Raw genomic sequence first — 243793 nt, forward strand, 5'->3', positions numbered from 1 at the left:
TTCTACTTCCTCAGTAAACTTTCTCTCAAAACTTACCTTTAATTTAATGTTAGACATCCCTTCTTTCTCTCTTATTTTCTCTGAAAGTTCTATTGCAGAAGGAGAGTAATCAATCCCTGTGAGATTTGTGTAGCCAGACTTTGCCTAGGCCGAAGCAGAGAATCTTAATTAGTGCTAGCAATTCTTTTATCCAACAAGTGTATTCCTTATCTATAATCCATCTAATCTATGACAGAAAAAAACCCAACCTTTTTACTCATTTTTATTCCTGTTACCATTACAAGAGCTAAACAGCTGGGGGAATGAGCTGAAATAACTCAATTCTGCCTAATACCTCATAAAAAAAAAACGTTGACTGAAAGCTGGTTTATGTCAACAAGTGGAAAACTAAGCAGAACTGTGAAAAGTAATACCCCAGAGGGGAACAGGCCCTCTTATCTGCAGCAAAAGTAACCTAGAAACCAGGAATTTAGAGTGATGAGAATATGTGCCAATGCCAGATGCTCCAAAATAAGAAAACCTCTCTGACACTTACATAACATTTGAGATTGAGCAATTATTTGGTTTATAACTCAAAGTGTACAAGCAAAAATAAGTAATACATTTTACTAGTACAGAAATCCACTGTAAAGCCTTATGTGTTTCTAATTGTTCATGCTAATGTCTGTTTGAATGCAATTATTTGCATGCTACGAGGTCTTCGTATCAGCAATTTTCAGGCAGGTTATGCACCACATAAAAGAGCAGATAACACCAACCCAGCTCAGCAGATTCAGGCAGTCAGATCCCAGCAGCCCTTTTGCAAAGCAGGCGGGCACCTCGCCACCAGCCAGAGTTGGCACATGGGAAGGGGACAGTGACACGTTTTCACTGCGAGGTAGAAGCTGAAGTGACCAGATTTGAGTATCACGTGTGGCTAAATCCAAACCTAAGAGGAAGAGCTATGATCTTATGAGCAGCTGCAGGCAGTAAGAGCAGAGAGGGAAGACGCTTGGGTTTGTTTTGGTTTTTGAACAATACGTGGACTTTAATGAGCATTAAGCAATCAGTTGCAGACCTACTTGTTCCAAAGGCCAACACCTCAACAGCAAGAAAAGCTGGGAGATTGTTTTTTTAAATGGTCCTTCCCCCTTCCAGCAGCCTTTCAGCCCGTGTGAGCTCAGCGCGAGGCAGCTGTTCTTAATTGAGGACTAATTTCAGCTAAACACAAAGACTGTGTTGTTTGCATTTGATGAAGAACAGTGTATTGCTCAGGCTTCTGCCCACGTTCCTCCCCAGAGCAAACCAAGCTTCCTGAAATGCCTGTGCTGAAGGCTTGGGGGTGGAAGAGGAGTTCCCACAACAGCTCCTCTGTTTGGAAAGGAAGAGCTTGAGTCACTTCAGGGAGTTCCCATTCACTCCTAAAGAAAGTTGAAAGGATAAACAACATTAGATGCTGCTAAACCTGTAGGGCCTGACTACGTAAGGACAAGAAAGGATCATTCACTGAAGTGGCAAACGTGACCGTGCTGCATCCTGCAACTGGACTCCTGTCCTGAAGGTGGTATTTATAAGCACTCTGCTGCTGCTTCTTGAAAAAGCGGATTAAATAGCAGAAGGTATTGTGCAATGTTATCAGTGCTGCCCCATATTTGGGCCTCCGGTGCTGCCAGTAGACACCAGCACTTGGGCGGGTGAGTATTCCTTATTTCAGAGAGGTTTTTCAATATTGGTAGCTCCCACAATGCTAGGGAAAAAAAAAAAAAAAAAAGAAAAAAAGATGGTCAGAGCTCTATGGAGCAGCAACAATTCCTTAGAAGAGCTGGAATTTTTGGAATTATGTCATCAATGCAGCCTACCAGATTCCTGAAGTTACCAGGGGTAGGACGCTGCTCTAGTGCAGATAAAACCAGTAAGGGGTCCCATTTGTGCATCTGAGCTCCTCCAAGCAGCAGAAAGAGAGGAAACCTCCAGCAGTGTTTCTCCTGGAGCTCACAGACGGGCCGATCCCCGCAGGGTGTGAGCAGAAGACATTTAGCAGCGTGCGGGAAGTTCTGCCTCCTGGTGTGGCCAGTTTACACAGGATACAGCAGTCTTGTTTTCACTTGATTTGTTAACCTGTTTTTCCAATGGCTATTCTGCCTCCTCTTTGTGCAATATTCCCACTAGAACCGACAAAGTCTCTCACTTAGCTGCATTTCAGAGTAATTTTCTTACTAAACTTCCATTTACTATTCTTTGCTGCTACTGGCACACCAGGGCCCAGTATTCCCCAATAAACTGTAGCCTCTGGCACCTCTTCCTGTTCCAATGATGATCGGTTACGTCCCCCCAGCAGCCACATTTTACAGAGGTGCTACTGATGTCCTAAACGAAGTCTGACTTGTTCAGCGTTGCCATTTCTGTCACGTTATCAAGTCCAACTCCAGTGGCCTGACTATTCTCTGGCAGCTGATGCGCTTGCCTAAAGAATCCTAACTTGATTTTCAAAGCCCAGCAGATAACACACAAAAATTTCTTTTACATCAACCTGAACTGTTTAGCAACAATAAAGAATTTAATTTTTGAAGTTACTTTTCAAACGGGAACTGAAAATTTTCTGTTAAAGCAACCACAGTACTTTGAGATGCTTAATGTAAGGGGGGAGGGTGTTCTTATGGCAGTTTTATAGTTTTTAAAAGCTAACAGCTGCCATTTTCCCATTACGGAATGAAAATCTATTTCAGATTTGTAAGTGGGACAATTATAAAACTGAAGTCTTATAAAATTTTTCAGTTGGATGTTTCGACAGTGATAGAGCTAGTTAGCATTGCATTTAACAATCATTATTATTAGGCCAATTTCCTCTTAAAGAAATGAGCATTTTCTACTTTTGATATCATTTCTCCTTTGCTGCAGTGTAGCAGCCGGTTGCCGTAAAGGATTTAAACTCTTCTAAAAATCAAAGTCCATGTTAAAAAACATCCTGTTAACAAACCCGACTTCGATATCTCCTATCACTGCATAATAACAACATTCTAACACTTCAGAACTTATCCGGTGAGGGGTTTCCACCCTGACAGAGACAGACACTTCTTGAAGTGTTAACAAACTTTTAAAGTCATTCACATAAAAACCTTGTTTTAAACACTTATTATATCGATAATGAGTGTTATTATCAGAACTCAATGCAGAGAAAGCGTCTGGTTTTGCACATGAGAGTACTTTGTGTATTAGCCAACCTCATTTCCTTATCGGGGGCTGTTTTACACAACAGTGGGAAGAAATGCATTTCTAAATGCAGGAAAACAAAAAGGTAAATTAAGGGATACTCAGGCTGATTGATTTAAAGAAATACTGTAAATTTTGAAATGTGAAGTACTGACACTCTGGGCAGCACCAAGAAATAAGAAGTTTGACCATGTCTAGCAAAAAAAAAGTAGCTATTTCCATTTGGCAGAACAAGATACAGGTTCTGTCCCGAGGTCTGCAGCCCCAGTAGCATCACTGGTTCCAGGAGTAACCAGTATTCCGTTGATGGGAAAAAAACATAATATAACTTTAATTTAGGTCGCTTGCTTTTTGTCTTTCACAGAAGTTACAGCTTGCCCTCATTACTATTGTCACTTGTGAGAACTGTATATAAACTACTCTGTTTGGAGCACTGATCCTGCATCAAAAGCACAAACTTTGCAATATACCAACCAGTTCAACCAGTAAAACACCATTTCCAGTTCCAATGTCAAGCAAGGAGCTGTCAAGAGGGACCTTTTGTTTTTCCAGCCATCTGATTATGCGAACCATGCTTTCCTCTCCAAACCTATGAAAAATAAGGGCTCCTGTAATTAAGATAGTAAAAATGTGCAAAAGGTACAGCAAATTTATTCCATTGCTCCCTCTCTCTACAGTTTCTGGAAAGCACCTCTTACTGAAGCACCAGGATAGCAAATGCCATAGCTCACACTCCACGCTTGCTTTGTTTAAATTAAAATTAATCACATGGCCTTAAAATTCACCAAAACACCGACTCAAGGAGGTAAGGCCCTCCACATATTAAAAAACTCGGCAGCACCTGCAACTTATATAGCTGAAGCTGAACTCAGGATAAAAAGCACATTTGTTAGTAACATACACAACTACCAGCTCATGTTCTGTATAATGACAGCTGTCCAAGTGGAACTAAAAAACAAATTGCATTGCAAAATTGGGCAAAACAGGAACTGATGGCTTCAAGATTAAAATTTCCCATCATTTTGCCAACATCGAGAATAAGTCAGTAACCCACTGCATTGCTAGCTGTGTTTTTCCAATGTCTTTTTTTTTAATAAAGAAATAATAGAAACACTCAGGTGGAGTTATTTTATTTACCAAATTTCCCCAACATCTCCAATGTCTTGAAAAGTTTGCAGTTCTCTTTCATATGCAGCATCCCAGCTAGAGTCAGGGGAGGGAGAAAGGACAAGATATTGCAATTAATACCAGAAAAAAATTAGATTAAAGAGCGAGGGAAAGAGAGGGAGAGAAGCTGTATTTATGTAGCAGTGCTACTTTTTGTCCTCTGCATAGAATCACAGAATGGTTTGGGTTGGAAGGGACCTTCCCAGCTCCCCCAGTGCCCCCCCTGCCATGAGCAGGGACATCTTCACCAGCTCAGGTTGCTCAGAGCCCCGTCCAGCCTGGCCTGGGATGTCTCCAGGGATGGTTCAGCCACCACCTCTCTGGCCAACCTGGGACAGGCTCTCACCACCATCAGGGTAAAAAATGTCTTCCTTACGTCCAGCCCAAGTCTCCCCTCTTTTAGTTTAAAACATCACCCCTTGTCCTATCACAACAGGCCCTGCTGAAAAGTCTGTCCCCGTCCTTCTTATGGGCCCTTTTTAATTATGGAAAGTCTGCAATTAGGTCTGCCCGGAGCTTCTCTTCTCCAGCTGAACACCGCAGCTCTCTCAGCCTGTCCTCCCAGCAGAGCTGTTTCAGCCTCGGATCATTTATTTCCGTGGCTCCTCTGCCCCTCTCCAGCAGGTCCATGTCTGTCCTGTGCTGAGGACCCAGAGCTGAACCAGAACTGCAGGGGGTCTCACCAGAGCGAGCATCATCTAGCCTGACAAACCGCTCGGGAACACGCTGCCGGTCAGTCACCGCGCCGGCGATGCCCAGCGAGGGGAGGCTGTGGGTCACCACACCAGACTCTCTCAGGCCTCCGGCTCCCCGGGCCGCTGCCGCCAGGAACCCCGCTCCGCCGCGGCCCATCGCCCCCCCCGCTTCCCGCCGCCACTCACTGCTCTCTGGTGCCCAGCACCGAGGGGCCGAACGGCTCGTCCCCGCACCCCGGGCCCGGCCCTGCGGGGCGGCCGAGCCGCTCCCCCGCCACGGCCATGCCCAAGCGGAACCGGAAGCACCTCGGTACCATAGAGAGCACCCGCGACAGGGCCCGCGGCCGCCGCTCTGGTGCATGGAGGACTCTTCTCTCTGCTCGGCTGGAGGTTCGAGTCCCTCAATATATATATATGTATCTCAATGTCCGTTCTATAATTTATTTTCAAATTACTGATTTCAAAATACTCACACAGACCACTCTGCTGCCGGGCGGTCTGTGTGAGGAAATACCTGCGTGAAGCCAGCGGGCAACTGTGAAGCCGGGATTGTCCCAGGGTGTCACCAATGGGACCCTGTTTGCACAATCAGAGCTGAAAGGGGTTTTCCTTTGGGACGCAAAAGGAGAACAGAAGAATCCTGGGGGTTTAGTAAGTGTAAGACATCCTATAATGGAGCTCCTAGACTGAAAAATCACAGAATTATTTTGGTTGGAAGAGACACCCAAGATCATCGAGTCCCAAACCTAATTATGGTGCTAACCCATGTTCTGAGAACCTCATCTCCGCGTTTGTTCAACCCCTCCGGGGTTGGTGACTCCACCACTGCCCTGGGCAGCCTGTTCCAATGCCCGACAGCCCCTTCCGGGATAAATTTTTTCCTAATATGCAACCTCAACCTCCCCTGGCGCAACTTGGGGCCATTTCCTCTCGTCCTATCACTTGTTCCCTGGGAGCAGAGCCCGACCCCCCATGCTCCAAGCTCCTTTCAGGCAGTTCAGAGATCAGAAGGTCTCCCCTCAGCTCCAGTTCTCCAGCTGAACCCCCCAGGTCCCTCAGCCGCTCCCATCACACTTGTGCTCCAGCCCCTTCACCAGCTCCATCACCCTCCGCTGAGCGAAAACCACCAATGGATGTGACAAACAGCAACACAGCTCCATCAGCTCCTGTCCTGCTCTGCGTTCTGCCCAGTGCTTCGAAATCTACACGAGATACCCAAATATCCCATGTAATTCCCATGGGGGAACGACGTGGCCCTGCTGTGTAGGTCAGGAGAGGTTCTCCTGCCCCTCTGCTCTGCCCTGGGGAGACCACACCTGGAATATTGTGTCCAGTTGTGGCCCCTCAGTTCCAGCAGGACAGGGAACTGCTGGAGAGAGTCCAGCGCAGCCACCAAGATGCTGCAGGGAGTGGAGCATCTCCCGTGTGAGGAAAGGCTGAGGGAGCTGGGGCTCTGGAGCTGGACAAGAGGAGACTGAGGGGGGACTCATTCATGGGGATCAATATGGAAAGGGGGAGTGTCAGGAGGATGGAGCCAGGCTCTTCTGGGTGACAACCAATGATAGGACAAGGGGCAATGGGTACAAACTGGAACACAGGAGGTTACACCTAAATATGAGAAGAAACTTCTCCCTGGTGAGGGTGGCAGAGCCTGGCCCAGGCTGCCCAGGGAGGTTGTGGAGTCTCCTTCTCTGCAGACATTCGAACCCGCCTGGACACCTTCCTGTGTAACCTCATCTGGGTGTTCCTGCTCCATGGGGGGATTGCACTGGATGAGCTTTCCAGGGCCCTTCAACCCCTGACATTCTGGGATTCTGTGACCGGACTACATTTCCCATGAGGCCCCGCGCCGCCGCCGGAAGCGGGCGTGGCGCGAGCCCGCGCGGTGGCTTGTGGGCTCGGCGGCGGCGGTGGTCTCCATCATGGCGGCTTCCATCTCGGGCTACACGTTCAGTTCCGTCTGTTACTACAGCGCCAACAGCAGCGCCGACCACGTAGGTACCCGCGCCCGCCGCCTCCCGGCGCGCCGAGCCCGGGGCGACCCTCGGGCTGCGGGGTTCGCCGCTCTCTCCGAGCAGCCGCCCGTCAGGCCCCGGCCGGGGGGAGCGGCCCCGCTCGGGCGCTGCCCCGTCGCTGTGGAGGCGGCTGCGGGGGTCCCGGCCCGGGACGGGGTTGGGGGGGTGACTTGCAGCCCCGCCGGTGCCGCTGCTGGCGGGGCCGTCACCGCCCTGCGCTTCCCGGGCATCCCGGGTGGGACCGGGGGGGGCAGCCGGGGGTGCGGGGCGGCGGGAGCGGCGAACGGGCGGGGGAGGGTGTGTGAGCCCCGCAGAGTGTCCGCGCCCAGTGCAGAGCTGGGGTGTTGCTGAACCCCGCTGTTCTGGTGACAAACTCATGGTCTGGAGGTAGTGCAGCGGAAAGCTATGGAGATATTGTTGTTTGGAGCATCATTCTTGTGAGGAGAGGCTGAGAGAGCTGGTCTTTTCATCCTGGAGAGGAGAAGCTGAGAGGAGTCTTATCAGTGTTTATAAATATCTCAGAGTGGGTGTCAAGAGGATGGACCAGACTGTTCAGTGGTGCCCAATGACAGGATGAGGGGCAGCAGACACAGACTGAAACACAGGAGGTTCCATCTGAATATGAGGAGAAACTTCTTCACTTTGAGGGGCCAGAGCCTGGCCCAGGCTGCCCAGAGAGGCTGTGGAGTCTCCTTCTCTGAGACATTCAAACCCGCCTGGACCGACCTGTGTGATCTGCTCTGGTGACCCTGCGTGAGCAGGGGGGTTGGACTGGATGATCTCCAGAGGTCACTTCAACCCAACCAGTCTGTGATTCTGTGAGCTTCCTCCTGTGTTTCTGCACCAGGAAACGGTGCAGTGCTGCTTCACTACTTGTGCCAAAAGCACCTCGTTACAGCTCACTCTCCTTCCTCGTTTTGGGTGGGGATGGAGAATAAAAGGTGACTTAAAGTTAGCACCTGAGTTTTATGATCCCTGGTATTGTTCAGGGTACAGCCCAATCTCCATATGTAGATTTGGGTAAGTCTCTGTGGGTGTGAACTCCGCTTCCTGTTGGCTTTGAAGGAACAGCAGCAGCAGTGCTGTGTATCACACTTGGGCCTCCTCCTCATCTTTGGTGTGTCTGCGTGGCTGGGACTGGAGGCAGAGCGCTCCTTTATGTGTCTGTGTTTGCCTTATGTACGTTGTGTGTTACCTACAGAAGCTTTCAGTAGATTATTCTTTTTGGACAACATATTCCTGTGGTGTTGTGAAAGGATGTTGACAAATCAGACCAGCCTTGGTAAACCTAAGCCCCCTACCACAGCTCAAATACTTCTTTCCACCTCATTTTTTGCTTTAATTCTTCCGTTAAATGCTAAGAAATTACAATAAATGACTCTATAGTGTTTTGGTTTTGTTCTATTTTTAGATATTTTTTTTTCTCCTTTGAAATTGTAGGAAGGATTTCTACTAGGAGAGGTGAGACAAGAAGAGACCTTTAGCATTAGTGATTCACAGATCAGCAACACTGAATTTCTACAAGTGATTGGTAAGTAATAAAATTTTGAGAAATTCTGAAAGAAGCACTGCTCGGTTTTTCAGTTTTCAGCACAACAATCCAGTAATAATTACTTCACTTGTGAGACCAGCACAAGGTGTTCCAGTCTTTCAAAATCAGATTTGCTACACTATTTGTGTGTTTGTGGTTGGGATGTGAGGAAAAGGAACGGACCTTTGCAGACATTTAGCTACATTCTGTGGTGGAGAAATGATGAATTTGGGTTTTGGTCCTGCAGTGAGTTTCGTGACTGAAATGGTTGCCTAAATACAGGCATGTGCTCAAAATAAAATAAATGCATTGCTTGATTTATTAATACTGAAAGGGGACAGATTTCCAGGGGAGAGTTTGGATGAATGCCTGGTAGTTGATGAGATTGTAAACTACCACAGCAAGATGGACCAAGGAGTATTTGCCTAAATAATTTGCTTTATTGATAAGCATGTGTTCTTACTGTACAGCTGATCTGTCATTGTTGTGGAAAGTGAAAGATCGAAAATCTTGCTGTTGGTAGAAGTAAGTATTTTTATACACAAGCGAGATGCTGTTGTGTGTTTTTAGCTCTGTGGTTTATAGAAAATAGTGAATTCCTGAAAGAAAATGGGGTTTATTGGTATACATTTGTATGACCTGATATTAAAGTATGTACAAACCTTCTTTAAAAACCTGAATGTGTACATACATGGGTTTGTGAGTCCGATACTAGATAAAAACGGTGTCTGAATCAAGCTTAGTTAGCACATAAATATCTAGCAGTTGACTCTCAAATGTTATTTGCAACACAGAACTAAAGACTTCTGAAAGTATTGACTGTATTATGTTACATCTCAAGATACTTGCCACCTTTAGGTAGTGGTGGCTGTGTATACAAAAATCCAGAAGGTTATGTAGCATCAATTAATTACAATTAATTAATCGAGCTAAATAGCAAAAAAATAAAGACAGGATTTTGTGTGTGTTTATATAATCACTGTCAAAGTACTGTGTAAAGGAAGACACCTGGTAGCTGTGTCTGTTTGGACAAAACTAGACATGACTGCAGTGATAACTCAGTTAGTGTTGGGAAATGTAACACAGTCATGTCAACAACTGCACCCTCAGCTGGTTTCATAAACCGAGTGTTTGTGGCATTAAAAGTTATTCCCATTTATCACATTCCTGGTTACAGTTATTTTCTGAAAAGGGAATTTACACAGAAACACACCCTCCCCCAACCCTCCCCCCACAGGATGATCCTGGTATTTTTTGTTTACCAAATTTTTACTTCAATATTTATTCGTCAGCATTAACTCTTGAACTCCCAGTTCCGTTCATGAACTGAGACTGGCAGTTTTGTGGCACTGGTGTCACAGATGAATTTTTAACATGCTTATGTGTCTGCTGTCTCAAAGCTTACTGGTGGTGTTTGAGTATGTATTTGTGTATTTATATGTACTCTATATATATATCTAAAATAAGTCAATGTGTAACACTTAAATATGGAATGGTGGCCGCTTTGTGCATTCTGAGCAGCAGGCTTGTTGCTTCCTGTTTTTCAAAAGACAAGGCCTGTGTAGCAATGTAATAACTTGAAGTCTGGATTCTCAGTCATTGTAATCAATATATTTGCTGGAAGGAATTGTTCTAAACTGGAATGGTTAAACTTACTGGCTTTGTTTAGCAAATCGCTTCCACAGATTTCTGTATGCCGGCGTGGAAATACAGGGTTGGTAGATTTTGAAACAGTTCCAAATAAAGTAAGTCATTAACTGTAACAGCAGCATCATGAGGAGTTTTTGCTGGTGAAAATGTGCAGTTTCTCAGGCAATCCGCCTGCCGTGGATGTTCAGGGCCTTGTTTTGGTAGCGTCTCAATATGCTGAGATGTTAATGTGTGTAGTCTGTTGTTCTGGGGAACTGTGATCCGACTCTGCTGAGATTGAGCAGCCGGTGACGTTGGGAACAGCAGGTGGTGAGTCACTCACCAGGAAGGAAGAGTCTAAACAAAGTTGTTGCTAAACACTCCAGCAGGGATCTAATATAAGAGCATGAAATATTATTGCTACATAAGTGCTAGTCTGAGCAAATACCGTTTCAGAGAAAAGTTATGTCATCGAGGTATAATAATATCGGTAAATGATAAGCTGTATTTGGTGAAAATCAAAGAAGAGGAGAACTTTAAAGTACTAAAAATTCCACAAAAAAGAAGTTGTGCTTGGTTTTAGAGAGATAATGTGGATTGGATTTTTGCTCTTTTCTTGCTCTTCTCCTAAGATGACTGACATATTACAACCTCTGCTGCTTAAATAAGCGTCTTAGCATTTATTACAACCTTTTCAACAGACAAATATTAGTGTGACTTTTAAATACTTTTTATATAAAAGATTATAAATTGTAGCTAATCATTCTGGAGTGGCATTTAAACCATTTTCTCATAATAGATTCTATTTGCCTTGCCTGGTTAAATATTCCAGTGTGTAAAATCTCAGTGATTCCCTCCCCTATCCCTTTTCTTATTCATTGCTGCTGTAATAAACAGTGTATATGAATGCAAGTAAACTGTTGTGGAAAGGTGTATCAAATGCAAAAAACCCCCACCAACCAACCAACCAAAAACCTAAATGCCTTTGTTAGGAGGTTACAACTGTAAAATAGTATCAAAAGTGTGTATCTGAGGCTCAGATGTATCCATGTGTATCTCAGCAAGTGTATGTCTTCCTTATTGTTAAAATATTGTTCTTTGTGAAATGGCAAATCAGTAAGAGAAGCTGTTGTTTCCCTATGGTGCTGTGTCATCAATGGTGTTGAGACATTAAGGGCAATGTGTGATCTGACACAGATTTTTATTTGCTCAGTATCTGCGATGAGGAAAGTTTACGCAAGATATGCCACTGTAATTTCTCTTTACCTTGTGCAGTTGGACATAATGTCTCTTTTTTATTTGTTGTTGCAGAAATCCATAACCATGAGCCTTGTTCGAAACTCTTTAGGTAAGCGTTTTCTGTTGTCTTCCTGTGTTGGCTGCAGAATTATAAAACAGGTAGCTCACTGAAATATATTAGCATTTCAAATGTACCTACCGATGTTTGCATTGTTTGCTCATCTGATGATATTACAGAAATACATGTTAATGGCACCAACAATGACAACGGAAGTTAGAGTTTAGTTTCAGTAGCACCTACTTTAAGTTAAAAAGGGTGCCGAGGTAGCTAGTACGGGCTTATTTCTGTCTCTTTGAATTTCCACCTCGTGTAGGTAGTGGAAGTAGGAAAGCAATCAGATCAAATCATGTCATTCTGATATTGGCATGAATGTCAAAACCAATTTAAATTATTGTGGTCTTAGTTTAGCCCTGTGTGGTCCTGGGGGGTCTGAGAACACTTTACCTGCCCTAACCTTTGTAACTTGCTGGGCTAACAAGTTGGTTTTAGTTGTACTGACTCGCTGCAAGTAATTATTCTGAAACTTTCAGCTTACTAGTTATTTTTGACTTTTGATCTGTGATCCAGAATTAAAACTAAATATAGGTCTAACATATTCTACTTAGCAGCTTCCATCATTTATATGTAGATTTTCTCTGTAGTCTTCATTTGTTACACAGTAATAGTTTCTAAATTGCTGTCTAGAAATTCCTTTCAGAAGGAATTCCCAATTAATCTGCTCCTGTCTTTATTTAGAGATTTCCAGCCAATTAAGAAGGCGCAGTACCTTGTAGATGATGATTGACATTAGTTACATTAGAGAGAAAAGCTGCAGTCTATCACTTGCTATCTGATAATTACAGAGAGGGTACTTTTAACCCAGTGATTTAAATGCTGGAGACTCTGCACATCAAGATAATATCCCAGTGTCTGGTAGACTCTTTCTGATTCCCAGTGACGCTTTGTGCAGCGCATATCAAAACCGATCACGTTTTCTGCTTCTCCCCCGTCAAGAGACTGGTTGTGAGTAACTGAGCCGATGGAGGAAGGGGGAGAAGTCTGTGTTTCACTGCATGCTTTCTGCACAAGAAAATTGATGAATTTATTTACTTCAGGGCACAGAGGAAACTCGCATCTCATAGAACCTTAATACCAGAGCGTGCTGTTGGTTTCTTGCTCTTGTAGTTGCGGCAGATGCTGATTTTGTGGTGTTCTACCTTATCCTTATGATAAGTGTAGCCAGTCTGAGACATTGCTCATCCGCTCTGTATTCTCGTGAGCTGGCACTCCTGATGTTGGGTGTACCAGGCTCGGTTCCAGGCCTTTTACCAACATGTAGGAACTGAAAAAGAAGCAAAGGACCGATTTCTCCATCTGTGCAGTTCTCAAATGAATGTGTTTCATTACATACTAATTGCTTATTCCATAAGAAAGCTATTCTTTTAAAGCATAGAGAAAAAAACGGGTATGCGCAACTTACAGTAATATATAAATTTTGTGAATGTGAATTGAAGAGATTATGCAAATATTATATAGACTCTCAAATTAGTAATTAGTTGTAGTCTTAATATTCACAATAACTTGCATCTTGAAACTTGTCAGAGTTTGGGCCTCGGTTCTGTAAGCAGAGCTGTATGGAAAGACCAGATTCTTGCTGACCTCCATATAATTCTTTTGGCTTCAAGGGTCCAGCCGTGTCAGTCTAATTGCAGGACTGGAGCATAAGAAGTTGGTTTGTAGTTGTACATAAAATAGCCCTGTATTCCTTTTTTGTTTGACAAGCAGGCCTCTTATTCTCAAAGGAGGGTTTTACACAGTGCTAGCCAAAATGAAATTACACAATCCATTTATGTACATACTCCTTGTTGTAGGGGCTGGCAGCCAAATATTAGGCATCAACCTAATGTGTGCAAGGAGAGCATTTTAAAACTAAAAATTACAGGTGTCTTGTATTTCATCACTAATGGTTTAAAAGGGGTTAGAGTTGTCGCTCCAGCTAGTCTTAGGCATCTAATTTGACAAGGTAAAGCTGTAGAAATTGCTTTGTAATGTATAGGGTGCCGTCTACTTGAAGAATGCTTGAAATATCAACTATTTATGTACAATCTGGGTGTGTGTAAACTGTGTACCTACCTTTCTCTCTTCCTTTTTGGTTCAAGCTTTTACGACTATGCAGGCAAGGTTAACGAGGAGAGTTTGGACAGGATCCTTAAAGACCGAAGAAAAGTAAGTTTTTTATCTTTTCCTCCTCTTCTGGTCATTAGAGTCTATGATTAGCGGTTTTGGAAAACAAACAAGAAAAAGTAGTTAACTGGAAGAAATATTTTATTTCACAAATCTGATGATTTATTTTGGCCCAAGGCTTATCTTCTTCTGAAGCTGATGGATTTGTGGTGCTTAGGTTAAACTGGGGGCAGCGTGTAAATTCCCTGAAGAAATGCAAAACGTTCAAGTTCAAGTCTCTGGAAGCCAAGGGCTAGTATTAACCCAGTCAAATTTCTGAGCTAAACACCTAGCATAATGATTGTGTTCTCTGCTGCTGAAACCAACAAAAATGTAGCTGATCTGCAAATCTGTTCCAAAGAGTTAATTCCAAAGAGTTGTCATGATATCACCTTGAAATGAATTTGCCTCACAAGGTCTTGTCAGTGTCAAAGTTAATACAAAGTAGGGGTGGTTAAAACAAGAACTTTTTTCTTGTTTTATTTATTTTACAAAGCAGCGGCAAACCAATGTTGTTCCAGCTGCTTGTAGAACTACTCAGTAGTAGCAGAGCTCCCTGTCAAAGCACAGTTTCTGTCCTCTGGAGGTGACTCAAGTGTAATTTCCGCTACTGTGAGTAAGAATTCCTACTGTGTGAACCGATCGTCGTTATGCAAAGAGTGTGATGACAGTTGCTCGATTGCTAATTGAAATTGCAGTATTTAATTTCTCTTCACCTTACCCACCTGAGCTGTGGGCTTTTCCTTACAAGACAAGGTTTAAGTTGAGGAAGGATCTTTAGGGAAGCAAGTCTTAAATCTGTGCAACTTCTGCAACTCTGATCACTCTAGTGGTGTTTTCTTGTCTGAAATGCTCTCAGAATAAATTCCTCTGTGTATAGTAACATATTTATGCTTAGTGCAGAGGTGCTCTGTGTATTTATTAATATGTACAGACGTGTTATACATCTTTATGCTGATGATGGAGTGAGTTTCCAGTCTCAGATCTTGAGTTCTTTAACCTTATAACTCTACTCTCAAACACAACAGAGTATATTAAGTTCCACTTCAGGAGATAAGGCAAAAATGATTAAAAAAATGTATGTCTCCCCCTAGTTTTTAGTTGAATTTTACTTTGTTAGGACCTAACTTGCAGGGATACTCTGGCAAGATGCATTATCTGTGCTGAGAAAGGAGGAAAAACTGGAGAAATTAACACTTGCAAGTGTCATGTGATTAAAGCACTACAGCTTTAATGACATTAATTGTCATAATGACAGAAAAAGAAAGAAATACCACTGCTTGGGAAGTAAGACAGTCTTGTATTCTCTTTTGTTAGCAAATCAGCACATTTTATTACGTTCAGCCTAAGTAATTGTGCAGTGAAAAAGTGAAAAACAATGCTTCTCATTTTTTTATTTAACACAGGAGTCGTATTGTTTAATATGTAGAATCTGCTCTATTCCACTCAATATATAGTGCAGTCTTAATGCATCACCACATGATAGTGCCTATTCCTGGGACTCTTCCTGAAGAAAATTGTTAACAATGTGTCCTTCTCATTAATCTCTCGAATTAAATGTTACTTTACATGAAGTAAGGGAGTTTAATGCATGTGATACTCAAAATAATAATTGAATTAGAATGGGTCTTATCTGATGTTCATAGGAATCTCTCACAATCAAATAAATAGACCATGAGCTAATTTTATCTCTGTATGCAGCAGATTAGTCCCACATGTCTCATGAACAGACGTGAATTTGTGAATGTGTTTGTGAAGCACTGGGAGTGTCTTACAAATCAGCAAAAGTGAATAGGCAGTTGAAATATTTAGCTAAAGAAAACCCACATCTGTTGTGTTTGGAAACAGCTCAAGTCTCATAATTTGAAGATGCTCCAAGGTTCGTTGCTCAAATTAAGTAATTGGAGTATCTTGGAAGTGGGATCCTGAATGGCACTGAGGACACACAGGTGTTTGCAGCACAAGGTTGAGCAATTAATAGTCGTGTTGTAGCAGAATGTCACTAGTTTCAGGTTATTTGATAGGTGCAAACCTCTAGTAATTTGGTCTGATTTGGTTGTAATAAAGCTATTGGCTAATTCACATGATACCACAGCGTTAGCAACTTTTTATCAGAAGGTAAATATGTATCTCAGCTAATACTTTGTTTTTTTCTGATGTACTTTGATTACAGAACGTTATTGGATGGTACAGATTCAGGAGAAACACTCAACAGCAAATGTCGTACCGAGAGCACATCATTCACAAACAGCTGACACACATTCTCGGAGTGCCTGATCTCGTCTTCCTTCTCTTCAGCTTCATTTCCACTGCAAATAACTCCACACATGCTTTAGAATATGTGCTTTTTAGACCAAACCGAAGGTAAACACTCTCTGCATATGAACCAATCTTTTTTTTTTAAATTCTTATTGCCATTCTTGATACTATTTTGAAGTTTGTACAGTTACACACAAAGGAGGTTTTGTGTTTGTCAAATGATGTCTCGGTGTACAATTGTTAGCAATGACAGCTTTTCTTTCCAGTGCAAGTAATTTATAAATTACAGTTTAGTGGTGAGCAAAAAGTTCTTTTCGGTCTTTAAATCTTCAAACAACAAACCCAATATATTTTAAGAGAAGTCAGACGTCAGTACCATGCTTCTTAGAATAGAACTGAATGTAGCTTCACGCATTTTGTATCTGTGGTAGTTTGAACACACAATTAAGAGGCTCTAAAAGATACAAAGGTAGGTCCATCTCAAGGGAGTTTTTGATCTTGTGTTCATTTTGAACACCATCTCTAATATTCAGCAGCTTTTATAATAAACCTAACCCTAAAGCTTTAAAAACCTAAACCTAAACCTAAAGCTTTAAAATTACATGAGTTGTCATCATCAGAGAAATGGGATAATATCAAGGCTATTGTGAATAATCTTTTGAATATGAATTAAGAAGTCTTTCTAAACTTTCTCTACAGGTATAATCAAAGGGTATCACTTACTATTCCTAATCTAGGCAACACTAGTCAACAGGAATACAAAGTTTCTTCAGTGCCAAATACTTCTCAGAATTATGCCAAAGTTATTAAGGAACACGGGTAAGGATTTTTCCTTTGCAAATGATAGTCATGAAATTCTTATGCTCTTTACCTTCCAAAGAATAGTAAAAATATGTATTTCAAGCAGGAAGAACTTCGTTCTGGAGGAGAATGGGTGGTTCCCAGTGCGCTTTTTCTGCTTAGAATCAAACCCTTTAGAAAAACAAAGGGAGCTCGGTGCACTAATCAGAAAAGCAGAATTGGGATGGGCAGTGATGCTGTGGGCCTGCTGGCTGGAGGATTCTTATTTGATTTGTTTATTTATTTATTTTTATATTTTTTATTTCCAAGGAATCTTGTGCACAAACTTAAAACTTGAAATCTGATTTGGAAGTGTTGAAGTCTGGGGGTTTTTTAAAGTCAGTTTAATTAAATGCTGTAAATGCAAAGTAGCTCTTCTGACTGTTAACAATGAAATTATACAAGCTGAGATTTCTGGACAAGTTTAATCTCATTCAAATGGGACTTTGTTATTACAGAAGGAATTTTGGTTTTGAATATGCTGCTGTTCAAATTTTGATTCTTGAGAGTATAGTACATTTTTAGCAATATAAAACGAAACACATTTTAGAAATATGAGAGGCTGCTTAACAGCAATTCAAAGAGAGCATGAGCTAGAAACTTGTGTTGTCATTTCTAGCTAATGATTTCTGCTTTTCTCTTTTTTAAGTACTGATTTTTTTGACAAAGACGGAGTGATGAAGGACATCAGGGCTATATATCAGGTTTATAACGCACTTCAGGAAAAAGTACAGGTAACTTCCTTTATTTAATACTGATCTGTATGTGTGTGGCATCTCTTGTTTGTCCTTTGGTTAAACCAGGAGTGGAGGAGATGAAGATTTTTAGAGCTTATAAACTCTTTATCACGAACTGTAGGAAAGTTAAGTCTGACTTGAATAATTAAATGTGTCAGCCTCTGTTTAATGTGTGCTTTTGCAGCGGCTGCTGTAAAAGTGATTGATACGAATGTCATCAATTCTTTCTCTTTTACAAGTAAGAGTGATTTAATGCTTAGTGATTTCTGAGAGACGAGAACTATTTTTAAGAGTGTGTGTCGAAGAAAAGCCTTGCTGTAGGGTTTTGCACAGGTTTAAAGGCTCGCCCGCGTGAGTTTAAAAATGGCTCCAGGCCCTTGGTACGTTGCATGCAGTAAAGAGAGCTCCATCTGCTCAAACTTGTGAATGTTTTGTGCAGAGCCTGAGTGAATTCTGCTCCAAATATGACAAAGCATCTGAAAGCGCCTTGAGTGTCAAATCTACTGAGTGTAAGCTTGTCAATTCGCAGCTTGTCCTGTGTGAAGAGCAGCGTAGCTGCACTGCCTGGGGAGCACACACATCTGCTAATTGTGCTGCGGTCACAGCTGATTTCCAGGCTTTCCCCTTCTGTCTGCCCCAAAGGGGTTTGTGTCTCTGCTCCAGCTCAGCTTTGCTGGTTGGCACATGGAGTAGAGAACAAGGATCATCGCTCCAGCCACCCCCTGACCCTGCTTGCACAGAACTGCTATTTCTCTGGGGAAGTTACTACTCGCTAACTTGCCTTGTAAGATGTGAAAATTTATTTTCAGAGCTCTATCCCATTAGCTGATGGTGTTATTCTGTTATTGCCAGAAGTGCATATATCCTTTTGTGCTCTTGCTGGTGTTTGAATGGAAAAATGGAAAATGTAACATCATCAGGGAGTTGTCTTCCTACCTGTTAAAAGTATGACTTGGTTGTATTTCACCATATAAATCACGCTGCTGTACATTGTTTGCAGAGCTTAGAAGTAACTTAGGTGTTGGCTAACTTGAGAAACTTTTCTCTTTAAAGTGACTGTTTCACAGAGAATGTTACCGGACTGGAAATAAGTTTTCTGGTAAAGCAGCTGAGACATGTATTTGCATTATTCACCAGTTAGTTGAGAGGGGAGTGTTTAAACTTCATAAACTTTATAAACAGTTAGATACAGAACTGAAAGCATAGGTGATGTTTTTTGACTCTTTAGGTAAGAACACAATAGTAACGTTTTGGAAAAGAAACAGTAAATGGCTAGTGATTTACTGTTTAAGGCTCATTAGTGCTTTGACAATTCTGTACTTTTCAGAACTGATCATGTTTAATGATAAAGACCAATACTTAATTTCTGAAGAAGTAGCAATATCCAGTATAACATGTTCAGCTTAAAAAAAAAAATCCATATTATCCAGAACTGTTTTTAAACTTAAAACCTTTTAGGAAAGTGTCACCTTCATTTCCTAACCAGTACAGGGAAATCTTGGTGAAATATCTGTGGATCTTGTTTATTAAATAGAGGTATCAGTTAAGAGATCAGCGTGGGACAGTTGTTGAGTCAAGTGTTTCACACCCCAATTCAAATTTGGTCTGGTACAAAAGTATGTACCTTTATGCTACATTTTAAAGCCACGGTACTATAGTATCATTGTTGTGCTAACAACGATGTATTTAAAACATAAAAACAAATGAACAAGCAAACAAAGGAAAAAGAAAAGGTAAAAAAAATAAAAGAAAAAATAAAGAGGGGGAAAAAAGTCAAGAACTAACTTTGGATCATATTACAAATCTTCCTACAATGATGAACCATTTGGAAGTGCTTTTCCTATCATGCAATAGTCGGGAATTGGCAACAACCAGTGAAGAAACCAGTTTTCATGTTGTATATTGTGCTCTGATATAGTTAAATCTTGTTCTTCATTTTGTGCTTTTAATGGCTTCTTGTGTGGTAGTAGCTTTATTAATGTTGTTACAGAAGTGTTTGCTTTGTTTTTGCAAAATCTTAGCATATCTTCTGTTTTTCTCCTAGGCAGTATGTATAGATGTAGAAAAAAGTGAACGTGTTGTGGAATCTTTTCAAGCTGATGTAAACAAGTTGAAAAGGCAAATCACACAAAAGAAGAATGAAAAAGAACAAGAAATAAGTAAGTTGCCTTTTAATTTTTTTATATTTTCAGCAGCAGATGCTGTAAGAATGAAACACTTTTTTCCACGTGTTTTTGAAATATTTATTCCGTTTCCTACTCCCCAAGCCTATCCCCAAATACAAGCCCAGCACCAATGAGGTGAGAGTTGAGGAAAATGAGCGTTTAAGTGAGGAATGTTGGTGCAGATCAGCTGAAGTGTTGTCTGGATGACTTTGGATCTTGCAGCTTTTAGTGAATGTATCAGGTTTTTCACCACTGATCTAGAGGAGACCATCCTCATTTTGTCATCCTCTCCCACTTCATAGTTACTGAAACGTAATTTAGCATTTTTTTTCATAATTTGCTGACTTAGTGGTGAATGTAATTAGCATTGAAATATCACTCCCAAAAGTCTATTTTGAAGTCATTCCTATCTTCAGGAGTACCTGCTAGGAAGTGAAAGAAACTATTTAAATGCAGAATTTTGTTGGAATTTACCTGCCTATTGGTCATGACATGGTACTTGAAATATGAATTTCAATTTGTATTTATTTTAATTCTGTGAAGCTACTGAAATATTGTCCTTCTTGCGTTGTGTTGGGTGGATGTTGGATCAGGTAATTCTCTGACTTATCTAAAGCAATACAAGCACAATGGCCTTCACGTTCTAGTGAAGCTCTGAATGCAGAAATTACAGTTCTGCTGCATTTTCAAGATCTATATTAGTATTGACTTGATTTGATTTAAGTTTCCATACTGCAGATAAGTCCTGTTAAAAATCAGCATTTTTATTAGAGTTGATTCTACATTCTACATTAATAATATGAGTTTTGATACATGTATTTAGGACTGGTAGGGAAGACCAATAATAGATGTACGTTCATCTTTTATTTTTGCTGCTCCATAATTTTCTGAATCATTGAGACCTATTGTATGAGCTCACTTGGCTGGTTATCACACTGTCCCTCCTTCCTAAAAATGGAATATGGCTTCAGGAGACTTTTGCTTGGCAGTAGAAAGGTTTTGTGAAGAGCCTGGATATTTCCAAAACATTGCTGATCTAATTTGATTTGAGAGCGTAAGGGAAGACTGAAGGTAGAGAGTACCATGTTTCCCCAAAAATAAGACAGGGTCTTATATTAAGTTTTGTTCCAAAACTCATTACTTTTTTACATGTATAGCTGGCTGGACACTATTTCAATTGACTTTTTAAATGAACTGTAACTAGGGCTTATTTTTGGGGTAGGGCTTATTTTCAGGGAAACAGGATAGGAGCAGAGAACAGGCAACTGGGAAGTAATATATATATTTTTTTAAGTCATAAGCAAATTACATAGGTCAACCAACACCTGTTTCTTTTTCATGTTCTGAAGTAAGAAAAAACCCAAATTTTGTAATTTAGCTACAAGGTGTTTTTTATTATTTGTGTATCTTGTTATCTAAAGCTGTATCTGAGACTAAAAGATCACCTGGATGGGTTAACACCCCAAACCGTGCAATAGACGCCTCTCTTGTTATGACTGCTTGTCTTTAATTTTTCCAGGCAGCGAGGTACTGTTATCATGTGAGCTTTTTAGATCAAACTGGCCTCTATCAGCCCATTTCTCTGAGGTTCTTCATTCTCTGAATCTCCAAGATGAGGTAAAGAGCAGCATCAGCTACAAACTGTTGGAGAGCGGGAAGTGCCGCGAGTCGCAGCTGGTTCCTGCGTGGCTGTAGATGAACCGCGGAACTGCTGCTACGTAATCTAGCGAGACATAGAGTGTCTAGATACTATCAGTGAGATGCAAACACCAGACTGAGAATGTATGCCGGAGCAGATAATCACATGAGGGGACTGAAATGAGAAAACACGCAGCTTGTAGCTCTCTAATATTTTTAGATGCGAGTAGCTAATACTGAAGCTGGCCTTTTGTTCTCTTGCTTTGTCAATATTGGGAGAATTTTCTTGTTTTCAGTGTGTTAGTTTTCCAGTTTATCATTCTCTAAGCTGGAGGAAAAGGGAGCGTTTGATTCAAATTCCTGCGGTAGTTTTGTTTTTCTTACAAATTTTTTAATAAGAGGTTTTTAACACTGTAGAGTAAAAGTCAGTTGAGACTCCACTTGCCAGATCACTTGAAATAATTTTGTATATACAGTAGCATATTGAGGGTGCAGTGCAGGCTGTGCACTTCTCACGTGCCAGATAATTTCCTATCACCATTCCCATATTGTGGCCCAAAACCACAGCGCTGTTGTGTAGCCACTCAAGGGTATACGTTGTTTTTATTACTGAAGAGATGTCCAATTGACATGATTAAAGAAACTCTCCAGCCTTGATTTTTTGCCTTTTCCAGAAGGTTTGTGTTACAGTAAGTAGAGCTGATACCATTTTGTCTATCACCTATCGGCAAGGCAGCTTTAAATATACCCATGTCAATTCTGACAGATGTTTGGAGGTTAATAACCAGGTAGACACTAGTCAAAAACTTAACTCTCTCCCAGTGCTTAACAAACCTTCCTGCAAGGAAGTTTCTCCTCATGTCTAATGTATATTGCTCTAATTTAAGCTGCCTTCTGCTTACTTTTCCAGAGCAGACTCTTGTGCGCATTTGAAGACTTAAACTGTTTCCTCAGTCTTCGCTAATTATCCTAATTATTTCAGTCTTTCCTCTTCAGTCATGATATCATAACCTCTAACGAGCCCTTTTCTTTTGTGGAGTTTCTCCAGTTTTTCCCTGTTTCTCAAGCTAAATAGATACAGTATTCCAGCTGTAGTCTTAAGCATTAGAGTACATACTGAAATAATACTTACCTGTTTCTCAACAACTGACTGCACTTAATGCATATTGGTATTTATGGTTTACATAAATCAACAGTAAACCTGTGAAGGACATAACTGTTCCTCATCTTGCTGTTTGTGCAGGTCATTATTCTTGTGCATCTTCCTTAAATGATTTTCCAAATCATCTCATTTGTTAAGATTGCTTTGAAATTCCTCTTCCAGTACCTTGTTATACTTCCAGCTATTACTAGCAGAGTACCACCTGTGTTTTTAATAAGCATGTGCTGCTTAAATTCCGTAATTTAGGTTGTTAATGTGAGTGTATTTCCAGTTCCAGTGCTGAGCCATAGGAGCTTCATCTTGACTCATTTTTCCAATGTGACTGTCAACCGTTGTTCTTTAAGCAGTTCTTCAGCTATTTTTTAATCCTCATAGTGTTTATCTTACTGTCCGTTCATTATGAAGCACACATGTGCTGTGAAAGCCTTAAAGGCAAGATATATTTGTGGCTTTTGGTCTTGCTTAGATTGTTGAAGCCACCTGGACTGGAAAGAGACGCTGTCTTTAGTGGACAAATTTATTTATAGCAACTGTCTAGCTGTACCATTACTTAAATAAAAGTCAAATACTGAAAGTGGTGGTTTCACCCGTTATGTACAGATTTCCATGACTGACTTTTCCAGGGAAAGCTTTTAAAATAATAATGTGGGGGAAGAAGACGTGCTGACTTCTTTGCTGGTGTTCATGAGATTGTCCCTTGGCACAAGGGACGTTGTAAGAGGAAGTACAGACATGTGATTTTAAGTTGTAATATCAACAGTAGAAGCTGATACTGTCTAATCAAAATTAAGTCGAGCCTTTGGTACTGAATAAGACATAAGTGGAGAAGAGAGGGTGTGACGAGCCCTAGTATCGCTGCTTTTTGATGTGGGAAGGAACAGAGAAATCCAGAGAGACGATGAGGTGGAAAGAGCGACAGGTTATGAAAACTTCCTGTAGCTGTGTTTTTAGGGAACTGAAACTGGAGGAAATGTGCACGTAAAAATGTAGCATGCTTGCACTTTGTTTATTTGCTTTCTGGACACATTTTGGTTTTGAAATGGGATCGTGAGGATAATTAAGTTGCACTAATACTGGTGAGTTTCATGGATGTGCTGCTAAATTTAGGGAAGGTATTATTTGTCAAGCTCAAAGAGTAGGATGTGGTAAAAGTCAAGATTTGACGTGATGATTAGGGCTAGTGTGTGTCATTTGGCCACCAATAGGAAAATCAGAATGGCCAAAGATGAGTAGTGGAGACTGAGAGGAAAAGATGCAGCGCTGCAGCTTGAAATAAATGCCAGGGATGAACATTTCAGAGTGACAACCCGAAAGCAGAGCAGACAGCCGAGGGCTGGGTGAGCACGGTGTGTGACAGCCGGGTTGTGTAAAGCACATTGCGAAGCATTAAGTCCACCGATTTTCTTTGCTCTTGTAGGAATGCAGCAAGCGATTTTAAGCAGGCAAATGCCGACAGATAACTTGGAACCCATGTTTGTTCCACGCATGTCCTACACTGGATTCGCTGTGGAAGGCTGCACGCTCGAAGATTCCGACGTCTCCGATCCTCCCCCTCCGTATTCCGATTTCAATGCAACCAACCAAGAAAGTACTGCCGGTCACGGTCTCCTAGAAAGCAATGTTTTCATGCCTCGGCCTCAAGCAGTAGGTTCTTCCAGTTATGTTTCCACAAATGCAGGATTAAAATATTCTGGTAATGGCGCATCCATGCCATCTTCCCAAAGAGCGGTTGGTGACAATGTTGACGAATCAGAAGACAGTGATTATGAAAATTTGCTTGAACCTACAGAATCATCCGACAGCGAATACTCACAGACAAGGGATTCCCGACCTTCGGCACACCCTGATGGTGACTCCAGGAAGACTCAAACATCTCAGATTTGATAGGGGGGAAAAAAATCCACGTGACACTGGTTTTTTTTTCATAATTGTTACAGAGATTTTGGGGATTTAACCTGGAGGAAATGAACTACACAGGATTACTGTGCACACAAAATGTAGAAGACTTGCACTAGATGGTTTATTCACCTTGTGATACATTTTGCAAGTTTTATAATGGAATCATTAGGATAATCAAGCTGTACTAATACTGATGAGGTTCATGGATGTACTGGTAAATTTAGGCAAAATGAAATTTATAGAGATCTTGTAGCTTTTGTTGCCGTATTTTCTTTAAGACAATAAATTGGGATGTAGTAACTAAGCACAGTTAGTCTACAAATAATGTTCTCAAATCAAAACTTACCTCTTGCACTATCATGCCTTGAATTTTCATTTTCGAAAGGGAATAAGTATATCAGCCGCCTTCAAAATAGCTTTCTACAGTAAGCCAAATTGGCCTTTGCAAGCAAAGAAATGTTGATAATTCTGAGAAGCCCGATGTGGTCCACCTTCTTCGCTCGGCATGCTCTTTGAAGAGAGAAGGGGTTTGTTTCGACATGTTTTACGAGCAGAATGTGTGTAACACTTAAAATGACGGTTGCCTTTTTTTCTGTAAAGGGTCTGGGGGGGTGGGCTGACTGGTAAATCATCCAAATGAATGTCAGAAATAGAATTATTCTGGTTTTGCTGGGTTTACAATGACTTTATGCCACACTAGCCTCACTTATTGTCTCATTTGTTATTTTAGCATAAATACAAAGTGCACATACCGGAGTAAATGACTGACAGAAGTAGTAAATTCCATCATGATTGGACTTTGGAGTCTGCAAATTACAAACATCAGAGACTGCTTCTTGCATTTTATTTGCATCTGAATATTGGATTTTACGCTTCTAGATGAGTTATTTTATGTAATAAATAGGGGATAGAGTAGGAGAAGATTGTTTGGAAAGTCCCCTGGTTTTATTACCTCTCTTCCTCTGAGTGAAACGTGTAAATGATTATTTTCATTTGAATTACAGCTCTTGTCAGAAAATTGCCATTTGGGATAAATGAAGTGTGGTATTTTTAGAGAATTTCATGTCTGGATGCACTTATTTTTATTTAAATACTGCTTGTACGCTAATGTTGCCCAAAATATGTGAAATTGTGCCACTAAGGATTTTGTATTGGACTTCATCTCTGATCTGTATGTGAGAAAATACACATTTTAAAATGAGATATCTTAAGCATTTATCACTTTGAGGTGTGAATAACCACTGCTTTGGTTTACACCCAGAAAAGCAGTCGCTTCAAAGTTTAAGTATATCAGATTTTTAAAAGACTAAAATTTCAGTTTGTATTGTGTACGTAGGCAAAAGTCTGTTCCTTACCCTCTCCTGACCTTGTACTAAATTAAGCAAAACGACTTTGGAAACAAACGAGATGTTAAAATTGCCGCTCTTTACCGAGTGTTTCCACCTTTCAACATCTAGTGGTCCGTTTTAACTATCTCACGTTATTCTCATTAGCCTTAACTGGATGCGTTTTGTCCTGGGGTGTTACAATGGGTTGAACAGAGAGCTTGCTCTGGTGTTACCGCCGGTTGTCTGGAGCGGTTCAGGGCTGGCTATGTCGAAATCAGAAATGACACGATGGCAACTACCGTTCTTATTTTTATTCCGCACAGAAACCTGCAAAATGTACATCTCTGACAAAGCAGTTAAATGTGACAATAAAATCTTATTTAATCCTGTAACTTACATTTTAATATTTGTCAGGTTCCATGGTGGTGAAATAACTCCCCGGAATACAGAAGCGCAGCTCAAAATGATGATTTGTGAAAGCTGGTCTGTTTGTAGAACTAAGGGGGGTTTGAGGGAAGGGGGAGAGGACAGCACTGTATTGTATATGTCACACACCTGCTACACGTTCTTACAACCATAGCGATAAAAAGATCCTTGAGTTCTGGAATCCTTTAACAACAAAAAATGCCTTAAGTTCTCCTTGGTCTTACATACAACATGTAGGTGATTTGGAGGTGGAACAAGTAAGTAATCATGCGCTCTAGCCAGTGCCTGCCTGCAGGTACATTAATTTACTGATGCTGCTTGCTCATAAGAACAAAGGATGTGTTTTTATTTTATTTTTTTAAAATTCATATATCCTGATAAAAATACACCTGACTAGACTTTACAGTTTTCATTACAGCCCTGTTAAACATGATGGTGTTGGGTTGCGGTCTGTCTGAAGGCAATAGGGAGCAGCTTTAATCGTAAAGAAGAGCGGAGCTTTGTAGCTGTGAAGTCCCAGGTGTCCACGTCGCGCTGGTGCAGAGTTTCTAATGGTGATTCTCAGCAGCACAAACCCAGCAGTAGCCGTGGCCGCTCACTAACAGGTAGGCAGCGTTGCAGAAAAGCTGCGTAAAAACTGGCCTCTGTGCCTTTTATTTCAAAATCCCGTTGTTTCTCTGGTACAATGAAATATTTTCTGGTTTGTCGTTGTGAGAAACCTCAAATTTCCGTTTCCTTCATTTCCAGACTTATTTTGATTCTCCCCCCACCACAGTTTGTAGCGAGAAGAAGAGGAATGAACCATAAGGAAAGTCTTAAAAAGTTAGAACTGTCATATATGCTTACAAAAAAAAAATCAATATTTCTGGAATTAGCTGGGACTGACACCATGGGAGCCTCCAAGTCTTATGGAATGACGCATGTTGGCAGAAAGAAGTGTGAGCATCTTTAATTTTGGCATATTCGTGGCTGTGCAGGTTTTTAGTTCTCGATTGGCATCTCCTGACTGCTCAGGGACATTTCACTGGCTCCAATGTGTCCCGAGTTATAAGAAAATTCAAAGGGAAGCCCTTACTGCTTCATGTAGCAGCAAAATGAAAAAGCAAAGGGTGATAAGGTTTCCAGTTAAGTGGAAAGGTGCTTCAGATCATCAGATCCACACACTTTTTTATTCTGTTGGTTTGCTCCTTTTATTTAGACTTAAACCCTTTGATTATAGTAGAGAGCATTTAAAGAAATCAATATTACTTACAGCAGCATCTTCTGTCATATCCACCACCCCTGCTTGTAATTACAGTGGGAGAGAAATCCTCTGGGTGTAGAGTGTGTGCAGTCATGGAATCTTAATTTGGCAAATTAATACGTTTGCTGGGCCACTGGGTGTTTTCCTCACTATTTCTGTGGGAACGGGGACACCTTCATGCTTGGCCAGTGCTTGTGTCTCTCTTTGATTTGTCATTCTGTAGCTTTGCTTTTTTCAGCGCTGCAGACACCTGCACAGTTTATTTTAAGCCTTTTGCTAAGAGTCTTGCTTTGTGTGGTTCTTCCACGGCTTCCTCCGAGCAGTCCGTAAATCAGCATGAAAGGTGTTGATCTCCCCGGCTTCCTCCGAGTAGAAGCTTCCCCTGGCATTCTCTTGGTGTATAAAATCATGGCTTTGCATACACATTTCTCCGTCATATGGACTTGTGTGTGTATTTGCATGTACCTGTGCCTTTATATTGCTCACTCTTACAGATTTAGGAAGAAAACAGAAGCTTTATTGCTGGGTTGCATTAGTAAGTTGCTAAATACTTAGACACCTGTCGCAGCCTGCAGGTAGAAAAGACAGTGACCCTGCCATCCCATTGCTCGAATTTGCGTCTGTCACCTTCGTGGGACTCCTGCAAAGTTCTCACCTGCTTCACACCTCATCTAGCAAAGTGTCAGAATGTTTCTTCAAATGCATCTCCTGTGTTTTCTTACTTTTCTCGCTTGCTCACCTGTAAATAACCTTCTATTGTGTAGCAGTGTCTGAGCTGAAGTTACTACCAGGAGAAAAAAGGACAAATTCCCCTGGTGTGAACAAAACCACCTGTGATTCTCACTGAGAACGGCTTGTGTCATTCTTGCTGCTGGAAGTGGAAAGGGCTGTCGCTTGTACTTAACCAGCTTCAAACAAAATTTGGGGAGCACTTGATCACTGTTCATGGGGGACAGAGGGTGGAAATCTCTGTTATTTTGACTGATGAGGAAACCAGGCTGTGATGCTCAGATTTCACTGAGCTGAGAAAGGCTGGCGAGAGTCTGGGGGAAATGATAGATCAGCCCTGGAGACTTGGCCACTTTGGTTTGACTCTCTTTCCTATGATAAACTAGCCATTGGTACATGTGCCCAGCCTGGTTTAGTGTGTAGATCAGGTCTAAGGTCCCCCAGTTTAGGCCAGTGCTTAAAGATGACTGTGCTTTTTCACAGACCTTGGACAAAGATCTTTGTTTCCCACCTAGATCTCAAACAACGGAAGGATGGTCCTTGCGCCGTCACACTGGGAGCAGCTGCTCATCTTCACACATCAGGCATATCATAGCAGGGGGGTATAAAGTTGCCTTGCTGAATTTGCAAGCTCTTTTCACGGCTTTCCTCCTTTGAGATGAAAAAGCTTTCTGGGCTTTTTTCTTAAAGCTCAGCTTAACTTTCCCATAAACTTGATGCTAGTTTTACCTTAATGGCATCCATACCTTAATCCCTCTGAACACAGGCTGCGTTTCTGGAGTGACCAGGAGCACTTGCCAATCCCCTTGGAGAGCAGAGGACCCTCAAGGCAGATGGCTGTTAGTGCAGTTGGTGGGGTAAGCCCGTTGTTCCAGTTCTGTTGCCAAAGATAAAAAATCCCGTGCTCCCCAGGCTTGCAAGCCAGGGCAGAGGCTCGGGAGAGCCCCCTTTGCCAGAGCTCCAGCTGTCCATCTCGGTAAAGTGTGTTTTAGGAGCTCAACCTTCTTACTTTGAGAGACTTGCAGGTTCACCTTCCCAGGGCAAGTCCTGCAAATGAAGATGGATGTTCAAGCAGGTCAGCTGAACAACTTCATGGAAGAAGGGGCTGTAATCTCAATCGCATCAGCATCTCTTGGTGCCTAATACCAGGCCCAGGTGGGTGAGGATTAAATCTCGCAGGTCACTGTGGGGTTTTGGGTTAATGATCTCCGGTTCTCCTGAAGCCCCGTGGTGCTCAAGGTGGGCTGGGTGGCTCTGCCGACACGGGGGCTCTCAGTATTCACGTGTTACCAAAGAGAATAGTTGGTCTTTTCCCTTGTGTGGCTTTGTCGAATGTATATTTATTTCCTCTGGCTTTATTGGAGAAGGTGTTAGGAAGGAAAAATCTGAAAATCCTCAAAAGACAAGTCAATAATAGAATAAAGATACAAGCGTTTTGAGATTCTTCCATTATAAGCTTATTTTTATTTTCCTTCTCAGCATTTTTCTTTGAGCAAATGGGATTTTCCAAAGGAGGAAAAATAGTGCTGCTGAGGATTTTCCCTTCAGAAGGTCTGTTTTCTCTCTGGGGATCGTTCCAGCAAATCTTTTGTGCCAGCTTGTGATTTCTAACACATTTTCAAGAGCGAGAGGCTGCTATAGCTGCCATCTCGAAGCTGTGAGCAGAGGTCTTTGGTGGTCTGTAGTACTAATAAGGAATAGCTAATGTTAGCCATAAATGGAGCCTTCTTAAATAATAAGTCCTTATTCCAGACTCAGGGAAAAGTTCATTACATAGAATTATATCTCTTAAATATTGTGGCTGTAGCTTTCTAGTATAAGCAGCAAAAGCTCCTGGTTCAAAGGCAGCACCGAAGGCACCACTTTCTATTCAGCTGGTGTTTGTCTTCAGCCTGTAAAGAAATTCAAATTTACTCTTCCAACATGTGGTACGTGACTGTGAGGTTGTCTGGACACCTCGTACTCAATGTGAAGCACAAACGCTTGCTTAGAGAAAACGTGCATTTATCTCTAACACAATTGCTTCATAAATCAGTCAGATGTGAGGATAACTGATGTTTGGTGTTACCTATAGTTGGGTTTGGGTTTTCTGGGACTTCTGTGTTGTTATTACTGTGTCCTGGAATCTTGAAATATCACTTTGTGAGCAACCAGCATTACTGTGAACCTGCAAGTGTGCTTGTCATGGCCCTTGGATGCTCTATAGTCGCTTGTGAAGATGGAGAGGGGATAAGTTGTATACGCTGATTTGCTGAGTGCTGTTAAGGTTTTGCTGCGATCCTTGTTTGGATTTGGTTATAAGTCTCTTCCTTAGGAAAAAGTCTTCACAAAATAATTGTGCCACATTGTTCACCTGCTCTGTGTCCCTGAAGGACTCTCTGGTTAATCAAACACGTGTTAGCACTTGGCTTCTAGAAAGCACGTACGAGCTACTGGGGTGCCTGGGGACTGGGCAGCCAGCGCACTGGTTTTGGCATCTGTGCCATGGGATGTCCTTCCTTGGAAGCAAAAATGTAAAGAACCATCTAGGAACCATATGAGAGACCTCAAAGGAGAGGGCATGTAAGATGGGAACCCACCAGTGCTGGTTGAGCATCCAGAAAGGGGAGTGTGAGCAGGACTGTGGCCCCCCAGCTTTGACCAGTAATAGACTGACTTGATAAATTTTTATTTTGGGCCAGATTACATCTGGGAATCAAACCTCTTACCCATTAGTTTCTCTGAGCCCTTGCAGGTTTGGACCATTCATTCACTGGCTGTCATGCTGGTAAAATAACACAAGGCTTTGGTGTGCAGAAAGATTAATGCTTTGCTGACTTTGAGTATATTAAACTAGCTGTCACTTGCTAATAATAACTCTTAACGTAGTGATGTTAAATTTAATACGGGCTGAACAGCAGAAAGAAAAGAAAGCTGAACTTTGGATGAGAACGGTTTGCATCAGCCACGGAGCGGAAGGTGGGAGTCTTGATTCCCGAGCCATTAATTGAACGCTGGGCCAGTCCTCCCACGTTCTCTCCTCAAGTCTGTCTCTTGCATTGTACTTCCTAACGTGCTAAGGGCATCGTTGCCAATATTGCCCTTCTGCCCAAGGGTCCCCAATGCCGTACAAGCCATCAGAGGAAGTTTTGGCATCTGCCTGTGGTGAAGAAGCCACGTTATTGCCGTGGTGAGGGAGGTGGTGGTTGTTTGCTGACCCCTGCATGGCTGGGTTGTGATTAACATGCCCATGTCTCCCAACTAAAACACCTTCGGGTAAGAACTTTAATTGTTGCCTGAATTTAAGAAAATTTCCTGGGGTTTCTTCTTAACACTGGACTCCTCAGGCCTTTGTTTCAGTAAGTGCCACTCTGCAGGTTGCTCATTTTCCTCTGTTATTGGAAATAATTGCATGTTTCATCTGTCACGGACCTCATACACTCTAAGAAAGTATGAGAAATGTAATACCCCAGCTGGCGAGGATGGTTGGGTAATGCAAGGAGCCCAGGGAAACCACGGCAAGTTATTTTACTAGAGGACACAGTACAGAAGAAGAAAACAGTTGCACTAGCACTGTGCAACATGTGCTGGTCATCCTTACAGACACCAAACCCAGGCACTTTGGTGGGATTCAGGCTGTTATTTTAGCAGCAGGTTTGTCACCAGCTCCCGGATAATCCCTTGGCTGCTCAGCAGAGCTGGCTGAGGAGGGGGGTGGCTCTTCCTCTGCCATTTATGTGTAGTTGCTAATTTTCCAAATCCAGATTTGTTGTTGGCTTCGGTACATTTAAGGAATCTTAGTCCAGTGAGACCAGCAGCCACACGCTTCCCTAGGAAACAGGCACGTTATGATGGATGCATGAAGTCCAGCACTGCTATTCCCGTTTTCAACGGCTCTCCCACAGGTTGCTTGGAAAATCATGCTGAAGTGATTATTTTTGGACTAAAATCCTTAAATCAAGCTTTTATACCCAAATTCAAATTATGCCTGTTGAGCTCATCTCCACAAACCTGCCCGTGCCTTGGTGCTGGAAGAGCTGGTAATCCTGCAAGAATAAGTGAGCGGCTTCTGTGCTGTGGCACAGGAGAAGGCGCTTCAGCAGCGATTCAGTGAGCGCTGCTGTGAAAAATCGCTCTATAATTTCGGTAGTTCGTACCGAGCTACTTACCCGTGCGGTGGAGGAGCCGAGGAGCCTCTCAGTTCATTTATCAAAGCACTTGCAATTCATAGCAGGTGAAGCGCTAAAAAAAATATTGAGCAGCGAGAGATCATTTTGATGGTGTGTGTAGGCGCTTTGTACAATCGATGGGGACAGGGGATGGGCCTTATCTCGGTCATTACTTCTGTGCTGACATGCCCAAGGAAGGCAATTGATTTGGCAAGATTTAAAAAGCGGCCTTGGCCTTCAGTGTTGGGAGAAGTGTTGTTTGAAAAACAGCTGGTGTTGAATTAAACCCCAGGCTTCCAGTGGGCTTGCTCCCTTTGAATTGTTGATTTCCAGACACGAGGAGCCCCTCGTGACAGACCAAATGGTGGAGTAAGTCCCTTTGTAACACCGAAGTAGCCACGGCAGAGGAGGCAGAACAGTAGGATCACTCACCTTCAGCTTAGGCTGATACAGGTTACAGGCTGTATCAGTGGAAATCTGTGTTTGTAACACCCAACATTGCATGGGAAGTCAAGTGTTTCCCTTTATCTACTTGTCCTAGAAACCCCACTGTAGTGTTGATCCATCCTTTGCTCTTGGGAATCACATCTGAGAAGTCCCTCCTCATCAAGAGAAGGGGGTTGGTATTGAGTCCTTTGTAAACATGATTTCACAGCACGTGGCTCTTCTACTTGGCTTGAATGTTATTTTCTCTGTCCTATTGTTCATGTCTTTGCCATTAAGTGCAACTCTTTTGATTTTATTTTTTCTTTTTGAGGTTGGGCTTGGTGTGAGGGCACCAAGGAGACAGGGAGATGGGATGCTGAGTGCATCTGCTGGGCGAGCTCACAGAATCCCAGAGTGTCAGGGGTTGGAAGGGCCCTGGAAAGCTCATCCAGTGCAATCCCCCCATGGAGCAGGAACACCCAGATGAGGTTACACAGGAAGGTGTCCAGGCGGGTTGGAATGTCTGCACAGAAGGAGACTCCACAACCCCCCTGGGCAGCCTGGGCCAGGCTCTGCCACCCTCACCATGACGAAGTTTCTCCTCATATTTAAGTGAAACCTCCTGTGTTCCAGTTTGTACCCATTGCCCCTTGTCCTGTCACTGGTTGTCACCCAGAAGAGCCTGGCTCCATCCTCCTGACACTCCCCCTTTCCATATTGATCCCCATGAATGAGTCCCCCCTCAGTCTCCTCTTCTCCAAGCTCCAGAGCCCCAGCTCCCCCAGCCTTCCTCCCTCCACCCCTGTCCTGCCCTGTGGGCGTGAGACTTTGTCTCTCTGATCCCTTCACCCCTGTTTTGTTTGACTGCTCCTTGCCTTGAAGAATTTAAAGTCTGTCTTTATGGGATGTTGAATTGGGCAGGCCCTCACTCTCTGTTGTGATGTGTGTGACAAACATTGGGCTTTCATTTTCCACACTAATACAAGATGTGATGGGACTGTGGCAGTAAGCCTGAGGACTTCTCTTGGCTGTCACGTGAGCTTGTGGAAGCGGGGAAGATTTTATCCCCAGTAGAGTACGCTGGCTGTGAAGAGGCAGAGCAGCAGCACTGTGAAAGCTGGTTTAATTTAAGTCAACGCAAATGCAAACTGCAAATGGAGCCGGAATGAGCACATTCATGCAATGACCGAGTGCAACTTCTTTCGAGATGCTTTTCCTGAGCCGCCGGCTCCCACCCTGCCTGTGGCCGCCGGACCGGCCTGTTGTGCTGTGAACAGAGAGATCTGTTACCAGCACTCTGAAGGAAAAACAAAACAAGCTGCTGAATCAAACTAAGTGTGTTTTTTCAGGCTTAACCTAATCCTTTCTAAAGCTCTGTTAATGCTGAATTAAATTCAAGCCTATCTGTTTATTTTTATTTCCTCTTAGGCTTTATTCCTTACATGTTTGAGAGAACGAATGAGTCTTTTGGGACTTGCCAACACCTTGATTCCCTTGTAGAAAGGAGCAAATATAAGAATTTTGCAACCTAGTTTTTTGACTTGCCTGCAAAACCATGAGTCTTTATTCCCTTCTCATTTAAAATACCTCCACAATTTAATTTGAAATTTCAGGTAGCAAAACCCAGATGGAAAGAAACGTGTTGTGTGTAAATCGGAGAGGGACTCCTGCTTGAAAAGTGATGCTTTTGTTGCTACCAGGTGCACCTCTATCAGACAGCTTCAACAGAATGAAGACTATGCTGTTTTGTACATATGTGCACTTCTGTGTTCAAGTGATAGCTGGTCCTTCGGGGGTATGAAGACACAGGTTTATCCTGCACCGAGGCGGACCAAGCAGGAGCTCAGGAGGATGCCGGTGCAGAAACACCTGGTTTGTGTTTTTAACCTGGGAGCCTGACAGCCCTGTGCGTGCTTTCCAAATGACATAAATCATGGAGCAGACCGAAGTCGGGCTACATCCCCATGTGCGTTCTGCTGCTTTTTCTGCCAGCGCGGCACTGACGGCCGGGAGTTTGCAGTCGGAGGGCATGGCTGAACCTCGGTTTGTTTCTCTGTACCTGCTTACCAGGGATGCTGTGGGGGCCCTGAGTAGGGTTGGGTTTGTGGTTTGGGGTGTTTTTGTTTTATGGGATTTTTTCTATAGTGCTTTAATACATTGCATATATTGATATCTTTTACTGAAGCAGGAGACTTAAGCTACGATTGTCAAAATGCCTTGGGGCGGTGGGATGTTCCTGATGGCACAGACACACAGAATCAGCCTAAAATACCAGAACTCAGTCATTTAAAATAAAATAAAAAATTAAAATCCCTTCCTTTAAAACTCTTCCTGCAGGATTCGTGAGAGCGGAACTGGAGCAGACCCTGATGTTCCAAAAAACCTGTTCTCCAAACGGCCAGTGCCTATTGATGGGGGAGTGGTGCGTTTGCCAGAAGGTGATCTTAAAAAATCCTGTGGCAGGGTGCTCACCCTGGAGAAGGGAGGTGGTAATTGGGGTATAAAGCAGGAAATGTCTCTCTCAACATGCCCATTGGGTAAACCAGCGCTCCCAGTAAGGCAGGGTCAGGGCCGTTGCTGCAATGGAGCCCGGCTCTTCCACCCGACCCTCTCCGCCATCACTCCTCCAGGCCAGGGTGCCACGTGTGTAAAAAGCTCTAAAAATAAGGAAGCTTTTTGCTTCTGAGTCCCAGAGACAGCCTCAGGCCATCTGTGCAGGGGGTTTTGCTGCTGGGGCTGTGTTTAGTTTTTGCCTTCCCAGCATCAGCGGTGCCACACCGGTGACCCGTCAGGCTGGTGCGGGCACCCGAAGCGGTGACGGCAGATTGAACCAGGCGTGAGTCTGGGATGGCAGGACAATAATCCCGCTGGCAAATGTGACCTTTTCTCCCGGGGAACTGCAGCGAGCGGAGCTTTACCTTCTGCTCTCACACGTCCCGCCGAGGCTGCCAGAGCCAGGGATGGCTGCAAACAATCCTGGGCCAGCTCCATCCCCCTTGTGCATGATTGTTTTCCACCTGAGTTTTCCCTGAATCATGAGCTTCACCTTACACCCCATGGGACAGGTTGGGGAGGAGGCACGTGCCAGAACGTCTCACTGAATCAGGGCTTATATTTGCAGATCAAGCACAGGAGGCTGCAAATATCTTCCACACTTTGAACGTGGACTTAGGGTAAGGCGCTTTTCACCTTGGGTGACCCCAGCGCTGATCTGCCCCACAACTCGCGTCTGCTGGGAGATGTTCAAGAAGATCTCTGTTTCCAAAACAAATTCCGTGCCAACCTCCACTACAAATGCAGACTGATGTGTTCACAGAGCGCGGAGAAACCTTGCAGGGCAGTTCCCGGTATCTTTTTGAGAGAGAAAGCGAGTTAATGAAGAACAGCTTACTCTGGTCATCTCTTTCAGCTGCATGTTGCAGTTGGGTTTGGTAACCAGTAAAATCATAAATCATAAAATCATTTCAGCTGGAAGAGAGGATCATCGAGTCCACTCATAACCTGACCTAACTCTGGCATGAACCCATGTCCCTAAGAACCTCATCCAAATGCCTTTTAAACCCCTTCAGGGATGGTGACTCCAGCACTGCCCTGGGCAGCCTGTTCCAGTGTTTCACAACCCTCTCCATGAAGAACTTTTTCCTAATATCCAATCTGAAACTTCCAATGAGCCACTGCATTCAAAACCTGCATTTTCTCCAAACTGATGGGACTGTCCTTTTTCTTTTTTTTTCCTTTTTTTTTTTTTTTTTTCCAGCCATGGATTTTGTTTCTGAATCATAATGGTTAGAGAATTTTTCATTTATTTCTATTTATGGATCACTATGATGGCATTGACAGGGCTCCTGGTTATGAGATTGTGGTAGCAAATACGTTTTAAAGGCAGCTCAGGACTCGCAGCTCTTGGATTGCTTTCAGGTGAAGTTTTACATCCAACTAGTTGGATGATCCTCATGGATTAATGAAAGTTGATTTGTTTTAACTTTGAGGGGTTTTTTGGACTAATGAGTGATTTATCAGAGCTGCCGAACTGCATTCAAGCCAGTTTCTAGTAAGAAGGTGGAATTTTGCATGTCACCAGCTGATGATGCAATGTGTTGATAGGACTTTGGGTCCATGTAATTACCTTGATGGATAAATTTCATAGGTGGAACTGATCTCTGGGAACAGCATTTCAGTTTTTTTATCTGTCTCCAGAACGGGTTACACATACATTGTGGCTGCAGGCTGCAATTTTAATAGGATGTGAGTGAAAGACTCAAGTATTAAAATCATCTGCTTAGGTCCAAACTGCCATCTTAGCTCTAAATGAGAACGGGAACACTGAAAAATCCATTTTCTTTATGAATACTCTTTTGAAGTTGCATTTGCTACCTGTAAAGCAAGAGAGGAGAACTCTGTTCTAGTGTTTGGTAACTTGCTCAAAGTTTTGGGGAGGTTTCAGGATTATCAGTGGTGAACTGGTAGCATTCAGGAGAAACTCATCTACATGTTCAGAGGCAGTAGAAGAGATTGCATTGGAGATGAATTCTCCGGACCACGGGGTAGTGAGGGAGTTCCCTGAAGTTGTGTCAGATAGCAAAGCTGCTTCAGAGAGACTTCACACATCTGCTAAAGGGCTTCTCCCCATGAAGGCTTGTATTCATCCTCTTTATACTTATTTATCTTCATTTAGCAGAGAGCCTGAAGTGGTTAAGGTTTGGTGGTTTTGGTGTTTGTTGGGTTTTGGGTTGGTTTGGTTTTTTTTATGGTTGGTTGGTTTGGGCTTTGTTTGGCCTTTGGTTTGGTTTGGTTTGATTTGGGGCTTGCTTTCTTTGGTTGTGGGTTTTTTTATGTTGTGTTTTTGTGTGTGTGTATGGTTGGGGTTTTGTGTGTTTGTTTGGTTTGGTTTGGTTTTAAATCTGTGCTTGGGTTTCTTTTCTTTTCCACTGCCTGGATCAGACCTTGTGCCTACTTTGGCTGGAAAACTCATGAAAGAGCTGGGGAGCAGCTAAAATGCCTTGAATCCTGTTCGATGGGCAAAGAAAGAGACACTTTTCAGTTTCTCAGAGCAACACAGACCATGCGGACTTGTACATTTGCAGGTTTGGGTCCTTCTGCGGGATGCAGAGATGCAGCAGCATCCTTTGGAGCCCGCTGGGAAGCCACGTCTCTCACATGGCCGTGAAGGTCACGCTGGGGTGGGGTGGGGGCGAAGGCGCAGATCTGGATCCGTGAAGCTGCTGGGTGAAATTAAGTTAACTATGTTCTGCAAGTCGGACAGAGATGCAGCTGGCTCTGTTCTAATGTTCTCCACTGAGTGATGATTCAATTCCAGTGTGGGGAAGCAGGCAAAAATGGGCTCTGTGTATCTGAGTTAACCCTCTGCACCAGCCGAGCTTTGCCTACAAAGGACAAACCGCATGTGACTTGCTTGTTGTGAACCTGAAGTACTCCTGGACTTGAAAGGCACCCAGGGTAGATTTGAAGACATCCAGGCAGAGCCGAAAGTGTTTGCAGGAATTGTTTAGAGCTATGAAGATGATGAGGGGTCTGGAGCATCTTTTTTATGAGGAGAGACTGAGAGCTGGGGCTGTTCAGCTGGAGAAGAGAAGCTGAGAGGGCATCTTATCAGTGTTTATAAATATCTGAAGGGTGGGCGTCAAGACCAGACTCTGTTCAGGGGTGACTGATGACAAGATGAGGGGCAACGGGCACAGACTGAAGCACAGGAGGTTCCATCTGAATATGAGGAGAAACTTCTTTCCTGTGAGGTGCCAGAGCCTGGCCCAGGCTGCCCAGAGAGGCTGTGGAGTCTCCTTCTCTGAGACATTCAAACCCGCCTGGACCGACCTGTGTGATCTGCTCTGTGACCCTGCGTGAGCAGGTGGGTTGGACTGGATGGTCTCCAGAGGTCCCTTCAACGCCAATCATTCCATGATTCTGTCTTCAGATGGTGGGTAGCGAGGGAGAAGAAAGCCCAGCTGAGGGCGAGGAGAGCAGAGCTACAGGGTTGGGCACGGCAAAACAAACGGCTCTTCATGGCAGAGCTCTGGGCTGTGCCGGAGCCAGCATGAGTTGTGTTCATGGACCTCGGGCGCTGTCATGACAGATGTCCGTCATGTTTGAAACAGAATGAGCATCCAAAGCCTGGCTTTGCAACGCAGGGTTAGAGCCGGAGGAGGGAAGGTGGTGCTGCCAGCTGACCACCACCACCCACTGTCTGAGGAGGGATGGACCCAGCAGATCTTTGAGGGTGTTGTCTGCACATGTAACCCCGTTTTCATTCTGCTGATTTCTCTTCATAATTGTGCTTTCTTTTTTTTTACTTTAAAGTACCATCTTTAAAAGGGGGGAGGTTTTCCGTGACACGCTGACAGCAGCAGTGTGTTTTGGCAGAGTACTGCCAAGTGAAAAAGGGCATTTATCTTCTGAAAGAAGAGCCCAAAGACAGAGAACTGTGGTATGTCATCGGGGAAAAAGCATATAAATGCTTTAAAGTGAACATCCAAGAGTGGCAAACTCCAGCCGCATTTGTAGGCTCATTAGATATAACATTTAATGAATAAAACGTAATTATCTTATGGAAGGGAATAATTGGTGGCCCAGTACCTCATCTGACAGAAGGTGCTGGTCTGCCTTACATTTTCTTTAGGTCAACATTTTTTTTTTTCAGTTATCATTTTTAATACCTTTGAATAATTCTTTGCTGTAACTGCATAGTCATTGTGGGGGGGGAATTATAATCAAAACGTCTCTCATACGAATGCTCTGTGCTTTTCCCTTCTCCAGAAATACTTTTCACAGACTGACACCTGCTATTGTGCTGATGCTCTTTTTGCTCCATCAAACTTCTCTGCAGACATCTCATCTCCTCCTTTTTTAGTTCCACTTACAAAAGGCACTGACTCAAGTTGTTCAGAGTTGTCATTTCAGAAATGGATGCTGAATAACAACCAAGAAGAAAGAAATGTTTTTCTGGGAAAGGTGAGATAACCCAAAAAGTACTAAATAGAATAATGTTGAGCGTAACTTTTCGGCAGGTGCACGGAGCCGAGCGCGATGTGGCAGCCGGCCCAGCGGCAGCATCTGCCAGCCCAGCTCCCGGTGAAACGTAATGTGCTGTTTACCATCTGTAAAGCATTAAATGACCTCGCCCCTATTTAAATCAGAGACTGTCTTGACAACTGCTGTCTGCAGCAAGGCTTTGGCTGCCTTCCCTTGGGGGGAGGCTGGAGGAGCATGGAGCGTGTTTGTTGAAAAGATTCACTGGTAAAAATGGATGAAGGGTGATGTTGTTTCTCTTTGTTTTGTTTTATTTTTTTTAATATAGAACACCTTAATTTAAAAAAAAAATGTTTACAATTATTAGCATCATTTATTCACTAAAAATCCCAGCTGCAGTTTTCATTTTGTTTTCTGCATTTTAATAAAATCTTCAGAAAACGTTTCACTCAGTGAAAACAACTGGCGTGAGTAGATAAGTGTTTTGAACACCAGGGAATGGGATCTATCTGAAGACTCGAAGACTGAAGGTTGGCTGCTGGGAGAAGGTAAGGTCTCTGTGTCGCTTGGCTTACATTTGACAAAAGATAAATGCACATTTGTTCTCAGAATGTGACCTGGCATTTCCTGATTTCATAACTAGAAGGATGGATGACCTACCAAGACCTTGAGCAGCTTCGCTCCGTCTCTTCTTAGAGCTCCTTATTTTTAATGGACTGACCCATTCATGAAGAGGAAATGTTTTACAGTGAGGGTGGTGAGAGCCTGGCCCAGGTTGGCCAGAGAGGTGGTGGATGAACCATCCCTGGAGACATCCCAGGCCAGGCTGGACGGGGCTCTGAGCAACCTGAGCTGGTGAAGATGTCCCTGCCCATGGCAGGGGTGGGAATGGGTGAACTGTGAAGGTCCCTTCCGACCTAAACTATTCTATGATCCCATTGCAGATGGACTAGAAGATCATTGGAGGTCCATTCCAACTGAATTATCCCATCCGACCCCAACTTGGCTTTATGAAGCTGCCAAATGAGAGTGACATGAAATGCAGTACCCAGGCATCTTGTAACGGTCTGAACCAGCACCCATGGTCTCCCATTGCACGTCTGATGGAGAAGATAGACCATGAAGTGCAGAGCCCCTGGTGATACACCACATGCAGCAGGAGCAGGGCCCAGAAGCAGCTAAAGCAAAGGAGAGAGAGACCTTCAAGCAGGTGAAATGCTCATCGTTGCTACTGGCAACGTCTCTTGTTTGCACAGTGTTTAGTAGGATGTGGGAAGTTAAGGAGGAGGTTGCTTCATCCATCTAACGCTACTGTAGGATGTGAACACATCTACCACCCGTTTTCAGTTGAGTTCATTATGAAATCTGAACTGGCTATTGATCAAAAATTTTCTATTTAAACCATTTTTGAGAGAAAACCCTTTTCAGGCCAAAGTGAACCTTTCCTGATATATTTTCAGGTCAGTCAGCCATTCTCATCCTTTATGAAAAACAATCAAAAATAACATGTTCCATCTTTTAACGCAGTTGCCTCTCATTTGGAAACCTTCCCCATCCCTTCTCTTTCCAAAGCAAAACAACTCAAATCAGAGGTTGATTTGCATCCCAGTATAGCTATTTTTTATGTTAGCTGAAAATATGGCACAGATAATTTTGCCATGAGACTATCATAATGCACTTTCTTTTTTTTTCCTCAAACATGGCAAATACTACAGTAAGGGCCTTATTCCCTCATGGTGGGTTTAGTGAGTCTCCTGGATTTTTCTCCAGGAGCTGAGGATGGAGTTCACTCCTGTCCCAACCCCTGCTCTGCCCAGCACATCATTGTCCCCATCCCGCTTTCTCTGCTCAGCATGGGCGAGTGGTACCACTGGGTTGGAGATGAGGGGTTTAGTGCATCCCCAGCCCCAGAAAGGGAATAAAAATGCTGCACTGTACATAGGGATTAATATTTTAAAGTGAGTTGAGGTTAAAAGGTGTTGTGTGAATCTGATCTGTGCTATTGAAGGTCAGCAGAGGCTTTTGGATGAGGATGAAGTAATAGCGCTTTAAAAAATAATTATGGTTGATTCTTTTCAAATCCAATTATTTTCCGGAAGAACAGCAAGTAGTTTCGGTGTAATGGCCATGGAAGTCGATCACGAGACACGCAAACCCTGCGCAACCCCCAACACTTGCATTAGCTCTAATACTTTCTCTCTTCAGCATTTACATTTCTGCTTGCAAAATAGTTTATAGTAAGCTCTGCAATGCATAAATATTAAAACATGTAATCAGATTATTCTCTACATATTACTTTTTCCATTCACCCACGGATGACTTTTACTCCACAGTAGCACAGCAGCCAAACCCAGACCACGTAGCCCTGGGCTACTGGTCCCATGTCACCTATGTCATGTGCCTTTGTGGCTTGGCCATCACCTCCTGCGCGGTCCCCAGTCTGCCAGCTGATTATTGTTGTTTTCAGGGAAATTCTCAAGACGTAGACCCACCGAATCACAGAATCAACTGGCTTGGAAAAGACCTCAGAGATCATCAAGTCCAACCCTTGGTCCAACCCCAGTCCATTGACTAGATCATGGCACTAAGTGCCATGTCCAGTCTCAGTTTAAAAACCTCCAGGGCCGGTGAGTCCAGCACCTCCCTGGGCAGCCATTCCAATGCCTGTCCACTCTCTCTGCACAGAATTGCTTTCTAATCTCCAGCCTCAGTTTCCCCTGGCAGAGTTGAAGCCCATGGCCCCTTGTCCTATTGCCGACTGCCTGGGAGAAGAGCCCAATCCCCACCTGGCTAGAACTGCCCTTCAGGTAGTTCTAGAGAGTGATGAGCTCACCTTTAAGGCTCCTCTTCTCCAGACTAAACAACCCCAGCTCCCTCAGCCTCTCCCCATAGGTCTTGTGTTCAAGTCCCTTCATCAGTCTTGTTGGAGCTGCCTCTTTGTTGGTCCTTAAGCAACGCAGTAGGATTGCCTGTTTGATCAGCGCATTGTATGCCATACGGTTGGGTGGAAATAATTTATCGCATTTTTTTTCAACTTATTGCTGTACAGTGGGTATTTGCGTGGTCACCTATGTCGAGTTTGGTATTTGGGTCAAGCCATGCAGTTGCATGTGGGCATTAGATGCCAGGTGGGCACCCAAGTGTGCAAATACAAGTCATGTTGAGTGGATCCACCTCTGCTTTTACCCTCTGTATGAACAGCCCTGGGAGCACGAGTGCTGCTGATATTCAATATCAGTTTGTCGGAACAGGTTGCCCATCGTTCTATTGAACGCACTGCATTATTCATCAGCGAGATTAAAAAATGGAGGAGCTATTGTTCTCCCATTTAATGCTGCAGCATTGAAAGGAGCGGTCATTACCTGGCTCCTCTTTCAGGGTAGATCCAATTCACCAGGATGCATATTTCCCGGGAAGCTCCATAGGGCTCCTCATGGCCAGGATGATTTATTTATAGGAATGACCTTCCCGCCACTTTGAAGATTTTTCTGCTGACATTTGTGCGCTGCATAGTATTTGTGGCAGGAAACTCTCTGTATTTCTAATTCCCCTTTCAGTTCGCAAAAAGTTTTTGCAATCTGTTTTATGGCTTATTAAACTCTGGAGTAAACCATCAGCCAGAGTTACGGCTGGGATGCCTCTGCGGCTCACTTAGATGGTTTGTTTGCTTTCTGTGCCTGTGTTTTCACGTTCTGTACCCAGATGCAAAGCAGCAGCCCTGTGTCTTCTTGCACGCCGCACATCGGCAGCAGCACCGCAACATCCCACAAACCCCAACAGACACAGAGATCCTCTTCCCTTGGGCTGCTGCCCCGGTGTGTTTGTAGAGGTATTTTCATCAAGTAAGCTGCAAATGTCTCCAGGGACACGGAGCATTCCCCAAATCTGCAGTGCCTGTTGTAGCTATGAGCTAGGCAGGTTAATAAAGTGCATTTGCATGACCTATGGGCTTGTCCTACACAAACCTCTGGGGATGTTCTTGACAAGCAGGAGTCTCTGGGCTTATCTGGGCAATGTGACTGTCCTGTTTTGTGTCCTGTTTATAAACAGCCAGGCTGGGCTGACCCAGAAAGGTTTTGTTTGTACCCGTGGTGTGCTGGCTTTAAATAGCCACTGACAATTATTTTAGGATTTTAAACAGGGAAAGAACTAGTAAATGTCTTTGGAAAAGGTCTGATTAGTGCAGCGGGAGAGAGCGGGAGGCTGGGCGAGGGAGGCGTGGATGCAGCGACACGCACAGCTCCCAAAGCGCAGTGGGACGTGCGAGTTAAACGGCATTTCTGACCACCACGGTGTGTTTGGTAGAGACAAACAAGGCTTATTCTTCTGCTGAAGCGATGAAACTTCTCAGTTTGGGATCTCTGATAGTAAACCATATATCTGCTTTATGCGAGTAAAACAGAGAGAGAAATAAATTGCCCCAAAATTCATCACTGAGTTGCTGCCATGGCGGGCATTAACATTTAGCAGCTGATGCCCATAACCTACCCCGTCGAATGCTCCTTCTCGGGGACCTCAGTGATGGGAAATGTCCGCAGGTGTCTGATGGATGTGGCACAGCGTCTCTGGGACCCATCAGTAGGCAGCTTCCAGCCTATTTCTGAGAATTTCTGCTAAAGTATGTGACTTGTGAAAATGTTTATGACTGAAAGACTGAAAGTGAGTCTTTTCCCCAGTATGATATACAGAAAATATCACAGTATCACAGTATGTTTGGGATTGGAAGGGACCTCAGAAGATCATCTAGTCCAATCCCCCCAATATCAAGGTTTTAATTGTGGCCTTGACCATGCACATCACTGATGGGGTAAACAAGGGAACCAGGGGTTGTGGTGACCTACCAGGAGCTTTGGTTTAACATTTTGCTTTTCACACTTTGTAATTCTGGGTCTTTCCTTGCAAAGCCATATCTGGACTTAAGAAAACAGAAGCACAGAGGCACCCATCCACAAATATAGGCATATCACAGCAATCCCCTCAGCTGTGTCTCCCAGCTTCAAGCAGAGCAGACATCTTTATAAACTGTGCTTATTTATAGTCTTACGTGGTCCTTTACCTATACATAGAAGAGAAAGGGTTTTTCCTTCTAGTAACAAATATTTATTATATTAGCTTCTAGTCACCACAAACATTTATCCAATATTTTTAAATGAAATTTGACTTTTCTGTACCAGGCCTCCACGTTTCTTCCCCTGGCGCTGACTTTTCTTGTCTACATATGATTCATTTAATCCTTCCCACAAGAGTCTAGGGAATTAGATTAACGAGGCAAATTAATAAACTATTGTAGCCGTGAGACCTCATACACTTTGCTTACCGAGCGCAGTCCATCATCTTTAACTCAGAGGTCCAGAAAAAGTTGCTAATGAATAAATTTTGCCATATTCAGTGCTATGTGGCCACTGCCAAACAGGGACTTGGTGGCTGCGCCCGGGGTGCCAACGCTGCAGGGATCGAGGTGCATCTGCTGCTCTGGGTTCATGCCAGGGAAACGCACTGTATAGCTGGAGATTTTATCAGAGACCATTGTAACTCAACAACAATAAGGCAATTAGAGTTTGGGCATGAGCCTACAGCGCTTGGAAGGATGGCAGACCTTCGCCTTCATGGAGACTAACAACAAGGTTTGGTTCCTCTGTTGTGGCTTTATCCATCAGTCTCAAAATGACTTGCCCTCCCACAGGCTCGGTGAAGTGAGTTTGAGTTTCTGAAGGTCTGAGGTCTTCTCATTCATCAGGCAGCTTTGTGCAGACAAAGGGCAAGGGCTCATCCTACCATAATATCCCTGCTGAGGGTGTGTTTGTACTTCAGCAGAAAGCTCGTTTGCAGAGGGTCAGATTAAGAGTGGCAGCTATCTACGTTCTCCCAACACGTCCAGTCCTTTGGTTGGGGTAAGGCAGAGTATCACTGACATGGCACAGCGAGCTCTGCCTTTGGGACAGTTGCTCTTCTTCAGAGTAGTAAGTGATAGGACAAGAGGAAATGGCCTCAAGTTGTACCAGGGGAGGTTCAGATTGCATATTGGGAAATATTTCTTCATGGAAAGGGCTGTCGGGCATTGGAACAGGCTGCCCAGGGCAGTGGTGGAGTCACCATCCCTGGAGGGGTTGAACAGACACAGAGATAAGACCCTTAGACACACGGTTTAGTGCCAGATTTGGGTTATGGTTGTACTTTATGATCTTAAGGGTCTCTTCCAACCAAAATGATTCTATGATTCCATGATATGTATCCGTGCATCAAAGTCCATGCCTTGGCGCAGCCATGGTGGGATGCTGCTTGCTCTGGACAAGCTCATCCTCTTAAGACAGCAACGGAGACCATGTATCTGATATTGATCTTTGTTTAATATAATATATTAAGCAATTTTAAGAGCAAGCACCTGGCAGTGCTCTTTGGCAGGCAGCCCACGCTCTTGGGAGCATCCTTCACATTTGCTGTCTTCTGCTCCTGGGGAGCGGGACACAAAGCTGCGAGGGCAGGCAGGCGGCAGGGACCCTCCTGCTGCGCCCACCTCCCCAGAATGGTTTTCTCTGTGCAGGTAGGGAGTGGAAGATCTTTTTATTGGTAGTAATATCGCCTTTTCTGATGAGCTTTTTCCTCTGGGGTGCCTCTGGGATGGGGTGCAGAGAGGATGCCCAGGAAGGCGGTATTCTGGCAGGCAGCTGCTTTTGCTGTGCCAGGCAAGGAATTAAGAGATAAGGGAGTGCACAAATCCAGACGAGATTTGGCTTTTACTAGTGGCTTTCTTACCAAGTGCACCTGTGTATGTCTGGAATAGTTTTAAAAATACAACGTTCTCTGAGTATAGGAGGTAAGACAGAGCGAGAGGTCCCGTCTGCCCCATTCGGGATGGTCTCAGCAAATCTGAAGGCTCCTGACCATGACGGCAGTGATCCCGTCCACCCATTTCACCCAGTTCTCTGCTGGCACAGGAGGTGGAGGTGGGCACCTCAGAAACCTGGAGATGGCATTGCAGTGATGGGACCAGACTCTTTTCAGTGGTGCTCACTGACAGGATGAGGGGCAACAGGCACAGGCTGAAACACAGGAGGTTCCATCTGAATATGAGGAGAAACTTCTTTCCTGTGAGGTGCCAGAGCCTGGCCCAGGCTGCCCAGAGAGGCTGTGGAGTCTCCTTCTCTGAGACATTCAAACCCGCCTGGACACGATCCTGTGTGATCTGCTCTGTGACCCTGCGTGAGCAGGTGGGGGACTGGATGATCTCCAGAGGTCCCTTCAGCCCCAGCCAGTCTGGGATTCTGTGATTGCCGTTATCTCCTCGCCTCAGTGTTGGCGGTGGAGGTGTCTGCCTTTTGCCAGGAACCGCAGAGTACTCGCTGGGAAGTGGTGGCCCTGCCTGGGTTTTAGTCATACCCTGAAGCTTCACCCGTCTAGGTTGGAGGCAGAAGCATTTGTCTCACCAGGGAGAGTCATTTCTGAGCATCTTGTAATCTGGGAACCCCCTGTTCATCAGGGAGAACACTAATAGATCCCAACACCTAAGAGCTTCCTGAAAAGCGAGCAGACTGGATTGCAGTGTGGGGGTCTGGCAGCTTGGGGACTGAATGCCTTCCCAAGGTCCTTCATGAGCAGATTTTTCTACTTGTTTATGGCAATTTTGCTCATGTGTAATCTGTTTGGCCTGCCTGGAGGAGCAGCAGGGCACTAGTTAATTAATGATCACAGGAATGACTCACTTTCCTTGTGCCCTCCTGTGGCACCTTCTTTGTCACGGTAGGAAGCAGGAGCACAGATCCTGTTCCAGGCTGCTCTGGCCTGGCTCCTGGGGAAGGAGGCCAGCAAAATATGAGTTTGCAGTGACCATGCAGTGTTTGTCACTTGCCCAATGTCACCACAGAAGAGCAGCATGAGTGTGAGTTTGCTCTGTGAATGGCCATTCTTTGCTCACTGTTCCCAAGGAAAGCTGGAAATGTTGAGATTTTAACAGCATTGGGATTAAAGCTGTCCGTTCAAATGAAGAAGGCAATAGCTCTGTAATTAGTGTGACTTCTAAACAAAAATGGGAAAGCTGCTTGCCCTGCTACTCAGGGAAAAAGCTCAGCCTGGTCCTAGGGCACCACTGCTCCCTCAGAATGCAAAGTCTCCAGAAGGTCCATCGCTTGGACAAAGCCTGTTGCAGCCCACATTGGGGGGGTTAAAATTCATCCCCCCACCCACAAGCCATGGTACAGGGAGAACACAGACCTTACATCACATTTAGGACAAAATAAAACTCATCCAGTTCTGACCACTTGGTGTGGAATGGGAGAGAGCTGAGGTTGTCCCAGCAAGGATCACACAAACCCTTGTGCAGAGCAGAAGGGGTGATGGGGGAGGAGAAGCCGGAAACATCACCGTGGGGAGGTAAATAGTATTTGTGGGTGGGCAACAAGCTATTTGTTGCGGGCAGATTCCCTTCCCTCTGAGATCATCTCAGATGACAGTCGTCGGACGTGGCTGGATTCTCCGCTGCCCAAACAAGGCTGGGTCATATCCTCTTACGACAGCTTAGAGTCTATTATTACTGTTTATTACCACACTGACAGCATTCAGGAACCTTTGCTGCCATTAGAAATCCTATAGGAAAAAAAGCCTCTGAACCCAAACCCCACAACCACCTATGTCACTAAGCCAAAAAAAAAAAAATCTATCTATATCTATATCTATATCTATATCTATATCTATATCTATATCTATATCTATATCTATATCTATATCTATATCTATATCTATATCTATATCTATATCTATATCTATATCTATATCTATATCTATATCTATATCTATATCTATATCTATCTACCTATATATACAAATATAGATATTTTTATTTTAATGGAAGAGGGAGGTTTCCATGTAACTCAGCACTGAAAAACAGACTGAGGAGTGGCTGTCCAAGCTCCTCCGAGCTCCACTGTACATTTCTTTTTCATGCTGCGCTGTGCAAATGTAACATTAAACATCACACAGTTTTCTTTGGCCCCTGGCCAGGCAAAGGTTAGAAAACAATTCATTTTTTATAGATATCTTTATCCATCTAGCGTGTATCAGTTTAGCCAAGAAGGATGTGAGCACTGCGGAGAAACTGATGTTCAGTACAAGAAAAAACCCCACAATTTACTCACTTGTTTTCCTAAGGATATTGTTGAGAAATTTCAGATGAACTAGAAGCAGATAATGCGATACAGGTCTTGGCAAGAGCAGTGAGGTGAAAGCTAAACTGGATGTTTACTTTCCTCCCGCTTGCGCTTGTGATCTGTAGCTAGCAATGGAGACCCAGTTCCCTATTTGTTTAATGGGAGATGATAGAATATTTCAGGATACAGAAGCCTATGTTCTGCCAATTCATAGTGTAAACAGACAAAATATTTCCTGGGGTCAATTTGTAAAGAGCAGCTGTTCTTTGAGATGCTGTAGGTATCTTTCCCTCAAACTAATTTGATCAGGACTTAAACAAAAATAAACAAAGAAACCCACCAAACAAAACCCAACATAATAAGTACTCAACAATTCAAGCAGCTGCTGGCTGAGGAAAGCTTGAATGATGAAAATGGGGAAATTGCTACTCTACAGGAAGATGCGAGCTAAACATTTCCTCCGGTGTGGGAAGTGTTGTCACGGTGATGGAGAAAAACAGAGCACCCAAGGAAATGGGTACCACGAGGAACGGCAATTAGTGACTGGCAGACCTAATCATTTTCCTGTGTGTTTGCTACTAACTCTTGAGGACAATAACACAGGATCAGGACTCAACTTTTAAGAATGTTCTATATAAGAGGGAGAGAATGTGCCTAAGAATATCAAAATGTCTTACTTTAACATTCTTTTATAATTTTTTTCTTTATCTTCTCTTAGACATCGTTATTGTGGCTGAATGCTTCAATTTACCACTAAATGCAGCTCAGTTTTTCATCCATACCACGTAGCCTTTGTTGCCTTTAAGTTTGAAAACTACACAAAGTTTTTGAGACCATTTATTTTAAAATAGCATTTAAAATGAAGGTGATTGCATTACATGTAATCACTGAGGTGGGTGTCTGGAGTGCTGCATAAATTACCACCTCTTCTACTGGCCATTTAATGTAAGAAAGATGGAAAGAAATAGCATGTGAATGATGATGAAAGGCAAGAGCATTTTCAAAACTCAAGGTCTTCATGTTAACAGTAAAAAATGTCTTGCCTCTGCTGGTGGTGACCTTGTAAAGAATAGCTTGTGTGTGTATCTCAAAACACCAGGACTCAATTAGGTCTTCATGATGTGACTGTAGCCTGAACTACGCTGTTCGTATTCCCCCGAGGGCTCAGCGTGCCCAGGATGGAACTTGTTCAGCCTGGTTTAAACACAGTGAAACATACTGAGATGTTTTTGAGTGCAGTGAGCTGCAAATGTGGCTTTTCTCCTTGCATTTCAAAGATGGGACATCCCCGGTAAACGGCCGTTGGAGGGATGGTTGCTAGATGATAAGTAAAATACTTCCTTTTAGGTGGGAAACATTGCTTGCTAGACAGTTTCCAAAAATGCAGATGTTGTGGTAAAGGGCAGTTTGTCAACGCCAAACTGTTTTGCACGAGTTAATGAGTTTCATCATGTTTTTGAGCTACATTAACAAGTGCCGTCAGTTTGCCAGGAGGACCGGGAGGTGGCCTGGACACCATGGAGTGTGTCTCTGGGGAAGACCCGTGTTATGCTGAGGTGTGTCCATCACTTCAGAGTCCATCTCTGGACCAGCCATGCTGGGCTCTTGGGCTCCCTGGCTTGGACATTGGAGCCTTAGGACATCACACAGAGCTTTGGAAAGCACGTCCCAGGGTTCCTGGATAAATTACAGAAGCCACAAATCCTGTAATAATTTATTTTTGTTGTTTGAAATAGCCGTGTTCTTTTTCTGGCAAATTTTTGATATTTTTCATTTTGTAGAATTAAGTATTTTAGAACTTTGAAAACTCAAGCAGAAAAGAAATAATAGCCTTTAATCGGTTCTAGTTATAAACTTGTATGATAATTATTGATTAAATAATGATTTTTGTCATGGCCCTTCCATATTAGGCTGGAAGTAAAAGACGCCAAAGTTTTTCTTGGTGTTCTAGATTAATGGCTTGTGTTTCTAATCTAGAACCTCTTCTATTTCATGCAGCCTCAGCAAACCTGGGGCTTCGTGATCTCTAGTCACATTATCTTCCAACAAAAAGTATCGTAGCCAGAGCTAGGGCGCAGTCATTTCTGGGATGGACTATTGCAATGACTGATGACAGGGAAAGAAAAGGAACACATAGGTATTCTGCTATGTGACAATATTAGCTAAACACGGCATATCTACCCAAAATGTAACCCAGAACACAGATGCTAATCTCCCTTATTTTTCTTCGCGTGTTATAGGAAGACTGTGACTATTACTAGATATAAGGACCTTGGCCAGTGTGACTTCTTGGTGAGAGCAAATCTACCCATTCCTCTGCACTAAACTGAGATTTTAGTCCAGCAGTGGCACAAAAGGAAACGTCTTCTGCATTGCGGAACCGGCAGTCAAAAGCACTGGGAAAAAAATAACTAATTTGTCGTTCTCAAAAATATTTGAAATATACTTTAAAATACTGACTTTTAGGAACCAATTGTTGTGGTTCTTATTTTGTCTTGACTTCCAGTTTCTGAACCTTCAGGTTGCACTGAGGTTATGTTTAGTCCATATTTTGTTTTTCTTCACTGTCCCGAGGATTAGAAATCTGCTTTGAAAATAATATCTCAGAGTCTAACTTAATCACTTGACTCTAGAGGTAGGAGGTCTAGGACCGAAAGCAAATATTCCAAGAAAAAACATCAAAATACTGAGAGTTGGCAGAACTGTGATTCAGGAGCGTTTAACTGAGAAGATCTAACAGGACCATATGCCAAGGCCATCGACAGCTCTAATGGGAAGTCGAAGTCCACGGGACTTTTCTCAAGCGGTTGTCAAATAAGATGAAGCTATTTTCATTCTGAGCAAGACACCAGTGAGACCTTATTTGGATTTTTCTCTAACATGAGAGGAAGACAGCCAAGAAACGAGTAGGGTTCGACTTTGGAGATGTGTGCTGTGAGGGAAGACCAGCTCCACTTGACCTCTCCATGGGTGCCTGAGAACAACGTGAAGCCTCTTGAAGACTAAACCATCCGGGCAAGAAGTATATTTGGAATAAGAGAGTGGGAAATTCAAAGCCAGGATGGCGAGATAAGAGAACAAGCACCAAAACAAAATGACAGAACTTCTGTTTCTTCCACAGAGTGGTAGGAAAGCACCGACCCAAACAGATCTTTGCTCCATTTGAGAAATAAGCTTCCTAATTTGATGCAAGTAGTCATCCCCATTCATCTGCACAGCCTGCTTCTGACATGTGTAGCCTGGATTCTATCTATACATCAGTTGTATGATAAATATTACTAATATACTCAATGTAATGTGATTTTTCTATACAGATCAGATATGGCTTGTGGGCAAAGGTCCAAATCTGAACTTTCTCACCGGGCCTTGAGTGTTTCCCCAGAGCCTTTGACTGTAGTAGTTGACTTGACGGATTCGTGGTGGTGGCAGTCCTGGGCAAACTGGGCTACCTGAAAACCCTGGCATGGCAAGAAGAGCCATGCAGTGTCCAAGAGAAGCACATGAACCCCCCCGGTCAAGGATTTGAATGTTTGGAAAGGTTCAGTCTCCAGCAGAGGAACATGACCTTCACGAGACCCAGCAGCTTCACCAATTACCAATTATTTCAGCAGGAGCTCAACATTTTGCATAATTTTGTGAAATTGGTTTTATTGATTAACCTGAATTGCATTGGGCAAACATGAAGTCAATGGCTCATCCTCTCTGCTTCTGTTTTGCCTGGCCGGTAATGAGATATACAGACAAATGATTATACATGGATCTGGCTGGCTTATGACATCCATTGCTGAGACAGGAGTTTACCCCTCCGTTAAATATATTTCAGAATTCTCTAATACTCAGTCCTTACTCCGACCTCTATGGAAGATCTAACTTGCTGTAATATTTAAGCAATTTCAGATGTATACAATTCCAATATATATTCTAAACTGTCCTTTTGCATTAAAGCCCTGTGAATTTAACCCTGTGCCCGGACATGGGCAGATCCGGAGCTGTCTGTCCTAAGGAAGCAGAGGCTGTTGAAGCTTAAACTTGTTTTCGAAGAGCTTAGGCAAGACAAACTCACATGCAGTTGAGACTTGTGGTTGGAATACTGAAGCAACACACTCCTGAATCACAAAATCTGTATTTCTCAGGGTGGCAAGGACTATTTGGGAGACAACAAAACATATTTTTTTAAATGAAAGCACGAATGTGTGCTACAAAAAGACTACTTATAATGCTGCTTACCTCCTAGATATCCACGTAAGAGCTATCAATGGGAGAGAGTACTGACAACAAGCTAATGAGCTCCTGCTGCTCGATAAATGTCTTCGCTTTGCTTCAGCATTTCTTTGTGCAGTGGGAGGGAGACAGTGATCCCAGACAATGTTCTAGTGCCATTATTTTGTTCTGTTTCTGCTCATCATTCTAGCCTAACATACAAGAAGGGAAGGCGCAGCAGATTTTGTGATGCCCAATACAAGTAAACAATAGTTGCTCAATGTATAGTTACTAAATTATTTTATTTTAAAGTTAGGAATAAAAACAATCAAAGAACTGTGCTTCCAGGAAAGTAATCTCATTTGAAAATCATTTCTTTTTCTGTTTCTCTGATTTATTTCCCCCTCGTTGTGTCTGTAAATGAGGTATAGCATTACGAGGCATCCTGCTAAATGGCTTTCTGTGAGATTAAAAGTAGGAATAAGATTGAAAGCTACTTTTTCTCCAGTTGTTGAAGCTGCCTGTTTGTGAAGAGAAATGCAGGGAGAAGGTATAGGTTTTTTTGCAGAAAAAAAATATCTCTAAAATAAGTTAACAGTAATAAAGTAATTTATGGCTCAGGCTAGGCCTGATTTAAAATAAAAATCTATTATCTTCCAAAATCCAGGACTTTCCAGAAAAGCATCCTTTCCACATTTTACTTCCAGACTTGTGTGCTCGTTAGCTTTATCAGTTACCATCCTTATAGGGTCTCCACTAATAGCATTAAACTGTTCCTGTGTCACCGATAGTATTTCACCGCCTCGCTAAACCAGTAGAGTGGCGACTGGCTCCGCTCCATTAGCTACGCTCACCTGTTTTGTTCTCTTGTTTTTATTTGAACTGTATGTGTTTGTTCCTAGATTTGCTCATAAAAAGCATAAGTCTCAGTGAATCGGTAAGTGGAAGGCTTCTGAGACATGCAATGAACATATCCAGAATCCTTAAGCAGTGCATCAGTGGATTACGTCAACTCAAAGATGGATTTTGCTCTCTCTGGCTCATCAAATAATCTGATTAGCTGGCGCTGATTATACTCAGCATGATGTACTGTGTTCTGTAAACCAAACACAGAACGTCCCTTTTCTGTTGCCTCGCATGCTTCTGGACAGTGTTCTTTTACAATAAATTGCCCTTCTCTTTCTCTACCCACTAACAGCTGCTGGGGCTTGGATTTGGGGCATGTTAGTGCCACCTAACAACACTGCCTTGCTACACAGAAAAAGTTATGTGCTCCCCTAAAGCAGAAAAATACGTGAGTTCTTGCCCCTCAGCTTCACAGCCAAACCTACGGACCCCAATATCAGCATCTATGACTTTTATATGATGTTTGGGGAGGGATGATGCCATCGGTGGGGCTCATAACAGCTGCTGCTCGGAGGAGGGAGGTAGCCAGTTTCTGTATAATATAATGTGGTATTTTTATCCAGCCTCAGCAGCATCTGAGGAGTCAGTGTTACGTTCACCCCACAAATGGGGTGGCAGGAGCATTTTGTGGGAGTCCCGGTGTTTGGTAGTGGTTAAATGTGTCATTGCTGAGGATAAGATGCTGGCCTTTGCACAGAGGAATCCTGCCTCTTCTGGCCTGACATTTCTGTACAGCAATTAGTTTATGGATTTTAGTCCATTTTTCTCATGGATTTTTGTCTCAAGTCCTCACAAATGTCTTACATTCCCCTAAAGGGACTCAGGCTGCTGCTTCCTTTTATAGTTGCATTATTACTTGTCATCGTCCTCCCTCACAGCTTTCTTTAAGAATGCATTCAAAGAGCTCTTTGCGTTTTCCCGTTTAATTTTTCCTTTCCCTTTGTTTTTAAGACACTGTTTTGCATTCTCCTTAATCCTCTCCCTCTTTTTCTCTTCTCTCTGTCCTCCCCCCCCGCATTCTTTGGCTGTGACAAACCTGCCGATGTGTGCTCGGAGCAGCGGCAGCCGCCACGCTGTGCTCACCATCTGGGATGGGCAGATCCCGAAGCCTCCCCGAGTATCCAGAATGCTGCCGAAGGAGCCACCTGGACCACTGTCACCCCACCACCTCCCATTTTCCCGTTTCTCTCCATCTTTGTTGCTTTTCTGTTGACCACCCAGCACAGGCTCCTCCACCTGCTCCGCATCTCCCCAACTGACCAAAGCTTCTAAAATTCGCCCGTGATGCGGCTCAAACCCTCCAGCTGGAAAGCCCCATCCTGATGGATTTACACCGTCACCTCCTTCCTCTTTTCCCTGTGGAAGCAGAGAGAAAGCAAGAAAAACATGGTGCATGTTGAAGCTTTCAATACAAGCGCTCCCCACTTTTAACTTCTTTTCTTTTTTGCTATCGAAATACATTTCACAGCAATTGAGGAGATAATGACTTAGTACCTACTTTTGCATATTTCCGCACAGTTTTTCCTAGCTATGTTTGTTTATTCTCTATTCTTCCTGGCTGTTTTTTCCCTAAAACAATTCCACTCCCACACACCACCTCTGCTGGGCATAGGCCACCTGGAGAGATGAGAGGTGCCTCTTGTTGGCCCCATGGAGAACCACTGTGCCTTTTCCTCTTTAGTTGCTCTTTCCCTGTCCCTTGTGCCAACACGTTTGGTGGCTCAAGGTATTTGGGAAAAATCCCACTTTTCTGTAGTAAAAAAGACCAAAAGGAGAAAAGCTTGATCCACGTGCATGACATCCCTTCTTAGTGCAAAGCCCCCAGGGAAGTCGGAGGAAAACTTGTGACTCTGACGATATTTTCTGAAGGATGTTTTACTTGGGAAAAGGCTAAAAACTGAGCCAATGGAATGGGTAGAATTAGCAAAGCCGTCTCCCAGTGGATGGAGCTGGGAGGCCAAAACAGGGCAAGTGCGAGGGCAGGAACTCGACTGGGAGCGGGTGGTGATGATGAAGAAGGACTTGCCTTCCTCCCCTGCCTTGAAGCTGAGGGTGACACCTGTGGTGGGGCAGAACGGGTTTGGTCAGGGCAGTACACCCTCTCTGGCTTCATCCTCATCTAGATAGGGAGGATAGTGATCCAGCTATGATTGAATATTTATACATTTTGAACTAAAACGGGAAAAAGAGCCACAAGCATGAGATTTACTGGGTGTGAAGGATGCGGGTGACTCAGAGAGGGGATGGAAAAATGGCAACAAATCAGTCAACCATTTAAAATATCCTGTTCTCAATAGCTTCAAAAACTGTGCTTCCTTTGGATTTTCATGCATTTCTATTCTTCACCCTGTATCTAAGTGTTTCAATTCAGTCGCAAGTCTTCCCCGATCATAAAAAGCTGGAAAACACCAAATAAAGCAATGGCAAGAGCAGGATTTGAGGAGCCGGTGTGAGCCGGGAATTCTGCATATTCAAAGTTCAGCTGGTGAGAAGTAACCATCTGGTGAGCACGTACGTCTCTGCTCCCGGAGAAGCCGAGGATGAATTGCCTAACGGGAGTGAGTAGTTACCAGGGAAAAGAGAATTGCATAAGAGCAAGATCTGCACTTATACATCACTAACCAGATGTAATCTCTGCACTCAGGCTGAGACAATTCTGCTCCGGCACAAAAACACTCCACGCCAGCGTGAAATAATTTGATATTTTGTCTTTTTGCTTACCTGAAGCAGTTTTGCTTCCCAGCTATTGTGTGCAACATCTAGACATATGCTACTGTGAATTATTTCGATGCTCTCTTTCTAATTATAGCGTTTGGCATCGGTTATAAGCAGGGTGAATCAGAACAGAAACGTCAGGGAGCACTGAGGGGAGAAACCTTTTACTAATGGTGAGCATCAGGCCAGAAGAAACGGGGCGTCTTGTAAGGCAGCGTGGTGCAAAGTGCTCTTGTTTAATAGGAGATAGCGGCAACTTGTAATTCTGGAAAAAAGAATCCTAAATTAATGATTTTTATTGCAGAGAAGGAAGGGAAATTCCCAGCAATCTGCCTGGCTGGCACCTGGGAGGCACCGGCACCAAGGGTTCCTGTGTCAGCGCAGGGCTGACCAGGGAGAAGGAACCTGGGGTTCCTTACCCGGGTACCACTGGTATCCACGTGAAATTCTGCCAGCTGCTGGGATTTCATCAAATCTGTCCGTTCTGACATGGAAATTTCCTCTTGCTTCTTTCCTGAGCAGCTCGCTCTTGTTCTAGAGGAACTGGAAGGAAGGGAAGGAGATGGGATGGCTGAAGAGAAAGCAGCGGGCGTTCGAGGAACAGGGATTTATGATATTCGAGAAGCGGGGAAAAAGAAAGCTGGAAGACATATGTGAGCAAATCATATTTTCAGATGTGCACGAAGGTGCATGGTTTTGCTATGGGGTTATTCTGAGTTACAGAGGGCAGTTGCACACCCGGTTATTGAAGGCACATAGTCTCCAAGGCATGAGTGAATTCAGCTCTGCGAAGTTCCCAAAATAACATAGTAAGCTGTCAAACCAGTATGACTATGTTACAAATTCCTTACTAGGGAGTTGAAATTTGTCCTTAAACTGGTGGAATAAAATTAAAATTTGGGGTGGAATGTAGGAAATGAGTACTTGCATACAGCTTCCGCTACCTCTAGCAAAAATGGAATTATCATGCTGACATTTTAAAAAGAAAAAGATGATCAAATGCTAAATCTATTGAGAACTGGGTTATCAAGTAATTTAGATTTTGATTTTTCTCCACATTAGAAGTCTGAAAGCTATTATTGGAGAAAATACACGTGTAAATATCAATGTTCTAAACCGCTGAAAGGTCACTCCTATTGTATTTTATTGTTTAAGTCTAGAACAAATGGCAAACTCCTGCAAGGTAAACCTGGCGAGACATGCCAGCAGTTTTTTGGGATAAAGCCAAAGACATGGCCTTAGGAATAACATTGACAACATCAAAAACATCTGCTAATTTGGAGAAGCAGCCAGGATTCGCTTTTGAAACTAACGGCTCTGGTAACTATTTTCAAGTTCAATTTTACCACATGCATTCACCTTCAAATATTATACAGATACTGGTTGCATTACTTGGAATGCTTCTGTTCTGCAGAACAACTATGCAGATATGAGAATCACTTGTCTCTAGAGTTCTTCAAAACATTTTTATTTGCAGTTATTGATATTTTTTCTTGCCTGTGCGACAAGTTTGTGAAATGATACAAGTCTAGCATCATTAAAGCTCTTTTCTTTGTTGTGAAAGTACATCACATGCTCCTAACGTGCTGCAGGGCACTGCGTTTTGGTTAAAATATGTTTCCATGATCACCAAATGGTGTCCTGACAGGTTTAGGAAATATTCTGGAGGAATTTGAAGTGATATTTTCCCTCAAATTACATATTCCTTTTCCTACCTTTTTATGCAGTATAATCTGTAACAATTATTTCTGGAAATTTCCCATTGTTGCACAGTTGTGGCAGCCTTTAGGATTTACCCCACTTGTTCACTTACCTGACAGCTCTTCTATCATCTTGCCTAGATGCCAAGAGCAAGGGATACATTTTCAGAACCATTCCTAAGCAAAGAGGCAGCACAATTCCTTAAAATAAGGAATACTTCTTTTATAGGGCTTTTCCAAGTTCATCTGGATCTTGTATGTGGGCGTGTGAAAGAAAATACGGTTGTCTCCATCTTTTCTATAGCGAAATATATGTAATTGTTGGTCTATTTCCCAACAGGGCTCAACTTGTTCAGTGGAGTCAGAAAGAGAATTTAGTAAATAACCAGTCTGGGAGAAATAAATCACATTACACTCCCCCCCCCCTCAAAAATGTTTATAGGGAACTAATTTAATTGCAAATGAAGACAAATTTCTATTTCAGTCTCCATAAGTAATTACATTTTACTCATCCTGACTCTGGTTCTAGTTGTTTGCTGGACAAAGGGATTTTCTCTATTGCAAGGCATCACTGCTCTGCTCCAACATCTCAGGAGCTTTTCTCCTATGCTGGTTGAGCGAGAAGGGATGGACCCAGCTGAGTGGAAGAGGTCGAGTTTCCCAATGCAACACCCACTCTGAGGTGTTATCTGACAATGTCCCTTCCACGGGAATGAAACCACGGAAATAAAAAGTGTTAGAACTGCTGAGAAAGCCTGAAATAAAAAGTACAGGCTGCGGTGCGGAAACAAAAAGTCAGTACCAAATGATGTAAGATCCATGAGGGAAAGAGCAAGGTTGTGGGCAAATACACTTTTTCTGTCAGCGAGCCTACAACAGCAGCTTAGGGAAGACAAGGATTCGCTATTTTTGAGTAGAAAGCAAAAGAAATGGTTCAGTGGCAGGTGCGAGGATCAAACCCAAGCAGCCTTTATTGGCTTTTCCCCCAGAAGAGGAGCAAACGGGCTTTGCACTGCATGGCAGTGGCTTGGCTGGAGAGTCCTCTGGGCTGGTGAACATCCCAACTCCAACCCCACACGCTCGCTGTGGGAACGGCCGGAATCTGCACGTGCAGGAGGTTCTATCTTAGTATGAGGAGAAACTTCTTTCCTGTGAGGTGCCAGAGCCTGGCCCAGGCTGCCCAGAGAGGCTGTGGAGTCTCCTTCTCTGAGACATTCAAACCCGCCTGGACTGATCTGTGTGATCTGCTCTGGTGACCCTGCGTGAGCAGGTGGGTTGGACTGGATGATCTCCAGAGGTCTCTTCAACACCAACCAGTCTGTGATTCTGTGAAATCGTGACAGTTTATTTATTAGCAGTGTTTAAGGGTGTATTTCACTACGGAAGAACTGAAGGAATTAATGACAATCTACTAAAGGCTGGGGGGCTGTACAGCCTGGGCATGAGACCCTCCATCACCATTTTCTTCTTATTTATCACACACGTTTCCCATCAGGACACTGGAAGGATCCGTTGCCACATTGGTTGTATTTTTGATGGCTGCTGTCTGGGCAGGTGCCACCACAAGGGTTTATGTTGGTTTTTTTGTTTGTTTTGTTGTTTGGTTTTTATTTTTTTTCCTTTTGTTTGTAGGGGTTGTGTTTGTTTTTGTGTTTTTTTTTTGTTGTTGTTGTTGTTTGTTTTTTTAATGAGGTATGATATCCATAGGAAGCTTCACGTTGATGCCCCACAGCCCGGCGCTGTATGAGGGAAACGCTGCGGGGCAGCAGCCAGGTCTGGTGCGGGTTCCCCGGCAGGACCCGGCTCTGAGGGGCCGCGGGGCGCCCGCCCGGGCTTAGAACGGGGACCACCAGGGGGCGTGTCCGCCGGGGGGGCGTGGCCTGGAGGGGGCGGAGCGAACCCCAGCACCCAACAGCCGGGCGCCCCAGCGGCAGGGATGACATCACCCGTTCTTCCCAAAGAGGCGCGCTCCGATTGGCGAAGAGGAAGGCGCAGGCTCCGCCAATGGGCGGCGGGCAGGGCGGCAGGCCGGGCTGACGTGCGGGCTGCTGGCCGTATGGGGGTTTATTTTGCTTTGGGCCGCTCTAGCCGCCGCCATTAGAAGAGCCCGGGGAGCGGGGCGAGAGAGTTCACCCCCCGTTCCCCCCCCCCGCCGCGCCGAGTGGGAGCGCCCGCCGCCGCGGCAGCCCGCCGCGTTGGGAGAGACCATGTCTTGAGCGGGGAGAGGACGCCGCAGCCAGCGGGCCGGGGGGTGGGGGGGCGGCGCGGGGCGCAGGCGGCTTCCAGCGCTGAGGCACGGTTCCCGGCGGCGGCGAGGTAAACCCGTTTCCCCTCCCCGGGCGGCGAGCGGGGCGGTGTGGGGGGGAACGGCCCGGCGGCGGGGGCGAGCCCGGCCGGTGAGCAGCCGGCGGAGCGGGGCCGGCGGCGGCCCGGCCGAGGGGCCCTGTGGGGATTGGGCTCCTCGGGCCCCCCCGGAGCCCCCGTCCCGCGGGGAAGGGCCTTTCGCTCCGGCGGGATGCGGCGTCTGTCCCTCCGTCCCAGCAGCGCCGGGGGCGGGTTGTAGAAAACGGCGTTAGAGCAACAAGAGTCGGGTACAAAAGGCAGGAAACTCTGAATTTTGCGCCGTGGTCGCCGCTCCGAACGCTGGCCTGCTGGGTGAGATCATGCTCTGCTGCCTCCCACTTCTTCCCCCCTCCTTTTTTTTTTTTTTTTACAATTTTGGATGTGCTTGTTGTGATCTGTATGCAGTGGTGGAATCGGTGTCGGTGTATTTTGGGCAGCACAACTCCCATGATACTGTCCGTAGTACAATATTGCTGATAGTTGATCAGAAACAGGATACGCTGTTTCAAAATCGAGCTTGTTTTTTGTGAACTGAAGACTGGCAAAGTTAAATTAATGAGGCAAACCTTATTAATCTGCCTGAGTCTTCCTCAGCCCCACACTGCGGCAGCTGCGGGCCAGGATCAGGTAAAGTTCTCTGCGGAGGTCGGGGATGTGTCTGTGGGTCTGTCCTTCCCAGTGACAAAAGGCTCCTTCCAGTGCTCCATCCCCAGAGCACCCACCACTCTCTTAGGAGAAATTATGGGAGAAATCACGATTCTGTGAGATTAATCTGGGTCTCCTGCCCGGCAGACGCAGCAGGGCTGCTGAGAACTTTCTGCTGCCGCGGTGACTTTCAGGGATACACCAATAATGACAACTTTTTTCTAGAATTCTTGGAGATTCGATGTAGTAAACAAGTGTTGTTTGACGGGCTTTGTGCTGTGCGTGATCTGTCTGCTCGCTGGCTACCTACTGTGTCGTAAGCGGTGGAGCTGGCGTGTGAGTTTAACACATTGATACCTTTGCTGATGCAAAAACTGAAAGGTGAGATGTCTTCTGTGTAATTCCTTAACCTTCTCCTTTCTCCAACACACATGGTGTTAAAGCTCGTTCTGCCGTGAGCAGAACCTTGTTAAAGTAGTTCAGGAGAGATTTGTCACGCTGAGTTTTACCTTTTCTTCTGCTAATCTCACATGTTGTCTTTGATGCAGAAGAGATTTGTGAAGCCCATATTGTTTTTTGCTTTCTTTTTTTCGGTGGTTACGCAGAGCAGGGGGACAGGTAAGCAGCAGGAGGTGTTCTGGAACTCTTATTTGCGTCCTTCCGAAGGCAGAGTTGAATTGGTGTCTCAGCACACAGTCAAGCATGTCATACGTAAAAGATCACTTCTGATTTAAGTCTGTCACAGCATTAGAAGAGAATAATGCTTTTGGGTGCATTGTGTTTTGTAGGAGTCGTGAAGCTCTAATTATGTGGTGTAATCCTCTTGAAGAAAAAAGAAATTATTACCTTTTCTTATGCTGCTTAAGTAAGGACAGGCAGATGGGGATGGCCGATGAGGTTGTACTCTGTTATTGTAGACCTGTACCCATTAGCATTTTCTCAGAACTATAATTAAAAATACTAATTTAATTGGAATGCTGAGTGGCATAAGAGCATCAAAAGGATTCATCACAGAAGCATGGCTTAAATTGGAGGCTAGTTAAAATGCAAAATTGGTTAAGGAAACATCTTTGGTCTTACGTAGCCTTGTGTATGACCATTCTGATCCTACGTCGTTCACTACGTAAATTCCTTGGGAATGGGAAATCCCGGCCATCATTGGTGTTCTTTGCAAGATGGATCTGTAAATAAGTCAGAAGTAAGTAGAAAATACTTTACTCATTGTATGAGCAGTTATTTTTAATACAGTCAAGCAAATGTACTCTCAGGCACTTTAATGTGAGATTTTCTGGCCCCTTCACGTGGTGTTAGCTTAGATGTTCACATTTCTCTTTCCAGCTTCTCTTTGCCATATCAGTTTTGCACCGGCTTGAAATTGTGCAGAACTTTGGGTCAGGACATTCTTTATCACGGTCTACCATCTACAAATCGCAGCAAAACATCTAAACTGCTATGGCCAGTTCTGTTAGTAACCTCCCCCCAAAATCTGAAGACTGGGTTATTTTGAGCTCTTCAAAATTTATGTCAACAAGTAATCCTCATTTTAACTGCATGAATTATGCTCCACAGTCTCCTTGTTCTAAAATGGAACTAAATTTCAGTTTGGCAGCTGAAAATGGCTGGCTTAGCTGTAACAGAGTTCTTTTTTTATATAGTACTACATATGAATAGGGAAACAAGGCAAAGTTGAAAAGAGAATTTTTTTTCAACACACCTGATGAAGGGCTTTCCACTTGTCAAATAGCATAGCTTGGTAAAATCGGTTAAATAAAATACAGTTATAACTTAATCATGTCAGTTGAATGGATTTTATTGTACCTTAAGACTTCTATCTTCTAATTAAGATCTCAAAGAGTAAGACTTCAGACACTCTCCTGGTACTTTCTCTTTTTCATAGTACTTCTTGGGTAGCTGACGTTGCTTTAGCTTGCACAGAATCTGGTTGATTTTGTGGCTGTTCATTTTTGAATCATCAATTGCCGAAGCACCGTTTCTCACAAATACGCAGTTAATTCTTTTGGAATTTTCTTGAAATACAAGTTTAATAATAGGCCCATTACCTCTTTGGTACCTGACAGTTAACATACTTGAAGAATTGTAGGACTTAAGCATCAATTCTGAGAACACACTTAGTTTATCATAATACAGATGATTTTGTATTTGTGGCATGGGCAGGTTTTCAGAAGCTCTGTAGTCAAAGTGGAGTTGTATCCACCTGGTGTTTTTTTCAGAACAGCTTTTTTCCTGTCCTGCTGTCCTGTTTATGAACAAACTATTTGTGGCGAAGACCCGAGTGGGTGGTGAGTTGGAGCGGGGAGTGAGTGCTGTGACGTTAGAAGAAGGATCTGTCTTCAGGAGGGGGCTGATCCGGAGACCTCGGTTCAGCAAAGCGGGAGGGATGGTGGATTTGTTTCCAAGGAACGCAGGAGGGTGATAAACTGGTCAGAGTGGTGGTTGCTGGTATGCGCAGAGCATCTTGCCTACGGAGCAGCCAAGGTTGGAGCCCTTTTTTCATATTTTATTGTACAGCAGATATAATTAAGTTGGCATTTTTCCCTTTGGTTATTTGAATTTATCCTGATTTAGTGTGTTCTGCTTGCTCTTAAAACAAGGATACTATTACATCAATTTTTATTTGTAGTAAGGTGGATTTTCGTTATCTTGCTGAGAATGGCTGCTAATTTTGCTGGTATCCACATGTGCATCTTAAATTAACAAAAGTTCACGCTTCTAAAATGCAGAAGGTGACACAGAATTTACATCTGTCTTTAGGGCTGAGCTTAGAATTGGGCTGAAAATACTTGAAGTAATGAGAGGTGGGTACAAAATGAATACAGGGCGTGCAACCTGCTGGCCAGGGGGACTGGAAGGATGGACCCGTGTCTATTTTGGGAGGTGTAAATAGGACTTCACTTGCTGAAACTGTCTGTTGTGAGCAAGGAGGCTGCAGTATTTTTTCTTATTTCTTTAAAAACGTTTCTCCTTCCTCCCACCGTGCCAGAATCCAATACATGGTGATGTTTTACTTGCATTATGTTTGCCATTATTTTTGTAAACAAGTGTGAATGTTCCTCCTTGTGATTCTTTGACTTCAATTTGATTTAGCCTGGAGTCTTGAGTAGCTGTTTTTAGTGAAACTGAAAAAATTCTGAGTTAATGGATGGTTTACAGACATTAAGAAACTTTTGTAAGTACATTGGTGTTCTGCCTTCTAGATATTCAGGAGTTCGTTTTCCTGAGCTAAAGAAAATTGTCAGAACTGTGATGTATGTGATTCTGGAGAAAAATAACTTTTTTGTTTTGTTTTCACTAGATTATAACTATTACGGTCAAGGAATCTTTTAGTGACTTTGAAGCTGCACGTACTTTTCTAGATCAGTTCATTTGAAAACTGCGCGGCTCTTGGTGCTCAGTGGATTATCTAGGGAGAAAAATGACTGTCATAAATTTAAGAAATAGGGTTAACGCTAGCAAAACATGGGAAATTTGCTTTTTGCAGGTAATTGTTGGTTTATGGGAGAATCCTGTTTCTTGTGGTTGTAAAGACTGTCAGTGCATTGTGTAAATGTTGACTTTACTTCTTCCAGGCTAAGGAGCTTGGAAGTTTTCTGTCCCATTCACCTTCCTGGTACCTGAGCGGGGATTCAGTAGATGGCTGCAAATTTATTAGTTGCTATCTGAATATTTCACTGAAACAGCTTCACACTAGAGGTCTGAGCCTCCTCTCTTCTGCAGTTTCAACAAGTGTTGAGTATAAACTTGTTTTTGTGCTAGACTTTTCTTTTATTAGCTCACACTACCATGACAAATCAGGAGTACTTTGTACTAAGTGTCTTATCAATCTCTGATTGTCATTTTATGCCTTCTGTCAGATGGGTTTAGGCTTTGCCTTACTGTGTGCTTGTTGAAGCTGATTTTTATCTCGCTGAAGGGTTGGGATGGTCGTCTGGACTATTTACATTTATTTTGACCTCTGCATTGCTGTTTAGTTTGGCAGGGGTAAAAATGATTGTCACCTCATGGCTTTTAAGTGGTTTATTTGAAGAAGGTTGTTCAGCATTTAGCAGAAATTTATCCCATCCCCCAAAACCAGAAGTTTTACTGTTTTAGAGTTGTTACTCTGAAACTTTCTGGCTACCATGGAGTACCTTGCAGTGATTAACTTGGGGTTGTTGGATATGTATTACAAGCAAAATACAGATGACTAATCATAAAGTTAAAAAACAAAAAGACCCAAAACCCAAACCAATAAAGCAAACCCCAAAAAACAACCACCAACAACTATCTCCTTCTCTAGAAGGAGTTTGAATTTGTTTTCCCTGTGATATTTGATACTAGTTCTTTGCACAATGTTAAGCAATGACATACACAGAAGTGGGTTTTATGTGTGCTGTGATAATGGCATCTTTTCTTATATATATATATATTTTTTTTTCCCTCCTTTTTGTTTTTGCTACTTTGCTGTCTAGGCAGCATCTTAAGAAGAGCCGGATAAAAATGACTGTAGCTTGTATGGTTCACTTGAACTAGAACTAGTCTTAAATATAGCCCAGTTGCAAATGCCTGTACCAAAGATGGTCCTTATCTGTATCTGAGAGCACCTTGCTGTTCATTAGGAGGAAACTACACAATAATCGATGTTGAGCGTTTGTTTCTTTGATTCATTTGGAGGCAGGTGAGGTTTTTTTTCCACCAAATAGTGAATATTTCTGTATCTAGCTATGATGTGATTTATGGTCAGCCAGTATCGAGGAGGTCCAGGGGATGGTTATTAGAACTGAATGTCAAACGTACGAGTTAAAACTTGTTCATTGGTTGTTGGACAGGTTTAAGTGTTTTTAAGTGTTGATGTCTGACTCCACAGTGTTTTTTTTTTTTAATTCAGAGCATGACATCTGGTTTCCCTCATCTTGTGTGAGGATGGCTGAGATTAAACAAACCCGTGTCTCATATATTACGCATATAGTCTAAATCTAGATAAAGTATTTTTTTTTGTATTTGACCACAGTTTTTATATAGAATCCCCTTGTTCAACTTCTGTACTTTGTCCGATGCAAACGTCTTAAAAATGACGCTTAAATGATCCTGTTGTGTTTTATTATATATATTGTTACTGTATTGTACATCTTTTCTTGAGTCAGTATTAATCTGTTGCTGTTTGTGATGATCAGATTCATTAAATGTCACTGGCTGTATTTATGCAAATACTCTATCATAGTTCATTATTTTGAGTCACTTTGCTTGGTTTTTGATTAGTGTTGTGTGGGAGATGCTGTGTATTATGTAACTGTTGATCTGCTTAGTCTCATTTTCCCAAATGGTATTGGTTTCTAAGTAAGCAGTCGTATTTAGCCCATACTAATGTGTAGTAACATCTCATCTAAATAGCTGCTCACTTTTAATTGAGTTTAAAACAAAACAAAAAACCCTGCAAAATGCAGCTCATGAAATAAGAAATAGGACTGAACTGCAAACCGCTGCGGCTTTTTCTTACAGACTGTTTTCAGCAGTTAAGGTTTTCCTTGCTTTTAGTCACACATTTAATAGAGCCGTAGGTAGTTTGACCTGCTTGAGATGAGTAACAAATAAAATGGAAGCTCGTACTTTGCGAGTTACGCAGCAGGATTAGCTGTAGTGGTTAAGAGCACAAAAAAGCTTCAAGGGATAAACATCAAAACAATAAAAGAAGCAGAAAGAGTGAAAATTTAGTCTTGTCAAATATCTGTTAATTCTGTGACAAGTTGCGCTTTTGCAGAATAGTCTGTTTAGGTTGGGATGTAGACTGAACTATGAAGAACTATGAAGTTCATTGTCAATTAATGTATTTCAGGTGTCTCCTAAGGTCTGTGACCTCCCACGTGTTTGACTTTGTGCTGCATTGAACACTTGCACAATTATGGATCCTTTTGCATGAAAACTGTGTGTAATTTCTCTTCCTTATGCACAGTTGTGCTTTAAGGTTATTTGAAAAGGCGGCAGTTTGATTGGAAGCATTGAACAGAATATTTAAAAGTAAGATGGAGCAAAGTCACTGTAATTGTTCTGAACGTGATAAATACCTATTAAAGTAGACTTAAGGTGCTTTGAAATGAGATACAAATCCATAAATCAAAAGGAGAGCAATGTTTTATTAATTGTATGTGAATGAAGCCTGTCAGAATTCACCCAATGAACAGACTTCCAAATATTTTCAAAAGTTACTGCCTACTCAGTTGTAACTCCAACACTTTCAGTTTTTCTTTTCTCATGCACTCCTTATGTAATAGTTTGTAGATTGTGTTGTGACTTACACGGCTATGATTTGGTCTTTAATAGAACTGAGATTTGTGCTATTCTGAACTCATGGGGCCTCTCTCAAGACAACAACCTTCTTCCTGTTACCTGTGTTTCTGGGAGCAAAGAACAGCCCTGGTCCTCCGAAGAGCAGAGGTGATAGTCACTGTTTGGATAGTGTTTTTTTTCTGAGATGATGCATTGCTTTCTTGTTTTTGCTGATCTGTTTGGGACGGTATCCTTTTATTTTTAAAGAACTGTCCTAACAACCAAAGCAAACTACGCTTGCTTGATAAATTCCTTGCTTCGGTGTATTCAGGCTAATACAGAAGATGCTTCCACGTTTGTGACTTTGCAGTAACCTTTCCAGTCTTTATTTTAATACATGGTTATTGCCTTTACTGCGAAGCTTCCAGATTCAGCACTGATCTGAGTTGCTTGTCCCATTGACAAGGTCAATGTTCTTTTTTCTTTAACTAATTCGCAGTGACGACAATGGAATTTATTATTAGTTCCTGTCAAACTGTAGAAGCCTCGGTTCACGTTTTATGCCTTTAATATACTGATCTGTTGAGGCTTATGCTGAATTCTTGAGAAAGGAGTCATGCAAGCGCAGTGAGGAGTTAAAGGGGGAGTAAGTAAGTTTAGTAAGTCAAGAGAATAAAGTGTCAGTGAAGTTCCACTGTAGAAAATTAGCTGAGGCAGATTTCACATAAAAATCAATTCTTAATGCTTGCAATAAGTTTCAAAGAGTTTTTAAAATATGTAAGTTGTTTTTCTTGAAGCGTATTGACAGCGTGATACTTCACAAGGATTCTTGGCCCCAGAAAACAAAAGTGATTTTGAACCTGTTAAGTAACGACATCTTTTATGTAAGAAATCGTCGAGGAGGTTTTCGGAGAGTTTGCAAGTTTAAAAGAAACAAATTAGCCTTTTTGATTTGAGCTTGTGTACAGCTCTGTTATCCTCCAGACCTGCCTACTGGCTATATTTAAAAATTGGCAAAACCTTATGTTTGAAGAGTCCCTTGGTACAGCTTATGTGAGCTTTAAAGAGACTGCATGGTTAGAGAGTGGCAGTGTTGAGAAATGCATTTGTTTGGAAACAGTGAAATCAAACCATTGCTTTTTTTCCAACTGTGAACAGTTGACTCAGGTTCATCTTACGCATCTTTTAAAAATGTTTTGCAGAACAAAACCCGCTACAGCTCTCTGAATTCAGGCTGGTGCGTATTTGATCACAACCATTTAAGGTGATAATCCAGATGTGTGATTTTAACAGGTTTTCCTTTTACAGCTTTAGTTAGAAAGCTTATTTGTGTATAAATGAACGTCAGTTTTCTAAGAAGTATGCTAATTTTTATGGGAAGAGATTTGACACAGTGATGTATAGGAGAGAACACTTCTGAAAATGTGTCAAATTATGTGGGGTTGATCACAGGCAATTTTTTTCTTCCAAAAGCTGTTTGTCCGCTGTGTGTATATGTGAACTTCAGCAACATGCTCCAGCTGTTAGTGAGCAATTACAGCTGTCAGTTCGAGACCCTTTCTCGGTAGACATGTATTTAAATACACCGTGTTTCATAATAGATAAAGGATACAGTCGGTGAAAGTGCTGCTGTTTGATCTCACTTGACACGCGGTCCTGTTCCTTTTTGTGGCTGGATGTGTGAAAGGTGTTACTTCTGCACTCAAACTGCTGAGTTAATAAATTCTGCGTCAGGTTATAGAGACGTCTCTTTTGGAACAGGATGCTTCTGCTTATTTTCTTCCTCCAAAAAGTTGCTTCAGTGTTTTAAAACAAAGATAAATACACCAGCCTCTTTCTGTTTGGAGCAGCCTAATGGAGGTGAGGGGAAAGAGGTTGGATCTCTTTGCCCTGGCAAGTTTGCTGAAGGCTTAAGTTGATACCTAAGCTCCCTTTGCCCTGTAATTACAGAGCCAGTTAGCTTTGTTTGAAAATCCATACTCATGAGCAGAACAAGGTGGGAATGCTGATTTGATCTGTATAATTACATAAGGCTTCTGCCAGCACAGATGTGCTTCTGACATAACCAAAAAATCTGTAGTGTAGACTGGTCTAAATCAGCATCTGGCCTGTTTGCGGAGAAGGGCTCGATTATTTAATGAGATGGAGCTCCATATTGTTCCTCGTTTGAGCCAAAGGAAAAATAACTTCTGGACGCAGCGAATAATTAAATTGAGGGGAGTACAATATATCCTGTCATAGAAATGTTATTTGAGGACTTTGTTGTTTCTTCCCAATTCCTGTATGCTGGTTTATATTTTCCTGTGCACCTAAAAAGAAGAATATTCTTAAGTGGAAACAAAGCAAAAGAAAAGTTTCGGATTGTTCTAGGTGACCTTTTCCAATTGACTTCATTTTGTGAAAAGGTAGTTCTGCTAATGTTTTTGTTTTTCTTTGTTACTTGATTTATGAGAATTTAATATGTTCTCTTCTTTAATGTACTGAGCTACTCCACTAGTTTGTTTAGAAGGTATTTAGCACACTGTATAAACTGATCAACTGGAACTCGCTTGGAGTTTTGTGGGTTTTTATTTGTCTGCTCTTGCTGTTTGGACATTAAGACTTGCACCTGTGCCCTGCAGTCACTCTTGTGCGATTTCTCTGCAAGAAGATGTACAACATGATTCAGCTTCTCCTCTCTGAAGAATCTAAAATAACAGGTTAACTTGAAGGCAGAGTGGCAAAGAAGTAATTCCGAAGGAATGTAACGAGCTTCAAACTGCTCAGCGGCTGGATAATGATCCTGGATCACCAGTAAATCGGATGGTTCTGGTGCCTCTGGGGTGGGGTGCACTTGGGGGGTCACACAGAATCACAGAATGTTAGGGATTGGAAGGGACCTCAAAAGATCATCTAGTCCAATCCTAACAGAAAACCAAACTAACAAAAGCAATATGTGGAAGTGCTAAATTTCCTCACCTAGCTGTGCCATGGTGGGTGTTGCCAGAGCTGTCCGAGAAGAGAAATTGCTTTGTTCCATTGAGTCTTTATGTTCTTCATAATAACCCGAGGCCTTGTGCTGGGAGGTGGTGAGCTCATATCTGAGAGGCTTTCGAGCCTGCAGATACTGAGCCTCTCTAAGAATTAAGTCTGAAAGCATCCAGCTTTTTAGAGAGTGCAGAGAATAATTGCAGCTAAAAACCTAATCTCATGATACATATGAAAGCTCTTCTGTAGCACAGTGTATGCTGTGCTGTTTAGTTTCCTAAATAATATCTTGGTATTTGTTTAGATCATTTTTCTAACCAGCTGCTTTTTGACTTGAGCAGCAGTCTCCTTTCCCAGCCTTAATATCAATAGCACAGATGACACTTTGTTTTCTTGCCCCATCCCAGATGTGGGCTGGGATTTGTTTGCGATGGGAACTGCTGTGTTTAACGCTTTTCAAACTAGGGCAGGTAAGAGACCATTTCCAGTTACAGATCCCTCTTGAGCTTCATCGCACATTGTCTGCTGGTCTCACTTCTGATTCAGAGCATTACTGACTGAAAACACCCTGGCTTCTGCTCAGGTAGAAATTATTCTGAAGCTTGTTTTGAGCATTGAAGTATTGCAACAACCACTTTATGGTTTTCCTTTGTAGACCGAGGGAAACTGTCCTTGGCTGTTGTGCTGGTGGCCATTGACAGGTGTACGGATGGGGAGCTGCGTCCTTCTTGATTCTGAAAACCACATTCAACTGCTTTAAGTTCCGAACTGGGAAACATTTAGTATCTCAGAAAACTCTCTATTGTTTATAGAGAGAATAAGCTTATTAAGGAATGTTAAAGTAATTAGAAACTTATTTTGGAAATCAGGGAAAAAAAGCCTTGAGCAAATGAAATAGATAAATCTAGCATATAGTGTGTTTTGGCAAAGCTTTAGTTTGTTTATGGGTCAGAGAAACTGTTTTTCCTCCAAGTTTCTGAAAAGTCATCTTTATGAAGTTGCTTTTAGTAAGATCAAGTTGACGTTGTATTCTCACGTATGTATTTTTCACTTATTTTGTTGCAGGTATGGGGACGCTGGTATGATCTCTCTCCTTTTTTTTCCCATTATGCACGGACATGGACTTTTATGAGCAAACTGTGGAGGGGAAGCAGTAGGAAGTCTAAGGAATGTGCTGAGAAGGCAATTAGTCTGACACAGTTTTATAACGTATAGGTGGGAGTGAAGTGCTCTGCAGGCTGTTCAAACAAGTAACATTAGAACCCGAGCTTTATGAGAAAGCTTTATGTGTTCCCGATTGCTCATCTTCTTTCACGAAGCATAAATATGGATCGCTGCTGAAAAGGATAGTCTTGCCCTCTCTCCTGGCCATGCGATAGCTCCTCATTCATGCAGCCACCTGATCTGGTGAATAGATCGGAGTCGAGCTGGTGGAAAAAACCTTTGCTGCGTGCTGGAGCCCACGGGAGGGAAATAGTAGCAATAGGGGTGACAATTTAAGTGGACGTTTAGCTGGGTGTGCATGGAGAATGTACTAACTCATACGACATTGCCAAATTGGAGAACAGGTATAAGCTAATTTTTAGATCGATGTGTTTAGTTTGGAATTGGATCCTGTTGTGTAACCTCTCTTTTGAGTTTTTGTTTACTAGACTCCTGGTGTTTTTGTTATCCAACGGAGTTGTGGTGTAATGAATGAGAATTGTCAGCCAATTGATACGACAAATCTGTATTTTAAACAGTTTTGCATGCTTAAAAATGCCACGTAATTGAGTCATACATGCTGGGGAATGATTCTGTGGTAAAGGAGGATATAGACTGTATGTATTTTTCTGTTTGTCCATCTACCTGCCTCTCCCTTTCCCACTATTATGCCCCTTATACAAACTGGAGGGAATCAAAGCTGCTTTTTTTTCCTTCCCCATCCTAAGTTTGAGAGTCCAGTAAGAGTATTTATGGATGTTTTGCTGTGAATTTGCTGTTGGTTGAATCTAGTGCTTTTACTTCAGCAGACCGGTTGCATGTGTGGCAACGGATTCTTTATCGGTTTATTTTAACCAGTCTGTATGTTAGTCTCAGCAGGTCATGACTGAGTTTAAACAAGTATATTGGGATCAGAATAGGTGTGGCATTTAATAATTAACCTCTGGTTACTCAGGTCCAGTAGGGAACCTGTAATGAGTGTGTTTTCATTTTGTTTACAGGAATAGTTACCTGCTTAGTCTCGTCCTTCATATTTGCAATCTGAGGAAAAGGTCTGAGCCAGCATGAAGACAGAATCCCCTCTTCACTAGAGAAAAAGTGAGTTGGAATTGGATTGTAATCTGCATTTGCAGAATGAAAATACTGTGTCCGTTTGTCAACACACACAGCTTGTGCTTCCCTTCAAGTGGCATTTGAACTTTGTAACACTGCTGTTATGAGCGATGTCCAACCAAGGCCTAGTTTTAGATAAGCACGTGTACAAAATTTTCAAATGTATGCATTTGATGTAAACTCCTACACCCTGCTTTCCTGAAACAACCGCTTACTCATTGTGTAACTGCCCACCTGATACACTCCTTCCTTCCAAATCCTGTGAGGTCTTGCAGTAGGCCTCACAGGATCTAGACTTTGTGTGACTTTTACTTCAATAAGTTAATATTTGTGACTTGTTTCTGTGGCTGTACGGGTCTTTTCTCCAGCATTCTCACTGCTTCATGTGTATCTGTTTTCTGAATTTGTTTTGGAAGCCTGTATTCAAATTTAAGAAATTCCAGAACTGCAGGACTGAGTTTCCTCTCTGCACTAGGAAATCCCTAATTCTGCATTTAAAATGCAGTTGGTTCAAGTCCTTTTCATAGTGATTTTCCTCCCCCTAAATGTTCTAATAGTATCAAGAAAAAAAGATTGTCTCTTTGCTCAGCTTGATTTTTATATTATATTTGCAGTACACGTCAACTGGCTTAAATCTCATTTACTTTTTCCTTTTTGTTTTTTTTGAAACAGAGCTCCTATGCAACCATTGTGTACTAATGATGTATTCTGATTACTTAGCTTTCTGCCTGACGCAGTTCATTTCAAGAAGTGCATGATGACAGAGCGTGGAATTAAATGGGCTTGTGAGTATTGTACCTACGAAAATTGGCCATCTGCAATCAAATGCACCATGTGTCGTGCTCAGAGACCTAGTGGAACAATTATCACAGAAGATCCGTTTAAAAGCGGTTCGAGTGATATTGGTAGAGACTGGGATCCCGCAAGCACTGAAGGAGGGAGTAGCCCTTTGATATGTCCGGATTCTAGCGCAAGACCAAGGGTTAAATCATCTTACAGTATGGAAAGTGCAAATAAATGGTCGTGCCACATGTGCACATACTTGAACTGGCCGAGAGCGATAAGGTGCACACAGTGCTTGTCTCAGCGGAGGACCAGGAGTCCCACAGAGTCTCCTCAGTCTTCAGGTTCTGGTTCAAGACCGGTCCCTTTTTCCGTTGATCCGTGTGAGGAGTATAATGACAGAAATAAACTAAACACGAGGGCTCAGCACTGGACTTGTTCGGTTTGTACATACGAAAACTGGGCGAAGGCGAGGAAATGTGTCGTGTGTGATCACCCCAGACCTAACAACATAGAAGCAATAGAACTGGCGGACACGGAAGAGGCTTCGTCAATCATAAACGAGCAAGACAGAGCTCGATGGAGGGGAAGCTGTAGTAGTGGTAATAGCCAAAGAAGATCTCCACCTACAACCAAACGCGAATCTGATGTGAAAATGGACTTCCAAAGAATCGAGCTGGCTGGAGCTGTTGGCAGCAAAGAAGAGCTTGAAGTTGACTTCAAAAAACTAAAGCAAATAAAAAATAGAATGAAAAAGACTGACTGGCTGTTCCTAAATGCTTGCGTTGGTAAGTCTGCTGCTACCTTATACTATTATGCCTGTGGTTAGGTATTTTAGGAGAATGAAGAATTATAACATAATCTTGTTTGATTTTGAAAAAGCTTTTAAAAATCTCTGCATTTTGATTTTAAAAAGTAAACCTAATCTAGAAGTTCCTGAAATAGCACCTGCTAAAAGAGGGTGTGGAGTTCACCCATAATCTGAACAGGGTTAGACGTGCTTCCCAACTATGCTTGGACTTTTTTGACCTTTTGTGGGAATGGATATCCCTGTAACCAAATGCTGTTGTTCTGTGTAGTCCTCAAAAAGTGGAGAAATTACAAAACCGGTCTACAGAACAATGTGATGCATATAGTACTGTAAAAATGCCATTACCGGCCATTTAAAATGATTCCTTTTTGCTATGGCAAGATATGCTGGTAGAACCAGCAGCTGCAGCTTGTGAGTATTTGTAAACAGTGTGGAGCTTGCAACAGTACAAGATGCTCTGTCAGATGTTAAAAATAACACCAAAATATGTAGCTCCAAGAAACTGCATGTGTAATACTGACCTTGAAAGTAATAATGTTGTATTAATACAGATACTGTGTTGTAAATGTTTATAGGCCTTCTGAAAGTATTTTTTGTAGTCAACTGCTTCAAAAGAATTCAAATTGTGGACAGTTCTCCCAATGCTGTTAAAGGACTGAGATGCAAGAGCAGATTGTTGACCTTGTGAGTTCAGCTCGTGTGCTGTAACTTCCCAGAAGCAGGTACCTTGTGCCCTAGAACACAAGCAGGTTAAACGCTTGAAATACGCAACTATTTTTAGAGTAAAACACTTCATTTGAAACTCTAGCACTGGTGGTATATCTCATACTGCTCCATAATGTTTCATGAAGTCACTTCATGGTTGTTAAAATCGTAAAACTAATTTGTGGAGCTGCTTTATTTAATATATTGGATCAGGTCTAAATGTTCTTACGGATATTATGGGTTTGGCTTTTCTGAGCTAATAAATATTCCCGTTTATTTTTCTTGTGTGTGAATACTTGGACATGAACACATTTTCTTTTGAAAATAGTTAGATGCCTCAGTATTGGTGCCTTCAGCTCCTTACATGCTGACAGATGTGTAGTGCTTTCTCCTTCTGAAATGAAGCAATTGCACTTCTGGTATTTCGTATTTTGTAAGTTATTGAATACCCAAGATCAGTTGTTGGAGGTCATTCCTGTGCCTTGGACTGTTCTGTCTTGCATTCTCATAGCAATTGTATTAAATATTAGGTTTTTTTTTCCTCTGCTTTTTGAAAAGTGATTTTTTTGGGGAGGGACTATTCCAGTGTTTAAAATATTTCGCACTTTCAGATTTAATCTGTGTGGAAGTGATTGTGTTTATGTTTCAGACTGTGAGTTTCTCAAGTATTTAACATGGCTTGTGACTATACAGGTGTACATGAAGCTCAAAACTATGCTCACAGAAATTTTGTAAGGCAATAATTTGCTTCTTTTAAAATGAAAATGAAGAGAAAGCCAAAATGCAACTGGAGTTTTATGCTGATTTTGTTTTACTGCTGTTCTGCCGAAAGATTTCATGGATTCCATTCTGTAACTTCAACACTTACTATGCTTGCCTTTTTTTCCCCTAAGTTAAGCTAAAGCTGTTAATTATCAATCCTTCATTTCAGAATTTCATTTTGCATATCGCAGATGTCATATTTTTTCCAAATACTTCTTGTAGCAGAAATAACCTTAGAAGATCGATGGAAGCTTCATAATTCTTTTGTGGTGGTGTCTGGATGCTTTGCAGAGTTTATCTCTATTGGAAAGGTACACCAGGTTAACCAGTAGTTTTAAAGCTACATTTGTGATGGTTGTTTTGGTGCCTTAGCATGATATACTTAAAACAATTGAACTGCCAATTGAACAATTTTGCCTTAAGCTCGTGTTCTTGTCATTGAAATCAACTGAGTTACGGTGACTTGGTGAGTTACTGTTAGCTGAGTTGAGCACTTGTCAATCCTTAGCCAAACACAGTTATAAAGTAGGACATGTTAAATGTTTGTGAAAACGGATGGAGTAATAGTTGGTATATAGTCTGTTACCACAGTTTGGCTGACAAGTGGTGGCTTGTTCGGATTTGTAACTTCAGGCTTCGCACCTCCAAGTTTAAGCTCAATCAGTTGTGGAGGATCTGTTTGCTTGGAGTCTGACTTATGTGGCAGAGATGTATTGATTTAAAGTTTTTGGATATACAAAGTGTAGCTTTCCCTGCAGTTAAAAATAAAGATTAGAGGAGCAGGAGTAGGAGGAATTCTTGGCAGACTGGTTATTTTCTTTTCTCTTGGAAGATATTATCTTTCAGAAAGTACCAAGGAAAATGTTTGATGCTTCAGGACAGCTGTTCAGTTGAACTCCCCCTTCTCATCTCAACCTTACTATGAAATTAAATTTAAAATCTAGTAAAAATAATGTCAAGTTTCATTTAAAGCACGTATCAGGCTGCTTTTTTTTCCACATTTGTTCTTTTTAGCTGAAGCATGAAGATAGACATGTATCTTATGTGGATTTGGAAAAGTACCCGTCTGTGTGTGTTTGTGGCTTTTTACGTTTTGTTGGAGACGCTCATTAATGCTCTACTCACTTTAGTAAATAAATACACCATCAAGGCTTCCATTCCTCGCAAATCTAGGCTGTACAAAATCCGATGAGTGCATCTCTTGCATTTCTGCATGAATAGTTTCCTTGATGGAGGGTATTCTTTCAGAATCAGAAGGATTAGTGGCATTTCCCCTTTCAAACTCTGCAAGTAAATGCACTTGAATGTTATTTTTATTACTGATTTAGGTCTTGCAGCAATGGATGTATCTGTCAAATGGGCCTTTCTCAAAAGGATGAGGTTTTAGAACTGATTCATTTGGTTAAAATTTATCAAAATCTAGTAAAGTATGGCTGTTGAATAACATGACAAACGCCAGTTTGAATTATGAGAAACTACAAATGGCTTGTGCAAGGACACCACTTTCTGCTGTACTGCCCCAGTACAAGGTTAACATGGAGTCCAAGGTGACTCAGTTCTGGGGTGGGGAAGGGGGAAGCTAATGTATAGTTAAAATTAAGCTCTGTTGTCATTTCCGTAACTCACGGTTAAGGGCGGTTTGGTGGCATCTGGGGCTTAGGGAATCTGGTGTGCAAGAAGAGCGGCTCTGCCGGGGCTGGTGGAGCTGGTTACAGCTGCCTGTGGATTTAAGTTGTTCAAACGGCTGAAGATGGTTGTGACTATAAAACCTTTCTAGCATTCAGTTTGCTTGGTACTTACACCTGGGTACTTGCCGAAGCTTCTCCTCTGCTGGCATTTCAGGGCTGGGCTTTACAGTGGTGCCAACAGAGCGTGTTTGCTTGCAGGGCACTGCTGGGGCTTCTTGGGTTGTGTGTTCAACTCCCGAGCTTGAACTGTAGTGCACAGATCAAAAGTAAACTGCATTTCTTCTCCTTTCCCTTTCTCCTCCAACCCTGTTTGTTAACTGCTGCAAGAGCGTGCTCTGCTCTTTCGTTTGGGGCAGTAAGGGCCCTCATGGGCCAGACTTCTGAGGCTGGGGATGGTGGCTCCAAAACCAAGTAGATACATGGTCTTCTCAGCTTTGTGAAAGAAACAACTAAGAGTGTTTTTTAAATCCAAAATATTTAGAGCAATCTGTAATGAATCTTGTTTTGCAGTACATCCTTAAAAGGGCTGTTAGTTCATTCCTAGTATTCCGACATATGCGTCTGCTTAGTTTTTCCTTTGTCAACTACTTTATCTCTTTTTCAGGCTCTTTTTCCTTTGTCCCTTTCTCCCTCCAGTTTTCTGCAGTAGTGCCCAACGTGTTCCCAGACATTCACAAACCCTGTGGGAAAGAGGGGTTGCCTTGTCCAGATTTAGGTATGAAGCTGGCTGGGCAGTGTCCAGACTGGACAAGAGAGATGGGGGGCCACCTCCTGATCCGCATCCTCCAGGGACAGCCGGGGGGCCACCTCCTGATCCGCATCCTCCAGGGACAGCCGGGAGGCCACCTCCTAATCCATGTCCTCCAGGGACAGCCGGGGGCCACCTCCTGATCAGTGTTCTCCAGGGACAGCCGGGGGGCCACCTCCTGATCAGTGTTCTCCAGGGACAGCCGGGGGGCCACCTCCTGATCCGTGTCCTGTGGAGACGGAGGCCACCTCCTGGTGCAAGTCCTCCAGGGTTGGAGGCCACCTCCTGATCCGCGTCCTGCAGAGCGTGTGGCTCTTTGCTGACAGTAAAGGACGTCTGAAGGGGTTGATGTACCAAGGTGTACCCAAAGTTGTCCTTCTGTCTGGTTGTTTCTGCCTGCCTTCTGGCGTGTTTGCATGCCAGCCTACAATGAAGCGTGTCCGGAAACTGACCCTGCTAAAAATGAAGCTTGATAAGCTTGATTTTTGTGGGGGGAGCGGTGGTGGTTTTGTTTGTTTATTTTGCTGGTTTAGTAAACCCAGACTGGTTTCCTCATCACATCCATGGTACAGTTAAGCCTTGATGGGGCTGTTAGTGCTTTAATAAGGGAGTGGGAACAAGCTGCTGGAGGCAGGGAAGGGTCATGCATGGTTCCCTGCTGGTGTCACTTTAGGCTGAGCCGAACTGTTTGGGGAAGTGTAGCATTAATTAGTCACTGGTGAGTGATTACCTGCCAGGCTGGTCTTGGCTACAGATGGCAAATAGTCTGTTGGGATGGGCTGGGGAAGAGTCTCTGGTGTGACCGTACAGCCCATCCTCCTTTGTCATACTGGGAAGCGTGACTTGGCACACTCGTCTGCTGTGCCGGGTAACCATGGTGTAAGCTTCCAACTTCCACCTGGACAAAAATACCTTATTGTATTGTTGTCTGTATCCTATACATATATTCTACCAGAACTACTTCACCATTTGTGTGTGTCTTTCAGAGGAGGTAAAACTCTGCACGCCTTATTCCTTGGGAGAAAGTCTTAACTCCTGGGATGCTTGTATTCAGCTTTCCTCACTCCTTTCTTGAAGCTCAGTGATATTTTATATTGAAAATAGTTGAATAAATTATCAAGTTTAAAGTTATTTAAATTTGCCTTGGAAGCACTGCTGGTTAACTTGAATATTTATGATTTTCCACTGTCCAGGCTCCCTTTAGGGAATTTACCTATTTAATTTGCAAGTTGTGCCAGCCAGCACGCTACAGAACTGTTCCAAAGTCTGTGGGACTGTGCAATTAGGGCAAACACGATTTACTTTTCTAGATACGCTTGTAAACTCTTGTGTTTGTTTTTTCCAGCTTAACTGCACCAAACCGTATAAATATTTACATATGCTAAAGAAGAAATTTCGTAGAACCGTAACTGAAGTAGCTTGGTTTTAGCAGCTAGGCTAATTGTGGGTTTATTTAATATGAGCAAAGGTAATACCTGATGCTTAGTAGAGAAGATGGTTGTAGTGGAGAAAAAAGCAGGATCAAGATAGTACAAATAGTTGTTATTGGATGATTAATGCTTTTTAAATTTAGTCTTTTAAAATAACCTTAATCTCTATCGTGTATCTTCTCACGTATACTGAGATTGCATACTCTCAATCTGTGCTATTTATAAAAATTGGGGCTTTACTAGAAGGAGAAAAAACCTTGGCTCCTGGTGCTGTGAAAGAATATTCTGGCAAGAGGAAATGCCTGAGTCGTGAATGAGAACACAGTTGAACCTGTAAATGCAGAACAGTCCCCTGCACTTGCATTTTCTCATCACCGGTGTGCAGCACGTGCCATTCTGTCCTGTCACGTAGGACATCAGCCTACAGGCATGTGTTTGCGGAAAACTCCTTGGGGGGACACACACAGACCGGTGCCTTCCATCACAATACCAAACTAACATTTTCGGAAAAGCTGTTTTTGCTGTGGATCAGAAGCAGCCATTGAGTCATGAGGATCTGTTTGCATTTGTGCAGCTCTTGTAGCTAATGGGAGCTGTGCCCTTGCGGGAGATCTTGCTGCTCGGTGCCGTGTGAACAATCTCCAGGCAAATGGCACTTTTCCTTTTGACATTTCAACAGTCCGAGGAATGCGGTGGGTGTCGGTGGGGACGAACCCAACTGGCATGGCGCGGTATCAGAACACAGCTCAAAGGCTGCTTGTGTAGGTAATCAGGCACTTCTCTGTTCTGAAATGTGGTGAGTTGGAGCATCAGTAAATATTTCTGTAATGTGGCTTGTAAATAGTGTTTTGTTAAGCTTTATTTAAATAGACTTAATGAATTGGAGGCTCTCATTCACCCGACAGAAATCAAAGCCATTGTAGGAATGTGCTTGCTGTTGTCCATAAAAGCATATTAAGACCTCATTTTGGAGTGATGATACAGAGTTTAGGAATTGCAGGCAGTTCTTATGAATGTTGCATGTAGGCAAGGTTACCCCATAGTTTTGGGGCAAGATTTCTGTTTTCTGGTTTAGATTTCTGTTAATCTGCCTGTTATTACTACGTTTTTTGCTCAGTGTTCCCTGCAGCCTTGGGTTGTACTGACTGGCACCTGCAGGCACCTCACAAGCGGGCAGGAATTTTCCCCTGTTCTTCTGAAGTGGTTAAAATGAAGTAGATATTTGGTAGAATGGACAAAGATAAATTTGGGCTTATGTTGCTGAGGCCAAAGAGGTTTGTAATGACTGTAGAACACGGGCCCTGCGGTAGCGATGCTCCGGTTACTTGGGTCACAGCATTTCAATGCGGGTTTGTAAGATGTTGAAGCGTGCAGCAGGTTTGCAAGAGGGAGATTCTGATGAGGAAACAGATTTGTAATGGGCTCTGTGCAAAAAAAAAATAATGCAGAATAAGCTTTGTATGGCTTGATTTTGTGTGTCGTGATTGAGGCTCAGTTACAAAGCAGGCAGAAGCGAGTTTGTCTGGGCTTTATCTAAGAATTTCCTGATGCCTATTTTTTTTTTCTTCTTCTTTCCCCGTCTCTCTCCCTTAAATAATCACTTCGCTGTTTGGATTAAGGAAAAGCGGATGACCAGAGATGATGTGCGCACATGCTCTCATCGCCATCCCTCCAAGAGCTGTAACTGTGCTAGTTTCTCTTTAGCAAACCATCACTGTTCTTTATTCCTGCTGGATAGTCTTGAGAACCCTATACCTAAAACACATTTACAACGTTCTTTTTTTTTTTAAATAAGGCCTAGAAAGCATATGCAGTTTGCCTGTTTTTGATGTATGTATTGATCTTTAGCTTAAACTTCACCAGTGAGGTTTAGAAACGCACTTTTAAAATGACAGCTTATATAACAATTTTAGTAATTAATTCTAGGACAGGGGACTTTTAGGAATGTCAAGTATGGCGAGACGTGGGCGTAAACTGCCAGAACTGGCAGTGCTGCGTATCACATGTCACTGATTTGGGTCTTTATTGTAGCTTTTAGTAGTTCGTACTTGAAGGCATCGCCAAACCTGACAGAACCACATCTCAGCATTGGTCCTGGACCTCAGTTGTTGCCGCGGGTTGGTTAAAAGCGCAATGGGAGTGAGTTGCTTTAGCGGCCAAGAGTGGGGGATTAAAAGAATAACAACAAATGTGAATTGACCTGGCACTGACCGAAGGCTGTAGTAGCATATCTGTCATTGAAGGATAATTTGGGGGATGTTTGATTGTTTGAAATCAGTCTGAGATAGTTGGATTGTCAGGGTGACTACCTGCCAGTCTTGGGTGGTCTTTGGTACGTTTATCACTGGGTGATGCAGATATGGTAACTGGAATCTTTCCCCTCTCAAGAGAAGTGGTTAAAATATAAAAGGACATGAAGTTGCTATTAGTCTTTAAAAAGGTGTCTTTCCTAAATGAATACAATAATAAAAAAATAAGTGTGTCATAAGGTAGCAGAAAACCTGCTCAAATCAAGATTCTTCTTTCCCTGGGGATTCTCGTGTGTTTGCTCACAGGTGATCTTGTGCCACAGCTGTAGTACAATGTGTTTTATGAGGGCAACTCATGAGAAATCCTCTGACGTTGGTATCTATGTATACATAGATATCTACAAAAAAGAAAAACCAAGTCAGCTTGCTGCATTTGTTTGGAATCGTATCAAAACCAGCCTTGGTACTGCCTTATCAGTGGCATACATGTGATTGCATGGAAATAAAATGCTACACTTGGCATTCTTGTTATGGATACAGCGCATATTGGCAGAAATGTACCTTTTGCTTTGGTATGTTTTGGTTCCACCCATAATGGAAATGTTGCGGCAGGAGCACAGTTGTGTTGCACATCCTGTATTACGTTCCCGCAATGCACGTTTTGGTGAACGTCTTCAAACTCCCACCAATGGACTTGCAGTGTTCATTTCAATGAAGCAGCTTTTCTCCATCGGTAGCGGCTCCGTTCTTTAATAGAAAATATGTTTTCATCAGCAAAGTTCTGACTCTTACAGAACAAGAGTTAAAATGGACAGATACAACTCTTGTCTAATTAGTTCTTTAACTCATCTGGGGTGAGCACACGGGCAGATGGTTGAGCAGAACACTATTAATGCCGGAGTGGAATATAAACACAGACCAGAAAACTAAGAATTGTTCTGTATTGTTTTCATTCTGCCCTGGCCTGTCAGGCTTTTTGAGTCCTTGATGAATGGGTAGATGTTGTATGACTGAAATTTGCAGCTGAATTTGTATTCTGGAACTTCTCTGCTTTACACCACTGCTGAATAATCTAACTCATTGAATAATCAAACTTATATCTGTAGAGGCTTACTGAGCAGAGCTGATAACTTTGTAGAGAAATGTCTTGTGCTGATAATCCATTTTCCTTCTGTGTTTCTTCTGAAAGCTTTATAATCTCAGTATTGAAAACGATAGACTTTGTGGGCGAGCTAAGAATGCTTTCCCAAATCCTGGATTAAGCAGCAGCCCAGCTGCTAGCGTGCTTCTCTGCTAGCAGGCAGTGCAGTTTGCCACGATGTGGCTGGGTGGGTTGGTTGCTGTGTGTGTGGCTTTATTTTTCCTCCTTTTTTTTTTTTTTTTGGTGTTTGCATTTTGATCCTGAACAGGAGTGAGTGCCCTTGAGGCTGAACATCTTTCCCTTCCGATTTATTTTTGAGTCTTGGTAAGCAAGTTGAGTGAAGGGTGGACTTCAGCCTCCATCTGCGCTCTTACTCTTTTGTTCTTATTTACTTCCCTATTAAAGATGCCTTTAAAATGACTTTCCTGTTACTTTGACTCAGTATTAGAGTTCTCTTAGGCATATATCTAAACCAGGATCTTTATAACTGAAAGAATTTCTGTGTTTAGGAAGCCTTATATTGGAAGCGATACTTTTGAAGATACCACCACCACACCTCGTTGATGGTGTATTCTGATAATTGCAGCTAAAGGATGCAGTCAGTGTGAATGGTCCTGATATGAAGCATGGTACAAAAGTTAGAGGTTCCCAGGGGCTCTAGAAGACATTAGGGTCATGTCCCCCACCCCATCATGCTTTAGGAAGTAAAGCAACTTGGAGCTGATGCAGTATGTGTGTGTGATGTCCTCTTTAATTCAGTTTTACTAGAGTACCCTGAATAACTTAAGTTCAGTTGGTAGCAGAGATGATAAGCTGAAGAGAAACTTTGTTCTCTGCACTGTCTTCCAACACTGTTCTAAACTGTATTTTTTGGGGGAAAAAAAAAAAAAGACTTGTATTCCAAAAACCCTTTAATTGATCTGATTCTTAGGTCCAATAGTTTGCTTTTAAGATAAGTTACAAGGTAAGATGTAATTATCAAAATAATTTCTGTACTAAGAGTGAATGAGTCTCCCTGCTGATCAAGTGAAACGCCAGCGGGTACGTTAAGCTGGGTATTCATCAAGGGTCCTCAGCAGCACTTTGTAACGGGCTTGTGATCTGCTGTATCTTCCACTAGTTTGGGTGGTGGAAATGATCCAGGAGCTAAGTGTAAATATTTTGTAGTCTTCTGTTTAAAAAATAAAATAAAATAAAAAGCAAGTTTCTTGGTACGTAGTTATCTTTGTATGTTAGGTCCATACCAGAATAAATAGAGGTAAGCTATATTAAATAAGCTGGTTTTATCCAGAGTGACTCATTCACTAGCTAAAATGAATTGTATGTTGTTTTTGTTTCCTCAGGAGTTGTAGAAGGTGATTTAGCTGCTGTGGAAGCTTACAAGTCATCGGGAGGAGACATTGCCCGCCAGCTCACGGCCGACGAGGTTCGCCTGCTCAATCGCCCGTCTGCTTTCGACGTGGGGTACACGCTTGTCCACCTGGCCATCCGCTTCCAGAGACAAGACATGCTGGCCATCCTGCTCACGGAGGTGAGGTGCCCTGAGCCCTGCACACATTTAACGGGAGCCCCGGGTAACGGTGACACGTCACTTTATTTGCCACAAGATAGAGGCTAATGCTGTTGGAATACATGAATCACTTTAGTGTATCTCCTCTAGAAGACTTAGACTGTATATGTGTGGTGGTCTCGAGGAGGTTCAGTTTTCTCCTTAATGAGCGGTTTTGGCGCACGTTCTGACCGTCCTGGGGGTGGAAGTGAGTTATTGTGAGGCTTCCTGCGCTTTGGGTGGGGGAGAGGAAATGCCCCGAAAGCAAAACACTGAGATCAATGACAGCGCGGGGGGGTTTGTTCCTGGTTTTCTGTTAATGAATAAGTCTACCTGGTCTTTCTTCCCTGTTTTTTTTCGGAGTTTCTGTTCTAGAGAAAGGCAAATTTCTTGCTTTGCAGAATTGCTGGGGTTTTTTTCCACTCTTTCCACTCTTTTCTACTCTTTGCTGGTTGGTTCCTCTCTGTGTCTCCTTGCTCTCTCATATTCCATTTCCTTGTATATTTTTGTATCATAGACCTCAGTTCTGGTCATCTTTGCCCTCCTCCATCTTTGCTTTCTTACTGACACCATAAATAATTCTGTTTTGGTTTGGTTTTTTTTGTCTGTTTTCTTCATCTCAAACTTCTGGTTCCTCACCTGATCAGAGCCAAAGTTTTATTCTGCCTCCTTCCCTCTTTTGACACTTAAAGCAATTCTGAAAGCACATGTTCCTGAGAAAATGCCTGAAAAGCGCATAAAGATGATGGAATCTGTAGGGTTGAGTAATTAAAAAGAGTAGATGAAGCAAGATGAACGCAGCTAAATCCTTGAGAAGAGAATCTATTTATATTTGTCTGATATTATTAGTGTTGTGCTGCTTACGTAGCTATCTGGGTGATTGGAGTTACACTTTAAAAACAAGTTAATTTGCTGAAATACTATCTTACAGATGTTTCTGGTGGTTTTGTTTCAGTTTCTAGAATACTTGGTCAACATAGTGTTTGTGAAAATGCTTGGTAGTGTTTGAGCCACAGTGATCATTTGCTAGGATGTTAATTAGTGAAAATGGGTGTCTTTAAAGCTGTTTTATTAATATATCCAGTGTCATCCCCGTGGCACTTACGCTGTATCACTGAATGAGTTCCTACTGTTAGTAATGATTAGAATCTGGAGAAATTTAAGTATCTTAGCTTAATAGTGTCTGGGAAGATTCTTTGTAGGAGCCTCGTGCTGTGGTAATGAAGTTCTTTGTTAAATGTAGATTTGAGGTATATTTTGTAATGCTATCTAGCTCTTACCTTTATTTTTCTTTCCCTTTCCTGCTGGAACTGGTCACCTGTTAATTCACTGCTTTGAATAAAAAAAGCTTTTAATCAGCCTTACGTTATCAACAACATGATAAACGAAACATCAGTTCATTGAGAGTCAATAAACATTTAATCTTTATACTTCTGTTGCATTACTTGTTAACAAAATACAGTCTGCTGGTGTTCATCACTCAAGTCTTTGCATTTAACTGGAAATAATACTGAGTGCAGTAACTTACGTTCCAGGTATCACAACACGCAGCGAAGTGCATTCCTGCCATGGTGTGTCCAGAGGTCACAGAACAAATCCGGCGTGAAATTGCTGCATCTCTTCATCAACGCAAGGGAGACTTTGCTTGCTATTTTCTGACTGACCTTGTAACGTTTACGTTACCTGCAGGTAGCTACAAAATTCTTCTTACTGATGGGAGGGTTTGGTTTTTTGTCTCCTAGTTGAGAATTGCTTGTTTTGGATGGCTACCTTGACTTTCTGATGGGGTGTGTGTGTATAGGTTTTATTTGTTAAGTTTTAATAGCTTAGGTCAGGTCTAGTAGTTGAATTTGCTTATTCAGGTTTTGCACACTTCAGCCCGTGCACTGTTCTGTGAACATCTGCTGTCTTCTTTAGACATGAGGAAGGTGAAGAAGAGTGGTGTTTTCTAAAGAAAGGCTGTGTTTAATTTTAAGATTGGAGCCCAGACGTTTCTGAGCTCTAATATGGCTTTTTACATAGCTGTGTTAGCTTTCCGTGCTTTGCATTAAGGCACAGAGCTATTTGCATTCGCACTTGGTTACAGCAACAGCACTTGTTGAATACTTTTGAAGAACTCTGTGATCAAGAGAATGTTTGTCTATTAACCAAAAGCTGTTAGAAGACTTAATTTTGGTAGTTGTTTCCTTTAATATAAATGCTACCGGGGTAAAAAATTGTGTATAATAGATGGAACCTGTACTAATCAGCAGATCATTTGTCTGTTTTACAAAGCAGTGGCATTGTAAGAATAGTATTCGGAACTTTGGCTGAGTGTTACCTCATCTCCTACTTTTGAAAAAGCCTGGATAATATTTACCACTTGTCTACAACTATTTGTTTGGGGTGCTGTTTTCAGTCTTGCTCCGTGCATCACGTACAAGGGGCAGACGGTGTGGGTGTGCACGGTGTCCGGAGACACTTCATGGCTTTTTGGGGGAGAGAAGGGCAGCAGAATGATTTCATAACACACATGAGAAATGTGGCTCTTGCCAGAAATGAGGAGTTTGTTCGCTGTTTTCAAGAGACACATATTAAACCACTGTGCATCTTTTTTGACATGTGCTATAGCCATTGAATAATTAAGGAGTAAGTTCAAAAGCTTCTGTATATCAACACTGTATTTTCACAGTCACTTAAACATCTGTAGTCAACAGTTAGCAGCTGGACTTGAGACATGTCCAAGGACAGGGGTATATTTATCACACAAACCTATTCAGATATTACCTGTACAATGGAATTTCCACACAGTCTTTCAAATAAATGGATCCTCTTGAAGAGCCAAGGCACAGAAATTGGAGTGCCAAACTTTTAAATGGATTGCTGGCTGCTGTAACCCAGTTGTAGTTTAAAGGGAGCAATCGTACCAGAAAAAGGGGGCAACAAAAACAAAGAAACCAAACCAAAAAGCCCCCAACAAATAAAAAAGGCCAAACCAACCAACCAAACCAAACCAACAAACCAAACAGAAAACAAAACAAAAAGCCCACCCCACAACACCCTGCCTGTGCCAAACTACTATGAACTGTAGTAGCAACTCGTGTGCCTAAATGTGCACTTCACTGTTAGAAGCCCTGAGGCACTGGACATGTGAGCAGGACTGGCAGATCCAACCCTGGAATTAAGAACCATCTTAGTGCCCTTAAAATACCACTTAGAGGCCAGTAATTATCTCCTAGACGGCCTGAGGGGATGCTAGATGTTTCTGTTTAAGTATTTATTTACTCCCTTATTTAAGTTTCACAATTGTGCTGAAGCTAATGAAGTTTCTCTAGCTTCTGCTCTGCCTAGCAACCCTTTACTACTTCTGCATTGAAGTGCAGGACATGAGCAAATCTTTAAGGTGTAGCAAATATTTGATTTTAGAAGGTGTGTGTTTTGTTTAACATGATACAGGAGTCACAACAGTTTTGCCCATTACACAACTTTATGCCATTTTTTAATAACAACGGTAGATCCACAGTTACAGATCTTATCTGTGAAGCTTTGGGAACAGTTATCAGCACGGGCATTTTCCATCTTGTGGCTCAACAGTTTTCCCATTTCTTGTTTTCTAAGCTGCATGCTGTGGCCTACAAACCGTTGGGGTTCTCCAAACTCTTTTGTTGAAGTCTGCATGAAATGACAAAGAAAGTGGGTGTTCTGTACAAGAACAAGTCTCTTGGCAAACTGTTCCTGGCCATTGGGGGAGTCACTCAGATGGGTGTCCTGATGGACAGCAGGATGACCATGAGCCAGCACTGGGCCCTTGTGGCCAGGAAGCCAATGGTACCTGGGGTGGGTTAGAAGGGGGTGGTCAGTAGGTCGGAGAGGTTCTCCTGCCCCTCTGCTCTGCCCTGGGGAGACCACACCTGGAATCTTGTGTCCAGTTGTGGCCCCTCAGTTCCAGCAGGACAGGGAACTGCTGGAGAGAGTCCAGCGCAGCCACCAAGATGCTGCAGGGAGTGGAGCATCTCCCGTGTGAGGAAAGGCTGAGGGAGCTGGGGCTCTGGAGCTGGACAAGAGGAGACTGAGGGGGGACTCATTCATGGGGATCAGTATGGAAAGGGGGAGTGTCAGGAGGATGGAGCCAGGCTCTTCTGGGTGACAACCAGTGACAGGACAAGGGGCAATGGGTACAAACTGGAAAACAAAAGGTTCCACTTATATTTGAGAAGAAACTTCTTCTCAGTAAGGGTAACAGAACCTCCCTGGGCACTCTGGTCCATTGTTGTGGAGTCTCCTTCTCTGCAGACATTCCAACCCGCCTGGACACCTTCCTGTGTAACCTCATCTGGGTGTTCCTGCTCCGGGGGGGGATTGACCTGGATGAGCTTTTGAGGTGCCTTCCCATCTGTGACATTCTGGGATTCTGTGGGTGGAAAACCACTGCTTAGGATTGAAGCTGTCCTAAATATAGTAGGGTTGAAAATACTATTTATTTTCTCTTTCCACCTCAAAGTGGTTCTCTACTTCACTTTCTCCTTCAGAGAAATCCGTTCTTGCCCTACGTGTGCAGTGATGATCCCTTCTGTGTAAAAGGTTTGGCAGTCAGTCGGGGCTGCACGTGTGCTCCACAAATGACAGATCTGAATATACCAGCAGCTTCTCAGGGGAGGCATTAGGGGTGACAGGGCAAAACCTGCTGCCTCAGTGCTCCCGAGCATCAGGCGGGTAAAGTTTCTTTTACTGTAACATTAAGCAACTTTTGTTTGCTTTCTATTTTTCCAGATATTGAAGACTTACCGCCCACAGTCCAGGAAAAGTTATTTGATGAAGTACTTGATAGAGATGTTCAGAAAGGTACATGCTCTGAGAATGGCTAGAATCTTTCCTTTTCATTAGAGAATATATGTGTGGCTTTCTTGCTTTCTTGTTTTAACTATAGATTTAATGTTTTCAAGTTAATTTCCCCCCCTAGAATTACTTTAATTTTAACATTTACATTGTATTTAAGAGGCTGAGAAAAATTGGCGTCTGTAGAGATTATTTTCTTAATGTATCTTTAAAGAGTTTTAAAGCTTTGGAGTTTTAAGTCACAAGCTCTGTAAAGAAAGCTGAACAAGTATTTCCACTTCAGTAACAATCCTCAAACAAATGATTGTGGTCTATGGTTTGTTTTGGTGTAGGGGGGGGTTGTTTGTTTGTTTTCTCGACAGTATTTTGTCCAAGGAATGCCTTTAGCCATTGCAGTTCGCCTATTTTTGTAGTATGAAGGAAAACTGAGTTTTATTCATGTAACTGGATAAATGGTTGATGTTCTGCCATTACTGTGCTCCTCAGATTCTGTGCAAACAGGTTTTAAAAGAGGTTATTTTTTACGTTGCAGAGCTGGAAGAGGAATCTCCCATTATTAACTGGTCTCTGGAGCTGGGTACGCGCTTGGACAGCAGGTTGTACGCGCTTTGGAACCGGACGGCGGGCGACTGCCTGCTCGATTCCGTCCTGCAAGCCACGTGGGGCATCTACGACAAGGACTCCGTGCTGCGGAAAGCTCTTCACGACAGTTTACACGACTGCTCGCATTGGTGAGTTGTTTTTGTGTCCGTTTTAAAGGCGGCTTTCCACGCAGCACAGCAGTACGGTGTTAAAAAGAAACACAGCCACCCCTCCCCGATTTACAGCGGGTGAATCACAGCGTGATTCATGGCGTAATCGAGATCTGGCGTGTTTTAAACGCGAGCACTGGAAACTTGGACGTTCTGACCGTGGTGACGGTGTGTGATATCCAGCAAATAGCGTTTAAAACAGAGTTAAACATTTTACGCTGTGTGCTTGTCAAGAGTGTGCTGACCGCAGTCAGGGCCGGATTGACTTGCAGTGTAAATCACGCACGCCATGCCTCGCTGCCATGGTGGAAGCTTTGCAGAAGATTGTTAAAAGAAGATAGCCTTTTATTCTCGTATAAACTTCGCAGTATTTTCATTCCATCTGCTTAGTTACAGCTTTATTCGGCATTGCTGGTTTTGTTCCTGTTCTGTCTGCTAAAATAGTTGCAGTAAAGCACAGTGACATTCAACTGCTGCTGTCGTTAGGCCATAGAGTTAATTTATCATTCCGTAAAACAGCTTCTTTAGTCCAATACTGTGGTTTGCCTCTGCTAGAGGAAAAACTCTTCCGATTGGACCCCGGTGTCCACCAGCTCTCAAGTGTGATGTGGGACTAAGGGAAGAGATTAGTAAAGACTAATAATTTAAGACGCAGGCGATTAGATTTCTTATGTTCTTGTAGTCAAGGGCAAGAGAAGCGCTGTCGGCAGGCGTGCTGGAGAAAGAGCCTGTCCTCTTGCTCTATGTGCTGGACAGAAAGTCAACAATGAAAGTTCATTTTAGGGGTCCCTGTAAGTTGTTTTTGTAATTACTGTCCCCAGCTGCCCCCTGTTTGGAGAAAACTCCCCAAATTCACACCCAGAGCTGGATTTAGTGGTGCTTCTGTAACAATTCTCCCGAGAACCCGTCCCCAGATGTATCTGTCGCTGCTTTAGAGTTGTTTATAATGGAGTGTGCATCTCGACCACGCAGGAATGTCCCTGGCATTGCAAACAGTTCCCCTGAGGCCAGAATAGAAATTTATGATAGATCAGGTTTTGTTCTTTATGGTAACAAAAACAAGCGTGGTATCCAAAAACACGCTGCAGACTATTGAGGCTTAAACTGATCTTTCAAAATGTTAGTGTGAACTACTGCTGGCTTATGTTGTGTCTAACATAACACTCGTTATTTATACTGTATTAAATCTGGTTAAGCTTTTTAGTTCATTTTCTAGACAGAATTTGCATTTTACTCTTAATTCACTTAATCTTTATCCTTATTGGAAGCATTTTTTTTTAAACTGATCCATGTGTTATAGCTGTTTGAATACAGTTCCCTACCTTCAGTCTGGATAATCTTATTTGCTCGTTTGTCATCGGAAAAATTAGTAGAAGACTTTAAGTTCTGTTGTAAACTGATTATCCTGTACGTCCTATACTTGCTGTATAGATTCTGTGTTGCCCAAGATACTTTTAGTTGTGTGGGACAGGACGTGGAGCAGGGAAGAGGTGACATTGTTGTCACTGGCTCTAATGACAGCTGCTGAAGGAATAGGCTCTGAAGTGCCATCGCTAATCTGAACAACAATGTGCTTCATTGCACATTGAAGCACAGCAGGACTGTTCTCCAAAACCTTCACAAAGACACTTAAACTGGTAGTTTTATAGTCACAGAAAACTCCTCTAATTCATTTGGCCTCATTTTGCTACGTGTGTTTAGATGCTGAACAAAGAAGAATCTACTTACTAGAGACAGTCTAGTGTTGGGTACCCAGAAGAAGCTCAACAGTGAAGTCCCCAGAGGCTCTGGCCTGTGGAGTCTTTTCCACTCACCTTTTAAGTGACTACACTCTTTTAGTTTACTGATTTGTCCCTTTTTGTATTCCGCCTTTAGCTTTTAATGGAGAACGGGCATATGCCCTAAGTTGCCTTTCAGATTTATTATTGTTAATGGATACATTCTGTGCTCTTGTGCTAAACTGAAAAGTTTGTTTTGAATGAGATCAAAATCTCGAGTCTTCTGTGTGCAAGACTGACCTCCCGGAGCACCTGCAGGTGCCTGTGTCTGAGCGACCCAAAGAAACCGCTTTAGGGAAAACAACCTCCACCATAGGCAGTGATTTGGTTTGTTCTGGTTGTGTGTGGTGTGTTTTGTTTTGTTTTGTTTTTCCACAGAATCTGATTAAACTTCTTTCAGGAGACTTGGCAATTAATTAATTTAGCACAAGATGTTCGCTGAGACTTTTCTGGGGAGAAATGGGCAAAATATCAGCTGCAAAGATGGAAGCAGTTGCTGCATTAGGATAGGAACTGGAACGTAGCTATGTCCAGAGGGTTCCCTATAGATGAGTGAGCACAGAGACCTATCAGAGTATCTCACTAATCAGTCTTCTAAGCCATGCAAAGGTTTTAGTTGTGCTTGGAAAAACCAGCCTGGTTGGTGACAGCTGTCACAGGTACCCAGATTTTAGGATGATTGCGTCATTACAGAAAGCATAGGAAAGGTTTCTTCCACACACTCTGTCTGTTTTCTCAGATTTTAATTGAGCTCATTTCAATGACTCTTTAATAAACTGAACTTCAGAATGGTTTCTTTGTCTTGGCAGTGGAGGCCGTGGTTTAAGGCTGGCTTAGTGTTCCTCACTAAACCGGTGTTCCCCATGGCAAGTTGTGGCTTTTCCACTGTGCTGTGATTGGACTGAGTTAAAAAGTCAGCATCTGCTTTTCAATATGTAGGTAATTTTCTTTGTAATTGGTTAAGATAAAACATTAGTGCTACACTAGTGTACAAAAATGTTAATTTTAATTTCAACAGAAAAACAGAAATCCTGTGGCTTTAAAACTTTTAGTTTACATGGGATAAATCCCCCTTTCTAGATTAGATTCTTATCCGTGCTGCTTTGTAACTGTTCACAGAATGTGAAATTACTGTACTTTTTGCTTCAAGAACTGATGTAAAACAGATTCTGCCTCTTAACCGTGGCCTGTTTGAAGTTGATACGTGCGTACTTTGGAGTTAATTGGCTCGTGATTTGGTCAGCAACAGAGAATACCTGCACTGTTCGTGTGAGAACAACGAGCAACTCCTCTTATGTGAGATGGAACGTCTTCGTTATGTTCCTTGTACATCCATGCTTAAATAATCTGAAATAAAGCTTCAAAAAGCTATTACAAGAAGTATCAAACTAGCCCGGAGCCTGTTAGGAAGTTTTATCTATTAGAGCATGTTTGCTGTAGACATTGTGATCCTGAGGATTATCAAATGGAGTTTCTTGAAGATTAAAACCAAAACACAATCTAGTCTTTCTTCCCCCACCTTTCCAGGCTGAGGATGAAGGGTTATGAGAGTCAAGTGCTGGGGTTGAGTAATATTTTTGTCTTTACCACTCTTTCTCTGACCTTTTAGGTTCTATACACGCTGGAAAGAGTGGGAATCGTGGTATTCCCAAAGCTTTGGTTTACATTTCTCCCTGCGAGAGGAACAGTGGCAGGAGGACTGGGCATTCATACTCTCTCTTGCAAGCCAGGTAAGAAAACTTCTGTAAGGTGGCTGGTTGGAAGGATATTGTAATCTCTGAAGAGAAATTGCAAGAACTTGAAGTGTTCCTCAGGAATAAGAATTTCCATGGATAAAGGACATAATCCTCTTAAGCCAACAATCAAAGTATTCCTGGGTAGGCTCTTCCTGCCAAGGTGGAAAAGTTCATTTAAAATTCTAATTTCTGAGCTTACTGTTGAGCAGGACGGTGCAAACAGCTCTGGCTCTTTTGGTGTAGAATAACAGACAATTGTCTTTTTAATGTCCTGCAGCACTTACCTCCTAGAACATCATCTCTGAGCTCACATGGCTTAAACTGGCAAGCTGATGTTTTATAACCCCCTTCCGAAATGAGATTTACATTCCTATAAGTTTAGCTCCTCTTTTAAAGCATAAACATGAATTTGCTGCTGTTTTCTTGTGACTTGTTGTAGATGTGCTCTTTTCCTATCATCCAAAGGTATTTAACTCAGCCTTGCCTTAGATAAGTGAATTATTTTTAGACTAAACATTAGGTACAGTTTCATTTCTAGGCGGGCAGTGATTGAATCTGGGCAATAGGACAAAGAATTATTACTGACAGATTAAGTTCTTGTGCAAGCTGAAATGTTTTTGCTTATTTCCAACTGATCTGTAATACTCTTCCAGTCTTCTGTTTTTCCTGTCAAAACGAGATCACTCTTAAAAGCATTTTTCTGTCTCAGATTGAGACTATATTTCAGATTTCCAAGCAGAGATGGATAGGTTCTGTTTCACGTGTTGTCTTTCTTTGTGTTTGGTCCAGCCTGGAGCGAGTTTGGAGCAGACACACATTTTTGTACTTGCACATATTCTTAGAAGACCAATTATAGTTTATGGAGTAAAATATTATAAGAGTTTCCGAGGAGAAACATTAGGATATACCCGCTTTCAAGGTAAGCCTTTAGCTTTTCAAATTGAGTCGTCAAAAAGGTTCAGCTTTAATTGATAAAGTAGTTAAAGGGTGAGCGACATGAAACCACCAGCTGGAAGAGGATGGAATCATGTTGTGTGTAAATTTTCGGTAGCTATTAAAAAGAACATACCAATCCCCTTAAAACTTGCAGTTTTTCATTGTATAGCGAGCATGCTGCCTGTAGCCACAGGGAGAATATATTTCGCCCTCCACTCAATGTGCCTTTAGTCTGTAATTCCTGTGGGATATTTGGTTGTGAGGACTCACCAGAAGTTGTGTGGTTTGTACTGCTGGGAGACACGGGAGGTTTAATAAATGGGATTTGCAGTTCTGTTCATGTGTGGTACTAATGGCTGCAAGTGTTCGTTTTAGAAACTAAACCATCTTGAGCATAGCGCTGGGTGAGGCAGCAGGACGTGGTGGCGTCGGCTGAGCTCGTCACCTTCGTTTCGGGACGAAGGGACGTGTCCCATCACTCCACAGCAGCATTTGTGAAGCAGCCCCTTAGAGCAGTGAAAAGGGGTCACCCGTAAAGCCAGAGGCAAAGGGGTATAAGGAAGGCTTGAGGAATTAAAGCAGGGCGGAGAAAAAAAGCCGAGCTTTTCTTGTGGCTTATTAAAGTAAAAGAGGTGGCTATGTGGATGTTTGGTGTGGAGGCTGAAAGGGAAGGAGTTCTGTTCGTAAATGCTCTACCAAGAGTTGTTATGTGAGGTGTAAGATTAGGTAACTTAGTTACGATTTACAAAATATTGGTCGACTGATAATGTCAATCGTGCTTTCTGCAAAAGTGAATTCCATGACGTAGTTAAAAGGGAGTTTTAAAAATGTATCTGTGCTTCAGTAATTCACACTTTCCGGCAAGTGTGATGTAAATACCGACCTGTTTATCAAGCAGTGCTGTAATTCTGCGTAGCTGGATCAGGTTCTTTCTCCTATTCCAGCAGCGTAGCCATCCTTGAGACAAAGATGTCCAGCTGACTCAGTCCAGTTTTGCTTAGAAATTTGTTTGTGGATTTCTAAAGAATCTTTTATTGGAGATGATAAAATGATGGACTGTGAAAGAACAGTTAGTCGTGTGATAAATATCTGACACTTCAGATTCGGGTTGCTTTTAACCCCGAGGATGAGTAGTTTGTCAAATGTTATTTTATCCAGTGGGCACAGAGCAGACAAGTGTTACATGGCCTAAATACGCTGAACTTGTTGTCTTGCTCCGTGAAGCAGACGGTAACCGGGTGTCTGGACAACCTTTCGCTAGACATGCGTTTCCAGGAATTCAGTCAGACAAATATTTACGCCTCATGGTTCGCTCGCCGCATCCATCCGTACATAGAAACACCAACAGGTGAACTTGGGGGTGCTGGGTCAGGTTACCTGCATGTGCTGCTGCCCTTGTCCAGCCACACTTCTGTGGTCAATTAAATGCCGGTGGCAGAGCCGAAACCAAACAGCCGTGGGGCCGGGAGCAGCGTGGGCTGCCGAATGGTGCGAGATTTGCTGTTCTGGGCCAGGATGCTGGCGACGCTTTGAGGAGTCCTTGGGCTTCTCCGATGTGCTTTAAGGTCACATTCACCAATTAAAAAAAGGAAAGGTTGATTGTGGGTTGTGACAGAGATGGGTAACAGTCTGTAGCACCTTGGAAGGTGCTGTAAACCCCAGTTTGCCTCCAGAATTTCCTGTGTAGCGTTGCCATCCCTCTCTGGATGTCGGAGCCGTGTTTTGCTGCAGCGGCCGCCCCAGCCCGGGTTGCTATGCTACGTGTGCGTTGCAGTTTACGGGCGGCTATTTTTAAACCGTCACAAGGTGAGGCAAGTCCTGCCCAAGTCTTGCAGCACTACTCACCAAGAGTTATTTGTCTTCCTAGAAGAAGAGTTCTGGTGTTATTTTGAGACTTCGCATGCCCCGAGCAAATGACCGTCTTCATTGCTAAAAATGGGGGGGATTAAAAAACCAGCGCGGTTTCTTTCAGAATCTGACGTCAGTAATTTATCTGAGCAAAATAGTAGCAGCTTCTGGGTTGGTTTTTTTTTTTGAGACCATATATGTATAATTGATGTGGGTTAATTTAATCTATGAGTACAATGTTGATGAGAAGTCTTGTCTCCGGGATGGGCTACATACTTAGGTGCTGGATGATATTTTGTGCGGTAAGTTCTTCTAAGTTTTGTAGGCAGATGGAATATTTTCCTGGTCAAAACAGACATCTGACTGAAGATTTATTTCTGTACTGCAGAATTTTTATTTGCTATAGTTTATTTTTAATAAGAGTTGCCAAACATGGAAGACTGCATTTCTAACCTTGTTTTTTTGCTCATCGCTCTACTATAGACCGTAAATTTTAGGGGAATGGTAATGTGGTGTTTGTTGTAATGGCTTTTATGTCTAAACTGGTACAGTTGCAGAGTTACTCGACTAATCTCATGTTAAGTTAATAATAATTAGCTGTACTGAAAAGTGTGGCCTATATTAGCGCAGGCCAAACCAAGTGTGTTTTCAGTGCTTGTTAATGTGCTGCTGCTATTGTGTTTAGCCGAAATAAAAGGTTTGTATCCAAATTTATTCTTGAACACAGTCGTTCTGAGTCTTACCCTTGTCTTCCTCTGCCCTAGGTGTGTATTTGCCTTTGTTATGGGAACAGAGTTTTTGTTGGAAGAGTCCGATCGCTCTGGGCTACACGAGGGGCCATTTCTCCGCCCTGGTTGCCATGGAGAACGATGGTTACGGCAACCGCGGCGCTGGTGCTAACCTGAACACTGACGACGACGTTACTGTTACTTTTCTACCGCTGGTGGACAGCGAGAGGAAATTATTGCACATTCACTTCCTCTCTGCTCAGGAGGTAAGAAATACTTGTGCATCTGGTGGCCTTTTTCACCGTAACCCCCACCTCGTTTTGCAGTTCAGATAATTACAAGGAGTATGCTGCTCTGTTTAATTAATACTGCTCCTTCCCCATCATTTCAGGTGATTCTGAAAGAGTCTTTCCCACAAATTTGATGCTTATTTATAGCTCTGTAAATTGAAAGCGACTTTACTGTGCATATTAATACACGTGTACCTTGAAAAGGACCCAGAAATAAGGATTCTGATGCTGACGCAAGACTGAAATATGCTGCTTTTTTTTCGGCATGCAATATAACTATTGGGCAGTAGTTACAGCATGCTCTGCCTCTTTTATAATGAATCTCAACTAATTTCTCCTTTAATAACTACAATAAAGACAGGGAACCACTTCAGTAAAGTGTGTGTGTGGGGAAGGGAGGGCTGGAAAACCTGAAGGAGTTGCAAAAAGTATGGTCTTTATCCTATAGGTAAAGGAGAAGTAGTATGGGCTTTATCCTATAGGTAAAGGAGAAGTAGTATGGGCTTTATCCTACAGGTAAAGGAGAAAAAGTATGGGCTTTAAGTCTAGAGAGGGATATTTTCTTAGAGAGCCATGACATTTGTGATGTCTTACAGGAGGAAATGTGTAATGTCAAGAACGACAGACTCCTGAAAACTGCTTTGTAAAGCCAGAAGGCTCTTTTAGGACTTACCTGCTTATGTTGTGACTCCAGAAGTAGTTAGTTGCTCACAGTAATTGAAGTATAGCAAGGCTATATTGGAAATACACGCCTGAAAAATCTAGAAGAGTAGGTGGATGGTATTTTGAGGGCCTTTCACATTTTGGTTGAAAAGGGCACGTGCGTCCGTTTGGCTTTTGGAGACTCCTGGCCCTCCCAGCCCGGCTGCTCCAGAGCATCACGGGGGGATGATTTAAAGTCGCTGGTGATGTTTCAAACCTCGTTCTCCCTCCTTTTGTCTCCCCAAAGATCGGTAACGAGGAGCAGCAGGAGAAGCTGCTGCGGGAGTGGCTGGACTGCTGCGTGACCGAGGGGGGCGTCCTGGTGGCCATGCAGAAGAGCTCGCGCCGCCGCAACCACCCCCTGGTCACCCAGATGGTGGAGAAGTGGCTGGATCGCTACCGGCAGATCCGGCCCTGCACGTCCCTTTCCGACGGCGAGGAAGACGAGGATGACGACGACGAGTGACGGCGAATCCACGGAGAGTGAAGCAGCGCGGAGCGTCCGAGCCGGAGTTCGCCTTGTGCTCCAGCAGTTCGTGGTGGAGCGACCCAATTCTAGGAGAGAACGTGCTGTAAAGGATTTATTCTAACTGGTGTGGAGAGAGTTCTAGAAGCTGCGTGAAGAGAGCGAAACGGGCTGGACTACAGTTTGTATAAAAACAAAAAACAGCTAATTTTATTATCAAGACAGAAAAAAAACCACAACAAACCACCAACAAACGTTTTTTCTTTCTGATTGTAAATCTGTCTATAAATGTACCGCATGTGGTTGTGTAAGAGGTTGTGTAATAGGAAAAGTATACCAGCATCTTAATTATCGCAAAGAAATGTTTCCAATAAGGGCACTTACGAAAGCACATGTTGGATATCGCTGCCCTCCGAGGTTCTTTTATGGTAGAACTTGGTATTCTCCATCACCTTTGAGCTACTCTGACACGTTTCTGTGAAAGGCCCCTGTATGTGAAATCTCACTAGTGCCCAGGTCAGATTGTGAGGGTTTTTTTGTTTGCACAAAATATCCACAGCAAGTCATAAGCAAAAATACATCCATTATTTTACTAATATTTTAGTTACAGTGGTGCCCGTGTAATAAAAGCTCAACTCTGTGGAACAAACTGGAAGAGAAGCTAAATTTTCATTGAGTGAGATGATTTGTTTCCTGCACAAGTTGGGGATTTTTTTTGTGCGTATTTTTTTCTTCTTATAGTTAATAGATTGTTTTCAGTATACATATTTATTCAGAGAAGTGACCTGAAATATAGGGATTTTATTCCTGCGAGCAAACACTAAAGGAAATGGTGTGAAATCTGAGAGCTCAGCCATGAGTGAGAATTTCATGTCTTGCTGTGATACAAACTACGTATCGTTTTACCATTTATTCTCATCAACTTAAACACTGCTGCAAATGAAAAGCCACCTTTTGGAAGGGTTCCTCCTCGCCCGTGGAATCTAGTGAGAACACACTTGGCAGGTGGAATTAAAGAGAAGAATCTATGCTAAAGTTGTTTTTTAAAGGCACTGTGTTATATATTTCTCAGTATGTAAACCTGGGAATTTCTTGCATGTTGATTGATGTGGCCATACTTAAACTTATGTAAGTTCCTACGGTTGTAAGTTCAGAGTATATTCTCCAGTAGAAATTTTATTATATTTGATAACTTTAGCCATGTAACCTGTAATGGATAAAGTTTATCTAAAAATCTCACTGAAACACTAAAGGTTAATGCCAGTTTTTACATATGCAGTGCAATTCAGGTGGGCTTGAAAAGCACTTTTGATGGTGTGGTGATTGAATAAGGAATTTTGAAGTAGATGAAATGGTTTTAATTAGAATTTGGAAAGAAGCCCCATAGCACATATTTTTATGTAGTTCAGAGCTATGGAAACCCTGAGGAACTTGCTGCTTTTTCTTCCAAATGCTGCTTAGATGGTGTTGAAACGTGCGCAACTCCTACAGAAACGTGGTGACGACACCAAAAGGATCGTAAGAATGACGTACTGTATTAACTTAGCAACTTTCCCATCATAGATTCCGTTGGGGTTTATTATGAGACATCTCCACCTTTGGTTATTTTGGCCATTAGATCTCTGACTGGTGCATGTGCAGCCGTTCAGGTAAAAGAACGCATGAATATCCGCAACGCGCGCACGAGTTCCCTGATGGAAACAGGCAAACCGCAGATCCTGAAGAGGTTCTTCAAGCATAGGGGCCTATTTCACATTTGCTTTCTAAATTTTGGTTGTGTTTTTTCCCCTCACCCTGTCCAGCTGAGACTCGCAGCTTTTCTGTTGGGAACTGAGAACGCAAGAGTTGCCGTGATCTGAGCTGGTCTGTGCTATGTGTTCTCCCTTGTGGTGTAACCCAGAAGTCCTGCTAGGTCAGGACTAAGTATGCCAGCGTACATACAATGGTCAGACCACTGTAAGCTCAGATCCCGGCTTACCTAGGCCTCACTTCCCTGCGCAGACCATCCAAATGGGTGAAAGGATGAGCTTTCCTTTAGCAGGCGCCTCCGAGGGGCGCGCAAAACGCCGCGCGGAGCTTCCCGTCCCGCTCCACCCTTTGCTTTCCGCGGTCCCGTTCCGTTCGAGGGAGTTTAAGCTTCCTCCTAACATGGGGAGATGAAACCAATGTGAAACCTGCCTTGAGCCGCGCATGCCTTCCCGCCTCCCTCGCTGTGCTGGGCAGCTGCCGTGCGGCCCTGGCGCCCCTGCGGCACGTTCAAGTTCAAGTCCAGTGCTGCAGCCAGTCCGGGCTGTTTCTCAGCCGCATGCGCCGCGCTCGCCGCAATTTCTCCCCTCCTGGCCTGAGAGGAACAGTCCTGGTACTTCCGAGCTTTCCTTGATCGTTATTGTTCTGTTCCGATATGCTGTACAATGGTATGTTCAGGTTTAACACGCTTCACGGGTCATTTCGGGACTGGTGAAGTATCTTTTATTTTTCAAAAATCAAAGTGATCCAAACCTCATGTACCTGTAGATTAAAGAGATGCAACCCCCTTGCTTTGTGCGAGCGCAGTACTCGGTCTATGTCAATGGGTTCTCCTTGAATTACACACTTGAAAGTTTACAAATACTGAGATCAATTTGCAGGTGCGCTACCTTGCAGCTTGTCGGCAAGTTCTGCTCTTTTAGCCAAGTATATCTAGACATACAATTGGGTTCCTCAGTTATTTTCCTCATACTATTGCTTGCAGTAGCACACGCTTTTCTAGCGCAGAACTTGGCTTTTCATCGCTACCTCCTTTCTGTGTTTGGTTTTTCTTTTTTCCAGTTTTATTTATAAATTCTGTAGTGAAAATCCCTGTATTTCTTTTGTTTCTAATATATTAAAATTTAGTAATTCTGGATTCTCCTAAAGTTCTGCTGCATGGCTTGTGGCTAGATGGTGTTTGCTCCATTAACCGAACCAATTTGTGTGCATTTAGACACCCTTCCTTAACTGCTGCTTTTCCATTTTTCCCCTTTTGTTGAGTAAGTTCCCTTAACCCCCTTTTTTTAAGGTTTTATTCAGTGTCTGTTGCCTTCAAGCTGCTTGTTCTAAGCTACTGCCACCCACTGTCACCAGAGACTGCTGAGCGTGACCCCGCGCTGGGCTCCGTCAGCAAAGCCACCGCGCAAACCTCCGCCACCAACAGTTCATCTCCTTTCTTTGCCCGAATAATCTGCTTCGGCGCGTTGGAATCGCGACGGTGCTCATCCCCTTCTGCTCTGCGTCGTCTTTGCGTGTCGCTGCTGTTGGCACCGCAGGCGCTGGAAGCCCAAGAGCGGGGGGGAAATGCCAAACCCTGTGGTTTGTAACCCCGGGGTCTGCTCGTTGCTGCTCCCGGTAGCTCGTGGCGCTTTGGCAGCACTCGCTGGCTGCTTTTGTGTCCGTCCGTGGTTTGGGTGAAGAGGGAGGTTGGGTGCTGGATGGAAACCGCAGCGTTTGCCCTTTTCTGCGGGGTTTGCGCTGCGCCCCTCGCTGTCCCGCTGCAGAGTCGGCTGCTGGCAAACGACGCTCCAGGATCCTGCGACACCCCCCTGGGCTGCAGCTCCTTATTCAAACCCAAATGCAAGTACCACAGCTACTTTATTTTTAAAACAACTCTAAACCGCCATTTGGTATTTCCCAAATACCTTTGCTGCAACTGACCTGTTTAATCCTGGTTTCTCATGATGCTCATGGATCATCAGATGTGCCGTGTCCCGTGGGCACGCTTAAAACCTGGGTTTTATAACCTCTTAAACATGTTTGAAGCTGGTCACTAGTTTTCAGTTTAATATGAATCAAACAAAATACAGAGTTTTGTAACCCAGACGTCCTTTTGGTTTTAGTTTTTTGTCTGTGCCCCATGAAAGGGCAGAAGGGGCCTTTTCTCCAGCCAGGCTTGAAGCCGCTCGCGCCTCCCGGGCACACTTTCCGCTTTGTTCCCAGCCGGTTGTTAACGCCCCGTGTCTCGAGTACGTACAACAAATATTGGAGGTGTAGCTGCCTTCGTAGCTTAATGGAAACCCTGGTGATCTTTTTAACATCCCATCTGATGTTAAATACTCACAAATTGTAAGTTTACAGCTCACGGGTAGCACCACCTGGATAGGACTGAAAGTGAGCGTTTCCCGGCAGGTTTAAAGCTGAGCTGCACACGGCGTTTCTCAAAGCCTGGTTCTGGAGTTACATTTCTGTCCCTTAATTGTGTTTTCAAGGTCTGCGACTTAAAGCGAGAGCTCTTACCTTTCAGAAATTATAGAAATTTTATCACTTTTTATTGAAAACTGCACTGAACGCTAAATGTCCACCTTTACAAGAAACAAATACAATTAACAGTAACACTAAAACAAAACATACTTCTGATAGCCATTGGTATTTTTTCTGGTTGGGACAGCTTACGATTTTTGTCACAGAAACAGGAATGTACCCATACAAAGGCTCAAAATAGGCCATCTCTTTTAAAACCAAAAAAAAAGGCGATGATTCACAAAAGACTATGAATATAACATGTAACTAGTTGATACAAATCTAATAGGATTTGTTAAAATCAGTCACATCTAATAACACATTTTGAAGTGTTCTTGTATAAAATAGCACGTGAAGAAAAGAAGACTTTTATCAATGTCTAAAAAAGTGGGGTTTGTTCATAGACAGTCTGACAAGTTACCATAAAAAGTGTTTCCTGAGACATAAGGAAATGCAACATTATTCTTGAACCCTTTCCAGCTCAAGACTTTTTTTTTTTCCACTTGATAAAATAGCTGCAGATTTAAAACTGAGAAAATATATTTGAGTACAAATAGTGTGTGAAACTTAATACTTTCTTCCTTTTTTTTTTCTTTTTTTTTCCTTTTTTTCTCTTTTTTTTTAGATTTTTCTCTTCTTGCATCATTGCAGGGCGCAAGTGAATGCACAGCTACTTTATTCAGTGTATTGGGCAGTTTGGTTTTTCCTCCTGAAAGGCAACTCCTGTCACACGTCACTGGCCCTGGGACACTGCAAAAAGGATCATTATTATTATTATAATTATTCTTCTAAGCCAGCACTGACGCCTCCCGTTAGAACAGGAAACCAGATACAAGAGTAAGGAAAGGGCTGAAGCCGCATAATGGTTTCCTCTTCCATTTCTGTTAACTCTGTGAGGATTGTTGAATGCAATGGTTTGAAACAGGTGCAGAAGCCCTGCTCTTCCCAAAGAACGGAGGGAGAAAAGAGCCATTTTTATTCATGTGATTGCTGCACAGATGAAGGAAACTTAACACACAAGAACAGAAGCTGATCAGTAACGTCTCGCATCCTCGTTGGCCGCGCTTCAGCGAGCAGGTGACTCCCGAGGGCTCCTCCCCGCTCTTGGCCGCGACCGCTTTGTCCTTAACACTGCAACATCAATGACGCGGCTGTCCAAAATCAACGTTACAAATTTCGTATCAAATTATTTTTTTTTAGTTCATGTATAACTTCTTCTCCAATGTCTCTTGGTCCCAAGTTTATTTAGTGATTTTTTTTTTTTTTTTTAATTTTCGATTTTATTTTTTTAAATTATCTGCTATTGCTCGTTGGGATGTTCCCTGTTGTCCCCGTGTTTTGTGGGCTGGTTGGGAGACGGAGCTTGGGAGGGATGCGCCACGGTGGGGAGGTTGTGTGTGACGGGGATGCCTCCGGGAAGGATGCCCTCCATGGCGGCCGGGAGCCCCCCCGGCGCCACGCTCACCATCCCCGGCGGGTACCTGGGGACAGAGAGAGGAGAGGCCATCACCCACCACCGCCACAGAGAGACTGCGCTGCTCCTCTGCAGCCACGGGACAGCTGGCGGTTACACCAACGCCGCTGGGGGGAAACTGCTGCTTTTCTCATTTAATGTGTGTGACCCTCCGCTGCTGGCAGCTGCTTTATCCTCCCAGTCCTGCAGAAGCACTGACAGCCCTGCCAATGGATGCTGATGCATTTGGATGCTGATGCATTTAGATGCTGATGCATTTAGGTGCTGATATATTTAACTCCTTACATTCCCAACTATTTGCAAAGAGCGCTGGTGTAGGCTTAATGCCCCAGCTCGAAGTACTGAGTTACACACCAAAACTGTCTGTGTATGTGAGTTTTTTGGGGATTTTTTTCAATTTGTTTTGTGATGGAGTATCTGAGTGCTGGCTCTGCCTCATGAGCCAACACCGTTTGACTTTGAAAGGAGGGGAAACAAGTTTTATTTATATCCAGTGCTTTTTCACACATGTAAAAAAACCCTGAACACTCCGCTGCTAGAGGAGAGATGCGAATAATGCTGAGAAAGTCAATATTTCCTATTAATTATCAAGGTGTTTTATATGAAGTTGGATTGTTCTAAACCTTTATTGCACTGTTTGCCTGAACTCAACACTTTTAATACTAAAAGCACATACTAGAGAAGTGATACTGTGTCCTATAGTAATAATTTCCTCATGCTTAATGTTGCGAGGAGGCAAATAATTTTTGCCGATCAGCTGAGGGAAGAGAAAACAACGGGTGTAAATAAACTCCAGCCCCCTACCCAGGCTCTCCTGTTCTGTTCATGGCCCCAATCCGGGCTCAGTGTAAATGCCCCGTGTCTGAGCCAGAAGATCTGGATCAACTGAAACCTTTATGCCTGAAACTGAAGTTTCTTGTCAGCAACACTGAAGCCCTCAGCTTTTTGTTAAGAGCTGTTTGAAGAGCAATCACTCGCTCGGAGAGTGCTTTTCCAAAAAGACTCTGCCTGATGCCTGAAGTTGCAGCAGACTCCTAGGATCCCATTACTAGATGGGCACAAATTGGTTTCCTTTACTATAAACCAAATGCCCTTGACAAAAGGAACCACGTCGGACTAGAAGCTGTGCCTGTGTCACTCCTTTGCCTTCATGACACTGATTTCTATCTCCTCTTCTGTTTCTTTCCCTGTTCCTTTTCATGGTCAGGCCTTTTTTTCTGCAGCTTTGCCTGTGGAGCTCTAGACTGGTCTTTGCTGGGTAATTCTGTATCAGCTGCCAACATTGCTGCACCACCATGGTGAGGTGTGGAGGACGGACACAGCCCTTGGGGAAGTGTCCTCCACTATGATATGGGGACTGGGGCTTGTTCTGAACCTTCTAACAGGTTGGTGAACCATAAGAAAGACTTTCTCTTGAAAAACAGGGTAAGGAATCATCTTGAATGCTCTCTGAAAAGCCAAAAGCGAGCTTGCTGCCTTCATCATCCCTGCATGCAAATACCTTTGGCCACCTACACCTGGGTGTAAGTTTTCCCTCTATGGAAGGTGAGCTGCATCCTCCTCAGGCAGCCAGAGAGCGCAGCTGAAAAACGCAGCTTATATGTCTTTCTAAGAGCTGGGGGAGCTATACGCATTCCAAGAAATAACATGGAGTTTGAGGAAGGAGAAGAAATGAGAATTTCTCATGCTGTCCGCAGGGAAGATGTGATGTAGGGGCAACAAGGCGCAAACCCTCCGGACATGGGCCGCGTGGGGCCAGGGGGACTGAGCCGGAAGCACCTCCCTGCTGCTGCCATCGCCGCGGGAAAGGTGGAGGGAAAACCGGGAGAGAACGGGAGGATTCACCTGCCCGTGAGGGCTGAGCTGAGCCTGGCTTACAGGGGCCAGCACTCCCGCGGAGCGTGTGACCAGGGCCTGCAGAGGCGGAGGTTAAGCCGAGGCTCATCTGGGGGACACGCATCGCCCACGTGTGGCAGGGCCGGGGGGGTGCTCCCCAATTTGGAGGTTTCAGTCCATGTTCTGCCTTTCAAAGGAAGCAATCGCTGCCTGGGACCTGCGGGAAGGGCTGTGGCACGTGTGTTGCTTGGGGCCTTGTCCTCCTGATGCGCCCTGTGTGTTCGATTTTTTTGTACCTCAGAGTATTTTTAGCAATGGTGATACGCTGCAGGCTGCCCAGCTCCAGCTGAGTCCTCACGTCTCCTACCAGCATGCTGTGAGCCGTCCTAAGCAGAGCAGTAAGTAACGCTAATCTCGGGGATTTAGGTGGAAATTAGGCCACTTGACTCTGGACCTGTATTTGGAGTTTGTACCCCGGTCATTAACCCACACGCAGGGCCAGGCTTGCAGCGCATGGACAGAACTGCAGAGCAAATCTGCAATCGCTTCTGCAGTTTAGAAGTTGTGTCCAGCTTGCGGATGGGTCTGGGGGTCCTGGCGCTTATGGAGATGTCACACAGGCGACTGCTGGCCCACCAGGACAAAGCTTTACAAATGGGAGGCTTTGTAAAGCCCGTGGTTAAATGGAGCAGTGTGAGTAATCCCAGCAATGTGACTGCTGGTCCCCAGGGAGGGGGACTTTGCTGATGCAGCAGCTGTTGCTTGTGCTTTTGTGCTCAGGTCACAGCTGGAATCCCAAACCCAACCTCTACAGGGGAACCCAGTGCCACCGCGGTGGTGACAGTGACAGTCCCATTCTCTGGCTTACCTGTACGTGGCACCATTGAGCTCTGGATGAATTGCTTGCTGATCTATTACTGACCATGGAGCTGTTGTAACAAAGAATTCCTTATTCACACAATTCCTTAGGCTTTCTGGGATGCGCCCTGGAGTTGGAAATAAAGGTAAGTACATGTCAGGCAAGTCCCAGCTCTATCACCTTCTAATATAAGCTACAAATTTTCCATTTCACTGTATTTGTTAGTATAGGGGCAGGGAGGAGAGGCACAGAAACCCCGTATCCCTTGTGTCAGGAGGATGTTTTGGCTCCCAAAGTCCAGGGTTGGAGACCACTTTCCTACCCTGAGTCTCAACTTCCTGCTTTCAGAAAAGCAGTTCCTGTGAGCCTGCTGATCTCAGCACCCAGACACGGAGCTGTGTTCACAAGAGGGGCAATTTTTAGGACAAGAGAACCACTCCTTTGCTGGAGTATCGTGTCCACCAGCTTGAAGCAAGGCCTGGGATGTCTCCAGGGATGGTTCATCCACCACCTCTCTGCCCAACCTGGGCCAGGCTCTCACCACCCTCAGGGCCAACAATTCCTTCCTCATGTCCAGCCTGTCCTTTTCTTCCCAGTCACAGACACTGGTCTTTGCCATTGATGAGCCAATGCCTTGTTGATTTAAAATAACAAAAAAAAACAACCAACCTAAACCCGCAAAAACCCCTCACCCAAACACCAATGTGCCCAAATGACAGACAAGTCAAATCTGGTTTCTCAGCTCTTTTGCTCGGAAGAAAATCAGGGTTAGAGCCTTTCCCAGTGTCCTGCTGAGACACAACCGAGGTCAGGCCCTGTCTCTGCCCCTCCTGGCTCCCATTCCAGGGGCACATGTGAGTCAATCCCGGCTTCGCCGTGGTGCCGGGTACCTGTGATCGCACGCCGGATTTCAGTAGCAGCAGCTTCTCTCATCTCTAGTGACGCCTGCTCACTGTACCAAGCGGTGTGCGGAGTACAGATTAAATTAGGAGCATCTTTCAATGGGCCTTGAGCAAAACTGGCAGCAGGGGAAAAAAAAAAAAAGATTAATCAATGTTTAAAAAGAGAATAAAATACGTTACGAATGGCAAAAGGCTCCTGCCAGCCCCACATGGCCACGGATCAGCGGGGAGGAAGCACGGCTGCAGTGCAGGGCACACACTGAAAATGCACCAAACAGAGCCAACGGGGCTGAAAAATCAACCTGCGGGGCGGTTGTTCATAATGTTCCCACAGGAATAACGGCCTGGGGTGTCTCGCAGCAGTCCAGGGATATGGGGACAGGCTGCAGGTCACCCAGCACGGGGTGGGCATGGGGGTTTGCCCTCTGCAGGAGTATAATTTCTGTTTTTTTAAGAATTGTTGCTGAAAACACAAGCAAACTACTAGTACTACCCCATTCCACGGTGAGAAAGCTGCACTCCCACTTACAGCCATCCCCTTCCCAGTCCGCAGCAGCCTGTGGGCAAAAATGCCCAGCACTCACACAGTAAATTTGTTCTCATGGACTAGCGAGCGCTTCTTTTTTTAACTAAACACAGGTTGATTTCTTGTTTTAAGCTCCCAGTGTCCCTTTGAACACCCGTAACCCTGGAGCCAGCCCAAACGTGATGGATGCTGCGAGGTGCCAGGCCTTTTCTGAAGCCAGGACCACCCCCAGCACTGGTGTTGTGTGAGAAGCCGTCGTGCACCCCGCGGACGCGTCACAACCCAATAGAAAGCTTTACCTAAACGGTTCGGACTCGTGCACGTCGAGCGCAGCCCCTCGTATCCGTCCCTCCTTCAGGGCTTGAGTTAAGGCCTTCTCGTCCACCAGCCCCCCGCGCGCCGTGTTCACCAGGAACGCTCCCTGCCTCATCTGCCACGGCCGGGAGACAGAGAGGAGGGTGAGTTGGGCGCAGTGACCCCGTCCGCCCCTGTCCCGACGCACAGCGGGTGTCCCGGGTGCCTCTGGCTGGGACTGCACCCGCTTTTTGTGCTGAGTGGCTTTTCTTTGTCCCTGAGCAATCCCCACCCTGCTGCATGTGGGTTTTCTACGCCAAGTCCCGCTCTGGCTGGTATTGGCAAGGAATATCATAGAACCACTTTGGCTGGAAGAGACCCTTCAGATCATCGTGTCCAACCATAACGTAAATCCAGCACTAACCCATGTCCCTAAGAACCTAATCTATACATCTTTTAAACCCCTCCAGGGATGGTGACTCCACCGCTGCCCTAGGCAGCCTGTTCCAATGCTTTACAACCCTTTCTGGGAAGAAATTGTTCCCAATATCCAACCTCAACCTCCCCTGGTGCAAACTGACGCTGTTTCCTCTTGTCCTATCGCTTGCAACTTGGGAGAAGAGACCAACACCCTCCATGCTACACGGGAACAGAGGGGCTGCTTACGTGGTAGCACGCTACCCCTCGGTAAACACCGTGGATGCGCTGTTGGGTGTAAACAGCTATTTTAGAGGGCGTGCATGGGCACTAAGGCGCTGTCTCGCTTGGCTGTGACCGCAGAGGGCCCCACGCGTGGCACCGATGCTCAGGGTTTGCCCACTGAAGAGCAGAGCACTCTCCTTGGTTGTGCACGCGAGGCGAATTACCTGCTTAATCGTGAAGTCGTTGATAAGGTGGTGGTTATGTTCGTTAAGGTTACAGTGCAAGGAGACACAGTCGCTCTGGTAGAGCAGGTCCTGGAGCGTGTAGACTCGCTGGACGCCCAGGGACCTCTCGATCCCATCCTGCAGGTACGGGTCATAAAATATCACGTTGAAGCCGAACGCCTTGGCTCGGACTGCGACCGCCTGCGCAGTGCGACCTGTGTGCGAAGGAAAGAGGGGGTAATTTAACTGATTTAACTGATTGCCACCTTCACCTGGCTGAGCTGCACCATGGCCTGATCCCCAACCTGCCGTGAGGGTTCCCTGGCACCTCCTGGGCTCCCAGGACAGCTCACAAAGGGACACGGGCTGGAGGGCAAACCCACACTGCCTTGCACAGAGAGGGCTGTGCTTGCCCTAGCAAATGTGAGATGTTGTGTTAAAATGTTTAAAAAACAAATAAAATGAAGCATCAGGCCATTGGCACCTGCCAGCTCACGGTCACTGGAGCAGGTGGCACCATCTGTGGCCACGAAGGTCTGGTGGGGACAGCACAATGTGCGACTCAGCCCCAACAACGTGCAGCTCCAGACATCACGGAGAGAAATAACGCTCTGTGGCGCTGTGTCCAGCAAGAAAAGCTGAAAAAGGGAATAAAAAAAAGCACTGCCTTTTTTAGGCAACTTGTTTGTGATAGGTCTTTACCCAGCCTCTCAATGAATACCCGGTTAATTGGGCATGACCAGTACAACTGTCATGGCTTGGAAGCAAAGGGCCAGCGCAGCCGCTGTGCTGGGGGTGTCGCTGGTCACCCCGTCTGTCCCTGCCACCGGGGCTGTGCAGGCTCTGTGTGCCAAGCCTCGACTGTTTACTTATCTGTTAGTTTTTGCAGCTAGCAGTGGCGGGGAGGAGCAGTGTCCCCCTGTGCGTGCACACGCCTGACGCCGTCCCTGTGCACCAGCGATGCGCGGTTGGCACCAGCTGGGTGCCTGCATGGATGTCACACGCTGCCACCCTTGCCCTGTCAGACAGACGTGGGCTAACTCCAGCCTCCTGTTGTAACCTCCCCCACCTTGCCTTGGTTTCCCCATTTAAACATGCTAATACACCAGCTTTTTGCACTAATTAGCCAAGGGCTTCGCAGGACAGCAGCATGAGGCAAGTGAGGGAAATGGCAGCTGCACAGAGAGCAAGTGGAAATAGTGCTGCGGTGTTTGTACCCGGTTCCTGGCCGGGGCTCCCTCAGCGGCAGCCAGAACCGCTCCCTAATCCGGCACCTCACCACATCTCCTCCACGCACATTTCTGCCACTCTGCGTGTGTCCGGCCACCAAGTGCTGAGTGACCTTCTGCTGCCCGAATGCGCCTCCTGAACCTCGGTGCAATGGCCGGATTTTGCTCCCAAAAGGGACGTCCAGCAGCAGGTGCTGACGCTGAAACTATTGCTATGGGTGAACTGAAGGCAAACTTTGTTTTATGCAGCCCTGCCACCATGCAGGGCAGAATGGCTCAAAAAGAGCTTGTTTGGTACAGCCTTGACTTGGGGATGGGATATTTTGGGGGAGGACAGCAGCACTACCGGGTGTGGTGCCTCCTGGGGCACTGCTGGGTTTCCCCAGTGCTCCTCCAAGGGCTCAGCCAAGGGGCTCCTTCCCCAAAAAACGAGCACAAGATATTCTCTCTTGTTCATGCCAACCCACAGTAGTAGTTCTGATTTTGAAAACGCTCATTTTAGGTCATTCCAGGGCAAAGAACTGGTGCCGAGTCTCCCTCAAAGGCTGAAGCTCAGCGGGCAGTACGGTCAGCCAACGTACCGAAGCCGATGAGGCCGAGCGTCTCGCCGCGGATGCGCGCGGCACCCGAGGCCACCTCCCGGATCTGCTCCACGCTCTGCACCCGCGTCCCTTCCCGCAGCGCCTGGTAGAGCCACGTGTTCCGCCGGTAGAGGTTGAGGACGTGGCAGACGGTGGAGTCGGCCGTCTCCTCCACGGCGGCCGAGGGGATGTTGCACACGGCGATCCCTGCAGAGGCAACAACCGCGGCTCGGGGTAACAGCAAAGCAGAGCGGCTCCCGGCCCTTCACCCTCACATTTCCCAGCCAGCCCATCATTTGTTTTAAGCATTTGGAATAATGTTTTCCCAGGGACATGCACGGTTTGTTTACAGCAGCCTGAAATGTCTGCAAAAGCCACTGAAACTGGTAATGCTCGGGGTTTCCCTGCACCTCGGCATCTCTCTGGAGTGAGGACAAGTGCAGATTCCAAGGGTGACAGCCACGCAGGGTAACCACAAGAGCAAAGGTTTGTTTTACAATATAAAGTCTTATTCTTGTTCAGCCTAATCTACCTTCAAAGCAAATTAAATCACGCTGGCAGAAGTCATTCCTTTTCTGCAGTAAGACTGTTGAACCATTAAATGATTTAGGGACCAATAACTTGGTGCAGCCGAGCAGGATGGTTCACCAGGTCAGCGTGGCAGGGCCGGCTCCTCCTTCCACCACCATGTGCCAAAACAGTCAACCCAAACAACCGAGACCCCGTGCCGGAGCAGCAATCCCACCCCAGCACGGGTCTCCATAACAGACCTTTTGTTCCCTTGCTACAAAAAGTTCCTTTTAAATTGTCATGTCTCTGCTTGGAGCTGCAGGTATTAAATTAATGGAAAATGCCTCCCTGATCATTGTCCTGTCCAGGCTCTGGCTCAGTAACGCTTGTAAGGGCTTAATTCCTGTTCAGCAGATCTATGCTTTTATCTCACCGGATTCAATGCGATTTAAACACACATTTAAAGAGGGATGGGTATTTAAGTGCTTTACTGGACTTCCTCACAGTGGAAGGGGATTTTCCTAATATCTTATTCTGTCCATATCCCCTACCTTTTCACGGTTTATACTCAAAATCAAAAATCTGCTTCCTGTCCGCCGGCCGATCTCACTGCTCCTAGGAACCCCTTTTTCTGTTTTTGAAACTGTTTTCCACCCTGTGGCTGTTTGAAAGACCTACAGAAACCAGGAGAAAACTGACCCACCCTACAGGAGGAAAAAACTCACCACCAACCAACCCTGACAAGTGTCCACCTCTGCCTTTCAGGTGACGGGGACACGATGCTCACGCTGTTCTTTAGTTTTGTGTCCCCAGGAGCAGGAGCTGCCGGCACAGGGAGTTAAATACCCACGGCAGATGGTTCAACACCAGCATCTTCTTCTGGGGGTGTCTTCTCGTGGGTCAAAACGGGTCCCACCAGCCCAGCCCACAAGACACAGGCTGTGTTTAGATGTTGGTCATTTATTGCCTGCACAGTTTAAAAACTACCTTATGGAAAGCAATATCAAGTAAACTTCACACTACATTTGTGGGTAGTCATTACATTTGCTACTCGAAACCACATCATTTGGCCACCCAATTTGCCAAGTATATAAAGAAGGATTATACCGCGGTATCCCATTACTCTATTCAGTTTATTTTTCCTTTCTTGATGTTCAAAGCCTCAGAACATTGTTTTAATGGATAATAACAATAAGAGTTAAAAACATGAAGAAACCATTACATTGAGAAGACGCTGTTCTCCTCTCAAAAGAAGAATAATTCACTGTATTGAGAATTGCTTTTTTAGGAATGCCTATTTGAAACTCTCTTATTGCAATTATCCTTGTAAAATGGCTCACGTGAAACAGCTGTTATTCCTCACTTCCCCAGAGATAACCTTTAATACAAGATATCCTAAACAGGACTCTGTGATAGACTGAATCTCGGGATCAGATGATCAAAACCGGCTGTAACTCGGCGGCTAACATTACAGATACAATGAAGCTCTCCCAGCTGGGGGTGTGCAGATTGCCAAGGGCTTTGCAAGCGCGCTCCAGTGGGAAGCAGCAGGTACTGGTCCTGGTTTTAAAGACTCAAAAGGACACGGGAAGGAATTGGGGTGCAGAGCTGAGACCTACCAAGCTCCCCCGCAGCTTTGATGTCAATGTTGTCGTAGCCACTGCCTATTCGAACAATGACCCGTAAGGCCTTGAACTTCTCTAGATCTTCCCGAGTCAGCGTGATGGTGTGGTACATCATGGCCCCAACAGCTTCATTTAATACCTGGAAGAGAAAAGAGATGTCAGGAGCTACCAGGACACCTGGAGGGGACACCTGGAGCTCCTGAGTCAGGAATATTACACGGTAAATTATTCTTTTTTAGTGCTGACCTACTGTCCAGCCCAGGCATGGTGCAAGCTGACACTCCAGGTATCAGCGAAACCATCCGGTGTGTGACCCACTGACTTCAAAGCCATTCCCTTAGGGAATAGATGGGATGGATACCTGAAAATTATGATGTTACGTCTGAGAAGACAAGGCAGAAGAAAACTGAGCCTGTGGCTCATCTGGATCTTTTCCAGGTGGTTATCTGCTAAACCCTCAGCTTCTAACCAGCAGTAATTCTGCTTTTAAAAAAGGATTTTGGTTTTGCGGCAGTATCTGTTGGTTCTGAACATGACTGTGTGTCACTCATAACTTCTTTGGCATGTCTGAAGTTCAAACACCTGTCACACTGTTCACATTACCCTTTTCTGTATGTTTTCAGGAGTAACTAAAAAGGTCTGTGTGAGGCTGCACAGTCACATAAGGCTGCACTTTATCCCCTTCAAAGAAGATTCAGACCTCCAGTAGTGCTCACCATAAGCTACCTCAGTGCTCTGGAAACCCAAGATCTGGCCAAATTCTCCAAGACTGGCTCATCTATCATCTACCAATGTCTCATAAAAACACACTGTCCTTTTCCCCCCATGTTTAATATCTGAAGCACTATCAGCACTGATGTTTTTGTAGTTCTCTTTCCTGGAAGTGGCTTCTCAACACTTCAAACTTCATTTGAGTTATCTAAATGTGAACAAAGAGTCATTTAAAAAGAAGTATTTAGAAGTAGCTGAGCTTCCAAGCAGAAATACCCATCCACACTGCAGGCATCTGCCTGCACGCTGCCTGAACCTCAGCCACTCAGGCTGGGCAGAAAGAAGCTGCTGGAGGTGCAGCCAGCACCCCAGAGACCCACCCGCTGCACAACAGGACAGTCTTTACAAAACCAGAGCAACTGTGCTGCACCCCAGGGAGGTGCAGTGTTGGTACTGCTGCACCGAGCAAGCAGACATCACAAAAATGAGAAACATTAATAATAACACAGATGTAAAAAACTTGATGCAAAGAGATAAGGTGACTTTTTTTTTTTTTTTCCCCAAAGTAACATCTGGCTTCTAAAACAGCCTCTCTGAATTCTGATCTGCAGCAATGTCTGGTGATATGTCTGGTGATGGTCTCCATGCGTAGCTTCGTACACTTTTTGTTCAAGAAGAACTGGGAGAGACCACACCTGGAATATTGTGTCCAGTTGTGGCCCCTCAGTCCCAGCAGGACAGGGAACTGCTGGAGAGAGTCCAGCGCAGCCACCAAGATGCTGCAGGGAGTGGAGCATCTCCCGTGTGAGGAAAGGCTGAGGGAGCTGGGGCTCTGGAGCTGGACAAGAGGAGACTGAGGGGGGACTCATTCATGGGGATCAATATGGAAAGGGGGAGTGTCAGGAGGATGGAGCCAGGCTCTTCTGGGTGACAACCAATGATAGGACAAGGGGCAATGGGTACAAACTGGAACACAAGAGGTTCCACTTAAATTTGAGAAGGAACTTCTTCCCACTGAGGCTGCCAGAGCCTGGCCCAGGCTGCCCAGGGGGGTTGTGGAGTCTCCTTCTGTGCAGACATTCCAACCCGCCTGGACACCTTCCTGTGTAACCTCATCTGGGTGTTCCTGCTCCATGGGGGGATTGCACTGGATGAGCTTTCCAGGTCCCTTCCAACCCCTGACATTCTGGGATTCTGGGAGAGGAAGGGCAGAGCTCATGGTTCCCCAGCCGGCGCAGCCCACGTTACCTTCTCGTGAATCTCCTGAGTTGATTGTGCGTCACAGAATGCAACTGTCGCCAGGTCCTTCAAAATGGGCATCTCCACCGTGCAGTCCCTCCCGTCCAGCAGTGCCACCAGGGGCCGGGGGTGCATGGGGCCGTTCATGATCTGAGGGCGAATACCTGCAAAGAGAAGGAGCACGTTTTTTACACCGACGGCTGCGGAAAGGTCCCCTGGGTAGCACGGGTACGTCTGTGCAGTTCGTGTGTCGAGTAAGGGGCAGCGGCACATGGTTTCAGTTTGCAGAACGAATTTTGGGGGATGATGGCAATGCAATGTGGATTTTAGCACACAGCTTTGGTTTTGTGCCAGCTCGAGGGAAAAGACAGCGAGGTTTGCTCCCGGACAGGGATGGACACCATGTCATGTTATGGGGATGGATCACTGCTATGCCCATCCCAACCGACACAGGCTTCATTTCAAGCAAACCGCATAAGCCAGTGCTGTCGGCATCTTCAACCATTTGATTCAGCATCCTAGGAGCGAAACCCAAGCCAGCAGTCATTTTTTCCCCTGCCTGCAGGAGGGCTGGGATTTTGTTCCACAGACATACGCTGGCACTTGGTCTGTTTTTTTTAAGAATGACTTTACCATGCTGCCCACCTCAGAAAGACAAGAAATCCACTAAAAAAAAGAAAAGGATTACTGGAAAAATCACAGAAAGAGCAAGACGATGAAGACAATGAAGACCTCCAGCTTACAGGCCTATACTCTGTTACATTCCCCGCTACCAAAAGGCTTCAAGGTGGGAACAGCGAAGCTCGGTCTACTTTGTAAAACCAAACCTGGTGTATCCCTGCATCCCGCAGGATGCTCTGGATGTGTGGCTGGACCTGTGGCAGTGAGTTCCTGGTGCCAGCGCAGGACATGGCTTGTCTCACACACACACCTTGCTCTTCAAAATACGCGTATTCAGGGACTGTTCAGCTGTGCTGCTTTCTCATTTCACAACATGTTCTGCAGGCGGAGGTAAGGAAAGGAACCATCACCACCAAGGGCTGCACAAGCCCGACTTTCATATCCTGTTTATTGTTCTGCTGGGGATTAACTGGTTCATTTTTGGACAAGTCACTTAGAAATTTCTATGCCTCCAGTGGTAACGTGAGGTGTTTTAAAGATGCGTAGGTGAGGTTCTTTAGTGGTGGACTTGGTAGCGTTAGGTTAACGCTTGGACTTGATGACCTTAAAGGTCTTTTCCAACCAAAATGATTCTCTAATTGCCTTCCCTCCATCTGATCAGAGGGTTTCCCCCGCCACACTACATCTCAGCGACCACCACGTAGCTGGACAAGCACCGGACTTGGCTGAGGGAACTCTGGAGTTGTTTCGGGGTATTTTGCGGGGTCAAACACCTCACATGGAGTAGTACGGAACAAATGCTACTGCCTGTGGCGCTATTTGAGTACGCTGGACAAGAGCTGAGAGCGGTAGGCTCCTTTGCCAGCCCTCTGGCCTGGGGTCAACACCGGGAATAGTGTCACTGCAGCCCCATGCGCCAGAAAAATGACAGGGGAAAGAAACTAATGAGCAAAGCTACACACTGATTTTTTTCCCCCCTTTTTTAAAGGGAAAACTAAATGCGTCTTTTTGTCCAGATTGCTGTGGAGTAAAGTATTAGCGAGATCTCCAGCAGCTGATGTGTATGTGACAGACGTGGGTGCTATTGGCCAAAGCGATGTCTCCAAGGCTGTGCCGGCACCAAGAGCGTCGCCTCGGGGAGGGATCCACACTGCTGCGTATGGAACGCGGGATACCACATAGCGACATTCATTTTGCATGGGAAAAATTAACCCCATAGAAACAGGCAGGTTTAACGGAGGAATTGGATTTCAAGGCTCTCCGTTCCTGTTTTATCGAATCTGCTTTAAGAAATGAAGAAGCAACCAACCCAGCAGACCTGACTGAAGGTTTTCAGCATTAGATGCAAAGGTTTTTGGAATGGGTCTTTCCATCTTCCCTACCAAGCTCTCCATTAGCACGTACTTTAAGTAACACATGATGTTTGCACGCATTTCATCCAGATGGAAGTGCAACTGTGTCAAGTAGGCAGGGTAGAGTGCCGAGACGATTTGGATCACCGAAAGAAGCTTGCCATAAGCAGATAAGCAAGAATAAAAACATATACAAATCTCAGAGCGCTTACACAATCCTTATGTGAACCGCTATACCACAGCTAGATTATTTTCTCAGGTTAACGAGCGAGTGAATTATAACACTGACTTAAACTCTTACTAACATGTATGATCTCCAGGGCTTAGAGCATCACCACCAGCCTCGCACACCGCAACTGTAAATCCAAAGGAATCTGATGCAGGGATGAGGTGGCGTGGGGACGGTGCCGGTGGCCACCAGAGCTGGGACCACCGCCGCTCTGTCTGGGCAAGCTGAGCTTAGAGCTCGGTGCCCACAGGGCGAGGACCATCCTCGGGCAGGGCAGTGGGCAACCAGAGGCTGGTGGTGGCTTCCTGTGAGCAGGGCCCATGGACGACAAAAATCACAGGTTATCTGAAACTTTGACATTTAATCTGAGCCCCAAAATAACAGTTTTATTCTGCTGCCATTACATAAGACTCTTTGAAACTCAAACGAAACACAGCTTTTTTTTTTTAAACAGCATCTGTGTCTTTGCTCAGGATTAGGGGTGTAATTGTGCGTGATGACACAGGCTCCTCAGGCACGTCACCCTCGCCCGCACACACAAGTGTGAGGCTGAACCTGCTGGCTGGAACCTGCGAGGTATTCAGAGCAATGTCTCTCATTTCTCCTACTCCAATAAGGGAATTTCCTTCAGCTTGACAAGGAAAGTTCTGAAGCAAACCAATCTGAGATGAAGTGCATAATGTATGGAAATTATGTTTTAATAAAAACCACTGGCAGGTTTGTGACTTAAACCGCGACATTATTTTCCTCTCTTGCCTCTCCCATTGTGTCTCCAGCACCCTGAGACTATTCCTCACCATCCTTGTTCCTACCTCCTGCACAAACACGTTAAAACCAAAACATCTGGGCTGACAAAACCAAGCTCAACTCGTGGCACTGTTTTTCTTTTTAGCCAAGCTCATACAGCACGTTTGTTCTGCGTGCAACTGCTTCATTAAGAACGAGGTATGCCATGGATCAGAAAGTAATTAAACAGCCGAACACTCCCCTCCCAAATTCTGATCAAACAGCGCAGCCATTAACCCTTTCGCGCTGCCAGGGGTTGTAAAAGCCCTCGGGCTCGTTCCAGCGAGGGGTGCGATGCTGTGCAAGCCAGGGTGGGATCGGATCTCCCACCCAGCACTCTCATAAATTCAGAGGCTTCCCCCACCATCCGAAGCCGATTTTTGCCGATAAAGCTTCAGCCGTTCCTGTAAAGTTGTGGCAAGTATTGCTCGATATGTATTTTTTTAGGTATTTTCAGCTGCCTGCAGACCCTCGGCAGCATCGCGGGGAGAGCTTGGTAAGGAACAGGGAGAGGAGGAAGGGTTTATGGAAAAAAGAAATTAAAAAAGAAATAAAAAAGGTTTTGCAGTCACAGTGAGAACTCAAACTCCACCCCGGCTCACAGGCAGCGCCGCTTGTTGCACACAGCCCCACGTATAAAGTGCTTTTGTTTCATTTTTAATACACAAAGCCTGCTTGTCCTCTCCTGCCGCTCCTCCCCTTTGCCACCCACTTGTATCCGATCCCAATGGCACCCCTGCCAAGAGAATTAGGGAGTGCTCCCTGCTAAATGGCAGCCTTTGTGTGACCGCAAGACGGCTGGTACTATCTCACAGAAACAAAAGCAGAAGCCATTTGCCTAATTCTTATTAATCTCAGTTGCCTACGCCACGCAGCAGTAAGAAAAAAAGAAAAAAGGTTTTAAACACGTTCACTTGCAGTATATAAAAGTGCATCAAGAAGCGATCCTGACACTCGCCTGAATTACCCGTTCACAACAAAGTAGCTACAGTTTTACAGTCAACTACACACTTTATTAAACAAACAGAAAAGAAACAGGAAATTTCCCCTTGCCTGGAAAATGTTGCCTCCACATTCTTCTTCTTATTAAAAACCACACATGGCAGTGGAGGAGGAGGGAGGGAGGAGAAGGGGGGGAACCCACACACGATAAAATACTACCACTTTGCAGCGCGTTGCCTCTCCTTTCGTCTACGAGGGGGTATCTTCAAACAAGCAATCCCGCGGCCCGCAGCTGCAACATCTCAAGACAAATGTCTCTTTGAACACGGAGGGAAAAGAAAAGGCTTTTGTCCCGAGCCACGGAAGAATAGGCTGAAATTGCGAGAGGAGTTACGGTCACCTCCGCGCGGCTCCCAACTCTTCAGGGCGCTCCCTCCAGACTTTGCCGAAGCTTTTAACTAATCGTAGTTCTTTCCCAGCCCTTGAATAAAATCATGTGAGTGCCAGCCAAAAAATCTTATGCTATGCACACTAAAGGGTTTGTATATGTCACAGTTGCTTTTTCCCCCCTTCCACTCCCCTCCTCCTATTGACTTGCACATACGGCGTTTTGTGGGTTGTTTTTTTTTCTGTTCGAGTTGTCTCAAATGGATTTAATCTGTGCCACGCTGGGTTTTATGTTTGTTTGGGTTTTTTTCTGTGTGTTTTTTTTTAACTTAAAAATGAAACATGCCTTTCCACGCGGAGTATATTGAAGGAGGCTCCGCAAACAGGCTGATCGCCTTTGGGAGCCATACCAGGGAAACAAAGCACGGGGGGAAAGCAAGGCTGTGCTCATCTCATCCAGCACCCAGAAACGAAGGGCCAAATTCTTTCTTGATGCGTAAATCAACTAGTTTTCAGCATCAGAAACGACACTCGCTTGCTGGCAGGAGCCACATCTTCTTGGAGACGCCCATCCCCTGGTCCTGCCCAGTTTGTCCCAAAGATATATTAATAAAAACCAACCCATATCATCGTCATCCCCATCGCATACTCCTGCGGGAGGGAGGGCAGGTCATACCTGTGCAATGCCCCATTTCCTGAGCAAAGGGCAGCTCACGGCTTGGAGCAGTTCTTTATTTCTCTTCACACTTGCTATCGTCATTGCCAGGGGCAGCAACAGCTAGAGACAATCCTCATCCAAAAAATACGGAAAGAAAATCTTCTTGCTCCCAATTTAATACTGTTAGTGCTGCATCTTACTATTTGCCGTTCCCAGGACAAAGAAAGAGCAGTAGGAGTTAGTTAACAGGGGAATCTAGGTGGCCTTTGTGCAAACTACCTTGGATCCATCAAAGTGATTTCCAGCCACAGAAGCCAAAACCAAACCAGAGCACTGATGGTACACTGGCGGTACTGGTACGCTTTACTTGGGAGAAATGCAGCATGTGGTAAAATCTCTCAGCAATGAGTTTAACCTGCACAGACCCGTGTTTCTCCATCACCATCCCACTGGTTCAGACAGCATCATCCCTCCCAGGAGTCCTGGGCACACACAGTCCTCCGTGGGGATGCTTCTGGATGCTCCTGAGAGTCCTGGAATCGGAGGATGGGGTCAGAAATAAGGAGAACAAAGGTTCATTTCCCAATGAGTTGCAATATGAACATGAAAAGTCCTCCCAGCCTCCCTAAAATCCAAGCTCCTTGTACAAGATAACGGGATTCAGGCACATCTTTCTCTTGAACTTATATTGCCACTGCTTGAGCACTTCAAATTTTCCACAGATTTATCGACCCTGCTTTACAAGCTGGAAAGCTGGGGTCCCGCAGTGCCTTTCGGAGGTGGCCCAGGGTTCCCACTCCCTGGTGGCCCTGGGCCACCTTTCCCATGGGCTGTAAAGCGGCACTGATGCTGCTTCAGGGCTGCAGGGAGCAGAAACGTCTGGGGAGCTGTGGGTCACACCTGGGCTGGTGGTTTCCAGCTGTAGCCGTATCACTTGCAAGCAGAAAGGTGTGAGTTGTGAGGGTGCCATCAAATGCTAAAGGAAAGTTTCTGTGCGGACAAGGACACTGCAGATGCTGTAGGACTGAGTGGACCTCCCTCCTCTACCACAGCATGGCCACAAGTGATGCTTTTTCTTTCACTTTTCCTGTTAATAAATGCTTCTCGTAATAAACGCACACGAAAAAATGAAATACGACTCAGTCTTTATCTTGCAGTCAGGGGAAAACAGGTATTTACTGTTGTAGGAGATCTGGGGTGTCTGAACCGATGTCTGTACTGAAGCTGGAGCTGATGGGCTCCACACTCACAGGCAGGGCTGCCGCAGGGAAAGGGGACAATGGCAAAGCCGAGGTGACTTCCAGTGCGCTGGGAAAACCCACAGGTCCATGGCAGACCCCTCCAGGGAAATCACTCTGCAGAGAAACTCCTGAGCTCCACAAAGATGGGCAAAGAGGCCAAAAGGCCCGTCCTCCCCATGGAAGGGAAAGATCTTGTACCTGCCGTTGGGAAGAGCCCGTGCAAACTCGTGACCTCTCCAGCACGTTTCCTCCCGTCTGCACCAAGAGCTGGCTTTCTGCCAGTCCCTGTCCAGATAACTGTTCAGGGCTTCCTTTAAGAATGTATGTCTTAAAAATTCCCATATAAAATGATATCCTTATTACCCTGTTTCCCCCACCCCTAAAGTAAGCTCTAACATGACTTTTCAGGATTTTTGAGGATGCTCGAAATATAAGCCATATTCCAAAAATAAGCCCTAGTTACAGTTCATTTAAAAAGTCAATTTAAATAGTGTCCAGGTAGCTATACAGGTAAAAAAGTAATAAGCTTTGGAGCAAAAATTAATATAAGACCCTGTCTTATTTTTGGGGAAACCGGGTAGCTGATACAAACACCATGATTATGGTCCTCAGCTGAACTACAGAAGCAGAAAGCAACCACAAAGAAATGCTCAATAAAAATATGGGGAGTATATATATATAGTATTTTCTTACTATTATTTGAATACCTGTAGACACACACTAGAAACAGATACACGTCTTTACCTCCTTCGTGCACCCCATTAAAGCATTGTAATATGTGTAACCCATGGCCAGCGCCACAGGGATGCAGTCTTGGGGCAGGAAAGATGAGCGCAAGCTTTGCAGAACTCTGGAACGCTCTTCTTGTCATGAAATAATCTCTGGACTGGGCTAAACTTCATCCATGAGAACTTCAGATAGAGCTGTGAGTATATAAACTGGCATAATACAACAAAAAAGTAATGTAATAGTAATATGTAGCTTCTGCTGTCGCCTGCCACATCAAATTGTTGGTGTCTCAGTTATTCCCAGGCTGCCTGGTGGGTAAATCTGGTAAATCTGTGTCTCCAAACACCGACGTGTGACGTTCTGTGCCAGCTCACACGTGGGTTAACAGGAGCGAGTTCAAGAGGAGCTGAGCAAGGTCTTGGGTGAAACTCCCCATGACCACGCAAGGCGATGGGAGATGGGGGTGCCCGAGGATGCGCTGGCCCTGAAGGCTCATTGGGACCCCGAGATGCAGGAGTGTGGAGCAGGGGGCGGACGGATGGACGGACAGGATGGTGAGCCCAAGGAGGCAGTGGGAGCTGCCAGGGCATGTGAGAGAGACAGCAGAGCAGATGGGAGAGGCTACAGGGGGGTGAGGATGTGACCAAGAAAGCTAAAAGAAGCACCTGGAAGAAAAAATGTTTGCTCAGAGAAGATCTGTTTCTTGTGGTCCTTTTTCTTTAAGAGAGGGATGGGGAAAAAAGGGGAAAAACCCCACTAGGGTTTGTGTCATGGTTGTGATTCAGACACCACACCGACCCTCAAACCGTCCCACTGCCCAGGGCTGAGCTTTGCAGCTCCTACTACAAACAGCACGGAGAATGTAGCAAAAAACCCAATAAATTCCCATCAAATGTGCTCTGTTACCAAGCACAGTGCTGAAAACAAATTGTATTTGCAGTGCTTAGTGGATGGCTTTCTTGATATTACCCAGAAACCTGAGGAAATACTTTCTCTCCAGTGCTGCCACTTCAGCTGCAGTACATATCTTTTACATTTCATACCCGTGACACTCACCCCTAAGACAAACATCCCAGACACGCATCCCAGACACACATCCCAGACACACATCCCAGACACACATCCCAGACACGCATCCCAGACACACATCCCAGACACACATCCCAGACACGCATCCCAGACTCGCATCCCAGCCAGGCAGCGTCACACGGGAGGGACGACAGGTCCCTCCCTGTCCTCTTTATCCATTTATCTTTTCCCTTTTATCCAAACAGAAACAAACTACAGCAGTAAAAAACAAATGAGCTGCTCCAGAAAATGGACAGCTTTCATTTTTTTCTTAAAAATACACAAAAAACCAAACTGCCAAACAAAAAGGCAATGAGAACGATGCTGATATGTTACACGAGGGCGCAGGGGAGAGCCGCTGATATGCGGCATCTGAGCAAGCGGTTGCCTGGACTTCAAACCGCCCCGAGCGAGGATTCAGCGTCTGTAAAAGCATTTTGGAAGGCAAAATATAAAAATAAAGGCTAAAGATGAGCCTGCTGACCGGCAGCAACAGCCCCAGGATGGGGACAGCCTGAAATGCTGCTGCCTGAGACCACCACGAGACCAGAAAAGGGCTGCTGACAATGTACCAGCATTGCAGAGTGTAAACTTGGTTTTATCACAGACAGACAGTGACAGCCCTATAGTTTAGATTGGAAATTTCTCTTAAATAATAATAGTAACAAAAAAACGCAACCCGTCAAAGCAATTACTTGGATTCAGTTTTCGGGAAGCAGGAGGGGTTGAACCAGTCTAGCTGTCCATGTGCCTTCTAAACTTGCATTTGTGCATCAATTATGAGTAATTTCTAAATTTTCTAAACAAAAAAACCCACCACATTGTGAGATACTTGTAGGAATTAAATTATGCTGGTTAATCCTTCCCATCATGCTGGACAGAACATTTTATCAATCTTATAAGCAAGATAGACATAAGGCTTTCTATACACTGCCCTGCTTTGCTGCTGGCATTTCTGAGATCTGCTGGAGGCTTCCGTAGATCCCAGAGGAGGGTTGAGATGGTGTCAGAGGGATTTCTGTGCCAGGGAGGATGGCGGCAGCCATTCACTGTTGGCTTACAATGTTCCCTGTATCATCATGCTCCTACTACACAGATGTGCGCACTGGCAAGACAGCATCGCTTTGCCATGGAGGGAACCCGGGGCAGGAGCTGTGACCACTCATGGAGCACCCAAAACCCTGGCCTGAGGGGAGAGATGGTTCCAATGCTTTAAATCCACCTGGACATCTCCAGCGTCTTCATTCAAAGTGATAAAAGGTGCAACATCTTCGAGCCACAGGCAGTGTGTGGCCATTTGTGGTGATGTGCAGCAGCAGAAAGAGAAGCAGGTGGGTTGTCGCTGAGCCCTGTGCGCCACACCACGATCCCACAGGGCAAGCGATGCTTGCTGGCTACCCAGGGAAAAAAGATGGGGAGCTCACTCCAAAACCTACAGGTCTTGCCAAGGCCTCGTCCCTTGTAAGACCTATTAAAATAGCTCCTGGGCACTTGCCAAGCGCACAAGCCCAGCTGGAGCCGTCTGTTCAGTGACCCTGGTGCAAGGTCATCCCTTCTGAGTCTGAAAACAGACACTGTTCGACCTGTGAACATGAAATGTTTCTGCGGAGGGTGCTGGACCTTTGGTAACTTTCTCCCTTCCCGTTGCTGCTCCTGGCAGTGTCCCTGCTCTGGGATCCCCACCCGCTTCCACAGCAAAGATCAAATGAAGGAAACCCTGGTGTGGAGAGGAAACTCAGCCACAGGTTTTCTGCAGCACGTCCACAGCCCGTACACGGCTCCTGCTTCTGTCATCCTAGTTTCTTGCTTCACTTTTTTTCTGCTTCTTTCCCCGTCCCAGTCTGTACCCGGAGCCCCCTGTGCTCGCCCATTGCTCTTTGAGGAATATGAGGCCAATTCTACTTAGTGCAGAAAGGATGGCAAAATGGAAATACATGAGCAAGGGAAACAACCCTGGAAGGACCTGGGAGGTGCTGAATTCCTGCAAATCCCACTCACTTCCCCAAGATAAACACCCTCACTTCCCTCAACGCAGGATCGTAACTAAGTGAGAAAAAAACCCAAATACTAACATTTGAAAGCACTTAACTACAACCTACTTGCTATTAAAGTTGATTTACTTTTACAACTAACGCTTTAAAAGTATATCATGGGCTTTTATCACGTTACACTGAAAAATAAAGAAGGGCACACATTGAATGCCCGTTGACATTTAAAGCAGCCCAGAGCCATAAAAACACAGCAAACAAAACTTTGGGCTTGGCAGTGTCCACCAAAACCCACCTGCACCCCGCGGGTCAGCAAACAGGATTTGTACTTCACTACTTCTGCAGCCCCCAGCTGCAAAAGAAAAATTACACTGTACATAAAGCGAGGTGTTCGCAATAGTTACAGAAAAATCATTACAATTTATCACCAATAAGGAACAAAACTCAAATCTCTGCTGCTGTTTCAAAATTTCAGTGTTAGTCTGGTACGGCCTTGCCCTTCTCCGAATATTTGTAATAAACTAGAACATTACATCTGATGAACAGCAGATTTTGCTGCACCTCAAATGCAGAACACCTATGAAGCAGAGAAATGTTGTCAGGGACTTCCTCAAGAAGTGCTTGAGATGACCAGGAAACCCACCGCGACAGAGGAGAACCCTCCAGCTCACACTTCAGCTCAGCACGTGCTGTCCTTACGGAAACGCTTTCTTGGATCGGGCCGATATCCCCTCGAGGCGCGTTATCAGTTATTTGCCAGGCGAGAAGACGCAGTGTCATGGGAGATAAAGATGACTGCATGACACAGAACAGGAGAGCGGTGCATGGTAACTGATTTTATCCTTTGGAGGAACAGCTTACGGAGAGAGACTGTTCGCCTTGGGGTCTTCCAGTGGTGAAGGGTGAGTAAGTGCAGCAGCTCATCTGGGAGCATCATCCCCTGAACACCCCAACCCAGCAGCTCTGCCCGTGGGCAACAACAGTGCTGGGGGAACAACCCTTGGGTTTGGTTTGTTTGTTTGGTTGTTTTTACTATGTATTGAAAAAGACTGGTTCTGCTTTGGGCAGAATTGACTGGTCATGACTGTATTATGAAGACAGAGCTCTATATGTAACGTTGTAGGAAAAGTACGGCAAATAAACTCTCTCCTGTTTTGTCGCATGTTCCTAAACTAACATCTTTCATTATTTTTAACGTTGTTGTAAAGCTGTTACCCAGACACAGCAGTAAGATGAAGAAGGATCCCACACAGTGCTTGCAGCCACCTTCCCAGAGCATGGGCTGCTGGAGAGGGCAACAGGAATGGGGGACACGGGGCGCAGCAGCATCTCCCACCCCAACGTCTTCTGAGCTGCTCACCCAGCTGGGAAAAATACAACCAACCAAACAATAACCGCCCCCCCCAGAAACCTCAATCTCTTTATCCAACTTCTCTGAAAAAAACGTTTTAGAGATGGTACACAGTACAGTCCTTTTTAGCTATTTGTGTCCTCGAGCCATGCATTAATACAGCTAAAACTAAGCTGGATTGAGGGAATTTTAAATTGATGTACTGGATGATGTAGGCAGCTATAAAATAATAATAGTAATAAAAAAATAAAAAGCACTCCAAAAAGAAAAAGGGAAAATCTCAACACAAAACTGGATTGTAAGCTGGAGATTTCATGAGGTCAGGGTGAATGTACAAAACCCCTCACTGGAAATGTTATTAATAATATCATCTTATCTACTGTAACTTAGAAAGTGCACTGACTAATAACAATACAGTAATTAGTAACACACTCCCAAAACTTAGAATACTATAATTTAATCATGGGTTTTTTTAGACTGAGGGAAAAAAGTGATGGGGGGGCTGAGAACTCTCTGTATTTTAAACTCTTCCTTTTTGAACCAAGTTTGGACCTTTATAGAGCCTTACTAGCCGCTCACTAGTAACTGCTGTATGCTCAGAGCACCTTGTAGCTGCAAAAGGGCATTGTAAGTGTTTCAGAAAGAAATAAGAGGGTGTCCATACACTACAAAGACTTCCCAGACACGCAAAGGAACACGCTTTTGAGACTGCATGTAGAAATTTTGACTCCATGAATACAGATGTTGGGTTTCTAGTAAACTTCAAGGCAGAAAAGTCTTTTGTAATTCAGGGGTATTAATTCTTCAAATGTCCAAATCAAATTAAACCAAATGAGATTTTTTTTTTGGTGAGTTGCTTTTAAATTCAGTTCTTTTAAATAACTGTTAAACCCTCTGAAAATGAAATTAACTTTATTTTTAATGTAATGTGCAATTGTGGAGATCTGAAGAAAATCATATGGTCCCAAGAGCACGTGTGTTTGTCTAACTACACAACTTGGTCTAACAAAAGATCTTATCTCTCCCTTCCAACCCTGCCCAGCTCCAGTCTTCCTGGCTGAATAAAGGTAACAGAAAAGGTTTAATGATTAACTTTCGCATGCTCCATTTCCCCTTTCTCAGGCTGTTTGGCCGCCAGCATTCCCACCTTGCTGCAAACCACGGGCGGTGGGGCCGGGGGCTGCAGGTACCCACCTGGGGGACATCACCCCTCCCGGCCAGAACAAGCCAAAACCCTTCAAAAAGCCCTAAAATAACATCAGAGATGTGCTTTCTTTTGCTACAGTGGAAGGAGGCTCTGAGTAAAGCCTCTGGCCACGCCACCTCTCCTCCCCAGCGCTCTCAAGGCTTTTGGAGGCTGAAGCAAACCCCTCCAGAGCTTTCCAGATGGCTTATTCTTGGATGAGCAACACACATTAGAGGAACAAGAAAACAGCCTAACATTTTTTCTCATCCCCAACCCTAAAACCATTCTCCGATGAGTCATAATCCAAGGCCACACTCTTCACATCTTTGAGTGGACCAAGCAATGTCTACTGAACACCATGACCAACTTCAGCCCGTATGGGGGTTTCCTGCATGCTCAAGGTGGGCTCGAGTCAAGGTCAAGTTAAACTCTCATCATTCTGCAAATCCTCCCCTTGTAGCTGCTCCATCTCCAGCTCTCCCGCACCAGCCAGAGGGCACCGAGCCCGCTCAGCCGCACGCAAGCACCTTCTGGTTTATGGAAAACACGTTCCATGTCCAAATATTTCACAGTTCCTTGAATAATAGAGCTTACAGCCTCCCTAAATTATCATTAGTGTTTAAAATAGTACCAGAAACCTTCACAAGTAATGATAGATGACAAATTTATCTTAAAGCAGAGCTATTTAAGCTACGATAATCTAGAAAAATCTTCGTAATCTGCTGCATCTTTGAGGTAAAGAAGTACACGCTTGCTGGGTTTCGTAATGAAACAAAAATGAACATTGGCAGAGCAAGCAAAATCATCTACAAATACAAATCAACCTTTTCTCCTTGCGAGCCAGAGTAGCCCAAGGGATAACAGCACAATCACGCTTCTGATGTATTTATACAGCACATTTCATCTCCATTAATCTAGATAACACACTGGCAGATTCTTATTTTTCGATTCCAAGAATGATGAAGCTATTCTTGTGCTATGGCGGTTCAACGCCCACCTCTCCCTGACCCCATCAGGCTCCACTGAGGTCTCTGACCATGGTGTCACCTTCCCACCCTCCCATCACTTTGGGACGGGGCTGGAGAGCTGCACCCCAGCTTGTCACAGCAGCCCCCCAAGTTCACCACGCTCATTTGGCCACAGCGTCGGGCATGAAGAACCTCACCCAAGTATGGGGCACAACGTGCTTCTCCAAGGAGCTCTGTTGTTCATGAACTGACATTTTAGCCAATGATCTTCACAGCTAAGGCGTCTGATTTTCTTCTGAACCCACAAGACAGCTACGCTGCAACTCCCGCGGCTGCTGGGAGGCATCTCCTCCAGACACCCTCACGCATTGAGTGACACATAAAATCCAAACTGTCGAGAAACTGACTGCTCTTGAAACCACGTTAAACTATAATGGGCTGAAAATGTCTTCATTTTTATGTCTCTTTGCTATCACAGGGAAGACAGACAATGCTGATGTAGGTAAGCACAGGCTATGGGTTTATCTAATCATGTATACTGAAGATAGTGAAAAATATTTCAAATTTCCCTACAGTTATAGAACTCTAAATCACACTGAACAATACCGCAGCAGTAAGCTGTTTTCCTCTAATGGTTTTCTCTATTTGATCAGTTCAATAAAACCCATCACCTATCAACCTAAGAGCTGCACTTATATACCCTATGGTTATTCTCAAGTAATTGATTTTTTCTTAATTTTAAAACTGTGCACAAACCTACTAGAAGAGCTAGGTATGGCAAAATGAACCGAGCAGATTTCATTTCTTTCTTGAGAAGGAGGTAGGGGAGGGAAGAGAAAGGGAGAGTCCTGCACCAAAGTTTCAGAAAGTTGATGAAGTTTCCTGCCTTGCAGGAGAAAGCCCTTGGCAAAGGTGGATGCTGATGCATCACACCCCTGCCTACAAACTCGTACACTTGATTACCTCATACAGATTACAAAACACATCAAGTGAACTGAGTGGGCTGAGAAAACTCCCTGGGATCTTAAAAACGAAGGCTCCTGCAGCAACAAGGACCTGACGTAGCATTTGTGTCCTGGGGGACCCGAAGCACATTAGGTGCCGGTGACACGCAGCCGCCCCGCTGGCTGGCATCTCGAGGCACAGACTGCGGGGCACAGGGGTGAAGACACACACGGTGCTCAGCAAGAAACCCAGCCAAACGAGCGTTTTAAAACTTCACACACAAATATGTCTGTGTTTTCATGGTTCACTCCACAAATACCCAAGAGGTAAACTGTAACAGTACTCATTGTAATCTCTTCCTCTAATTAATACCTTTGATGGTACAAGGAAAAGCTCCATATTGCAAAAGTATCTACAACACATGGCTAGCGGACTTTCTTAAGAAAGTGTAAGAATACAGAGGTGGCTTCGTAATTACCCCAAAACCTCTTTCCCCTGAGCGGCATTACTTTCAGTAGGAGCTTTCCCAAACTTTGCCCTGAGTCTCAGCGCAACCTTCCTTGACCCGCCGTCCTCTCTCTGCACACAGACAATTCTGTGCCCGTTTGTTTCCCTGATACCCTCTTCCTTCCAGAGGAAAAAAGAAGGTGATTCATCTGCAGGAACTTTTTAGAAGTTGCGGTCAACAGAGAGATCACCTACCAGAAGACAGACAGATCTCAAGTCACAGATTTCCCGAGTTTTCTAGAACAAACTGTTTTTTGGCTCCTCGGAAGATGCAGATGCTGAGGTGCATTGGAGCAGATCCCTCTCACTGCTTGTTTGAGGTCTGGCCAACACTGACGGGTTTCAAGATTTTTTTTTTGTATGTAATGGAAGGGTCACGATTATTGCAGGACTGCTCCCCAAGCTCTGATCAAATGAGCGTGATGGATCTTCTGTGCCAAACGCAGCCATGCTGCTGTGCTCTCCAGAGAGAACATTGCACTGACACCTGAGACACAGGCACATCTCATCCTCTTTTGCCTCCTTATTTCGGACCGAGCTGGTGAACCAGGCGTCCTGCCGGCATTAGGTGCAGAGCACACACCAGAGTCCTCCCTGGCTTGTGCCTGGATTCAGACATTCAGCCAACTTGAGAACTTAAGGCTGCTTCGCTACTTCTGCCCCTATCAAGCACACAGACAAAAACCCAGTTGCTGCTTCCTTGCGATTCACACGAGGAGCACCCGGAGTCAATGGGTTCAGTGTGGGGATCATTCAAACCAGCTGCAGCCAGTGAAAAGAATCCATTCTTCATTCCTGCAACCAGGCTTGCTAGAAAGTAGGGAGCAAATGTTCCACCCAAAATAGTTTTGGTCTGAGCACAAGGGCAGCTCTTGGCAACAACAACGCTGAATGTCTTAGCATCAGGCTTAGCTGCCTTGCAAATGTATTTTGTATCCTCTACCCCAAATCTTATTTCCTTCTGCCTGTAACAGCCTACATGCTTTAACCGGCTCTGGCAGATTGCTGAGCGTCTTTATTTTGGCTAGTAGCGAGCTCCCTTCCATATGGGACCTATCTAGGATGGAAAGCAGATCTACAGGGATGGAGAACTCAGCCGCAGCTGAGCACTGGGCCACCACAGCCCTCCGCAGTGAAGCCAAGTTGTGCAGGAGCCCTGGGTGTAAATCGGGTGGCTCCATGGCTGTTCCCCTTTCCCCCGAGCCCCGTGGCCGAGTGCAGGTGCGTTCCCCCCCGTTGGCCATGCAGTGCGGTACCTACACAACGTGTGCATCTGCTGGGTGTGCTCTCCCGCTACAGCTTCCCAGTCCACCCTGGACTGATGGTGCAGAGCAGGCGCCGGGCAAATCCTCCTCCGTGTTGTACGTACCCATCACCATCCCTCCATGCACCCAGTTGTACTGCGAGGATGCCCCAACAGTACCACAAGAAATGCTGCTTTTCTCAAAGAGCTGTAAACTGCCACAGCGACCAGGTGTGAATCACAGAACGGCTGGGGTTGAAGGGACCTCTGGAGATCATCCAGTCCAACCCCCCTGCTCACGCAGGGTCACCAGAGCAGATCACACAGGTCGGTCCAGGCGGGTTTGAATGTCTCAGAGAAGGAGACTCCACAGCCTCTCTGGGCAGCCTGGGCCAGGCTCTGGCACCTCACAGGAAAGAAGTTTCTCCTCCTGTGTTTCAGTCTGTGCCCGTTGCCGCTCATCCTCTCACTGGGCACCACTGAACAGAGTCTGGTCCGTCCTCCTAACACCCACCCTGGAGATACTGATCAGCATTGATAAGATCCCTCTCAGCTTCTCTTCTCCAGCTGAACAGACCCAACTCACTCAGTCTTTCCTCATAACGAAGATACTCCAGACTTCTCAGCCTCTTTGTAGCTCTCCATTGGACTCTCTCCAGTAACTCCCAGAATGGCTAGGTCTTTGTGGTTTATTTTTAACCTACAATTAATTCCAAAAGCAAAAGGTCCTGCTGTTGCTAGGGATGCAAAGGTAGAGCAGCAGACACAAAGAGTTCCCTCTGCGTGAGCAACCAGGCCTGAGCTCAGCGTTTCCTCTGGGTTGACTGGCAAGGGCAATTAATCCTGACGCGGTGCATATGTTCCAAATTTTGTGTACTTCGGAAACGAAACGAGTTAAAAGTTATTGTGCTTTGCTGTGCAATATCAAAAGCACTGAACTGTGATGCATTAACATGGCATTGTCTTCCGGACTCTGGCCCAACTCAAGGCTGAGAAAAGAGCTGGCACGCAGACACTGAGGAGTGCGCATGTTCCTTCCTTGCACACCCAGGTACTTTTGCACAGCACAATAATGCGTGTGACTATATCTCCATCCTCTTCATACAGTTATCAGTGCAACATGAAGTAATGACAATGCCTGTTAACAAAAGATACAAGACGGGACACCAACTACGATTTAAAAAAAATTGCATTTATAGATGTCACAATATAAAGCAAATAATAAACCCCTGCAAGCCGAGTTTCTAATCTGGTCTTAATCTCCCTGGGTGTAGCCGTGCCAGCCCTGGCTGCCTCTCCATCTCCTTTCCATCGGTCAGGACGAGCCTTTTCCCAAACCACCACAGCTGGCTGCAACAACCCTCCACTCCTCTTTCTTGCTACAACTTTCCCTTCGAGCATGATGACTTTTAAAGCCTTTCAGGCTCCAAGCCCAGTAAGCAGTAAAGCCCAGCACAAAGTGATATTTATTTCTCATAACTATATTTTTTCGTGCAAAATTCCAACAGAAAAATAACCTCAGCGGTATTTGTCGTAGCCAGAGGTGGATTTGAAGCTCTGACAAAGTGAATGTGCTGCACGTGGCAGCGCTTGGTGCAGTGCTCCTGCTTCTTAACAGAGTTAAAGGAAGAGACTGCCCTAAGCCAAAGCTCCTGTCTTCCTTCAGCTGCAGTAAAGAGTGACTTCAGATCTTCTGGGGAGCTGGAAACGTTGGGTATGGACAAAGAACTCAAATGAACAGCCATAATGGCTGCAGAGTGGTTTCCTTAATTAGAAAGTTGGCTGCGTTCATAAGGATGAGGAAAACAATGCTACAGGCTGCCAAGGCAAAGAGCAAGGAAAAACTGAAGCACACGCAGCTCTGGAGGAAACAGAAACCAGCTCTATCAGCCCCCCCGATCCTCCAAAACCGTTTGTAATTATTAGGCTGAAAATCAAGCGTGGTCCTGCAGCTGAATCAGAGCAGTACAAGCTTGTGAATATGACTTGGCCTTAATTAATACGTTTTGACAAGGCTCAAAACACTCCCCAGGCGAATTAAGACACCGTAAAAAATCAAGGAGCTGACAGTTTTTGACCTCAAGATGTCAAATACAGAACTACTGTCTAGTTTTGATGAGCTGTCAGTCTACCCCCCCAACACTGCGACTGCAGCTTAGCATTTCATGTCATGGGCTGCAACCACACAACGTGGTCCATGAGATTACCGGCATCTTCTCAGAGCATCAGCCAACCCAGGTGTGACAGTGTCCAGGAATCCCTGTCGATACAGAAGAGACATCTCAGCCTGTGCGCAGGGTACATCCCAGCAGAGGGACGGCGAACTGTACAGAAGACTGAAGAAAACCACAGGTAGAGAAACTGCATCTTTCCGCTGTGTGGGTCACACGTGGGTCTGTCAATCCAACCAGCACCTGACACCTGCGATCAGAAAGAAGCTGATACCTGTCGCACTGCGGCAATCGAGCATCTCGCTATGGAAATTCAAACGGCCGGTGCCAAAACAGCGCTCCTGGGGAAGAGGCAGCTCACGTGTCTGGGGACACCGGGAATGCCAAAGGAGAAAATGCTTCTTGGCTGCAGCAGAAAACCAACATCCTGATGCCTCTCCTAAGCACAAGACTCTGGCCAAGGAGAAACACAGGTGATGGACCATTTCCAAGGGTGCATTTGAGATGCTCTCACTGTAACTGAACATGAGACTGTGGCCTCCCAGGGCTGTGCACGCTCCTTGCCATGGTGAGCTGCCACCCTGTGTGACTGAACACAGGGTGCTTGTGTCTTTCTGCTTCAAACCAGCCGCCAGAATGAAATGAAATGCAGGTGCTTGACGTGAGGGAGGCTGAGGAACACGGCTGCGGTCTGCAGACAGGTGACAGGCGAGCGATGGCAGCAGGAAGGCTGAGTTTTCAGAGTGCGGCTCCAAAAAGACAATCTTGGAGGATGCGCTCGTGATGCTCGTCCATGCAGGAGATGAAACAGAATCATCCCAAACTGGACAGAGAGGTGCAGGTCCTCAGAAGGTCTCTGCCCCGAACACCTCTGCAGCAGGAATACGGCCACAAACCCAAAATTAACTTATATCTGACACCCAGGAGCTCCACATGGCTTGATACAGAACAGCAAAGCACAGGTTATGCATTCTGTTTACGAGAAAATTAATCTTAAATGACGTGGAGTGAAATCTTGGATCTGGGACTAATTTAAAAAAAAAAACAAACAACAATTAATTTTCACTTGCTATTTTGCCAAATTCTGGTTGAAAATCATCGCTTGGATCCCAAGGGCTCACAACCCACTTACTGAACATGGTACTGCTGTATTTGGATGGACTCAAGTCCGGGTATTTCTAACACCGTGAAGGGTAGAAGGTAGAGACAAACAAACAAAGCACATAACTATGCCAACCTGAGAGAAGGAGTGTAGAACAAATGTGAAACACAAACATTTTGTGAATGTTACCAACAGCACTGTTCCCAAGCATGGAACACTTTCCTAGAAACTGGCTACCTTTAGGTCACCGCCTGTCCTGCTGCAGTATTTTGGTTGGCTTACTGTTGCTGATTCTGTTATTTTCTCCTTTTTTCTGCTCTCCTACCTCATTCCTTCCTCTGCCACTTCTCCAGATGTGTTTGCACTGAGGCAAAGCTGCTCCCGTCGACTCTGCAGGGCAGTTTCCAGCCTTGCCTATGCTCAGTGGTGCTTGTGGGGCAGCTGGCGTTTCTCAGTCCGTACTTCTCGTTCAGTACCATGGCGCTTTGGCTACGTGCCTTCTGAACGGATTAAACAGGTAAGAGGCATATTAACTCAGCATGCCTAATAACTTCCCAGAGTGGGAGTAAAGGAAATTGGAGATTCCCCAGGAAATTGTCCCGGTACGCAGTGTGGCCAGATTCTCCCCGTTCCAGGGAGTATTGTGGAGGGGAATCACACACTCCTGGCACCTGGTGCAGGCAATCCACAGCTGAACCACAAAACCACCAAAAGCAAGGCAGGAATTGCACTGCAAAGTGCTTATCTCTGCAAGGCCGGCTGCTGCTCTGCAGCCTGAGGGCTCTGGGAGGAGCGCGAGAGGCTTTTCAGAAGGAGTTAAAGCAGCACTTCTTCCTTACTGGCATCTGACGCCTCTTCCTTCCTGGAGCAAAAGCAGCTCAGTGTCCTCCTGGGAGAATGGTGGAGCATCATCTCCTTTGGCTCTAAGCGCTCTGCAACTTCCCAGACCATCAACTTGTTGTGTAACGTGAACCTGTGCTGTGCAAAACCTCGCGAGTGCCGAGCTTTGCAGCAGCCAGTGTTGTTTCTCCCAATCCTCTGTGAGCTCTGCTTCCCATACGTCTCTACCGATGTGCTTGCCTTCTTTCACGGCTGCAAAAGACCTGTCTCCCTCCCTGCTGATCCCACCCCTCTTCTTGCCTCAGCCCGCCTGCACATGAATGGACATGGGTGGGTACCACACGGTCAGGTTTGCTCTTCTCTTCTCTCTAATGCCACCACTACTAAGATGCTACCACTACTGAGGATGTAACACCGTGGCTAAGCATTGAGTCCAAGTTCTGCTCCAGCAGTCCCACGGCTGTACCGGGCACAGAAGCCACAGTAGAACAGGACTTGCCTTTACATTTGCCAGGACAAAGCTCATCCTCTAGCAGGAAACAACTACCAAGACAGAAAAATTCAATCTCAGAACTAAGCACAAGTTACAAAGGTCAGATTTACTACCAGCTTCCCAGACTCCCTCTTTTCCATGTGCCACTGTAGAACAAGACAGTCAAATGGATCTGCTCTGCATTTCTCTTACAAACCTCTCACAGCTGAAAATTCTTTACAAGGTGCTTTTACTCAGCAAAGCACATGTTGTTCACCCCGAGCGCTCTCCTCCCTCTGACAAATATCTCTGGTTACAGTCTAGAACTTTATAATATTGAGCCACGATCAAATTCATTATCTCCACACACTCCTGTCGTGTCAATATTGCACCATCACCATTTCTCCTTCCACTCAACTGCTACCACGATTCGCGTTGCCATTTGCTTTCACGAGCGACCTCCTTCAGTTTATTGTAGCCCAAAGTGTCACTATCCTAAAACTATCCCAAAATATGTCACTTCGGACATCTTCTGCCACATCGGAGGATCTTCTTCAAACCCATCTGTAGAACAGCCAGCTCTGCCTCAGGTTTTCTCCCTTTCTGCTTTAAATACCTCTAACTCTGAAGCAATTTTCTGTTTCAGGAGAGCCGGATGCTCTTTGCAGACGCCTTCCAGCTCCCTGTACACTCTCAGAGTTTCATGCTAATGCTCCAGACTTTGTGTAGTTCAACCAAGTTTAAAGTCTCGATTTTTGCTCCTGGCACAGCTGCTACTCACTTGTGCCTAGTGAAGCACAAATGGCAACCCAGCCATTTATAATGGTCAGAAAGCCACAAGAGTTTATCCATCATTTTTTGCACAGCACCCTCTCTACAGCACAGCACGCGGGGTCTGTATCTATGACTCATTTTCAGAGTTATTTGTTTTCTTGGAGATAACTAGACTGCCTGATCTGTTCATTAACAGGAGCAGAGGCCAGCCTGATGCATCACAGTTTTAGGCTCAGTACACCAAAAATGTGGTTAAGTTGCCTAATCAGAAAGAGAACAGGATTATTACAATTTCACATCAAACCAAACTATTAGAAATGAAGAAAACAGAAACATTCAACCATACGCACAACTAAACCACTTTTAAATGGCAAACGTCCAAAGCAGAACACTAGTTGTTAACACACAGCCAGTACTGCACCTCAAAGTCAGGCTGACCATGCAAAAATAACCAAAAACTAAATAGTGCTTATCAGTACTATATTTAAAAGCAATCTGAGCTTTAGTAATTCAACAGAATTTAATTTGCTGGTGGTAAGAAAGGTGGAATATTGTGTTTTCCAAAGCGTGATGTGCATGGATACCCTATCTGGGTAAGGTACACCCCGATGTGCAGCAAGCGCCGGGTGCGGAGCCAAACCCCCCAGACACCCCGACAAACCTCAGCGTTCTCCACATCAGGCCCCCAAAACGCAGAAAATAACAGATTTAACATACGACATTTGAAACAGCACCATTGCCGCTATATATTTTTACCCGTAAGCCCTCTATTTGAATTTGGTTTTGGACATTTTCAATTGTAAACCTGCAAGCGTTCGGTGGAATGCCTTTTTTTGCCTTGCTTCAGCCTGTTCATAACAGTCGCAGTGCTAATGACCTAACTCGTGAACGTACAGAGGAAAAACAGCACTTCATGAAATATTGATACACGCTTGGACATTTGACAATTATCTCCAGAGCTCCTTGGTAAAACCTGAAAGCAAATAAATAGCAAACATTTCCTGTACTCATTAAAATAGTGAAAAGCGGAGAAAGAAACGTACTCATTATCCGTTTGACAAATATAACCTATTATTTTTAATAATGCACAGGCATTCGATGCATGAAGTCTACAGCCTCTCTTGCTTAAAGAAACCAGTGGTTTCATAGATCTAATTTTAAGAAATGCAATAAAGGTGTGTTATATGGAGCTGGTTGCTTTTGCAGGGGAGGATAATATTCTTTTCCTACTGAAATCAATGAAAAAACTACAGTTTTTCAGATGGAGGGACAACTTCACTCACTTCCCTACTTTGGAAGCTGCTTGTCCAGAAAGAAATTCTCCAGGAATTAGAAATATTAATTTATTGGCCTTTCTCATGCGAGAAATGGAAATGGAATGGAAAACTGGAGTGAAAAAGAGCTGATGAGCCAGAGCGTGGGGCTGCTGGCCCACAAGACTTATCTCTGTATCTTGCTTATCACACGGCAGTGAGACGATACGGGGCTTGGCCTCTGGCCACACGGCTGCTGAGGAGCCCCGGCTTTTAGGATGAACAGCAAGTACAGAAAATACCTTCCCCAGCCAAATAATATGAACATTTTTAATGCAGAGCATGACAGGTTGCTCGGCATTGCGTTACAGTGCAATCACCGGCGTTATTACAGTAATTCCGCCTTCTGGACCTTTTAGCCCTGACTGTGGATGAAACAGAACCACAACCGCGGCAAACAACAATGCAATGGAAATTTAAGATTCTTAAGCCAAACGTTGCAGTGGGGAAGAGACCAACTTCCACTCTTATTCAGGTCCACTCAACATGAACAAGAATTCAAAGACAGGGAAAGCTCGAGATCAACAGGAATCACAGCTGCTGGCCAGGTAGGATCACTAAAGCTATATTTGGGCTTTTGTGATAACTTCAGTATCAGATACTGATACTCTGCTGTTCACACTGAATGCACACTTTGATGCACACTGATCAAGATTCCTTTCATCAACAGAGCAAAATATATGCACCCGTATGAACTATGGTACTTTTTGAATATTCATTTATAACTTTATAATAAGGCATTCAGAAGAAGGCAGCAAACACAACAATTCACTGTGTGTGACGCTTCCCTTCCTGGGTTTTTCCACTCTGTAGGTACCAATGAGAGTCCCCAGGAAGAGACTGGACCATCAAAAGAAAAGGCTGATAATTTACAAAGTAGAGTGTAGGAGGTGGCTTGAAACCACTCAGGGATTTAAAGTGTTAGAACCAGTGTCAGGAAACGTGTCAGGGTTAAGAAGATGAGCAAAGAAGTCAAGAGGACATCATCAGGTTCTTGCATCCCACCACCCTACGCTCCCGATGCGGCTCCTTGGTGTGGAGGTAGGAACCCACCCGCACATACCACCTTCACATCTGGAAAACACATGCCAAACGTTTCAACGGAAGCTTAGTCTTGATATTTTCTCACTTTTTTCATTGAAAGGCTATCCAAAATTATGACTTCTTGTCGTGTCTGCTGTCTAAGCAAAATCCCGTCTGCTTATTTACTTGCAAAAGTTGGTATGACAGCCTATGGAACAATAAATTGCTTGATAACCAAAACAAGTTACTTCTGGCAAGCCACGAAGACTCTGCAGAAGTACCGATCCAAACGGATAAGGACTGATACACAGTTATATTTTCGAGAGCTTTTCTCCCCATTTTCATGTGTGTATGTATCTGCAGCTATAAATAAAACATGAGAATGCCACCTTGGCTGTCCATATCAGTATTTACCAAGGATCGCCACTGGCTCCAGCCTTCCAGGTAAGCCCTGCTGGTTTCCTTCTTACAGTGACAACCTGCTTATCTGTCGGATTAGAGCCTAAATCACCCTCCTCTTGCGGACTATAAAGCTTTTGGGAACCGGTGGAAGAGTTCTGTACTCTCACCCGTCTCCCAGCCCCTCCTCTTCTTCCACGTACAATATGTGGTGAGAGGTCAGTTCCCTTCACCACCCTACCTGCAAAAAAAATGATACTGATGCCTTATAAATGAGGTTAGGTCAAGGTGTTCCGAACCACCCGAGACCTGGAGCCATCGCAGGGGGAACTGAACCACAGGAGCCTCGCAGGGATGCTGTGTCAGAGGGGAAGGGGCACAGGGTGGTCCTCGGGCTGTGTTACGATGTGCCATGGGACACAGGTTTAAGCAGATTATTGGCCTCGACACCCTTTGCACTGGGGGAGAAGGCGGAGGAAGGAAAGCCAGGCACTAATCCGCTCCACCTGCTCCAGAGCGGCTAATTGGATTGTGAGTGCAGGAGGCAAAACCCCCGGACAGGGCGCTGGCACAGACACCCAGAAACCTCCTGTTTCTCTAAAAAAAGCTGCTCGAGGGTCCCACCACGCTGCCAAAGCACAGCCCTGGCCAAACCCTTCCTAAGGTTGCACCAAACCCTTCCTAAGGTTGCACCAAGCCCTTCCTAAGGTTACAGCAAGGCAGGACATAGCTGCCCAGCACCTCTCTAATGGAGAGGTGGAACCAATATTGCTACGGAAAAATAACATACATGACCCCCACACGCCAAGTAACATTTCATCTTTAACAAAACACCAGAAACAGCAGCCAGAAGAGATTAAATATTAGCTTTCTTCACCAAAAGCCAGTGGAATGCTGTTCATGTCAGGTTTTATTTAGCTTTTGCACAAAAGTCAAAAGCTCATCTGCCAGTTGCTATATATAAACCGTACTAATATATGTCCTGCGTCTGCAACATTTATTCTAAATCAGTTGCTTAATGATTTTTTGGTCTTCTGCTTTTTAAGTATTCAGCTCAGCACCTACTTCACTTTTAAAAGTAACAGACAATTCAGTTATGCAGCATTTTCATTAAACTAGTCTGTAGCGTAATGGCATGAGACACACAAGGAGAAGAAATATAAAAGGTTTAATACAATAATGATCAGAAACCTTTAAATTTTTTCCCCTCTGTGAACACTAAGTTTGTAGCTATGGAAACTACTTAAGAGAAAGTTTAAAAAAAGTCAGTAAATATAGTCAGAGAATGATCTGGATATATGGAAGTCCTAACAATGATAGAGAACTACAGACCGAGGGTAAAAGGAGAGTGTAAATTGAAGATGACAACACCTGTGCTTCTGACAACATGTTCTCCTCTGACAGGCCAAATTCATTTTTATTGCCATGGCACTAAAGTCAATGAATTACAACAGGAATGAGTTTGACACTTTATATTGCTTTTGATAAAATCATTATAAAAAGCGTATTCCAACCTTTAGAAAAGTCTTTTAAAAGCATATTCTCTGCAATCAGTGAATGGTGTGCGCATACTGGCCAAGCCAGTCAATATCTTAGGAAAGCGGTTTTCCGCACATCTCTCGCACGCTCTGTTCCTCAGCCTTTTGCCCTCCTCCCGCCAGCAATTCTGATTACATCAATGTTGAGATCCGCACACGACACACATCCACATCCACATCCACATCCACACACTCATTGCCCAACTGAGTGTGCAGAGAGCCCTTGTGAGCCTTTGAGAGCCTTTCCCAAACTCACTTGGGAGCATTTCCAGCTACCACCCTTACCATTTTGCACACTACGTCTTGCAAACGATGCCGTGACCACTTGCAAGACACGCCTGCTTATTCCAATCAAGTATTTTTGTTTGGAAGTTACAATCCCAGTTAAAATTCTCAGTCCATGGTTTTGCCAGTGAATGCAGCGCAGACTTCACTTTACCTGGAGACACATTCCCAGCTAGCTGGGAATGGCTCCGAGGGCTTGCTGTGGTCTGTCAGGTCAATGTGCAAATTAAATCAGATTTATTCAGTACACGGAGCTTCCTTTGGTGTCGTTTCAGTCTGGATTATTAATTGAGCTGCCTCACATGTGTATATTGTGATTACATGCTACAGTCTGTACAGAAAACATAGTAAAAAAAAAGGTGAAGTTGATTTCTGAACTGTCAGCTATATGGTACATTGGGCAAAGAATAAATCAACATCAAAAATTTATTTATACTGCGTGTGAAATGAAATGTATATTGTGTGTGAAATATCACTGCTAAACTCTCCCTGCCCATAAAAAGCTATGAAAATTTCAGTGCAATTCTCATAACAGAATGGGCAAATGTTGCTCTTTTAACCAATCTCAGTGGGCTCTTTTAACCATCCTTGAACAACCATCAAGGCTCTTGCTCCTGACCATGCCCTCTTGTCTTTGGGGTTGCCCACAGGAAGAGCTGCAGCCTGGAACTGCTGTGTGCTTAACACAATTTTTATCTATCACAGGGTAGAAAGTATCAGTAAAAAGAATTGCAATCAAGCGTTAACCAGTATAAGCAGAGCTGAGCTGATCACAGTAAAAGATATTTCTAGCTGGGCTTTAAGCTGATAAAAGATGAGTCCCCTTCACGCTGGAGAGACCTGCTTGTCCAAGGAACTCTGGACAGGTTTTTAAGCAAAGCTAAAAGCCAAGTAATTGTGCTCCTCCTTCCTCATGTCACACACTTGACTTGTACAGCATGACCCTGTTCATCCCTGTGGGACACATCTCCCTCTCTGCCATCATTTGCTGTCCTACCATCATATGTAAACTAGAGTTTGAACAACCATCCAAGACATGTATTGGCAAGGAATCACTGTTCCTCACTGGAACATCAGAAACAGAAATGTGGACTGACCCCTCGTTTGGAACAAGTCTAGGCTGGCTGCAAAAATACAAGACTTCTTATCAGCCAACTGCTTTAAAGCTGAAAAAATGGATTAAAATAAATACAAATTGAGTAACCTATTAAAAACACCAGCAAATATAATAATTTGAAGATGGGACATTTTGGAGGTGGAGCTCCAGTAATCTGATCAGTGACGGTTAGACGTGGTTTACCTTTGCTGACCCGCACTATTTATTTCCAGCACGTCCAGCCCTCCAGCAGCAGTTGCCCACAGGCCGGCTCTGCCAGCAGAGCCCCAGCGACACAGTTTTGTTGCTCAGACTTCGCGGGGTTTATTTTTCCAGTTGAAACAACTCGGTGTGTTCACTACCTGAGACACCACGGATGACACGGCTGCGGGATCAGCCGTCTCCGAGGTCATTTCTCCTTTGGGAAGCTGTTCCCAACGGCTTCACGCACAAGGTCTTGATGACGCAGAGAGCGGCAGCTTTGCCAGAGCCACGGTTGTGATGTTCCTGGGATGAGCAATTTATCTGACTTCTTAATAATAATGTTATGAAATGCTAAGAAGTTGCAGTAATAAACCTCGCTGCCGATTTTCCCTTATCGATCCATACCCATAAGCATGCGGTGCGTGCCTACATCCCTGCACAAGACGCTGTCTACCATCAGAAACACCAGGCAGGAGACAAAAGTAAACAGGAGCTGTGCAGAATCTGTGCAGAGTGCCAAAGCTCAGCATAAAACCATAAATCAGGTATCTAGAAACAACTCACCGTAGAAAGACTACAACACATACTCCAACAAGACTTTAAAAATAACCGAAATGATCTATTTTAAACCCCTATCGATACAACAAGCTTCAGAACATCACCGGACTATAATATACTTTTTATAACCCTCTGCTGACCGAGAAGGCAGAAAGCTATACCGACAGAAAATATTTCCAGCCGTTTAGAGGCACTGTTTAATACTGAACTTGCTTTCACCTTGCAATTCAAGTATCCACAGCTACAGCCAGGAGAAGGCTCGTCGTTCCTAAAAACACATCCTGTCTTTTCCTGCTGGCAAATACGATTTTCCTGGATTTAGTCAAGTTTCTGTCATCCGCTCAATGTTTTAAAAACATCTTAACATATTTGTAACGTTCGCTTATCACCTCATGTGTAAGTGTGAACACTCCTTAGCAATGTCGTTCCTTAAAGAGTAACTCAACACAGCCCAAACGTCTACAAACCACCACACCTTCCATTTTCAATCCCTATCCTTCCATTTGCCGTGTGTCTTACCTTGGCTTCTACTTTTAAAATATAGTTTAACAGGAAGAAGACCTCTCAGGCTATTTGGAAAATAAAAAGGGGAAATAAATAAAAATGAAGGCAATTTAACAGGTCCTACTTCAGCTAAACCTTTCAGGGACTTCAATGAGAAGATAATCTTTCTGTGATTATGGCCAAACCCTCTCGTTGCTTAGCAACACATAATTAAGGAATATGTTTTCAGATCCGCTTTGCAAGCTGGCCATTATCAGATGAAATTACTGGAGCAACAAATGTCATCCTCATGCAAATGAGTTGGTCCAAGGCAAAAAATATAAAAGGGTCGAGCAGCAAGAAGGAGCTCAGCAGCACAGAAATGCTGCCGGCTTCCTCTTGTTGTGTGCTGGCAATTCTCCTAAAGGGAAGGGATAATATCTAGATTTTTCAGAGAATAGGGTTTGCGGTTTTCACACAAGACACATGGAATGAGGGTGTGTTTCTCGTGGCGGAGGAGAGCGTTCCAATGCCCGCGCTCCCGCGGTCCCTCGCACCGGGGCTTTCACGGCACCGACCGGCTCAATCAGACGTAATGCAAATAAATGGACGTATCTGCGCTCCCCGCATTATGCCAGTCCATCCTTTTTTTTATGGCTTTGGGAAACGGTTTATTTAAAAATACTGCCTGGATGTGCTACTTTTGCGCTACACTGTCACCACAAACGTGTCGCCTGATATTTAAGCATTTTTTAGAAATCAATACATCATACCAGCTAAATAAAGGATGCATAAGCACAAAAGAAACAGCATCTACTTCCTAGCTGTGTAATTATGGTGAGCCAGGGAACGGGGTGCGCCAAGTGTCTGCATTTTGACAACTTTATCATTTCCACTCACAAAATCATTCTTTATTTAGATTCCTGTGGAATGGCATCACCAGTTTGGCACCGTCTCTATGCCTATAAATGGTATCCTTTTATTAAAGCTTTGTGCCTGTACGCGGGTACAGCACATTGTTTGAGGTTCGTTTGCATGGGAGTTCAGCTGAACTGCACAGGGATAAAATTCCCTGCTCAGAGTCACCACCGGGAAGAACATTTCAAGGGATTTCTTTCAAAAACAGTCGAGCCACAAAGGAATGGATTTGCCAAATTTCCTCATACTTTGCAGTGTGGTTTTAGGGGCTAGTTCTCATCAGGCTGAGCGTTATCACCAATGTACATCTCCAAAGCAGAGGAGAGGAACCTGCTCTGCTCATCCACCTTCACATCCCAGCAGCCAAGGGCCTGAGCACTTGGAGCAGGGGGGGGGAAAGCAGGGGCCACTATTCATTTTTATTGTTCTGCTGCTTAATGACAGGCTTTTAGTTTTAAGCACAGACCTATTACTTTAACAGCTACATCGCTTCACTTACGGGCATCTCTAGAAGAAAATCAAGGGGTTTATTTCGTATGCCTGATAAAACAGCAAATTAATAATAAAAAGAAAAGACTCAGGTAATGGCCAAAGGTAAGTCGATTCTCGAATAACACCATCAGCTCTCTGATGAACTGAGTCAAAACAATGCCAACTATTTCCTCAGAGGAACACATTTGTGCCTGATAACAGCGGTAGAAAGTCAATCTGCAGCAAACCCTGTAGTCCTAATTGCTCAGCCAGCACAGTATCTAATCTCCCGTTCTCTACAAACAACAGGAACGGCAAGATTAAGCCTGGAAGCATTATATGAAATACCGCTCACTCTTAACTGAAGTTGGCTAAACAAATAAAATATTTGGAATTTAAGCACAGAGAGAGAACCAGCATCTTTAGCTCCGCATAGCCAGCACAGCCCTGTGAAGAAATCCCATTTCCCTCCTTTGCTAAATAGGAAAACGTCTAATATTTAGGCATGAAACCGCAATATACTTGACTGTGTTTTTTGGAGGGTTAAGTAAGCACCAACAAAGCGGTTCTAAACTACCGTATGGGCTAAGCCCCTTCGGAATTTACTTGGTTCAGGCGATGCCATGGTGGAGACGATGACGGGGGGCCCGGTGCGCCTGCTGAGCTTTGGGTACGGGGAGGGCTGGGCAGGGAAAGCGGGTCCGGTGGGCGCCAGGCCGCCGTTTCCCGGCGCTCCGGGCCGGCGGAGGAGCTGCGGGCTGCCGTGCGGGCTGGGCGCTGGCGACGCTGCCGTGGTCCGCTCCCTCTTCATCAGCTCCATGGGCACCGTGTAGGTGGTGGGGTAGGCCGTTTTGGGGCTGGGGTGCGGGTTGGTCGCGGTCATGGGCATGCCGGCTGGAGCAGAGTAGGCGGAGGCTGGACGCGGGTGCGTGTTGCAAGGCAGGGGGGTGTTGTATCCAGAACCGGGGAGAAAGTGCGGCCCCTGAGGAGCCCCCACGGAGGTGGGGTAGGTGGTGGTCTCCAGCAGGTGTTGGGTTGGGGCGCTGGATGGCCGGCGGTGCATCTCCCCCCCTCTCGGGGAGATGGGCTGCAGAGGAGGCTGTGGGGCGGCGGGGCCGTCCGTGGCGGGCACCGAGCCCAGGGGCGCTCCGTAGTCGCCCGGCAGCTCGCTGCGGTGGCTGAAGCTGTTGGAGCGGGTTCTGGGGCGCAGCGCCCCGCTCCTCCGCTCCTGCCTCTGCAGCTGCATCTCTGCCTTGTAGTTGTGGGCGATGCGGGAGAGCACGCGGGCCTGCCCCAGGTTTGGAGCCACCGACTTGATGTCGTTCTCCTCCATCATGGCCAGCAGGTTTGGGGAGTCGAAGCCCTGCTGCAGCAGGGCAGCGAAGGTGCTCTCCGAGACGCCCTCGGCACGCAGCAGCGCTACAAACTCGGGGTCGAAGCTCCTCTTCCCCTCGGGCCCAGGGAAGGTGGGAGGCACCGGCGGGTGGGAAGGGGTCGCCACCGCCACCTCATAGCTGTCGTAGGGGCCCTTGGCACCAGCGCTCTCCCGGCCTGGCCCGTAGCCAGCACTGGTGCCGCTGGTGGGGTCCACCACCAGGCAGGTGGGGACGGCTTGCCTGCCCCCCACCGGCTCAGGGGGCCGCTCTGACCCGTCACCATAGGCCTGTCTGCCAGGGAAGGTGGGCGGCTCTGCCGCATACCGTGGGCCGGGGGGCTCCGCGCCGTACCGTGCTGGGGAGACATCTCTGCTGCGCATCCGCTGCCCGTCTAGGGCCATCTTGGGGTCCCTGTAGAGGCGGACGGCCTCCGGCGGGGCGGGCGGGCGCCCCGGGGCCTGGTCCCAGGACAGCCGGCTGCCCGGTGCCCCGTAGCCGGCCAGCGGGCGGTTCACCATGTGGTCGCGGTAGCAGCGAGGGTCCTTGGGTGAGCGAGCCGACAGGGATGGGTCGCTGTAGTAATCCTGGGGTGGCAGCGAGCCCCGGCCCGCCATGGCTGCCTGCCGGTCGCAGTAGGTGAAGTCAGGGACGGAGCCTTTCCGGAGGGACCCGGGGGCAAAGGCGGCATCCTGGTACGGGTACGCCTCCTGCTTCAGCTCCGCGCCGCCCTGCAAGATGATATCGTTTGCTCGCGGCGGCTCATACCAGCCGCCCTCGCCGCCGTAGGTCAGGGAGCTCCTCCGGCCCGGTGGCCTCTGGTACTCGAAGGCGTTCTCGCTCTCCCAGTTGCCTTCATACCAGCCGGCAGCGTCCCAGCTCTGTGAGCGGCCGATGTTGGGGTGTTTGCTGGGGATGGGCATCGCCAGGAGGCCACTTGCTCTTGCCGAAACAGAGGAGGCGCCTTCCTTGTCAGCGCTTCACCGGCGCACATCCAAACCAGACCGTGCTCCGCCTGAGCCCTCCCGGGACTTCAGAAACCACCGACCAGCGGTTTTACCTTTCAAAGCGTTGCCTGAATTATTAATTCTTCGAAACCTTAGCAGGTGAAGCGCGGGGCGGCGGCTGCCGCCCGCTCTGGCTGCAGGTCGGGGAGGGACAGACCCTTCCCGCGCGGTGCGGCCGCGCTCGGCCCAGATGCTTTATCCTCTGCCGCCGGGGACGGCGCGCACATGGACAACTGGCCGAGCCGTGTGTGGGGATTAGGAGCTAAATAAAACCACTAAAGCCCTCGCTCCATGTGACATCATTTTAGCCCGATGAAATCTCCCGCGCCGACCCAGCCGGCAACCTCTATGCAATTTCTCCCCGGGGACTGACTTTTTTTTGTTTGTTTTGTGCATGTTGGTTTTTTAACACGAGTTTCATCCGTTTCAGTTTTCTCCTTGCTCGTTAGTTCAGGGCTCCCGTCCACCCCGGCGCCCACCAGGAACGGGCGGCCGGATAACGGAACGTGCACGTAGCCGCCCGTCCCCACATGCGCGCATGTAAAAATAAAAAGGAAAGCTTCAGTGTCAGCTCAGTCTTAATCCACCCTGATGAAATGCTAATCCACTGCACACAGCAAAGGACAAATTAAACGGGAGCAAGCAGGCAGGCCTCAAAAAAGGGCAATGCAAGATACTCAAGAATACAAGCGCAATTAGAAATTAGTTAGGTATCTATCTGTTTAACGCTTTATGAATATTGTAATTTGCTTTGGAAATTACTTTTTTTTGTTGCAGTTTCAAATTACTAACTAGGCTCCAAAAGGATTTTTTACATTATTACCATAATACGCAAATCCTTTCATCATCCCAGGACAGAAAATTGTGGAGGTGTAACCTGGAATGTATAATTTTAAGACCCTAGCAGAGGTCACGGAAAAGGAGGGGAGGATCAAAGGATCTAAAGCCTGGTCTTACAAAGCAAAAAGGAATAGTAGACTTTTGCCTATTATCTCCAGCTTCCTCTGGAAAAACTCTGTTTATGAGATGGGAAAACACTCTGAAATATCAGACAAAACTCAATTTGTATCTAGCTGTATTTCAATATTCATATGGATTAAGCTTTTCTTTCCCACTTAGAGTAGGCAGAAGGATTTAGATGGAATCATACCACAGAAAATTGTTATTTGGGAATGTAATAAGAATTTCCACATCTAGTCAGAGTTTTCAGAGGAGATACCAAAGTGGCTCCCCAAAACATGTATGTAAACTATCACACGCTGCTCATGCTCCAATATTCCTTTACAAAGAAGAATAGGTCAACCGTTACTTATTTTCTAACCACTGCAAGTGAAGCAACATTTTCCTTTTTTAATGAAAGAACTGGGAAGGAAATGATTTTGCCTTTCTTTTCCACAATCACAAATTCCTTCTCGTCCAACGTGCCCCTTCCAGGAGGGACCCAGCAAAAGCAGCATCAGTCACCTTCCCGCGTGTGTTTGCAAGACAGCTTGTGCATTTTTTCTGGCTAATCCACAATAAATGTTCAGTGCACTCGCCATCACATGACAGACCATTGTGCTATTACGATAGCTAAATCACTAATACAGTCTAATGCTTATACTTGCCTATCATACTAATACCTCTGGGCTGTATTTCTGACCCAAATACTGACAGGATCTTTGAGTAATCCCGAAATTTCTTTATTGCAGTAAATATTATAAATCCTCTTCAAACATTTTCTCCTCCAGTTCCATCCCTAAGAACCACAGTCTTTAAGATGATGTTGGATATTATACAGACACGCAAAACATGGGCCCCAAAAGATTATTTATGCAATTCTCAGAGAATATCTGATTGGCATCATATTGAATTAACTAACAAACTTAAGGCACATTGGAAAATTTCTTCTTTTGTGAGAGTCAAAATGGGAAGGCGCATTTGTGGCTTATAAATAAAGCAGAGAACATTTTAACAAACAAAAACATTTTATTACAACAACATTTTGCTAAAGAATAAAATGTATTCCCAACTGGATACAGTGAGATCTGTGCCTTTTGTTTGTTCTGAAGCAGCAGAAGAAAGCTACCAAAAATGTATATGAAAATATAATGAAATCCTGGTCTGTAGATCAAGGGCATCTTCCACCATTGTCTTCAAAGACATCACTAATGAACATGGCCCCTGGTTGACAATGGGAAAAACCACGCCACAGGGAAATTAAATTTCAAAAATGCTGATCTGTGAGGGAAGTCAGAGGGGAGCTCTGAGCATTTAGTATCTCCAAAGAAACAAACAAAACCCTTAAGAAGTCCTTGAGTTGTATGACACACACACAAAAGAGACATCGCCCAACCCAGCAGACTGGGTGTCACCCACGGGTGACAGCAGGACCAGAGGACCCATCTCCAGCTCCCTCCAGCCCATGTGTGGGAGCAGCCGCACGCCTGGGCACCCCAAACCACCCCGGGCTGCTGCACCAGCCCGGCCAACCCCGCAGCCCCGGGGCAGAAGGACGGGCTCTTCTCACACCCGCGTCAAGGAAACTTGACCTTCAAACCTACCGCTGGGAACACTCATGCATATGGATGATTTATCCCATACGCGCTGACCTCAATGGAACAAATTAACTATTCCTGTGCTCCAAGCCAAGCAGAGGACAACGTGCAGGACCAGGGGCTGTAGGACCTGCACCCTGCAGCCAAGGGGCAGATCACAGAATGTCAGGGATTGGAAGGGACCTGGAAAGCTCATCCAGTGCAATCCCCCCATGGAGCAGGAACACCCAGATGAGGTGACACAGGAAGGTGTCCAGGCGGGTTGGAATGTCTGCACAGAAGGAGACTCCACAACCCCCTGGGCAGCCTGGGCCAGGCTCTGCCACCCTCACCAGGAACAAGTTTCTTCTCATATTTAGGTGGAACCTCCTGTGTTCCAGTTTGTACCCATTGCCTCTTGTCCTATCATTGGTTGTCACCCAGAAGAGCCTGGCTCCATCCTCCTGACACTCCCCCTTTCCATATTGATCCCCAGGAATGAGTCCCCCCTCAGTGTCCTCTTGTCCAGCTCCAGAGCCCCAGCTCCCTCAGCCTTTCCTCACACGGGAGATGCTCCACTCCCTGCAGCATCTTGGTGGCTGCGCTGGACTCTCTCCAGCAGTTCCCTGTCCTGCTGGAACTGAGGGGCCACAACTGGACACAAGATTCCAGGTGTGGTCTCCCCAGGGCAGAGCAGAGGGGCAGGAGAACCTCTCTGACCTACTGACCACCCCCTTCTAACCCACCCCAGGTACCATTGGCTTCCTGGCCACAAGGGCCCAGTGCTGGCTCATGGTCATCCTGCTGTCCCCAGGACCCCCAGGTCCCTTTCCCCTACGCTGCTCTCTAATAGGTCATTCCCCAACTCATACCGGAACCTGCGGTTGTTCCCCAGGACATCCCCAGATGTCCTCTCTGGAGGAGCAAGAGCCACCACCAACCACATCTCCCCTACCATGGCCAGCGGGGAAGATGTGCCCAGGAGCCGTGGAGCCGGGCAGGCTCCCGTGCCACCTCGGCAGCAATCAATCAATAAGAAATGATCCGCATGAAATATTTATGGATGGACAGTAAGGGTCTTTTATTTTTCCTTTTTTTTTGGCACTCATAAAAGCAGCATCTGTGCAAATTCCCGTCACTCCGTAGCTATTTCGGAACTCAGATGCAGGCGGCGATGGCCAAGGGAGGACGTGGAGGCACCGGGGCACAACCCGACATAACCGAGCCCATAACTGAGAGGAGACGGTGCCGGAATTCCCGACATGAGGGGGAGACCAAGGACTGCAGGACAGGCGGAAATTTGTTTGTCCCTTTATCTTTTAATTCTAGAGGTATTTGGGGGTAAAAAACCACATACAAAAGAAAAGAAAAAAAAGCTGATCAAGAGATTAAATGCTTTGGTATTTCAGATCACGTGAAAAACGCACAGTTTTGAGTTAATACCCTGAGCTTCAGCTTAGTGTTGATCTAATACATGGTAAATTTTGCTATGATACAATGACTACAGAATAAGCCTGCTCTGAAAAAATGGAACAACCGAGTAGAAGAAAGGTGGGGCCATTGTTTAAACGCCACACTTAAAAATGGATGGTGTGAAATAAACAACTCAGAGTGGATATGAAACAAGTACCTTAGTGCTAGGAAGTGCCATGTTCTTCCCATGAGGAGAGTCTGTTTTACAAATCAAACCTATGCCAAGAAGCCAGGATGCTAAATCTGCAACACAACTGTGTAAACAACATTTTCTGGTGTCTGTAGCCCTGACTCAGGAGAGGCTGGATGTGAAATTCCATTCACGCTGATGTAAAACCTTTCATTACAAGTTTTGTAAGCAAGTTGCTGGAAAATTACTCTGTGCAACAAAGTAGTACAGATCGGTCTTAGTTTTACTTTTTATTATTGTAAAATACTTTTCAATTACAAATATGAATCTTGTTTCTATTGGAAAAAAAAAAATGTAGTGACATGTTGACGTTTCCTCCCAAATTATTTTCTTCTGGGAGAGAAAAAACGTCATGAATATGCCAAATGTCATTTCTGACAAAAACCGTCAAGGTGCATCAGTACTGGACAAGGTATTTCTCTTTCAAAGGCAAAGGAATCCTACTCCTGGAAGGGAAGAATCCTCTAAAGAACAGATATATCCCATGTTAATGGAAAGAGCAGGTACCAGGACACGCAGCCTTTATACTTCGCTCTGGCACTGTCAGTCATTAAATTGCTTATTTTTTTCCTCGCAGATTCCCCTTCCATATCAAGTAATGACCCCCAAAGCTCATGAAGTTCTTCTGAACATTGTCCTCTTACCGTCAGTTTGCAGGATGCCAGGGGAACAGAAATGAGTCGGTGCTAAACTACACTGTGGTATATACAATGGATGCTACGGGAAAAGGAACAGCAGGCACTGCGAGTGGTGCACACGCGCAAATTAAAAAAACAAGAAAAAAAAAGAAAAGCAGAAAGAAAATGGTCCAAGTCCTTGGAAATTACTGCATTCGCTAAAATTTGGCTCTGCAAAAATCTCTCTCGCAGTGGCAATAAGCACTCTGCCTAGATGGACTTTCTAACAGTCTCCTGAAATTAGAGGAGTACAAAGAGAAAATTAGCAGGATTGTGCCGGAATAATTTTCAATAATCAAAGGAACAGAACAGCATCTGAAAGCACTCAGCACTTGAAGCCATGCCACACGCTTTTACCAATTTCCAAACCAAAAGCATAGATGCTTTGTAAGCTCAACAAAACACACTCAAATACCAACTTGGTGCGTTACAACAAAACACTCTTAAGATCAGCCGGTTATTAAACAATCATTGCCTCATGTAACTCTGTATTTTGATGGCTTGAAAGCAAAACCCAAAAGCTTACATACATTTGTAACTCAACACATATGGAAAATAAAAGCTCGATATCGTCCCTAAATAAATGTGGGGGCACAGCAAAAGAGCCCATGCCAAATAAAGCAGATATTTACTCTCAAAACGGACGGCGCAATATTGCAGTGACATTCTGAGTGATTTCCCAAGAATCCCCCCAAAACCCCACAGGTTGATGTGACGAGAGGATGCGAAGCCTCTTCCGCTCACACCAGCTGGCGTTGTGCTGAGCAGCATTTCACATCACGAAACTCCAGCGACTTTTTCACCTGATCACTGCAGACCTGCCTGCTCGTCTCTCTGCTGCTTTGCTGTGCCTCGCTCTGCTCACAAGGAATTTGGTGTAGGAGACGGGCTCCCTCTCACCCTCCCAACCAGCTTGTGCCACAACTTAAGCCACTGCCACATCCCAGGAACTCTTTGGATGGAGGTATTTCACCCATTTTTCACTGAAGGGCACCATACTACCAATTACCTTGTATTTATTGTAGAAAAACACCCTGATGAGCACACGGTAACTTATCACCTGGCGTTATCCTGCTCCCATGGCAAATCCCTGGTGATCTGCCATCCAGGATGGAAAATCAAACTGCAAGTAACAAATGCAGGAAGCTATTATAGCAATCATCTAAAATACACTTGTGGTTAAAACCAAGAAGCCCAGCTGTAAAACACACTTTGAGCCATTGGGATGAGCCCTACAAGCTCCCGAAACTTCAATCAGAAAATCCTTTGCCTTCAAGCGTGGGGAGGCTCCAATAAAAGTGAGCAGAAGCAGCGTTGTCACATTCCTGCATCAACAAAGGGATAATCAAAATATCAGATGTATCCCTACACCACAAAACTACACGTTTGCAAGGACTACAAAACAGAAATCAATCTGGATGCTGAACAAGGTTCATTAGGTACATCCCTCAACTATTTGCAAAGATCTAATCTATGAATAGTCTCAAAAATAATCCTCTAGAAATCACATCAAGCACCTTGTCTCCAAAACTGAGTATTAGACTTTGAGGTCAAATCTCCTCATTTTTAATAAGAATTCAGGATCAAGATTTAAATAGCACATGTAATGAAAAGCATGGGAATTATATCTGTCCCAGAAAGCAATAGAGAAAGCCACGGTTAAATGAATATATATTGTAATTCTCAACTCTGCCATGCATGTCTGGGCTTTGCATGAAAAATAATTAATTACTAGATTGTAACACGGTCTTGAGAAGATAAACAAGCTGGGGCTCGGGGTGTCTCTCAGCCTTACTTCCCATGATGATGCCAACATCTATTTCCCAATGCAGATAAAAACCGAAACCAAAACAAACCAGGATATTACAAATATTACTTTAGCTAAAAAATATATTTATGCACTGCTTTTTTGAAAGATTGGTGTTTTGTATTATTGTATTGCAATAATCAAATCAATGTACCACATCTGCAGGTACATGTTACCCTGGTCCCTCACCACCCGTGGGGACGGTCCCTCACTGTCCCCATGGGGACCCACAGGCTGGGCCCTGATGGGAACAACCTGACACCGAAGCCACCAGCCTCGCATCCCTTCTTTGGCTTCATTTATTGATTCAGTCAAATACTCGTTACCATTAACAGGCAGCAGTGCTATTTTCTCTCAAAAATAAGTGTCAATCTTGAACTAAAGGCTATTTTGTGAGCTGAAGTTGCTGATTAGTAAGTTCTGAGGTGCTAGATGGCAGCAGAGAGTGTTGCTTTTCTTGTAGTATTACGCAGACAATCTAAAACAAGACAAACCAAATTAAGTGTTAAGCTAACGGACTATATGAAAGTGTCCGCAAGAAATGATCAATGCCATTCAATTTTAAGGCAACACAAATGCACAACCAACTGTAGAAAACTTGCTCTGTGAAGAAAGCTCTCAGATATAAAAGACATAACAAAAACCTTCACTGTTTGGGTACTTGGATCCCTTACATCTGTTTGTGGATACAAAAAAATAGCTGCAGAGAAACAAATTACACAACTTTTCTATCTCTTAGTATAGCCAGATGTCCAACTCCTGTCAAAATATTTGCTAGTAAATATTCAGTAGAGTCAGAATCAAACCTAAAAATCTGGTCCAGATCCAACCGCCATCACTCCTTGAAGGATTCTAACTTTGGAGTTACATACAAGTTTTTCTCTGGTATTTTGAAGGAAAATCCATCCTGTTCTCATCTGTCCCCAAGGACTGATCATCTCCCATCACATCACATATTTGGAAGAGGTAAAGCAGCCAAATTCCACCCCCTGGATGCTGGAGGCGGCTTCTGCTTCTTCTCCGGAGCTCAGGAATACGTGACAGGGTTGGCCCGAGGCCGCTGCTCCGACAACCCCTTAATGCGGCTTCTCGGTGCATATTCTGGGGTTATTATCATTTTTCTGAGTAATCTTTAAATGTGGGGGAGGATTTAGAGTAAGGAGGAAAAACCCAGATACGATGACAACATGTTAATCCATAAACCAGTTAATTTAAATGGGAAATGTGGTAGGGATGAAAATTAAGTTGATGGTATTGAAGTCATCGGCTGTAATTGTTTCTTAATTAATGACATGAAGTTATAAAGCGTGTTACATGGAACCTTGTCTTAGGGCTGGGGAAAATGGAAAAATACAAGGCAGAATTAAGAGCTAGACATGTATTAAGTTACCATAAATGTGGGCTTAAATGCAAGGAAACACAAAAGAAGTGTTTTTTGCTATTTCTGTGCATATAGCACTCAAGTCTTGGGGAAAGGGAATTCCTCCTTCTTGCAATAGCTTGAGTCATGTATCTATTACGAAAAAAGAGCTGCATACCAAATAAATGCATTTCTTGTCTGTAACCTTATCTAAATGTGTCTTACCCTTTCCTGGATGCTTGGGGGATTTTGTCAGGCTGGCTTCATAGCTGGCTCGAGTCCTACATCTCATCATGCGCATCCCCCCACAACAGACTGCACATAAGTACATGTATATAAAACACATCAACCCAGAACTGGAAGAGCTGCCTCCATGCTCTAAAGACAACAGCACAGCTGTAGATAGATAGGAGCCGCGCGGTTCCTCCATCCCAACGCAGAAAGCGTCCACTTGCAAATATAAAGAGCTCTTAATTCAGCAGAGCAAAAGGGTTGAAAATCACGGAATAAGGTCGAGAAGCTTGAATAATGTCTGTGAACCCACTGATGTTGCTTGAACTTTCTACATTCATAGGATTCTGTCTGATTTTTTTTTAAAAATCTAAACATTTTAACAAAATCTGTTAATGACAATTCCTAAACTTGCTGCACCTCTATCAGCAAATGAGTAATTAAGAGCACTGCTGGATGGCGGACTTTTCACTGCCCATGTTGGTAAAATGAGGTGTAATTCAGCTTTTGTGTGAATTTGAAAGGATTTTTTGAAACCTCCATAAAGCCTAAAGAACTTCATATGGACTCTCAGCAGAATAAAACACCGGGAGCAGGCAGAGAGACCTTCGGTCAGCACAAACCAGCACAGGGCGCAACAGCCGAGGATCTGACGAGCTAATTCTGCTTTTCTCTAGGCAAAATGTGGCGAGCAACCCTTCCTTAAAAAGCCTCATAGTTTATGTGCTTTGAGGTGGAAACTTAAAAATATATTAAAAGCTTTATTCTGGGGGGGAAATCCTTGTACTGTGTTTTCTCTGCAGAGAACAAAGAAACTCAAAACCACTAGGAAAAGAAAAAAAAGATCTATATTTATTCTAAATAAGTGGCTTTTTCTCAGGACATGCAGTTTCTTCCATACTTGATATCATCTTTAACTCATTGTTTCTCATCAAATGACTAGTGGTGATAAGAATTTCCTGAGATAATAGGATTCTATTTCTAAGCAGTAAAAATAAGTATTATCAGATGCTACTTGGCATTCACATTTGCAAGAATGGAAGAAAATTCCTCCACCCAGATGTCAAACGTGCTCATTTTGGCCACAGTTACATTATACAAAGGAGCAAGAATTGGAGGCACCTCCTTTCCAGAGGTGTCCAGTCACTCCTGAGACCCTCAGACGCCCAATGGTCCCAGAGATGCTGAGCATTGAAACCATTCATTTTCTAGCCTGACATGTAGCACAATGTCTTATCACTGATTATTTCCTACACGATACCATGTTAACAGAACACTAAGGTCTGGAAAATGAGGGAACGCCAGAATTCAGGTTGATTGTACAACTTCTCGTTTTGAATGCCTTGTAGCTTTTAAATACATTTTCCCTTCTGCTTCTACGGACAAGCTTCCTCTGCTTTTTCAAGCAAATGGTCTGTAGTTGTTGAATGAGGATTATTCCATACTCTCCTGTTAACGGTGTGTGAGCCCAGACCTCAAGGACACACTGTTCGAACACTGCTGGAAAGCCAGAACCAATGCAATTCTTCAGGGGAAATTCTATTGCGACTTGTTTTGCTTTTTTTTTAATGACAAGATTTTCACAATAAGAACGCGCACCACAAGCCGTAATTGACAGTGTGAATATTAAGTCCACTTTTGTGGATGATAAACTGAAATAAACAGCAGGTAAAAAGCACTCCTGCTGTAGATCGGGTTTGTATTTACCAGAATGCCTAGCATGACAGAGTATAGTTATTTGAATATTACTGGATGTGGTTTGCATTGGTCTCCATCACAGGTGGAAATGTGGAATTCAGAATTTCTGTCCACCCTTGAAGTGACTTAACCAGCCTCACGCAGCTGGGTCTACACCCAGCAAACAGCAGATGCCACAACCAGATAATGAGCAACCAACCCAGCTGGCTGCTGGACGAACAAAGACGTTTCCAGGTTCATCCTGACCTTCCTGCTTCGGCCTGAAAATGCAAGTACGTCACTCAAGCACTCCTGTTCCTTTTCCTTTGCACGGCCACAAAATCAAGGGGGAAACACGACAATGGAGAGAAAACCACCATCGTGGCTACCTGGTGTATCACAAGAAGGTGTTTATTGAAGATTTTCAAGACTAACTATATTGTTAAAGGACTCAGACATATCTTAGAGACATCAATATCCACCAATGTGCCCCACATCCACTGATCATAGAAGAGAATCAGAGAATAACTTCAGTCGGAAGAGAACCTCAGGATCATTGAGTCCAACCATAACCTAACTCTGGCACTAACCCGTGTCCCTTAGAGCCTCATCTAAACGCCTTTTAAACCCCTCCAGGGATGGTGACTCCAGCACTGCCCTGGGCAGCCTGTTCCAATGCCTGACAACCCTTTCTGGGAAGAATTTTTTCCTAATATCCAATCTAAACCTCCCCTGGTGCAACTTGAAGCAGCTTCCTCTCATCACTTGCTACTTGGGAGCAGAGACCAACCCCCTCCATGCTCCAAGCTCCTTTCAGGCAGTTCAGAGATCAGAAGGTCTCCCCTCAGCTCCTGTTCTCCAGCTGAACCCCCCAGGTCCCTCAGCTGCTCCCATCACACTTGTGATAAAGGAGGAGATGCGGAGGGTCAAGGCCGCACACAGATAATGTAGTGACTGGAATGTAAATGCTCGAGGAATTCCGAAAGGAAATATGAATTAAGGGTAGCGCCAGAGAAGCCTCATCCAAAGAGGACACTAGGGTGCCACTCAGAATATAAGTCAATAAGTCAAAAAGCCGAGAGGCTCATGCATTAACCACTGAAAAGTATTATGTGACTGTGCTGGCATTTATCGGCCATTAGACATATCAAAGGACCTGGAAGAAAACAAAGAGTATGAATGGCTTGTTTGGCACTGCAAACAATTCTGCTATTTTGCAAAGTACAGATGGGTTCGGTGGCACAAACTGACATGTAAAGACACGATTTCCTACTGGATAGTGACAAATCCTGAAGCAAAAACTCTTATCAGAAAATGTCTGGGCTCGCTTGGCCATGCAATTATTTTTCCTCTTTGCTTCTTGTTCATCTCAGGGCTGCCACTTTCAGGGCGTGTGTTGAAAGCTTAACTGACTCATAAATGTCAGTGCAAACTTCAACCTATAAAGCCAGGCATTAAAATTTCATGGCAGCGGTGTTGAAGGCAGCAGGGTAGCACGGTTGCAATGGTTTGGAGCAGAGGCAGCACACGGGGTCATCAGAGAGGAATTCAGTGGGGCTGGGAAACCCGTGTTTTACACACAGGAAAAACGCTGCCATCCTGGATCCTGGATGTGCCACCACTACTGCTGTGTCCCCACTGCATCGTGACAAAAAGACAACGCGACCTTGCACAGTGTCACAGCAGCTTCTCCTCTGGCTTCCCAGCCAGGCTGCTCCTGAAAACACCACCAGCAACTCTGGAGGGCTCCTCACTCCCGGTATTACTTAATAATTTTTTAAACCATATTCACAGAAGCACAGGATAAAGAACAGCTGAGCAAGCAGCCGGCTGGGCAGAAGTGATGCTTCAAGTGATTTCCTTGCATGGAACTGCCCTATTTAAGTACCAGAGCCCCGTGGGAATGAGGGATGCCACGCACCTGGAGCGCTGCCGCCTTTGGAGCGCGTGGTTTCTCAAAGGCGCTGCCGAACACCTGGTTCTACCACAGGTAGCACAGGAAAAATGACACCCCTGCTGTTTCGTAAGTGAAAAGCAAGTGAGCTGCTGCCTGAAGGATATTGCTGCTGATGGTTTGAAATCACTGCAAGAAGTCACCGTGACCAGGGCACTGTGCAGCCTGGGACACGACCGTCTGTGGCCACATTCTGCGGCTGAACCTTCCCTTTAGAAAAACAGACAGAAAAACAGCAATATCACACATCTTGCCTACATTCTGTCATCTGAGCCAGATCGTGGAGTCCAGCTCCTGTCCCTGCACAGACAACCCCACAGGTCACCCCGTGTGTCTGAGGACGGTGTCCAGTCTCTTCTTGAACACTGTCAGGTTGGGGCCGTGACACCTCCCTGGGGAGCCTGTTCCATTGTCCAGCACCTCTGGGTGAAGAACCTTGTCCTAACGTTCAACCTGAACCTCCTCTGGCACATCTTCCTGCCATTCCCTGGGGTTCTGCTCAACCTGGAGCTTCACTCAGTTTCTGCTGCCCGGAGGGAGGTGGAGGAGGTTGGTGGGAGCACCAAGCAAAGCCAAGACGGACCCCAAAGAGCAGGAGGGAACTGCCAGGCTTACAGGATGGGGAGAAACAACACACGTACCTGTAGGATCACACAATTTGAGACGGCCAGAACAACTTAAGGTGGCTGTGAAGGATAGAAGAGGTCCCTGACTCGTACGCACCACCCCATGCGCAGGGGAGTGTTACAGAGCACACAACGTGACCCCAAATTTGGGAACAATAACAGGCACACTCCTGACACCACAGCAACTCTGCTGCAAAATTCAGACCCTTTTTATCCGGAGCAGAGCAGGCGGTACCGTGGCTGCAGGATTGTGGCTCCACGCTGTTTCAAACACAGCAAAACCAACATCCCTCTCCATCGCCCACTCAGACATGGCTCCACAATTTTTGCTGGATTTTTTTTTTAAATTCACCCCAAGGTAAAAACTCATCATGGAACGGAAAATTTCAGCTCTAATGAATTTAAAATGTGGCAAAATTACAAACTAATGGGAACAGGATCTGAACGAGGGGGTGCTGGACAAGTCTAACTAATCACAGCACTAGCAGCTCCACCGCTAAAGCATATTTTGACCCGCTACGTAATTAGACACAATTCCACAAGCAGGAATTATGTAAACCACTGCATATATATTATTTTCAATAGCTCCGGCCATTCACTGGGTACATCTTTCCACCCACATGGATCCAATTACAGAATCAGCACCCAAACTCTCTGGGACAACCAGAAAAGAAAGAAACGGCTAAAGCCAAGATCACTGCGGGCACATTCTGACTTAGCTTCATTCAGATGGGCATCACAAACTTGCTTAATTCTTAACAGACTGCTCCAAATGCCTTTAGAAAGAAGTTTCTTTATCCCCTAAATCCTGCATCCTTATCCCACCCTTATTTTCCTACAGAGCAAAATCCGTTACCTGGTGCAAAGAGCTCATCTCTTCAAAACAGCCCGCTTAGAGGAAAAAGTAACAGTGTCAGACAAAGACTTCATAACGGCATGTTAAAAACACCCCATGAACTGTTCAAGCTGAGTAATGCAATGAGACTGAACTGCTTCTCTTCCTGGAAGACTCATAAACCTGCCCATAAATGCTGTGAACCGCCGTTTTCAAAGATATCACCCCCTTGTACGGCTTCGATTATTTTTCCAAGCCAGATGCACGTTTAACAGAGCAATACAAACACTGCAGCTTCTTAATATACTCTTTTAATACCGCGGCAGTTTGTAAGCCATTTCCCTCAACATGTGACCAGTTATGTTTTTCGTAAGCCCATGTGAAGAATCTGTCAGTGGGAGTTTGTACAGTACAATGAAGACTTGAATTGTTAAGTATTATCGTTTGGCAGTACAGATAGTGATTATACACGTAGCCCGAGGATATTTCACCTCCAGACCCGCCATCATCCTGCTGCGTGGAATAAAGCCGCTTCCTAGCAAACTCTCCAAGGGTTTGTGTTGTGAAAAGGGATGGTCCGGTACATGCAACTTCACAAAAAGCACAGAAACCCACCTGCGTACTACAAAACATTGAGCTTTTCATCAGGTTGATACAGCTTTGCATCCCGGTCACTTTTTAAAGAGAAAAGCTGCGCAAGTGCTTCCACAGAACAGGAACTCATTAAAAGCAACTTCTTTGGACCTCATTGCACTTGGCTTGATGGAGCGGTGGAGATTCTCCCCACCGAACACCACTCTGGCAGCAAAGACTCCTCAGTCCCCTGAAGTTGTTCCCTCATTTCTCATCATGTTTCACTGATTATTCCATATTCCTTACACAACAAAATGCTTGTGTTTTTCAAAGTGTGTTTCACAGCAGCTGGAGTGACGCCTCTTCAGTGCTTTGCTATGTTATAATCCAAGATTAGGAGCCAGTCATAAAAAATAGCCATCAGAGATGCCAGTATAGTATACCACTGTCCTACAAGTCTAGTATTTTGGAAAATCCTAAGCTTTTTGCATTTTTGAGGTAATTTTTATAATGCTGCTTATACTCAGTCCTAATCTGTTGCTTATAAATACAACACAACAGTGCTTACAATGCTGAATCCCACCAGTTCCATCAAATCACAAAACAAGCGGCAAATGACAAAGTATACTTTAAAAAGTTACGTCTTCTGCACATTTACAGATTAGAAAAGAAAATCTTTTGACCAAGAAAGAAGAAAAAAGCTCATATATCAGAGGAAAATAATCTAAACTTCAATCATATCTAAAGCTCTGTTAGCAGGTTTGTCGCAGGATCCTTTTGAATTTCTTGTACACTCAGCAACTAGATCTGACAGTAAACATCAAACCGGGAAGGCAGCTTTTGAAAATCCAGGCTCAGCTGATACAACTCTTTTAAGTCAAGTTCAAAGTAAAAATTGAAGATGAGATAACGTACCACACCTGAGTGTTTATGACATTCGATAGGAGAAATATGCAGCCCCACACTGCAGTGTACCCTGGATACTCCTTCCAAACTCTCATCTTCTCTGCTTTGCCTCTCCCCTCCAAAATTAAGAGAGCAAAACTAACAAAGCTAAGAAACTCATGACAAATTAAAGCAACAGTAAAGGAGTTTTACTTTGGCTTGCTAGAGAAAGCAATATATAGCACATGAAAATCAAGGCTAAACTCACCCTGTCCCGCTGGTAGCATTTCACACTCACTAGAAGCTCCACAAAGCCCCACATATTTTGCTCAGATGGACGCAGTGCAGCTCCTCTGTGAGCTCTGCGCTTCCATCCACCAGCAAAACCTATTTCACTTCACTGCCTTTCAAATCATACTGCAAACTGTGACCCTGAAGACCACTACCAATCTCCTTAAGAGCTGGAATTTTTTAAGAGATATGACTTAAGACATTCATGCTAAAATAACACTTTGTTCTGATTTTGCTGTCAACAGTAAAACTTTCACGAGTGTTGCTTTGCATGAGAAAATTATCAGAGTGTACACCAAAGAGTCAGAGCTGGATCTGGAGCTCTTGATGTCTAAACACTGTAAAAAACAAGGAAAAAATAGATATTCTACCGTAACTGTCCATCGGCTTCTACAGAAATACTGGAGCACACTCTTACCTTCACAAATTCTGTCCAGTCGCTGCCGCTTGACTTTGTGTTTATCCACAAGTGCCATTCTTGATGATATTTTTGCAACTTTCTGATTCAAAAAGCAAAGCAGTCCCCCAGGACCTTAGGAAAATTCACAGGAATCGGCGTGCATACCGCCGCTGTGGATCCTGCGGAGACAGGGAAGGATTTGTTAGCACTTCCAGCCCACCGGGTGAGACCTGCCCGTCCCCAACAGCACAGCAATTTCTGGAAGGACACCTCTAAGTTTGGTGCTTCCAAGCCCAGCGTCCCACCGGTCCCATATCTTATACTGCAAATCAAGTTTACAGCCCCTTTATCTTTCCTGTGATCAGAAAAACCAGCATCATACACAAGAACTGCTGGAGCGCAGAGTGGCCTTCCCAGTTTTATTTCTGTCTTAAAAACCTATTCCTAGCAGATAAAATCCATTAAGCTATTTTGTAGGCTCACAGGCACTGAAAGATTATAAGACAGTATATAAAAAGGGGAAAGTAGCTTTTGCTCTTCCAGTCCTTGCGCACACATACACAAACCACCTTCGTGTCTTATTTAAACCTTGCACCATAAAAGTCATCAATGGACCTTGAATTTGCAACTAGACCTTGATACATATTCCAGCTGTAAGCATAGCCTCTCCTTACCTTCATACGTGAATGCCTAACATTAAACTTTGGGTGCCAGAGCTGTCATTTCTGGCACGCACACCTTTAAATGCTGATGAAATAAAGCAACCCATAAAGTGGTGTGTGTGTCTGATTTGTAAGAAATGCTCTGCAAAGGGACAGCAGCTGCAGGATTTTCTGTATTTTGGTGACACAGAGGAAGACCCTAAATGGATCCTCTCACTTCTGATGCTTTTGTTCCTACAGAGACCCAAAGGTTTGTTTAATCCCTGAACGCTCCGACCTGAGCTCAGGCTGCAGTTCCCGAACGTGCCATCGCACACTTTTACCCAACAGCTCCACGTATGAGTTTGCCAAAGCAAGTTCCAGAACCGTATTTATGAATCAAGACAAACAAGACAAGACCTCACGCTGACAACTGAATTAAAATAATTCAACCCTACACTATTTTTTACCACGCTACGCTATATTAGCAGTGACTCAATATGCTCTTTTATATTTTAAGGTGAAAACAGACGACCCTGATAGGAGCTACAAACCCTCCAGGGACACATTCTGCTCAAGAGGCTCCTGCCCCCCCCCAGTTTTAAGGCTACTTAAAGGTGCCAAAAGAGCAGAATTAGTGGAAAGCTGTGATCTCCAGAAGCAGAGGAAAACGCCACCATGTTGCAAGGAAAGAAAGGGAAGAGGGAGCCGGGCATGAGCTCAAGCACGGCAAGAAATCCTCTCCTGAGTGGCCACCTGTATTGCATTGCAAAGTCTCAACCACTCTGCCTAAAAAGTACAAGAAAGGGTTAAAAAGATAACTAAATTCTGAAAAAACAGCAAGAACCACAAACTTGGTACCACTCGTTCAAACCGGCCCCCGAACAGCTCCTCGGCGGCAGGTGAATTTTCACACTGCATTATTTGCAAACAAAAATGTCACGACGAACTAAAACCACACCAGGTTCACGGAATAGAGGACGTAGGAGAATAAGAGGCCGCGAACCGGGAAAATCCAGGCTAATGTCCAAAAGTTGACCCTTGGGCAACGTCTGTGACCTCGACTTCTGCTTCCCCTTCTGTAGAGCTGCGACAGCAACACTTAACCCATCCTCTTGAAACACTCCAGGTTCTTCATTTTCACATAGTCTACTCAGGTGTTTCTACCTTGCATTCTACTCCTCGCCAAGAGCTTACGGCTTTCCTAAAACCACGCCAGTGAAGCAATAAATGCCCAGAAAACACAGTTAACAAACGCAATAGGCGAGGGGTGAAGGCTCTAACAAAGCCGCTGCATACCGAGATGACAATTTCATGGAGATTATTGTTATTATTATAAATGGTTATCAATTATGCATCACGTCGATAGTTAATTTATAAAAGGGAAAGGCTTGTGTTGGTACAACTGAATTCTGACTAAGGGAAGATCGGCGATTTCCTGGTAGTTAATGGCCAATTTCCCAGCAGCGCGACTGCAGCATAATCTCTGAGATTTATAGCAATAATTAATTGATTTTTTTTTAAACATAGGGATGCTAAAGAGCATGGTTCCCACTCACATTAATAATTAATGCAACATTCTAAAAGAAGCTGAAAACTTCAATTCCAGAAGCAGAAGCTTGCTACAGTCAAAATATTTCTTACAACAGAAATTAAGCTGTTAGTGTAGCTAAAGGCAGAATCGCTAACGGCATTTCCATTATCGGCATCTCAAAGTATACACATGAATTTGCACCTCTATTCCATCCCACTCCACTCCCAGGCAGAATCACCAGGTTAGAACAAAGTCACACCAGGAGAAAACAAGTTAGTGTCTGAAAACGCTCAAACTGTTCATTATGTTGGGGCTGCGACTTTTTCCCCAACAAAATCAATATGCAAAGCGTATTTAATTTTGACAGAGTGCATTTTCTGATGGACAAATGCTTCCATTAAAGTTCTTTTCTCCTGCCATCTCAATGCCCCGCATTACACCCTGGAGGAAAACTTTCCACAAAAGAAACTAATAACAATCAGGTAAATTACCGCTCATATTATCAGAATCCCACACAGCTTAATGTGAAGCCCATGAATGAACTCCTTCCTAATGATGTTAACTATTCAGTCTTTGTTTGACAGGTGTCCGTGATGATATCAACCAGCAATAGAAGCTCAACTCGAAACACTTATTAAAAATAAGGCAGGAGCTGCCGAGCAGGATTTGGCAAGGACGGATAAAATGGAGAAAAGCAGATGTGCAGGGCACAGAAACAGGCGGATATTCCCCAGCCTTCCTATGAAGCTGTAATTAAGAAAGCAGCTCTTCCATTTGTGGGATGGAGGACGTAATTAGTTGCGCGCCCAACTTCAATCTATCCTCAATGATTTCTCCATCCAACCCAATCTCAAAACAATCGCGAGGCTAAATGTCCCCCGCAATAAAATAAATACAATCAGGCTAGGCAGAACAAAAATCATGGTTGGCAATTAAAACACAAGCAAAACTCATTGTATGAGGAAATCTGAGAGAGAGGCACACACACACAAAAATTCGTCTTCATCTTCAGCAAGATTAGGAAACAAGTGAAGTGATTTACATACAGTAATTGCATGGCCGCGTTAGCCTCCAACAGTGTCTTTCAAAATGTAAATGTTCTTGAAAACCCTCGGACACGATGATAGCCCAGGAGTTATTTATTTATTTAAAGAAGGAATGTACTTAAAAACAATGTTTACGGGAAAAAACAATCGTGATGTAAAAGCTTCTTAAAACTGCTCGTTAAATACCACAATCCATGAGCCAAAAAACGAGAGTGGAGAAAGCTGTGTAAGGGCTTGGGTTTCCTGCTTTGGATGGAGAAGACAAGGTGACTTTTCCAAAATGAATTAACGTCATGAAACCACAGCGGTGAGTCCGGCCCAACCTGCGGCTCGTCGGTGAGGATGCGATAAACCCGCAATTCCTGCCTTCCGAGGGGCGAGCGAGCACGTGGCACAAAGGCAGCACTCTGCCAGGGAATACACGGTCCTAGGTTAAGTGGGGCTCCTCTTTAACTTCAAATACAAGCATCTTCCTAAACAATCGAAAAAAGAGAGCATGTGCACACTACTGACCCTTAATGGAGTCAGCAGCCTGTTGCTTACGCTTTCTGACTGTGTTTTCCATCCTCTACAAAACATGGCATCAAAAAACCAGAGAATCCCTACTACAGAAAACTGCACAAACTGCAGAAGTTCCCATTTCCAAACAGCAAAGGAGAATTTCCATCCCTCCTCACAGCTAAACTGTGTTTCCACACGTACAACTCCTTCAACAGGGGAAAATCCAGTACCGATGTCTTGATCACACCATCAAACATGTCCAGAGGGGTTCCCAGAGAAGTCTTTGCACCCCGATCACTGCAGGACACCCGTCCCCTCAGCCCAGGGTGCCCAAGCGGTCCCTAATTGTGACATTAATATCCGCCAATGCCAAGGGCAGCTCTCCGTGCAGCCTCCTTTGCATTAAGGTCCAGTTTTCCAAAGCCTGATCGCACTTGGATTGCGATTTCAATGCCGGAACAGCCCCTCGGAGCTGGCATCGCAGGGTGTTAATCGCTCCCAACCAGCCGTCCGTTTCCACGGCTGATCACGTCAGACGTCGGCAGCTGCTGCGGGGAGGGCAGGAGGGGCTGGGAAGCGGAATTCGGCACAAGAAACGTGGAGAAAAGAAAGCAGGAGGCACACAGAGATAATGACAGGGGAGGGCAGCGCACAAAGGAGACGGTACAATGCAGGAGGGACACTTGGTGTCATCCTTCCTCTCTATGCCGGTGGCACATCCTTAAGTGGGATGTCCCCGCTCAGCCCCCAGCACCTTCTCCCCTCTCTAAAGCCCCAGGAGGAGGAGGGAACACATGGAAGAGAAGGGACAGACAACACGATCCTTCCTGAGATCCTTTTTTTGGATGTTTTCTTTTAAACAACAACAAAACAACACAGGGAACTTGCAGTGTCAAGACACCGTTAAGGCCGATAGCCCAGCAGGAAACAAAAATGGATTAAACATTTATAGGGGTAGTGAGAAAAAACATAGATTTTCATTAGCCAAACTGAAAAATCGGGTTAATTTTTGTTTTAACGCCTGAAGGATGTAAATGCTCACACTTGGAAAGAGGAATCACACAGTTTCTGTGTGTCCAGGGCTCAGATTTCTCCTGCTCCATTAAACGCCCTTGGCCATTGCATAGGAAATAGGATGCTGGGAAAAAAAAGACAAAAAAACTAAAGAAAAAAGCTTTTTCCCTATTTTTTTTCCCTATTTCTGGAAGAACTACCTTGGCTGTAAATCAAACCTCAGCGCCAGGCTCCCAACAGCCTGCACACCCCCCACGGACCCTCAGCACTCTCAAAACACTGAGGGCAGGACTCATGCTACAAACCCATTGTTAATTAGGCTTAACGCTTTTACCAGTTATTAGTAGGATTTTGCTGCCGCAGAGTGCTCAGCGATGTTTTGCATTAAGGCCTCTCCGTGGGAATGACTGGATGACGCCGCGGGTGGCAAGAAGTGTTTTTCTCTGGGTGACTCACTTATTTTTCACCCAGAAACCTAACGACCGGGGTCTTTCCCCTTCACTGCCTACCTGGTGCCTTCCCCCAAAAACTGGAGGGGAAAAGCACCGTCAGCGGGTGCCGCGGGGAAAGCGGTAATGCAGCAGGTTAAATGCGCTCCTCGGAGAGCCAGCACTCCCACGTTAGCACCTGCTGATGGCAAAGAAAAAGCTCTTCTGCTCTTCGCGGCACAGAAAAGGAGAATAACATGCTGTAGGAGTCTTGTGCTGAAGAACTGGTAACAATTTTGAGGAACTTGCTATTATATGAGTGAACAAAATGTACCATAACGGCATATGAGCCTGCACATCTGTTGCTAAATTAAACACGCTACATAACGATGCAGACCACATCTTAAAGCATTATGCAACGAGATACAGACTGTGCTAAAATAATAAGGCTTCAAAGAAGACACGGAGGGCCTGATCCTGCGTTCCTTCAGCCCGTGGAAGTCACGGCGAATATCCCTCATCAATTCTGCTCCATCAAAGCTACTTGTTGACTCAGTAAAAGAAGAATCACAATTATATATCTATATATATACACATACCCTTCAAAGGAAAAAAAGACAGATGGGTTTGCAGCATTTTCCTTCCTCTCCATCTTAATGATGCATAAAGCATGAGAAAGTTTTTTGTTTGGATCTTTGTTTTTTAAAAAAGGTTCTTTTAAGAACCGTGTTTCAGGTTACAAACTGTGCTCCAGATTGAGTTCTCGGTAGCCCGAAAGATGTTATGAAGACGTACTGAAATGACAATATTCAGGCTGCCACAACAAGTGTGGTACAGAAGAGAGGGGAGTGAGATATCTATTTCATCTGCCAGCTTTTTTCCCCCCAATTTTGTTTTCCAACATTAGTGACTAGCTCTTGGCTGTGAGAAAAGAAGCTCCAGATGTGCTCCCTGCTCAGGTGGTAACAACACTGGAGATCCTTGGTGAGTTTTTGAGTAAAACGAGGAAATACCATAACGGGCGTTCCTTTCATTCCTAAAGCTAAAATACAAACAAGCAACCCAAACAGACAGTAAGAAAAACAATAACCAGGAGCTGCACCCAGATTACCTACTTAGCTTCAAGAGCACCTAATCCATCTGCTAATTAATCATGGTCCTCCTTCAGTCTCTCTTACCCTGTTTTTCTAAGTATCTGATGCTGATAACACACACACTGATATTGCTACAGCACAAAACTGGCTGGGAAACTACCCTTAACTTTTCAAATAAAACAAGAGGAAATGATACATAAATCATCTTGCAGCCTCCAAAGATCCCTATCACACTGAAAAATAAAATCCCATTTACATTTTACCGGAGTTCTTTAAATTACTTGTTATTTATTTTCACTAATCGCAAACACTAATGCTGGAGCGAGGTCAACCTTCGCTGTTTGCACATCTGGGTAACCAAAAGTTCTCCTCTACTCCAGCCGTTATTTCTCCTGTACCACAATCAGCACAGCCAAATTAGAAACCCCAAGAAAAATGACTATTTGCTGGTTTGTTGGATGAGTTATGCAGTTACTTGGCCATTAGAGGGCATTTTATACTGCAAAGTGCTGGCACACGGCTTGTGAACAGCATCACTAACCCCATCTGGAGCTGCTGCACAACAGTTTCTGTCTACTCTCATTTGGTAATTGCCACTTTTCAACCTTTCCATATGCTGTATATAGATGAGCAAGAGAGAGCAAGGACAAGAGGAAAATAAGATGCAATAGCTATGAAAAAAGTCCCCGTTAAATAAACATTTTGGTGCACAGCTATTGTTGCTTCCAAGGTTTGGTTTTGTTCGCTTCACTTCTTCCCCCTCCCTAATTCCGATGCAGCAAACTTCATCCTTTTCACTCTCACAAACAACAGTTTATGTTTCAAGTTAAGAAAAACTGTAAATTGTGCCATGGCACCGCTACCTGTCTCCAGAGCTGGATAGGAGAGCTCATCCGGCTCTGAATCCGAACAAAGGCAGATCCAGCTTCCTCGCTGCCAAGAGGTAGGACATGGACACGTACCTTCAGATGTCTCCTTCTAGTTACTACTATACTGCTACATGTGAACTTTAAACTGTTTTCAGCTTCTGCTGGCTAGGAAGCCACACAAAGCCACCCACTTCCCCACTTTGGTGGTTTTCCTCTCTCCATCTAAATACAAATCAAATTAGGAAAGAGACAGATATCTTGCTATACATCTCCAAATATACGTATGTTTGTAATCAGGGTGGCCAAACTTCCTGAGTACGAGCTGCCTACCAAAATCTTCATGTGGCTGGGAGCCACATCCTCCCAACCTCCGTACCCCCCTTCTGCCCACACACGCACCCCGGGCTCCCTGTAAAGCTTTATGTTTCTCCCGTCCCCATGGGCTCCGCCAAGTCCACTCCTCTCCTGAGTCCCTGGGGCTGGCAGAAGCGGTGGCTGATTGACCATCGGTACGGGGTATATACTGCCACGATACTCACAAGTTACTCCTGACGTTCCTCCTGAACAGAAAAGCTCAAAACAGCAAGCACAGCAACAGCAAGACCACCACAAAGACCCTGGATATCAACGCTTTCCTTTGAGTGCCCAAAATAAACCCAGTGACCACCACTAAACCCAAGACCACCCGTCTTTGTGACTCTTGCAAGTCCTTGGCTCTGTATCGCTACTAAATATAAGAAATAATAAAAGAAGCAACTAGATGAGTGCATCCTTACAAGCAAACGCTTGCGGGTTGACTCGGGACAAGAACACATTAGCATCCTCATCACTGCCAGCACAGCCCACCTACAGACTGACAAGATGTACCACTGAACTCTTCAGAGTTACAATTTGCCCTTATCTTAGTGCTTATATTTACAAGCGACTCTTACATAAAAAGTCCTCATCTGCATTGACTTATTTAGCAACATGAGATAAAATTGCCTGAAGCTATTTATGTTAACGTACTTCTTTAAAAAATGTGGCTGATGCTCTGTGTAAAGGAATATCCAAAGGGGAAAACTCTGTTTTGTTTGTAACACTTATTACTATCACCAAAGAAAATATGTTGTAACAAGTCTCCGAAGGGGGAAACACATGTAATACCTTTAACAGCTCGACTAATTCATTTTTTGCTGCCTGACTGCTGACAAAATCTCCAATGGAAAGTCTCAGGATGGAAATGTGGAAAACGCTGTTTCTTGTGGTCCAAGATCTGTTCCCACTACACAATCTCTTTCCATCAGAGTGAGCCCTGTTTGTTTTCAGCACATAGCAGCTTTACTCTACAAAATAAAAAAAGAAAAGGAGTTCAAGAGTTCAAGGCTACGTCTCCATTCAGGCGTGCAGCCACAATGCAGACCGGCCTCTCCGTCCCGGGCTGCAGGAATTCCTCTCCACACCACCTACCTACAAAAGGGCCTTGTCTGAGGGAAATGAGAAAGGAAGGAAGGAGCTGGATGCTGAGAAGGGCAGGGAGGAGGAGAGCCCAGCCAGGTGTTGGGGGATCGCGGAACAAGGAGGGTTTGGATCGAGAAACGGGTCAGGGATGAGGATGCAGGGTGGCTTTTGGGGTAAGCAAGGGTCTGGGGAGCCCCAGGGGACCCTCATGCCCTTGGGGTTCCTCTCACGCAATACTCAGACAACACCAAGCCCCACGGGGTCAGGTGTAAGTGCAGTCAGGATGGAAATGTGTGAATGTTCCCATGAAATCCCACAGGAAAAGGCTCGGAGGGATGGCTCTGGGACAGCTCACTTGCTAAACGCTGCCTCCTCCCGACTCCTCCGTCCCCGTCCTTCCCTCCGTGTCTTGCAGCATTGCTCACGCGGTTTAATTTCCAGAGAAGTGAAAGGAGAGGGAAGGAAGGAGCCAAGTGAGCGGAGAGAGGTTCACATAGTAATAAATAAGATGAAATAATTCCCCCGCCACCAACCTTTCGCAGTAAGTCAGAGGACCCTCTGCAACCACCGCGGGTTTGCATAATCTACACATCTTTCTCCTAAGCCTTGCCAGCTCGCTGTGGCGAGGCTATTTTGGGATTTAACAACACTCAGGTTATTGACCTAAATTTATACAGGCTCATCTGGAGCCATAACGGTCCATTGTGTGCCGAGGCCTGCTCGGGATGCCTTAATACACAGATTATTGATGCAATGAACTGTGACGGCTCCTATAGAGCTGTTATGGTTTATTGTAGCAACACCTACTCCGGGTCCCTTTAATGCGCAGATCGGTGACACAATAGACAGAAACGGCCACTACTCGGGGATGCATTATCCCACGGATCACTGACACGACAGCCCACAATGGCTCCAGCCTCCTGTCTTAATGCGGCGAGCAGGGAAACAGTGGGATTGCTGGGTTCCCAAATCACGGGGAGCTGTGGGTGGATGGCCAAAGGGGTGCGGGGATGCGGCCCCCCTACCCACCCAAACCCGCCGGCTCCGAGAGCTGACACGAGCAGAAAGCAATCTGCTACTGAAAATAAGGATTTATAAGGAAAGCTCTGGAGGGACCAAACTTTCAACAAGAACAGCCACGGGCCTGCATTGTAGATCAAGGCTAAAATCCTGTATGAGAAACACATGGAAATTAGCCAGAAAAAAAAAAAAAAATCAGTGTCCAATTTTCAGCATTAAAAAAAAAGGAAAGGAAAACATTTTATGTTCCTAGAGAATGCAAAGAAAGTGAGCGCAACAGGAAAGTGCACAAATATCTACATTTCTCCCTTCTTTTCCTCTTGAAGAACAAAAATAATCTTAAGAGGCTGAGAGCTAAGCACAGTTTAAAGAAAGTCCCTTGTGTAGGGAGACCTCAGGCTGAGAAAAGGAAAATTAAAACATTAACACTAACCAAGTGTTCGCAGCCTCCTCGCAAACACCAGCGAACAGTTCAAAAAGCTGCAGCTGGCTTTCCACTATCGCGTGCATCTTCCCCACCATTTACCAGGAGCTTTTTTTAACACGGGTGACACTTCACATTCAAAACTGCAGTTAAAAATAGACGGTCGGTCCTCCCGTTTTAACCCCGCAAATTCCCTCTCCTCCTTTCCACCTCCCACTGGTCTCACTCCCACTCCTCCAGCCCCACCATGAGCTGTGATGGGGGGAGTCTGGCCATGACCCCGGGGGGTCCCCATTGCCTCCCCAGGACCTCATCTGACCCAGGGAGCATCCCTCTCTCATTTCTTCCCAAAGCTGGTCACAAGCTGTATCTACAGAAATTAAGCCAACGGGTCTATTCTGTGTCTTTATTTCCTTTCCCAGCTGCTTTTGCGGATGAGTCTAAGGCTTTAAAAAATAGCACCCAACACTAATATTTTCTCTGTGGCCTTAAACCTGTGAGTGTAGAGAAAGAAATTCCTTTGTTATCCTGTAGCTACTTATATGCTGAACCTTCAAAACCTCCTCGGGAAATAGGGCTGGTGAACGGCTGTCGCTACTACAAGGCGCCCTGCACAAGAGAGACTCGAAAATCAATATCCTTCACCCAACTTATCAAATTTACTGAGGACATTTATACAGTGTAATTAAATAGAAAAGAGATACAAATACAGAAGAGTATTTGCACGGCACTGCATAGCAATTGCATTATCTCGGGAACAGAGGGCACTTTGACAAAAACGAGGGAAAACACCATAGATCAACTGAAGAAGCCGCAAGGAGAGTGGGGAAGGTCTCTGCTCTCATTGCTCACGGGGAATGTTTAACACCTAAGTAAGACAGCTACAAAACATACATCAGCACATATACCTAAGGCATTTCTGCAGGACCTGTTCAGTCAGCCAAAACGATGCCATTGAAATTACGCCAGTGATGAATTTGGTCCAAAACACTCAGTCGCCTCTCAGACTCATGTAGGGTCTCTGACACATGTTGGGGCACTTCCCCCTCACTGCTGCGGAAGCAAAGCAGATACTATTATGTTGCTTTTCAGCATATGAATGTACCAAGTAAAATCGATTTTGTCCAGTAATCCACTTGGTAAGTCAGTGATGTTTTCCACAACCAGCAGCCGCCTCTGCAGACTCGCAAGATAAAATCTTCTGTGCAAGGTTAAACCTGGGAAAGGCTGACTGCCAGCACAAGGCAGACTAAAACACCGCAGAAAAGGCAAACTAGATTATCTGGCTATTTGTTAAACAACTCTTCTCACAAGGGTTGTGTTACAAGCCTGCTTTGTGAACGCTCCTTGCTTTCAGGTAGAGCCAAAGAAGCTGGCTCCTCATTCAAAGTCCCTACAAGCAGCGCACTGCCGTAGATGAGACATCTCTCATGCCATACTGACCTCAAAATTCAGAATAGCTCAGAAGGGTTCTGGACACACACTTAGGTCCGAGTGCCAATGAGCAAAAGCAACGCATGTTTGCAAAAGGCACCAAACTACCAGCTTTCTTCCACTTCAGGCTCAAAGGGTTGATCATGACAGTTGCCTGCAAGAATTAGGCATTGCCTAATTACACTGACCAATAAAAATCAATATACAAGATGGGCAGGATTCCCACCACTCAGAGAGATGTTGAGGATGTAATAATTTGTCCGACTAACCTGCCCAGGAAGATGTCAGCAGGTAACTTCTGAGATGTCCTGAACGGGGCTGGCACAGGACCTGGGGCAGGTCGGACCGTCCGCCGCTCCCACCGTGTCTCAGCTGTCCCCAAAGCAGAGCTGTGACCACCCAGCAACATCCACCGCTGCTCCTGCCCTGCACGCTGCTCCCCCCGCCACCAGCCACGAGAAATCTCAGCCTCCCTCTTTGCAATATCCTCATGGGGAAGAGGGAGTATCAGGTTAAAGGCTTCTTTGTGCCTCTCTTGTGTCTTTATTTGTTAACGTGAATCACGCTCAGCTCTATTTTGAGCAATCCTTTATTAAAAATGTCTGTGAGTCATTTTCTCTAAACTTGAAACTATAAAAATGGTAATGATTGGGTAATACTCAGGAATTTTTAAGATTTTGCATACTTCTCTTTTTAATTGAGCCGGAAAAGGAGGGTAACCTGACCCATCAAACGAGCACTTTTTTCCCCTTATTTGTCCTTCACAGACCTACTGCTCTGGTTAGAAGTCACAACTCACGGAGTAAAACTTGTGAACATACTCCACTAAATACACATGGAGAGTAGAAAGAAAGAACAAATACAAAAGAAAAAATCTTTAGCGAAAGGCTGAAAATCCAAGAAGTGACAAGCCAGGAATCTCTATCAGCCAGCATTCAGCATGGTATTAAGCGTATGAAGGTAATTCCATTAATTTTATATTAACAAATATTCCTTTCCAGGTGGCATAAGTCGATAACTGAAATCATGCTGCTATTTATTTGTACTTCCAACATCCCCCACCTGAGGCCAAAAGAAGAGTGAAGGATTTTCTCTCCGAACAGAAGGCCACTAGACCAGGAACACGAGCTGTGCTCCAAATCAGCAGCACAACAAATCAACGAGCCCTCGAGCACCACGGCTGCGCTTTCCTCATCCGGGCCATGGGGACGCTGTGCCCTGTTGTTGCCACCACATGAGACACTACTGCAACGCCAACTTGGCAAAAAGCTCTTCACAAACGTGCCAAGGCCTCCAATGAGCCCAGGGCATGCACACCAGCCTGCCTCCGTGTTTCTCTTCTCCATTACCTCACTCCAGAGTTTATTCCCGTGGTCTCCAAGCAGGACCAGCAGAAGAAAGCAGCTCTGGCCAGGATGGCCGGCAGAGAAACTTCCTTCAGCTGGATGAACCAGGCATCTCTGATATTCTCAGACACACAAGTCATGCTCAGACTTGCATGTCCCTTGGCACAAATCAAATTAAAAGACAGCAGGAATGAGGAAGCTTTACGGCTTATTCCCACCACATTTCCTTCCCAAACTGCTTCAACGCCTTCACAGATCCCACCCGGCATCATGTGCAGCAACAGATCTAGTGATGCGGTAGGAAAGACCACGCGGCACAAAATGAGGAGATAACCAAGCAGAGTAGCCTGGACAGCTGAGATCACTTTGACTCCATTGAGGAGGGCCAACTCAGGGTGGCTCCAGCAACACGGGGAACCCACACTGATGGTTTCCTCAGCTCTGGCACTGCCAACCTTTTACTGCTCGAGCTTGGAGGTGACTCCAAGATCCCTTTCATTCTGCTCAACCTCCACAAGCAGGGACAGGGGCAATGGACTTACTGCTCCAACCATGGTGTGGCAAGTCCAACCTGTGTGAGGACTGCTAGGGAAAATATTACAAAGGGAAACTCATTTCCCCTGGGCTGCCTGATAGAGCCCATCAGAGGAAACATCTGCCAGCCTCCATGGAGGACAAAAATGAAGAGGAAGCGGTTGGTCCATCCAGAGAAAAGAAAGTCAGAAACATTAAAGGCACATGGGTCCTGACCAAGGCAGGAGACCCGCTTCTGCAGGCGGGTTTCAGCAAAACAGGTTAAAAAAGCAGTTTTATAGACTGACGAGTATGAAACCGGCAGCAGCCCACTTGATGAGGTCAGGGACTGAAGTGGCCTACGGTACTTGTAAGAGAAAACATCTGCTCGTGTTAAAAGGTCAGCAGGAAATGAATGCTATTTACTTTGTCCTTATTGCTTAGGCCACCGCTCCTCGAAAGAGAACCACACATGGCTTAGCTTAGCAGCACTCACCAGACAACGAAAGCCCCACGGTGGCCGTCCTGCCGGCTGCCCACCATTGAGACCCCTGGGGGCACTCAGGAACCCCCCCAGTGATTTTTGGGAGGGGGGCGAGGGTCTCTTCCCCTCAGGGGCCATGGCTGGCAGCCCCGGGAGCCGCCCGCCGCTCCCTCCCTCCTCACGGGCCTCCATCCCGCACGCGGGGGGGAGAAAAATCCTTCACATCGCCTCAGGAACAAGCCGTTAAAATAAATCCGTCAACATAAAAGCGAAAAAAACAAGAAGTTTCTTCTGAAAAACAGGAAGCGTTAGGTACATAGCAGCTTAAAATAGCGCCTGCTTGATTTGTTGGCAAAACATAGGTCCCAAGGGGTCGTGCTTTTTAATATATTTTTTAAATGTGTGTGCGGACAGGCGGGCTCGCCCCCAGGGCTGCCCTGGGCAGCGGCTGGCACTGCTCCTGCCGCGCTCCGCCATGGCGCCCGGCCCGCCCGCTTCCTCCCGCAGGAAACCCTGACAGAAAACAACCACCTCCGTGAACCAGGGCTCGCTCGAATAAACGGGGGGGAATATTTAAGGCTGGTACCCCCTCGTTAAAACTCACTCTGAAGTTTTTAAGCGCGTAGGAAACTGGTTTTGAACCTTCTCTCGCTGGCCCCCCAGCTGGCTCTGTGTGTGTAGGAAAGGGCGGCGTTGATGAGGCAGAACGAGCCGCTGACGCCTAATGACAAGCTTAAAATGATAAAAGCTTGGATCCTAAGCCCTATATTGACAAAAATCTCACAAACAAGAAATTACAAGAGGGCGCCTTCTGCAGAACAGGGGAGGGAGGAAATTTTACGCTCCAGATTTCCGCCAAAGTTGTGTGACATTTTCCCATCGCTCAGTAACTCCCCATTTTGGCCTCTCCTTCCCCACAGTGCATCCTGACCTCCTGATTAAAAAAACAAACAAACAAAAGAATCCCCCACGTTAAAACAAGAACACCACTCTCAGATGATCTACTGTAGGCTAAAGCAACCATATTGAACAGCAGGTCGAGATATTATCCCTTTCCACGAACCTTGGTCCACAGAGCAAGGCTGCCTGCGAGTCCTGCCTTCTCCTCACACAACACACCACACCAGATGTGAAGGGGCCCCTATCGTGAATAGCTAATTATTGGACCACATTAAAATATTACTCAAATTAAGATTTGTGGGTTTTCCCCTAGCTTAACAATACGCCTTTGACAGCGGCTTTGCAAATACACTAGCGCAGGAGCAGCAGTCTAACTCCATGTGCAATTAGGCCGGCATGTGGATCTTATTGCTCCTAAGGACTCTTATTTGATTTCCTGCACCACCAACTGGTGAGAAGTTTTCAAGTCTAAATACAGAAGAATTAGATCACTCTTTGGGGTGGTCGCATCTGGGGTTGGAAAACCAGATGGAGCGCGTTTTTCCGAGCCCTTTGTAATTGAAGCAGCACACAAAGTTGCTAGGGAGCAGGCAAATACAATCGCCGCTTTGGGGCAGGCTGCGGCTGAGCCGGTGCCGTGTCTGCCAACGCTCGCAGACACCATCTTAAGTGCTAGCAGGGAAGAATGGGCTCACGGGCTGGGGTTTATAAAATACTGTCATGAATGTGGACCTCCTGCAAACAGGCAGGAGCTCTGTGACTTCTGAACATCAAACACCTGCACCCACGGTCTTCTCATGGTGCCACCCAAAGAATCTGGGAGACCGGCGATTTCTTCGAATCCCTAAAAATGCAGAGCTCGCAGGAGTAGGCTGTGAAACTGGGGAATGATGAGGAGAGGGAAGGAGAGGAGGAGGGAGCAATAAAGGAGATTCAATGTTTCAAAGCACAGAGAACTAACAAGTACAGAGATGGCTACCATGCGTGCCATCGTGTCTTGCTTCGTAGACCGAAGAGAGCAAGGGATTAAGTGGTTTTAACTTAAGTTTGGTCAGCAGCATGGCACTCACACACACAGATACATGGCCTAACAGGACAAGCAAAACCATATCTCTGCAGCTACCTGGGACTATTCTGGAAATCCACATGTCCACTACATCTAATAGGATGAACAACTTGCACTGCTCCACCATGCCCAGCAAGGTGAGCAGAGAAAAACAGCCGAAAGAGCCCATCCAAATTCTCTGATGCAGCCTGCTTTTGATTTTAGCCATCTAACACGTACCAGCACAGCAGTGTCCTGCCCTTTGGGGTGACGGCTGCAGGAACGTGGAGCCAACAGCAATGCTGGAGGGCAGCATCTGCTGCTTGTGAGCCCTCAGCACTTCTTCACACCTCTCGTCTGCATGGGGCAGGGTCTGGTGGTCCAGGAGCTGCTCTAAATCCCCCTGAGCTGGGGGGTATTCCTTCCTTGGCGCCAAACAGTATTGGCACGGACTGCTCCAAAATGGCACAGAGTTTGCCAGGGAATGGATGCTGTGGAGATGGAGAAGGCATCTCTTTTCCCTGGTCCTCAACCATTTTCTGGGTTTAAAAACCTCTGGGTTTGAAGACCTCCCTATCAGCAGCTAACACAGAGCACGGCTCCCCGTGGCGCAGGAAGCGTACCGAAACCCTGCTTTCCTTTCCTGCTTTTTTCCCCCCATCCTTGCAACTCAGAACACGCAATAGTAAAGTCACAAGTCAACCCATAACAAAAAGGCGAAGATAAATTTCTCCACCGAGCGCCGAGTTTGAACTGGAGGAGCACTGGTAACCGGGAGCTACCCGCACAGCATCCCTTGGGCTGCTCCTCCGACCACTCATCCTCAAAGCACAGCGATTTGGAAATTAATTAGCAATTCAAGCCTAAGCAGAACACCTTTAAATACTTTTTCAGGACTTTTTTAAGAAGGAAGCAACAAGTAGAAAAACAAATAGATGTTCAGAATCAGCACCTTGCGACTCAAAAAGAGTACATAATGACTCACTCTTATGAACGCAGCCTACATTCAAACATTCGCCTCAAAAATAATCCTCTGTGCAACACTGAATCAGAAGAGCAAAGAAGATGGAAGATCAGAGAGGTTACTGGTAGAAAGAAGAAGCAATGGGTGGTGAGGAGGTGGTGGCTTCAGGAAAGAAGGCCCGATAGAGAATTCCCCTTGAAAAGCACACACAAGCGCCTGGCTCTGCTGTTTTATCAGTGTTTTGTTTTCCAGTCAGCCCACAGGTTTTGTGCATGAAAACACTAATTTTGCTGCAGAATTTTCTTTTTTGCAAATTGAGAATTGTTGGCATTTTGAATTGGTGTTTGAGGAGTACTCTTGCTTTTTAAAAGTATTACTTTATAGGTGTTTTAATCTTAGAAAAATTAAGAGACTATTTTCCTTTGAAGCCACAAAGCTGACACCTCTGGTATTACATTTTTCACATCTAATTCTACACTGGCTCGCTTTATCTTCTCAAGCTGGTTTTAGCCAGGCCAGCCTTCCTTTCTGTATCCCTATTTCTGCTGCCTAAATATCTGTGGGCATAACACAAACTACACAGCTACACCAGACCAGCTTTTCCAACCGGGGCTGCAGTGAACTCCTCCACAACCCTGGAGCATCTGGAACCACTGGGATTTTTGAAATAACACGAAGAAATATCTGGGTGAATACACGGCCAATTTTGGGCAGCCAATTTGAAATTTCTGGTTGGTAGCGCACCAAGGGAGTGCAAGGTTCAAAAGCTGGCCATCACACAATGTGTTTCACAATGAATTTGGACTGTTTTCCTAACCCAGCTGTCTTGTTTAAAAACCAACGCAACCCTCCAAGGTATACAAATAATTAATTTCAACCCAAGCTCTGAAGCAGCAGCTCCCAAACTTTCCTTCCCAGCTGCGACCTCATTTTACAGACCAGTAACTCCGTGCAACCCCAAACAGCAGAATAAATATCGGACAAAATGAAATTTCTGTTGAGTTCACGACCTCATTCATAACTTCCACGAACTTCATTCTGGGGTCACCAGCCCACTTTGGGAACTGATGCGGTCGTAACACAAATGACGTTGGAAACACAGACCCACCTACAGACACAAGCCGGCGGCGCTCACGGAGCCACCAATGACTCCAAGGTCATCGATGGGAGACCAACACCCGAAATACAAAGCTCAGGAGCTCCATGCATCCTCCCCGCTCATCCTCCGTGGTCCTGGGTCCAACAATGTCTGTGGGGTTCTGCTCGGCTACACACAAACCCAGTTCCCTTCAGCCGGTTTCACGAATGGCAATAATCAAAATGTGGACGTTACTTCACAGCATCATAAATAAATCCCCTTCAAATTACCGCCCTCGGCATTTTTAATTGCTACAAGACAAATTTTAGCTTCAGGGGAACTATGCTACTGCTGAGGACGCAGTCAGTGTTACTGACATAAATTACGAAGTGATGTGACCTGCTACCACTATGTAAATCTGCTATCAGGAGCTAAGATTAGAATTAAGACATTTTCGGTTCCCAGATCAGATCCCCCACAATTATAGGCTGTACAAACGGGACCTTTCTAGGCTGGGTGTCAGAGCCCAGAAAGGGGAGAACAACCAACCAGAATCACATTAGAAAAACTTATCTCGTCATCTCTGGCCCCACGTTCATGATTTTGGCGTCATCACTGATGGTGGTGACTTACACAATAGAAAAAACAACCAGCAAGACTGTGCAAAAGAGAGGGGGTAAAGTGAGCCGGACCCTGGGGACGGAGGGTTTTGCCATCTGCTGTTATTCTGACATATATTTTAAAAGATGGGAAACGCGCGAGGTTGGATTGTGAGCCTGCAAAGAGACGTTCCCTGCGCACACACGCTGCTTCCCAGGTCCACAACACGAACGTCAAACACCAATACATTCCCATACATGTGCAGAGAACCAAGGGTAAAAATTTAGTCCTTTGGCTCCCTATCGCTGTTAAAATTAATTGCCACATAAAATTGCTGATTCCTACCAAATGAAGCTATACAATTTATCAACCCAAGGACAGAGCAAACTCACTAGTGGTTTAAATACATTACCTGAGTTATTACGGAATTTTGCACCAGTGATAGTTTTATGGATAATGCAGGTTTTATACATTCATTAGCATGGAACTAACTTTCAAAGTAAACAAAGACATTAAACAAACATCTCAATACCACGTTTACGTGCAAAATAGATTTTCCTTCCCTCTCCAAAGCCACGCTGGGATACTGGGAGGAAAAATACGAAAGCCGCTGTGCCACAAGGCTTCGTGAAGGGAAAACGCGGCTGTTCATTAGCGCCCGAGTCAGCCAGGGCTGAGCTCAAACCTGTATTTCTTCCCTGCCGCTGCCCTAATATACGAGCAGGTCACTCGTTGTGCTTCTGATTCAGCCTCCCAGGCTCTGAAGCTGTTGAAGCATCATCTCTGTATCACAAAAAGAGACGGGACCAGCTCCAGAGGCCTCTGTGGTCCACAGCATCTTTCCACTGATTTCAGAGGCTTGACACCCGTGGCATTGTATTGCTTCTTAAAGGGACGCTGTCATTAAAGGGAATCTGCTCCATTTCAAGAAAAGTTAAAACCAGTTTCAGGACCCACTAAACCTGGGTGAATCCCCTTGCCCTTTTCCCGCTGATTAAAAGTTTTCCATCCCAATTGATAAGGGAAATACCTGCCAGGTTGACACAGGACCTGAACACATCAAAGAGAAAAACTGCATCTATGCGACTTGCTCTCAGACCAAAGGAGACACGGAAAAAAAGAGGAAAAACATTTTTCGGTCTTTCTTACAACTTACAACAAGAGATGGTAAAAACAATTTCAGAGGGAAGTACAAATTTTAAGCTGATACTGCTGCTTCTGTGAGAACTCTCATGATGGAAGTTGTTTTAACCTATGCTTGCTGGCAGAAATGACTAACATTGCGATTAAATAAAAGAGATCATAGGAAAAAAAGGTGGTTTTCTCCTCTTTTCCATTGTGTTCACTCTGTGCATTGATCAGCAGCATGTGCAGAAGCGGCCTCGCTCCTTCCCCCGTGCAGGCAGCGAGTTAGTCACACTTTCCCCTGTTGTGTAGCTCCTTTAGTCACCAGCGGGGAAGTGATAAAGATGAAAAAAATCCTAAACAAAACCAGGAAAACGCAATCGTAAAAAACACAGAAATTAGCAGGAGGTCCTTGTAGGGAAATGTAATATTCAAATCGACTTTGCTTGCTTTAATTTAGGAGATTGCAATCTGGAAAGGAGTTCCGTGCCTCTCCGTGCGGCTTCTCCTCCAAAGGGACCACACGGTGGGTACAGGAGAGATGGGACAAGGACAGAGGAGAGGCAGCGTATGGATGTGGGAGCCACAGGAGTAAGTCACAGCTTCCAACCCTAGTACTGCATTCACTTACACCCACCAGGTGTTAAATAAACAGCCGGCAGCAGGACCAGACCGAGCCTAGTGACAGGTGTAATGTAATTTTGCACCACTGCTTTGTTCTTGGGGGTCTACTGATTTAAAATGCATTAAATAAATCAATCACTTGCTGATTGTCCCATCCCTCTTCCCTTTTAGATAGGCCCGGGCAATAAATCTATAAAAAGAGTGACTCCTGCTTTAAATTAAAGCAACAAAAGCAGTAACAATGGGAGGCTCCCAAACTTTATTTCCAAAGTCACAGCGTTGCTTATTTTTCCATTAAATTATTAGCTACAATAGATACACAAAGTGGCAAGGATACCAAACGACCCTAATATACCTTCAAAAAATTACCATCCTACACCATCTGGAACCACTGTGTTCTGGCAGCCGAACGGTGTTCTAGTTTTGGGACTTACCCTTGACTATAAGGAAACGGACTGGTCACAGGCAGAGCGGGGGAGGCCTCGACTCCGCATTTATTAGTCGCAAATCTGCACCAACCCGCTTCCATGCAGCATAAAAATGAGCAGGTAGGATCCTGCCTTGAAGACTCTGAGGTCCAAGTCCCGCAGACACCTGCTGTGCGTGGTCAGAACTGGCTCCATCACTGCAGAGAACTCAGCACCGAATGGCATCACATCTCTATGTAAAACCAACAAAACCAAACCTGAGATACTCCCAGCGCAGAGCCCAGCCAGCCGGGGTTTGGAAATGGGCCCACGCTCAGATCTGACACCAACAGTCCTGACCTCCTAGGAAAGGCCTAAGTCACCAGCAACACGATCTGGAATAAAAACACTTACAAACATGCTTGTAGAGAAAAATGCTTCTCAGAGACTTGTTTCCTTCTCTAGTGTTAGTCATCAGCCTCCAGAAGTACACTACAGAATTTAGCCCGGCCAGACCCTTCTGTCAAATATTTAAGGAGAAAATGGCCAGCAACGGCTGAGCAATCTCATGCGAGCACTTCTGTCACTGACACAAATCTTAATTCTCTAAGGATCGTCTCCTGTGCCAATGGGAAGCTCAGTAAGGGATGAGATTTTTAATCTAATCTGCTTTCAAAATAATTTTGTTGGCATTGATTGTGCCAAATTGTATCTATGGGAAAGAATTTAAAGTAAGAGCAAATACATACATGTATGACCCAGACAAATAAGTGTCTCTTACCATTACTGTTAGCTGATAATAACAAAGAACAACAACCTCCATATTAACATTAGGTAAAATTACCTGGTCTCAGGAGCCAGTGCACAGCTGTGTTTTTAAGAATTATTCCAACATATACAATATTAAGCGAAATTCTCAGAAGCAGCCTGGATTTACAGTTCTTTTGCTTGACTCTATACCCCTATTCCCCCAGAAAACAACCCCTAAAATCTCAGCTGTCTATAAGCCCAGCTGTTTCCTGCCTTTTCCATGCAAATTGTTCTCCCTGGATTTTATTGTGTGCGTGTATATGTCTCTTAAAATGCACTCGAGTTTGAATTAGGGGCCCTACTTCCATCAAAGGGAATTCTTGTAAAATAAGCTTCATTCTCACAGTGTCTGACACGGAATTATTATCCCATAACTCACGGGTGTCCCGGTGGTTCTGTATTAAGCGCGGCCCCCAAAAAGTCCCAGAGGGAAAAGCACATGAAGGGACAGGAAGAGTCACTCAAACCTAAACCTGCCGAGCAAGGAATTTCACATCTCTTTGCCAACCTGCAAAGCACTTAACATGTGTCTGGTGAGGACATGCCTCTTGCCTTACTTATGAATTTTTACCTATCAGGATTAACTAAACGCCGATTACATTATTGCGTAATTAGGTTAAATTAAAACTTAGCTTAAAGCGGGGAACACTTTTCTTTTCAATTCCAATCAAAACCATTTACTTAATTCTCAGTTTGACACTGGCATCTCTCTCCAGCATGACAAATTTAAAGCCATTACTGGATGACAGCAGGAAAAGCAGAAAGTAAAAGTTACTGTGGTATCTGCTCTGAAAGTTCACACACGATTACCAGGAAATTATGAGATTGCTGCTGCTGGTTTTCACTCACCTTCCCTCCCCAGTTTCCCACCGGCTTCCTGGCTTCACAGTGAATGCAAAAAAGAAACCGATGAAGTGGTAAAATGTTGCCCAAGTTATTATTTTCCCCCCACTAAATCCGCTGTTAAACCACTTCAGCCCAATGCTGCACCATCCACACTGGTGCCGGCTCCCAACCATCCGACCTCACCGATCTTTTGTTTAGAATTTGAGTTTTGTTTCCCACAGCAATGTATGCACGTTGCACAGCAAACACCCGCCCAGACTCCCCAAACCTAGAAATACCTACGATCCTTGAACCACCTTTTAAAAGACCAAAGATTCTGTAACCAGCGGCGCCTATTCAGCTCACCCTACAGAACAGCATTCGCCATCACCTCTCTCCTTGGGATAGCCAAGGCTGCACTGTATTTCAAAATACATATAATCCTGTTTCATCAGCAATGACATAGTCTAATTCCCCTTATTTATCAAATTCCAGCCTTAGGCCAAAGTATTTTTATGGTGAAATCAGAAAGAGCATTAGATTCATAACAAGTGCTGCCCTAACACCCATGGCTACGGTGCCAGTCTGGAGAGTTTCCTTACGTGGGGCTTGAATATTTTGTGCGTAGATTTTGCAGTATCTGACCCAAATACTGTCCTGGAGCACAGAAATGAACTCACGGATATCATCCAAGAGCAGAATCTGCCCCGCGCTGTTTAGTAACTAAATGATAGTCCGTGGTAATAAAATATTTATTATGCTCTACACAATGCTGCAGTTGAATTGATGTGCTTCCTCCCCTATCCGTCAGGGCACACTGAAAGCCCTCTTTAACTTCTACTCCACAAGTCTCAAATTACACAGCTTTATTTTTCTTACAGATTTTCCTATAGGGTTGTGCATCTGCAAGGAACCCTTTGGCATCTAAGGCAGTTTACCCAGAAATGCAGAGTGGTGGATGGTTTTTGCCTCGATTTCTCTGGAAAGCCGGAGTGTCCAGAATCCATTTCCTAAATACAAATATAAACCCACAAAATACACCGAATGGAGCAAAAAGCCACATCACGCTGGGTCACCCGGTGCTGTACAAGTCTCCAAAAGAACCCAATCAACAACAAAACAACAAACAGGAAATAAAACGTAAAAAGTGTATTGTGAGCAAGTGATTGAAGGAAGTAGCAGAGCCTTTAACAAATTGGTTATTTGTCTGGTTAGCTGATGCCGAAGTGGAACAGGAAATTAATTCAATATGCCGCAGACTTACATTCCACTATTATTTTCTGTGTTTTTTGTCCTTTTTTCATACATATATATATATATATATATATATATAAAACTATAAGCCAAAAAGCAAAGTATTTCTGGCAAAGCTAGTCCTAACTGAAGCTTACATGACTCCAATTAAAAAGATCTAATCATTATTAGAGCCAGACTACAGACAGGCTGGAAAATGAGAGAATAAAATAAGACGAGTTAAGGAGAAAAGACCCTCTTCAGAAACCATTTAGCTGCCAGCAGCTCTTGATTTGTTGAAAAATATCCCAAACCAATAGGTAATACCATTACCCTCATATAAACCTTTATGAACGAGTTACCACGCTCTGTGCCTTACAGGATGTGGCGGCTTGCCAGTAATTCTGCTTTAAATATGAAAATGGATATCAAATCCAACTTTCTAGATATAATAACGACACGGGAGATTGATGGCATCACTACGCTGCACAATGACTATTTAAAACACTTCTGGCTGCACTTACAAAGCTCCAGTGACCTCCTGTACTACAAAAACTGTATGTAGTGTAAGGAGAAAATAAAATTAGCAATTCACAATGAAGAACCAAAGCGATTCAGCGTTTTTCAAAGAGGTACTGACTGCACTTAGCACTTGTGCAATGACACCGGCACACGGCGTTGTGTTTAGAGAGGGAAGGAAGGAACACACCGAATCTCCATAAATGAAACGTCCGCTGATGAGACGGCACTAACGGTACCAGGGGTGCCAGGGAATCAAAGCGGAATGGAAATAAATGTCTAGTTACCAGAAAAGTCAAGTTCTCCTGAGCGCTGGCAGGGGACATCGCTCCCCCACGACGTGGTCACGTCACACGGGTGGGCAGCAAGAAGATGGCAAAAGGCAGAAAAGACAAAAGGGAAAGCAGCCAGAGGAAGAAAATAGGAAGAGAAATGAGAAGCGGAGACTGAAGCTGAGTGGATGGGGTAAGAAAAGCTGGGGAAAGACAGACAAAGCAGAGGAGGCACCCCCGTCACACCTACTGCTGACTCACACATTTCGGGTTACTTTCGTTATTTCTTTGTATTCCGGCAGCATCTGGCATCTGCCGCTGAGATCAGAGCCGTGTTGTGCCAAGCGTGAATCAAGACCTTTCTGCTCAGGAGCTGAAAATCCAAACAGATAAAAAGGAAAACAGAGCGAGGGACCTCACCAGTCCCGCCTGGTGTGGCCAGGACCTGCGGCTGCAACAAAACCCGTCCGCTTTGCACCCAACCACTGTCCTGGTCGTGTGGGAAAAGGCCCAGGGAACATCTATTTTTTTTTGTATAGTATAAGCTGATTCTTTCAAGTGGTTTTTAAAAGCTCTCAGGATACATCAGCCCTCCAGTAAAGATGGGTCAGGTGTTTGGGTTTGTGAGCCACCACCTCCGCATTTGCTGCTGTAAGAAACCAGGATGGTTTCCCTGTGGTCCCTGTGCCCGTGAGCTCAGTTATTACCGCTGGAACAGGTCTCCTGTGAACATACAGAAAAGCTGCACGGAACCTATAGAGAACTGGAAGAAATACAACCGAAGGGCACAGCCCAACCTGACCAGGCGGCAGCTCCAACCTACTTGTGCTGCCGCTGGGAACCACGCGGGTTGTCCTGAGCACCCACACGTGTCACACCGTGGGGCCACAGCTGACGTTCCAGCTCCTTTCGCACCCATCAGGCCACAATAACCCTGGGGCTGAGGCCCCGGACTCGCGCTCGGACCACCCCGCACCCTCGGGCTCTGCCGTTCCAATTAACTTGTGGCTATAAAAAAGCCAGCCGAGCGTTCCTCTTGCATTGTACCACCGAGTTCTGCAGAACTAATTATTTTGCAAATAGAGCTCTAAATCATTAACAAAAAAATGTTAATTATAGCATCTGCAATCATTATTTGGCCCATTACTTAAAAAGCTGGATGCAATAAATAGGATGGGGAATAGCTGGTATTATGCTTCCAGTGCTCAAGAATATGGGATGTCAGAAAATGAGCACTGTGTGTAACGGTTACACTTGGGCTCTGTGAGTACTTTGTAATCAGACTGATACAATAAGTCCTTCATCCCCAAGCACTTAAAAAAACCCACCAGATATCATTAAAAGAATGAGAATACTATGGTGTTTCCTCCCAGGCCTTTTGTCTTTTCTCTCTATTCTTCGGCACATTCAAAACCTTAACATTTTTATATTTCCCCATTAGATTTCTTAGATAAATATCTTAACTAAGTCAAAATACCACAACTGGAAATGGGGATGGTTTTTCTTGATTTACTTTTATTCCGCGCTGGCTGCCAGCTCGGGAGTTGCTCCTTCAAACGGCAGCTGCTATAACACAAAACACCCCACGCTTCCCACCACCTTTTCCTCCCGCCGGGGACACGCAGAGGAGTCCCACCAACACCTTGGTCTCCAGAAGAGACACTTATAGCAAGATACCACCCGCACGTGGCCTCCTCCCTGCCATCTCCAGCGGAACCAGAGCGCAACGGCAGGCTTGGAAAGGCACCTTCCAACCTGAATCTCGTTGCGTTGCCCGTACGAGAGCCAAGAGAACACTCTGGCTGGAATTCTGTTGCTGTCAGAACCAAGTACCCAGATGCTCGTCCTCCATCCTGGAAAAACGCGTGATTCTCTCAGGCTTTGGCAGGAACTTTGATCGCGAGCCTATCTGGAGTGGCCATGTGCAGAAAAGCGAGCGCCGGGAGCTGCCGCCCTCGCTGGCAGACGATGACAGGGACAATCCATCCCTGGCTACTTGCTGCACGGCGACAGGCACACACAGATGTGCCCCACCGAGTCCAAACGGATAATCCACAGCTCCAGCATAACGACACGGAGTGCACAGCCAAAATATTGCGAAGGTGTCGCTCCCCCAAGGCAAAAACCCAGAATCCAAGGCTGGAAGGGAACTCACCCACCGACCCCTTGGGCCGTGAAGTTTGAGAAACTTCACTCTTCAGTTGAATGTAAGATTTATTTTAAGTTCAGCCTGAATTTATGGGGGTGGTGGCCAGCAGAACAGCGTCCCAGCTGAAGTGTCCCGGCTCTGCCGACTCCCCGCCTGACGTCTGCATCTTTTCTTCACGGCTTGCCCTGCGCTGGTAGCTAAACGACGTCCTTCTATCAAACATCTCTCATCTGCCGCCACACCTCAATGGTTTCCTCCTCTCAGAGCTGTTCTCCAGCCTCACATCCTCGCCATGGCCATGTTATCCCTTCTTCCCCGACCCGGGGTTCTGTGCTGGCTCCTCTCCAGCTCTTTGATGCAATTCACTTAGAGTCTGGCAACGTGGTTTAGTATTTTTTCCCCACAGTTTCAAAGCAACAACAAGAAAGAGAGACTTTTCAGTATCAAGAATAAAATCTTAACTTGCCTTAACTCTGCCTGCCTATAAACAGGGCGCTTTTTTGCAATAATGAATACAATAGCTGTTACGGTAAACTCAATGGAGGTACAAGGAAAGAGGAGAGAATGGAAGTACAACTTCCTCACATGCCTCTGAAGAATGGTGCGAAAGGAGCCAAAATGAAGTAGAAACAATAAACTTCCCTGACCTCTCTGTATTTTGATACAGAATTACAAATGAATTAAATCTCTTGTTTTTAAACCTTTATCTTCACGATGGAAAAAAAACCCAAAGGTAAATGGAGTACAACACACAAACAGAAGCAGGCAGTGCTAACGGAAGCTGCCTGCAGCACTGGGTATACCGGTCACCACCGAGGCCGTGTGCCCAAAACAAAACAAAATCCAAAAAAAGAGACTGCCCTTGTGTTAATTAGACTGTTCTATAGCAAATGAGCACATCTCCTTGCAGTCACCAGGCTTACAGACACCCACCCCTGGTTTACCGCTCAGGCCATGCCAGCCAGTGCTACACGGTCCCCGTGGCCGAGGTGGCCACCACACCCCCCGTCCCGTGTCACCGGTCCTGAGCTGCGAGTCTCTCCCCCCGCATCAGCACAAACCTTCCTACTGCTGGCGCAGCCATTAAAAGGTGCTGTGGTTTTTTTTCCTGCGGTTAGTTTATATGCTCCAGCTCATTAACATCTCCTAATACCAGAACTTGAGGCTAATTAGGCATGGTAATCCTTAGGAACATATTCTCCGTTCATCTTCCCAAAGCAGGATGCTCCTTGGTGGCCCAGCTGTAGCTCCACATGCTACCGTGAGGGTATCACCCTGGAAATAAAAATACTCCAGGATCCCACACATTACACAGCAGGGATCCCGTACTTGTTAGTTGATGGCACGGTTTACAGGCTGTTTTGCTTAAAAATTGGAAGCATCTCTGTCATCAAGGCAGATTCCTGCTCAGCAGCCTCAGGGAATTTCCCCAATAGTTATCAATACACCAGGGATTTCATAATAAAAGCTACTGACTCGAGAACAAAGGGGCAAAGTGGTTAGAAAACTCAGGGGACTTAAATAAAAAGCATTTGACAGAGCAATGCTAGCGGGAGCTTTCTCATCGTGGAGCAGCAGACAGGCTGCGGGGTCTGGGACACAGTTCATGCACAGCAACCTACTCCTAGGAGCATCTACACATCACCTACGAGTAACACCCGCTACAGCAACAGGTACCCAAGGGACAAAACCAGATGAACAACGGGAGCTACGATCAACACCAACCACTGCTTTAAGCACTGGAGCTCATCAAACACAGTTTTCCATATGTCTTGTGGACCACACAAATGCTCACCACAGCTCATCCAGAACTGGGACATTTTAAAGCCTCCTTAGCCCATGGGAAGCCTACGTTGTGGGTTTTTCTTCAGTGTAACCATGTCTGTGGTTGTTTTCTTCTGCATGTTTTCAAAGATCATCACCTCCAACGCCGTCACCCTTACAGACCTCACAACGGCTCCAAGCGCTGGCTAAATCTGTCCGGCCACCAACTTCCTGTAGCCTTCATTTCAACATCTGCTCTTTATAACTAAAGGCAGTGACACTTAGAAAGCACCTTTTAAATAACTACAGCAAAAGGTACACACAGACAACATATTATCAGCCAAAAGCACACCGAGCACGGGAAAACAGGGACCTCTGAGGAATCGCAACGGCAGGCAGCACGAAGGATGACTTCATGCCTTCCCACTCCAGGAAAAACACGTTGTAGCGTCTTTACTGATGATGAGAAGAGCAAACGGAGGGAGGAGCTGTGCCCACGGGCGAGGATGCGGCGTGAGAGGGGAGCGACAGAAGAGCAGCCTCCCCCTCCGAATCACCTGCAGCCATTCCTCTGTTGTGTTTTTTTCCTGCTCCTTTTCAAATCCTTCCTCTGAGAACTGAGTGAGCCTCAACACTGGAAACGTGAGCCAAATTCGCGGCCCCAGGCAGCACAGACCTGCCGTCAGCTGCCCCCCGACTTCCATTTTTGGAACGGATTCCTTTCCAAAAGCTCTATAAACCTGGCTGTATTGCTCCACAGATTACATGATGGAAATGTGAAAAAATCCTGGACGGAGATGAAGCATTCACAAAACCCCTCATTTGAAGGCAGCCTAAATGCAAACCTTTCCTCGCTAGACGCCTTGACATCCAAATGTTTAATCGCTCCTCCTCTGGAGCTCTTTCACATCACTAACACGCAGTTCCAGCCAACTACGAAACTTCTGTGGCGAAAATGGACCCAAAACTCCGGGATGAAAAACAAAACGAGGCATTTCATTCTGGGCCCGCTCAACGCAAACTGGGATTCTGTTTGTTTTGAACTGACCGAGCGGCTGGTGCACCGGAGTCCAGCAAAGCTTTAACCTGCTTTACTAAGCAAGCCACGCATCCAACTCCCGGGCACAAAAGCATCGGGTTTGGCAACAAAACGAAGGCCGGGGCTGTGCAGCTTGGCTCTGCGCACGTACCGCGAGCCACGGCGCGGTCCCCACGCCTCCGCAGGCCGGCCAGCCCGCTCCCGAGGAGAAGCCGAGCTCTCGAAGCAGCAGAACACAAAGCCGGCTGTCATCTGCAGAGGTGCCAGGGTTTTGTTTGCCTCCCAGCGAAGCCGGCAGCGCGGGCCAAGCCTCGTACTTCTGCGCTGCGCGCTCCTGGTGTGCGATCCTTGGCAGAGCGGTGCGCTTAGCGCGTAAGCTCGGAAAAATAGAGTGTGAATTCTGCAGCGATACGGGGTTAATATTAATTAGGCTGCGCTCGAGGAGGAGCTGCGCGAGCGGCACGGTTCTGTTCCCGTGTTCTTGCAGGGGATCAGCTGTTGGCAGAGCGGCGGTGCCGGCAGGAGACTCCACCACCGAGCTGTTTCCTGGCACCGGGCAACTGGTTTGGCTGGAGCTGCTCCTGACGCTCTGGAGAAGTCGGGTTTTTGAAACATTTCTGAATCATTGCAATGGCTTCGTCCCCCAAGAGCCCTTCACCATCTCACCCACCACGCGCAAAGCCCAGAGCAGCGTCCTGCTTTGTGGTGATGGTTAATTAACCCGCAATTAGCACCCAACAGCACGGGTGCCCTTCTTTGTGTCTTCTGGCCGGCTGTGCACTCACCTGAGCAAAGAGGTGACACAGGTACCAGGCCAAGAGTTGTGACCTACCTGGGATAACGCGCACCTTTGCTCCATCACCAGTGTCCCAAATGACACCTTCTAAAGCACCGGAGAGCCCTGCTTCTACCGGTTTTATATGGATTAGATGACTTTGATTAATCTTTTACTGATTAAGCCAGTATTATCAACATCTCCCCTCTGATGCCTCCCAGACCACATCTCCCATTCACACCACTGACATACTGGAGTGACACCAGAAAGCGAGTCCCAGCCGCTCCATTATGGGGCACGCTGCTACACTTCTTACATCTTTGCAACTACCTAAAACAAACCAAAAAGCAGACAAATTTCTAAAGCACTTATTGAAAATGCAGCCACGGGTACGCAGGACCGCTCGCTGCCGGCGTTCAGCGCAGATTTGGGGCAGCATCACCAGGCTTTAAACCGAGCAGGTGTTTCTTTCCATCTTCACTTTAAACAATATTGTGCTGTCTCAGTATTGTAACAGTGAACTTGCAGTGACCTTTTCAAATATTTTTCCACTGTTTTAAATATATCTATTTAGTATCTTTATTTGAAAACACTGGACAAATTAAACGACTGTAAAATTTGACTTTCCACTATTATGTATTCAGATAAACTCCTACAGCACTCTCTTCCATGGCTGCCAGCCCATATTTCCAAGTAACTAAAATTTCAAAAAGTCAGCTATGCTTTCCAGTATCTGTGCATTAATCATCCCTCCCAGTTCGAGAGCTCTTTTTGGGTTCAAAGAAAACAAGTGTGAGGAAGAGGAATGTGTGTGCAATACACTCGCAGCCAAAAAAGCTGCAGCCTGACCATCCCATACTGCCTTAGATGCTCTTACCACGTACCCCAGTCCCACCCAGGGATGCACCAGGAGGCTTCCCCACCACTTGCATCAACACTGGACTGCAAGAGGCATTTCAGCACGACAAAGGGAAACCATAAAGCTGGTGAAAACACTTCCGAGTGAAGCCCTGCGCTCCAGAAGAAGCCACGTTAATTGAATGTGACTTCAAAATATTTCAAATTCTCAGCGAGGATTTGGTAGCGGAGGAGAACACGCTGTGAAGGACCGTATTTCTAACCTGCTATGAAAAGCGGTCGCAGTACACGCTGCCAAAAAGCGTCAAACGGGCTAAAATATGCTTGTGGATAGATAAGCAGAGGATGCTCCCGGTGGCAGGAGCAGGGAGGAGGGTCCCGGCAACCCAGCGAGCGCCGGGCAGAGGTGCCCCTTGCAGAGCGCCCACAGCACAGCCCTGGGTTTACTGGATTTGCTGTTGCTCTCACATTTTGAGAAAGGTTAAATACGTGAAGCATTAGCTTACAAAACCCCTCTGACGAATCCTCTTACTCACATGATTTTTCTAAACAGTCTCGATCTTCTCAACCACGCAGAAGTGACACTATTAGCTCTGACCATTTCCAAACCCGTGGGTTCCCGTGTGTACGGAGCCGAGGGGCTGACCCCCACGCGACCCCCACGTCAGGACACTACGGACACCCGCAGAACAGCATTATCATGTTTTTCTCTATTTCCCCACCCATTCTTCCTCTGGCCGAACACCGTGTTTGATGGCTCGTGAGCGCGGCTGCCCGCTGAGCAGATGTCTTCATCGTGCTGCCCGCAGCAACCCTCGGCTCTTTTTCCCCAGCAGCTCCAGCTCATTTAAAGCGCAGCAACGTGTATGAGGAGCTGGAACTGCTCCCTCGCGGGTGTGTAACCCCGCGTTCGGCAGGGACGACTTTCAGCTGCCCCTTTGCTTAACTTTGGCTGTGCCTCCTCCCTCCCGGGGCTGCTCCCGCTGCCTCCCCGCCGCCAACTCACTCCCTGCTTCTTTTCCAGGTTATTAACGAAAATATTCAGACACGCAGTCACGATGCGGATACTCAGAGCAGCCCAGCATCAACATTTTCCACGAAAAAAAGCTGATGCTTTACTTGTTTTCTGTTCCTAATCCCAAGCGAGCTTTTTCACCCCACAACACTTGCTTGAACAGAGGCTCTTTCAGAGTCACAAGCTGCGTCTGCTGGTTCTCTGAGCTCTGTTGTTGACACGCTATTCAAAAAAAATACAGATATGTGATTTTTCTGCTTTTGTCTTATCACAATCTTGTCACGTAGATATCTTTAACTGTCTTTTTGTCAAAGAGTTTGTACTCAGATGAGGTAACTGATCATTCCCCGCGCTTTTTTCCTGTAGAAACACCCAAGTGGGTAAAGCCCGTGGAGCCACACACGCTGTGCAGACCCGGGCGGGCAAGACCCTGGTTAGTCACATATGCTGGAGCCAGAAAAAACAAGCAAAGATGTGAGCATGGCTCTGAAAAGCCACAGAGCTGCTCTGCTGGAGCTCCTGCCCGGCCGACCCAAGGGACACCCAAGTGTCCCACCCTGGGTGGGAAAGGACAGCGACTACCCCGGGACCACCTCTCGCAGCTACAAAATGCAAAAGCTTAAGATTTGTTACACTTCTTCAGTATACTAAAGTATTTAATGATATGGTGCTTTTTTGTTGGGTTTCTAGAGGAGGTTTATGACCATGCCATGGTCTCCATGAGCTTCTGCCCCCCAGGAGCAGGACAGCAGCACCTCATGCTGAGCCGTGGGAGATGTCGTGAAGCCCGGAGGCATAAACCCAAAGGGACATGGGTCCTGCTGGCCATGGTTGCCCCTCCAGCCTCTGGTGCCTGTACCCGTCACCCTGATCGGTGTGTGCCACCGCCCGTGTCCCACACGCTCAGCTCCAGCACCACCGCCTCGAGGAGCTGAGCTGGGCTGGATACCAACAGGGGCCAGCCTGCGGAAAACGCTGACGCAGAAATTACGTCTCCTCTATCTCCAGCCTCGTTAACGGCTCCATTAACCCCCAGGACCCCCCCGAGCAGACCGCCTGTCCCCACGGCTTTGCTGCTCACAGGTTTTCTCTCCTTTCCCCACATCTTCCCACACACCCTCTTCCACCCCATCCGCAGCCCCCACCCTGACTTTCACAGCAGGTTTTACCAACCCACCCCCTGCCTTCATCTGGGCCATTTTCCATTTTTCTGGAGACAATTTTAACCAATTTTCCGCTGATTTTACCTCCCCCATCCCACTTTCCCCGGCACCTCCCGACCTGTCCCATCCTGACCAGCGAAGCAACAACAAAATCGAGCGAGAGCTGCAAACACCCTGGCGTTAAGATCTACTTAATAAGTTGTCAGCCAGGTCCCGCGTATCTATTCTTGTGGGCATAAAGATCTCTGTCAGCAGTCAAAACACGGATTTACACTCCCGGCACAATTCCTCGCAGCATTTAAAGATTTTTAACGACCATCCCTTTGTCCCGGGGAGTTAAGCGCTGATCGAATGTCACAACGTGACACATGAATGCACAACACAAGGAAGGCTTGACAGGCAGCAACATTGTAATATGATAATTCCTCTTTGTCCCTTAATCGCCTCTGTTTTTTGCAGACTTGATTCACTTACCAACATGTGATCAATCACTGCCTTTTTCAGTGAGATAATTTTTTGCCCTCTATCTAAATGGCTCCTGTCAAAGGGAATCCAGCACTAAATTAAAGCTGATATGCTTGTCTCTGCCCTTTTGTTTGTTGACTTCTCCTCGTACACAATTGATTTTAAATAGATTTTTTTTTATGGTTCCATCACCATTTAAGTATATGTATTTTTAAAAATCTGGCTCCTTGAAATGAACACCGGATACGTACACATTTAAAAACGGTCTCGAGCATATAATTTAATGGGAGAGGAATCACTACAAGAGTACGTGCTGGCAAGTGTATCGAGTCCCCACTAGACACGGAGTAAGTTGCTTTTTTAGATCTTCCCACGTGCCCTATATAAAATGGGAAGACGACAATCAAGTCTCAAGATTTGTGAACGTAACATGGTGTAATTTAAGATGCAAGGAAGCAAGGCAAGGATCGCTCATTTTGGGTCTGTAAGGAATCAGGATTTAGCTGAAGACCAACGCAGAACTTGGCAGATACCTCTGGCTGGTATGTGCACACCCTGATGGGCATCTCCTGGACAACAGGTAAAAAGGTCTTTAGGGGCACAAGCGTGGCAGAAATGAGAATCTTTGTGAATAAAGCACAGAGGTGGTTATGAAGCCCTCGGGTGATCATCAGAGTGTCCCAAAAAGCTCTGCAGAGCGGACACGACTGCAAACCCCAAAACCTCTGACATAGTCACCGGCTCTTCCCCCCACTTTCCTCAAGCGCATCCACATTGTGCTCAAAACCTCGAAATTTCACGTTTTGCCCTTCCACAGAATGTCACCTGGTGCTGCTGAAGCCAAGGGCGCAGCACCCGTGGTCCAAAAACAAGTGGGAACCTGCTGGCCGGTTGTCACGACTCCTCTGCCCACGGCTGCTATCGGGCAAGAGAAACTCCCAAATCCCCAGGAGCATCTTCATCCCGCCCAGCCCTGTGCAGAACCTGCCCGGCTGTCATCGTTCCTCACCCCTGTACACGGCATTTGCGGTACCAAAACAGGGTGATTTCAAAGCTAGCTAGGCTGATGCTTATTTAATTCGCTGATTGAATGACAGCAGATTTTCGGCTGTGCCGTGCATTATATATTATTCTACGTGGTTTCAGCACTTGTCCTGGCTACTTAAGGCTTTGCCAAGATCATCTAAGAGACACATCATAATCAGCTATATAATACAAAGAATAATCTCATTTTATACACGTATTTTCTTTTCTTCAGAAAACATCTCAGTGGAATTCTGGACTGTCAGTGGATTGTTTCCCTGAAGAGAAAAAACTAACAGAAATGTTTTTATCTTGTGGTTCGAGCAGTTTTCTCCTTCTGTGCAGAGGGAAAAGGGGAAGAAAACAGCCCTGCGATGGAGGCATCACCCCCGGGCGAGGGCGAGCGGGTGCCAGACAGGACGCGGCCATCCACAAAGGGCGGCGGGAGCCAAGGCATTAGAATCATCCTGCAGAATGGGGAACGGGGAGGATTGGCTCAGGAAAAAATACAAAAAAAGCTCGTTTTTCAAACCATGTTATTATCGCACCGAACATATTTTAATGTATTTTCATCAAGGCATCAAACAGCCCCAGTATGTGCTCTGCGTCTCCCGGCAGCTCGAGAATGCCCAGGCGCCCCGTCCTCGGGTGCCAGAACCGATCTGTTGCCAAGAGACACAAAACTGATACCACGGGGGTATAAAGCCGCCTTTGGAAATGTATGAAACGGCGAACGACCTCGTGTTCGGGGTTTGACTTAGTCAGCAAGACGTCAAGGAAGAAAAATTAACCTTTTGTTAGAAGGTTTAAAGCTGACCATTTGTGTCCTTCTCCGAGGGAGAATCAGCCTTTCTGGAGCAGAATGTGCTCGCGTTTGGTTTTGCATTTCAAGCAAACATCCTGGTAATTATTTTAAATGTTTTATTTTGTTTTTGGAGGCAAAAAAGCAAATGATGAGAGTCAGGGCACTGGGAGGAGCAGGGATGCTGCTGGGCAGGTGACATTTCTGAAGCTGGAAACCCAAACACCCGCTGGCACCCAAGTGGGTACGGGCTGATGTTACCAGCTGAGAAAAATTCTGAGCCTGGTAACGTCCAAAAGGTTTTTGCATTTAAAAATCCAGTCACCAACCAGCCAAATATTTATTACTCCAGTGGGTGAGTAACCTACTGGAGATGCTGCAGGTTCACCACATGCAAACATTTGGGCACCTCTCTCCTTCATCCCATCTGCAAAGTGGATGCAAATCCTTTCAAACACAGTATTTTTCGCCCCAGAATTTCCCTGCTGCAATGATGGGCAAAGTTTGCTGCGCTTCCCAGTTACAGAAGTAAAATTCAATGTGTTCGAGATTCCCTCAAAACACTAAAGCAAGAAAACAGCACGAGTGCCTCTTTTAGACGGGTTCTCTGTGGACTGCTTCTTTTCAGTTTGTTTCACTGAAGTTTAACAGTTGGAAATTAAGAATCTAATTAAGAAATACAGTAATTAACTGTAATTAAGAGTTACAGCAAGATTTGGTGTTTTTTTCCCTAATATGGGACATGAATTTTTACATGTTAAATTAAAAGCCCCATTTAGGAACCGAAATGTTAGAAAGCTGTGAAGCAACTAGATAACAATTTGGTATTATCCAGGAAAGGTCAAATTTAAATTACAGGACATGTTTAAAACATGAAGGTGTTAGTATATCATGCAGTTTTTGCACTGCCGATTAATATATATGTATAGGTATATAGATATATAGGTACCCACAGCACAGATGTCTACTATTGAATTACCTTCAGAGAGAGAAAATGCAGCATCTCACATTAAATAATTAGGATTTGCAGGTGTTTTTTGCAGCAAGGACACAGAAGCACAATCAGCTTTCACCAGGAGCAAAGGGCAAAGAATCCTGATAGATGGGAGCTGGACTGCTAAGAACCACAAGTCAGTTGATAGAAACAGATCGTGGGGTTTTGCGTGGAGTTTTTCGGGCTACAAATAAAAGGTCTGGCCATTATGACAAGAGAAAACCATCCTTTTGTGTCACGAGCCCCCAGTTGTGGGAAGCTGAGCGGTGCCACACCAGTATATGGGCAGAGAGTGACGGGGGGGTGAAAAGAGTTAATAAAATGCCTACCAGAAAACAGAAAATGAGATTAAAGGAGACATCTTGGCCATGGGGCCTTCTTTGGGCTGGAGAAGGCCTCAAAGCCAAAGTGTCTCTTCTAATCCTATTTTCTATTTCGAGAGTGAGTGCATTTTAATAACCCCTTTGTATATGGCACAATGACTTTAGCAAGCACTATTTTCAGCAGATTTTCCACACTAGGAAGCGAAATGGGCTAAAATAATTGCACCGTACACCTCGCACGCGCGACACTTTGTTCAATCCGGTGTCGGACACCGGGGCCGCACAATATGGTACAAGGTCCGTGTATTAAAGTGTCTTTGAGGACAAGCAGCCCAGGGCACGGTGCGGGGGCAACCAGCTGAGGGACACGGCTCCTTCCCACCTGCACGGGCGCTTGGCTGATGTCACCAGGTCCCGAAAGTCCTCCTCCTTTGGTTAAAACGTTGGCACCAGCCACTTCCCACCGAGGTTTGGAGATGGCGCGGGAGAAGAGTCGGCACAAGAGTGTCCCGCCCCAGGGGCAGCTCACCTGCAGCTCCATGGTCACATCCCCACCACCACCACCTCACCACCCGAGCTCACCCCGGTAATTCACCTCTTCGCAAGAGCCTGTGTCTGGATCATAGAATTGTTTTGGCTGGAAAAGACCCTTAAGGTCATTGAATCCAACCATCAACCCAGCGCTGCCAAATCCAGCTCTAACCCACGTCCCTAAAAACCTTGTGTAAATGCCTTTTAAACCCCTCCAGGGATGGTGACTCCACCACTGCCCTGGGCAGCCTGTTCCAATGCCCGACAGCCCTTTCCATGAAAATCTTTTCCTAATACCCAATCTAAACATCCCCTGGCACAATTTGAGGCCGTTTCCTCTTGCGCTCTCATTTTCTTCACCTCCACGCAGACAAAACCCCCGTAACACTGTCCGTCCAGAGTGACAGGTTAAAAGTTCCTTGTCTGTGCACATAAACCAGCTTTATTTGGTTATAAAAGGTGAAAACCTGTTCTCAAGAAGCATGTGCTGCCAACCAAAGCGAGCACCACCGATGCTGGGCAGTCTGCGTCTCTCCCTGCGTGGTCACAGTGTGCGGCCTGAGCTCCTCGGGTCGGCGATGCCATCTCTCCATTTCCCTTCACGCTTACCGTGCTATATAGGAACGGCAGCTATGGAGCAGGGGACGCGGGGACAGGACCACTGGTGGCAATGACCCACTCAGTCCTGCTGGGAACACGAGTCCCCGAAGGCAGCCACACTGAGGCCAGGTCTCCATCACGGGTGTGAGTCCTCCTGAGGGTACCTGGGGTGCCAGTGAAGCCAGGGGGGACAGTGCAGCAAAGAAGAGCCCAGATGGAACATCAAAAAGATGCCATCTGCTGTAACACACGTGCACCTATGGAGTCTACCAAGAAGGCTGCTACAGCACCTGAAGCAACAAATCCAGCAGAGCCCAGGACTCTTGTAACAGACACGGCATCTCCCGCACCCTCATCTTACCAACCTAAGGGGGAAAGTCCTTCAACTTCCACCAAGTGTACACAAAGAAAAGCAGAACAGCTTTACACACAAATAAATAGAAAGTAAAAATGGGCATCTGACCATCACCTCACCGTACGGACAGTAAGTGTTTGATTTCACAGAATCATAGAATCATTTTGGTTGGAAGAGACCCTCAAGGTCCTCGAGTCCGACCACTAACCCAACCTTGGCACTGCCCCATGTCCCTAAGAACCTCATCTCCACGTCTGCTTCAGACCAGGTCTGTGGTTTGGCACATCTGGGCTTTGGCTCCCAGCAAACCTGCAGCGAGCGATGGAACGAACACAACCCAACAGAGCCACAGCGACGTGCGGAGCCCCCGCGGAGCGCTGCGGGTGAGACCTGCCCACAGCAAGAAACATAAACGCAGGAAACCCCAAAATAAGAATGCAGGAACCCTTGAGCATCGGTGGGAGCTGCCGTGGGCGGAGGGGACGGCAGCCCAGCCCGGACACGGACCGGCAGGTCTGTCACGGGCAAGAGGCACCTCCAGCAGGAGGACGAGCCCTGCAATCCCACTTAAAAAGCAAGATCAAGCTGGTTTCTACTAACTGAGGTTGTATGATGAGGTGCCCACGCTGCACAACATCACAAAAACACAGGTATAGAACTGCAAATACCGAACTGATGGAAGGTGAGCAGACGCACACACGTGCGATACCCGGTAACAGCAAGTCGGACCTCACCAACCCCAAGGGCAAGGCAAGGCTGCTGCGAGGACTACACATCTGTGGTGGTGAAAACAGGGTCGAAACAACAGAAACAAATGCAAGTTAGCAGCCAAACTCCTAAAACAAAGAACAGAAAAACCAATTTTGCCATCTCCACGTAGCATCGCTCAGCGGTACCCAACCTCCAGGCAGCGGGCAGAGGATCACTAGTCAAAACGCATCACGGAGGAGGTCCAGGCACAGCAGCCAGACCTTACCAACCACCCAGCAGCTCCAGCAAAATCATCTGTTAATTATTATAATGGTAGGTTGGGAACAACTGATTTTCTTTCTGCATCTCAGCGGTGCTACGTGGTAGCCAATGCTCACGGCCAATGGAATAAAATAAAGCAGGTGAGAAATACAAAAATCCGTGCAGCATGAAATATCTCCAAGAGACTTGTTTAGTGAAATTAACTAGCAGTTTAATAGAAAAAAAGCTTGATGTATGAGAGTGCTCCAATTTCTTCATCGAAATTAACATTTCAATCCTGTTTTTATCTAGAAGTCATTAAACTGTGCAACATGAATTATTGGAACTGTAGCAGAGAATTAACTCTATTCATCAAGTAAGTCCAAACAGTTTAGAGTGCATCTGTAATGAAAAAATAGCTCCACATTTCTATCTCTTCTCATTAAAGTAAACCAGTTTTCCCTCTCTCAGTATATAAAACTGTCTTCTCCTCGTGTAATTTATATTACCATAAGCCAGCTCACATTCTAAACTATTACACGCCTCCAATTAATTTTTGCAGCTTTTGCCTGAAAATTTAATGAGATAGTAGTGTATGAACCTGCTGACTCCAGATTACGTGTGTGCTTCCAATATTAATGTTGGCATAATAAAATAATCTGATACATACTTGATGAGAGCTTTTCACTATTGTGAGAGTAGTTAAGGCAATATGTAAACCAATTCCACTGATTTTCTTCTCTCCCCCTGCCACGTCTGGAATAAAAAATACCCCCAAAACCAACAAAACTTATCAGTCTGAAGGTGAGGAGTGCAGAGTTAAGCGCTCACGAGACAGGTAATATCCTTGATGTTTTAACTCAGCTGTTTTATTACTCACTTAGCATTTAAGGCTACAACCACTTTGAAAAGCTTTTGTTTTTTAATGCCAAAGAAGGGGAGCAACATGTTGGGATTCGCTTCTCCCGAAAAGGGAAGGTGTATTTTAAATATCTCCAGCCCCGCTGGTTTGAGGTGCAGATGGGGACGTCACAGAATCACAGAATCCCAGAATGTCAGGGGTTGGAAGGGCCCTGGAAAGCTCATGCAGTGCAATCCCCACATGGAGCAGGAACACCCAGCTGAGGTTACACAGGAAGGTGTCCAGGCGGGTTGGAATGTCTGCACAGAAGGAGACTCCACAACCCCCTGGGCAGCCTGGGCCAGGCTCTGCCACCCTCACCATGAAGAAGTTTCTTCTCAAATTTAAATGGAACATCCTGTGTTCCAGTTTGTACCCATTGCCCCTTGTCCTGTCACTGGTTGTCACTGAGAAGAGCCTGGCTCCATCCTCCTGACACTCCCCCTTTCCATATTGATCCCCATGAATGAGTCCCCCCTCAGTCTCCTCTTGTCCAGCTCCAGAGCCCCAGCTCCCTCAGCCTTTCCTCACACGGGAGATGCTCCACTCCCTGCAGCATCTTGGTGGCTGCGCTGGACTCTCTCCAGCAGTTCCCTGTCCTGCTGGAACTGAGGGACCACAACTGGACACAAGATTCCAGGTGTGGTCTCCCCAGGGCAGAGCAGAGGGGCAGGAGAACCTCTCTGACCTACTGACCACCCCCTTCTAACCCACCCCAGGTACCATTGGCTTCCTGGCCACAAGGGCCCAGTGCTGGCTCATGGTCACCCTGCTGTCCACCAGAGCATCCTCTGCGCCCCTGCACACCCGAACCGCATTGCAGGAAATCCCACCCACCACCCTCATACTCACACCCACGGAGAAATTAAGAGTTTGCACTTGTGCTGGAAACGGAGATGGGTTTAGAGTCCCAAGTGCCCCCATGGCTTTCCCTCTGCAGCTCATTCTATGGGGATAACTGCCACCTCATTTTGCAAACCATTCTCCAGCATATTAGACAAATAACCCTTTCTTCAGAAGGACAGATTCTTTGATACTAAAATTAAAGGAAAAAAATACAATTTTGCTTTCCATTGCGACTTCGATTTTGCTAGCACATCTTGTGCATAATATGATTTTAATATCTGTGCGCCTGAGAGAAAAATTGGCAAATGCAATGCTCTCAGAGATCAAATAATTTTATACATAAACTTAAAAGTAGACATTTGGCATTATTTGGCACAGCCCTGAATTTATATTTACAGGAAACTATAAGCTGCTCATGGTGAATCACACAGCTCCTAAAAACATGTATTTTGCCCTAAATTTGGAGGAGCAGAGAAGCCCAGAGAGGCAGCAGAGCTGGGAGCCCAGCAGCTTTTAAACTGAGTCCTGTCGCAGCACCACAGGAATAATCACCATTACCTACCCCAATTAAACCATCCCCTTAATCCATTAAACACCCAAGGAAAGAAACATGGGTGGACGAAGAGAAATTCAGGTCACAACGTTCAAGTGCTTGTCAGGAGAAAAGGCACCACACTTTAGAGATGATGCTGAGATGTGCAGAGCCCCAAAACCCGGGTCTCTCTGAGATGGGACGAACAAACCTGTCTGATAACAGATGGGGAGAAGGGATGGCCAGAGGTGGATGGCAGGAGAAATAACCCACAGCAAGCGTGGAGGCCAGCGACCGCAAACCTGAACGGCTCCCAGTGGCTTCAAATCAATTTACATTTAAAATAAATGAATTAAATCTGATAATCTCCGATACCGCTCAACCTATTTGCTCCAGGGCACTGAAATTCAAATATTCTTGAGTTCTGAAGGTAGGGTTTCACTCCCTATGACATATGAATGAAGACAAAGAGTACCAACACCAAGCGCCACCTCCTTGGTTTTTACACAATCCAGTAACAAAATCACTTCTGTGGTGTTCAAAGCGTTTTGCTGCTATGACTGTTGCCCCTTGCAGTCAATCTCCAGCACTTCTAAGGTTGTTAGAAAAAAATAAAGATATATGGTTTTCATTCCAAAAACTCAGGTGGGAACCGGGCGTCCAGCACGAGGGATACAGGGTCTGCAACACGCACGTGGCCACGCACGCGTATACACATATATCTGCACCCATATAGACGTCACTGCACTCTCTTTTCAGGGTGAGATTACCTTTTCTTTTCTAGATTTTTGAAAAATAACCTTGTGCTTTTTTTTTAATGCACGCATTGCACTTAACAACTGCTTTTACCTCTGCACATCAAAAGGAACATGTAATCAAATTAAGAGACGCACGCATTCTTCCTTTTCTCCTGTCTCTCCTCCTCGAACACCACGTCAGATAGCAAATCAAAATCTGCATTTAAATAGAATATTTTTAATGTATGAAAGTGGGCAGCCTGAGGGTAAAGAGGTATTGCATTCACTCACCATATGCACAAAATTGCATTTAAAATGTGATACTACATTTTAAAAATTTATTGAATATTTTCGTCACTCTAGTATCTTTGTTTTATTATAACCGAATCTTAAGCTCCACGGAGATTTTTGTATAAAAGCATGCTAATAAAAATAATGTGATATTACATCACTTTATCAACTTAATCTCGAGAAAAGGATGATATTCAATCACATCTCATAAGTCACCATCTCTGGTAATTCCTGCCATTATTCAGTGCGAAATCCAAGCAGTCTGAATTCATTAACATAGGGTTGCTACAAATCTGCATTTTTTAGACTTTTGTCAGAAAACGCAGCAGCCCGAACTCAGTGACCTGAATCTAACAGCCTTTCAGCCGAAACGGCCTCGCTCCCCGACCCCGCTCCCTCCCCGCGCCGGGACAAAGACACCGACCCGGTCACGGCCGCAAAGCCCGGGCTCCCAAAAACGCTCCCCCCAAGCTCCCGGAGCAGCATCCCCATGTGGGGGGGACAGGGGACGCCCCGAGGTGTGAACGGGGCTCCGAGGTGGCTCCCCACAAAGCGATGGGGTCTCCCGTGAGCCGCAGAGGAGTGAGGAGGCGCCAGCACGGAGCGACACGTGTTAGGGACAAAGTGTCGCATCGCATCGGACGGGCCGTGGGGTGACGCGGACCCAGCGGTTTCGACGCTGCGTTATCGGGTCAGCACTTTCGGGAAAAGGGCAAGAAATGGAATGGTTGGTTTTGAAATAGCTGCGATGGGAGGTTGCTAAAAACATGGGAAGGTCCGTGGGCATGATGGAGACCCAGCCCTGCGCTGCACGAGCCAACAGCAAAACCCTGACCAGCTCACCAGGGGCAAAATCCAGACACAATTAAGCAAAGCCCTCTGGCTTAATGATGCTCAGTATATCACTCTGACAGGGGTTTCTGTAACCCGTCCCCCTCCCTGAGCGCCTTTTGCAGCATAGAGATCCTCTTCACCCTTCACTGCCGGCACAGTCCTTTTGCTGCCTCTCACTTAAACGCGCCCGAGCCCAGGACCATGAGACACCCCAAGCAGGAACACGTTCGTTTCTGATTATTTTCCATTAATCCCATAGAATCACAGGATGGTTTGGGTTGGAGGAACCTTCCCAGCTTCCCCAGTGCCCCCCCTGCCATGAGCAGGGACATCTTCAGCAGCTCAGGTTGCTCAGAGCCCCATCCAGCCTGGCCTGGGATGTCTCCAGGGATGGTTCATCCACCACCTCTCTGGCCAACCTGGGCCAGGCTCTCACCACCCTCAGGGGCAACAATTTCCTCCTCATGTCCAGCCTGAATCTCCCCTCTTTTAGTTTAAAACCATCACCCATTGTCCTATCACAACAGGCCCTGCTCAAAAGCCTGTCCTCATCTTTATTGGCCCCTTTTAATTACAGAAAGGCTGCAATAAGGTCTCCATGGAGCTTCTCTTCTCCAGCTGAACACCCCAACTCTCTCAGCCTGTCCCAGCAGAGCTGTTTCAGCCCTCTGAGCACCTTGGTGGCGCCTCTGACCTTTCTCCAACAGGTCCACGTCCTTCCCACACTGAGGGCTCCAGAGCTGTAAAAGCAGGATGAAAATAACATCTTTTTTTCTAATCAGAGCGTATTTTGCTGAGCAGTGACCTAACTTCTTCACCATACAGGCAACCGGAGAAAAGTGAACACCATGGGCTCATCACCGTACCAGTGTATGGTCACCATATCAAAACAGCACCCTGGTTAACTTCAGTGCCATTGCTCCCGGTTACTGGGTAAGATCCCATACATGATATCGCACTTCTCAATATAAGTAAAAATTGCAGTGACAGAAACTCCACAGATCTGGTGGGATGGCTGGTTTTAAGAAACCCGAATGTTAATTGCACAGGAATCACAGTGCTGGGGTCCGGTGGCACCTTCCAGAGGCTACAGATGCCCGGGCAGGATTGACCCTGCTCTTGCTGAAGCCTGTAGCACTAAAAACCAACACGTTCGCTGGGTAAATTTACACGAGCTTCCCAATAAAAATAAGATATTTCAGCAAGACCATATCTACTGTGGAGTAGCTTAAGCCCACAGAGCAGTAAAACCCCGTCAACATTCACCACCAATAGATTCCTGGGTTTTTTTGGAAAAATATTATAGTGCGTTTATAGTCACGAAGCCACAAACCTGCAGTAAAACTCCGAGACCAGGAAGGTGAAAGTTAATATTTGAGACAGCAGATGAGGCTGTTGCAGTTCCAGAATAAAATGGTAATGTGCTGTTGGTAGCGAGTGGTATAGTGTTTTAATGTATGATATTTATAAATATACGAAGTTTAAATAATCAGGTGACAGAGAGTTCCTTTTCATCTACTGAATGTTTATTATTCTTCACACATTAGCACTTTTCCCCCAAAATGTTATATCTTCTGCCATTTATAATTAATTTTAACAGCTTCTGCAACTTATCCCACAGGTTGTTGCTGTTTCTTTTAAACAGCGTGCTGCTGAGAAATTGATTTGTTTGCTCCGTATGCCTACAGAAATCACATTATGAAATATGCATAAATGTCATTTCTTGGGCTGCTTCTGAGGATTAGCAGGGAAGAAAAGCTTGCTGAGGAAGAGACAAACAACCACAAAGCCCGACTTAACACTAAACTCGGGCGCAGCCCTGGCCAAACGCAGCTCCCTGGAGATCCCGGCGCTGCGGGAACCACCTCCTCTCCCAGTAAACATGTTCTTGCCGATGCAGAGGGGAGTTAATGAAACTAATTAATGTGTAACGAGCTCCCTGCGCCCCCCGAAAGCCCTTTCACAGCCGGGAAAAGCCCCGAGGAGTGCTGGGGTGGAGGTTGCACATGCTCCTCCACCACCTCCAGAAGGTCGTGGGGATCCTGAGAAAGATGGGGACAGGCTGTTTAGCAGGGCCTGTTGTGATAGGACAAGGGGTGGTGGTTTTAACCTAAAAGAGGGGAGACTCGGGCTGGACATGAGGAAGGAATTGTTGCCCCTGAGGGTGGTGAGAGCCTGGCCCAGGTTGGCCAGAGAGGTGGTGGCTGAACCATCCCTGGAGACATCCCAGGCCAGGCTGGACGGGGCTCTGAGCAACCTGAGCTGCTGAAGATGTCCCTGCTCAGGGCAGGGGGGGCACTGGGTGACCTTTGAAGGTTCTTCCAACCCAAACCACCCTGCGATTTCACGCAGCCCAAAACCCCAGGGGAGGACGATTCCTCGGGCACTTGGCCACGACCTCATCGCTGAGCGGGACCGAGGGCCGTCCTGCTGCAGCCCCTGCGACGGGGGGAGGGCTGAGAATCGCTCTCCCTCTGGTCCCAACCTCGGCAACCAGATCTCTGCGGTTCTGCAAAGGTGCTGGAGAAGCACCAGCCTCTCACCCTCCTCTGGCTGCTCCCCCTTCCCCCGAACTCCAATTACACTGCATTCACTGTTTGGACACATACGCATTATCGACAGTTGTTTCCAACATTATTTCATACACATCTGTGGATCGCTTCTTTTATCAGAGCAGATTCTACCACCAACCACAAAATAGCTTCAATGTGACCTTCCATTAATATCCCCGCTACTATAAAGAAATAATAATGCGGTGTAACAAAGCTCTATATTTTAAGACACAAACTAGTTCCTGTTAGGTACATCTTATGTATAAGAGCTGTACACACCTATATAATGACAATTTACATATAAAATTAATTATTCATTTTGAGATGTTACTCTACTGAAAAATCCAAGTATTTCCATATATTTAAATTCATACTTTGTTATCATGCTCTTAAGATGGACACGGTCATATCACGAGACACTTTTGTACCTAAAGGTGGTTTCACAGCCTAACCTTTATTGGCTAGAAATAATAAAATTATAATAAATAAATAACAGCATTTTATCTAAAAATTGTAACAGAGCATATTGACTTAGTTTTCCACACAAAGACATCTTTGCACCAAAACCAAAGTTTTCAAGCACTCACACTATTCATATACTGTATCATTTCTTTTGGATAGTGATGGACTTCATGTAATAATAAAGCTGAGATAAAGTGGTTTGCCCGAGTGCCACAAAATTAGCTCCCGTTTGGCCTCTGACTATCTTATAAGTCTGAGAAGCCCAAGTTCTGTATTCTACGCTCCTTTTTCTCTTTATCCACTCACACACTGAATGACAAGTTCTGAAATGCAAACCAGATATTGTGTTTTTCTCGGAGCCCTCGTCAGCCGCATCGCTCTCCCGTGTTATTACAGAGAGCTGTCAAAACAGCCTGGTGGGAACGCTCCTCCACACGCACGCACAAGTATAAATTGTCATAGTGGAAAGTAAATTCCATTAACAGCTACACAGTCATTATTTTGCATAATAAAAGTACAGGCTCCTTGCTTGTGATCTATGTATTTACGACCACGGAACCAACAAGCACTTTCTCTTTTCTGACGCCTTTGTTAAAATTACAAGATAATTGGCTCCTGTTGCAGATATTAATGCCTGATAACAAAGCGCCTGAGGCGGGAGAGCTGCAGAGGTGGTGAAGCAGCCTCCTGACTAAGCCCCGGCTCCTGAGCTCCAAGGATTCACCAAACCAGCCCAAAGAAAACACTATTTTTTAATCTGCATCATCACAGACGTTATTTCCATGAAGCATATTGGAAATTCGAGCCAACTTTTAAAAAACCTATTTCTTTTTATTCAGGCTATCAAACCGGAACAATATAAACCCAACCACAGAACAAACAAATCCCAAAACAACCAAGATAACTCCAGCACTTTTCAGCGTAAGGTCCTGAGGGATATCAAAGGATCAGTGACAAGTCCTAGAATAACCTGGGTAACTTCTCTGCTCCACAAGCATATTCCGACCCATAAGGTTTAATGGACAAAAATATAATGTTAAAAAGTTATTTTGGAATAACACGAGTCCTTCGATAATTACTGCCAATGCATTACAGAATGCCTGCACTTACGGAATAAGTCCATTTTGGTTGGAAGCGTAAACGATGATATACACAAATACTCCGCTCTCCCCAAGTTTACACACAGTTGTGTTTATGAATAAAATTGCAGCTTAAAGTCTCAGCCGTGATGAGCCATTCGGAAACTCGCTGTTCACAAATATCATGCCAATTGAAGCAAGCTGGTTCAGGGATACTGTGCAGTATTTATTACAATTCAGTCTCTCATGGAATTAAGCACATTGAGCCAATTTCAATAGGAGCACTGGGGGAAGGAGAGACTACATTCAAATTAATAAAGTATCTTTTAAAGCAAAACGTCATCCAGTATGGGTTTTTTTCCATAAACTGGCCCACTGATGGAATAAAAAACATAATCTGCAATTACCCACCTGCACCTTCTGGGTCCCCACCTGGCCAGAAATTTGGGGCATTTCTTGCATCTTCCATGGGAAACTTGATGGCAATTGTTGCAAAGCTCAAGGATGGTGAGTCCCCAAGGTACAAATAGGAAAACAGACACAAACACCCGTATCTGCCATTACAAAGGATTCCTCGCTACTTTTAGTCTTTTAATTATTCTTCCGTGATGGACACGGTACCATTAATTCAATTTCAACTTGCATTTCCTATTAGTATAATCCACCAACCTATCTCCATAGCAGTAGCAAAATCACTTTACGGTGAGCTATATCACTTCAGAGTTAATTACACGTATTTTGGTTTTAATGAATGAAAATAGGGGACGTGATTAATTGAAGGACAATCAATATGATCCAGCTATAAGACAGCGTGATGAGGTATCCAGAGTATGCACATAATCTATAGTAATCAGCTAATTGAAGACTGCGGACTAAAAAAGATTTTAGGAAATCCCAGCTTCAAGCTGAAACGTATCCCAATAAAACGGATGAAGGAAAAATGTTCACAAAAGCCATGAAGGTTTAAGTCCTGCTTCTATTTTGGTCGGTTTTGAACAAAAATTTGGCTTCACTGGCTTAAAAAACCACTTACTGTGATAAAACACTGAAAGCCAAATGAATTTGGTAAGTGAATCCTGAAGTGCATTTCTTATTTACACCTACCCAAACTCCTTGAATTGTATTTTTCTAATGCCTTATGATTTCTGGAGCTGCCAGAGATTGTTAAATAGTTCCATTAAAGACACTATTTGTCTTGGTTTAGTCGCACACCCGATCAAATTAAACAGTCAAACAGTCGAACAAATGAACCTTTTCCATCTCTTTTGACAGGAAACCAAGTGTGCAAAAAAGCCGAATAGTGATGTAGGTTTGGCCTGTGTTTCCAGAGAAGAGCCCAAGAAGGGAGAAAATAATCCACAGGTGCAAAGCCGGAACGTTACACACCTTTAGAAGAACACGGAGGTGGCGGGCGCGATGCGTAAGCCCCCGGTATTTCAGTACTATTAGCATAAATGCTGACAACTGCTAATCTCCTGTAACCCTGATTAATGGTTGCCGTTGTCCATTAATACTAGGCACTTTAACTTACTACTAAAATTGATTAGTCAGTTAAGAATTCAATCCTAATGCTCAATAAAAATCGCGCTTTCTCTGCAGATGCAATATGAGATGAGGTGATGCATCTCGCAGCGCTCCCATACATCAGGAGCAGAGGAGAATTCACCGTGCCAGTTCCCGGCTGGCATCCAACTCCATCCTCTCCACATCCACCTCCATCCTCCCCACAGCCCTCCGGAATTTCTGAGAGATGGGCAAACACCCTACGAGTCCAGATGGGCTGGGAAAACCCAGCTGGGCAAGGGCTGGACCAGCATCTTGAGCTGGGGACACTGGGAGGGACACGGTCCCCCCGGGATCGGCACCGGGACCAAGGGGTCTTTTTTCAGACAGATGGATCCATGGTAATCTTGCCAACTACTCCTCTTCCCCCAAAATACCAACCTGCGCTTTTGGCCCTTTTTCCATCTATAATAATAATAATAATAATAATAATAATAATAATAATAATAATAATAGTAATAGAAGAAGAAAGAAGAAGAAGAAGAAAGAAGAAGAAGAAGAAAGAAGAAGAAGAAGAAAGAAGAAGAAGAAGAAAGAAGAAGAAGAAGAAAGAAGAAGAAGAAGAAAAGAAGAAGAAGAAGAAAAGAAGAAGAAGAAGAAAAGAAGAAGAAAAGAAGAAGAAAAGAAGAAGAAAAGAAGAAGAAAAGAAGAAGAAAAGAAGAAGAAAAGAAGAAGAAAAGAAGAAGAAAAGAAGAAGAAAAGAAGAAGAAAAGAAGAAGAAAAGAAGAAGAAAAGAAGAAGAAAAGAAGAAGAAAAGAAGAAGAAAAGAAGAAGAAAAGAAGAAGAAAAGAAGAAGAAAAGAAGAAGAAAAGAAGAAGAAAAGAAGAAGAAAAGAAGAAGAAAAGAAGAAGAAAAGAAGAAGAAAAGAAGAAGAAAAGAAGAAGAATAATGAAAAAGAAGAAAGAAGAAAGAAAAAGAAGAAAGAAGAAAGAAAAAGAAGAAAGAAGAAAGAAAAAGAAGAAGAAAGAAAGAAAAAGAAGAAGAAAGAAAGAAAAAGAAGAATGAAAAAGAAGAAGAAAGAAATAAAAAGAAGGAAGAAGAAGGAAGAAGAAGGAAGAAGAAGGAAGAAGAAGGAAGAAGAAGGAAGAAGAAGGAAGAAGAAGGAAGAAGAAGGAAGAAGAAGGAAGAAGAAGGAAGAAGAAGAAAGAAGAAGAAAGAAGAAGAAGAAAGAAGAAGAAAGAAGAAGAAGAAAGAAGAAGAAGAAAGAAGAAGAAGAAAGAAGAAGAAGAAAGAAGAAGAAGAAAGAAGAAGAAGAAAGAAGAAGAAGAAAGAAGAAGAAGAAAGAAGAAGAAGAAAGAAGAAGAAGAAAGAAGAAGAAGAAAGAAGAAGAAGAAAGAAGAAGAAGAAAGAAGAAGAAGAAAGAAGAAGAAGAAAGAGGAAGAAGAAAGAAGAAGAAGAAAGAAGAAGTACCAATAGTAATAATAGCAATAGTAATTAATAATAAATGATAGTAATAAACAATAATAGTAACAATAGTAATAATAATTAATAATAGTAATAATAGTTATAATAGTAGCATTATTATTATTATCATCATCATCATCATTATTATCATTTCCTTTGCAGCACCACTCATGGTCCATCAGCACATTCAGAGGGAACCAGCCAAACCGAAGGGGAAAGTGTCAATTTGCAACAACACCTTTTCTTCCCCTAAAACATAATGCGAGGGTACAGCAACTCCCACAACGTCCCAGCGGCTGCAACACCATGGCCGCGGATCTCACCCAGCTCCTGCCGCAATCCTTTCTTTCCAGGGGGCCCTTTACCATGGATACTTCAAATACTTGAAGCGAGGGTTTTGCCAACCAAGTATCAGGTTTAGGGCAGCACCTCGAGCCCGGCAGCTGGAGAAGAAAATCGAGGAGGCAGCATCACTGCGGAACACTCACAAAACCCCACATTTCTCGTAAGAGAAATACCTTTTAAAAGCTGTTTTCAAATTAATCTTAGACAAATGAGCTATTATCTGAGCAGGCTGGTAATTTTGAGGCACTCTTTGCCAAGGGTTAGGTGTTTTGGAACCAAAAGCATCAGACTACCTTTCCTGGAGTACCAGCTAACCCTAAATAGGACAGCTAAAAAATAGTCCTGGAAGCAATGGAAACAGAGCATTTTTATCACTTTAGCACTCGCACCTGATCCTGAGGTCCCGGTTCAATCTTTGCCCGTGATTATGGAGCTGTATTACCAGACAGGTTCTCCAAACACATCCCCCTCCAGCAGCCCCGTACAACCAGGAGCCCCAAGAGACGGGAACAGCAATTTGGAGCATCCCGGGGGGCACAGAAGCTGAGCCTGGGATAAGATGCACACGGATGCTGTTTTCAATTAACATTTTTCAAGGGTTGTTGAAAGCAGACTGGGGAGATGTCTCTTCTCATGAGCAGCAAGTGATAGGACAAGAGGAAATGGCCTCAAGTTGTGCCAGGGAAGGTTCAGATTGGATATTAGGAATAATATTCCCAGAAAGGGCTGTCGGACACTGGAACAGGCTGCGCAAGGCAGCGGTGGAGTCACCATCCCTGGAGGGGTTTAAAAGACATATAGATAAGGTTCTTAAGGACATGGGTTAGTGCCAGTTTTAGGTTATGGTTGGACTTGATGATCTTGAGAGTCCCTTCCAACCTTAATGATTCTACGATCCAAATGATTCTATGCTGAGACAACCAAGCCATGGTCCTGTTCCAGCAAGAACCAGCCAAAGGCTCCTGAAGTTAAGTCTAGAAGAGTGGGGACAGTATAAAGATTGCGTTCAGGTGAATTTAAGACTTCTGTCCATGGAGACTCCCAAGGAAGGTCATGCCCCTGAAACACCAGTGCCACAAGGGCTCCCGTTAAGAGAAGGAACAAGACCAACACCATCTCAACCAAGAGCACCACGGCCATGAGCACCATGCAGGCTGCAGCCCAGCTCTCATCGCCCGCTGGTTTGCCAGGATGCTCAGGCTTTCCCAATGCACACATATGGCCCCGATACATGAGCCCATAACTGTTCGGGGCACTCAGAGTATTTCCAGACTCCGCTGCTCCCTCCCATACCCAGCCACACATCGCACTGATGAGAATGCCAGCAGCCTCCGGAGAGCGCGGTGACCAGACACGCTGCTCACTGCCCCCATTACATTAAACACTTCAAAGGGCCAGTAAATCTTGTTAACATACTGCTGGGGAAAAAAAAATACCATGAGACAGAGGAAACTTCAGAACAATAAAATATCTAGAAGCCACCAAGGACTTCAGTATAAATCCACAGCTGATTCATAAGGACAACTCAGGACACAGTTCAGATTACTTTAACTGACCAGCAGCCTGGAAAATAGCGCTTCTGCAAGGGTTGTACCCAAGGACATGATGTTATTTCTCAGTCACCTGCAAGGCCAGATGCTGTGGCTGGTGTCTTCCCTCCCCTGGCACTGTGGGTCTTCATGCAGGAGGGTCCACCAAGGAACATCAGCCACCATGGCACAAAGCCCAAGACTGGTTTTATTCTCAAGCCAGGACCAATGGCCATATGATGTTTTAGTTCCTCTTAGTCTCAACTAAACACTGCATGTATTGCATGAAAGCTACAGAAACACTAATACGAATGTAAAACCCTTTATTTAGCAAAATGCTGAAGAGCTAATTCTTACCATGTTTGCAGATAGTGACACTCACAGCATCACACTAAAGGTCCTATACGCACTTCATTATAAACTTCTCCTCTTTTATTCAGGGAATTAGAAAAACTTTTGCCTAGAGGGGATTGTTTTCATAAACTCGGTGCACAGGGGTCTTGGTACAGGCAGGAATGTTTATGGAAAATCTGAGATTAGAACATCGCAGACTGGCTGGTTTCAAGTTGCACACATAAACAGCAAGAAAAATGCATGTATGGAAAGTGAGGAAATAATGCACTGTGCAAAAACCCAAGTTTGCCAGTCACAATGGAAAAATGATCATTCTTTTTTCTATTTGACTGTTTTTTCTATTTTGCTATCAAGCTATTCCATTTTGCTGTCAGCCCGCTACGACTGTTATCTCCAGGATCTTTTAATAACAGCTCGTATTTCCAGCCCTCGGTGGGGCTCTCCGGACAGGACTGTTTTGGGCAGGCTGGGTTTAGCCTCCCGGTGACTTCCCCAGGAGCAGAGATGGGTCACTGCTCGCCGCTTCGGGACGACACCCTGACACGCAAGCAAGAATTCAAATAGAACCTAAGAATTGCAAATAGAACCTCAGAATTTCCAGCTGCCAAAACAAGGGCGTGCAGCGCCTGGGTGCACAGGTAGAATCACGGCTCCCTTGGCTCTCCTGCTACAACCACCACAGCCTCAGGCTCCACTCCAAAAACGCAGAGATGTGCCCGGAACAGCATGACCCTGTGAGCAGCAATGCTGGACTTGACCCATCAGCCCCTAAAACTGGCAGAAATGGGCAGTAAGAGGGGAGAACACAAGTCACGGACCACGGGAGGGAAAGAGGAGACCTCAGCACCATGTGCCAGTATTTAAAGAGTGGCTACAAAGAACATGGAGACTCCCTTTACAATGAGTCCCACGGAAAAGACGAGGGGCAATGGGTCCAAGTTACTCCTGGGGAGATTCCGACTGGACACAAGAGGAAATTTTTTCACAATGAGAACAATCAACCATTGGAATAATCACCCCAGGGAAGTGGTGGGTTCCCCAACACTGGACACTTTGAAGACTCAGCTGGACAAGGTGCTGGGCCAGCTTGTCTAGACCAGGATTATGCCAAGAAAGGTTAGACCAGATGATCCTTGTGGTCTCTTTCATTCTATGATGATTGATTAAAAGTTCTCAAAGCAATTAATGCTGGTGCAGCTAAGGGTCATGAAAGTCTGAAGCATCACAAAGACAGCAGAAAGGCAGACAGTATTCCTGCTGGGGCAACGTACCTACCCAGTTACTCCACGAGTACTAGCTCTTAAATAATATTTTAAATGTATAGTTATCTTGGAAATAGCAGCAGTGACCTATACACTCACTGTTCCCATGGCAGGGTGAGAAGCAAGGGTTTGGTGGGTGCTTCCTGACCTGTCTCGCTGCAAGATCAGCCAGGCTTGCCCCAGGTAACAGCAGACTTTGCACTGGAATGGATGAGGAGCGCTCACAAACTCCCTATGTCAGCCGTGGCCAGGCGGGTCTCCAGCTGAGGAGGAACATCTGGAGCCACAACAACGTGGTCCAGACAAGACCATCTTCTACAGCAAAATGCGCAGCATCCTTACAGCATCCTTACAGCTCCAACCCGTTCACACACGCTAACTAGAGAAACCACAAGCACAGCTCCAGCCATTACTGCATTTTGAACACAAAACCTCTGGAAACTGAGATCTCCCTCTTTCCCGCATCTCACCAGCCTCTATAGTCCAGGCAATGAGACAAGATAAGTCTGGCTGGGGGAGAAGGTGAGGAAAGAGGGATGCATTAGGTCACCAAGTCCACGCTCCCCATCCTGCACGACTCTGCTCTACCACACATCTCCATCACTGTCTGGCGTTAAACACAACTTTACACACAACTGGGCCCTCCCCACTTCTCCTGGTCTGCTGGTTCCAGGAGATGTCCATGGCTCATTCCTGCACCTCCACCACCTCCATGCAGCTTCCACAGCAAAGGTGTCCATGGTCCAGAGTCGCGTCTCTGGGGAACAACCTCCACCTCCACTAGGAGATGGATGAAGACGTTCAGACACGGAGCCTGGAGGAACCGTCACGAACTATAACGTGTCAAACCTCCAACAAAACCTGCATGGGCTTCGCTGCAGTTTTAGACACCTTTGCCTTCAGAGATTTCCTGCAAGATTCCTGCACGTCAGTAGCCGGACTTACTGTTCATACTGGACTTCAGCTGTGTCGTTAAACCACGTAGCCAGACGTGTAGAATACTCCTCATTAGCAAAACCATCTATTTCTGCACACGCGTGGTTGTTTTGCACTGAGTATGGCAATGGTAGGATGTATTTCTGACAGGGCACAAAGACCATGGTAGGTAGAGAGTCAGCAAGAGCTTAAAAGACAGCAATTAGGCTTGATGGATAAAATACATCATGCCACATTAAAATCATTCTGGCTGACTCAGCTGAGACGATCCTACACCCTACAACATTAAGGCTTTGGCCAGTGTGCGGTGCAGAACTGCAACCTCCTGAAATCTCGTTAGCTCAGCTAACTAACCGCAGTTTGCCTCCCCTTCCTTCTAATTTTAGATTTAAACTCTCTACAGCAGAGCACACGCAGGGCGAAAACAAATTCTCAAACATTATGCTTTGCTGAAATGCACTGCAAGTATATTTTCTCTTGGAAGAGGCAGGGCAGATTATTTTACTTAGAAAATGAAGTTCTCAGGATGTTGATATTTCAGGGCAACCTCTGCATTCGCAGCTCGGAGGGAAGGGACGGCGAGCGAAGGCAGCGCCGCGATGTCGGCGTCACAGGGTTCCTCGGCAAATCCCGCTGACACGGCTTCCTCTTCATCTTCGTCTCATATCAAGTTAGCAGCCAATGTGTTATTTTAACAGCATGACAACAACTATGTGGAATGTCAAATAGTTACCTTTTATCTGCAATTTTATTCCTGCCATATATTTCAATTGAAATATACAACTTAATGTTGCAACATATTTCATACTGAAATGGGTAATAAAAACTATAGACTGCGCATTTCTCCTAAAACATAAAGGAGGAATATACTGAAAATCTCCACTGTTTACTACTCTGTCTTCCAAAATCTCCGCACCAGTCTACTGTGCTTGAATTATAAATATTGCTGGGAATATTTTCAATTTTTCTTAAGAAATAAGATAAATATAAAATATACCATGGACCCAGAATGTTCTGCCCAGCCTGAGCTTCAGTTCCAGCCCAGCATAAGGGTGGAGATGGAGGACAAACCCTTTGGACGACAGTTTGGTCCCACCGCATGGGAACTCGCTGTCCCTCAGCCTGAAGAAAAGTGCCTTCAAATCCCAGAGGAGGAGCAGGGAGTTTTACATTAGCAGCTGCAAAACAAAACCCCTCTGTTATCTCCTGTATTATTTTAATATCAGGCCAACACTGGGGGGGGCTCAGAGAACATCCAGGAGCTCTCTGGGGCCTCTAAAATGCATGTCTCCCCCCATCTGCCAAATGCAACATTTTTAGCTACCTGCAAACTGAGAGTCAGACACATTTTCCCTTCTAAGGAAACTGCAAACCAAGGAAGACATATCCCCTGTCCTTCTCAACAGACACGACAGCTGGCTAATTACCTAAATTACAGCTTTGTCAATATTATTTCATTCCCTCAAGCCCTCTCTGCTGTTAGCAAAAAAGGACTGAGAGACCCAAACTCTCCCAGATGGTGGGTTTACCCAAGAAAGTCTTCGAGGGAGGCCTGATGGTGGAGCTGCCACCGCCACCACATCCACACAGAGCAGCGTCCAGGACCGCTCCAGGATGGGGTCTTTGCATGCAAGATCCTCACTTAGGTTGCTTTGGCTTGGCCATCTCCTACATAAATAAATACACACAAATATAGCCGCTGGGAACATGAGCAGGACAGAGCAAGTTTGAGAAGACCATGAGAATGTGACCTATCTTAGGGGAGAGGCTTCTGACTCTTCTTCCTGCTAGAGGATGGATTTACCTGAAGACCATCAGGTTCTGAGTTGTGCTCTCCAGCATTCATGCTGTCCTTTCTGTGCACACCTGCCTTCTCTGAAAGCCCAACGGTACCTCTATCGACCAAATAAATGATCAAACTATGTCTTCTGGTGTATCCAAAGCCTTTATATCCCTAGTAGCGTGGGTCTGCCCTCAACCAGGATCTGTCTGGCAGTGGTGGTTAATTGCGGTTAACTCCTGGTGCCTTAACGTCCTCCTGATCTGTGAGCACTTAAACCAGAATTACTAATTGATGAGATTAAAAAATGGAAATGAAGGTATCACTAGAGTTTTCAAAACCAAGACGTTTCCCCAAGGCCAGTGCTACTGATGCTCCACTGTCTGCCCAGGTCCTGCTCTTCCCTCCTTCAAAGGAGGCTTCCAGTGACACGACTGCACTCTTTACTGCTTCTTGGCTTTTAGATCCTGCACAAAACCCTCCTGTGTGCCAGAGATAACCCACAGCCTGCCTGGCCATCCTCAAACACGGACGCAAGACACAGGGCGTGCTCAAAGGTCTGTGTGCCCTGCGATATTCCTCCCTGGGCAGGTACGACCTAGCAGTTCTGACTTTGGGATGAGCATGTGTTTAGCAAACACAAGAAGTCTGCAGACATCAAAACAGAAATGAGGCGACACAGCTAAATTGCACGGTTTTGCTTTTTTGCCGTTGATTCCTCTTCCATTGCTTCCCCTCTTAGCAAGAAGACCTCAGCCCCCAGACACCCATCTATCTTGAGCCGGGTGACACCACCTGATGACACACGTCTGCCTAAAGCAGCTTTGGGCTCTCGGGACTCGCCCGGGATTACTGCTCATCTCCTTTCTTGAAAAGCAGCCCGTCCTCGAGGGCGGCCGGTGCCGGACGCTGCTGAGCCCGCACCTTGAGTCCTCTGTTTAGTTTTGGGCCCCTCCTCATAAGAAGGATAATGAGGTACTAGAGAGAGTTCAGAGGAGGGAACGGAGCTGGTGAGGGGCTGGAGCACAAGTGTGATGGGAGCGGCTGAGGGACCTGGGGGGTTCAGCTGGAGAACAGGAGCTGAGGGGAGACCTTCTGATCTCTGAACTGCCTGAAAGGAGCTTGGAGCCAGGGGGGTCGGGCTCTGCTCCCCAGGAACCAGCGCCAGGAGCAGAGGAAACGGCCTCAAGTTGCGCCAGGGGAGGTTGAGGTTGGATCTTGGGAACAATTTCTTCCCCAAAGGGCTGTCGGGCATTGGAACAGGCTGCCCAGGGCAGTGCTGGAGTCACCATCCCTGGAGGGCTGGACAGACGGACATGAGGTTCTCAGGACATGGGGCAGTGCCAGGGGTGGGTTAATGGTTGTACTCTATGATCTTGAGAGTCTCTTCCAACCAAAATGAATCTATGATTCTACGAATCACAAATACCTGGAAGTGGGGAGATCCAACAATCAGGCAACAGCTATTTTGGAAGAATCTGAAAAATGGTTGAGCAGTGATTTATTCAAGAGATTCAACTTTGCGAAGCTTTGGAGACGGTAAAAATGTAACAAGTGAGTCTCTTGCATGAATAAAAAATTACATTTTACATAAATTAAATATATAATTTGATTAAACATGTTTACGTCTTTGCAGTGACATTTAGAATAGGAAGTATTCATTTTCTATTTTGAAAGGAAAAAAACTCTTTCAAATGTAATTTGAAGCTGTCAAACCAATCTTCTTTACAGATCTTTTAAATGTCACATACCTTCGAAAGGGGATGGCAGATCCCTTTTAAATATGCAATTGCAAACAGTCCAAGCAAAATCAAGAATTTATTAAAACATGCTACTGACATTTATACTGATTAAGTATAGCCCTTTCCTCGCTCCCTTTCGATAGACTCCCCTGCAGAAGATGTGTCACAACAGCTCCTATTAATGCCGTATGCGCTGTAATTCCCCAACACGCAAAATTCAGCTGCAGAAGAACCTGCCTCTTGTTTTGTATGGGGAATAATAGGAATTTGTGGTTGCTTTACACGAAGAATTGTGCTTTTTGATGCTTTTTTACCGGCACGCCTGAAATTTATAACCAAAAATATTAACTGCACTTAGTTTAAATCAAGTGCAGCACTATCCCTAATGGCTTCAAATGGAAGAGTGTATTAATCACAAGCATAAAGAAAACCAACTGCAATTCATTTCAGACAACTTTATGTTCGCAGTCTGTATGTTTTGTTTTATAATCACAATATCTATCCTTAGATTATTCATTATTCTCCCCAATGAGAACGCATTCCTCGATTTCTTCTTTAATTCTCTTAATTCTTTTTATCCTTTTCTTTTAAAACCTTCTCAGCCACTGGTGAATGGTCAAGTGCAGCAACAGCAGCAGCTCCCACTCTCAGTCACTTCCCACTGACATAACTGGACATTTTAAGGTCATTTTATTCTTTTTAGAAGACAAAGGATTTAATTATTATTTCTCCTCCTCTGTCACCAGGCCAGTCAGGTGCATGGGCATAACTCTCATTAGCATTAATGGAAATCCTCACTGTAAATTCTCCCCTGCGAAGCAACATTAAGAACAAGGCCATCCTGAGCAAGCACACTCAAATTGGAAAATAAAATATACCTCCCATTTCTCGCTACCACCACAGGGAAAATGTAATGAAGTGCAGGAGATTAAGCTACAGTTCCTCCATCAAATCTTCCTTGTACTCTGTAATTACTCAACACAATGCATACAACGGTTACTCCTTGATGATGAGAATTTGTTGCACGTTATTGAAAGACTTCATCCTAATGCGCTCAACTTTCTGGTGCATAACACAGCAAATTACGGCACGGCCATCGTAACATAAATCACAATCAACACCAAGCCTGGCTTACTTAAAGCTTACGCTCAGTATTTAAAAATTAGAAGATTACTAAAGGGACTGTTAATACTGCAGAAAGCACATCGGCGCCAGGCACCAGGGACACAAGGCAGCCACCCGCAGCACTCTGGGCTGATCGCACCATAGAAGCCAGTTCGTCCCAAAATAACCAGGACCACAATCAGCATTTTCTTGGAGGATTCGTGCCCGACATCCGTCATCACACCATAAATGAATTTAATGTAGTCAAGGACGGAGAGGAACTTTGCATTGGGCTTCAACACCCAAGCTCGTGAAAAGTGATGGTTTCTCCAAGGCGACCGTGTTCGCTCCCACCCATCATGGAAAATACACGCCGGTGGGTTCAGCTTGTGAGGGACAACCACGGGACTGCCCCAGGCCCCAACCCTTCCAAGGGCATCCAAGACTTCTGGATGTTCCCAAAGTCCCCCTTTGGAAGAATAAATATCGATAAATAATCCCTCTGTGAACAGCTACTCTACATATTATGCATCTACCAACACCTTCTGCTGATACAACAATGACGATGGGTTTGGGTTTCATGAATGTCGTCTGTGTAAAACCAGTGAAAATTTAACACAGCCGCATCACTTTTGAAGGGTTTCTCAAGTACACAAAAGAAGTCGCCTTTCCACCCCCCGAGCTCCTCCTACCTCTCCCCCAAACCACATAATCTGTACAACTCAGGCCAGCTGGGCCACCGAGGAGGTCCTGCCAGACATCCTCCCACCCGCATAAACTCAACACCGCACGTGGAAGCTCATTTCTTCATATAACCTCTTGACCAACACGGCAAGCATCATCTTCCAAGGTGAGGGCACTCAGCCCCCCACTGATTTGTGGAGTAGAGTCCCACCAATTCCTTTGGTCTGCAGCACTGGGGAGCGCAAGAGTTAAGCTTTCTTAATGTTTAAAACAACTTCAGTTAGCCCCTGTTACTCTCCAAGCCTCTGTAAGGTCCTTTCACAGGTTTTGCCCACAGAAGGAACAGCCTGGACTTCAGGCAGGGCTCCTTCCCCTTTCTGCCTTTCCAAAAAAAGAGTGAAGGCACCAACCACCATTTGATATGTGGTATTTGCAAGCTGGCCTCTCCCCTGAGGAGAACCCCGTCAAACGCTGAAGGTTGTACTCAGCAAAGAAGCCTTGGGAGATGCCCGTGGGCTGCTCTCTGGCCAGCATCCTTTTCCCAGCCACTGCCAAAATTAGGACATCCCACTTGAATATGTACGAAATCTGCCCGACGGGCTTCCCGAAAGCACAGCGAGTCTGATCCACGTCCGAGCTGCTCTAAAACCCCATTCTGGGCCACGTCACCAGCCGCTGTAAATCAGCATCCCCGCAGCGGAGCGAGCGGAGCCCGGTCCCCGTCGCCGCTCCGAGGCGCGGGAGCATCCCTGATCGCCTCTGACAGAATCAGCGCACTCGTCACCGACGTCTTCCAGAGCCCGAGCAGGAGGTTTGCCTTTATTTCCACTTTCCTGCACTCTGCTGACCCAGGACACGACATGACAACGCCGAGTGTGGAGTGACAAGGTTTAATCGTCAAGCGATAAGGCACGCTCGGCGCTAAGAGCCTGCTTTGGGAAGACGGGTATTGAGCGACTGCTCCATTGTGAGCAACCCAGGCAGAGGGACACATCTCAGGAGGGCCTTGACAACCTCCCATCCTCCACGATGGCAGCAGAAGACTAATTCCACTCAGATGGACTTCTCACTTAAGTTTCCACACATGAGCTTTCCAATGAGGGCTGCAAAGTCCCCTCGGGAAGACTCAATCCTGTCCAATCCCATCCTCACCTCCACGTCACTCCTTCACCTCTCAAGTGCTTCCCACCCCATGCCCAGCAGACCCATCTCCATTGGTGACGGTGCCACCACCCAAACCAGCACCAGCACCTCTTCTCCCTCCCAGATCGTGCTGTTGGTTTGATTTGTGGAAGCAGGAATAAGAGAAGCAGCCATGGAAGGAATATTACATGAAGATAGTAATGGAGAAATTACAGAAACACAACACAAACCCAACACAGAGCATATGAGCACGTAAGCATTTCTCCTGCCATAACATAATTAATGCAAAACATTGGAATCATGTTGGTTTTTTTCAATGTAATGCGTGCATTATTTTCGTTGATCCGTCTGGCTGGGTTTTGAAAGCCATTGCTTCCTGCATTCCACAACAGAAACTGTACACCCACAAAACCTGGTACCAGTTCTTTTTATTCTTCCTGTGTTTATTCTATTTATTTATTCAGCTATCCAATGTGAAAGGCCATAAATCGCACTGCTACTTAAGTCACAGGGGGAATTCTTTTAAACACAAGTAAAAACTCATAAATAACTTCCTGCAGTCAACAATGCATTCATTTTCTTCTGTGCTTTCAGACTAATCTTCCAGCTAACAAATCAAATGAAGTACCGAAATGTAATTATTCCATTGTGATAATCATCTCCTTATACTCAGAGCATACCTTGGCTTATTTCTTCCCAAATCAAAATTAGCAGAGAGGCTCGGGTCGGCGGGAGGGAGAAGAGGAAAGGTTACATATGAGGCATTGATACACTCAAGGTACGACAAAGGAACTCTTCAACTCGACCAAAGTCCTGCATCTTGAGCAGAAATCATGCTAGCACTAGCTTGGTGGGGAAAAATGACTCCAAATCCAATTTAGACTCACTTTATATTAGTGAGATTCACAGTACGGTTTTCAAGGTAATGAAGTGCATGAGCTCTAAAGATGACTGTAATACCACAGCAATTCCCCCAGACTCACTGGAAGCAACGCAGCTGCGAATAAAGCCAGGAATTAATCTGTGACAAAGTCAAGAAACGCTTCGCAAAACGCACCCATCCAAGATATATGGGGTGAACTTTTATTTTACCCTGAGATTTGCTGCTTGTGTCCCATCATTATCCCTCATCACTCCCGAACTCCACCTTCTTGCTGCGCACAGGGACAGAGCTCGGGGACACACTGACATGGGCACGTCGGGGATGAGCAAGAAAATGTGTTGGAGAGAGGAACACACGCAGAGAGAGGGACTGGCCATGCTACACCGCTCCACGCCATCGCCTTGCAAAGCAGCGGCCAGCGGCAGCAGCGGGGCCAGAAGCATCACGATAAAAATAAACTGACAGAAATAAACTTGCCTCGGCTGCCAGGCTCCTGAAGAACCAAATGCACAGGACTTGAAGGGAAAAAAAACCAAAACCACAACCCCACAACCCTGCAGTCATCGATTTGCATTCGGCACTTCAGACTGCGCAGCACAGCAAAGGGACGGTGTCAGGAGCAAAAATGTAAGAGACTCAACACCGGCACTAGAGACAGGGTATGGAACTGCAGCAGGCGAGCGGCACCAAGGGCATCCTCATCCTCCCCAAGAGCATCTTCATCCTCCCCAAGAGCATCTTCATCTTCATCCTCATCCTCCCGAAGAGCATCCTCATCCTCCCCAAGAGCACCCTCATCCTCATCCTCCCCAAGAGCATCCTCATCCTCATCCTCCCCAAGAGCATCCTCATCCTCCCCAAGAGCATCCTCATCCTCATCCTCCCCATGAGCATCCTCATCCTCATCCTCCCCATGAGCATCCTCATCCTCATCCTCCCCATGAGCATCCTCATCCTCCCCAAGAGCATCCTCATCCTCATCCTCCCCATGAGCATCCTCATCCTCATCCTCCCCATGAGCATCCTCATCCTCATCCTCCCCATGAGCATCCTCATCCTCCCCAGAAGGCAGCTGGGCAAGGCAGACACTGGCACAACCCACACAGGCAGGTGATGCCACGAGCCAAGCTCCATGAAAATAGAGACAGAGGGCAGCTGATAACTCTATTCTACATCACATTCATTTTAAGGGTTTTTTTTTATTTTACCGCTTTATTTTGTCATCTTCAAACTAGACTCTCATCACAAGCTTTTACGCGCAAACACCTTCTGTAAGTCTTTGAAAGCGCGCAGATTCGTAACACTGAAACGATAAACCATGCCAGGCACACTCAGACACTAACATTTAAAACGTGAGCACTTTAGATGACAAACATCTCATTTCAGAGGCTGCAGGTGCATAAGCCCACATGGCTCCGGCAGCACCGTCCCTGCCAGCCCCGTGTCTCACAAACACGGCCACACCTCAAGAGCAAACACCCGGTTTGCTTGGATTCCTCCTTCGTCTGCCTTAGGGGACTGGTTTTATATTGGCGAGTTCAGGAGAGGACATCACGACTACCAGAAAGCTTTTAAAAAAAGAAATTAGCTGGTTTGGGGAAAGATGCACATCACAGGAGACTACGCGCTGCGCTGGTTACACCCTTAAAAGAAAAGCGAATTGTACTGAAAACTCCTCTCTCCCCATTTGGGTATTTCGCACATGCAACACACTTTTGGGCAGCTCATTTAACCCACCTATGCCCCACAAAATGTTTTGCAATCCTCATATAAAAACCTCCTGGTGTAATAAAAAAATGTAATGTCACTTCTCTCAGCAACTTCAACTAACAGTCACCTTGCAGGGAGTTTACATTAGGAAAGAGAATTAACCAGATGTTGAACCAACACTGTGCCTGTTCAGCGAATAACAGTCCTTGGGTAACTTCTTACGGATTGACGGAATTCCCTGTAATTTCCAGCCCGGCCATGCACTGGAAAGCTGGCGTTTCTGCTTGCACTTCCACGCAGGTTATTTTCAGCGCTAAGGTCTTGACTTGCAGCACATGAACTTGGCACCACGCACCCAACACAACAGCAGGAACCGGGTGCCCGTCCCACCGCTGCAGGTACAAACACCCCCGGCTTGGCGAAAATAAACCTGCTTTCCCTTAGGTGTAAAAATCATAGAACATCCTACGTTGGAATGGACCCACAAGGATCATCGAGTCCAACTTCTGTCCCTGAATCAGACAACCCCAAAATTCACACCGTGTGTCTGAGGGTGTTGTCAAATCGCTGCTTGAATATTGTTTGCACAGCTCCTCAAAGCAGTGAAGGTATCAACTCAACTGCTGAAGGTATGCACAATGCCCACTGAAGGGCACTGAAGTTACAGGCAAACATCAATTTGTTAACAGAACGCAGGTATTTCCACACCCCACGCTGCAGGTGACATCGCTGTCAATGCAGGTGAAGAAAATCAAGTCATGAATTGTTAGGAGATGGTTCATTGGGGGGTTTTAATCACAAATAAGGCTCTGCATGGTCCCATGGCCACCGTGCGGTGGGGCTGCTGCAGGTTTTGTGGGGTGAAAACACGACTGTCCCAAGAACAAAAGCAAAACTGTTTGAAAACATAATAAAAGAGGGAAAGACCAGACATAGCAGGTAAGCCGGGGCTGCGCAGCGGCTGTGAGCTCTGGGGCAGCCGCCCTGCCGTTTGGGGGAGCCCGGACGGGATCCGGGGTGCCCAGACCCATCCTGGGGTGTCCACCTGGCTGGTCCCCACCCCGTGTCCTCGGAGGGGCAGGAGCTCAGCAGGAGCCAGGACGGAGAGCGGGGCTGCCCGAGCACCTCGGCTTCCCCCGGCACGCAGCCGGTCCAGGGAACAACATCTTTATTATGCCTTTTTTTCCCTTCTATCCGCTATTTTCTGCTCCCCAAAACAGCTACAGGACGCAGAGCACCCTTACATGTACTGCAACCTGAGCGCGGCAGAAAACGTTAACATTTCAGCTGCATACACAAAACCCTCTAACACATGTATATTTTATTTGATTTACTGCGGTGCTTTTCATCCATCTCTTGAAAGTAATTTTTCTCTAAAGCGTAACTGCTTAATTGGCAAGTGTACAAAATATAATTACACTGCATACAAGTTACAATATTGCTTATGGGAATATCACTGTTGATGCATTCTGCTTTATTTTGTGTTTAATCTCTATTAAGAGATCTGTATGAAAATAGCTAGGTACTCTTGATTTTATAAACACGACACGTCATTCAGCCATTTCTCCGCCTAACCAATGCCCAAACAAACGCGATTAGAAGACAACAGAAAATTCTTGGGATAGCCTAACACACCAAAGTTAATAATGTTCTCCTCTAAATAAACTGCAATGAGCAGGACACCAAAACAAAATCACCAACCTCTCCGGGCTTAGGTTTGCAACACCCATTACACCACCAGAGAGATGTCAGGACACGGTACGTAGGAATACATCGCTTTTAATGACTATTTGAGGAGTTTTTATTGCATTCCCCACAAGGACCTTTGCATTCGCATCTTTGAAAGTGGAAGGATAAAGGAGTGATGCAGAGACGTGGATGCCCAGTAACCACTGATGCAATTCCCAGTGCATCCACTAAATCCTTCCCAGCCACGCCAGCCCCACTGCCACCCCCGAGTAACGCCCCATCCCGCCAGCATTTACACACGCGAGTAACCTTACGCGTAGGAGTCGCGGTGTTGTCTGGAAACGGGCCTCGCTGCTCTGACGCCTCACTAATATCGGCGTGTTTTAAGTGCCTTAAAGGTTTATTTCATTTGCTTGAGTAATGAGATTAATGCGGTTTGTTTGTTTGCCTAACCTAAATCATACAAAGCCAAACATCTACATGTCCTTAATTCACAGCATTAGCCCCAGCTGTGTTACCATGTGAGCCCGCCTTCCTATCCTGCTTTTCACTGCACCAGCAAACTCCCATTTTGCTCCAGTTTGGCCAGCACACGGAGACCTTGAGTGGCCAAAGAAACATCCCCAGGCACTGCCTGATGTGTTCATGCGCTCCCTGTTTTCTTTGCAATGAGGCTTTGAACATATCTGACCTCTAGACGTGCAAAGCCAGCACGTACCCAGCAGATATATATACCTGTAGATATATATATATATAGTTTTAAAATATATATACACACACAAAGGGGATGTGAAACTACATTCCTGCCATGACAGCTCCTGTGTACTTGAGCACAACACGGACCAGAGCCCGAGGATCCCACAAACCTCATCCACAAATGATGGATGAGATGGACGGACCGATCTGAAAACTCACCCAGAAGAGGCGCAAGTTTGCAAATACTCAGCTGTATGCCTCTCGCTTCAAAATAAAAATAAAGTTGCACACAAACGCATTGTTTTTGTGCCAACCACAAGCGCTGTATAATTAATCTTTAAATCTGGGTTTGACCTGTTTTGATCAGTTTGCACTCCTGTTTGTGTTCTTCTCAGAAGTTATTTCTGATGTCCCACGAGATGACTCAGGGTTTCAATAAATTCTGCACAATTAGATAAAGCGCATGACTACCAAAAGAAGTAATCTTCTCTCATTTCCTTCCTGCACCTAAATTAATTCACATCTGGGCCAGGCGTCAGCCATAAAACAGGCTGACACAGCCCCTGCTAAACTCCTACCTGAGCACCTGGTGTTGACACTGAGATAATTCACCTCTGTGATGGACACAAGGGATTTTTTAGGGAAACTAAGAACCTGCAATCTTTCCTGAGGTCAGAAGAGACCACTGTGATTTTCCAGCCTGACACACTGCACACTAACAGCCCTAAATTAATCCCAGCTTGAACAAACATCCCTGAAAGGAGCGTTTCCAAAGGTGAAGAAATCACCAACACCTTCAGCTGCCTCTTAGAATCGTTTCAGCTGGAAGAGACCCTCAGGATCATTGAGTCCAACCATAATGCAACCTAACCCTAGCACTAAACCACGTCCCTAAGAACCTCGTCTAAACGCCTTTTAAACCCCTCCAGGGATGGTGACTCCACCACTGCCCTGGGCAGCCTGTTCCAATGCCTGAAAACCCCTTCTGGGAAGAATTTTTCCCTAATATCCAATGAAACCTCCCCTGGCACAACTTGAGGTCATTTCCTCTTGTCCTGTCACTTGTTCCTTGGGAGAAGAGACCAACCGCCTCCATGCTCCAATCTCCTTTCACCATTCACCGTTCCTTTCACCTCCTCTTCCACCACTGATGGTGCCAAACCCATAGACCTGAGCTCCCGCCTCTCCCTGCCTTCACCCCCCAGCTACGGGCTCTGGTTAAAACGCTGCCTGCTAGACCCCAGAGCTCTTTATTATTCAATTTGTTTTCCCCATGACAACGCTAATTGCCTTAATCAACTTACCTTCCAACACCCTCCTGGATAAGCCAAGCGGCTGGAGCTCCCAGGCCCTTCCCCTGCATCCCTTCCCGACTCCCCCGGCGTCCCCGCAGCCCCTGGCCGGGCGCTGGGGACACGGCAGGTGCCACGTCCCATCTGCAGCCCGGCAGCCACCTGCCAGCACAGCAGCCGAGGAGCACACGAGACCTTTGGCCATAGTATCACACCAGCGGCGCTGGCTCGTGACTCCTCCGCAAAGACGTGATTTCTCCAGACAGCATCCCGGAGGTACCGCCTGCCTTGTTTGCTCTGAGATAGAGAAATTTACAGTCGGCCATCTGAGAAATATTACCTGCTTGTTTTCAAGCAACACAAATCGCTTTTGCCAGCGGTCACTCCCTTTTATTATTTACCACTCTCCCAGTCTTTAAGTGACATTTCAAGCTTTAGCGACGGTGGCTCTGCCTCATCACAGGGTGCTCACAAACACATTTAGCAGCAGAAGGACACCAAAAAACAAAAAAAGGAGCTTAGAGAGGCTGCTAGAAATAGATGTTTGGAAATTATTTCTGATTTTACAACTGTATTTTGAGAGCTGACACTCTGCTGGGTCTCAGCCACTCTTTTTGCACGTTCCCAGCCAAAACAGCGGTGCTGCACCAAGCTGCATTTCTTGCTGAATTTTAAGTGAATAAAAAACCCCTGCAGTTACCTTTATCAATCCCATCAACGAGCTCTTTAAAGGGAAACAGCAAAGTTCGTTGTAGAGAATGTTCTGCCCCAAATCCGTGCTGATGGAGACCGAGGCATCGCCATCCTGCCCTCCCTACCCCTCGGACCGTTTGCCAGGACTCTCATATTAAGCTGACAGGTCCATGTTACTCAGCCTGGCCCGTTTACTGCTTTTCTCTAATAAAACAACATCAGTATTGCTGCAGCTCGTGGGGAATTCTCCAACATTTCAAGACTTGGTAAAAAATACACATTAACGGCTCAGTCTCCCCGTCAAATGAGACATTGGGACTGACGTACAAAAGTCTGACTAAAGCAGTTGCTGTTTAACATCCACTTCTACCACAATTGTAACGGCGTCTAAAAACACCATTACCTTCCCCCTAACAAAAAGGGTAATATTTTTGTCTTTTCTATTAACTTTGCCTAGTAACCTAGTTTTATTTCTAACATTTTATAGAAACCATTGGTTGTGCTCATCACCATCAGCCACAGCTTGTCCCTGCATCCCTTTGCCACTTTCCTCAAGCTCTGATTTCCACTCTCCACATCTCTCGGGCACTCGGCCGTGCAAAGTTTACTGTATCCTAAGGGCTGTGCACCCCAATTCAGCATCCAGCACCTCCAACGGCCCCGAGGAGAGGCTGCGAGGGCGATGGCCGAAGGTGAAGCAGGCAAGCTTGGCCCGATTCTTCCTCCTGATACATTATTCAACTCCATTTCTTTCAGAAACAACCACAAAACAAACAAACAATACCACTGGCCACAACAGCTAAACTACAATGAGATTTCATACTCCAAGCAGGGCTGGAACCAGTATTAGTGAAGTTGGTCGCCTCCGGGAAAGCATAAATTCAAGGAACACGTCAAGCTTTTGGCTAGAGAAAAATAAAACTGCACTTTGTCTCCCCAAATCTGCCTATGCTGCTTTTTTCTAATACTCACAACTTTTGTTGCCCAGGTACAGAGATACAAATATGCGCTTTCTGCTCTTCAAACATTACGGATGGGGAAAATATGTCAGAATAATATAGAATCATATGGAAAAGCAACAGGCGCTGCCACTTTGGATGCCCTGGCACGGCTGCACTCGCAGCCACGGGGCTACCAGATCAATGGGCATCCTGGCTCCCATGGAGGAAAAACATTACAGCGTATTAAAGAATCTGGTTTCCTTCTAGGAGCAGAAAATAGGTATTTCATCTGAGAAGTGTTGTTATTATCACAGGGTAAAAGGTGAAGTTAGCACAGGTATTCCAGTACTAAACTTCTGGTTACCCTAATTCTGGGCTCAAACATCGCATTGTACCATTTTTGTATGAAAAGGGTTCCGCACACCAGTGGCAAATACAGAACTCGCACAAGCTCGTGCTGCAGGATGGTGGAACTTCAGATAACTTCAAGATGACGAAAGCTGATGAAAAGGGGTTTTTTTCCATATATTGAATTTAAATTAATTTCATCCACCACTAATCACAGCAAAGCTCAAGCCTCTCAATTTTTAAGTGTAATGTCTAGTATTTAGCCTAATTACTTTGCTCAAATTGCTTATTTCTTCTAACATCCCCTCTCATGTAGAACCAGATTTTCCACATAAAAATAACAAAGAAGTCGCCGCTTTCTGACAGCTCTGCAGGTACCATTGCCATCTCTGATATTCAGCCTAGCATGTTTTTAAAGGGGAATTCACAGGGTTTTCCCTTCAGCTAACACAAATCAAGAACATTCCCCCCACACACACACATTTATCATTGTAAAACTAACGGGTAGGCTGATAAAAGCAAGGACGAGAGCTGACAAGATGTAGTTATTCAAAGGGGCCTCCAGAAGGCCAAGTTTTAATTAAAAACTTTATCGGGAACATAAACTACGATCTCCTCACATCCCAATAATCACCCACAGAGGAACAGGAAGACCTTAGGGAAGCCTTGGCCAGGTATGTATGTGGATGTGCACACTGGCATACATGTGGATGTATGAACAGGTATGTATGTGGATGTACACATGGACATTTGGGACGCTGGGACAGGGACGATGCAGAAAAGCCAGGGGACCCTTCGATGACAGCACTGCCCTGTGCTCACACTGGTAGGAACAAAAGGGAATGTTTTATGGAGAAGGGAGGGACCGTGTCCCCCAGCTTCCCCTAAATATTCATCAATATTCCCCAGAATATTCCTAAAGCCGGGCTGAGGTCCCGCAAAGCTCATCACACCCCCCAGCACGACACCCACTGTCTGCGCAGGCACCAGCCGTGTCATTAATTGTCAGGTGCGTTTAATTCTGCCCTAACGAGGATGCTCTCGGCTCCATCAGCTGCGCAGAAACGAATGGACTTGCATCTCCTCCTCCTGCCAGGGTCACTCACACCTCGCAGAGCCACATGTTACCGTTATTAGAATAACAACCAAAAACCAAGCACATTTTGGAATATCTTACAATCCTGTGCCAGTCTCCTCAGCACAGAAGCCACTCTGTTTCACTCTGTTTCCAAAATGAACAGGTCGCTAAAAAAAAAGAATAGTAATAAAATGATAGTCAGCATCCATTACATATCTGTTATATTTAGCAACAGCGAATCCATCTGCATTATTCCTGGTCTCATTAAGGACTTGGCTCGTTGTAAATATTATGTCTCTAATCCACACATTCTCCCTCAGCGCTGTGCTTCAGGGCTCTATTTAAGTAATAATTGGTATGTGTTGTCGCAAAGAAATAGCGGCTGAGTGTTTGACAACATTACACAAGTGAAGGTACACGGGAGCAAACGCAGTGGTCCTCGTGTGAAAATACATTCAGCGAGGTTCCTACCAGCACCTCTGCAAAACCTCCCGGCCAGTGGGCCCTGATTTCTACACCTGGGTGTTTTGCTCAACCCTAGTTTGGCCACCGTGGTGGCAAAGGTCCTTCCTAAGCTGTTCTGACTGCTGGTGGGGATTAAGGAGAGGATCTGGGGAAGCGGAGCCCCAAATCCAACAAGCAAGCATGTTATTTTACCCATGTGAAAGCTGCTCCTGGCGGGGGGCGTGGGCAGAAGCCCAGAAGGAAGCAGGGCAGCGACTTCCAGCAGGACCACTGGTTTTCAGAAGCTTGAAGTATGCATGAAATTACTGCCAGATCAGGTTGGAGGAGCAAGCCGTTAATAATTAAAATCTAGTAGTGATATATCTGAGTAACTTGGGTTTTATTTGCGTGTTACAGTAAAGTCCCAGAACAGATGGGACTTTATGGATGCCTATCAAAATGCCTACCTTGATCCGCCCAGAATACTGTGTATTTGACAAACAAAGCTGAATTATCCAAAATAACCACGTAACGCCAGTGCACGCAGTTCCCGTGGGGACACCCGGGAGGTGGTGGCAGCCCAGGGGGTGTCCTGCCCTGGCCAAACCACAGAGCAGGGACAAGCCTCCGGCATCCCCCAGAACAGCGGCAGGGGCATCATGCCACAGCTTTGATTTTTGGGGGGAAACAGCGGCGTTGCTCCAGGCTACGCTTCTCCTCAGGTAGGACACGTCACCACAGCCCCCAGAGCGGCCAAAGCCAACTGCGAGCCAGCAGCACGGACCTTCCGTGTGCGCAGGTGTCAACCGCCCCACCGGGTCACTCCGCTTCCATCCCACGTTCTCCCCCTCTCACTATCCCAGCTGCGCTTTTTAAAAAATAATCCCATACAAGTTACAAAGAATATAACCCAGGCACTAATTTAAAAAAAATAAATCACTATGGTGGAAAAAAACGCCATTGACTTTGCCAGAAGGACCATGGAGATCTTCCCAGCCATCACCACCGTGCTCCTTTCACATGTATAACAAACCCAAAGAGCAAAGCAAACCCCAAAGCCCGTGCAGCAGGATTATCCCCCAGTCTGAACACAGAGAGTTCAAGCAGGCTGTCAAATTGAGGCGAGATCGGAGCAAATCTGGATTCAGGCCCTTCTTGCCTTGAAGACAAACATGACAAAACAGGATTTCTGTTCCAAACAAGAACTCTTCATCATTCTCTTTGCAATCTCACCATCGCATTTCCCAAACGTGACCTCCCGCCAGCGGTACCACCTCAGAGTGGAGAAATTAAAAACAACTTTAAAACTCCAGATATTTATTCCTGTGAAAACAATTCCTGGTTCTAAGAAACCACTGGGGCTCAGGGTGCGAGCAAGGGGAGCGCACACTCCTAATGCATCATTGGTCATTGTAGAACTAAATACATCACAACTGATTCTTCTGTGCTCGGTTACCAAAAACTCCTGCTGGCTTCTCCGAGATTGTTACCTGGTGCTCTGTAAAAGGCCAAAGGTCACGGTCTCCCAACCATGATGGGGCTGAGACATGGGGCATTTTGAGGAGGTTTGGCTTCCATGCCCTCGCTGGGGCAAAGGACGGTCATGGCATATTTTATCCTTTCACCTAAAACTTTATTTGATTTTATCTGGCAAAGGAGAAGAACCAAATAAATGAACCACAGGAAGACGAGAGAAGGAACAAGAGCTGGCCCAGGCGTGCCTGGGTGGGACGAACCACGTTTTGGAATTACATCTTCCAGCATCACGTGCAGAGCAGAGAAAACACCAATTCCTGGCTAAAATGTCTGTGTTATCTCAGTCAAGAGTGAAAGCACCTCCCAAACCGCCCCTCAAATGTTCAATGTCCCCTGCACGAGGGGACCCCGAGGGCCCCCCCGCTTCACCCCTCAGCCCTGATGCCGCTTCTCCTGTCAGAGCCCAGGACCTAAACATCCTCAGCACAACAGCCACTTCCATTTTAAGAGTTAAACGGGCTGTGCAGAAGAAATAAAAGCCACATCAGGGCTTTACCCGTCTTAGGACAGACCTGTAATTCCTAAGAGAGTGGGAGCACAAGTATAAAAATTAGTAAGATTCATATCACATCTCCTTATTCTCTGTTGGAATAACCAAATGTACAAAAAGGGGTGATTTTATTGGGGGGAGCTGCAAACAGATTTGGGGTAATGGAAGTTGCTGAGGGGTCCCTGTACTCTGAAAAATCCCAGATTTCTAGGGCAGGTGTAATCACCCCAGCTTGAAAAGCTCCTTGCCAGCAGCTCCACCCTCCACTTCTTTAACTTACTACAAGTAGAATATAAAGCAGAGAAGGGAATACTGGCTAGATCTGATGTGCGGAGTAAATATGACACCTATCAGATTTTATGAGACAGCATCATCCGCCAGATTTTAACAAAACACTTGCAAACTGCCAGTGCTGTGTTCAGAGCAGCTTTCCCATCTCTTCTGCCTAAGGACAAAGCCACTTGCAATTCCCACAGCTGACAAACACTGCCAAAAGAACAGCCAAAATTAACCTGCCTCTTCCAAAAGGTTGTGCAAACCCCGATTCAAGGCTTTTTTCATTAAAGTAGAACGCACGTATTCTTACAAGATTCAGCTGAAGCAAAGAAGTTGTATTTGAACTGCAGCCAGACTGATAAATAAATCAACTTTCCCGGCCAAAGGTTGCGGGACGTTCCGTCCAACTCCTGATGGGACCTCATCCTTTGAGGCTGATGTTTTTCCTGATACGAGGATTATTATCACCGGACCCCAGTGACAAGTGTCCGTACTGAAATGACAGCGTTACAGACAACAGTCTGTGCCACGGTTTTTGGTATATGGAAATTCCTTTGAGCGTTTCCCATGCAGGAGAATGAGGAGCGGAAATGGCACAGCTTTGCCATCCAAAAGCAGGTTGGGATAAGAGGGAGCTGTTGGTAAATGGGGCTGTGGAGCATCACGCTCCAGGGATGCAAATCGCGGGGATCCCAAACGGGCTGGGATGGGAGAAAACTACCTTAAAACCAAGAGAACCAGACGGTAAGAGCAAAACATCTACAATTTGTATGCTATAAAGCTGGCAATAGGACTGTGGTCCGAGGAGGCATCTCGGTCTGATATTCTAGGGGAAAAACGAAAAGTCAAACGCTCCCGCAATCTGCATTTCAAACCACAGGAGTGCTTCAGCACTCTGACTAAACTATCTTCATTTCTATTCACTTTTAGAAACACTTAGTTATGACTTTTAAAAGGAACGATGCTTTGGTTGCCCATGGCTGGCAGTGTCTGAGCAAGCCAGTAACCGCCCGCAGCCCCAGATGCGCCCGGGTTTGCTAACGATGAAAGCCAACCTCTGTCCCCGCTAATGACTAACAGGTGGGCTTCCCAAACCCAGCCAGAAATACAGAGCTCCTTTCTAAAAATACCGTCCTGCATTCACAACGCCAGATCTTCCAGAAAAATACTTGACGATAGCTGTCGTTTCCCAAACAATCGCTTTTATGGGAACTCCGGGCTGCCCCTGCAGCACAAAGTTTTGCAAGGCGAGGAATACAAATCTTTGTTTAAGATTCGAGCCCATTCCCTGGGCCAGCTCCGGAGCTCCGGCACAAATCAGCTTTATGGTAATAACAGATTACAGAACACACCGCCACAAATATATATATATATATATTTTTTTTTACTACAGGATGCGTAATTGAAACGTCTGCGATTCAACAATCACCTTTGAATTCATAAATACCTCATGGTATTCTGAACACACTCTCCTATAATGAGACCGTCTTCAATTTTCCTTGGTAAAGAGACCTTTAAAGAATGCTAAAGCAGGTCGGCGCCCTTATGCACTGATGGAAACAGGAACAAAAGCATTTTGTCACCAGGCATCTCGTCTATCATTATTTTCTTCACTCTGCTTAAACAAACTGAAAAGTACGTGCCTTTTTTCCTTTCCCCCCCACAAAAAATATCTGCAATAACTGCAATTTCATTCCCGTCGGTAAGGCACCATCTGTATGAAAACAACGGTCCATTATACCTAACCGGCTATCGTTTTTCCTGCTTCACTAATGTTTTTTAAAACATGGGATTAAAATGTCATCCCATCCCTCCCGTCCGAGGGAGCCCCGCGTCTTCCTCTCCTCCGGTCACGGTAGTACTTAATCAAGTGTGAATGATTAAAGTACTTCAATTAGAGCTACGTACATTCATCGCAGGCAATTCAGAAGTGCAGCTGAAAGAAGAAAATTACTTCTCCTACTTTGAGATCTCCATCTCCCACTTTCCTCCTCCCCGGCAAAGTACCGAGCGCTAAACTAAAGCCCAGCCAGGATTTACCTTGGGGGCACGTCCCTCGGCAGGACAAAAGACTATTCTTTCCCCTTCAGCAAGTTGGGGGGGTGGTTCTTTTTATTTTGGGGGGGGGGGGGAGCGCAACCTCAGAGTACCCGGCGTAAATCCGCGTACCCGCGCAGCTCCTCCGCTTTTGCTTTCTAGCGATGTCGGGGTTTAGAATTCCCAAGCCGGGGCGGGGTGGGGGGGGGGGATAAATACATTAAAAATATATAAATATTGGGAAAATTTCGCAGCGGGAACCCCGCGGGGTGGGGCAGGAAGGAGGGAGGCGCGGCCCCCCCAGCACCGCCCTGCCCTGCGGACACCGGGAACCGCGCACCTCCGCGGGTGAGTTGTTCGGGGACTGCGGGGCGAACCCGGTTATTGAGCCAAAAAAAAGGAAGTAAAAAGAATTTTAAAAATAAAACAATTTTTTTTAAAAGAATAAAATGTTACCAATACAAATTATTTAAGAAATAATAATAAAAAGCAACCCCTAAAAAAAAACCAAACCAGCGGATTGCGGCCGACTGCTCCGCGTCCCCCGGCAGCCGCGGACGCGGCTGCCGGGGGACGCGGAGCTGGCGGCCGCACCAGCGCAGCGGGGATCCCGTTGCCCAAACTTTCCTACCGTTAATCCACCGGCAGATGTTGTCGGCGGCGCTCGGCACTAAGTAAACAATGCGGAGCCCGGCACAACAAAAGATTTCCCCACTTCACCCCCGCTCTCCGCGCCCGCGCAACTTGCATCACCTTCCCCCCCGCCCCCCCAACCCCGCGCTTTCCTTTTCATCCTCCATCGCTATCCAAAGCAAAGATGTCCTCGCCTTTCCCTTGTCCTTCGTGTCGCGCAGCTCTAAGCGACAGCGCCCGGTCGCCGCCACCCCCTTACCTGCTCCCGGCCGCCGCGGCTCCGCTCGGCCCGGCAGCCCCGCTCCGCTCCTCAGCTCCGCATCCCTGCCCGCATCCACCGGGCTGTGCCTGCCGGAGATCCACCTTAAAAACGCCACCCGTTCGCACACCGCACAAAAAATTATAAAAAACAACAAAAAAAACCCAACTTAATCCTTCCCCCCCCCCCTCCCCGCTCTCCTGCTCCGCCCGCCGGGAGCGGACGGGGGCAGCGGAGCCGCCGCGCCGGGCAGCAGCAGCGGGGAGGATGCTAATTGCAACTTTGAAGGGGGGAGGGTCGCTGGCTCTCTTTTTTTTTTTCCCCTATTTTTTTCCTTTTTTTTTTTTCTATTTTTTTCCTTTTTTTTCCTCTTTTTTTTAATTTATGTTTTTTTAAGCCAGAAAGTGCCCGGGCGGTGCTGGGCGGAGCGGACGCTCCCCCTCGCCGCGCTGGGTGAGCGGAGGGAGAGGTAGAGGCTCTCACTGCCTTTTTTTTTCCACCCCCCCCCTTCTTCTTCTTCTTTTTTTTTTTGGCAATAGGCGGGGTCTCTCCTTGCAAACCAATGACACAAACCCACATGGACCAGCCTCGCCCCCTATAGATACTCTTCACTACAAATAGGCTCTCTCGGGGGATTAGTGGATCAGCTAAAGTACAAACAGACGCAGCGAGGAAGGGGGCGGGGGGGGGGGGGTGGAAGGAGAAGGAGGCGCCGGCGTGGGGGGGGCGGTAGGAAGGGGCACCGTGCGCACCCGCGGGGATGCGGCTCGGCGGGGCGCGGCAGGGGCTCCGCGGGGCGCGGCGCCTGTTGCGCTCGGCGGCGGCCCGGGGAGCCGCGGGGGGGGGCGGGCAGGGCCGGCTGCCGCCTTTGTTCGGCCACCCGCGCTCAGCGCGCCCGCGGAGCTTCCGCGCGTCCCCCCGGGTCCACCGCCAGGCCCGGGGAGCCGCTGCCGGGCTGGGGGGGATGCTCGGAGCGGGATCCGGCCCCCAAGTCCGGCCCGAGCCCCCCGGCTCTTTGTATCGCCGCCAGCCCCTCCGCTTGACATGGCAATTATTATATCGTAGCCCCGCTCGCCGCGCGTAGGGATGGGAATGGATGTGGCGAGGCCGGGGAATAAAGGCCACCAGGCGCGTTGGGCCCCCGCCGTTGACATCTTCAAACCAAAGGGGCTGACACATCCATCCCCGCCGAGCGCCCGATTTGATGTGACTATCGTATAATCACGCCGGGGCGTTCGGCTGAATGAGAGATAACGAGAGCGCACTCCAACGTGCATTTATTTGTATTTGTATTCCGTGTTACCCCCATAGATTTGGGAATTAATGTTTTGACAGACGTTCTTCATCTGCTTATCACAAGAATGTGGGCAGGTGGTGATCCCATCTTTTTGTTGTATAATCATTGAGCCTTCTGCATTATATATATCCCGCGCTTCTCAATCAGCCTGTGAAAAAGCACATGCCTTTTCTAGTCAAATAAAACCCTTGAACCAGATCAATTGTCTATCAAAATTAATAAGTGAGCTTCAGTTTTTGCGGGTGAAATTACATGGTGAAGAGCCTAAAGATCTTGATTCTTACAGGCACATTTTAGCCCCTCACTGGATGTTCACACCGTGTCCCTCATTTGTTTTCCGAGCACCTGCTGCCGGGAGCTGCTCCCCCTGTCCCGCAGAAGTTGGGGGTTCCCTGTGGGGTGATGCTGAGACGGCCCCAGCCGTGCCCCCCCGTGCTACCCAGGCCCTGTGTGTCCAGCCAGGCACCTCCGAGTGGATTTTAGCAAATTGTAGCAGCGTTCAGCTGGAAGACGCATCTTATTCTGCACTATTCCCTTTGGCAAAAGTCCCTCCGAAGAGAAACCCCTGCCTGCCTGCAGGAAACCTCGCTGTGAAAATCAGCCTCCGTATTATCAGGAATTCTTGGGTTTCCATCGTTAGTGGCACTGTGAACTGTCACAATATTATGGGCTGCTCCTTAGCACGTGGAACTTGGGCCGCGATGAGTAACAGCCATTTGCACCGACTGAGGACTTGCCCGTGGCATTTCTGCGGCGATTTTTTAAAACCAGCTCTGTTTTAGCCCATTTGCTTTGTTAAACATTATGCGCGCAATGTATGGGGACGCCAGAATGCAAAACAGTAATTGCTTCTAATAAAGAAATGTTGAGTTCATATCTAAACAAAGTGACATAGGTTGAGGGCAAAGACAAAAATAATTATTTCATCACTGGAGCAATTATATTACAGGTTGTAAAGGAATAAGCTCTGAAACAAACGTCTCGGAGTTTAGCAGGGGGCAATCCTCAGGCATGTGGATTTTTCTGCAAACTATTTGGATTGCGATCGAACATTCATCAAGTGTGAAATAGCCTTTGTAATTAGCTACTGGGAAAAAAAAGATACATGGTAGGTTCAGTGGGGGGCCTGAAACGATAGGATTTTAACTGCCAATTGCAGCTTTTCAAACTTGCATTCAGCTGCTGCCCAACCTTGAAGGGGCTTCAGCTCCTCCAGTATCTCACTGGTTTGTGCAAAATTGAGCACGTGCTTGGAGCGCAGCATTTCGGCTTCCCAGGGCTGGGGAGCAGCAGTTTGGGGCAAGAGAAGGATATAAGCAGTGAAAGGAATGGATCGTCCCACTGTCCGGCAGGCACGGGGCAGAGCTCTGCTCCGGCCTCTTTCCTCTGGGTTATTTCTGGGTTTTATCCACCTTCTGGACAGATGTTTGGGGCACTAGGCTGTCATCTAAAAGGCAGATTCCCCACATCTCCTCTAACTATATTTTTAGAAGACTGAGGAGGGTGGCTGTGCAGATAATCCCTGGAGAACAGTCCTGAAAACTTGGTTTCTGAGGGATGCTTGTGAAGCAAAGCCAACTAAACCCAAGCTGCTTCTCTCCCTCTCTTACACTTGTTTTAAACTATCGGTAGCTGTACTGAAAAGTTACCTGTGCTATTTAGAAACCAAGCCCTCCCAGCATCTTTTTTTTCCTTTGTGAAATTAAATGAACTATACAAAATGCACTTCTTATGAGTCCTCCTAATATGGGAAGCGGGTGTTTGGGGTGCAAGGTTTACAGAGCACCTCTTTTACCCGACAGCCAGCGTTCCCCTCCCTCGCTGCAATAATGTTCTTCCTAATATATAACAGAAAGTCTGTAGCCCCTGTGTCTGTAGTTATGATTGATGAGTTTAGAATTGTTTTTAGTAAGGGATTACACGTTTCTCTTGTGAGTACCTCGGCTTCTATTCGCGGTGCGCTCAGGCAAAGGGTGACGTTCGGCTGTTGTTTCCTGACCCACACGCTGGCTCCCGGCAGCCGGACGCGTCCCGCGAGGCTCCAGCGACCCCGAGCACGGCACCTCCCGCTGCGTCTCCAGACCTCGCGAGGAACTGAAAAAATATAGATATATAAAATAAATAACATTTCCAATCTGGTTGTCACCAAGAGGCTGATTTGCAGGCTCAAATGTGGGCCCTGATCCTGCAACAACGATGCTCCCGCGTGGATTTGACGCAGCGGGAGAGTCAGACTGACTTCAGCTGGGTGGCTCTCGGCGCACACAGTTCAGCGCGTGCATCTCTGCACATTCAGAGCGAGTATCTGTTCACTAGAATAGACCAGTTATTTTATTGCTCCGAGTGTTTGTGCCACTTGGTTACTCAGCGCCGTATAGGAACCAGCAGACACAAATCTGCCCAGATCCTTCTCAGCCAGGTTCAATCATTAGAAATGAAATGTATATCTTGAGTAAGGCCACATACTCGGCACCGATGTCAATATCCCATTAATTTTTTACCAGTTTTTAAAACATAGCTGGGTTTGAACACATAGGCTGGCTAGTTTATAATGGATATTCATTAAAATCATCATCTATGTTTAAGAAGGTGATCATGTTTTTTTACAAATTGGTGGCAGCGAACATTCATTTTCTACCAGTTCTATTGATCTAGAAACTTAAGCCTAGAATTTGGTTTAACTGTCTGTAATATAGGTACAATAAGCAGGAATATGAAGACATCAAGGAATTTCCCTTAAAGATTTTTGTGTGTGTAAATTTGGAGCCTAGAGAAATGAATTGGTTTATTTTACTGCAGACTCCACTTTTAATATTAGTCCTCAAGTTTGAATTTAAAATGAACCGGGAGAAAACGCATCCTTCATTTCACCACTGTAATTGATGCAAACCAGGGAGGAATTTGTTCCAAAACGTATTTGGTAAATGGTTCTCTAACTAAACATTGACAAGACAGTTTGTTTCTCG

The 243793-nt window shown here is 45.3% G+C and overlaps 4 protein-coding genes and 1 long non-coding RNA gene across 13 annotated transcripts in view; 3 read left to right on the forward strand and 2 right to left on the reverse strand.

Moving 5' to 3' along the window:
• The window catches only part of LOC309440450, a 10793-nt gene extending 10764 nt beyond the window's left edge, over positions 1–29 (forward strand). Inside the window, exon 4 of the long non-coding RNA XR_014184205.1 lies at positions 1–29. This exon is cut by the window's left edge and continues 513 nt beyond it. This is a non-coding gene — a long non-coding RNA (uncharacterized lncRNA).
• The window catches only part of EEF1AKMT2 (EEF1A lysine methyltransferase 2), a 9007-nt gene extending 3638 nt beyond the window's left edge, over positions 1–5369 (reverse strand). For both annotated transcript variants that reach the window (XR_014184204.1, XM_082054133.1), the window contains exons 1-4: positions 5238–5369; positions 4327–4392; positions 3664–3778; positions 37–144 (exon numbers count right to left, since the gene is read on the reverse strand). Coding sequence is in view for 1 of the 2 variants with exons in the window: in XM_082054133.1 (XP_081910259.1) it covers positions 37–144; positions 3664–3778; positions 4327–4392; positions 5238–5368 (420 nt within the window). In the remaining variant the exon portion in view is untranslated. The remainder of the gene's footprint in view (positions 1–36; positions 145–3663; positions 3779–4326; positions 4393–5237) is intronic.
• Positions 5370–6944: 1575 nt separating this feature from the next.
• ABRAXAS2 (abraxas 2, BRISC complex subunit) lies at positions 6945–25644 on the forward strand. Its single transcript, XM_082054006.1, has 9 exons — positions 6945–7045; positions 8507–8597; positions 11538–11574; positions 13665–13731; positions 15902–16092; positions 16687–16806; positions 17477–17561; positions 19609–19723; positions 23947–25644. The coding sequence occupies exons 1-9, from the start codon at positions 6974–6976 to the stop codon at positions 24411–24413; spliced, it is 1245 nt and encodes a 414-aa protein (XP_081910132.1). The 5' UTR covers positions 6945–6973; the 3' UTR covers positions 24414–25644.
• A 34798-nt stretch (positions 25645–60442) lies between these two features.
• On the forward strand, positions 60443–101369 carry ZRANB1 (zinc finger RANBP2-type containing 1). 2 transcript variants are annotated; one of them, XM_082054442.1, is made up of 11 exons: positions 60443–60689; positions 72794–72890; positions 73578–74476; positions 84566–84753; positions 86307–86460; positions 89521–89592; positions 90119–90317; positions 93726–93846; positions 94642–94771; positions 97401–97630; positions 98604–101369. In XM_082054442.1, exons 3-11 carry the CDS (start codon positions 73660–73662, stop codon positions 98820–98822), a joined length of 2130 nt encoding a protein of 709 aa, XP_081910568.1. In that variant the 5' UTR covers positions 60443–60689; positions 72794–72890; positions 73578–73659; the 3' UTR covers positions 98823–101369. The 2 variants fall into 2 exon arrangements, with proteins under 2 accessions (XP_081910568.1, XP_081910567.1); XM_082054441.1 differs by having other exon boundaries at positions 73626–74476.
• A 1233-nt stretch (positions 101370–102602) lies between these two features.
• CTBP2 (C-terminal binding protein 2) lies at positions 102603–240005 on the reverse strand. Of its 7 annotated transcripts, none has more exons than XM_082054447.1 (10): positions 239531–240005; positions 163467–163548; positions 115735–115889; positions 113770–113914; positions 111641–111847; positions 109831–110045; positions 108970–109100; positions 108133–108260; positions 107252–107369; positions 102603–104554 (listed from the first exon to the last, which is right to left on the reverse strand). In XM_082054447.1, the coding sequence occupies exons 2-10, from the start codon at positions 163522–163524 to the stop codon at positions 104374–104376; spliced, it is 1338 nt and encodes a 445-aa protein (XP_081910573.1). In that variant the 5' UTR covers positions 163525–163548; positions 239531–240005; the 3' UTR covers positions 102603–104373. The 7 variants fall into 7 exon arrangements, with proteins under 7 accessions (XP_081910573.1, XP_081910569.1, XP_081910571.1 ...); XM_082054443.1 differs by having other exon boundaries at positions 163467–163627; XM_082054445.1 differs by lacking the exon at positions 239531–240005 and adding an exon at positions 181254–181275 and having other exon boundaries at positions 163467–163627.
• Between the last annotated feature and the right edge of the window lie 3788 nt (positions 240006–243793).

The sequence above is a fragment of the Streptopelia decaocto genome (assembly GCF_964273445.1).
Source record: "Streptopelia decaocto genome assembly, chromosome: 5".
Taxonomy (NCBI): domain Eukaryota; kingdom Metazoa; phylum Chordata; class Aves; order Columbiformes; family Columbidae; genus Streptopelia; species Streptopelia decaocto.

What these genes read in the sequence shown, in the direction of transcription:
- ABRAXAS2 (XM_082054006.1), top strand. Translation starts at nt 6,974, where the DNA reads ATGGCGGCTTCCATCTCGGGCTACACGTTCAGTTCCGTCTGTTACTAC. An exon ending in TGAATTTCTACAAGTGATTG is followed by an intron (nt 8,598 to 11,537) that starts GTAAGTAATAAA and finishes TTGTTGTTGCAG; the next exon opens with AAATCCATAACCATGAGCCT. An exon ending in CTTTTTAGACCAAACCGAAG is followed by an intron (nt 16,093 to 16,686) that starts GTAAACACTCTC and finishes CTTTCTCTACAG; the next exon opens with GTATAATCAAAGGGTATCAC.
- ZRANB1 (XM_082054442.1), top strand. Translation starts at nt 73,660, where the DNA reads ATGATGACAGAGCGTGGAATTAAATGGGCTTGTGAGTATTGTACCTAC. An exon ending in GTTCCTAAATGCTTGCGTTG is followed by an intron (nt 74,477 to 84,565) that starts GTAAGTCTGCTG and finishes TTGTTTCCTCAG; the next exon opens with GAGTTGTAGAAGGTGATTTA. An exon ending in TGATAGAGATGTTCAGAAAG is followed by an intron (nt 89,593 to 90,118) that starts GTACATGCTCTG and finishes TTTACGTTGCAG; the next exon opens with AGCTGGAAGAGGAATCTCCC.
- CTBP2 (XM_082054449.1), bottom strand. Translation starts at nt 146,393, where the DNA reads ATGGAGCTGATGAAGAGGGAGCGGACCACGGCAGCGTCGCCAGCGCCC. An exon ending in GCTCGGCCTCATCGGCTTCG is followed by an intron (nt 110,046 to 111,640) that starts GTACGTTGGCTG and finishes CTTCGCACACAG; the next exon opens with GTCGCACTGCGCAGGCGGTC. An exon ending in CACGAGTCCGAACCGTTTAG is followed by an intron (nt 108,261 to 108,969) that starts GTAAAGCTTTCT and finishes CCCTGCTGCCAG; the next exon opens with TTTTGCTCAAGGCCCATTGA.